Source organism: Leptosomus discolor, chromosome 5, assembly GCF_034619465.1.
Source record: "Leptosomus discolor isolate bLepDis1 chromosome 5, bLepDis1.hap2, whole genome shotgun sequence".
In the NCBI taxonomy this organism is placed as follows: Eukaryota; Metazoa; Chordata; class Aves; order Leptosomiformes; family Leptosomidae; genus Leptosomus; species Leptosomus discolor.
In genome coordinates, this window is record NC_141395.1 from 45,425,749 (window position 1) to 45,692,878 (window position 267,130).

A 267,130-nucleotide genomic window follows, 5' to 3' on the forward strand; every position below is an offset into this window, starting at 1 on the left:
CGTTCTGCAGTGGACTATCATTATATTTTCTGGGAGCAAAGGGAACATTATGTAAAATATACTGGAGGTAGGTGAAACAGAAACTACTGAGTTGTTAATTTATCTGTCAGCTGCAGTGGCATGAAGAGTGTCTTTCCTCCTCCTCCCTTTCTCACCCTTAACATTGCCTGATAATTATCAGGTCATTTTACCATCTGTGCCTGGAATGATATTTTGATTGTCCTTCTTCAAATTTGGATGCCTCAATAGCTTGAAACTGTATATAATTAGGTAACATGTACTTCAGATGCAACTTGAATACTGAAAAATGCTGAAGACTGGAAAAGGTGAATGGTGAAAAATACTGGTATTACAGAATTCTCTCATTCCGGTTCTGAAATGCTAAAAAGCCAGGGAATAAAGTCTAGAGCTGGTGAAATATGTGAGAAGAGAGAACAGAGGGGGAAAACAAGAGAAACCCCAAAAGCATATTTCATGCAAACATCCTGTGTCTTACAAGCAGGCAGCACTACAGAGAGACAATACCACCTGTCTGTCATAAACTTTTCAAAAAACCTGGGTAGGACCTGTCCCCATCCCCAGGGAGGTGCCCAGTGCCCAGGGCTGGGGCTGGCCCGGCGCCTCCAGCTGCCCTGCCACCCTGAGGAGCCCCTAATGCTCCCAGCCCACAGGGAGCTGCTGACTTGTGCTGCTTCCAGACATTAATGTGTTGTTTATCTTCTCCATCTTGGTAGTTGAAGCAGCGAACGCAGGGATAGCCTGGCAGTTCAAATTGGAGGTGAGTGGGTACAAAATCAGAAGAGGCAGGATGGCGGAAGCTTGCGGATACCAGAAGTTGCAGTGTAGGATAAATATGAAAATATGATGCCAAAAAAATAATCTGAACTCAAGCACCCATATTTCTGATTAACACTGTACTTGAATTTACAGTCAGTGATTTAATTTGACAAACAGTCTACTGACTTAACAAGAGCTGACTTTGCATAGTTTCGGTTCAGGAAAGAACTTCATCACGAGAATTTCATCATTTCATTGTCTGGTGGAAGTCATGGTATCCAGAAATTTCCAATTTCCACTGAAAGATTAGAATATGCCTAAAATTTATCTGTAGTAATCTGCTGTTGGGGGGGGGGGGGGGCTTCCTTTAGAAATGAACTACTATATACTCTTTCAATTAAAAAAAAATGTAAAGGACAGCCTGTAAAACTGTTTCTAACTCTTTACTAAGAGAAAGATTAAAAACAGTTTGTAGAAAGAAAGAAAAAAATTGCTAAACATGTTCATTAATATTTTCTTCCAGGGCAGACCAAGCATTGCTTTTGTCTAACATCCGTGTCAGTAATCCCGTTTCACACAGTGTTACAGTGCAGGAAGGACACGTGATAAAGAACATTTTAGATGACATTGTAGCTTTTTCTCTTTGCTGTTGATAGGGAGAGTTATCTGAGTGTGACACCTAAGCTAGACCCTATAGTAGATGATCTGAATGCAGTATCTCTTTTTCTTCATTAGATAAAGTACCTAGTGTTTGATAACTTGGGTAGCAGGTAGTCTTCAACATTCATTGCTCTCTTAAACATGGTGATTTCAGGCATGACAGCAAGTGCCTGGGACACAGCAGTACAAATTTTTTTTTGCTTTATTTTTACTTGGATTGATTAAATTTCCCTGCATAAACAAATGACACCCTCCCTCGCCCTCCGCAAGTGTAAAAACATACTTGTCTCTTGATAGGCTGTTTCACTGTCAAGAAAAAACCCCGAAAGCAATACATTTTTTTAAAAAAAGTTTTTCAGCTGCTGTGTTACTGTCCACAAATGTAAATACGTGAAAACACTGAGCAGTAACAGCCAAGCAGATTAAATGGTACCTTTACCCCTTAGGAGCCTGTTAAATCGTCTTTCTCTTCTCTGAGTAGTCAGTCAGTGGATGGCAACTTGTTACCTCTGCAAGTGATGCCTTCTCTACTGTTTCTCGACACTGTTAAAAGTGTTTCACATATCATCCTTCAATCTCTGTGTGACTGTAGAAGCGGGATAATCCTTTATGATAACATTTAATCCAAGTATACATGATGCTTAAGGAAGTATAGTAGATAAGTTCTCCAGGTGAAAAAACCCAATTCCGATTCAATTATCAACTCAATTATTCAACTATAATTTCAATAAATTTCTTTGCTTTTTCCAGCCCAGCTGGCGTCCTGCTTTCCTGCCCACAAGATGCACCTGACATATCAGACACACAATGAACATTTTTGAACCTGGGCTCCATAGAGTGAAAACTCTCCATATTCTAAGACACCAAGTAAGAAGAGCTGTGGGACGTTTTCCCTGGAAGTGAATTACAGTTTGCTGTCCTCTATTAGTTCAAATCTTAGTTGTGAAGATCCTTACGAACTGTCAGGCACAGTCTATCCAAGTACCATCTTCGTTAATATGGAAGTATCTTGTCAGAATCCCATTTTGCAGAAGCATTTATCACATTATCACATTTATCACTGGGGATAAACAAGTGACTGCAGCTGAGAATACTGTTGTTTCCAAGAAAATGGAAAATAAGTCTACATGTACTTTGGTCAAATTTTGTCAAATTTGTTGATATATTTGATAGTCAGAATTAGGCTATCTGTGCACCATGGAAACTGTTTCCATAGTGAAAATCTGTTAGCTCAGAGACAGTTCTCTCTGGATTAAATCCAAGGATTCAGACTGATAATCTAGAGCTCTCTTTAACAGCTGAGAAGGTCAATACTTAAGAGGAAATTGCCACACAGTTATCTGAAGGTTGTACTATCCCACTTGTGGAATATATTCTTACCCTCAAGAGCAAAAGAAATGCCATGATGTTTCCTTCCATTCCATGCATCTTTGAGGTTTGAAATGCTATCATGTGGTTTACAGGCAGTTGCACATTCTGTCAATATTCTCAGTTACTTGCCAGAAATACAGATAATTGATGTAGAACAGCTGTAATACAGTCTTCCTCTGAAACGCCTCAAAAAGACCAATTACTCTACGGTAGAGAAACTACTTTTCACCCATGTAGCAAAGGTGGGGGCAGTAACAAGCATATCATGGTAAAGTCCTTCACATTAAATACACCGTTACCTGTTTGAAAGCTGATTAAGAAAGAATTGTGGGATATTGAATACTTGTAGATCAACATATTAAGAAAGCCCAGGAAGGGCACTGTTTGGCATTTGTTAAAGGCTAAATGAAAAAGATACGTTGTTTCTTGAACATTACTCTAACATATGGAAATAAAAACTGTGTTGAATTGAATGTTCTTGAGAAGAAGTTATTTTATGGCCTGAAGACACAATTCAACAATTTCTATTTCCTAGGAAATAGGACAGCACTGGCTAAAAGCCCATCCTGGTTCAATAGTGAAATAGGTGCAACAATTAAAAAAAAAAAAAAGCAGTAAGCACCAAGAAAAAAGGAGAAATATATAGCAGTGGATATGCATATTCTACACTTCATAAATTATTTATTATAAGAGGATCTAAAATCATCAGGAAGAAATTAATGACTGGCAAGCCTAGGAACGAAAGGGTTTAAATACATTTGGTACAGTGTAAATCCTAGCAGTGTAAATCCTGCTTGATGGGTAAATTGTTAATAATAATGCAGAAATAGCAGAAGTGTTCAATAGGAAAACCTGTTCTGTATTTGGAAAGAAGCAAGAAGCACATTGTATCCTTATACCACTAGGGAATCAGGAAGTCATTTCAGCAGTAATCAAGGAGGAATATGAACAATATCTAACAAGGGACTGTCACAGTTTGAGGCTAGGCCGGTGACTGATGAATGACAGACACTCTCTACTAACCCCTCTCCCCACCGAAAAGGGAAAAGGAAAGAGAACAAGAGAGAGAGAGACTTTACAGTTTGGAAAAGAAAACTAAAACAGCTTTAATGAAACAATAACAATAAAAGAAAAGATAATAATAAGAATAAGGAAATAATGAAATATATACAATATGTACAAATATATACAAAACCAATACCGAACCCAACTCCCCCCACCCTGATGACCATACGTCACCACCACACTGCAGGGCTGGCACTGGGGCAGTCCCAGGCTGGACTCGGCAGAAGATGGGAACAGGACGCAGGAGCTGGACTCAGGCGCTGGATTCAGGGATGCACGGATCGGGATCAACGACAGAAGAACAGACAGAGTCCTCCTCAGATGTCGGCCGTCGAAGAAGAGAGGAAGAGAGCGAGAACCTTGTGATCTCTCAGCTTTATACTGAAAATGACGTATATGGGATGGAATACTCTATTGGTCAGGTTTGGGTCACCGGTCCGGTTCACTCCTCCCTGTAGGTGCGACCCTTTTCACTCCCGGCACCCCAACACGGAGTACAAGATTTAGCAGTGACCTTGGTCGCTATAAGAACAAGTATAAGCAAGAGCCTCTCTGCACACCATTCCTTGGTACTAACTGTAAACATCAGGCCTTATCACTGCTAGAAGCGGTCACTGTCTGGAAAAACAGGCTGCTGTTTCAGAAAGTGCTTTTAGTTAGAGGAGACTTAACTGAAAAGTTAAAGCACTAAAACAGAATTAGTTCTGATTTAGCCCAAATCAGGACAGGGACAAAAAAAAATACTAATCAGCATGGCCAGAGCAGCTGTATCCTGGCCCCTCATGATTTTAAATAAATACTGGAGTTCTGAAAAGTTTCTGGAAAAGTCAAACACTGTTCCATATTGTGTATTACAAAGGCAAAGTGGCTGATCCAGGTAAGCATAAGCTTGTTGGTCTGACACAAGCCCTAGGGAAGACAGAGGAGTGGTTTATATAGTGTGCAATTAGAAAAAAAATCTGAGGATTGGAGTGGAGGTAATGCTAGTCAGTATGACTTGTGAAAAAAGATACCTCAAAAGATTTAAATCAAATGTGCTTGACATTTCTTCACCAAGTGTAAGCTACCCCTCTGGGAGTTGGGTTGATTGCCATATAGGTGCAATATATTCAGACTTTTGAGAAGTACAGTACATGATTTTATATCATCTGATGTTCTGATTAGCACAAATCAAGAAAAGCTCTATGCAATATCAATAAAGTGCGAATTCACAGCTTAAGAACTAGCTGACAGATAAACACAGAAAGTGGTGTTTATTAGGAAACTAATTAATAGGAGCCTTCTAAGCAAGTCTCCATAGATGTAAGTATTAAGTCTGATCTAGGACTTTCATTTGTGATTTGGAAGTAACTGTAAAATCACTACTGGAAGGCATTTACTTACAAACCAAATTCAACAAATGCAATGAGCAGAGGAGCGATGAGCTGCAGAGAATCATTTGGGTGGCTTAAGTTCAGTATGATCTGCTTTTTCTATTTGTAGATGTGGAAGGGACCATCAGCTGAGGTGGTTTAGTAGGAGATTTGGACTAGCCCAGTTTTCACTACTAGGGGATAGTTGACCTCCACTGCATATAAAACATTAATATGAAAGCAAAATTACTAAATGGTAAAAGAAACCAAAATCTATTTATGGGTATTTACTGTGCTGGTAGAAGTTACAGTGGCTAGAATCTGGGGCCAGGAGTCTGAGGGACTTAACTTTTTGACTGGACTTTGCTGTTAGCCTGCTGATGACCTTGCACGAAATACATAATCTTCCTCAGCTTAGGTTTCCCTGTCTAGAAAAGAGGTGTAAAGATACTCACGATTTTCAAAGAGCAATTAATGAAAAGTGAAAAGTGCCACCTGGTTTTACTGTCTCTGTATTATCTTTTCACTTGTGTGATGTATGTGGCTAGTAACTGCTCTAAAACATACTTCTGATAAAGAAGCAGACTGACAAAACACTTAATGAATGCAATAGTGAGGATGTCTTTTGGAGTCTTGTATCCTTCCAAGCATTCAATAACATTCAAAGTTCCAAGAATCAGGATGACAATATTATCACCGCAACTCACTGTGCTGTTACTGCAGAGTAGCCCCATATAGCTGTAGAGACATAGTCTGTGCTTCTTGCTAGTGCAGATCACTTGTGACATGGGATAGGTAATTGCAGACAAAGCTTCAGGGTCTTCTTTTGGCAGTTGACCATGAACTACTTACTTTGACCACTGAAACTTCTAGTAAAAGCGCCACATTTCCTTCTTTACAATCTCTTTCATACTAAACATGTGTGGATATGCACCTCTTCTGCTTGTCCTGAGGTTTGCATGCAAGTGATGCCAACACCTCTAGAAAATAATGAAAATTGACAGAACCAATCCTATCAATAATTATTATTTTTTAAAAATAAACCCATAAAAAGATCCCCCACCCATAAGGCATACCTGATATTTCTTTTTTTTTCCGTCTTTCTTGCAGCACATCAGCCTCACGGGCTTTAAGAGCTGGACGAGGCACTCCCTATTTGCAAGTCCAGGGGTAAGTGGCTCCCTGCAGCCCAAGGAACCTGTTAGCTCTGAAGGGAGGCTGTTAGTAGTATCTCTATCCTTCTCAAAGAACATGACGCTGTGTGACAAATCATGAGGGATACTTGTCAGAACTGCATTAAGAAGCCCCTTTGCACTGGTAACACTGAAGATTCCTGCCCAAAACTAATGAAGGTTTAAGCTGGAGGCTATGAAGAACTAACTTATAGAAGGGAGCAAAGGGAGAGTATGAACCTATCTAAAGTGCCAGTCAGAACCTCGGTCCCTCTAGTCCAGCTTAATTCCTTTAGCTGAGCCAAGTAGCACTTTAGTAGAAGATATGAAAAGCCTTTACTTGGTGTGGAATAGTCTATCTCTCCCATTAGGTTTCATCCCGATCTCTTTCTAACAAACATGGACTCTGAGGTTTGAGGTTTCACAACTTTTCTACCTGTAATTTAGTTCCTAAATACACCACCAGCTTCTAATCACATCTGGGGAAACTTCACTGGGGTTTGAAATTTGTAGAAGCAGTTCCACCATTTTTTTAACCCATGATGAGCTCCATCTAATTACTGAGATTATATGTGTGTATTTGGAAAGTCATTCATTCTCCAAGAAACATCTTAGCTTTAAAAACATAAAAATCTGTTCTGCTTTATTTCAGAATCCTCACTATCTGTTTCAATTTGATTTTATTACCCGATTTACAAAACAGCAGGCATTTGTTTTTTAAACCGATTTATTGAAGGCTACTCTGACCGACTGGAAATAATTTACTTCACTCTCCTGCCATCTAGTGTCAGAAATAACAGATTTGCATCTCCTACAGCTGACACCTTCTTGCAACTTTAAACTGTGCGTGACAAAAACTATAAAACATTGTGGAGTTATTTTTTTTGTCAGTGTTTAGCACCTTAGCATGATAAAAATAGGTGTGTGTATATATATATTTGTATTTATGACAAAAGATCTTCTCTGTATTTATTGATTCTGATGTATGCACTAAGATCTTGCTTTCAGTCTTCGTGGTCTGTTTGGCACTGAAACAAAGTGTGGGTTCATATCTAAGCATAGCATAGTTTAAGAAAACCCTACATGATCAATCAAGTAAGCATACATATTTTCATGTAGTTTTTTTTGGGTAATACAAGATATATTAGCTCATGGTCAGTAAAACATACTTTGCTAACTTCTTCACTGACTTTGTGGTGTCTTGAAGCAGTCTGTTGTTGCAGCAGCCTGGGAGAAGGCTTTGGAAGGCTTCTTCATCATTCAGCTCCTAGTAGACTGCCTCTCTCACTGAAGGACTACGCTGCCATAAAGAAAGGGAGGCAGGCAGGACCTTCCTGAGGCACTTCGGTATGGCCAATGCACCTTTTGGAGTGACGTGAATCCTGTTAGAATTTCCCTCCTTTGGTCTTTTCATTCACTCTACTTGTCCATTAGTTTCCAGGTCTTCTAGTTATCTATGACTACATCTTCCTGTTTTTCTTCTTTCTCACTCTCTGCAGTAGTTACTTTGCAAATTCCTTTCAAGTTCCTCTCTCTTTTGTCCTAGCTGCTTTAGATGATTACACTCCCTCATCACAGCAGTTTCTCACTTTCTTTCATCTCCCCATTTAATTCCCTCGTATCATAGAATCATGGAATCATTTAGGTTGGAAGAGACCCTTAAGATCATCGAGTCCTAAACTGCCAAGTCAACCACTAAACCATGCCCCTGAGTGCCACATGTACACATCTTTTAAATACCTTCAGGGATGATAATTCTACCACTTCCCTGGGCAGCCTGTTCCAATACTTGACAACCCTTTCGGTGAAGAAATTTTTCCCCATGTCCAATCTAAACTTCCCTTGATGCAACTTGAGGCCATTTCCTCTTGACCTATCACTTGTTACTCAGGAGAAGAGACCGACCCCCACCTCACTACAACCTCCTCTCAGGTAGCTGCAGAGAGCAATAAGGTGTCCCCTCAGCCTCCTCTTCTCCAAGCTAAACAACCCCAGTTCCCTCAGCTGCTGCTCATCAGACTTGTGCTGTAGAACCTTCACCAGCTTCCTTGCCCTTCTCTGGACACACTCCAGCACCTCAATCTCTTTCTTGTAGTGAGGGGCCCAAAACTGCACATAGTATTCAAGGTGCGGCCTCACCAATGCCGAGTACAGGGCCACGATCACCTCCCTACTCCTGCTGGCCACACTGTTTCTGACACAGGCCAGGATGCTGTTGGCCTTCTTGGGCACATATTACATGTTAGTCCTCTTCCTGTTCTTACCTGTTCCTCAAAAAATCTTTTTGTTCAGGAAATATCTCTCGGGGAAAAAAGAATAATCTGAATTTCCCTCATGTCACTTTGCCACATTCTAAATGGTGTTCCAAAATTCCTCTGAAGGCTGGATTACTTAGTGCAGGAAATAATCAACAAATTGTTTTCAGAGTAGCCTCTGGCAACCTGAGTGGTAAATTAAACACAAAATAAGTAGGACAGGAGGGTTTTTCTTTTAATCCTTACCCAAGGCTGAGGGAAGATTCACCTTTTCTAAAACAATTAGCTGGCTGCATTTTGTATTAGCAGCTAATATAATAATGTAATGTACTGCTATTAATTAATGCTAATATAATTTAATATAATAGCATTTATACACATTGTTAAATGCCGATGTTTTTGAAGGTATGCACACATCTTGATTTCCATTATAAATGGAATCAGTGAGAAGATCTGAGATTAAAAAAAAAATTTGCCGGTGTACTTGAGAAATAAGTACACGGAAACTGTGATTACTCAAATTACCCTTTGATCTTAGCAAACAACAGTTGGCACTTAGTGCTTTTAAAATGTCTTGTCTTAGTGTCCCATGTCTTAGTGATTACTGGCAATTCACCTGCCCTACTCCTTTTTGATTGGGGAGGAGGGGGTTGTTGTTCAATTGAAGGCTCCATCCAAATCCATATATGTCTGCACAAGAAAGTTATTAACTAGGGAGAGGTTCAACATAATATTTTGTAATGGGAAACAATGTATGAATGATAATGTTTTCCAATCTTTTCCTCCATGTCTGGGAGTTACAGACTTGAGCCAGAATATGACTATTACCTGAAGCAGTTGATTTAAGCTAGTGGTAGTATGTCTATGCAACACTAAAATCTCAATAGTATGATCATTGTAGTTGTACCTGTGATATCATGTTCATACCCCTCACTAATGAAACTGATAAATGACATTGAGTTTAGTGGCAAAAAAATAATGTCCTGAGTAAGTGTACACAGAGGACACTCACCTAGATTAATCCCTCTTCTCTTAAGAGCGTTGCATAGTTGCATAGCATCACCGGAAAATTTAGGTTGGAAGGGATTTCAGGAGTTTCTAACCCAATCTTCTGCTCAAAAGAGGCGTATCATAGAATCATAGAATCAAAGAACGTATTGGGTTGGAAGGGACCTCCAAAGGCCATCTAGTCCAATCTCCCTGCAATAAGCAGGGACATCTCTAACTAGGTCAGGTTGCTCAGTGCCCCATCAAGCCTGACCTTGAATGTCTCCAGGGATGGGGCTTCCACTGCCTCTCTGGGCAACCTGTTCAGTGATCCACCAGCCTCATATTAAAGAACTTTTTCCTAATGTCCAACCTAAATATACCCTTTTCTAGCTTAAAACCATTACCCCTTATCCTATCGTTACAAACCCTTGTGAACAGTTCTTCCCTTGCCTTCTTTTTGGCCTCTTTCAGGTATATGAAAGGTTGCTATAAGGGCCTCCCAGAGCCTTCTCTTCTCCAGGCTGAACAACCCCAACTCTCTCAGCCTGTCTTCATAGGAGAGGTGCTCCAGCCCTTGATCATCATATACCAGGGCTTTATCCAGTCAGATCTTGAAAACCTCTAAGAACAGACCATGCTTCCTCTCTGGGCAACTTCTTTCACTGTCACTGTCCTCACAGTGAAAAAGTTTTTCTTCATGTCATCTGAACTTCTCTTGCTTCAATGTGCCTGTTGTTTCTTGTGCTCCCACCATGCAGTGCGGTATTAGCCCAGCTCTATTTTTTCAATGATCTCCTCATAGGTACCGGGAGGAGATTATTCAGTCTCCCCCAAAGCTGTCTCTTCTCCAGGCTGAACATCCAGATTTCACAGCCTCTTCCAGCTTCTAAGCCTCTTTGTGGCCCTTCATTGGATAGGCACTCATTTAATTGGTATCTCTCCTGTATCGGGGCCCCAAAACTGGACACAGTATTGTAGATGCTGTCTAACAAGTGCCAAGTAGAGGGGAATAATCACTGCCCTCAATCTACCAGCTACATGGCTATTAACGTAGCCCAGGATCCTCCTCCCTTGTATACTTGCTAGGCTTTGGACTGACAGTCCTTTCAAGTTTGCTGCCACTGTTTCACTCTTATTTGAGCTCAAAGGGTTCAGGGTCAGAACATGGTATAATGTTGACCTGAAGAATATATTTTCATTTTGGTGCAAGCTGGCCTGCCATAGTGGCAAGACAGACTCCCATAAAGTTTTGACAGACTCCCATAAACACAGGATTACTGCACTGATGAGCTCTTCTAACCCTGTATATTTGGCAAATGCCATATCATTTACTTACCTTAAAAATTTATCTCTCTTTGAACTTTGTAGTTTTATACATACAAACATATATATACATCTAGATTAAGACTACAGTTTAACACTTATGCTGGTTAGTAAGACTCTTGTGATGAATAGGCAGATGTCAATGTGGTTTTGTGTCAAGGAAGCTGCATGAGAAGGAAATTAGAGAATTAATAGAACTTCACAACACTTGTGGTGGAAGGGATATATAATAGGCAAAGATCACCCACAAATTATTCCTTCCCCTTTATCAAGGGGAAATTGAAAGAAGTTTGTGTCTAGACTAAGCTGCAGAGTTTTTTCCAGGCTGCTGTTGGACAATGTATTTCATGTTCATCTCCTTTCTGAAGACTGTCTAAACGCAGACTAGGAGCAGCACTGTAGGAAAAACAAGATCACCACAGACTGATATTTCTAGCCTGTGACTCTTTCAAGCAGTCTTTATTCTCTACTTGCCGCATAGCTATTCTTTGAACTGAGATGTAAATGGATAAACATGTGTGTTCAAATTAAACTTCAAAATCACAAAGTCCATTGAAAATGAGCTCTCTCATGGTACATTCCCTCGATCTAGCAGCAGGCAGACTGAACTCTTGATACCGTTTGCATGTTCTGCCCAACTTGTTTAGTTAAACTAAAATTCACAGTGACCTATTAGTTATATAGGTAGTGTCTGGCATTCAGAAACAGGATACATCTCTTGGATAAATTCCATTGAAAAGGCATAGTGAGCTTTTGACAAGGCATCACTAAATCTTTTGGTTAATTTCCAAGCATCTGCAGATAAATCTATTTCTTTTAAATTAGAATGATGGCAAATAAGAGTACTTAGCACCTAATTTAGCCTATGTATAATTAAGTCCCTGGTTAATTTTAAGCAGTAGACTGGTTTCAGTTCCGTACATGTATACATGTAATTTATTTGCTACATTCAGATTTTAGCATGTGAGAAATTGGTTGGTAAAAAAAAAAAAAAAAGGTTTTCTGGAATTGCTATAATCACCTCTACTCTGGCGACCATTTTTCCTTGATCAGTATTTAGTAGCCCTGTGACACTGGAAAGAAAATCCTCAAAGCCAAAGGAAACAAAATGCCGAAATTGCATTGGAGACCACATTGTCAACTGCTGTAGGAACCTAAGATGATGTGCTGAGGAGAGAGCAGCATCACGCTGCTTTTATACTGCATGGATATCTGTCAAATTAATTTTTGCTAGCTTCTTAGAAAGCTTTGCCAAAGAGTGGTTGCATTAATCCCTATGCCTTTGGTTTATGTTTTTATGGGAAGCATCATTTAATAGAGCTATACAAGCTCTAAACAGGATATTTGGGTTACTTGAGTACAACTTTTAAAGGAACTGCGGGCATTGAAATTATAACTTAAGAAATATCAGTGACATTGGAACAGGACCTACCAGTTGTTTCAAACAACTGTTTTGCCACAGTGAAACACCAGTGTTTCTTAGCACCAGTTTAGTCCATATAATTGGTTGCATATAATTTTTTTTTTAGAAGAAATGGCACTGCCACTGAAGTTAAGGGATTTGCAGAGGAGATGTGAAATGCAATAGTAAAGAAAGGTAGAAATGGAAGAGGTTTTTCAGAGGTCATTAATGTGTTGGCACCTCTACAATGTTATCTTTGATGGAAAGTGGTGGAGCCGGTTTCAGCTTGGAATGTGATGAAAACTCACTTTGCTAAGCTGCCTAATCAGATCTGCCAAAGAGAACAAGCTAACAAACAGCTAGATGTCCTCACATGTTGAATGCTTGTCAGAAAGAAACAATTAAGCAATCAATGCATAAGAGATCTTAGGAATCCATATGAGTAGGATAAGCAGGAACCCAGATGAGGAAAAGCTGTCAAAGATTTGCCATTTGCTTCACATTCTGGTACGGCCATGGAGAACACTGCAATGGCATTACAAATTTCCATTCCCCTGTAGCTAGCCAGTTGTCTAAAAAGTTTAGATGAAATACATGGAATATTACCAAATAAGATTATTAATTTGATCTGAAAGAAGCCTTTGTCTGAACGAACTCGTGGTGATTAAAATAACAGAAAAGTACTCTTCAGGCCGCTTCCAGTGAATTACAACCCAAATTATATATAAAGGGCAAGACTGCCTCTTTATAAGGAACCAATTAAATTTGTTTCTCACTCTGTAATGTATAATGGGCTGTCATTCCAGCTGCTCAACAACTGCAGTGTATCTTAACTCTGATATATGTGGGAAGAATCCTAAGCATCATGGAAATATTTTAAGACAATTCCCTGAATGTAACCTTTCTGTAAATACTTCTGCCATTATCATGAAGTCACTCAGACCACATCTAAAAATTCTTACATTCCATGGAGCATGATGCACACATATGTACCTTGCACTACTTACTTTGCAGTAAGAGATATTTTGATTCTATATCACATCAAGTTTCTCCATGGGAAGCCCTTAAAAGGTGCCTTAGGATGTGTGTGAATGGTTTGGAGCATCAGGATGTGCTAGCCCATCATCCACCTTTGGATAATTTATGCGGGATCAGGATCTAGTCTACTATCTTTCAACCTGTGTTCGACCACATTATTATAAATATTTACATTCAGTTTTGTCACTTATGTATCAGAAGTGTTTGTGTTTCAAAATCAGTGTATCCTTTTTGTTTTCTGCAAGCCACTTAATTTCTTTACCTATATACACTTGCACTAGAAAAATACAGTTTTATAATATTAAAAAAAATATTGTAAGGCTTGGGGAATGTATCTCAAGTATTTACCATAACCACAACATTATGAATAATATAGATGTCTAATTATGAAATGGCCATGAGATGTTTAATTAGCACATTTAACTTTAGTAGTGTAAAGCATTTTATTAATAAGCTTTTTATAGACCATACAATTTCTTTACATGCATCTCAAACTGATAATTTCTAAATTATTTTTTCCCCTCAAAATATATGGGAATTTCCAAGCTATAATAATAGATAAGTCTAAGAATATTGGTTCTATTGGTAGTATTTTCTTATACTACTTGAGTCAAAAAATTGTAATGGCTAAGCTATTGCACCTTAATAGGAGGTTTGTTGTGGATAAGTGACAGAGTAGAATAGTGTAACCTGGTAAGCTGCTACAAAGCAAAGGTAGCTGGGTGTGGGTCTCTGCAACAGGGGATTGCAACAGTGCCTGCAGTTTAACTGTGGAATTAGTGAGTGCAGGCAGGCAGTGCTTTTCCTTCCTCCTTTCCTTTGTTCCCCACCCAAGATTTAAGTTTACATAGTTATATACCTCGTATGCCCATAACCAGACATTGGATCTTTTAAATATTTTTTTATATGATAATCATGTCCAAATAGGTGTTATCTTGTTCTCTAATTCTTGTTGTTGCATTTCCCTGCAGATGTGTTGGGCTGTCAGACTGAAACGGCAGTTGTTGTCAGGTAGGCCTGGGGAAGTAACAAAATGTCAGAGGAAGTCATGGGAACATCATGCCCTGGAGTACATCCAATAAAACGTAATATCTTTCCCTACGAATTTCTCCTATAAGAAATCTGTCAGTGTTATTCATTGAGAATTAAAATTTTATGGATCTGCAGAATTATGGAATATTTTTGAGCAGTCAAAAGTAATGTAAAAAACCAAAAAAAATCCCACAAAGCCCCTGTTGTTCTTTGTGCTGTACAAAGTGTCTCTTAAAGGGTCTTTTACATCCTGTTAACTTAAGCCCTGTACAACTGATAACACTAGGCTTCCACTGGGACTCTTTTAGAGGGAAATGCAGGGTGACTGAAGTTGGTCTTGTGTTGAATTGTGCCCAATAAAACTTATCTTTCACTGCTGAACAACAAGCGAGCTTGGAGACAATAGTCTTTGCAGGATAATTTTAGGTTTTAGGCAATCCCTTTGGATTTCTTCCTGCCGTTTGCAGAGATTTAATTGCCTTATGGAATAACTTATCTACTAATACCAAGGCCTGAACATCTCACTAGGAATAGCTCCCTGAGCTGACTTAAAAAAGATACTGATATAGATGCAAATAATAGTCATTACGGACAGAAAAATTAGTTAATAACACATTCCAGGTTGGATAGATAATGACCAATAATTACCATCTATCTACTGTTTGGAGAAATATGTGAAATGTACTGGCAATCTTGATTCAGTTGGCCACATCAACAGAGCTGTCAACATCGCAAGCTGGTCTTGGCCACCACAGAAACCACTGCCTAAATTGGGTTTAAATGAAGCTCACTGCTGGAAGATGTCACTGGAGGCCAGGGCCTCACTGCTGGAAGAGGTCACTGGATGTTGCTGAGACAGTGTTGGGAGGCTGGTGCCAGTTCTGCTGGAGCTGAACCTTTTTTGTGAATTCACAAAGGAATACAGTCACCAAGGCTGTCATTCACACACTTTTCTGTAGCTCTAACTTGACTAAGCGTTAAGAGAGAGAAAAAAACACAACAGATTTCTGACAGATCGTCAATGCTCTTGTTTCATAACCATCTGGGAACAAGGTGACTTGTCACAAGGGAGACTTCTGGCAGTGTAGCTGAGTCATTGACCTTGTAGACTTAAGTGCCTGGAGTATGCAATATAAGCCAGGGTATGTACTAAACTGCTATGGTCCTTGTAGGAAAAAAATATTTATATATTTTGGGCAAAGTTATTTTTTTAATTCACACTGTGTGCTGAATCACTGATAACTCTGGTTACATAGGATCTAAATCCTCGCACAATATGTGCAAATGTACATTGTGCTGGTTTTTAATTTGAATTTCTTTATCTCACTAGGTTCTGCTTGAGCACCCGGCTCCAAATGTTAAAAGATCAGAAATACTAGATATCACATTTTTTCTCTCAGCTGAAGCTGAGCTACAAAGTTACAATTTTACATTGTTCCTTTGTTGGTTTTTTCCCAGTGTTGCCAAGATTTATAGATGAAATATCAACACTAGGAAAAAATGCACATTATTAGCTGTTTTGTTGTACTCAGCAACCTCAACCATTCTGTGGTACACATACGGGGTAGCTGCTAGCCGCCTGGTCCGTGTGAGGTGCAGACCAGCATGAGTGAGTTAGGTTTGGAGGAATAACACATAACATGGCTGGGCAAAGCTGGAGATGAAGGCTGCTTCACAGCAAAGCTGTAACAGCACTCAGGGCAATGAGGCTTTCTTCGGCCAAGGGGTGATGGAGGTGTTGGCCTGGGACTGGCACCAGGTCTCACTGCCCCCACACCCTGCTCTTGTCCTGGGCCCTGGGGGCAGGAAAAGATAGCAGGGCAATGGGGCCAGTGGGGCAGCCCTGTGTCAGGGAGTGCACAGAACTTCCCTGCCCCAGCAAGCAGTGAGGGGGAGTCAGCCAGGACGCTATCTTACTGCTTTTGTGCTTTCTCCTACTTTGGTGTAATGGGTTTGCATGGCAAGGTTTTAGTAGCGAGGGGGGGTGTGTGTTACAGGCATGGCTTCTGTGAGAAGCTGGTAGAAGCTTCCCCTATGTCCGACACAGTCAATAACAGATGGCTCTAAGATGGACCCGCTGCTGGCCAAGGCTGAGCCCATCAGCAACAGTGGTAGTGCCTCTGTGACAATGTGTTTAAGAAAGGGAAAAAAGTTGTTGTGCAGCAGTAATTGCAACAAGAAAGAGGAGTGAGAACATGAGAGAGAAACGTTTCTGCAGACACCAAGGTCAGTGAAGAAGGAGGGGGAGGAGATGCTCCAGGCGCCGGAGCAGCGATTCCCCTGTGGCCTGTGGTGAAGACCATGGTGAGGCAGGCTGTCCCCCTGCAGCCCATGGACGGTGGAGCAGATGACTGCCTACACCCTGTGGAGGACCCCACATCGGAGTAGGTGGATACCTGAAGGAAGCTATCACCCCGTGGGAAGCCTGCAGTGGAGCAGGCTCCTGGCAGGACCTGTGGCCCGTGGAGAGAGAGAAGCCCACGCTGGAGCAGGTTTGCTGCTAGTGACCCAACAGGGGGGCCCACGCTGGAGCAGTCGGTTCCTGAAGGACTGCACCCCATGGAGGAGACCCACACTGGAGCAGTTCATGGAGAACTGTAGCACATGGGAAGGACTTGCACTGGAGAAGTCATGGAGGACTGTCTCCCGTGAGAGGGGACCCCATATTGGAGCAGGGGAATTGTGTGAGGAAACCTCCCTCCTGAGGAGGAAGGAGCGGCAGGCAACAACGTGTGATGAACTGACCCCAACCCCCATTCCCTGTCCCCGTGCACCACTCAGGGGGAGGAGGGAGAGAAATTGGGAACAAAGTTAAGCCTGGGAAAGAAAGGAGGGGTGGGGGGAAGGTGTTTTAAGATTTGGTTTTATTTCTCGTTACTCCTCTCTCAGTCGATTGGTAGTAAATTACATTTTTTTCCCAAGTTGAGTCTGTTTTGCCTGTGATGGTAAATGCTGAGTGATCTCCCTGTCCTTATCTTAACCCATGAGCCCGCTGTTATATTTTTCTCTCCTCTGTCCAGCTGAGGAGGGGGAGTGATAGAGGGGCTTTGATGGGCACCTGGCATCTAGCCAGGGTCAACCCATCACACTTGGGAACCTATGCCTAAAGCTAAAGCTGTGACTTTGACATGGTCCTTTTGGGCAGGATTCATGGCAGATGCACAGAAAAAAGATCAGAAAAGTGTGCAAAATTTAAGTGTTCACGGTTATACAACAGCCTTTAAATAATCTAGGATCTGTTTTTACCACCATGATCACTACTGAACATCCCAATTCAAATCTTCAGCTGCTGAACTATGACTTAGGTCATGTTTAAATTTCTCCTACTGTATTTTAATGTATAAAACTTAGACTTCAGGTTAATGAAACTAATCTACATATTCTAGTCTTTACAAATACAATTTAAAAACCTGATGCCTCCTCAGACAACCTATGCTTATTTTCCTGCCTTCTGTCTGAAGATGTTGTGGAAATCCCAGAAACCTCTCAGTTAATGGGAAGGGAAGGGAAGGGAAGGGAAGGGAAGGGAAGGGAAGGGAAGGGAAGGGAAGGGAAGGGAAGGGAAGGGAAGGGAAGGGAAGGGAAGGAGAAAGGAAGAAAGAGGTGAAGCAGTTGTTGGAAGAGAGGGAGCATAGCAAAACTGTTACTGGGAGAAACCAAAGAGAAGCTGCAGAAAAGGCCCTTGAGGTCCTGGTGGATGCCAAGTTGACCATGAGCCCTCAGTGTGCTCCTGCAGCAGAGGGTAATGCTAATGGTGTCCTGGGCTGCATTAGAGGAGTGTTGCCAGCAGGTCGAGGGAGGTGATCCTGCTCCTCTCCTCAGAACTGCTGAGGCCACACCTGGAGTTCTGGTTCCAGGTCTGGGCTCCAGAGAAATAGACATGGACATGCTGGAGAGAGTCCAGCAAAGGGCCACAAAGATGATTAAGGGACTGGAGCATCTCTCCTGTGAGGAAAGTCTGAGAGAGCTGGGACTGTCCAGCTTGGAGAAGAGAAGGCTCAAGGGATCTCAATGCATATGAACACTTGAATGGAGGGTGCAAAGAGGACAGAACCAGGATCTTTTCAGTGGTGCCCAGTACCAGGACCAGAGGCAATGGGCACACACTGAAATGCAGGAGGTTCCTTCTGAACATCAGGAAACACTTTTTCACTATGAGGGTGATCGAGCACTGGCACAGGTTGCCCAGGGAGGCTGTGGAGTCTCCGACCTCGGACATACTCAAGAGTTGTCTGGACATGGTCCTGGGCAACTGGCTCTAGGGGGTCCTGCGTGAGCAGGGGGGTTGGACACAATGACCTCCAGAGGTCCCTTCCAACCTCAACTGTTCTGCAATTCTGTGAACCTGTCAGCAGTTTTCATAGATGGCTTACCTGACTTGCAAAAGCCATCAGTATGAGTCCTTTTCTTTGCTGATTTAACAATGCTGCTAAAGAACTTTCCAGCTAGCATTTCAGAGCAGAGCAGAGCAGAGCAGAGCTGTCTGTGACATGAAATAGGGGATCAGCAATGCAGATAGTCTCTGTAAATCTGTAGACCTCACCTCTCTGGTGTACTTGTTTGTTTCTCTTCGCAGAAAATAGCTTTGTCACTGTTTTCTGTATTTTGGTTGTTACTTTCCAAATTGCTTGGAGCTCTCATCTGTGCAAAATGCTCTCAAGATTTTTGTCACAGCCCGCTTTTCTCAAAACTCCTGGCAACATCACACACTAGTATGATAACCATTCCATCGCTTTTGTGAAATATCCCCTTTGAATACACTTCACTTCTCAGATCATAATTTATATGTGCTGATTTACTGGCAGTTATTTTTATTCTGCCATATTTTCACCTCAGTGGGACTTAGTATTTCCTTGCAAGGCTGCAGATCTCACTGCTCTGAGCAGTATTGCCAGACAATTACGTAGGTCATGCTTACATTTACAACAGAGGATTAACAGCTCTTTGAAAAGGGAAGCCCCATTAATTTTTATATGCCAGCAGGACATATGATACACATTTTTAATGACATAAAGAATGTGTTAGATTTACACAATTACTGTGACTAATATAACCTCCCCTGAAGATGTTCCTAGTTTTCCTTGTCAAAAATGAAGTATTAGTTCACTAGTACTAGTGACTATAGTGTTTGAAAAGCAGCTTCCAAGGAGGAGAACTTAAAATTGGTGTAAGCAGTATTGATAAGTAGCACGTACTTGGAAAGAGGGGTTGAAGTTTTTCAGCTGTGTGATTGAAATGAAAAGAGCTGCTGCTTCCAACCACGGCACCTCACCTTGATGCCATGTTAACAGAAGTTAATAAGTTGTCCTATGTAGCTCTCGCGCATCTCAAATAGTATGGCAGATGCTTGTTTTCTTCTTCATAGTATTGTGCTCTGATGTTTGCCTACAGTCTTGAGGTCGGTGCACCTTGTCAATCCTTGCTTTCCTTCAGAGGAAGTTTCCTGACTGTGAAGAAGGCATTAGCTAGTCAGTAACAGGATGCTACTGGAGAAAGGATGAAGATGACATTGTCCGTGTATCAAAACAGGGTTAAAAGGTTTGTTCAGTGTCCTACTAAAGCAGCTAACATTTTGATGACTAAATGGTCTTTTCTATCTCTCTAATGCTGAGGGACAGCTGTCTGAATATCCTGCGATTTGACTATGTACTGCTGTACTTAGCACCTGTGCTTGCTTAAATCCCGCTTTCAGACTCCTCTGGGTCTCAGAATTCAAGTTCCTTCTCTTGTCCACAGATAGGTCACCCAGTAGTCTCATATTCCTTTTGCACTTCCCTTTGCCTCTTGGTTTCCCCTATTCTCAGATAGCTCCTTCAAAGCCCTTGCTTGAGAGTGTGTCTGGATGCTGTTCCTGCTCTGTCTGTGTGTATGTGGGTGTGTGGGTGTACACATTTGTGTCCCTGGTCTGCAGAAATTGATTCCAGGATGGGTGCTCCTGAAAGCATGCAGGCGATAGGCATCTCAGCTTCTGTGTGCACACCTGAACTGAGACCAAACACAGCCCTTGGCAACCATTCCAAAAATGCTTTTGTTTGGAAGCATGCTTGGGTACAGATGGACTGGATGGGAAAATATACTGCTAGGATCTCAGCCGCTGCTCAGGATCTTCATACTGTAGTTCTTTGTGAACTTAAAACCTAAACAAATTTGTGTGGATTTTTCAAAAGGATGAAAAAGCCACATTTTCGATACAGTGGCTGGCACTCTCCCTTTCCCATCCTTGCCCACCTGAAATTCAAGTCCTTACTTCAAAGAACAAATTGCTAGAACTTTTAACAAGATTACTTTCTTTTTTTAACACAGGCAAAACCAGCCTCAGCCAATTCTGACTACACAGCTGAACTACTTTAATTGAAATCTATTCCTTTTCTTCTCTTGCTCCTCCTCACCAGATTTCAAGCTGACATGATACTTGGCCTGGAAACAAGATCTAAGGGCAAACTACCGATACTTGGCAAAGCTATAAGCAACTAAACTAAACATTTTAGGTGGAAAGTGGTAAACTTGGTAATAGGTGCAGCTAGTGCCACCTATCATAGGAAGGAAGCAATGAGCTGTAGAAGGAAATTGAATAAGGCCGATCTTGTTTTCTGCTACTGCCATGGAAATCAGTGGAATCCACGTCTCTAAAGCTCTTTACGGACCCTTTCTTCTGCTGAATCCTGATTTCGCTCTGATTCTACTACTGCAAGAGAGATCAAACAAAAGCACCAGTATTCTTGAGCCTGGGATCTCTTGTGCTAATAGAAAAGAATAGATGCAAACCAGAATATCACATCAATGCACTAGTATAAGTCTCAAAAGGAAACAGAAGAACACTTTCCTTTCTAAAGCTGACCTACTCAATTTGATTGGATGACCAGGGAGGGAAAACTTTCCTGCGCTCATTCTGTAGCGTTCCCAGTTGGCTCTAAAAGATGCCCGGATAAAAGAACCAAAAGCTCAAACAGACTGCTATTGAATTTGAAATTCCCTGAAGTGAATTCCTCTTCTAACCATTTTAAAATTTATAGCTATTTACTTGTAGTTGCTTCTGAAAGTTAGCTGCAGCATCTGATCCTGATAAAAGGTATAAAAGCATTCTTGTAAATTAGAAATACTAAAATCTGGCAGCTTGCTCCATAAACAATTATTTTGCACAGACATGCAAAATTGTCATCCTATCCATCTCTTCCCCTATGTGTACTTAAAAATGGGTAATGCCACAAAAGCTGAATCCTGAATGAAGCAATTGAAAGGGACTGTATATTCTGGTTCCTGGGAGTCAGAAGAAATAAGCACAGACTCAGCTGAGTAGCAGAAGGGCTCTGGTGGAGCCCTTTCCAGCACTGTAGCAAGGATATGCTGCTGTCATGGGGCAATCTATACCCTTGATCTGCCCCTAGGATGTTAGCAGTGAATTCAGACTGTGGGCTGAATCTCCTTTTGCTACAGCGCTGAACTCCTAACTGTATTATCCTTCATCATTTCTGAAGATAGTCACACAATGTAACTGTTCATCTCTAATACAGGCTCAATTTTATTTCCCATCAAAGTTGTTGGCCAAGATCCCTTGATTTGAGTGATAACAGAGTTGACTAGATGGATTAAAATCCTAGACTATTGGGATTTGATTTTCCTGTCAAATGTCCATCAGCTTGTTGTGATAACGTCATGGGATGCAGACTTCTTTTGATAGCAAAGAAATAAAGAATAATTCAACTTGTTCTGAAATCTTGATTTAAAGTATGGTGGAAACAATGTGTGCGTTACATCCCTTGATCAGTGGCAGGGCTTGTTTTCTCATACTATAGTAAGTCATGCTAATTAAAAGCTTATGATCTTTTTCCTTATGACTCTCAGAACTAGTCGCACTGGGGGAAGAAGGTGGAAGTGAATGTTTCTTTTTTGGACTGGGCTGAATGTGGTTATTAACACAGACTTTTAGCCATACACTTTACAGACCGAAGCACCCTTTCTGGGGCATGACTTTGAGTACATTCGATTTTTCCTTTAAAAAAAAATTCAGCCAACTGCTAGACCCCAAATTCAAAGATAAATTACATACCAATCTTGAATGATTAAAAAAAAAAAAAGCCTAGAATTTGTGAATTTCAGGAGCAAACTGAATTGTAGAGAAACTCACATTTTCACAGGGAGTGAACAACAGTCTTGATGCTCAAAGGATTTTTATTTAAGAATATTTGCAGATCTGTCTTGCTGTATGTGTCAGCTGTATTGTAGTGACTCTCTTTTCTGCAGCTTGTCACTCCCGGTAATCAAAATTTGGATGTTTTACCAGTCTTAGCCTAAAAATATGTATATCATAAATTTACATGAGTTCTTAATTATTTACATTACTTATAAATGCCTATTAAAAACCTCTGTAGACTTTGGTTTCATTTTAAAATACTTGACTTGATTCTGAAGTAGATTAAGGCCTTCATTAATTAAAGTGTTTTTCAATTATAATGGATACAAAGAGAAAGTTTTGTAGCTGAAATTATCAAGTTCCAATCTATGAGATATTTTGATATAAAAAACATGAATAGATATTCCCTGAAGACATGAGAGAGCTATCATTTGAATTTAAAGTATACAGAATGCAATGTGTTGTTAATATATTTTCTCCTGCTTAATTACAGATCAGTTCTGTAAATGCTTATATATATGCCTAAGTGTGAATTCCTGTGGACTCACTTCTGTGACTGAATTCAAGCACGTACAGTCTTTACAGGGCTTGGGAAAACAATCTAGTGGGTATGTAGCCTTACTCGGATTTCTTTTTGAGTTTCTTTTTTGACAGAAACCCACGAGAGGGCAGTGCACAGCAAGCGTAATGGCAGATGCATTTTACTGCGGGATCCTTCAAAGAGCACTCAAACAATTACAGAGAATCAGGAGGCTGGTCCCCAGCATCCCTCACTTAACGGTATTAAAAAAACCTCTTGAGTCAAGTCTGCAAAAATTGTTGTATTAGTGTCATTTTAGGTGAACTTTGTCTTCTGACATTGGAATTGGTTGTAAGCATTTGGTTCCTGTCTTCACAAGTACAAGTTCTGTATATTTATTGAAAAGAGGAAGCAAGCTGGATTTAGAAAATAATCATGATACTAAAGATGCCGTATCCATAATGGAAAAAAACAAATACAGTGAAATAAAACGTGTGAAAATTAGTGATAGTGAATTATCACAACAAACACAACAGCTGTTTGAGGGTTGAAATAGAATTAGGCAACCGAGAAGTTCCTATAGTATGTATAGTTTTGTACTTGAGCAATGGCACTTTTGATACAGTCAGATTGTCTCATCCTATTAAAAAAAAACCTCACATAAATTTGGGGCCTACAGAAAAGATGGGGAGGGACCCTTTATGAGAGAGTGTAGTGATAGGACGAGGAGTAATGGTTTCAAACTGAAAGAGGGTAGATTTAGATTAGATGATAGGAAGACAGGTGGTGAGACACTGGAAGAGGTTGCCCAGAGAAGCTGTGGATGCCCCCTCCTTGAACACTGGTTCAAGGCCAGGTTGGATGGGGCTTTGAGCAAGTTGGTCTAGTGGAAGGTGTTCCTGCCCATGGCAGGGGGGTTCGAACTAGGTGATCTTTAAGGTCCCCTCCAACCCAAACCATTCTATGATTCTATGAATCTATGATTCTATGAATTCAAAGATTGTTGCAGTAAGTGGAACAATTTAACTATTTAAATCTGATTAGAACTTCTCATTTAGACCCCAAGGCTTGGAATGCTATGTTTCTGATTGCAGCATTTCATTAATTAGTGATTAAACCACCTGTGCTTGTGACAATGATACATTGGCTTTGCAATATGGTGGTGATGAAAAGGATGCACCTGATGCAGATAAAAATTCAGCATACCTTTGTGATTGACTTGTTTTAATTCTGAGGATTAATGGAGTGAAATTTGTCTTCCCTAATAGAAGTTGATTTTCTGAATATTACTTAGTTAATGAGCTAATGAAACTGAACAAAGATTTGAGCCAAAATGACAAGTGGTCTTTCAAGCATTTTGCAGACATAACAGGTATTTATGTGTGTCCCTCTCCCTTTTCTTTCCCATGGTAGAAGATGCCATACCCCATTTGACACATAGTGGGCTTGAAGTTTACCTTCAGTGAGAACAGGTACAGGAGTGTTTCTAAAGATACCTGCCAGAGGATCCTAACCTTAGCCTTTCTGACAACTTCTGTCCATGCACTTACCAAGACAAGGCTGCCTTGTGCAGTGGCCAGTTTAACCTGGGTGCTGGTCTCCTGTCTGCGAATGCCACAATAGGCATGATGACTGCATTAAGTGTCCAGTGTAGGGCAAGCTGCAATGTGGCCCCAGTTGTTTATACGTGCTCTGCATAGAGGGAAGCAGTTTTTATTCTGTGACTACTTCTGGTGCGCCACAATTTGAATATTAGTACAGAAGACAGTGACTTGTGCAGGCAGGACATCAAGTTCATCCTACCCAGGGGTCAGGTACAGAGTGTTCTGGGCACAGAATTTCAGCCTTCCTTATTTTCAGACTTCTATTAACCATTAGGAGGTTTAATTTATTCTAGGATTTGATCTGTGCTCAGCACTTAGAGCAGCAGCGATAAAGATCCCACATATTGCAGCTTGCAGATGGAGAAACAACTCTCTTTCTTTCACTCCCTGTGGCAATATGTGTACTACTGAACTTGACTGCATCCCCTTCTATTCCAGGACCCAGCCAAATGTGTGGATGTCAGTGTGTGCTTGTGGATAAATACATACCAAAGCACACACAGACAACATACACACACACATTCATATAGTGTTGTATTCCCTCTCTGTAATTTTGTCTTGCATATAGAAATGAAGGAGGATGGGTGTTCAGACAGAGGGGCTGTGAGCATGTGAAGTGTGTGTGCATGCACAGCCCTGTTTGTGCATAGCTGGGATGAACAGAGGTGCATACAAGTAGAACTGACTGGTGAAAGGAAGGAGCATTTTCTGTTTAGGAAAGGAGAGAATGGGAAGGCTAAAAATGAGTAAAAATCCTGAAGAAGTGTGAGTGCTGAGTGCAACAGAACAAATAGATGGGAAAAAAAAAATAGCTTTGTGTTTCATAGAATTCTCATCATAGCAGCATCATAGAATGGTTTGGGTTGGGAGGGACCTTAAAGATCACCTAGTTCCAACCCCTCTCCCATGGGCAGGGACACCTTCCACTAGATGAGGTTGCTCCAAGCCCCATCCAACCTGGTCTTGAACACTTCCAGGGAGGGGGCATTCACAGTATCTCTGGGCAACCTCTTCCAGTACGTCACCACCCTCACAGTGAAGAATTTCTTCTTAATATCTAATCTAAATCTACCCTTTTTCAGTTTGAAACCACTACCCCTCGTCCTATAATTTCACTCCCTGATAAAGTACCTCCTCATCTTTTCTGTAGGCCCCCTTTAAGTACTGGAAGACTATGAGATTGCACTCAATCCCACTGTCCACATCACTGATAAAGATGTTAAACAGCACCAGTCCCAATACTGACCCCTAAGGAACGCCACTCGTCACTGGTCTCCACTTTGATATCGAGCTGTTGACCACAACTCTTTGAGAGTACAACCATCCAGGCAGTTCCTTATCCATCAAGTGGTCCATTCGTCAGATCCATGTCTCTCCAATTCAGAGACAAGGATGTCATGTGGGACAGTGTCAAATACTTTGCACAAGTCCAGGGAGATGACATCACTTGCTCTTCCCTTATCTACCAATGCTGTAACCCTGTTGTAGAAAGCCACCAAATTTGTCAGGCACAGTTTGCCCTTAGTGAAGCCATGCTGGTTGTCACCAATCACCTCTTTATTTTCCATGTGCCCTAGCACAGTTTCCAGGAGGATCCACTCCATGATCTTGCCAGGCACAGAACTGGCCTGCAGTTCCCTGGTCTTCCTTTTTTCCCTTTTTAAAAATGCGGGCTATGTCTCCTCTTTTCCAGTCAGCAGGAACTTCACCAGACCACCACAACTCCTTGAATATCACGGATAGTGACTTAGCAACTTTATCTGCCAGTTCCCTCGGGACGTGCAGATGCATCTCATCAGGTCCCATGGACTTGAACCTTCAGGTTCCTTAGATGGTCTTGGACCTGATCCTCTCACACAGTGGGCAGTTCTTCATTCTGCCAGCCCCTGACTTTGCCCTCTTCGACTTGAGTAGTGTGGCTGGAGCATTTGCCGGTGAAGACGGAGGCAAAAAAGTTGTTGCATACCTCAGCCTTCTCCATGACCCAGGTAACCAGGTCTTCCATTTCCTTTTGGAGAGGGCCAACATTTTCCCTAGTCTTCCTTTTATCACTGACATATCTATAGAAGTTTTTCTTGTTGCCCTTGATGTCCCTGGCCAGACAATGCTAATTTATGCATGATGTATTTAATGATACACAGTTACAGGAAAGGAGAAGGGACAGTGGGATGGTGGAAGCAGAATTTTTGGTAGTTGTCTGTGAGCTCCATGAAGAGACCCGTGCACTCTCTGCAGTAGGACAACAGCTGTGAGAGAGGAAGCCTTCAGGATGGCTACATTAAACTTTTGCGGAGAAATGTAAATGCCTTTCAGAATTATATTGTCCCTCCATAAAAAATACAACATCAGCCACACAAATGTTCTAAGGGAAACAGACTGAAGAATGTGTGTCTTGATCCTGACCAGAACACCATGTACATTGAGGAGATAGTGATCCTCAAAACAGTCAACCTGAGAAGGCCCAGGGATGGTTTGTGCTGTGCTGCACATGCAGCTTTGCCTTCTTTAGGCTGTGCTGTGCTGCCTCAGTCCCTTAGCTTCAGGATTGACTCAGCCAGCTCACTGTGAAATAAGAGCCTGGAGGCAGCTCCCACCGGTACTGGTGATTATGCCACCTGCACGGCCTTGCCTGTATCTAAAAGTGCAGCAAAAAGTTCTCATGCGAATATACTGTTTGACAGTAGAAATGATGAATGGAGTTGTTTTCTTGCAATAAAATCCTCTAATAGCTCCAACGACCAAAATTGTACAGTGGGGTCTGCACGATGTGCTACATGTGGATCAGAGGCTCATTTGATGCTACACCACTTGGAGTTCCCAGCATGTAAAGGGGCATAAGATAACCTTTGCTTTTCTCTCATTATAGTGCTATCTCTAATAAACAGAATTTTAAATTACACCTTACAGATACTGAGTGCCTTTCTAACTGGGATCATAACAGACCAGCAACTCTTGGTATAAAACAAGGTGTCAGGTGAGAGACTGGCTGTACATTATCTCTATTTGCTGAGTGATACCCTCAGCCTTACTGAAAAGAGTGCCAAAAATTATCGAGAAAGGCATCACTGGACTCTTTGACAACTCTTTGGAGATCTTATTACAGAATGATATTGCTCCACAATGCTAGGTTAATTTTTTTTCTTTTTTCCCCAGTTGGTCATAGAACGGAAGACATAAATGTTACAGCTCCTAGACAGCATGAGCAGAGAAGTAACTGTTTAGCTCCAGATCATGTTTTTTAGTCACAAGAGGACTGCATAGGACTTGAGATCAGCATAAAACTGAATTGATCCTGTGAACTGCTTTTGCAATTTTTCCCTTGAAATGGTCTCCTTTAATGAGAAAAAGATTCTCTGAAATCTTTGGCAGAATTTGGCTTTGAGAAACCTGGTCTGGTGGAAGGTGTCCCTGCCCATGGCAGGGCGGTTGGAACTAGATGATCTTTAAGGCCCCTTCCAACCCAAACCATTCTGTGATTCTATGATTAATTGAAATTGTGAAAGAATGAATGACCACGTAAACAAAAATAAAAGTTTTCCTTTGATTTTTGGACCAAAAAGATAGCAGTAGGCCTGTAGCTGATAATTTAATTTTGTAACTTCTTTGAGTGTTTTTATATTAATGATACTTGGTAATTTTATATTTTCCTGGTGTTACAAGATTACAGTTTTAATTCACTTTAATCTGTGTATGAATAATTGTTCAGCAGCTTTTATATGGTCTCAGTCCAGTAGAACTACGCAACATACCCAAGCATTTTACATGAAAGATAAGTAGTTCTGCCAACAGATGATTAATCAAATGGAATTGTAAATTATGTACAACACTCACTTTTTTTCCTTTTCCTCAATGACTATGCAAGTGACATTAAAAAAGTGACATTTTTATCATTAAAGGAGAAAAAATTAATATAAGAAGTCCTGATGAAAATCGGATAAAAATAGAAGTGGAAATAGGATGTTGTATTGTTTGATGCATGTAGTTTAAGCTACAGATAGAAATCATTCTCCTAATCAGTATTGGCAGCATAGGTAGAACAGGTGGAACATGTTCCAGAAGAAAAATACTTTTTTCTGAGTCATTGCTACTTGAAGTGAGTAAAGAAATTAGTATCTGGGGATGAATGTGTTGAGGTGGTAGTTATCATGGTTTCTATATATGGAAGAGATACATTGAGCAAGACAAAAAAACAGAAAGATTACCAGAAGAAACCAAGGCAGGTTTTGATTGAAGAGAAAGAGAACATATTTAGTGACTAGCTGATATGGCTGGAAAAAGTAAATAATCTTTTTTATTTAGGCACACCGAGGCTTTTTCAGCTGTCTTGTTCTGTAGTAAAAGGAAGAGCACTTCTAGCTAAAAACATAAAACCTTAATTACAGCAGTGAACTATTAAGTCGATTCACTTCTAGATAGAGAGTAATGCAAGCGAAGAATTTTACTTAGGGGGCCTTGTACTAAATTGTACACAGAAGTTTTGTTTTGTTTTGTTTTGTTTTGTTTTGTTTTCTGAAGGAGGACGACACTTCCCTTCAGATTTATAACATGAATCTTCCTACAGTAGCTATGTGTGAGAGGGTGATTTTTATCTCCTGAATGGAGCTGTCTTTCCAGCTATATAGATATCTGTGTGTGCCTTTCTGGGCATCAGGAGCACAGGTTTCTGTTGCTGGCTCTGGAAGTTGATAGTATTTTAAAACTGCATGACAAATCAAACTCTGCCTGTTATTTTTGTGGTTTGTGATGTAAATCTGAACCCTTTTCACTTGAGGTAAGAGATGTTGGATTGAAAGAAGTACCAAAGTCATAAATCTATATAAAGACCTCAGGTGACATGGTGTCATATGGTTACAGCTGCATGGAATGGCTATAGAGTAGCTGAGTCTGCTAGCACTGGTAGGTGCATGGTGTCAAGCTTTAGGTATTATTGGACAAGCTCTGATTATTTTGTTGGTGTAACAGGTGAATGATAGTTATAGGATGAATGAATCCTTGCTGTATAATAAAGATGTGAAGGTAAAAATAGTTCTTAACGTGTTTAGCAAAGAACTTGGTGAATACATTGTGTTCCCTGTGTTTATAGATAGGCACAACAGTTGGTTAGTTGAGTAGTATCTTTACCCAAAAGCAAAAAAAAAAACCTGAGATGTCCTTTTACTGCTAGTGGCTAGCAATTCAGCACATGGAAAATTAGCCTACTTGGTCAGGTATGCATTGTTTCATAATTTTCCAGGACTTCATTTCATAATACTAAGAAAAGTAGTTCAAAGGAAAAAAGTTGATAAAAACTTAGAATCAAACAGACAATAGAATGCCACACGTTGACAAGAAATGCTAATTTTATTATTCTTGTAAACTTTCTTAAGAGTGAGGAGCCTAACTTAAAAGTAAACAAAAATGAACCAATCTGCCACGTTCTTTCTCTTTCTTTGGTGCCTTTGAAATAATTACAGGGTACATGTTGAAAAGAATGATTAAAAGACACTAAATATAAAAATTATTAAAACTGAGCTTTGGTGTGTGTTGTTTGACCTTCCCTGTTTTCATTGGTTTGTTTTTCTTCCTTGGAGTTTTCTCTTTCTTTTTCTTGATAAGTTATATTAGCAAAAGATTACTTTCAGAAAGTGTACATTTATAAGACTTACACTTCTATTTTCTCTTATTTGAAATTTTTAGCAGGAAAACCCAAACCTAACTAATCAAATGCTTATAAGATATAGGTTAATCAAAACTACTGGAGAATGATACCATTTTCTCCTTTATTAGTGATGGAGAATCCAATACATGCCAGCCCTCCACCCCCAGTCTTTTTAGACTTTCCACAAGAAAATATTATCTTGTTTTTTTTCCTTGAGACACCATACTGGAAAACATATATTAAAATGTTTTTGAATGCTTTCAGAATTAGCACTGTGTCTTTGCTTTGCGTAAGAGCACAATCAGCTGGCTGAACTATACAGTCAAAGAAATATCTTACTGTAAAGTAATTGTCTTGAAGTTATCTCTGATTATGTTACTAATTATGTATCTACTTAACTTTATTGATGTAAGCAGTAGTTTTTAAAATCAGTGGTGCTACTGTTTGAGGTATAGATAAAACTGTATGGATGCCCAAAGTCAGAGCATCAGTCTTCAGGTGTTAGCTGAACCCAAGGCGACACAGGGCAGTTTAAAAACGTAGAAAAAGAAGTTCATTCCTCCAGTTCAGACTGAAAGCACACTTCAAAACACAATGTTGTGTGACATAGTATATAACATCTGAACAGTCAAGAACTAGCGAGATGGCCTCTGCAAATTGAAGTATAAGGAAAAACTTAATATTTAACTAAACCTCTGGGGTTTTTGAAACTTAAGTATGCCCTTGAACTGTGTAAGTACAATTTGGCATTTTTCCATCAGTGGATATGCTGGACAATAAAAAAGAAATAAAATGAACTATTGTGAAACTTGTTGGGGGGGATTGACCCTGGCTGCCAGGCAAGACCACCCCTGCAGTCACTCACTTACTTTCCCCCACAGGAAGGTGGGGGAGAAAGTCAAAATGGCAAAGGTAAGAAGACTCATACATTGAGATGAAGAGAGTTTAATAAATGAAGGAGGAAGAAAAGAAAAGAAAAGAAAAGAAAAGAAAAGAAAAGAAAAGAAAAGAAAAGAAAAGAAAAGAAAAGAAAAGAAAAGAAAAGAAAAGAAAAGAAAAGAAAAGAAAAGAAAAGAAAAGAAAAGAAAAGAAAAGAAAAAGAAAAGAAAAGAAAAGAAAAGAAAAGAAAAGAAAAGAAAAGAAAAGAAAAGAAAAGAAAAGAAAAGAAAAGAAAAGAAAAAGAAAAAAGACGTGATGCAAAAGCAATCACTTATCACACAGACTGATGCCTGGCCAGTCCCTGAGCAATGACTACTTTGGAAGCACTCCCCCTCACTTTTACTGCTGAGCATGACATTATCTGGTATGGAATATCCTATTGCTCAGTTAGGGTCAGCTGTCCCAGCTGTGTCCCCTCCCAACTCCTTGTGCACCCCCAGCATGTTCACTGGTAGGCAAAGTGAGGAACAAAGAAGGCCTTGATGCTGTGCGGGCATGCTCAGCAATAGCTAAAGCATCAGTTTGTTGTCAACACTGTTTTGGTCATCAATCTGAAACACAGCACCATACTGTCTGCTATGATGAAAATTAACTCCACCTCAATCAGACCCAGTACACTTGTAAAAGTTGACAGAGCTGTCAACACTGTGGGTCCCATGCACTTCCATGATTATTAAGGATTCTGTGGCCTAGCTGTTTGAAAATAAATGAGAGAAAAAGATGTGAGCTCATGCTTTTACTTTGCATTTATTTTGAAACTTGACTGTTATCTATAACGAGCAGACTTAGAGACTTAATTCAAGATCACAGATAAAAATCCATACTCTCTAGTGAATAGGGGATCTTATCAACACTTACAAATATCTAAAGGGTGGGTGTCAAGAGGACGGGGCCAGGCTCTTTTCAGTGATGCCCAGTGACAGGACAAGGGGCAACAGGCACAAATTGGAGCACAGGAAGTTCCGCTTGAACATGAGGAGGAACTTCTTTACTCTGAGGGTAGCAGAGCACTGGAACAGGCTGCCCAGCAAGGTTGTGGAGTCTCCTTTTGAGATATTCAAAACCTGCCTGGACACATTCCTGTGCTACCTGCTCCAGGTGAACCTGCTTTAGCAGGGGGGTTGGACTAAATGATCTTCAGAGGTCCCTTCCAGCCCCTACCATTCTGTGATCCTATGATTCTGTAATATGGAAAAATATGGCAAATGATATTTGGGCAGTTTTCATTTCTTATCTGCATGTCTATTCTTGCTTGCTCTTCAGCTGTTGGTGCTGCCAATTTGTGTTCATACACAACTCCAAGAGATTGTTTTTTGTGAGAAAGTGTCAAAAAATGCTTATTTGTTATTTAGGTATTTAAAATGTTTTAGTCATCAGTTTGGAAATACAACCAAAACAAATACATTTTTTAAATAGATGTTTCATTTCCCAGACTAGACAGTGCTGGAAGACCTATAAATACACTGGATGTGTCTGTTCCTCTACTGGGAAACCAAATAATGTTAAAATATATTTTGAAGAGCTGTGATGATTGGTATCGAAAATGTTGTGGGTTAAGTTCCTACACAATGTAAATCAGTCTGGAAGCTATAAAAAATGTGATCAAACAGCATCTGATACATAGCTGATGACCAGAGAGAGGCACCATGACCACTTCGCTTGTTTTTAGTACTTAAGATGCTCTTAAATGTTATTCTGTCCTAATTACAGTTGCTATGACAATATTACAATATTGGCAGTGGATCGGCTGCATTTAAGACATATTTTCGAGTGGCATATCAACGAGCTCTTGTTCCTTCAGTTGTGTTCCACAAAATGACTCAACTTGTTCTGTGATTTACTCAAATGTTCCTCATGAACATTTTTCATAGTTCTCATATACTTCTAGTTTTGTGAACTGTGCTGGTGATTATGACAACAGTTTCTGCTTCAAAGCTACTCTTTTATCACACTCCGGTGCCACATTACAATCTCCAAGTTTCTGCTTTTTTCCAGACGTTTTTTGTGCACAGGGGAGTCATACTTAAATCTTTTAATAAGCATAAAAATAATTGCATTATCAGAAGTGCTGTTTGCCAGTTAGCTGGCAAATGACCAGAAAAAAAAAAAAAGGCTGTATAGTGATAAAACGGTACTTGGTTAGAGAGAGTAATTTTTCTGCTCTCCACCATATGAAAACTTATTTACTGTGAGGGTGACTGAGGGAGGTTGTGGAGTCTCCATCCTTGGAGATATTCAAAAGCCATCTGGACATAGCCCTGGGCAACCAGCTGTAAGGGACTCTGCTAGAGTGGAGGTGAGTGGACGTGATGACCAATGACCACCATTCTGTGATTCTGTGAAAGAAAATATATTCACCTCAACACACAACCCAAACCCAAACCAAACAAAAAGCTCCATCAAAATGAATAAGAGCGTATTCAGCATAACCCTGTGATAATACAGACCACCCTTTCATAACATTACAACATAGACAAATTTATGTAGTTTTAAATTACATAACACTGTTTAATGTTGGAGTTGAATTTTACTTCTCCCTTAGAAATATCCTGAGGATATGTAAATGTGAGTAACATAGGTAAAATCCATGGCCAAACCTCTGTAGCCATAAGACAACTACAAACATTTATCTTGATAATGCCTTAAAATTCGTCAATTATTAATCTTAACAAATACTCTATGGTTATGCTTGCTCAAGGCATATATTGTCATTTCTTTGTCCTGAAGGCAGTGACTCTAAACACTTAAGAGAAATGCTTAAAATTTAACTCTGGTGAAGCTAACTATGCATTCAAGGATATATTTAATACTTTAATTTAATAATGTATTTAGGAAAGTGCTTACATATATGGTGATGGGTGGATGAATGATATAGATCTAACTTAAAGCACTCTTGTGCTTGTTAATATACATTAACAACAAAAGGAGGGCCAAGGTGAATCTCCATCCTTTACTTGATGTGGGGGAAACACGGTGACAAAGGATGAGGAAAAGGCTGAAGTACTTAATGTCACCTTTGCCTCAGGCTTTAATAGTAAGACCAGTTGTTCTCTAAGTGCCCAGCCCCCCCGAGCTGGAAGATGGGGACGGGGAGCAGAATGAAGCTGAAGGGGACATGATTAGCAACCTGTGACACCATTTAGACTCGTGCAAGTATATGAAGCTGGATGGGATCCAGTCAAGGGTACTGAGGTAGCTGGTGGAAGTGCTTACCAAGCCACTTTTCATCATTTATCAGCTGTCCTGGCTAATTGAGGATGTCCCAGATGACTGGAGGTTAGCAAATGGGATGCCCATCTACAAGAAGGACTGAGAGGAGGATCCAGGGAACTACAGGCCTGTCAGTCTGATCTCGGTGCTGGGGAGGGTTATGGAGCAGATCATGCTGAGTACCATCACATGGTGCTGTGCTCACAGGACAACCAGGTGATCAGGCCCAGTCAGCATGGGTTCATGAAAGGCAGGTCCTGCTTGACTAACCTGATCTTCTTCTATGACCAGATGACCCACTTAGTGGGATGAGGGAAAGGCTGTGGATGTTGTCTACCTGGACTTTAGTAAAGCCTTTGACACTGTTTCCCACAGCATTCTCCTGGAGAAACTGGTAGCACATGGCTTGGATGGGTGTACTCTTCACTGGGTAAAAAACTGGCTGGATGGCTGGTCCCAAAGAGTGGTGGTGAATGGAGTTAAAACCAGCTGGTGGCCGGTCACAAGTGGTGTTCCTCAGGGCTCAGTACTGGGGCCAGTTCTGTTTAATATCTTTATTGATGATCTGAATGAGCAGATTGAGCACACCCTCATCAAGTTTGCAGATGACACTAAATTGGGTGGGAGTGTTGATCTGCTGGAGGGTAGGAAGGCTCTGCAGAGGGATCTGGACAGGCTGGATCGATGGGCTGAGGTCAATTGTATGAGGTTCAACAAGGCCAAGTGCCAGGTCCTGTGCTTGGGTCACAACAACCCCATGCAATGCTACAGGCTTGGGGATGAGTGGCTGGAAAGCTGCCTGGTGGAAAAGGACCTGGGGGTGCTGGTTGACAGCCGTCTGAACATGAGCCAGCAGTGTGCCCAGGTGGCCAAGAAGGCCAACAGCATCCTGGCCTGTATCAGGAATAGTGTGGCCAGCAGGAGTAGGGAGGTGATCATGCCCCTGTACTCAGCACTGGTGAGGCCGCACCTTGAATACTATGTGCAGTTTTGGGCCCCTCACTACAAGAAAGAGATTGAGGTGCTGGAGCGTGTCCAGAGAAGGGCAAGGAAGCTGGTGAAGGGTCTAGAGCACAAGTCCTGTGAGGCATGGCTGAGGGAACTGGGGTTGTTTAGCCTGAAGAAGCAGAGGCTGAGGGGAGACCTTATCACTCTCTACAACTACCTGAGAGGAGGTTGTAGTGAGGTGGGGGTTGGTCTCTTCTCCCAAGTAAGAAGTGATAGGACAAGAGGAAATGGCCTCAAGTTGCACCAGAGGAGGTTTAGATTGGACATTGGGAAAAATTTCTTCGCCGACCGAGTAGTCAAACTTTGGAACAGGCTTCCCAGTGAAGTGGTGGAGTCACCGTCCCTGGAGGTGTTAAAAAAAATGTAGATGTGGCCCTTCGGGACATGGTTTAGTGGGCATAGTGGTGTTAGGTCAACAGTTGGACTTGATGATCTCAAAAGTCTATTCCAACCTAATGATTCTATGATTCTAATGCAAATTACTGCGCAGCCTCTGTCTTCTTCTTCTATTGTCCTTTTTGTGTAGGTGGTATAATTTCAATGAGTCAGTGGTTGCAGTCTCCCCTTGCTGGAATTACCTTTTGCCTCCTTCTTCTCTAATCTTGGCGGTCCCGAGCAATTCTTCATGGTTTGCTGGCCAAACCACAATCCATCACCCTTCCTGACAGATCCACATTTTCTAGTAGCTAGTTCTTAAATCTAGTAGTTACTGTTTCACCAACATTGGATCAGGACCTTACAAAGGACTCTTGGCACATCCCCAGTTGCTTCAATCACATTTTACATTTCATCAATACTAACGATAACACCGAGACTCTGGAGGTAGGTGCTGTGTGTGTGCATGTGGAGGACTTGAGTGGTGGTAGGGCATGGCTGTGCAGGAGTCAAAGGGCAGTCATAGGCAAGACAGACTCCAGTAGGCAAGACAGACTCCAGTTGAATTTGCTGCCAATTGACATAAATATTTAATTACTGATTTGAGTGCTGAGAAAGAAGACAAACATTGAAAGATTTGGGGAAAATACCTTTCCTTCCCATTTCCGAGGCTTAACTTCACTCCAGACACCTCTCCTTTCATCTTCCTTGTCTTCACTCCCCTTGTTATCACTGCAAGTTACTCCCAGGCCCTTTTGTAGGTGATGGGTGGCACAGTCAGTTTGGGTCAGTGTGTAGCAGTTTCCTTCTGCTGTTCCTTGCTTCTTTTCTTTTTCCACTTCTTCCTTCTTACATTTTTTCTCTATGCTGGACTTCTCCATCGGGCTGCAGCACATTGTTGGCTCATGTTAACCTTGTCCATTGGAATGCCTAGGTTGTTCTCTGCAGCTGCTTTCTAGCTTGGTGTCTGCCAGTGCATGGTGATGCATGGAGTTATTCTTCCTCAGTGCAGGACTTCACATTCCTTTTTTTTTGAACTTCATGGGTTCTTCTCTGTCTTTTTCTCCATCCTGTTGAGGTCCCTTTGAATGGCAGCACAATGATCTTGTGTATTAGCCAATCCTCCTGGTCTTGTGTCACATGTGAAGTTGCTGAGGATGCCGTCTGTGCCATCATTCAGATCATTAATGAAATGGTTAAACAGTGCTAGACCCAGTATCAGCCCCTGGGTGTACCACTGGTAACTCACCTCCACCCAGACTTTGCGCCAGTGATCAAAACCCTCCGAGCCTGGCAGTTCATAGACTCACAGAATGGCTGGGGTAGGAAGGGACCTCTGGAGGTCATTGGCTCCAAGGATGGAGACTATTTTCTGCGAAGAGAAACAAACAAGTACACCAGAAAGGTGAGGTCTACAGATTTACAGAGACTATCTGCATTGCTGATCCCCTATTTCATGTCACAGACAGCTCTGCTCTGCTCTGCTCTGCTCTGCTCTGAAATGCTAGCTGGAAAGTTCTTTAGCAGCATTGTTAAATCAGCAAAGAAAAGGACTCATACTGATGGCTTTTGCAAGTCAGGTAAACCATCTATGAAAACTGCTGACAGGTTCACAGAATTGCAGAACAGTTGAGGTTGGAAGGGACCTCTGGAGGTCATTGTGTCCAACCCCCCTGCTCACGCAGGACCCCCTAGAGCCAGTTGCCCAGGACCATGTCCAGACAACTCTTGAGTATGTCCGAGGTCGGAGACTCCACAGCCTCCCTGGGCAACCTGTGCCAGTGCTCGATCACCCTCATAGTGAAAAAGTGTTTCCTGATGTTCAGAAGGAACCTCCTGCATTTCAGTGTGTGCCCATTGCCTCTGGTCCTGGCACTGGGAATGACTGAAAAGAGCTTGGCTCCCTCTTCTTCACAGCCTCCCTTCAGGTATGTGCATACAATGATGAGATCTGCCCCTCCCCCTAACCTGAGTCTTCTCTTCTTCAGGCTACAGAGTCCCAATCTAGGCTAAACAGTCCCAGATATATATAGTAATGACACCAGACAAAGTTCCTGTATTATCAAATGTGTCAAGGTTTATCAAAGAATGACAGAAGAAAAAGGATATTTTCTACCAAAAAGACTGAAAGCCATGGGTTTTGAAGCTGTACATTGGAAGTGGCTCAACTTCTCCATCCTACAAGCAACATGACCATCCTGGCCTTATTATTCTGAATCTTACAATGATGCTGCTCAGCTCCTCAAGTCAAACTCTACAAACATTCTTGTCATTTGCTGGATAAACCTCAGATCACCAGTCCTCGCTGGAAGTCCAAGTCCTGCATCCAGCATTATTAATCATTCATGAAGTCAAGTTTCAGAGCTGTATGCCACTGTCTTACAGGGCAGCCAACTGCACTAGCAAGTGGTGTGCAAATCTGTGATAACTCACTGGGAGAGCAGGTCTTACATCTGTGCTACTGCTGTACATAAACTCCTTTGTAAAGTAAAAATAAAATCTTATGTATTACAGTCATTTGGAAAAGAATGGAAGTGATAAATATTGAGGCAACATTATTACTCTAACAGAATAAATTCTGTTGTCCGAGAAGGGAAAACCTATGAGATAGTAATATTTACACTGATTTGCATAGGTGTTACTGTTTAGCCTCCTATGGTGAAACTCCTGCTGGTGTAAGAGAGCTGCCCTTCACTGATATTTACAGCAGCAAATTTGTGTCTCTTTTCAGTAGAGATAGTCTGTGGAAATACCACCAGGTATTTTTGACATTGTGTGAGGAAGGAAGTATGAGTTATGGAGGCCTAGGAAAACATAACAACTGCCAAAAAAAAAAAAAAAAAGCCTATGTTGATTTGAGGGTTAGTGGTAGTCGAGCATGTAAATGGAGCTAATAGCTGGTTAGAACCCAGAGGTGCATGTCGTGGAATCATTTAATGTCAGTTTTTATTTTACTGCTTCCTGGCCAGTGAGCCAGGTGTCTTCATCAGTATATTGAAACATTTTTTTAATTGTGATTTCATGTTGTTGACAGAATGTGTTTGTGTGCTGTTTAGCCGCACAAACATTTCTGCAGTTCCTTCCAGCACTCATGGAACACCTGTACAGGAAACTTTCTAGATTCCAAACAATGTCATAGTAGCTGAATGGGAATTCTTTCTGTGGAAAATAAAAACGCTGCTTCCACAGGAAATTCCCAATCATCCATTCCCATGGCTGCCTTACTGCACTTACTGTTATACAGCCTCTATGGATGGCCATAAATGGTTGCTGTTCCAAACCTAACTTACTCAAATTACTGATTTTTCAGCACTCATAAATCAGTGTGCTGTCACTGGCAGGCACATTTAGATCCTGCATCTAGTAAGCTTTTGTCTCAGAGCGGCATTATACTGCTGCTGACCTTTAACACTTCTGTTAGTCATAGAATGATGGTAATCTTAGATAATAACCAAGAGGAGATTAATATTGAGACACACTTGGCTCTATTTCAGGTTGCATTGCTTCTTGGAAGAATAAAAGTGTTTTAAAATCAGCATAGTCAGCAAGTCCCACATTCCCTTCTTAAGGAGAAGTTGTTCAGTGACGGATATCACACTGGGCTGAGTATAAGAATAAGAATGCAGCCAGCAGGTTGAGGGAAGTGATTCTTCCCCTGTGTCTGGCACTTCAGAGACTGCTGCTGAAGCACCGTACCCAGTTTTGGGCTCCCCAGTACCAGAAAGACATTGACATGTTGGAATGAGTCCAGCCGAGAGCCAACAGAAAGCTCATAGAGCTGGACAACATGATATATGAAGAAGGGCTGAGAGAACTAGCTGGGTTTGTTCAGCCATCAGAAAAGCAAGCTAAGAGGGAAACAACTGGATTTGTTCAACCTCTAGAAGAGCTAGTAGTGGTCCTACTCTCTATAACTGCCTAAATGACAAGGTGTAGAGAGAAGGAGCCAGAATCTTCTCAGATTCCGCTCAGTTGTAGAGCGGAAGGGTGAGGGGTAACAGACACAAGTTAGAACATGGAAAATTCTGGCTCTACAAGGGGAAAAATACCCCATAGGAGTGGCAAAACACTGGAGCAAGTTGTCCAGAGTAGTAGATATTAAAAACTGAGCTGCGTAGCCTGCTCTGACTGTATGTGCTTTGAGCAAGATGTTTGATCTAGAAGTGCTTCAGAGGTCCTTTCCACCTATATGGTTTTTTTTGGTTACATGTTACTTTAACAGTTCTTGTACTGCCTTCCAGACCCCTGGTATAGGAGCCAGGCAAAAGGGATTTTAGAGCTACAGATAAAAACATGCAGATTAGAGAAATCTTGTCTCATTTACTTGGCTGGATCCAGAACTGGTTATTATCTGGTCCCAGATGGTGCAGAGAAAAGAGACATAGCCTCAAAGTCTAGATTTACCTTGCCAAAGTATTTCTTAAACACTTGTATTATTAGTTGTACGTGTGAAAAAAAGAAACCTTCTCATAGTCTCGAAGAGTTGCAAATAACCTGCCCCCAAATTAAGGACTGTTGTTGTCATAACCAGTTTCTACTTGAAGTACAAGGAGTCTTGCTTTGACTGTCTTTCCTCCATTATAAACAGCAATATTTGTGAGTTGGTATGTGATTTTTTTAACCCCAACCTTAACACGTAACAGCACAAGCCTTTTCCCTTAAAGGAAGGCTAAGAGAATAGACATGTACCAGATTCCAGCCATGTTGTCTAATGCCTGAGTGGTGGTCACTTGGATCATACCACAAAGATCAGGTAAAAATCTACATAGAAGAGGCTTCTAACAAATAAACACAATAGTCTCAGAAGTGTGTAGTCAGTGCAGAAAACTGTGGAAACTGTGGAAAAACTTATGGTCAAAAGATACTGGATTTGTGCATCAGAGGCTTCTGGAGGAACATCGCCAAGGAAGAAAGCTGTGATCCTTCTACCCTCAATGTAACCTAGTTCTGTAGTGTCACATATGTACAAACCAGGAAAAATATCTGAAGAAACTTTGGAGTGTAGTCAGTACAACTTGACTGCAAGATCTAGGTGTTCAGGTTAAAGTCAGGTAGAAGTAAGCATAATAGAGAATCTTTTAACTTTCTACTGCATAAGATTAGATTTGTATTTCCGGCTTAAATCTTCATTTTTTGTAAGTAAATTGTCAGTTTTTAAAGTGATATATCAAAATGGTGGTGTTATGGAAACAAAATCCTGAAAGACAGAGAAGTCAGAAGACAGAAGAAAAATGAAGACGTCTGTCTTTTTTTAAAAAGTCATCCTTAAAAAAAAAATCCTTGTTCAATCAATCCTGTCTGAAAGAAATTTGTACTGATATAGTTGACATTTTATAGTTCACTGGGGGCAAATGATGTGAATATATTGATGAAGTCATATATGTTATTATGATAGGTAGAAGTGAAAGGAAAGGTTAAAAAGAAAGTGACTGAGAGCAAATTACCAGGTTTTATTTAAAGTATTCTACAAACATTTGATATTAATGTGTACCCATTTTACGGTTGAAGAACTAAGTATATTTGTGAAGGAATCTGTGTGGTGTTGTATAATCCATAGAATTTTTTTGGTAGTGATTTTTTATTTTGTTTTTATTGATTTCTGTCCTTCTCCCACCTTCCTAGAGAAGAAAAGCATATTAGGATCACGGTGTAAAATAGCAACATTTCTGCCTCCAAATAACTACTGCAACTCCATGGCAATATATTTGTTCTTTTTCATGTACATACATAAACCAAATGGGTAATAGTTCAAGTAGGGTTAGACTGCTAGTCCATACTTTATTTGAGTCTTTAATGGTCAGCAGAATTAATGGAATTATGGTGATTTATGTCAGCTGATGATCTAACCTTGTGTCATGTTGTTTTGCGGTTAGAGCACACGGCTTGGGCGGTGGAGCCTTGGCTTGTTCCGTTTGGACAAATGAACAGAGAACATCAGAACATACAAATCACAGTTTGTCTGTGAAATATCTTGCTATAAAACAGTAAATTGCCACTGTGGTAAACTTACCATTCAGATTTTTTTAAAATCCTGCTTTTACAAGTGGAATGATTTCAGTACTTCATATAAAAACCTTCTAGCACATGAATACTGTAATACTCTGCTGTACTTGGTTATGCTTTCTGGGGATGTCCAGTCTTACTCTGCTTTTTGGGTAATAACTTCTCATAGAGAAAGATTTTTAAAGGATTCATTTTGGTAGAAGCTAAATCTTCTGACAGTAACAATCCTACCTAGGGAAGAACATACTTAGATTTCTCTGTAGTCCTTATCATTCTTTCAGCTCCTTAATAAAGAAAACTCATCAATCATAATAAAATTCAAATTAATTTTTCAGCTTAGTTTAAAGTTTGCCTTTTCTTGATTGATAGGTCTTGCTAGAACACATAATTCGAATGGTTTCAAAATATTACTCACTCCACTTTTGTATTCTCTGAAGGGCTGGAAATACGAAATACCTGCTTTGGGTATCATCAACATTAAATCTCTGGAGTATAGTGGCAGTTTGTTCTGTACTTTCAACTTTAACCAGTGAACTTGGTATATCTCAGCTGTTTTTTATTATCTATGCAACTTGTTACATGGCAAAAGAAACTAGGAGAAAAAAGAAGCTTAGCTGCCACATACCTTATAGCACATCATAACTTGAACAGCTTGTATTTACTCTTGCATTAGCAGAGACAAAGAGATATAGCACAAGTATCAGTTACTTAAAACAAAACTGAAATATCAAGACCAGTCAAATGCTGTTTGTTTTGTGCTGGTATCACCAGTGTGACTTGTGTTCTGCTTACATGTATGTATAGTTTGGTTGTGGACATCTGCTTCTGTGTTACCTCTCCTTGCCTGCTGCCCACCCTCTCTCTCAAACACACGTTTGCAAGCATAAAAAAAATTTCTGACAAAGTAGGAATTGAGGTAGGGTTTTTTTTTGTCTTGGGCTTTTAATTGATATTTGAGGCTCCTGTATCACTTCATCCAGCAATTAAAGCAAGATAGAGATTTTTTTAACCTAATTAGTAGACTTGCTTAATTTAAGATTAATTTAATATTTTCGGCAAATATTGACAGTACCTTACACTGCATGTGCAATGCCTAGAGAGATTACTGATCAATTTTACACCTCAAAAAATTATTAAAAAACCCCTTCTAAGTCATTATACAAGAGTAAGTACATTAAAATACTTGAGAAAAATACAGCTTTTGGAACAGCAAAACAAAGATTTTGTTAAATATTTAATGTACTAGTCTCTGAATAACAGTAGTTAGTCTTTGCACTTCAGGGGATGAAAGTTCCATACTTCGATGTGACAAAATTACCTTTTGTATCAAAGGTATTTCAAGCTGAGTGAAAGAGTGCCTTCAGGTGCGTCTACATCTCGTATACTCACCAAGGTATAAAGGATGCCTGTAAGTCAGATACAGATGTGTCTGTCTTATAGCTTGTACCAGCTAATGAATCTTATGTTCTTTCCACCTTCTAAATACTGCAGAATAGTTGGGCATGTTTACATAATTGTTCAACCACTAGTGCTGAAAACTTATTGATGAGTTACTGTCCTTTGATTAACTATAAACAAATGTATGTGCTACTGTCTTTGGAGGACTCACTGTACATCAGCTAACATTTCTCCTGAAAGCTTGTAATTAAGTTCTTATTATTAGAAGATTGTTTTCTTTTTACCCTAAAGTAAACCAAATGGAAATTCATTACGTTTTCCTTCATATCAAGTTTTGCTTTACTGTCCACTACTCAAAAGTTAAAGAAGTGGTTGAGGTTTTTTTCTGTCACTGTTTCCACACAAAGCCCTGCTCCTCAATCTCTTCTGTAGAGCTCCTGTGAGCAGATGAAAGATGTTTTCATTGATCAGTTATGGTTTCTTTCCCATGGAGAATCCAGAGTGGTACAAATCTGACTAACTACATGAAAGACCTTGTATATTCTGAAGTGAATTTGTTTTATTTCTCGCTAAGATGTCACAGTTTTTTTGAGATTAATTGTGAAATGTGTTCAGCTTTTTTCAGCTTGCATGGTTTATAATTAACTTTGTTTCAGTTTCCTATCAGCTTTTGAAAAGGTTGCTAAACATTTAGTGGGAAGAAGCTGTAATTAGATGTCCTCTTGAAATTGAGATGGAGTAATTTTCTGTAGCTGTCCCTTCTGTCCTTCTGTTTAGATACTACATAAGGCGAGGTTTTAGTTGAAATAGCTTTTATCAAAGTATACTTAGCTGGTGTTGAACCTTGTGGAGACCATTTTTACTTTGTCATCTTGGCTCCATGTAAGGTCAATTTCTGCCTGAGCTAATTAGAGTTTCCTGAGGAGATCTTGCCATGCATTTGTGTTAGTTCATGTTCTTTTAATAACCATTTAAATCCAAAATGCACATGAACTAACTGTGCTCCTGTCTTGGCCTTCTGAAGATGAGCTGGCTCACACTGGATAGCTTTCTGAAGAGAAACTGTCTGTAGTTACCAGTTGCCATTATAAGACTTAGGTGGCTTCCTGCTGCAGGATTTCTTAGAGGTACAGTTGGTTCTTACAGGGAAAGTCAAATATAATTCTTTAAGTGAATTACTAGCCACCCCTTTTCTTAAGAGTTAATCTCTATACATCCTATTAGATTAATTTTTGGATAAATCAGATTTGGGTTATGCAGTAGTTCTTTACATGATAAGAAAAGCTAAATGTTAAAGTTTTGTTTGCTACAAATGCTTGCTGTGTCAATTGTGCTGGTGGGAATAAAATGGTTGAAAGCCTTGGAGATAGATATGCAGCATTATTAGAGGCTCGTGGAAAAACTGCTGTGAAGTCCAGCGTGTTCATACTTGGAAAGTAATATTGTAGCAGTTTTGGTGAAAAAGCCTATTTTGGGGAGGGGACCAGCTGGTATCCAGAATACCAGTAGAAATCCTTTGATTATATGAGTTCACTGTAAGCATTATGTTGATGATCATATTACATTGCCTCCACAAACTTATGGTGTTTGGGGCCATTCAAATGTCTTTGTGGTTAAAGTCCCTCTATCTTCCTTCAAAAATGCCATAAAGGAAGATTACAGAACTGACTATTTTGGTTCATTCTGTACAAATAATGACCTCTCTTTAAAACCTGCAGCTGCAAAGCTGGATTAGTGTAAACTCTGTGGTGAATGAGCAGACACAAAAAGTGTGTCAAAAATGAGCTCGTCCATTTACCCCCTCCCCAACACTTCATAAAGGTTTACAGCTAGTCCCTTAGATACTAACTTTTTCATTGCTCAGTATTGTATGAGAGCTACCTCTAAGCAAACTCTTTTTACTAAGGCGAACATTTTTAGTGCTGCTTGTTAATCATGTTTCTTGGATGGGTTGTTGGTTTTTTTTTTAATCTTGGTAGTGAGGATTGCTACAGGAAAATGGCCAGTTTTAGCTTTGGTAGCCGTTTCTGCATTGCATGGACTGTTTAGGCAGATTAGAGTGTGAGAAATTGCTGCATTATCAATATTATCTGCAGAAAAGGGACCCCTTTTTTGTTTACTACAAGGGGAGTAGAAATGGCTGGCTTTTGTTAGTCTGGCCCTGATTTTCGTCCTTGAGAAAAACTAAACTTGAAGAGATAAAGGTCTTCAGTGTTGGTGAGCAGCCTGCAAAGTAAGCTCTACCATCTATTGATACAGCTTCAGAAACATACTTCAACTTTCTCTGAAAAGAGACAATTTTAAATTCCCAGCTGAACTGAAGAGTCCTTTACAGTGCTGTGATACATGTAATATGTCCCACAGAATGTTTGGTTTCATTCACATACAATACTAGAACTGTCTTGCACTGGTAGCCATCGTTTAGTAGCAATACAGAAAAATATCCATGTGGTTTTCCAATAGAGTACACAAGTGTCATGGCAGATGGTTGAAGTTTAATTACTACCATCTGTGATGCATAAGGGGTTTAATATCTGGAAACTTGTTGCAGATCATCAGATAGGACCAGGAAGATGATTAAGGGAATGGAGGATCTTACATATGAGGAGAAGCTGAGAGAGCTGGGACTGCTCAGTCTGCAGAGGAGAAGGTCCATAGGCAATCTTATCAACATTTTTAAATGCTTGGTGGGTAGGAACGAAGAATAATGAGCCGGACTCTTCTCAGTTGTGCCTACTGACAGCATAAAAGGCAATGGACACAAATTAAAAAAAATGAAATGCTGTTTGAACACAAGAAGCTTTTTTTTTTTTTTTTTAACTTCTTTTTTTCTTTTTACTGTAGAACACTGGTCAAATGCTGTCACAGGTTTCTCAGAGAGGCTGTGCAGTCTCCACCTGTGGAGATACTCAAAACCCAGCTGGACAACTTGCCCTGTTGCCCTGGGCAGCCTGCTGTAGGTGCCACTCCTTGAGCAGGGGAAATGGACTAGATGGTCTTGAGAGGTCTCATACATCCAACCATCCTCAATTGTGTGATTTTGTGAACAGGCTAAAAGTTGTGTGGTGCTGTATTTTTTCAATAGGACTCTTTAGAGTTCAAACTTGGGCCTCAATTACCCTTGGACCGAAATAGTTCTTGTTGCATTCCAAAGTTGTAGCATCCCATGGGAACAATCTGATTTTTGTAGTTTCTCCAAACCTGTGGCTTTCCCCATAGGGGGCAACAATCACTGTCTCTCACATGCTAGCATAATCAATATACTGGTTTATATAACTTGTTTCTCTATTTAAGACAGGTAGTGCTATCTACTAGTCAGGTTCCCTGATACAACACAGTGTAAAGTCTGCTCTTAGTTGCTTAAAACATTTTGTTCAGGCTGAAACTTTTCATCTTGGGAGTATTCTCTACCTTTCTTTTGTTTTATTCTCTTTTTCCCAATTTTGGTGTAGTGAAAACTACAATTGGAGCAATTCAGCTTTTTCCCAAAACCAGGGGGAAAGAGTAATTTGCCCTTATCTTTAGTAGTTCAAGCAGGTTGTCAGGAAAATTGGCTAAGCTTGTATGCATGTATGTTTTCCATAGATTGTGTCTGGTACTTAGAACTACTTTTTCTATCGCTGCACATCAGCTGTGGGCTTTGCTGGGTTCAGTGGCCTTAAGTGAGTCATAAAAATATCTTCAGTGTTGTCAGTTATGCTTTTGCTGGATCAAATAGCTGGAGTTGCCTGCCTGAATGAAAAAGCAACAATCAGTTGTGTGAGGACAGCAAGAGTGTAAACTGGGACAAGGATCAATTGGGTTTTAAGGTCTCCTGGCAATGGGATGACAAACGTGAAGGGAAGGGATTCTTGCTGCTATAGATAATGGGCAAGAACAAGAGAGTAAGCTGCTGCTCCTGCCTTTTTTAGCCTTCACCGAGGTCTGTGAGAGTGCATGTGGGTTGTGAAACTAAGGGCACATGGCCGAAGCCAAGAGCAACGGGGAATGTCCGAAATCGGAAACTATAGCATCTCTTTTGTTCTCCTAAGAGAAACAGAGGGTACCTGCTGGCTGACAGGAAATTTAACTAGTTTGAGGTATCTGGCTATGACTGCCTGAGGAAGGGCACCCACATGTGTTTAGGAGTGGGAAAGTCGTAGCTTGGTATTCTGCTCCAGTAGTTTCAGATCCATTTGCTGGTTTTCTGTCTCTTGAGAAAGCTTCATCATGGGGTTCAGTGTATCTCTTCATAACTTTTCTTTTTCCTCTCCACCACAGCATTAGCTTTCTTGGTGCTAGTGCAAGCAAGTGTGAAGCACTTAATCTCCGTAGGATCAGGGCAGATGGTGAAGCCCACCCAAGCAGGTGAGAAAGTTTCTAGCTAAGTGTCAGACAGGTTGTTGATTTTAGACAGGTTTCCCAAGGGAACAAGCTTCAGTGATTGGATTGTGTTGGCTTTTCTGCCTCAGTCTGTTTTGAACCCGTCAGTCCATTTGAACCAGATTTGGCAGGTGAGTGAGGTCCTCAAAACCATGAAGTTCTGACTTCAATGAAAATCAGTGGCTGGTTTTGGAATGGGAGTCTCAAACTAGTGTCCCATAGAGGGAAGAGCTACACTTTGAGGTCCGTAGGCAAGCTTGCAGCAACTCTGCACGTGCATAAATGGCTGAGCAGTAAACATGTAGCAGAACCAGTCACAGCAACTGCTGCTTTTTGCCTATAAAACAGCGAGGGATCTGTGTGTGCTTGGGAAGGGAGAGATACAGGGAAGTAGGACACATTCAAAGAAAGAGGATTTTTATTTCAGATCTTTGAGAAACATTTTGTGGGAACGATATTCTCAATTTCCTAGTAGACGTCTGTCCCGGCTAGATGATGTCTAGTTATCATAACACAAATGCCTTTTCTTATTCTCTCCCAGGTAGGACTCTTCTTGCTGCCTCAGCATGTACTGTCGCTGTAGAAGAGTTTTACACCTTGGTTTCCATTTCATTCCTTCCTTTTAGGGTGTTGCAGGTTTAGAAAAATACTGATATGGAATCTTGAAGTTGAATACCTGGATTTTCTTTCCAGTCACATATCAAAGAGCTAGCCAGAAAATACTTCAGCTTTCAACAGCGGTCTCAAAGTTCACATGGTAGTATCCTGACATTTCAGTTTTCAAGAAATCGGTTCCTCTTGTATAAAGTAGCTATATACTTTCTGCTGTTTTAGAAGGTTACAAATTTTTTTTACTCTTTTAATGTACTGTGCAAATCTGAACTTCCAATGCAGACAGGAAAACTGTATAAACTGGGGATTTTACAGCACCTTGTTTCAATAAACAAAAAAAGACTCTAACCCCCCCCATCTCGGAAGAACGTTTCTGTACCCATTGTAGAATGTACTGTTTGTACCTGATTAGCACAAGCACATGCTTAGCTGTGTGTGTTCAGAACATCAAAGGACGTATTTGTACTACGCATCAGTTGCGATCCACATTGCAATATACGTCTCGTGGGAAGGTGTGGAAGTTGAAATGGCTCTTTTGCTGATGATTAAACCAAAACAACAACTGCTGATTCCCCGGCCAGCCAGCTTGCTGGGACATTTTTATAATTCTTGATCTCTGTTGTTGGAGATCTCCTATTAGCCTCAAACTGGAGCTCGCAGCTTGTGTGTGAAACAGGCAGCTGCTGGCACGCAATCTTCCCTGAAGTTGTTTCCTTTCATTTTTCCTGAGATTTAGCGAAGGGGGGGAAGGGGTTGGAGTCACATGGATACAAAGCTTTTGATTAATGTCCAAGTCTGTGCTGCTGCGGAGGCTTTCCAACGCTCGGCTAAGAGGGCGAGCTGGGAAACAGTGACCGCTCGCTTCCTCCCGGCTGTGTGCCCTTCCTGACGGGAAAGGAGCCCGGGCTGGGGCGGCTCCTCGCCTCCGGACCTCGGGCCGCTGCCGGAGCTGGGCGTGGATGGGCCGAGGCTGCTGCGCGGCTGAGGACCGGCCGGAGCCCGGCCCCACTATGTAACTTAGCGGAGTCTTTTGTTGTCCTTGTACGCAGCGCAGTGCCGGGGCGCTCAGGCAGCTCTGCCTGCAGCCGGGAGAGGCGCCGGGCCGGGGGCGCCGCTCCTCCTCGCCGCACCATGACAGAGGAAAGCAAAGGGGAAGGCAGGGGGGAGAGCGGGAAGGATTTGGAGAAGCAGCTTCGCTTGCGCGTCTGCGTCCTCAACGAGCTGCTCAAGACCGAGCGGGACTACGTGGGGACGCTGGAGTTCCTGGTGTCGGTGAGCGGAGGGGCGCGGAGCTGGGCGGGGGGGAGCCTCGCCTCACCTCGCCCGCCGGCCCGGGGCCGCACTCGCCCCGCTCCCGCTGCCGCCGCTGCGCAGGGAACCGGCGGCCCTGGGGAGAGCGGGCGGGCACTGCGGGACGCGCAGGCGGCAGCGGGTTTTCCGCCCCGGGCTGAGCGGGGCGGCCGCTTCTGCCGACGGGGGAGGGAGGCTAAGAGGTTTCTCAGTGGCTGGGGAGGGGTCGTGTGTTTCCCCCCCGCCAGCCCCGAGGCCGCCCTCCTCGGGGAGCCTGCGGCGGTGATCTCACTGCAGCACGGGCGACCTCACTTCTCTGGGCATGGGATGCGTTCGGGTTCAGGTCTGCCTCGGGCATTCGGGCTTGTGGCCGTTACAGGGCGCCACAGTTGCATTCCTTGCGGTAGTCCTTGAACAGCCGCGGGGCCGGGGGGTGAGGAGGAGGAGGAGGAGGAGGAGGACGGGGGGTGCAGGTGTGCAGCAGCTGCTTGGCATCGAGGCCGCGCGTAGCATTCGCTCCTGTCGGGTGGTAGCGCGGTCTGGTAAGAGCTGTGTTCCAGCAGTTTTAGCTTCCCTCTACGCCTGACTGTCGCTGTGGACAGGATTATTTGTGCCAGGTAATTCCCTAATCAGAAAGACAGGAGTTTTCACTCTTTCAAAAAGCCGAAGTGACCGATTATTACAGAACAGATGGGGGCATGCATTTGTGCATGTCTCGGTAGCTACACTTGAGGACCCCGTTGAGATAAGTTTGTCCGGATCAGCTGCTTAAGTTTGCGAAAGATTTCACAGTAGCCCTCTCATACTTTTCTCTCCTCCCCTGTCTCAGTGAAGAGGGGAAATCCTTCAAACTGCAAACTTCCTGCTTTGCTGCCTAGAGATCTTTCTGCATGAAAGAGGAAATTCTCAACTTGCCTGACAGGGAGAATAAAAGCACAGACGCTGGAGTGAAATAAGATCTACAGAGTAGCTTATTTTCTCCATATGTTTATCCTCAGCAGAACCATGAAAAATTGTAAATGGTCCAATGTGTTTTTTCTGTTGTTTTTTATTTTTTCTTTAATAGTTTATGTTTATGAAAGCGGCTGTGCGATTGTGTTTTACTTTCTTCCATTTAACAATCAGATTTTACCAATTGTAAAAGAAAAATATATATCCTAATGGAATATTCTTCAATATTTTATCTTAAGCCCCAAATTTGGTGCATGTCAGATTCTTAGATCATTTCACCAAATTTAAAAAGTTATAATGTCTTTAATTTTGGACTCTGCAGTTTGACATAACAGATACTGGTGTTCAAGCGATAAGTGGTCAGTTCCTTCTAAAGAGCAGAGAGCAGACTCTGTATGTATTTCAAGTTGCATCCAAATACTTAATTCAGTAATAAATCTTTTTGCAGTTTGGATCAAGATGTTCTTAATAAATCATATAGAGAAAGGGAGGAGGGCCAGAGTTAAATACCTCGTTCTATGTCAAGTTTTTACTATTCATTAATGGTTGTGAACAGCATTCAAGTGACAGTTCAGAGATGTAAATCCTTCACAGGGAAGTGTCATGTGTTTTAACTGTGCCTCAGCCTTGGTTCAAGGAAACAACTTCTGAGCTTCCCTTTGGCCTACCTGCTAGGACTGCTGTTGAGAACAGCTGTGGTGGTAGATTTATGAGGGCCACTGGACTAAGGCCAGTATGAAGACTGTCACATTTATTTTACATGAGCCATCAAGACCATCACTGTGCTTGTTCCTATGGTTACTCTTGATCTGGAGGCTAGATCCTCTCCTTAGGTGTCCTAGGCTTATGGTTCCCTCTTTTTTTTTTTTTTTTTTTTTTTCTTAAAACCATTATCAGTCCTAGGACCAGCTCTTCTGAGATACAAACACTATCCCAGCTTACTTTGTTTCACATCATGAGGTGGTCTTGGGGCATGCAGCCTGGGTTCCTTTTAGGTCGAAGTGAACTGGAAGGTTTTCTGTAGGAGCACATCTGGCTGCTAATGAGTGTGCAGTTCCTGGGACTAGACAAGAGCTAGTCTGAAGTGAACCTCCTGCTGCCAACAGGGTGGGGTCCCAGCTCTTGACTATTTATTTCTCTATCCAACCCCTATCCTATTTTCCAGGATGTGTTGTTGCAGTAGAGGTAGCCTGAGGGGTTCAAGTTCCAATAAAAGTTAAGAGTTGGGCTTCCAGGTCGCCTTGATGTTATCAGTGGAGTTCATTGTGTAGAAACTGTATTTGCTTTATGATTGAGAAGTTGAAGCCATTTATAGTCTTCTTAACACGGAGTACCTGCAGTTTTCACTGTAGTTAATAGCAACAGAGTATTCATTTGGATAAATGAAAAAATTAAAAAACCCCTGTGGTTTCAGGTTTACAGCCTATTTCTTCTGTGGGGTTGTAGACTGTAATCTTTTATGATGTGTATGGTTCATGTGGAAAAGTACATTAGCACTTGTGTAGTAGTGATGGGCAAGAGAGCTAACTTTTCACCTGTTTGGACTGCAATTTCTATTTTGTGTCTATGCCCAGTTGAGGAGGCAGTTAAGATAAGGAATAGAAAAATTCAGTTTTCTTCAATCGATTGCGTAGAAATTGGGCAGTATGTACGTGGGTTTTGTGTGGAAGCACAAGGTACATCATACCACACCTAACTCATTTTCCCGAGTACTACATGAGATCTTGTGAATTGATAATGTGCATGAGCCCTTCAGCTGAGACAAAATTACAGTTGCAATGGGTAGTATGCAATATAGATATGAGTGAAAGTGAAGTGTAAGCCTGCTTTAGCTGAGTGGTGGGAGGAGGAGACCCCGGTTGCTGATGCAGTCACATTGGGGAGACTGGGCTTTGCCTGGTACAGTTTGTAGCTGGTTGGAGGATGAAGAGATTATAAGGAGGAAGTGACTTTGCTGGTGTGTGTTAACATGGGAGATGCATTGCTGGTTCTCCTGTGCTGGAAACATGTCTATTATATGTTAAATTTATTTAGGTTCTTCAGTTTATATTGCAATTAAAGAATGTTTCGTCAAGGAACAATTTCTGGTTGGTTATTTACAGTATATTTGTTCCCCTGTGCCTCTGTGACTCTTCATCCTCCAGTTGTCATCAGTGTAGTGAGAACCAGCTTGATTTGTGTGTTCTGTCAAAACTGTACAAGGGTATTAAGTGCAAAGCAGAAGATATAATATACTCATTATTTTTTTAGGTAAAGGTAGCAGAGTAATCATTCCCACATGAGTTTGTTCACCTCTTCTTTTTGGTTTTACGTTGTCTGAATACAGTGTATTATTTTTAATCTGCACTGATCACAGATCAAATCTGAGTGGAAATATATGTTAATATTAGTCTTTTGGCTCTTCTGAATCTTCCGGTAATAAACTATAGTAGCCCAGTATATTGAGACATCAGTAATACTAAGCAACAACAGTTTTGGGCCCGTTTGAGCGAGATACGTAAGCACATGTGAAGTGTATAAACTGAAGTCTGCCAGTAGTTGCAGCGATGTGGGAGGGAGGAGGCATGCACAGGAAATTATGAACAAAGGCTTACACTTTTCCTTCAGATATTTCCTTTGGAGTGTCATTGCAATACCAGAGTTTTTGTTCTTGTTAGCATTTAGCATTTCTTAAAAGAAACAAGTATAGTGATGAAAGAATTTACCTAAGACACTAAAATGTCTTTGAAATCTGTATCTACAGATGGAGTTTTTTATGACCGATAATATGAAGTTTCTGTTACAAACTATTGATTCTTTACTGGCTACATTAGCAACTGGGATTTCTGTGCTGCTGGGTGATCTCTCTGATGATAGTATCATCTTCCTATGGTGAAATCTTTGTTTTCCAGTGACAGAGAAGCTGTACTTGCAAGGACAGAGGAGAATCTTTTTTTTGTTTACCAGAATGCACTTTCTGGAGGGGAAAGAAAGCAACAATTGGTGAATATTTACTCTGTCTAAAATAATTACATGTCATCCAACCGTGTAACTGAATAAATAATATTACTTTGAGTGTTCATGGTAAAGATGCTTTTTAAAAAAATTTTGTGGCTTTATCAATATGCACCTATCTATTTAATTCTTTACAGCAAATGACAAAGCCTGTATATTTACTGTGCTCTGTGTAAACATAATGAAAATTTCCTATTTTGCTCTATGAGCACAATTAGCTAACGAGAGTCAAACTATGTAAACTTTTCCAAGATTCTCATTGATGCACAATTTTGTGCTGGGGAATATATTTGACTTTTTAACAAGTGTTTTAAAAATACAAGTTTTTTATTAAGAATTTGCTTAATGTTTTCGTGTGAGGTTTCATTTACTGTATAAATCAGGATACTCACCTGAACCCTCAATATAGCAGTAGTAAAGAGACCAGTAAAACTGTGGGTAGAAGTTGCTGAGAAATTAAAAAGTATTTAATAGTAAAGAGTTGCCAAAAAGTGGCTGACTTAATTTGTCGCTTTGTAACTTGGTGTAAGCTTAGTTTTTATGATTGTGTTTTACATCGATTGTTTGGCCAGTAAAGGCAAACCAGGCCATGACGAACTTTAGAATGCAGGTACACTGCAAGGAAACAGGCTAGATACAATAGTAGACAAACATATATCTATTAAAAAAATATATATATTTTGGAATGAAATTTTATTTTTAAGTAGAAATTGGAAATGTAATAGATCTGCTGCACTTGGTACTTCAGGGGATATCCATGGAAGTAGAGTTTATTTTTCTATGACAGGGATTGTTTTTCTGGTGCAGTTTCGTGTTCTGACAAATTTGATGTTGATGGGAATAGAAGCAGATGTTGGCACTTATGTAAGCCTTCCCAAACCCCATGGCCTCAGCTGGGGTGACTAGTTAGGTCTTGAATCAGCTGGAGAAAACCAAAGCTTATTCATTATGTAGACTGTAGTATGGTTTAGAGATTCTCTTCTGTGAATATATGTACATTCCTGTCAGTTAACTTGCAAATCTCGATTTAATTCCGTTAGATCCTAATGTAGTGTCCTCTACGCCCTATTCTGCTTGCACTGAAGTGAAAATAGGGTTTGTGTTCTTTAAATCTGTGCCCTGTTAATGGAAGCTGAGTCCTTGCTTTTCAAGGGGAATAAAGAGATTTTATCTATAAGGTTTATTGCCCATCTTTCTCAGTGGCTGTGTGACTCCTCAGGATCTGTATTTCCCTGCTACACTGAGCCTTTCCTTTCTTTTGGCTCAATAGGCATTTTTCTGATTGTTGATCAGACTAATTAGTTGGACAAGTGTTTAATAATAATTGAGACTCAAGGTAAACTTTAGTCCAATTAAGCGTTACTAACCCTGACCAGCAATAGAGGATTTGTGTCCTGGATTGAAACTCGTCAAATGAATATGCTAGGTGATGGAATCAGGTGTGGGGCCTTTCACAAAAGAACCATTTTAAAATGATCTTTTATGATTTTAGCTTGATACAATGGCAATGTGTATGTGTTGTTTTTGTGTGTATATGTATATATCATAGAATATCTCAAGCTGGAAGGGACCCATAAGGATCATCAAGTCCAGCTCCCTAAATATGTTACATGTATATTGCAATTACAGTACTGATTATGACTTCATAAGGGTTTGCATAATTGCATTTATATTTTATAAAAGGGATTTAAATGAATGGAAGGGAAGGGTTTTAACTGGCTGCATTTTTCGATAAGGTTATGCCATTTCCTTTCTCTCCAGGAAAAGAAAAACAACGTTCTATGGCTACTTCATCATAAAAAGTCAAAAGGAAGTGCAAACACAATTACCATAGAAAGTCAATATCTTTTCCATTCACTTCCAATGTCTGCTCTTAACTTGCTTAACTGTTACAAAAAACGTGACTGTGGTATTCTATTCTTATTTGCCTTTGCTTGGCTATATCGATAGCACCACCTGTGGTCTTTATCAGAGTAAGGGTAACTGCTTACAAGCTGTTTATTTCTTTGTAACCCCTGCCCCCAACGTTGAATGCTTGCTTTATGGAGTGGATTAGCAAGAAAGCTTATTCACATCTCTACTAGCTGAGCATAGAGTTCATGCAAGGTATGACAATGGCAAAAAGCAGAGGTATTTCAGAAGAATTTTCAAGCACATATCTTATCTTGTTTGGTAGTGTAGGGAATTATACTGCAGTGTACACTAGACAGATGTTTCATACTTTTCAATGGATTTCCTCGTACTGCTCTCAGATGTACTTAGACTATATTGTGAAAGCTGCCCTTTAAGAAGAAATATGGTTTGTTTAGCTGTTCAGTGAAAAGCCTAAAATTCTGAAAGGAGAAATCTTTTTGTTTCGTAGCATTTAAGAAACTTCTCTGTTCCTAAGACACATTGTAGATGAAGATGTGTCATGTAGAAGACCATGATATGCTTAGGGGTGTTGTACAACTTCTTGTTTATCTGTATTTATAAATATCATTGTGTTTGCAGTGTTCCAGTTATTCCTTTGCTCTGCCTTATAGCTCAGTCCTAACTCTCCTGCCACATATAGTTCACAAGTTTGTAATGTGAGCTGCTAATTTAGAAGAGACTCCTTGGAGGGGACCATCAATCAATATGCCCAGACTTGAGTTATTCTGTGCAGCCTAACTCTGTTGAATAGTATGCTCTTTGCAGTGATTTCAAATATTTATGGAGCCATATTTTTCAACCCTCTTCAGTAGTAATTTTTGTCATCATTTTAAAACACCAAGTGCTTTGAAACTATGTATTCCAAGGTTGGTAGGGCTAGCATGAAGAACAATTTTGTCAAAGAAGATGAAGTCTAAGTTAGTAACAGTATTACACTATAGAAGGAACGGAGAAATTCTTCACATTGGAAGCCAAAAGGAACTGTATTTTGGCCAAAATAAACAAATCCAAACTGGCTATATTTGACCTAAGATACTGGTGGGGGAAAATTGTCAGTCTGTAGAATGCTATAGCCATGTGTCTGTATGTTAAGTGTATGTCCCTGTTTGGAAAGGAATTGGGCTATCCTTGAATGAAATACCGACTTGACCAAGATAATAATTTAGATTAATAATTAGAATATTTTAGGCTCAACTTTTTGTGTTGGACTTGTGTCTGGTGGGTTTTGGTAGCTGGAGAGGGGTCTACAGAGGTGGCTCTTGTAAGAGGCTTCTAGAAGCTCCCCTGGCTCCAAGTTGGACCTGCCTCTGGCTAAGGCTGGGCCAATCAGCAAATAACCCTGTTTAAGAGGGGAAAACCTGTGGGCAAGGTTCTTTGTGGGTTTTTGTTTGTGAGTGTTTGGGAGTGGAGGAGAGGAGGGGGCTGTGAGAGAAAAACCCTGTGGACACCCAGGTCAGTGAGGAAGGAGAGGGGGAGGTGTGCCAGAGCAAAGATTTCCCCTGTGGCCTGTGGTGAGATGGCAGGCTGAACCACTGTGGCCTGTGGTGAGATGGCAGGCTGACCGCTTGCAGCCCATGGAGATCAGCGGTGGCCCAGAGCTTGGCTTTCAGCCCGTGGAGGACCCCAGGCCAGAGCAGAGTACTGGACCCAAAGAAAACCGTGACTCCGAGCTGGAGCAGTCCATCATTGGGAGGACTGTCTCTCATGAGAGGGAGCCCACGTTGGAGCAGGGGAGGACTGCAAGGACCCCTCTCCCTTAGGAGGAAGGAGTAGCGCAGACATCTTGTGCCGGACTGACTGTGACCCCCATTCCCTGCCCCCCTGCGCTGCTGGGGTGGAAGAGCGAGCAGAGCTGAGCCCACGAAGACCGGAGGGGTGTCTGTCGGGGGAGGAAGGTGTATTTAAGACCTGGTTGTATCTCTCATTATCCTTGATGGTGGTGCTTGTTTGTATTAAATGTATGTTGTTATCCCCAAGTTGAGTCTGTCTTTTGCCCATGACCATAACTGGTGAGTGAGCCCTTCCTGTCCTTTGTCTCAACCCTCAAGCCTTTTGGTTGTATTTTCTCCTCCCCGTCTCACCGAGGAGGGGGTAGGGGTGAGCAAGTGGCTGTGTGGTGCTTTGTTGCTGACTGGGTGGGCTCAAACCATGACACCTTTTTATAGAAGTAACTTTTTATACTTATGTACTCATGCATATTCGTTTTCAGGAGTTTTCTTTAACAATTTTTGCTTTAATTATAAACTACATGCATATTGGTTCAGTTTTCTGTTTTGGACAGAGCAGGATCATCACTATCTTTGGTGCATAGATTGTGTGCATTAGTGTGGGACTCAAGAGAGCTTAGGGACAGGCTACTCAGGAGGAATATAAAGATATGCAAGAATGGAGATAGTGAAGTCAAAGCTCAGCTGGCATTGGAAGTAGGGATGTGAAGGGCAACAGAAAGGGCTTCTGTAGATACATTGGTAGCAAAAGGAAGGCTAAGGAAAATGTGTGCCTACTGCTCAGAGGGGCAGGGAGCCTTGTGAAAAGGGGACATATAAAAGACTGAGGTAGTCCATCCTTTTTCTTCTGGAGTTTTCACTGATAAAGGTTTCCTTTAGGCTTCTGAAAGCTGACTTGAAGATTTCGTGAGAATGTGTCATTGGCTACAGTAGAGGAAGGCAAAGTTACAAAGTAGTTGAGGCATGATGTACTGTATAACAAAGTGATTGATGCCTGGGATGATGTGAATTTGTGTAACAAGACTGGAAGATCACTTCATTTTATTGCTTAGTGTGTACTAAGTTACCTTACCCAAGAAATTTAAGCATATGGTATATCCAGATGCCTAGAAGAAATAGCATACAACAGGATGCTTTGAGACAATACACCAGGCTGAGATCAGATGGGATGCATCTGAGGAAGCTGGCTGATGTCAATGTGAGGCCTGTCTGTCGTCTTTGAATGGTCATGGTGATTGTGGGAAGTTCCTGATGACTGGGAAAACACAAATGTGAAACCTAACTTCAGGAAGGTCAAGGAAGAGGATCTGGGAAAATGTGAGCTCATTAGCCTCACCTCAGTCCTTGCAGAGATGATGCAGTGAAACATCTTCAAAACCATTTCCATGCAGCTAATGGAAAAGAAAGTGGTTGGAAGCAGCCTCTGGGGATTTATCAAGGGTGAATCATGCCTGATCAACTTGATTGCCTTCTATGAGGACATGACTGGCTCAGTGATCTTGGTGAGAGCTGTGGATATTATTTACCATGATTTAACCAAAGTCTTTGGCATAGTGTCACATAGTATCCTTACATCCAGATGTCATCAATCTGGACTGGATAAATAGACAGTAAGGTGCATGGGAAACTAGTGGATCTGTTAGACTCAGGGGACAGTTCTGAACAGCACTAAGTACAAGTGGTGGCCAGTTATGAGCCATATTCCTCAAGAACCAATACTCTATCGTGTCTTCAGTAATATTCTGGATGGTGCACTTTGAGCAGTCAGAGGGATCTCAACAGGTTGGAGTACTGACAGGAGCCTCATGAAGTTTGGTGAAGGCAAATGCAGAGTCCTGCACCTGGGATGGAATAACCCTGTGCACCAGTACAGGCTGGGTGCTAGGAAGCAGCTTTATAGAGAGGGCTCTGGGAGTGCTTGTGGACAAGAACAGGAACATGAGTCAGCATTGCCCCTTGGCAGTGTAGAAAACAATCAGCGTCCTGGACTGTTTTAGCAAACGGTGTCGCCAGTAGGTCAAGGGAAGTGATTCTTTACCCTCTACTCTACACTTGTGAGACCTTTGTGACTCAAATTCTGGGCTTCCTAGTTCAAGAAATAAATTTACCGATTTGAGCAAGTCTGGTTGAGGGCAAGGTGAGGACGGGCCTGGAGCGTATTACTGCAAAGAGAGGCTGAGACCCCAGGGTTTTGGTGACCTTAAGAAGAGAAGGCTCAGTGGAATTTTTATTATTGTCTACAACTCCGTGATGGGTAGATATGGAGAAGATGGAGCCAGATTCCTCTCAGAGGTGCACAGTGGAAGAAGGAGAAGCAATGGAAAATTGGAAATTTCAACTCAATGTGAGGGGAAAAAATATTGTTTACCATGAGGATGGTCAAAAATGGAATAGGTTGCCCAGAGGCTGTGGAATATCTTCACTTTGTTCAAAGCTCACCTGGGCAAGACTGGGCAACTTGTTTGCTCAAGCAATTGGGCTAGATGACCTCTGAAAGTCCGTTTCAACCTACATGACTCACCAATTTTGCAATTTATTGGTATGAAAAAGACAGACTGTCTTGAAGGTTCAGCTCTTCAGGAAAGCAAATTTTTCAGGGTTATATCTCTACTTTGTTTCCTTTGTACTCTGAAATTGCAGTGCAAATGGCCAGGCTATACCATTCAGCAAACAAGTATTCAAAATCCAAGAGAAAACTCAGATACACAGATTTTTTTTTCAAATGTATTATATTTGCTCAGGAAACAGATAAGCTGGTGATTCTGTAATATTTTCTATTCAGGGATCTCTCAGTGCATTGCTGTCATTAATAACTCAAATCTGAGTAGTTCTACAAATGGGAAACTTAGAGACAGATCTTGATTTTTGGGTCCCAGTGGAAGTCAGTGGCAGAGCCAGAAATATGATCTGATGTCTTGATTCTTAGTTCAGTACCCTGAGAGCAAAGCAGCCCTTTCCATTTATATGTAGTTGATGCTAGAAGAATGGTTGTCTCCTTAAAATGGCTGAGAAACTGCAAGGACAATTCTTCAAAGACAGCTTCATTTTGTGCAAGCTTTATTGCTCCTGTGATTCTCTCATAGATGCTTCTCAGCTGAATTTATCCTGTTATAGGGACAGAACTGAGATATTAAGGGTTGACACATATTTTAGGTTCCATGAGACCTGCTGATTCTCCTTCATGCTTTTGTCAGCTTGGCTACCAAGTCATCTGGCATACCTCATGAGCTTTCAAGTTCAAGGCTGAAGAGTGTAAGTTTAGTGTAGGGAAATGGGTAGGAGAAACAGGTAAAACTGAAGAACAGTGGAAAGAACAGTGATATGTAATAGCGTGGCTTTCTTTGTTTCAGTGTCATTGCAGGCCCCCTGACAAATTGTAATATCTTTCTGAATGGACCAGAATAAATAATCTACTCCTTGATCTTCCTATGGAAGTTTTATATGTACTCTCACTTCAAAATGAAATTTGGTTGTAGCTGCTGATACTTGCACCTGAAATTTAAATACCTTCTATATATTGATATGTTCGCTTTCTAAATACACTTTTGCTTATTGTAACAGCTAGAGCAAGTGACCAGTATCAACTGTCAGGCGAATTTACATTAAATAAGTTGTTGGGTTTTTTGGGTTTTTTTTGTTTGGTTTTTTTTTAATATTTTGCCCTGTGAAATACACTGGTAATTTCTCAGGCTGTTTAAATGGAGTCATTCCTAGAGTGAGGGATGAATGTGTTCCTACATGTTACTTAACAATCCCAGCCTCCTTATGCCTAACTCAAACATGATATGACAGAGGAGCATCAGTGGACACAGAGCGCTCTTAGACATGTCTCGGAAAAAAACTTGTTGCCTTACCGGATATACATGTTAGTAATGTGTTACAGGTGATCTCAACAGGAATGTGGTAATGTATTGGAGAGCCGAGTTGCTTGAGGTGTGTACATGGTGTCTTCTGTGATATTTGAAGTTGAAGTGTAAAAAACTCAATCAGGAATATAAATCAATTTGAACAGTGTGGATCAGGCAAGAGCTATCAGCTGGCAGGCTGAATAGCAGAGAAGTAGGCTACAAACAAGCAGAGTAGCTAGGCCAGGAAGTTAATCCTCATTGTAGCTGGTTAGGTATGAGATGGGCCATGGGAAATTCTCTGTACTTGGGACTTCAGCCTCTTGGTAGATAATAAAGATGTCTTTATTCGCATCACAAAAAGCATTTGGGAAAATATAACTGGATAGTGGCTGGTCAGAGCTTAGAGGCTGGCCAGGTCTTGCTGGCTGAGGGACAATGACTAGTGTCCTGTACTCGGCAGTTGGAGAAACAAATCTGAAGGTATACCTAAAACAAAGCTGGTTTTATGTTATTACCCATCTGAAAATTCCAGATTGGGAATTAAGTTAAATACTGGTTACTAGATAACAGCATGAAAGTGGAGCAACCACTGAAACAGTTCGTTAGTTTGTATTTTCTTTAAAAAAAGATACCGTAAGATCATCCACTTCCCATTTTATGTTATTGAAATAAGCTAGAAAGTACCAGATACAAAATGAAAGAATGGTAAGCAAGGTTTCTCTGCCCTGGCCCTTAATACACTTTCAGGATGTTCTCAGGTTCTTCTGTAAACTTAATTGACCGTGATTTACTTCTTGATCCCTACTGTGATATTTTGAAAAAAATTGGGCAGTAAAAACACAGACCTATAAAGTTGAAATGATGTACTGTATAACAAAGTGATTGATGCCTGGGATGCTGTGAGTTCGTGTAACAAGACTGGAAAATCACTTTGTTTTATTGCTTAGTGTACGCTAAGTTACCTTACCCAAGGAATTTAAGCATATGGTGTATCCAGATGCCTAGAAGAAATAGCATACAACAGGATGCTTTGAGACAACATCCTTGGATTCTGTGGTGTGAGTGTGGTAGAGGGACTTTGCTTTAAGAGTTACAGAGGCATTTGCGACTTAAACAGACGTGGAAGCAACTGAAGCTGTGCAGTGTATAAGGACTGCTTTCATTTTTAAGAAGATACAAAAGCCTTACAAGGTAGAGGGAAGGAAAAGTGGCACATACCTGTAGAGTTAGTGTTTTGTCACTTGTAAAATGTTGATCACTGAATAGCTCCTCCTTATCCTTTTGTTGTCGGTGGGAAAGAGTTTTTTTTTTTTTTTTGCAGAAGCCATATAAAGTAGGAAGACAATAAATATCCCCTGATCTGTAGAATGCCTTTGTAAAAGTGGCCGCCCTAAATTTATAATCATAGCTGCTTTTTGATCTTGAAAGCTTAAAAATACCACTTAAATGAACTTGCAGTATAAGATAAATACACCTAAAACCAAGAGGTGTTGGAAGGAACCTGTGAATTGCTGTGACAGATTTAATAATAGATCTATCATAGTAATTTTTTTTATAATGGTGCTTAGCAGCATTACTTAAGGAGGGTGTGCTTCAGGCACAAGTGCACTGTCTGTCTGTATTGGAGACTGTGGATGTAGGGCCTGGATGCAAACTAAGTAATCTCTGACTTTGCCCACTTTAGTTTTGTACAGTTTGGGTTTTTTTTGGCACCAGTAACTTCTGAATGCATTTCCCACAAAATAATTCCTTTTGCTCATGTTGAATGTCCTGAAAAAATCACTAAGTACTTGCATCACTGTTTGTCTTGTTAGAAGTCCAAGTCTACTTATTCCTGTTACGAAACCCCTTTCATACTTCTGATCATATTTTAAACTCCATCAGGATGAATTCTTCTGGTGTCAGTATCATTGATCTTCACCCTGGTTTCATTCTTGATCTTTTGCACAACAGTTTTCAGAGGGTAAAAAACTAAACCCCCAAATATGTGTAATAGATGTTTGAGGTACTGAATGATGATTTTTCTTGTACTGAAAGATGTTAAAGAATTCTGCTTATCCTTTTTTTGCACAGTGTAGTTAGCACCTTACTTAGGCCCTGCTTTCCTCTCTTAGTTTACCTTTGAATATCGAAGGTGGTATTTTTAGAGATGGGGAAGATCCTTGAAGAATGAGCTGTAGTTGCCATTTGCTCCTTCTCACCATTCTGTTTTGCAGTGTGAAACAGTGTATGGGGAAAAAGTGTGGAAAGGGCACTCGGAGGACAAAAGTAGCCAACAACAGGAATAAATACAAAGAATGAGAGGTGTGAAGATTCCAGGAGAAACTCTGTGCTCTGGAAACAGAAGGGGGAGAATACTGGAAATGAAGGAAAAGTGCGCGAACAAGATAGAAAAGGAAGAGGGAGCAGTTACTGATTCTTCAAAAAATGAAAAAGCGCACAAAGTCCCCTTTGAAACATGTCAAGTGTGTGATGAGATTTCCTAGTATTGTAGTATTTGTGTTCATAGGACAGGCATCACTGGCTTTTGCAGTGTTAAATTAGGTGCCTCTCGTGGTCCCAGAAGTTAACTATGTTGTTGGATAGTTGAAGTGAGTGTGTCTAGCAATAAGTTGGAAATGCAGGTTCTTGGACATCTTTAGCTTGAGGTGTGAAAATACCGTTATCTTTGCATTTGGTTCTTGTGTGCTTATTTTTATTTATTTTATGATAAAATATGGAATTTCAATAATTAGAGAGATAATTGAGAATTTTGTAATTAGAGAGCAAAACGTGAGCTATCTTTAGCTGATCTCAAGCTTACCAGTAAAGAGACCTCCAGGTTTTCAAGATGATGCAACTGATTTAACGCTTTGAAAGTGGCATTTTGTAGATCGCTTCATAATGTTGGAAATACTTTTGGCAGAGTTGAGCTATTTCTGTGGATTAGAATTACAGAGGAGATCTCTTAAATAGAAGGATTATATCTGCTGTTTTCTCTAAGTAGAAAGGTTCCTTTTCTAGTAAGATGTTAATTTTGTAATTCAGTTGTACAAAACACCACGTAACTACCATTATTTGGAATTAATTAGTGGAAATTACAAAGTTAATTGGATGTGGTTACCTCATTTAAATACACTGTAGTATACCGGGAAGCATTCTTTATGTGGGCAGAGGCGGGAGACTGAAGACCTGGTAGCAATAACTTTTATTTTCATTTACTTTAAGGTTGCTCCTCATTCATTTATCTCTTTGACACTACATGAGATTCTGTTTATTAAGAATAATGCCTGGAAGTTGGCAATTATATTCTGTATGAGTGTGTTAATTTCTTCCCATATGCTACGAGGTTGTCCTTACAGGAAATAAAGGGACTTTTTCCCGTGTTTATTTCTACTGAACTGTTACAATAGTCAGACCAGACAGAAACAATGGGAAGGAAAGTTTCCTGTTTTCTGCAGATATTGAAGAGGTCTTTGGCCCCAAGGAAGGTAAAGCTTTCTTCAGTCTGAGTGTGAGTGCACAAAGAACGTGTTTTCATTACTGTATGAAGTTGCTGTGATCTGTATTGAAAAGCAGTGGTTCACTCTTGTAAATGTTTTACAGGCAATTTACTGTCTGTTCTACCTGTCTTAATTACGTTTCCGTATTTGCATTTAGAAGTAGTAAATCACAGCAAGGAAAGCTTAAGTTCCCTCTTTATAAGGATCAAATATATTGTGCTGTGGTTAGAATGCTTTTGAATAGGTGATGAAATAAAATTATATTAAATAATCCTCAAGTTTCTGTGCCTACTATGGACCTGACTGACATCCTCAAAAGAGAAACTAAGAAGAATGTGAGTATAGTAGACTCGGAAGCTTTGCAGAACAATAAGGATTTGAACTGCAAAAAAGAATTGTGCTTTGTTTTTGTGTTTTTAGTCTACTGTTACAGAACGAAATTGGGGAAGGCTGGTAAATCAGTATCTCAGCCAATAAAGTGATGAAATGTTTGTGAGAAGCTGAGAATAAATTACATTGATACTGCTACAATATAAGCCATGGTTTTCGGTAGATAGGAAAAGGATCTGACCCTCCCCCAAAAAGCTCTGCAAATCCTCTTTAAGTCAAGATTCAGCCGGATGAGTTCGTAAGAGGTAGCTTGTCTTTAAATTTCATGTACATGTATTACAGAACACACCTGTGAGTTGGTGGAGATGACCTTCAGCCATGATTAAAGTTTATTCTAGTTGGAATACATGAAGATAAAAGTTTAACAGGAGTTGCAGTACTGGTACAATTGATTCATCATTTCATTCAATAGACCAAGTGAAGAAACTTTTGCTGAGTTAAAACTTTTTTTTTAAAAGGTAGAATTCTATTTTATAGCTACAGTAGTTTATCATCTGCTATACTATCAATTTTTAAGTCATTAAGTTGACTATTTACTACTCAATCTCACTAAGTTCTTAACTTAGATTTTGTAATGCAGTTTTCAACATGTACAGTCGAGTAAAACAGAGGCTTTTCCAAATTTATTTGCAGGACACGTCTTCACTGAGAAATGTTTTGATACTGGGGTCCTTTCAGACACTTTCTTGGGTCTGAGTGAAAATTTTCAGGTGAATTGGTAGAAAGGAAATGCCTTTTATCTTCTGAATCTTCTCTTATTTCTCTGTCAAACCTATTTTGTGTACAAATGCTACTTTATAACAATTAACAATGGCAGTGTTACATAAAATACTTAGTTCTGACATTTAAACTGATTTTATGGAGTTACTCTATGGGATTGGTGAGCACGTGTTGCTTTTTGCTGGCAATTGCCGTGTCATGAAAAATGAAGTTAATTTGGGCATTTTGTGAGAAATATGTGCTGGAAATACACTGGATTAATTACTTTTCATCTGGATTAGAGCAATTTCCAACACAGAAAGTAACAATGAATTTTGGCACTTGTAGATTTACTGATAAAATATTAATAGCTAGATTTGGATCAAATGGTCTTACAAGATTAAAAAAAAAATTAAAATATGGCCACATGGCTACTATTATGCATTTGCGTATTACACATCTTTGTGCTGAGAAGTTCCCCATACTTACTTGCCAAGTATAATTTGGCTTTTGACTGCAAGAACTGTGAGATGTAAAACAGGATTTTGGCAAAATGTTACTTTGTGTCTAAACTTTTTGTTCTTTGTGTGCTGTTGTCTGTCATAATGTGCCATGGCAATAAAGCCTGTAATGGCTATTCCATTCCTTTTCCTGTTGTTTTGCAGCCACCAAACAGCCCTGGGCTAATTCATTGCTCTGCCTTTCCCATTTATTTCTAAAACTTTTAATTTCACAGAGTAAAACTTCTCGTATGCTGGCTGGTGGTAGCAGAATGAAGCATTCACTATAGTTATTCCCTGGACTTCCAAAAGCGATTTAGCAGTATATCACAGCAATTCTGGTTATTGACCCTTTATTCTCCCATTTATTCAAATTTTATTCACTGTTGTTTTTTTTTTTTCTTGTGGAAGACAGTGGTGTTCTTGATAGATAGCTGGACTTAAGAGATAAGTGTAATATCCAGTGGCAGAAGGGCAGCTATAGCTTTACTCTGCACTATGGATGGGAACCAAATATTTGCATATTGAAGATTCCTATTGTGATATGAAGTCTTGTACAGTGAAAGATTTGAGGTTTTTTTCTGGTTAATGAAAAATTTAAATGAACTGCAAACTTGCCTCATGCAGACAAATTTTTGACTTGGTTCGTTTCTAAGGCTTGTGAGAAAATGAAGCATAACTGATGCAGCGGGGATCTTAGAATAGTATTTTTGGCCTCTAAAAAGCCTCTACTAGTACAATAAAGCCCAAGATTTTAGGCCACTACTGTTTTCCTGAGTTTTCAGACTGAGTTGGAAAACTGGTTACCACAGGGCCTATCAAATTTCAGACTATTACATAAAGACTTTTCGTATCACTTTATAACTTGGTTTCTACTGCAGTAGTCTGTCATATACAGATATATCTAGCCCACCATTCCTAGTGTCTCTAATGCTAATTTACACACATCCCAAAATATTACGTGGATTGTAAAGCCATGATGAGCCATGACCAGACCTCCCATTAGTTGTTTATAACATTTTAATTGTTACAGAAACATACTGTTAAAACAAATGTTAAACCTTTCATTTTCTCCCTTTGTTTTATGTCTGTTGAATATTATATGCTTGTTTTCTTCTCTGGAAGCATGTCTTTTTTTTGGTCTTTTTTTTTTTTTTTTCTATTTTTGTGGTTTGCGGGGTTTTTTGTGTGTGTAGTTTGTTTTTTAAAAAAAAGCTTGGTCGTGGAGTTAAATAATATCTCACTGATACTTGAATTCAGGTCCCATACTTTGTATCTGTGGGAAAAGTGTATTACACTATGATTTTTCTCTTTCTGATTGAAAACGTACAATAAAATTGTTGAAAAAGTACTATAGATCAATAGTAACTAATGTATTTGAGCTTGTGCGTCCACAGCAGGCATCAACTTGTCAATGCTGGTCCTTACACCTCTGACTTTCTGTACCTGTATATGCACAGGCTGTGTCCAGGGTACAGAAAAGGAAAAGTCAGCTGTCTGTGTGAATCTACGTGCTCTAGGGGATGACTAATATCCTGGTAAAAATGGATCATTAACTTAAATTATGATGTAGCCTGATGCTATGCCCAGGCTAAGACAAACACACGAGTTTTTACTTCTGGTTAAATTTCAGATTCTTCTCACATCTCCAGCGCTTCTGGTGCAGAGTGAAAGCAGTTTGTCTGCCAGAGCTCATACTGCTCCCACCCATTCACACGTGGACAGGACTTAGGCAAGGCACTGCATCTCAACTTCTGTCTGTACTTACACTTGATAATTTTCTTTTTAATACCCTTTTTATGAATACCGTTCAGGGCTTGGCCACCTGGCCTTGGGGGACTAGCTACTGCTGCTCTTGCCCCACAGAGGCTCTGATTTTTTAATTAAAAAGTCTGTGTCCAGTTTTTGCCTTAATGAGAAAGAATGGCTTTAGTGATAAGTAATTTGATAATGCAGGAATGAAAATATGTTTAGATTGCCTGTAATTTGCTGTAAAACAACTTTTGCATAATAAACTTCTAAGTTTGTATGCTCATACTTATGAATACCCTGTTAATTGGAAATTACAGGAAAACAAACTTACCTTTGATGTGTGCTTGCAGCCCAGAAAGGAAATTGCATCCTGGGCTGCATCAAAAGCAGCATGGCCAGCAGGTCGAGGGAGGTGATTCTCCCCCTCTCCTATGCTCTAGTGAGACCCCACCTGCAGTGCTGCATCCAGCTCTGGGGCCCCCAGTGTAAAACACTGTTGGAGCGAGTCCAGAGGAGGGCCATGAAGATGATCAGGGACTGGAGCACTTTCCCTGTGAGGACAGGCTGAGAGAGTTGGGGTTGTTCAGCCTGGAGAAGACAAGGCTCCAGGGAGACCTTGGAGCGGCCTTCCAGTACTTAAAGGGGGCCTGTGGGAAAGGTGGGGAGGGACTCTTTGTCAGTGAGTGCAGTGATAGGATGAGGGGTAACGGTTTCAAACTGAAAGAGGGGAGATTTAGATTAGATATTAGGAAGAAATTCTTTACTGTGAGGGTGGTGAGGCACTGGCACAGGTTGCCCAGAGAAGCTGTGGCTGCTCCCTCTCTGGAAGTGTTCAAGGCCAGGCTGGATGGGGCTTGGAGCAACGTGGTCTACTGGAAGGGGGTTGGATCTAGATGATCTTTAAAGTCCCTTTCAACCCAAACCATTCTACAATGATTCTGTTATTCTAGTGAGGTAGGGAATGGGCTGTTGATGCCAATCTGTCTAATACCAGTTTTATTTCCAGGTTCTTTTTAGACAGAGGCAGTCAAAGCAGTGCTGAATCAGAATGGTAGAGGAATTATAGTTGTGTAATATGTTCATATGCAGATATGGACAGTGCTCTGTCCTAACCCGAGGCATCTACTAGAGATGCTTATTTTAGGAATTGTTTATCTAAGTAGTTAATGAGGAAAGAGAAATTGCCTCAAGGATTAATTCAGAGCACCTTGGTTAGGAGGCTTTCTGCCCACCCCCCTCCAGGTACTATATTAAGTTAAATACCCTTCCTAAATGCTGACCAATAGATTTTTTCCTCTATGTGATAAATTTTTACTTATTGGTGTTACTTCAGCAGCCAAGGTTTCCATCAGATTTGTCTATAAATTTTCAGCTTTATATTTCCCTTGAAAACTGTTCTTATGCTGTAAAGAATTCCTTTATTCATAATCTGGTTTATTTTTACTTTCAATCTTTTCTGTCTGTCCCTAATATGGATAAAAGATGACAGTTTTAGTCACCTCTCTTTGGTAACCACAAAAATGAATTCATTAAATGACAACGAATAAAATATTTAAGTTTCCAAAAGCGTACTTAGTGTCAGTGTTTCTGAAGGCTTTTACAGGAGCTACTGTATGTACTTGCAGCTCAAAAAAGCACTAAGAAGTTATCACTATCCTGGAACTGTAGTGTCATAATGGAAGTGCTTTGTCTCAAATAAATATTTATTTAAACGAAAAGTCCAAATTTACGTTAGTCAAAAAGACTGTTAATGTGTATTGTAGGTTGTGTATTCTGATAATAGCACTGGATAACACATAATGGATATGTGTTCTCAAAATGCCACATTTATTCTGAGATTTGCTTTCTATTTATGGTACATTCAGGCTTTCATTATTTGGAACAACTGGAAGTCAAACAGTGTTGCTTCTGTCGATGGTGCCACTTCTTGCTGTGGGTGGGTATTCTGACGACTGGCATCTGGATTTGTTGCTGAATGAAATATAGGGGGGACCAGAGGCAGAGACTGATGAATGCTACAGCAACTGCTAGCCCTGCCAATAGCAAATTGTAAAAGAAGAGACTTGAGTGTCTGGAATTTTATTTTCTTAGCTCAAGCGTTTTAGTGATTATGGATAACTTTGTTTGAATGTGTACCTACAGATGCTGGAGGCTTTCTACAGATCTCCTGGGAAATAGCATAAAGGGTAAATTTGGCTGTCTCCTGGTGATGTGTCTGAAATACTAAACCTCTAGCTACTTGTGTCGAAGGTAGATTGGTCTGCCATAGTGTGAGAAAATGTAATGTTGTAAGGTGATCTGCTGTCCTGTTGAACAGGACCAATGGTATGAGAGAGTAGCCATTGATACTGCTGGGGGAGGGAGCAGCAGGCTTTGGGAACCTGGCTGAGATAACTGTTTTGGAAACAGATAAGGGAGAGAGCTGGTTAATTTGGAAGTACTGCAGGGAAAACATAGCAATGGGATAAAATAAAACACTGTGCTTCAGGTGTTAACAATAGATTAAATATAAACTGGTGCCTTTTAGTGGTATGTATGTGCTCTGTGTTAGCAAAAAGTAGCTAGATAGTGCTTTATTAATTTTAATTTAAAAACCCCTACTCATTTGATCTCATGACATAGTATTTGAAGTGTTTAAGGTGAAAAGAGGTATTTAAAGTTTTTATATTTTAATAATTTTATAGTATAGAGAAAATATAATGATGCTGACTTTGTACAGCACACTGAGTGGTAACTTCCTTCTGTGTGCATTTAAGCACTCAGCACAAATGAGAAGCTTATCTTTATTGTTTTATGAACAAGTCAGTAAAGCACACTACATTTGCTTTTAAGAAACAGACAAGATGCAAGAATTGAGTTCTGTGTGGTTTTGATCAGGAAACTGGCACCTTTATATTTTGTAGACTTGATTAAACCTGAGAGAGGAGGAGGCAAAGTGGAGGATGTGGTGGGGTTATTCTCCTAATGTGGGAGAATTGGCTTTTACTCTTGTGTGTGAATCCAGTCAGTTCAACCAAGTGAAAAGCTCCGAAGCGCTTGGTGAAGGCTAATTAGAAGCCTCCACCATCACTGCCCACAGAATCTGTTTGCACTGAGTGTTCTTGGCACCCTGCACACCACTGCACAGATTTCACTCTTCATCTGCCATCTCTTTACCAGCCACTGAGCCCATTCCAGTCCAGAGCCACTGGCCTGAGTGGGATTTTCTGAGCAAGTGCATCTATGATAGCCTGGACCCTTTTGGTACCAAACCTTAAAGCTAGGTTGGGAGTGACTTTGTGCTTCTTCTGTCACTCGAGGAGTGTGTTGATAAATGCAGGATCAGGGAAAAGGAGCATAAAAGCAGAAATCAAGAAAATTATGAGCTGGGAGTGGATGATGGGAGTGGAAATGGTGAGCAAGGGAACACAGGCAGGAAAAGCCAGTAAATTGTAAGCAGAAGTCAGTACGTAGGAACACTTGAGTGCACTCTGCATAAAAAACTTGGACTGAAATTCTGGATTCCTAGGTCTTCCTGTTTGTTCGTTGGCTATTTACAAGTAGTTGTGAAACACTAGGAAAGTGACTTCTTGCTCTGGTAAACTCTGAGGATTACTATTATTATCAATCTATTATTATTACCAGTTAGTCTGCAGAAGCAGCAGAGATTTCTGCTCTGAATGTAAAGGCTGCTGACTTATGCAGAGATGAGTATCAGTTTACATGGCAGAATGTGTATTTTTCAGCTTAAAAATCCAACCAAACCTAAACCGATTACTAGAGTAGTACTTCACTGCTTATGTTAGGTGAGTTGGACAGAGATGGACAAGGCAAGATCAGTCTGTTGCAGTGCCAGTGGCTGGTGTCTATGGAAGCTGTGCTAATCCTGTTACTCCTCCACTTTATTGTTTTCACTGTCACCATAAGATCAACTTTTTTTTCCCATATAGGATCTACTTGATGTTGTGGATAAAGATGTAATTTGTGCAACAGTGTTTTGACATTGGAGACAACTAGGCCAGCCCCTGCTTTTTGTTAGCCAAAGCATTGATCCTGACGCTGCTTCCTGCCATGATCACCTCTTTGCTTCGCCAACCCCATTTTTTTTGCGACATCCAGGGAATATGTTTTATTGAGGATCTGTCATGTGACACGGAATGGGAGTGATCACAGTAGCAGCCCCTTGCTTTTACAGTGTACCTTCTGGTATGAAATCTTCTTCTGAAGACAGATTTGAGGCCTGTCTCTCAACTTTGGACAAAGCACCTCACACTTCAGTTTTGCTGTCTCCTGTATCTTTGACTATGGGACAAAGAGAGACCATGTGTGCTGGATGGAGAGAGGTGATGAGGGGAGTTGTCTCTGGAGTTATACTAGTCCTGTGCTTGGAAAGGTTTCTGGCATGTGATGGAGATCAGTAACCTTCCTCACACTGGAAGCCAGAAGCTTCCTTGACAGTTTGGAATTGATCTGTTGTGGTCTTCATATATTACTGTAGGTTACTTGAGATGCACTACAGTATACTTTTTTAGTAAAATGGGATGCTTTTTTTAAGTAGAAGTGTTCATTAATGAAAAATGCAAACGCCCAAGACTTTAGTAATGTTTACTCTTTGAATGGAAACATATCTGCATAAGCTCTTCATGGAGATATATAAAAAGAACTTTTCTCCTGTAATGGGAAAACTTGGATATTGTATCAAGAAGTTTCTAAAAACTTAAGTGATAAACTTGAATTACATGCCAGGAAGTTTACTAAATTCATGTTTTAAGTGAGAGAAAACCATTAATGTAGTATTCTGTGGAAACAACGGTGTTTTATAGTTCTGCTGTTAAAAGTATATATATGTAAAATTGTTTTGAGAAGGGTGTTATTGAAGTTGTTCTAAGTAGTATTTGAACATAGTTAAAGACTATAGAAGAGAGCTAAACAAATACACATCTGAAACAGACATTGGGTTTGTCTTTGAAATTTTTAATAGCCTGTTTTCCAAGTCTGACTTGGCTCTTTAATTAATTAAATGAACTACTCTACAGCAGCTGGTTCTTTATCCAGATTCAGCAATATTTTATATTTAAAATTTAGCTTGTTAAGAACGTCTTTGTTTAAGTAGGACTTCTATCACTGATTTTGAAACAAATGTGAAACTTCATTAATCTAAATAGATTTTGTATTATTTTGTGTCTCCTGAAAACTCACTGGCTGTAGTACTTTAATCAAAAACATATGGTAGTTCTTAGGAGTGACTAGAAGAATAGGGACTTTGCTGTTAGAGTAATTATATGGTAATAAAGTTTTTTTGGTTTGTTTGGTTTTTCTTCTTTATCGGAATGTCCCGATACAAAAACAAAGTCAAGCCTGTACAGGCAGCGGGGTGCAGTCTTGGGGGTCAGCAGTAACTTAGGAAAAGTATGCAGAGAGGTCAGAGTTCAGTTTAGAGGCCTGTTTATCAAGAGAATGGGTCAGGAGGGCTGCCTTGCCATTGGTTTGCAAGTTGATTTAGAGACCAGGAGTGAAAGACAGAGGATGGAAAGCGCAGCCGAGATCTCTCAAGCGAGCACACTGATGGCACTGAATGCCTTTCTGGGTCATGGTGGTTTCACCAGCAAAGGGTTGGTTCCATGGTCCCCTCAGGAAAGGGAAAGGCGAAGGCCCCAGCTGGGGGCGGGGGGGAAGAAGGCATGTGGCTCATGCCATTTCATTCACAAGCACAAGGATGGCAGAGGGCCCAGACTCTTCATAGAAGTCCTGCACAGCAGCTTTCAGTCTAAATTCATGCCACTGATTAGATGCAAAGTTTCTTTTCATTCATAGCAGCCGATTCGTTCCAGTGAGCAGAGAAACATAACATATAGAAAACACAGCAAGAGGTTGCCAGTTTCTGGGCAGATTAAAACCTTTTTTCTGTAGCTGAAGTATGCTTATCATGTAGATTTCCCTCATCATGACTTGTTTTCAAAGTTAAACACAATAGCAGAGTGAGCTCTAGTAAGCATTTGGTATGCTTTGGAACTTTGCTGCCTAGCTAATTAATATGATTTCAGCTTGGAGGATAGGCGGTGATGCTGTTGTTTTTTCTTTACAAAAACGGTCTATGGAGAATTTAGACTAGAGCTGTAACGATCAATGTGACTGTAATCAGCTTTTTGTCAAGGCTTTTTTTAACCTTGAAGGCTATCCATACCTGTTTTCACATGTAACGTTTTTGCGTATGTCTCAAATTAGAACTGTGTAATTTTTAATTTGTGAGTTTATTGTGTTGTTTCCCCCCCCCAAGTTATGTTAATGAATGAAAACTGTTAATTGGAAGACAAAACTGTTTCCAATAAGGACAAAGAATTCTGTGGGTAGCTCAAAAAATTGCAAAAAGCATTCCCACTTATTAGGTATTAATGCTCCAAAGATGAAAGTAGCCTGAATGACTTAGAAAATTAATTTGCTTGCCAGCTTTTGAAATATGTGGAGCAAATCATCTTCTCCTATACTGTCATAGCTTTGCTGGGATTGATTAGGTCTGCAGAGCTAGAAATGTAAGCAGACTTTTTTCCCTGTTGTTACTTAGATCCCTGAGTAACAGTCACTTTTGAAATGCGGTCTTTTTCTAGCTGCATTATCAATGTGATGTATACAGTCAGGTTTCGGGTTAGTTTAGGTTAGTTGTTTTGTAAAATGAAATTAAAGCCACAATACATTAATTTTTGAGTATGGAATGAGCCTGGACTGTCCTACTGGCTGGTAGGTAAAGGGTCCTAAAACTTCTTCCAAATTCCACAGTCAGAAACATTCAAGTAGTGATCCAGTTATGGGTTCAGTGCATGAGGAAAAAAAAATATTTCGAGGAATTAAAGATGATGATGAATCAGAATAAAAAATCTTAGCTCATCGTATGAATGTAGATCACTGAGTACTGTTGTGCCCAATCATTAGTAGATCTGACCAGAATAAAAGGATATTTGTTTATTACTGCAATCCGAGGACATTCTTCTTTCCCTCTATTGCACTAAGCTGTCTGCCGTTTCTTATGATGCTTAAAAATGGAAGTAAGTCTTCGTAACTGAAATATTAGTGTAGCTGTTTTGTTTAGTCTTTAAACATGCTCAATTATACTAAAGCAGAATTGAGAGGTGGTATTTAAATTATTTGCACCCAATAGAACAGATATTCAGGAAAAAGGACCCCAAAAATATATAAAAACAAAACAGTGGTTATGACAGTGCCCTGGATGATGATGATTAGACTAATATTTCTGCCTTATTTTTCAAGTGGTAAGAAGTGTTCTCATTGTTAGTGGGACCTAATTAGAAAATAATTATGCTCTGGCATTTTCCTTTCTGATACAATTTGGGCTGCAATGATTCTCTATTGTCTTCCTTGAAGTTTAGGATATGAATTGAACAGCAGTTTTTATTTGTTTTGTTTTGTTTTCAGATGTGATGCATTAAAGATGTCTCCAACATGTTAACATATTTGAAATGCAGTGTGTTATGCCTCACATTCCATGAGTCTTGAATTGAAGTTCAGAGATTTCAGCAACCATGTACTCTGACTTATGAAGCTCAGTGTGTTAGTAAGATTACTTGAATTCTTTAGCCCTGCAAAATTCCACAGGCAGTTGCAGAATGTCACAATTTTTTTGCATTTTCAAAAAATTAGGCTCCATAAACCCAAAATTGTTTGAGGATTTTTCCACTGCTTCATTACACTTGGAGAATTATTTCCTTTGTTTCATTTCTGTATGGTTTGACAGGTATAAATGTAATGTGAAAGAAAATAGATTCTGATGCAACATTTTTTTTCCTAGTGATGCTTCAAAAAGGTATGACACTTTCTTCCAGGGAACACAGATTACCTGGCTTCTTACCTATAGACTGGGGAACAAAATTGTCTAATTTCAATACTTGTAAAAAATTTTCAACGCCTGAAATATGTATTCAGTGGAGAACTCAAGAATTTGAGAAAGAGAATATACTGATTATTCTTGATGATGACACTGTATTTCTTATTTTATAAAAGGAATACTGTAATTCCCTAAGCTTAGTTTCATTGCTTCTGAATGAAGCCTAGGATTTTTCAAAGATGGTCAGGAGAGTCAGAAGACTGTATCCCGTTGCAATTCAATGTGAATTGGACATAAGATCCATAAGGTGTCTGACATTTCTAACAGGAAGACTTTCAGGCATATGTGTCTTATCTAAACAAAGTGGTGAACAAATGACTCCAGCACAGAGGTCCCATGCTCTGCAGCTGGTGTAATTAGGAATACAGTCTGTTTGTGATCTTCATGCTCTTTGCAGGCACCAAACCTCAGTGGTCTGAGATACAGGCTTCAACGTAATGGCATTTCCAGACAAACCAAAATCCTCAACTGTTTCTCTCATCCTACTCCACAGTGCTGTAAATACCTATGAAAATGGAGGAAAGACTAAGACTACTATAATGTTTTAACATGGTGAAATTTTATTTTGCTTCTACAAGGATTTATTAAAAAAAAACCCAACAAATGGGAACTTATACTTCAAATGCTATACTTAGGTAAAGTAATTGCATTGTAGAAAGCTGTGGTAAGATGTAGTGATGATATGCAGATGCCCTTAAATTTATCCTGTACTGTCCAGTACAAGAATAGGATGACCACAACTACGTATTGCATTCTCCGTGCTTTAAGTTGATTTAAACAAAAACCTCTGATGCTTGTCATAATATTGTCACCAAACAAAGTTTGGCAGTAGTAGGTGTGTGTTCGTTTGGTTTATGTTGTTGTTCTGTCACTGGTTTTTGCATCAGGTGACAGTCCAGTCAGAGAGGTAAAAACTGGGAAAAGTTTTGAATCTTCAGATTCTGAGGATTTAAAGCAATGCACAGAGGCAAAAGTATTTCCATAATAAAGTACTCTAATCAATTCAGTTAATTGAAAAAGATCTCAAAGAAAGGAATTTACATTTTTATTTTGAAAATCAGTTCATGCTATGGTAAATGAAGGAAGTCCAAATTTATGGGTAAACTTAATAATCTTTGGAATTTGGTCCATAGGCTGAATGTTAACATTCGTAAGTATTTCCTGTTCTAATCTTTCTGTAACTTCTCTTACAGGTTTTTTTTTTTTTACTAAAAGTGCTCTTAAATATATTAGTCAGTGGGTGATTCTTCCACATAGTTCCTTGAATTGAGTCATTCAGTTACTGTTGTAGCCTGTTCTAGGCATGCGCGGTGCGTTTCTGACTGACATTTCTGGCTTATATGTGCTTACTAATTAACAATTAACTGTAGATACTACAGATGATGGTGATTTTAGGAAACAAGATGTTTACAGAGCAGATGTTGATAAAAACGCTCTTTAAACAAATCTGCAGTTATAAATTCCCAAAGTTGTGAGGTATTAATAATTTATAATGTTTTTCTTTACTTGCAAGGCAGTATGAAAATGATCGTTTAGTAAGAAAAGAAGTAATTAGAACTTCTCTTACTGTAATTATAAGGAAGCAGCAGTAATATACCTTCAGCTCCTTCTTTTGTATACCAACCTCCCCATTTGCTACCAAAAGATGTGGCAGACAGCTGTCATAGCCCCTTCACAAAGATGTCTTGGCAACACTGTCTTCCTGTGTCAGCCAGTGGGCTCTCCTGTAGAGGAGTGTGTGTGAGATAATACCATATAGCAAAAGATCACGTTATTATCAGAAGGAAGCGGCAACTACTAGTACTTGAGAATATGTTAATAAATGGTATAAAAAGTCAAAGATGGGTACTGGCTGTGCTGCTTTTGAGAAAACCCAAAGCAGCTGAGGTTAGCTTCAGATCTTAAGGATCTTCTATGGTGAACTAACCACCATTTTAGCTAGTTCTTTATTCCTTGTTGAAGGGATTGCTTTATGCAAGTCAGAAAACTTACTTTTGTGAAGCAGATTGACAGACTTCTCAAATACAGACACCAGGCACTTTATAGGGCAGGTGATGATACTAGCCATTGTTTGACATTGCTCTTAGAAGTACAGCTTTGCACACATTAAGAAGGCCATTGAAAGCAAGTCCTTGCTTTTGAAGAAATCCCATTTCATTCATACTGATGTTTTGGGAGTGAAAGTAAAAAAATCCCAAACTATAATAATCCACTGTAGAATTCCCCTGATTTTGTTACAAAGGGTGGGAGTAACCTGATGCTTGGCTCCCTGGCTCTGGTTGCAAGGTTGCTGTGAGTGGTTGGTGTTAGAGTTCAAGCCTAAACTATCTGTGCTTTTCTGTCAAGGCACTGAATTTCTGCAGTATGTGGAGAAGGCAAATGGAGAATCTTCCTGCTGCAAATGCAGCTATTTCCCACCCCTTACCTGAGGTGTGGTCTGCAGGGTGAATAGATGTACTTAATTTTTCTTTAGATTTTTAACTCACTTAAACAGAGGAAACCTCTTCACATCTCAGCTTCATTTGCTATTGCAAGAGATTATATTATTCTGGAGACTTTGAGTGAATTGTTCATAGGAAGAGGACAGACTTCAGCAGTAGTCTCAGAAACGTTTCTTGCAGGTACTGTCTCCAAAAAGGTGTATTTAACAGCCTTATGGTCTTCAGATTAGGAATGGTTGGAGGAAAATGAAAGGAAGGAATGTAATAGATCTTGTTACATCAAATATATTATGCATGGGAGAAAATTATTACCATGGTTATTTTCTTTTTAGATTTACAGAGTGTCTGTTGCTGCTATATCCATACATTAAACATAATCCACAGTGGTCTGGTATCTATAGGACTGTGATCTGTAAATTCAGGAAGGGCCCACCATTCTGCCCAGTGCTCCCACAGTTCCATAGCAGCTGTTAACTGGTAGTGTGGTTAAGGTTCATGACTCTGTGCCCTTTTTTTTTTTTTCCCAGCTGTGGCTTTTTATTGCAACTTATTAGTAATTCTTTAAAATAAAAAAAAAAAAAAGGAAGACAATGATCCCTCCAAGCTGATGACATAAGAATTGCCATAGCTCAAAACCTCACTTAAGATTCTCTTCATTTCTAAAGCAAAAATGCTTATATAAAAATTTACTTTAAAACCTCACAGAAGTATGTATTTGAAATCTAGGATATTCGATTTTTATGTCTTTTATGCAGTTTAAAGGAAAAAGTATTTGGTAAGAATTGGACTGGCAAGTTTTGTGTTTCAGACTTGCTGCAAACTTTGTAAAAAACACATACATAGGAAACGAACAATTCTGATGCAAGAATTAAAGGGTTTCCAAAATGGGCTTCTTCCAGTACTTAGTGCATGCACACTTAAACAAGTTTTAAAAGAAGGTTTCGAAGCTGTATGTTTGAAAAATTTGGACACCAATGGAAATTCAAAGTGTGCACCAGTTGTAAAACTATTTGCTAAAAAATATCCATCTAGGATAGTAAGGGTGCTCTCAAGCTTTTAGCCCTATGTAAATTCTTGTATCGTGGACATTATGATGACTGTCTTCCATTTATATACTAAGTGATGTGACTAATATTTGTCATATGGTCTTTGCTTTTTAATCTTTTCTGCGGGGGTGGGGGGGAAGCGTGTGTAGTTGAATGTTTTGTTTCAGGAGGGTTATGGAGGTTTTTTTTTGTTTAAATACTCCTGTTGCTATGTTTTTATAAAGGGAAGACACAATCAAAGGAATGTGTTCCTTATTGAAGCGGAAGGTGACCGAGACAGCCATGTGCCTTATTTCCTGTAAGAACATCAGGAAATGTTTCTTGTACAGCCACTGGCTATGCTCTAAGTTTCTTCTTTTTATGTGAATTAATTAGACCACTACTTGCAGAGAGCTGCATGGAGCCTAGAGAGCAGAAACATCCATCCTAAACATTATGCTGAAGTTTGACAATCTGTTACATCATCAAGGCCCAGTCTGTTTCCTTGAAGCCATGTTAAAATCCTGTAAAGAAGGTGGATAGGTGTGATGCTTCCAGTTTATTTTGCTGCAGAGTTGTGTCTGTGCTCTACACTAGTTGGAGTTATTAGGCGCTGAAGGCTTCCTGCCAGGTACATTTACAGTTATGTCAGTCTGTTCTGGCAATAACATATAGTGGCCTTCCGGTACTTAAAGAGGGCCTACAGAAAAGATGGGGAGGGACTCTTTACCAGGGAGTATAGTGACAGGATGAGGAGTAATGGTTTCAAACTGAAAGAGGGTAGGTTTAGATCAGATATTAGGAAGAAATTCTTCACTGTGAGGGTGGTGAAACACTAGAACAGGAGAAGCTGTGGCTGCCCCCTCCCTGGAAGTGTTCAAGGCCAGGTTAGATGGGGCTTGGAGCAACCTGGTGTCGTGGAAGGTGTCCCTGTCCATGGCAGGGGAGTTGGAACCAGACGATCTTTATGGTTCCTTCCAACCCAAACCATTCTGTAATTCTATGATTCATTCTATGAATATGGGCCTTAATAAGTATTCCAGCTGAACGTAAGTGGATTTAATGATTTATGTGGCTTTACTCCTCTCAGTTTTGATTGTTCCTTCATGGAAATTAAGCCTTTTAATTGCATCTTTTCAGAACTCGCTTTTCTTTGCAAGGAATGGCTATTGATTATATATGTAGAAGTTGTGCTTTGTTACAAATGTACGGTAGCATCCCTTTTTCACTTTTAGCTTATATAGCTACCATGTGCAGAAAAAGTTCTTTAATGTTGCAAACAGGTTGTGGAAGCTCAGTGTGTTGTTTGTGAAGTGCCTCCATACCCCTGGATGACTATGCCTTAGTACAGAGGCATAATTATTGTTCTCCAGATAGTCAAAAGCTGCTGGTTTTTTATACTTGTTACCAATAATACTAAAAAAACCAAACAACCCCAAACAAAAAAAAAAAAAAAAAGAGGAGGAGGAGGGAAAAAAGCCTTCAGTAAACACTGAGTAAGTATAGCATCTGGATATATACATATATATAGCACTGACTGAACACTTACTGTGGCCCATTTGGAACAGAAACCACAGACCACTTTTCTGTCTTTGTGGACAACTTAGAAGAGCTCCCTGAGACAGCCAGGCCGCATTTGCAGTGCCTGGACAGCAGCGCTGGGCCGACTGTTGTAGTGGAACCCTGGAAAAGCACAGCCTCCTGTTCAGTCCTCTGGGGTTGTGATGCTTCTGAAAGCAAGGCTTGTAAGTCTTAAATGATTTAAGGATTTATTTTTTTTTTCCACAGAAGTTGGTATTTTCCTTTTAAGATGTAACCTGGGTATTTTATAAGACTTAATCCAGAACTCTACATTTCTGCAAACTGCAAACATAATTGACTAATGCATGAAAGGAGATAGAAGTACTAATTCTCTGATGTCAGTAGCATTAGGTGTGCTCCAGTGTGGCACAGTAAGGAGAGACTGTCCTAGATATTGTTTCAGCCTGGAGTTAGTTACCAGCCTCTTATCTTTGAGGTCTGTTGTGTTTTGAGCCAGCTGGCTCCAAAAGCACCCCGCAGCTGCTGGCTCACCCCTACCCCATCCCCCTGAGGGATGGGGAGGAGAAAATACAACCAAAAAGGCTTGAGGGTTGAGACAAAGGACAGGGAGGGTTCACTCACCAGTTACGGTCACGGGCAAAAGATAGACTCAGCCTGGAGATAACATACATTTAATACAAAACAACGACCACCATCCAGGAGAATGAGAGATACAACCAGGTCTTAAATACAAGACACCTTCCCCTCCCCACCCCTCTGATCTCCCCTGGTTCAGCTCTGCCTCTTTCCCTGCGGTGGGGTAGGGGGGCAGGGAATGGGGGTTACAGTCAGTCCGGCACAAGATGTCTCCGCTTCTCCTTCCTCCTCAGGGAGAGGGGGCCTCGCAGCCCTCCCCTGCCCCACCGTGGGGTCCCTCTCACGGCAGACAGCCCTCCACCAACTGCTCCAACGCGAGTCCTTCCCGCGGGGCCGCGGCTCCCGAGAACCCCCCAGCGCGGGTCCCTCCCGGGGCTGCCGCCCTCCCACCGACGGGCGGCTCCAGCGCGGCCGGAGTCACGGCTGCTCCGGGCCCGGTCCCTGCTCCTCCGGCCCGGGGCCCTCCGCGGGCTGCAGGGCGACCTCTGGGCCACCGCTGATCTCCAGGGGCTGCAGGGGCTCAGCCGCCACCCCACGGTGGGCCGCAGGGGAACCTCTGCTCCGGCACAGCTGCCCCTCTCCTGCCTCACTGATGGGGTGTCCGCAGGGCTGTCTCTCTCCCATCCCTCATCGCTTACCAACACAAACAGAACAAAGAGACACAATCAACTGCTTCTTTCACTCTTAAATATTTGCAGAGGTGCCATTGCCCTGGCCTTGCCCAGAGGTGGGTCTGAAATTGGTGCTGGGGGAGCTTCTCGAAGCCTCCTATAGGAGCTACCTCTGTAGCGCCCCTCACTACCAAAACCGCGCCAAAACCCCGCCAGACACCAAACCACCACAAGGTCTTGGACCTAATGCCTCTTTGGGAGGGGTGTTCCTCTAACATGAAAAAAAGTGTTGAGTTCCTGCTTACATCAGCACATCCTTCTTGTCCTGGATGCTGGATTTTGCTTTGCATAGGCTTTGACCAAAAATTCTTATTTGAAGAATGTATTTTAGTAAGAGAGTCTACCCTTTCTAAAAATGAATTACAGTATACCAAATTAGCAAAATAGCTTGATCCTGAAGTTCTAACCCAGTATAAACCCAGCCAGATACCTGGAATCATGTAAGAGAACTTTAAAACACATTATAAAATTACTGTAGTCATCTAAACCAAATTCCAAAAAACCGTTACCATTCTGTCAACATGCGATGGAGTGCTGCAAGCGACAATATCCTGTCAAAATCCAGGACTAACATTTTACTTTGTTTTTTTCCTTAGAATAGCCTCGGTTAACATCATACAGATAACATACTTCAAAAGGGTAACATGGCATACTTAACAAAAGTATTGACTGAATTATTTTCCCCTGAGGGTCATCTCATAGCATGAGAACTACAGGAGTAGGACTAGACCATATCGGTAGACTATGTCATTCATTAGGAAGGCCAAACAAGGGAACAAACGTGTTAGCTACAATGGCAATAGTACCACAAAACCAAAACCCAGGAACCCAGAACAGAATATCCATTCAATTATGCATCATTTTAATCACATCCTGAGTGGTTTCATCTGTAGAGCCTCCTCATGTGAGATAGTCCATCTGTAAATCTGTGTAATCTGACAGTCTAGTTACCATGCAGGGTGGCTTTAGCCACGGAGAAGTTACTCCACTTTGTAGCAAATTTGGTATTTCAGGCTGTTACACTAAGATCCTAATGTCACTTCCATCAGCCTTTGCTGTACCACCTCTGTACTATTTACTTCTTTGGAAAGCTCCTTCAAACTGGTTGATGAGGAAGTCTTTATATGTTATACATAGATAAAGGAATCATAAAGAAAGTGCTTAATGATTTTATTTCTTGGATTTAAATAACTAGCTAGGCAGGAAATCTGCAGTGGGCTTCTGAAGTGTTAGTAACTGTTACCCAGATATTTATCTTTCTGACATGTTGCATGTCGCTTTTAAATTGCCAGAAAACTGGTTGTTATTTTGTACTTAGCATGTCTTGATTTTATTTACCATGGTAGTGGATCTGGTAACAGTCAATGTATTTGACTTTGTATCACCTTCTGTGACTGTGAAGACTGCTAGCAAAGTGCTTTGGAGTGATAGTCCTGTACTTCGAGGCACAGTGAAAAGTCAGCTTTTAGCAGAAAAAGTTATTCATAAAGTAGTCAATAAACTAAATTTGTCAACTCACGATAAACATTGTAAACTGATGACAAAATGTTAATCTTTTAAAAGTAATTTTTTTTTTTCCACCAAAATCGGTAACTAGGCATGTAGTACTTTTATGAGAGCAAGACTTGGTGAGAGCAAGACTTGGTTCATGAAAGTAAGGCAGAAGCAGGTGAGTGTGGGTTCCTCCTTCCTATCAAAGTTGTTGCAGTTTTGCACTCGCTCCAACCAGAGACAAACAGTAAAGCTGGGGATGTTTTCCTGTGGTCGAAAATTAATTCACTGGCATTCATGGGGACTGGAGAGCACATACATAGTCTAAGCACAGTGGCTGGGAGGATTGTTTCTACTTGGCTTGTCTCTAGCACCCAGGCATCTCAGAAACTAGACACATGAGACCTTTGTGCACTATTTCACAGCCCTGGGAGCTGTGAGACCAAATAGCCTGAAGGAACTGCTGATAGCTTTCTTCTAGTGATCACAGGAACTTTCACATGAACATTGCACCCACTTTCCAGTACTGTGGGCCAAGCTAGTTCAGACTCTGTTACTTCATCTGAATTGTACAAATTCTACTATCTAATCTAAAAAACTTTTAAATAGGCCATAGCTCAGGAACTTGGCTATCTACGGATTACCAGGAGCACCTCTTTCAAAAACAGCACTATGCACTGCCTTCCCATCAGATACAGAGGAGGTTTTGGATTTTAAGAAGCCTCCATCTGCCTGTCTACTCTACATCATGTGATCCAGTGGAAAACCGCTGGTCCGGCTGGTTGCCAAGAAGGAGGCTTTGGGACACAGGATGGGAACTTTAAGAATTTGATCTACATCATGGAATTAATGGAGAAAACTGGAAAAAGTGCTTTTTCAGAAGTAAGAGCAGAACTTTGCCTCAGTTCCTCCATTATCTAGGACATGAACAAAACAGGGCAAGTACAATAAACAAGCAAGTCCTTTTTTCTCGCTTATGGTGAGGGGAGAGGAAGCATGTATTCAATTCCAATAAATGCTGAAAGCTGTGGGAAGAAGAGAGTTTTGTTTTGCTGTGTTTTCTTGAAGGATTCCCTGATATGGTAGTCTGGGAGGACCACTTAAGAATCTCATTACATAGGCTCGTGTCTGTTGACAACTTGGCTTGTTCTTTAGTTTGGGAAATTTCCAGACCTTTGCATACTGCTCAAATGAATAATGTTGAGTAGCTATTGCAATGGGTGCTGGACTGACAGCAAAGTGCATTCAGAAACCCTTCTGGTTTCACAGTGTGCTGTAATCCAGAACTTTGCTGCTGGAATTTTTCATGTGCAGAAGAAACTTGACAAAAATGGGTGCTGTGGGAGAAGCTGTCTGTGCAATTATAATATTCTTGCCCATTTGTCAAATGGGAACATGTTACGAAACCTTTTCCAATTGATGTCTGGTTTTGGAAGAGAAAATAAAAATATTTAAAGAATAGCTTAGTTCTGTTTTCTTGAACATAATTAGTCCTGTAGGTAGATACTTTATAAAGCCATACTGGTCACTGTTACCTGTTTACATACCAGCTGTGTGACAGATGGCGAACATACTTTTGGTTGACTTCTCAGTCCGATCTAGCTGCTAATCTGATCCTTTTCCTGCCTTAGCCGCTGAAAAAAGGCCCATGGCCGAGGCCCCTTTCTGACTGAAAATGCAGGGTCCAATGCTAGATAATACCGCATGACCAGGAAAACTACATTGGCCATTAAATCTTTTGTGCAATTGCCTTGCAAAGCATGCTGATGTATTGAACTGCTTGGGGGTAGCTTAGCCAAGAGCATCCCTCTCTTCATTGGGGATTTGGCTTCAGTTTGGCCTACCTTTTCTGCACATGGAGAGTTTTTCTTTAATTTGTCTGTCAGGCTTGTTTATTTGAGTGTGATCTGATTGCTCTTAGTTGGGGTGTTATGAATGTTACCTATTTCTGAGCACTTACTCTGGTCCAGAAGGATTTGGTAGTGTTGGGGCCTCCACCCTCCTTTGTTCCTTAGGTGAACCCTGGTTTTTCAAAATAGACAGGAAATTGTGCTATTTTCCTTTGGTCCATTTCTTTAGATAGCGTACTTGCTGTCTAAAAGGATAGTTGAAGAACAATATCTGGATGTCACCCATCCCTTCAGAAAATGAGACAAGCCTTCTGGTGCTTCCAGAAGGGATCCTGTGTCTGTGAGCTCCTTGCAGCTCTTTGGATCTGGAAGATCCCACCCTCATGTTATGACAGCTCTGTGTGCTGAAGACTTGCCATATTGTCCTTTACACTAAATGGAGGCAGCTCTAGAAGGCTTTTCTGTTACAAGGGATGTTGTATTTCTCTATTATATATTGTCAGGATGCCTGTCCACTCAGGTTTGGAAGGGAAGGGTGCAGTATTTGCCATGTTGTCAAACTTTCTTGAATTTTTATTTCTGTTCTGTTGTCTTACTCCTGGATATTGAGTTGCTTTACTTACAGAGAGTAAAATGTGATGTGTGCTTATTGTGCTTTGTAGATAATGGCAGAGACTACAAAGGAGAGAAGGAAATGTTCCCTGATATGAAATTAGTTTTCTCTCATGCTAACTTTTGAACTCATGCTGTTCAGCTGATTTATCTTATTATAAAGGGAGCTCAGTTTTCTGCGATGACTTGTATTTCAAAAGTTGCTGCTTTTGAGTTGGTCATCGAGAGAGGGCTTATAGAATCACTGATAAGGATTTAAATTTTTTCCCTAGTTCTTGTGTGGTAGAGTTAATCCCATTATCCCAGACTTAGAACAGAATTTGCAGAAAAACATTTAAATTATAGGAGAGTATCAGTTATGTAGTAAGCATATCCCATGTTGGTCATCAAAGAGTTGTCCTTGTGGCAGAAATGATAGTGGAAATAATTGGGCTGAGACTGTATTGTGGATTTGGGCTTTTGTTGCTGGTAGTTCTGGTGAAGTAGTGTGCTAATGGAAAGGAAATTCCATAAAAATAATGTTAAAAATAGGATTAAAGTGTAACATAACGTCCAAGAAATAGAGGCCTAATTTCAAATGTTAAATCTTTTTGTTTGTTGGACCTGCGGTGGTTTTCTCTTTAAATGACAACATGTCAGGTTAACATCTGTTATCTAAATATTTGCACTGTGTTTGGTCAGTAAATGTCCGGTATATTTAGTATGCTTTTCACATAGGTGTGTTTTTGTTATCCTTCTCTAGCCGAAGGAGCCACAGTTCTGCTCTTTCCCTCAGATTTGAGGGAAGATGTGAAGCTGTTCCTGCCCTACAAGACTTTTTACAGCATCTTTGGGGTGAGAAACTATATGGGCTGGGTAAGTGTTTGGAGTGCTGGCAGCAAGACTCCAATGCTTGTCTGGTTTGGAGGATGTGAGTTGAAGGAACAGGAACATCGTATCAAAACACAACAAGCCAAATTATAGTCAGCAAACAGGATGATAAACTTCCTGGAAGCTTTTAGTTTACTGCTTAAGTTGATGTAATGATGATAAGTCAGTTCATGCATTTTTTGAGCTATTCTTTTTAGCAAGAAAAACAAATTCAATGGTATGTATTACTGTGTCACCATTTAGTTGCTGGAATTTATTTTCTGACAGACATAACTGTTTGTTTTAGTTGTATATTTTATTTTATTCATCTAGTTAGTTGTAGTCTGTAGCAAACCTGAGAAGTCAAGACTAGCACTTAGTTCCATAATTCAGTCAAACGTATTTTAAGGATGTGGGCTGCTGCTGCTGTGTAATTTGCCATACTATTTTAGGATAGAAGGTGAAGGTCAAATCTCTTGGGAATGATGGTTTTGTTTATCTGTAGAGATAGCATCCATTCTGTAAATCATTGCACTGCAGTCTTCACAGTAGAAGAAGCTAGAATAATATTTTGAAATGAAACTCCGTCTCTTCTAAAAAAAAAAATGCTTGTGGAAAGTTTCTAACTCTGTGGATTTGGCAACTTTCCTCTGTACTTATCCCAGTTTCTTTCGCATGCCACTGGAAAAAATCAAAGTCTAGCAATTAGTAGCTTTTTAACAGGCAGTTTGGGGAAACATCAAGGAATCTGCTTTTCTTTTTGCTTCCTTCTGACAGGATTTCAGCCTGTTAGTGTAGTGTCCACTTCATTTGTGTGTGTGAGATATTAGTTCTTCTTCTGGGCTTTTGCTTCTTAATTTAAAGCAAACTTGCCTTCCCACAAGTTTTGTTTCTTTTTCCCTCCATTTTTGGTATAATTGTGAATACTGCATATCTGGAATTATGTTAGTAGAGGACATCTTGCCGTGGCCTCACTGCCTCAGTTACCTCCCTGCTGCTGGTCCTTCCTACAGGCAAGATGTAAGGAAAGAAGGAAGATGAAGAGGTTTTTACCAGGATCAACCTGAGGACTGTCAGACTTGATGTTGGTGTCAGCTGTCTTCCTAAAGGTGCTTCCTAACCATGGTATTGCTCCTAAAGCTATTTTGCCTGCATTTTCAAACTGTCTCTACCAGTACATTTGTGCAGTGCCACGTAGATGTCCAGCAGATGGGCCTGTGCATGGCTCACTGTCTGCAAGTTCAATGCCCTCAGTTTGCCCAGGTATGGCAAATTATAGTGGTCTATTATGGACATGAGGAAAACTTGTGGAGGTGTCATTTCCTCACCCAGAGGAAGGACTGCAGGATCCAAAACTATTGAAGATGCTGGAAAACAATACTCGCTATTTATTTATGGTTTCTTGATTTCCTGGTCCTACTAACACCATTGTTCTCTTGTGTTGTTCTTAGAAGTCTGATATCTGGGGTTTTGAATGGTTTAGACAATTATTTTTTTCTTTGAAGAATAGCAACTGAACGTATGTTCCTCACAGCAAATTCATGAATGAAATAAAAATAATTATAATAATTAAAAAATGTTCCATATCCCTCTGTAACCTTATGTGGAAAGACTCAGTGAGACTTCAGTTTGTGTAATCAACGTAGGTGTCTTGGTAAGCAGCAGTATGTCCTGGTATGAGCAGTATTCAGTGCTGTCAAACTCTGGTTGAGTGTTAACAGATGGCAGTTGTCACCAGTGTGCTCTGCTCGTAATTGTCTGCGGTAATGGTGCAGGTAGTTTGGTGTGGAGGGTGATTTGTGTGATGCTGTTACAGCTGAAAATTATCCTTTTTTAATTTAAGTAGAGATCTTACAAAACCTCTCTCTGCGGACTGAGCGGGAATGGCAGTTTTTCTTGTACTATTATTTACAGATTTAATATCTAAAAAAATCCCTGATTTTCTCTGCTTCAACTGGAGGATGGTTTAAAGCTTTTGATTAAAACCTAAAAGAATGAGGCTCTTATTTCAGCAAAGAATAATAATAAGCTCTCTTGTCTTAAGGTCTCAGCATTCAAATAAAAAAATTCATTAAGGCGGCAATGAAAATTGTGCTGTAATCAGGTTTTGTCTTCTGTCCCCTTATAAAAAAAATTAAGAAAAGGAGCAAGAACAGCCATGCGATCTTTGTGTTCCTGAAGAACACATGCTTCACAGATGGTTTAGTGAAATTGTGCAATTATGCTGGGAACTCATCAAAGCCAAAGACAGACCATAGACCTACATAAGACGTACAAAAAAAGTCTGTGCTTCAGTGGGGAATGGAGAAAAGAAAGGACCAGTGAGAGAAGGAGAGCCTGTGAGTGTCTGTATGGCGTTTATTTCTCACCAGCATGCATGTAGAATCCAGGTCTGCATTTCTTGAAATTATTAATTTATTTGACAGTAAGGCAATCCATCTAATGTGGATAAATTCAAATGGCATGACTTTCTTCCTGCAGCTCTATTCTGAAAGTGAATATGCTCCATTTATTTTTCTAGAATCATGTCCTTGGTGATCATTGTATCCTTCAAGAAATTAAGTCTCTTTGGATGTAAACTGAGATTAGCATGTAAATATCCTGTGATATAACTAATATTCAGCAAATTTTTAGATGGTAGCGTAAAGATAAAGTGCTAAAATTTTTTTAATCATATACTCCTTCTGACAGTTATCAAGCCAATAAAGAAATAAAACCATTATTGTATAAAACCAAGAGTAATTTTCATGAGGTGAACTATTCTTTGCATTTGCACAGTTGAAGCATCTCATGAATCAAATATAAGCCAGAAAAAATATTATTAATGATGGCATTTCCATGGAAATTGGCTCAGAATCATATAGGCAGATGAAAATTCACGAGACCAATTCATTGCAGGCAATAGGGGCATGTAAGAATCTTGTTTGTATGAATCTGTGTGTAAGATAAAATAATTTAAATTTTCGTGTGGTTGTATTCTTGTTGGAATGGAGTTAAGACAACTGACATTGGCATCTAATCTTCATAAGCCAGTCATTTCCTTGTTTGCTGATTTTATTCTTTGTATTTGGGTTCTGATTCAAAGTGTAAAAGTAATTTTTCAAGACAGATTGCAAGACTAGCATAGCTATAAACATACTTTTTTCCACAGATGATAAAAGAAATGATTTTGTTTGTTTTTTTCCCCAACACTTAAAAATATTTGTTCAGAAATGAGAGTTTAAAGTCACAAATCATGCAAGTATACGTGGCTACTGTAGTGTGTATTGAATACTTTTAAATAAATAAATAAATGTATTTTTATTAAAATGCTTCTGGTTTTTCAAGATTAATTTTAAGCCCGTTTCTTGTCACAGTATCTTTGATGGAGAATCAGTCATGGTTGTAGTTTAATCCCTTAACAGTGTGGTAAGATCCAGTTGAATGGGGTCCTGTTCTCTCATTGAATGTCACAGATTCCTGTGGGATCCTGAATCAGAAGTGCTGGGGGTCTGGCCCTGCAAATCTGAGAGCTGGGTCTGTGCCCGTAGGCACAGTTTACTGCTGCAGCCAGTATGATTTCTCAGAGTAGGCTAATTGTTTAGTTTGTTCAACCTATCTACTCTTGATCATTTCCCAAGAAAAAGAAGTTAAAATTTAGGCAAAACACTCCAAGAAGAGAAGCAGGGTTTGTCAGCTGCTTATAATAAAGTTGTGTGTTTCTCCTTTGGAATTAATTTTTCTTCCAGACCTTCATGCATTAAGTAGTTACCATGGCTTTGGTCAGCCTGGCTGGAAAGGATTGCTCTAGTCAGTCTTACTTTCTGGATACGAGTGAATTCACCGTGTGCTGTGCTGGGAAGAGTTCATTGACTAGTTGACAAGAAGATCCTGTTACTGTTGAGAAATCCTTTAATTTGGTTTCATTTCCAACATCTGACAAATAGGATATAAGGTGCAGGTGCTACATAAACTGCTGTTGGTAGCAGTTAATGCAGCTTGGGTTTTGTGGACTGGCTGTTTCCTGGTGTAGGATGACAGGGGGCATTCATATCACAGTGTTACATCTCAGATAAAATTGTAAAGTGTGAAAACTAGGAGTGCTAGTAAAAGCTCTGAGTTTAAACAAATATTAAAGATTTAAAGTTGTTTTATAGAAGTGCAATAGGACTGTATTTGTCTGATGACATTTTGTACTACATGACAGTACAGCAAGAACAGGTATAATTCTCTCTGTAAGTTGTTCTTTTACATACAAGTAGCATGCGTGTTTGTATGTTTACTTAAATACCCACCATCTGTCACTACTACTATCTTCTAAAGTAGTCTGTCACTAGATTTATTGCTGGGTAGAGAAATATGTTAGAGCTGAAACTGCTTTCTGACCTATTTACAAAGAGATCCGTTCTCTATGTTTGAATTCTCCTGAAGAAGATCCAGTTTTCCAATGAAATTTTGAGAACTGCACAGTCTTAGAAAAGTAAGGGGAAAGAAAAGATTTGTAGAACATGAAAGCATGTGAGTGCAGTGAAGGTACTTGAACATCTGAAAACTGTTCTAGTGAAATTATTTCAAATGAATCTGGAAATGCAAATGTTAGTATTAAATAGTGAAATTTTTCCATACATATGTTGTCATTACTGGGCAGAGGTAAGTGTGCTTGGGATAACTGTAAAAGTGTGGGTTCACTTTAATTTTTGTTGTATTTCTTGGGAGCATGCTCTCCATGATGCTTTTTCTTATTTACCCTAGATTTGTTGGCAATAGTAAAGCCTTGCTTTTTGTCTGGAATTATTTGCTATGTTTTCAAGGCCTTTCTATGATTTACAGTTTTTATTTATTTAATAATTCTGCGTTGATATTTAATAATGTCTGCGTTGCTAAACTAGTGGCTGAAATGAGTTCAGAAGCCAAAGGCCTCTTGATTCTATGTGAAACAAGTAATTTAATGTGATACAGTTTTCTTAAAACCTTATTTTGCCTTGAAGATAGAAGTTGTTATACAATGCATTTAAATAGCAACATCATCATAGTATAGACCCAGATGTCTTTTGACTATGTGGATTCTTAGTTCAGTATGTTTGTAGGAGAAGCCAGAGTACATATCATTGTCTGGGAGATTTTCCAAAATGAGATTATTGTCTTATTGAGACACAGAAATGTGGCACATGATTGTTGCATGAAATGAGGCATTGTTGCATATGAACCTGTTAACTTTGATCACCCCAGCACCTATATAAATGACAAGTGACAGGAATTAGGGCTATGTATCCCAGACGTAAGAGAGGTTTCCTTATGTAGGGTAGTGTTCTGATTTCTACTGATTGGAAAACAACTTAAATGGGATATTTCTGCTTTTTCTGTGATCAGGATGGCACTTCTTAGAAGTACTATACTCACTGCAGCTTCCCTTTAGGCTTTGTGAAGCATTGAAATTGGGATAGAAAACTGCTGTTTGATACTCTTCGCTGCTTTGTGTTTTTCTTGGCATAAGTGTGCAAATACAAATGGCAGCCAGAATTGACAATGAATAGTGTTTGAGAAATACACTTTATTTATACAACTCTGGCCTAAAAGTTGTGGAATTCTCAAACACTTTAATTCCTAATTAGCATCTAACCATATTAAACGTTAAATAAACTCACAATTAAGGACTATTCAATCCAATATTATAAAAAAATGTGTTATGTGTTGAAAACTGAGCGTGTAAAAAGGGTTTGGTGGGCTTCCATTATGATTGCCTGTCAATAGTCTCAAGTCTTCTCAGTTCATAGGTAAAACAGGTTTGGGGTTTTTTTATTAGCTCCCTTGATTATTAAGGACTTAATTCATTTTCATGATGCTGAGTCAGCTTTCCTCCCTTATTCAGATGCAATAGGAATTAGGCTTTAAATTTTAATTCTGAACTTGGAGATGTGATATTTCAGGTTTCTTTCTCATACTTGGACATAAAGATTATGGCTTTCTTAATTCTGGTGAATATTTTTGAGTCAGAAAAGACTGAAACTTGTTTTCAAACATGTTAATGAACTTCAGAAATAGCAGAGAATGACTTTCATGTAATATTTTTGAGATTTCTAACTATAATTTCTCAAATTTAATCAGAAAATCTAAAAGATTCTTTCAGAGGGGTCGTTTGTGACATGTATTTCTCATCTTGACAATTTTACACTCTGAAATTCATGAGTTGCCAAAAGAAACAAAATTTGATGCATAGAATTAAAAAGTTGCCTTAAAAATATTCTGGAAAAGTTGAATTCTTCCATATCGGTGTTCTCCTATTAAAAAAAAGGTTTAGAAAAAAGATCATTTTGAGAGTAAAAAATTAAATGAAAATTAAAGATTTTTTAAATTAATTACGATAAGCAGATGTGTCTACACAAAACAAGCAGAAACTATAGTATGAAGTATAAAGGTTTCAAACGTATGAATTCTTTTCTAATTATGGTTGCAATTTAATGGGAACATACTGTTACTTCCAGATGTACAGTTGCTCTGGGGCTTCCTAGTTTCTTGTTTTGATTTGCCGGTGGTGGACACAGCTGAATTCACTGAGATGTCCCAGTAAGAACCTAGTGTTCTGTAAATTCAGGAAACTTCTGGCTTTTATGAGGGGTAAACTTTGTTTGTAGATGTCATTTCTATTCCAGTCCCACTTGAGTGATACAAGATCAGTTGTATGATTAGCAGTGTATTATTCACTTGGCAGCATGCACTAACAGGACTATGATATATTACCAGAGGGAATTCCACGGACACCTGAACACTTTTCAATCCAGACTACCTTTTTCTTCATCAGGAAATCTTCAAAATACAATAAAGATTAATCTCGTAGTTCTTCACAAGCATGCTGGAAACATTTTATTTATTGATATGGATGCCTCTTGTTTGGGTGGTTTATCTGTTGCAATCTCAGCAATCTGTTCAGAAATTCATGTGGGACAGGCAAATCCCTCTTTTCCTCTTATCCTTCCAAAAAACTCTCCGTTTGTGATGCTGAGACCAGAATCTAACCAGTTTGCATTTTTAATGTTAAAGGCCCTGTTAGCAGCAACCCATGTTGCATAAAATATTTCCTGAAAATATTAGACAGGCTCTGCCTTCTGCTCAGCTTGCATGTGGATGTTAATCTTTTACACCAGTGTATGGCCTTTCTCTAAAGCTCTAGTTGAGCTATATTTTAATCAAGAAAATTTTCGTGATTGTCTTGCAGCTTTCTGCACATGGCTTCAGATTGCAGGAGCATGGGTGAGCCAGCCTGCCATCCAGCCTCTGATTTGGTAATGCACTCAGGCATGATCTTAACTGCGAGTGTGCGAGTAACTCCATTGTTACTCATCAACCAAACTTGTATTGACCAGCAAGAGCATAGCTAGTCCTCAGAAAACCAGTTACCCAAAATGAGGATATTAGATATGGATGGCAGGATTCTTGACATTTAAGAAAACAGGACAGCTATCTTCTGATTTGGGACAGGAAAAGGTTGTACTAAATCTTTTTGAGAACGGCTTCAGTACAAGGAAGAGGGTGGAGACATCAGACTTCCCACCTGGCTAAGGGGAACTGGACTTTGACTGTAAATCTCTTGCTTTCATCTGCTATGGAGCCGAAAGGAAGGCAGGGATCAAAAGTGAAAGCACAGTCATAGGTCACATGATTTTAGAGGTGGGGGAGATCAGTTTAGGGGGCACTTCCTCATCAAAGCAGGAAACTGAGTTAGGAGACTCAGTGGGCATGAAAGATGAATAAGATGCGCAGTAAAAAGTTGAAAAATATTGTCAGTGACTAGGGAAATGCAGAAAAGGTGATCGAGGTACAGGACAGGGTGAGGAAGGGTTTTCTTGCTTTTCTCTTGGAAGGAGTTTTCTGATATGGTAAAGAAAAACTTTAGCAGAAAATAAAAAAAAATATACATGATGGAGAAAGGGTTAGGATTATCGCAAAATGTGGCAGCATATTATCATGTATGAGAAGGGTTTGAAGATCCATGTTGCTTCAATGCAGTCATTTTGTGTGTGTGTGTTTACTTCTGAGTTCATGTTTACTTTAAGGGAAGAAGCCAGGGATGCTCTTTCAGGCAGACTGATGCCCCTTTGGGTCAGATGAGTGGAGAAGGGAATAGTTTGGTGAGTCGTGAAAGGAAAAATTAGCACTAGAATGAAAAGTATTGCAGATGTGGTCTGTCTATTCCCCTGTCCTTACAGGCAGTGTAATCTGAGGCCAGCTTTGAAAGTGGCTCTAGGTACGTTAGGGAGAAAGGGTATATCTGACCTTGGCTGATGTGCTCTCAGCTGCTTGTGATTCATTCAGTCCTGCAGGCAAGGCAGGAGAAACAGGTGGTGCCTCAGGTGGTGGATTACTGGAGAGAGAAGAGTCTTTTGTTCAGTAGCAGAAGCCAGCCTGAGCAGCTACTGCCACTGCTTCTGGCACAGTTTAATGGGTAGAGGAGGGTGAGCACACAGTGCTTACCACAGATGCTATTGATGCTGGAGTTTTCTCTGTTGAAATTGGGTGGGCTTTTTTTTGTGGCAAAATCAAGCAAAAGTGCTTCAACAAAACTGGCATTGTGTTCTTCTGGGACCTGGAATCTGACGTGCGTTAACTATAGTGCGCAAAACCCCAGACTGCTGTGCAAAATACTACCTTGATGTCCGTTAGCTGAATTAGCCATGATAAGAAAATATGTTTGGCCAATCACCTAAAATCTTGAGCAGTTTTCTTCCCAAGTGTAGGTCTCTGTGTTCTCTCTAGGATAATTTGGAATACTGTGAAAAGTGCAACATATTTTCCACCATCCAGATGCCTATAGATACACTAAGAATGTAAAGAGAAAACACAAACCCCGCCAGTATTACAGCTTTGTGTTTCAAAATTTCTGAAGATAAGCCTATTGTCATAGACACTTATAAAAATTGTAATATATGAATGTTTTCCTTGTTGTGGGTTTCTCTTAGGATTTTGTCTTTTGACAGGGTGCAAAATAAAAGTTTATTCAGTTGGAATGTACAAAACATCTTGCTAGCTTTATTCTGCAGGCTTTAATGTGATAGATGGGGTGCTGCAGTTGAACTGGGTTTCCTAAAGTGAAAATATACAGGAAATGACCTTATTAAAAGTATTATGTTTTTGCAGTCCACCTTGTTTTTGTTAATGACAGTAGAGATTTAAGGGCAGAAACAATGTTAAAAGACGTCTGAGGGGAAAAAGTAAGTAACTTTTTCTTTAATTCTTTTTTCAAGCGAAAAAGTATATTTCTTTCTGGGCTCACAAAAGTAGGATGATTGCTTTCAGAAAAACAATTACATATATTTTGTGATCCAGATGCTCTGACATAATTTCAGGACTTAATTTCTTATCTGTTGAAAAGGTGAAAACTCTTCGCGCCCTGGGAATCTTCTCCAGGCAGACTTCTTTGTCTTCCTTGATTTCATTCCAGATGCCAGAGAAGTCATTTGTGCTGTTGGCAGCTTCTTGCACTAGCTGTAGTGGTGATGTGTGTGTCTTGGTTTGGTGGTGTTTTTTTTTTTTTTTTTTTTTTTTCCCCAACAGCACACGGAGCAACTATGGAGGAAAGAAAAACATCCCACCAAACAACCCAACAATGCTACTCTTATTTTGATAAGACCAGAAGTAAAATTCCCATAACAGGAACTCAGTGTGTGTTCTCTGTGAAGCGCGCTGCCTCACAAAATGGCAGCAGATCGGCAGGCAAACACAGTGTTTATTTGGCTTAATGAACAGATTCTTTAATAATTATTTGAATTTGTATTTTCAGTTTTATGTTTGAATTTTCAGTTGTCATGTTTCCTACAGTCTGTTGCAGCAGTGTTAGGCAAAGGGTAAAAGAGTTAGAACGGGGACTAGTACAGAAAATATGTAAAAATATTTTGCAGGTAATAAATACACTATCATGAATAAAGGATGTAGTTATCGTCATTGGTATTATTAGTATGGAATCATCTCCAAATGTTCTGTGTAATTCTTTGCCACATTTCTCAAAGGTTGAGGTGAATTACCCTCCTCCTTACCAGCGTGGTTCAAAGATCCTGAGTCATAGCCAGAAATAGGGGTTTATGTCCCCAGTAGGACCTGAGATGAGTTACGGAACCTTAGCCCTAAATTGTTATCTTATATGTTTAACATGTAGCTATTCCCCTATTCCAAAAGGCTCAGTTGGTACTCCATGCTTGGTCCCCAAGTTCGTCAGACTTCTAAAGATCATCAAACCTCTAGAATTTTCTCAGCATTTTTGGGCTGTTCTGCTTCTCCAGAGCTGCTATACACCTATCATTTAGATGCCATTTTGTGTTAGCGACGTTTCCAGAAGGATGTTTGAGGATATTTAGGTTTGTAATTTGAATTTCAAACTTTGTGGAGGCAGGGGTTGTAGCAATCTGAGTGACTCAAGGATATTTCTAGACTGACAAAGTTTTCTGTAGATAGTTCTAAACATTGGCAAACGAGACTGGATTTTTTTTTCTTTTTTAAATGTAAATAACAAACATTCTCTCTTTTATCTTTCCTCTTCTTCTGATCTTTTAAATTTAGACTGTACTTTATGGTACCCAGCCAACTTGCTCCTCTGAAATGTTTCACAGAGATATCTTTTAACTCTGAATTCAGGAAATCAGCAAGAGTCTGGCTGATAAAGAGTGCCAGGAGCAGGGAAACTCTGGAATCACTTGGAAAGCTTTGAGGAAGTTGAGGATCACTGTCTAGATGACAAAGGTCCGGAATCCTGGAGTGCACAGAAATACGTGTTATTCTCTGTGCTTGATGTTGTGCTAAGAAATATATACGCTAGTGTAGATGAATCTTGAAGTAACCTCAGCAAGATGTGCAGTATACTCTGGGAAAAAAAGGTGAGTCGTGATTTACTGACATGTGTGCATGATAAATGAAATGGCATGAAGTTTGAGCTGAATTTTTGCTTTGGTAGGTCTTTGTTTTGCTTTTATGAGCAGGGCAGTCATGTATGTCAATTGATTGCTACAGTTGTTTGCTCAGTCCAGGAGCAGGGGCTATTTAGCTGTGCCCTTGTGATTTGTAATGCTTCCCTCTTTCCTATAATGTGGTGCTCAGTAATGAGTCTGGACTTCGAGCAGCTGACCTGAAGTTATGGTAGAATTTTTAGAAAACACTCAAAGGAAAATCACCATGTCAAAGGAGTTTCTGACTTTTTTTGTGTACAGTTCTTTAGTGAATCATAAATTGCCTGAGATACCCATTTTACTTTTCTTTCATTATTTTACAGGTGTGTTTTTTCTATGGTTAGTAATAGTTTCGGTAGTGTATCTTCAAAGCTTCTATAAACTTTTTTCTATTACCTCCTGGGTAGTTTTTGGGCATCCTTATATATTTTCCTTTAAAGGTCTGTTATTTCTATGTTGAGCTCCTCCTTAAAGCTGTGTCTACAAATAAGCTGTTTTTCCTTTGTTTACTAATTTTTGAGGAACTATTCTTGATTGTCCTCAGTTGATGTTCAAATAATTCTGGTGTCTTTTGCATACTCATCTCTCTCTCAGACCTACTGTGTGTTCATGCAAGTTCATAAAATCATAGAGTCGTAGAATCATTAGGTTGGGATAGACCTCTAAGATCATCAAGTCCAGGTGTTGACCTAACACCACCATGCCCACTAAACCATGTCCTGAAGTGCCATGTCTACATGTTTTTTGAATACCTCCAGGGCCGGTGACTCCACCACTTCCCTGGGCAGCCTGTTCCAATGTTTGACCACTCTTTAAGTAAAGAAACATTTCCTAATACCCAACCTAAACCTCCCCTGGCACAACTGGAGGCCATTTCGTCTTGTCCTATCGCTTGTTACTTGGGAGAAGAGACCAACCCCCACCTCACTACAACCTCCTCTCAGGTAGTTGTAGAGAGCGATAAGGTCTCCCCTCAGCCTCCTCTTCTCCAGACTAAACCCCAGTTCCCTCAGCTGCTCCTTGTAAGACTTGTGCTCTAGACTTTTCACCAGCTTCCTTGCCCTTCTCTGGACATGCTCCAGCACCTCAATGTCTTTCTTGTAGTGAGGGGCCCAAAACTGCACACAGCATTCGAGGTGCGGCCTCACCAGTGCCAAGTACAGGGGCATGATCACCTCCCTACTCCTGCTGGCCACACTGTTTCTGACACAGGCCAGGATGCTGTTGGCCTTCTTGGCCGCCTGGGCATGCTGCTGGCTCATGTTCAGCCGGCTGTTGACCAGTACCCCCAGGTCCTTTTCTTCCGGGTAGCTTTCCAGCCACTCATCCCCAAGCCTGTAGCATTACATGGGTTTGTTGTGACCCAAGTGCAGGACCTGGCACTTGGCCTTGTTGAACCTCATAGCATTGGCTTCAGCCCATTGATCCAGCCTGTCCAGATCCCTCTGCAGAGCCTTCCTACCCTCGAGCAGATCAACACTCCCACCCAATTCAGTGTCATCTGCAAATTTAGTGAGGGAGCACTCGATCCTCTCATCCAGATCATTAACAAAGATGTTAAACAAGACCGGTCTCAATACTGAGGCCCTGGGGGACACCGCTTGTGACCAGCCGCCAGTTGGATTTAACTCTATTCACCTCCATTCACTGTGCTCGGCTGTCCAGCCAGTTTTTAACCCAGATTAGTGTACACTTGTCTAGATGTGGGAGAATGCTGTGGGAGACTGTGTCAAAGGCTTTACTAAAGTCCAGGTAGATGACATCCACAGCCTTTCCCTCATCAACTAGGTGGGTCACCTGGTCGTAGAAGGAGATCAAAAGTTCCACAGACATTGGTCTTTTTGTAGTCACAGTGCTGGATTAGGGTTATTTTACACTGTAACAAATGCAATTACTTCTCCATCCTCTTGCCTGATGACAGCTTTCTGTTCTCCTTAGCAAAGTCCCAGGGCAGAGGTGGTGTGTGTATGGAGTCAGTGGTGCCTCTGCATTCAAGGAAGGGAGATGGGAAGGGCATTTGCTTTACTCATTCCGCAGCAGGGGAAGTCCACCAAGGATGGGTCTCTGTAGGTAGATGGAGGTAGATACCTCCATCCTACCTGCACTCCACTGAATTCTCTTACACCACTCTTCTAGAAAATGTGAGATTATTCCAATTATTTTGGGATATATGGGGCTTTGTAGTGCTCTCAATTTAAGTGCCCTAAAAGATTGAAATACTTACGTCCATTGATTTGTGGGGACATAATGTTATGATTTTTTCAGGAAGCAAATCTGCACTGATAGGGACTACGGGTGGCAAATCTTTAGGAAAAAATGGTATCATGACTACACTACCCCTGCAGTATGAGTATGGCAACATAGCATACGGGCTTGCACCATGTCATTGGAAGTGCTGAAGTTATCCTAGGCCTCCCTACCTTAATTAGTAACTTGTGTCTGGGTTCTGTGAGAGTCTGGATTTTCCTGGATTCAGTTTCTCATAACCTCTCCAGATATGGGATCTGGGACAGTTCTGCTTGGACAGCTCTGTTTGTTGCAGCTGAGATATACTCTTCTTGACCTCATGACTCTTGGCTAGTGTCTTGAATCACTCGAGAATAATTAATGCCCCAGCTCCCAGATCATTCTGAGTTTCGCCTTCAGCCAGCGTTCACCTTCCTTTGCAGTTATAGGAAATGAAGATCTGGGATAACATGAGTGTGGATGAGCAGTACGTTTGATCTGTGGGGAAATAATGTGAACAGAGAGGGATTACAGATAGTAAAACTAGACATGAGTTTGAGGTGGTTGTTGTACATTTTTTTTCCTGTCTATTCTGAAGTATATTTAATACTGTTGGCTGGTTTAGTGAAGAAAACTTTCAAAAATTGATTTAGAGTCGTACAGTTAAACAGACTTTCACTCTCTGTGGGATTGGTTGTACACTGTACAGGCGATGTGCAGAGCGAATTTGCCATAACCCCTGTGGATATCCGTAGCAGGGAAGGATATAAAGGGCTGTTGTCCACCAACTGTTAACTGCTACAAATGAATTAATGGCATTTTTTACTGTCAATAAAACTTTAGAAAGCACAAATAGTCAGGAAAAAGAGGGGTTTAAAGAAGTAGAAAGTCTACAGCACTGTAGAGAGTGATATGAAACATAAAATATGCTGGCAATATTCCGAACTTAATTCTGTTTGTGTCCTGGATAACTAGATTTGTCTATTCAGTAATAAAAATGTATAATGCTGGTTACATAGTCCTCTTCAGTAGGGAAAGGATCACTGTTTGTGAATGAAAATGTTTAAGTTCCAGCAGAGAGGGGAAAAAGAGGGATGCTGTGACTACTGTCCTTCCACACAGCGGTTATTTATTGCCTCTTTTATGGAATTTGTACCACGCCAGAATTTAGATGAGTTTGTGTACAGTGTACCATGCACAGTGGCTTGGAGCTAAATGGTTATAAAAGACATGACATTTGTGTACTTGTGGTGCCAGCTTTTAATGACTAGAGAATATGCATGTCCATGTGAAGAGTTATCAATGTAAGATTTTAGTCTAGAGTGTGTAGATATAGTCAGAATGTACCCAAGTCTTTATAATTGAATGAATTAATAAAAATTAATTATATCCTTTGTACCTGAAATGTGATTTATTTCTTTTGGAATGACTTACTGTACATCTCTTCCTCTTCTTGTTTCCAGTTCTTGAATGTGAAATACAGGAAAACTTACTCTTTTGGTATTTTGTTAGTGGTATTATTAACTTCTCATTTGATCCCCAAGGCTGAGGTTCTTCGGGAGGGAAGAGTGAACGTTTTCATTAAGCAAAACCAGGTGCAGCTGACCTGTTCAAGGCACTTTACAATAGGTTTCATTATTAATACATCAGAAATCTTACTTGTGATTGCTATGGTAAAAGTTACATTTCATAATAGTATTTCCTGACTAGTTTTAATTTAGAAATTAGCATCTGATTTTGGCTTGTCTTGTAGTCAATTTGTAAAGTGCTAGAGAGAGATTTTGAAAACGAATGATTTTGCTCTTGATTGATTGTAATATGAGTGCAGGTTGGAAGTGATACTTCAGAGAATGTTCAGTTTCTCAGCTTCATTAATATTTCACTGTTTAACTCTTTTTAACAGTCTGTAGATAGGGTTTTATATCATGTTAGGATAACAGGACTACTAAATGCTTTATAAATAAAATACTTGTTTTAGATTCCAGATAATCTGATGTGACTCTGTATCTGAAGCATAAGAAATGTGGGAAACAAATTATAAGCGTAAAATGCCAAAAGTTGTTCAAGTCTTCCGGAAATAACATTTTCCTTATTTGTCTTGTTTCACGCAGGCTTTCCTTCATCGAATGATCCAATGTGCTACAGCCAAAGTGGATAAAAATGTCACAGAAGAGACAGTTAAGGTTAGTTTCTTAATTGCATATTTCTTCTGTTTTGTATCTGATGTTTTATTTATGCATATTTTATTATTTTGCAGATGTTGTTTTCAAATATTGAAGATATTCTTGCAGTTCACAAAAACTTCCTGTCCCTGGTCGAGGAGTGCTTACAGCCAGAGCCTAATGCGCAGCATGAAGTTGGAACCTGCTTTCTTCATTATGTACGCTATCTTTTATTACAGCCTTATTTAATTTTTTTCCTTTATTAATTGTCTTTATTAATTACTGTCATGATAATGAGCGTACATAGTTATAAGGACAAAATATGACTTGATTGCATAATGTAGAGTACTTTGAGGTCATCTCTTGGTTACTGTCATTTCCGAAAAAAAAAAAGAGTGGAGAGGAGAATGAAAAAAGAACGTATCAAATGGGCAAACGGTTGTTGTTTCATCATTTTTTATATTCACCAAATTAGCCCAGGCTGACAAACAGCCCTGCAGTGTGAAATGGCAAAAGTAATAATACGGTTTATTTTTATTCCCTTTTGATGCTAGGCAAAAATGTGAATATTTAGCAGAGAATTGCATATGCTGGATAAAATATCTCCATGGTTCTGAACTGTGAAGATATTTTACTTCTCACAGCTTTAGTACCTCCACAAGTGTGTTTCTGTGTCCTGGAGTAATTGTTTTCTATGAGTATTATTTTTTCCTGTTGGAGCAGAGCAAGGATGTCAGTGTTAGAGCTCTGTAAAATCAGAAGTTGTTATTCTGCTTTCAGTTGTAGGCCTAACAAAAAGTCTAGATTTCGTTGTTATCTCTGGGTAGAGTTCCATTTATTTGCTATGTCTTTGTTTATTTATTGTGGGAGGGGAAAATTATTAATGGTTTGTGGCAAAATTTTAACAGAAGTTGAGTAACATCAGTTTTTAACTCTGCACAAGTATGGGTCGTATTTGCAAACAAGTGTTTGCAGCCAAAACACGTAATGATGGCAGCAAATAAGCATGCATTGTGCATTTTCTTCCTGTTTTTTTTTATCCTGTGTTTTTGTGATTGTCCAGCCTCTGAATTTTTTCAGCAAAACCTTATGAAGTTCAACAAAGAGAAGTGTAAGGTCTTGCACCTGGTAAAACATAATTGAGGAGTGCAGCACAGGCTGGGGTCTACCAGGCTGCAGAACAGCTAAAGGGAGAGGGACCTGGGGGTCCTGATGGAGAAGCAGCTCAATATGAGTGAACAGTGTGCTGCTGTGGCAAAGCAAGCCAACAGGATGCTGGGTTGCATCAACAAGGGCATCACCATCAAAAATAAGAAGTCATTATCCCACTCTACTCAGCACTTGTCAGGCCACACCTGGAATACTGTGCTCAGTTTTGATGCCCGCTATATAAAAAAGATGCGGACAGGCTGGAGAGGGTCCAGAGAAGGGCCACAAAAATGGTCAAATGACTAGGAAGCCTGCTGTGTGCAGAAAGACTGAAAGAACTGGGTCTGTTTAGCCTTGAGAAAAGAAGGCTCAGGGGAGACTTATTACCATGTTCCAGTATTTAAAGGGTGGGTACAAAGAAGATGGAGACTGCCTTTTTACAAGGAGTCCCATGGAAAAGACGAGGGGTGATGGGTACAATTCAGTCCTGGGGAGATTCTGGTTGGACACAAGAGGAGATTTTTCACAATAAGAACAATCAGCTGTTGGAATAATCTCCACAGGGAAGTGGTGGGTTCCCCAACATTGAATGCTTTTAAGATTCAGCTGGACAGGGTGCTGGGCCCTCTTGTTTAGACTGTGCTTTTGCCAGGAGATGTTGGACCAGATGATCCTTGAGGTTCCTTCCAACCTGGTATTCTGTGATTCTGTGGTTGAAATTCCCAAGTGATGCTTCCAGACTGTTCATAATTCTAATTTGAGGCTGGACCTCAAATAATAAATGTAGGAGGCAGAGCTGACCTTCCAAAATGGAGACTATATTAGCTATTCAGCTTTGAAAAGTGTTTACTCCATGTTTTATTGAATAAAAAATAATCAAAATGGCAAGTGAAGAACAATTTATTTATCTGTTTTTGCAGAAAGAGAAATTCCATATCTATGATGAATACTGCAGTAACCATGAGAAGGCACAGAAAGTTCTGCTTGACCTTAACAAGATAAGAACAGTGCGGACGTTTCTTTTGGTAAATAAACTTTGAACTGGTGTTCTAACTTAATATTTTTCGACTGGGCAGTGAATTGTTAGCACTATCACCTCCACCATGTAACAACTACAAGCAGACCTGCAAGCGGTTAACAGGCAGTTTCAGCTGTGGGTGGTGTTTCCAGAGGAAGGGGTTGTGTACATCATATTTTCAGTGCTGCACTTGGATCCATGCATAATACGGCATTAGGCAGCATGCCTTGAACTTGGCAAAGAGACAAGGGTGTAAATCCATCCATGTCTGTAGAAAGGCAAAAGAGTAGGGTAAGATATATGATGAGGGATAGGGAAAGAAATTATAGAAAGGAAGCTGAAGGACTTGTCAGAACTTCTGAAGAGAAGATCTATGTTCTGATACAGTAGCTACAGCTGTGCCAGACAGAAAAATGTTTTATTATGGATCGTAGAGTAGTCACCCTGATCTTAAATGCTGACTTAGTCTGAGGTCAAAAGAAACAGCTACATAATTAGTCTTTCGCTTTAAAACCCCTCCTTATTTGTGAAATAAAATGTTAAGTATGACAGTCCTCATGATTTTCCCACAACAAAACCAGTTTCCCTATAAATACTGTTTCCTAATAGTTGACATTAGTTGTTAAAAGAAGGATTCAGTGTGGAGCGATTTTTGTGTTTTCCTTCATGGTGTTCTGTGATAACAAGGTCAGCTTTGAAGTGTGGGGCCTACTGTATTGGAACTTAAATACCTGAGAAGGTGCCCATGGATAAGATATAAAATTTCAGAGTGATCAGATCCAATTATGCATTTTGGGACTGGAGAGCAAATGGCACTATCAGCAGAGCATCACAGGTATGGTTGGAAAAAAAAAAAAAGATGATGCCAATGCTGGCAGTATCACAAATTTTATTTAATTTTATTAATTATTTTTAGCATGCAGTAGGCTTCCACTACTGCTGTTGATGGAGTTCTTGGTGAAGTTGTCCTATTGCAGCTCACTAAATTTTTGAAAAATACTGGACCTGACTCCCTTCCTAGCTGCATTTACTTACAGCCAAGTTAATGAGCAGTTTGGGAATTCCCTTGTTGTAGCAGGGTTGTGAGTCATCTGCCTTTTAGCTGAGAGTCTCTTAGTCAGCAGTGTTCCATTCGTGGTTAAAACCAGCTTCAAAGTTGTCCTGTTTTTCCTTAGTGGTTGACACGGTATCCTTCACCTTCCAGACTGAGGAGCTTCACACACATGGTTCTTGTATTGGGAGCAGCATGGCCAGACTCAAGAAGGGGTGAATGCTAACTGTAGAGACAAAAAGCAAAATACTCCAGAGAAAGATTGCAAAGAGCTTGTTTTGTGAGAAAGGAAGCCAAGTGTGCAGTTTTGGCAGTTCATGGTGTGTCAGTGTCACATACTCCTGGGCACATGCACAGGGCTTTCATATCTGCTTTGGGTTCCTCATAGACTCTATATGTCTATAGAGTAAGCAGCAGCAGGCTAACCTAGAGAACAGGAGTTCTGACTGTGCAAATTGAAAGTACAACTGAAGCCTTCTAGCCAGACAGAACAGTTCAGGTCATTAGAGATGTGATTATCTATAAATAATTGGGAGCTGAAACCAGACTTTTGAGCCTTTAAGTATAGAGACAGTCGTTATATAAACCTATAGTCTGCATTGCCATTGTTTTGCTCAGTCTATCTGTAAAGCTTTTTCGTTGGCAGGTTATGTGAGATCCTTTAGGATAAGGAATCCATTAGGATAAGACAGAAGCTGGTTAACTATGGGTAAAAAGCAGAGACTTAAGGCTGGGCGTAGAGATCTCTGTAGCAGCACTGGTTATGGTGTATGTGCATTGTGAGTTATGTGCTGAGTGGAGCGGCCACCCAGTTCTGTAGCCTCTGTTCCATCAACAATGTGTCTGCATCTAGATTTGTGGCCTGTGTCAACATACCATCTGGCTGTGTTAAACTACTTTTGTTTAGTGTTCTCAGTTTAGACATCTTGCTCTTTGAAGCTGTAGATTTATCTCATACCATTGCATCACAATTCTGTCTGATTTCTCCATAAAATAATTTTCATCATTACTTTAGATCTTTATATACTAACACTTTAATTCTAGCAATTCCAAGTATTTGCTGTGATGTCCCTTGCATACTTCATTATCCCAAATAGCCCTTATTGTTTTCTCTCTCTCAGCTGCTCTTTCATGGATGCCTACGCCCAATATTTCATGTATTTCCTGCTCCCATAGTTGGATGTCTTGTCAAAACTTACATATTCTTTACCACATAACTAAGGTTATTTTAGGTATTTTATTCATTGCACATCATGTTGAAATATAGAAGCATGTAAACAGAAGACTTTTTTTTTTTTGGGTATGTGTTGGGATGGCCATGTTCAAAGCTTTGAAACCATCTTTGCTACTTAATATTGCGAACAAACCTTTTGGAAGCAACAGCACCTATAGTGATCATCCTCAATTATTTTTATTTCTGTTTGTTGAAGTATGAAAGCATATTTTTAGCATTTTATTTACTGTCTTTTATTTTTAAACTTTAGAAAAAGCTCTCTCTTAATCAGACTGCATGAAGGAGGTACTTAGGGGTAACGTTTGCGTAATGCCATTGTGGCTTCCTTGTCATGTATGATAGTCCATGTACTTGCCTGTGTATGTATTCAAGTCTGTTCTTTTGACAGTCTTGCAAACCTCCCTTTTTACATATATGTATATAATTTATATATAGCTTAGCCAGTATTGTTGTGTACATATGCCCTTGTCTTTATTTTTGATAATTTTATTGGGATTTTTTAATAATTTGTGAAACCTTTCACCCTATAGAATTGCATGCTACTTGGAGGACGCAAAAACACAGATGTACCATTGGAGGGATATCTAGTAACGCCGATACAGAGAATATGCAAGTATCCCCTTCTTTTGAAGGTACTTAGAAGTTTTTTATTTAGGACTTTATACTTTCTATATAAAAGGGGTTGCTAAGCGTATTTCCAAACTGCGGGAACAATCTCTACGCAGTGAATAATGTCTTTATTAGATATTGGACGCAGACTGGCTCTCATTAAAGCTAGTGGCAAGTCTTCTGACATTAGTATTAAAAGAACTGAGGAGTTTGGCTGAGTAAAGATGTTAGCTCCCTTCTGCATCTAGTCATAAGGTTGCCTCTCCATTGTTGAATGGAAGAGAGCCATTTAAAGGAGTTTAATGAGACTGATTTCAGCTGGGTTTGACCATGCCCTTGCTTAAAATGCTTGGGCTAGCAGAGTTTTAGTGACATGCTTAGATGATTCCTAACTACCATCAGGAAACTGTAAATGAAAAATATTTGTGCAAATTATTTGTAAGAAAAACTGTAGAGTTACAGTAAGATGTTGGAGGTGGTTTTATGCACATTTATGTTTGTTCTTATCTTACTGTTAGAAGGCAAAACTTGATGAAAAATGTTAAATATGCTGATAAACGTTAGATACTCAAACCTTTAAGTTACTGATGTTTTTCCATGTTAGGAAATAAAATAATGCAATCGTCAGGAAAGTAAATATTTAAAATAAGTTTTTGTTTAACAAATTAAGGTCTAATATTGTTTATTGTTTCAAACTGTGAGAGAAAAGCCACAACAGATTATGCTCTAGAACCTACTTGAAACTTATGATTATTGGACAGTATTTTTAACAATGCATGTATGAGATTAGATTTGAAATGTTGCCGGTTATGAGGCATGTGCATTTCATGGTGCTGACATAAAAACCTAAAAGTAAACATGTTATAATAAAGGTTTTTAAAGCAAGTTAAAGAATGTAATTGCAATGAGGTTCGAGTCATCCCAGATATCTGGTTTTACAGTTCACTTGGCCTATATTAAAATTATTTTTTAATTCTGTTTTTTGGACCTACAGACATAACAGGGGACTATGACTAATGAATTACACTAGGGGGCAATGAAATGAATATACTTATGTTAAATAAATTTAAATACAGGGTGTGGTGGTAGCAGGGTTGGGGCTCAGGAGGAATGTACCATGGCTCAGTCGGATATGCACTGAAGGCTGTCCCTAGTCAGTCCAGCTGTGAATAAGTAGTTGGTAGTTTGAGATGGGAAATCTCAAATGAATACTGGCTACTGCACTTTTGTTTTTTAGCATGGCTGCCATTACCAGTAACCATCTGAAATCAGTGAATCACCTAAGCCATTGTTCAGTGCTCTGGTTTATTGCACTAGATCAAACAATCACATGGAGCTAAAGGAACATGCTTTTTGCCCTGAATTGCAGGAAAGGCAGGTGTTAATTTTGATATGAGTAAACTTAACATTTTTAAGCAGAATTTTTATTCTTGCTGTTGAGCAGTTGCATCCTGTGGAATATAAAAAACAAACAAAAAACCTCCCCAAAAGCGAAGCTCAACATGAAGAAACATTGTTGGGGGGAGAAAGTAGCTGAAATGCAAACTTTTTCTTAAGTAGTATTTATTTTTATTGTTAGTAATTTATTTCTCTGAGTTTTAGTTTCCTACTAGGACACAATGCTGGAGGGTTTATTACTTTTCCACCTAGTAAAAGAGAAGTCTGGCTACTTTATTGATTTTTGTATCCTAGTCAATTTAAGCCTTCTATAATGTACATTTAGAGATCAAATACAGGTTTTGGTTTTCTTTTTTCTTTCTTTCTTTTTTTTTTTTTAATGTCTAAATAGGAGTTACTGAAGCGGACTCCAAGGAAGCACAGTGACTATGCGGCACTAATGGAAGCCCTCCAGGCCATGAAAGCTGTCTGTTCCAACATAAATGAAGCCAAGAGACAAATGGAAAAATTAGAGTTTTTGGAAGAATGGCAGTCTCATGTTGAAGGATGGGAGGTACTGTTGTAAGATTTGTTGCTTTGTATATTAAGGAAGGAGTAACAGTATTCAACCAGCATGTATTGCACTGTTTTTGTGATCCTGAGGTAGTGTCAGCTCCTTGATTCTGTGAAATCATAGCTTTCATTTAGGATTTACTCTGTGAATTCAGTGTTGTCCGTGACTGAGAACTGCTGTATGAAATAGCAGGCTTCCAGGAAAGAGGGCAAATGTTGAGTGTTTGACTTGGAATATTGATCATGTACATCAACGTGTATGTGTGTGCATATACACATCTATAAATCCTAATTTAACTGCTACTCTGATTTTGCTGCTGACAGTACCTGCCTATCAGCATTTTGTCTGGTTGAAAAAAAAAATTGATTATTTATTATTGATTAAGCATTGAGTCCGTATATTTTTGTCAGCTTGTAGGTAGTCCCTTACTATTGGCTGAGCTAAACTAACATAAATGTGTTCAATAGAATCTGTGTAAGACTTGGGTGGGTTTTTTTTTTTATGGTTTGCAAATGGAAGAGCTTTAATGCTTTAGTTTTGTGAAGAAACCATAGGCCTGTTTCTGAGTTAGTTATTCAATATTAACCAGAAGAGCAACCCTTTCCCCTAGATAACAACGAGATCAAGTAGCTGTAGCACCAAAATCTTCTTTTTGTATTCTTTTGAGCACTATAGTTAGTTTATGCAGATGGATTGATGTAGATATGAGTGTATCTTTAAATTGCCTTAGGTGCTTTGTATTGAAACAGCTGAGCTGCCTGCACTGAGGTGGGAAGGAAACAGAAGTGAATTCCCAGTAAAAGAAATAAAAAGCAAGCAATGTAAACATTTTTTTACAAGTCAGTTTTGAATATAATACACAGGGGTTTTCGGACACAAATTTCAGCATGGAAGTAGTTCTTTGCTTTTCTGATTACTTTGCTCAAATGTGCTACTTCTCTTCCTAAGAGAGGTGCTTAAGAACTAGAGGAAGAGATTTTATCCCTTTAAGCTTGCTTGTGGAAGGCCTGCTGGCTGGAAAAGGTAGCAAGGAAAATGTAATTTTTTGCATGTTAGTCAGATAGACTGAGACCTGATCTTTCAGCTCTGTAGTGGGACATGGCCTTTGTACAGAGCAGAGAAAAGAAAGGGTTAGGGGGACTGATGAGACACTGAATCAGAGAAAGCGTTGAACTCTGTCTGAAACTTAACTGACAGAGTTCCCCAAGAAGTCTAACTAAAAATTAGAATATTTACTAGAAGGGTCAACTTTTAAGTAGATATTCATAGTAATAGATAAATCTATAAAATAGATTAAAAAAATAGTTTCTACACAGCTCTGTTCTCTCCCTACATCTCCTGCTTGCTACGTCTGCTGTTTTTTGAACTTGCTGTGCCTGAGGATGCTTTCTGCTTCTGCAGTGGTGGATTCAATCTCCCCCTGACTTCCAGAAGGTTTCAGCAGAACAAGCCACTATCTGAAAGAAGCATAAAAATGGCACTGAAGAAAGAACCCCCTAAATACTGCACATGACTCTGCAAAATTATTTCCTGTCTGCTCCACGTGAAGTCTGATTTGTGGACTTACGCAAACCTTTGGTTTGTTGTTAATTGAGTAGTGTGGGAAGATTGGATTAATTCTAAACCTTGATTAAGCAACCAATTTTACTTTAATCAAAATTCTTTGTGTTTCTTCAGGGCATTGTGGGATTTGAAGTGTATCACTTAAGGTATTTTTCCTTTTCTAGTGTAGCAGCACTTTCAAGAACCGCTCTTCCATTTCTGTAATTGGAGTGGGTATAATTTAGAGCAGAGAAATCCTCTTATGCCAGAGTTCAGGGCACTGTGTTCTTTTGGTACACGACTGTCACTATTAACACATTCCACAAAAATTTACTGTTCCTCAAGAGAAGGAAATTTAGGAAGTAAAAAAGCTATATAATGGCTGGTCTGTATTCAGACAAATCTTTCTGCATTTAGTTGTAATCCTCAATCTCAAATAAATAAATAAAAAAGGAAAGCCATTAAATGACAGGGAGTGTGGACTCATGCCATGGTATTGTTTGTATGGATTTTGAAAAAGAAAGGACTGCTTCGATGAAGTAAACCTCTAAATGTTGTAATTGAGAGGAGGTCTAGATGACCTAACACTTTCCAAAAAAGCAAGTATCTTGACAGCTACTTGTTTAGACTAGGTGAAAGTGAGTTTATTTTTGTAATTAGCTTGAACTTGCTGTCATCAAGTGAAACTTGGAAAGATTAGTTTATGTGAATGTTGAAGTGCATTAGACATGCTTGTGGACTAACATGATAGAAGCAGTAGCAAGCGCTTACATTGCTGAATTTTATGGCAAGGAAATTTGTTAAATAATCCTTATTGCCTATCACTGACTTTACTCCTGTTACTTTCAACTTTTCAATTAAGTTTTTTAACTGCACTACAGTGATTAAAATTCTTCTACTTGGTTCAGTGCTTGAGTCTTATAGATATTTGTCAAATCCTTCTTAATGAACACACTCAAGTATAAAGTTACAGTATTATTAACTAAGTGCATTATTAGTCATATAAATTGGTTAAGAACTGACTATTCTCAGCCTTCTAACGCTGAAAAGGAAATCCATTTCCCTGCATTAAGTTTCTTCTGAATCCGTAGTAAGACGTACAGTAGTGAATATGTTTGCTGTGGGAAATACATTAATGAGCAAAGGTAACAGTAGGGAAGTGGTGACAGCATGGACATAAGCATGTGAAACATTTATTTTCTCTGTGCTCAGAATGTAATATAGTAATTTCCTTCCAGCCTTGGGGTTTTTATTGTTGGTTTTGTGTTGTTGTGTCCTGTCCCTGCCCCGCCCCGCCCCCCGTGCCCCGTTCCCCCCCCCCCGATTTAATTTTTGGATTTCACTTGTGCTTGAACACTGAAATAGTGCCATTGTCATAAAATAGTATGTTTTCAGTAGAGTTTTGTGGTGTTTATTGTAGTTTAGCTGATAAGGTTTGATGTTATCATATGGCAACCTCAGTGTGCCAAGTCTGGCAAAATTGTCCTAATATTAATATGCGCATCCTTTTCAAATATAATATATGGTTAGTCCTTGAAGTGGTAAGAATTCCGGAGTGTTATGGTTGGACTTGATGATCTCAAAGGTCTTTTCCAACCTGGATGATTCTATCATTCTATGTATAAGAGCTAACAGTATTTTGAATGATTCCCAGCAACAACTAGAAGAAAATCTGAATGCAATATATGAGAGTGGATTTAATTAAATAAACATCTGGTTTTCTGCATCACCTAAAAATAAAGAGGCAAACTTGTTGGACAGTTCCTTCCAGAAGGAAATGCTTAGCACATTGCTTGGCCCCAACTAGAAGGAAAAGGAAAAAAAAAACAAAGACTATTTTTAGAATCTGATCAAAGCATGACTTGAATTCCTACATATAAACGTCATAAGATAAAGCTTGTGTTTGTTATGATCAAAATACAGATTTTCCAAAATGGAACATCTGTTTCAAGAAAGAAAGTTTTGAGTGTAATGACTTTCTCACTTAATTTCCTAAGTGGTTAAATTTATTGACATGAATTCAGAACTTGTCTAGGTGGCTGTCTCAGCTGGAGAATGGCTCAGCAGCTGAAGGAGTCTGTCAGTAAAATTTGCGTGGATGTTTCAGTGAGAGATGAAAAAATAAAATAGTTGCATTTGTTGTAAGCTGGAAACGGAACAACGTAGTCTTAGTCACAGGCCAACTTAGTGACAATAGCATGGGGTATTTTGTTCCTTTCTATTCTGCCATATCATCAAGAACTATTTTAATAGATATTTCTGTTTTAAACTCCAGAATTTTTAGCCCTTTCCCCTATTTCATTTCTGTTTCCTATAATTTATGTAATTATAGATTCTGGAATTTCTGACCTTTATCACTGTTATCTGACCACTGAATCAGTATGGTTAGACATCTACTGAAATTTGCCCACAATATGTAGATAAGCACCTTTTATAGCAAATAAAACCAAATGCTGCTTTTCATCTCAGGGCAATAAATGTAGTTTTTTGATATCAAAGATGGTATTTAATGACTTAAGGATGAAGGGGATACAGTTTTACGTTTCTTGCATATAGTCTCTTTTCTTCCAGTACATTTTAAATGCATTTATTTTGTGCTATGGTCATGGTAGCCCACATTTCAGACCTCTGGGCTGAGCTATTGTCTTAATGGAATGTTGGATTACTGACTGGCAGCCAAAGGTTGTTAGAAGCCAGTTTTACCTAAATAGCCTGCAGACTCTGAGATCTTACAGGCTTTTAATTTCAACACCAGCTATCCTGAAAAACCAGAGTCCTTGGCCCCAGTGCTACCCACAGGCGAGGACTGCTCTACAGTTAGATGTTTGAAGTCTTCAATGACTCAGTAGGGTAGGATAGATAGAGGAAAACTAGTCTAGATTCACTGTACAAGCCTGCTTTGCAGGTTAGTTTTTTCCAATGGAATCCTTTCTATGTTTTGTTGGAAGATAATTAAAACAGGTTTGTTTCTACAATACATGATGTTTTCAAACTGACATTACAAAAATGCTGGTTTCACTGAAAATACCCCATCAACTCTAATTGCAGTTCTTTAAATGAATCGAAACATGAATTGTAGCATAGTAGTAGTGATTTTACATTTAAGTTGACCAACTATATGGTCTTCCCTTGCAAGCACTGGGTATAAATGTAAGTATTCATGAGAACTATGAAATAGCAAATTACTTTTCACGTTCAAATTGCTCATATTTGAGATTTCTCTGGTAGTTTTGATTCAAACATTTAATGAAAACATGTTTGTGTTAGAAGGTTTTGTAATAATTTGTTCCAAAAGCATTTCTTGTAGGTAGTGTAAGTTTTAGCTGTGCAGTAGATAGCCTCACCTGCTTCTGGGACAAGGGTAATCTCTCATTCGTTACTGCAGACTTGAACCTTCCCCCCATGAGAGGGACAGCTTGGAGTTTGTATAAATGAATTATCCTACTGGGCTGGATATCAACTGTAGCTTGCTGTTCCTGCTGTAAACCCACACAGAGGTTCAAGGTGTAGCTACATCCTTCATGAAAACATTGCTGTAGTTGTCAGTCCTCCTTTGAATTGCATAGTGGATATGGAAGTGCTTGTGTGCTCCCTGCTTTATCCTTCTTCAGGCATGTTTTTCATCTCTCAGGGATGCAGTGGAGTGCTCACCCTGGGTGTAGAGACAGCAGTGCTTTCACATAATATGCCCTTCCTCTTTTCTCCTGTTCATGCCCACCCCAAGTCTAGGAACAGGTTGTCCCTAACAGTGTTACATAGACAAGGGGGAGGCAGGGGATATTTCTGCACTAGCAGTGTTATGTTGGGCAGCCAGATGTGACTTCTGATCTGGTTATCTTATTACCTTGGACTTCAGCAAATAAAACAGCAATAACAAAATTCACTGACCTGTGGACACACCAGCATATGTTGTGATCTTGTCAAAAGGTATCTGTTAAGTGAAACTGTTCAGTGTTTTGATGGGGAGATGTCCAAGGAGAAAAAGTGTCTCTAGAATGTGTTTTTTGTCATCTAGCAGTTTGTATTAGAAAAGGAGGAAAATGAAGAGGAAAACAGTAGCAAAGGGTAGTAATGTGATACAGATAATACTCACTACCATGTTGTAACGTTGAACTTGAATCGTGAATGAGGCAAAGCTTGATAATTCAGGTAGCCTGAATTATGTACATTTAAAATATGTATAAATGACAGTATTTTATGAGATGATGCTTGAATGGTAGCAGATCTTGCTATTACTGTTGGGAAGAGGTTGTATTTTTCTGCAGTGAAAATGATATTTCTCAAAAAACAGAGACAAAATGTTTTCATAAAACCCTTTCTGTAAAAAAATACACCCTTTTGTAGAAAGTTGAAACTGCTGATAAAATTGAGCTGATGTTTTTTGGCTTCCCTACCAAAAAGGGTTTCCAGCAAAGCTGAAGTTTTCTGTAAAAACAAACCAAAAACCTTTAAAAAAAAATCTGTCCTTTAAAACTGCAAATTATTAGTAAGTACTATTCCTGCAAATTTTAAAAGCAGCATAAGATACTGTTTTCTCTTTTTAATACACAAAAGCAGTGAAATAGAATGGAAAGAAACAACCTGCCTTTCTGTAGTTGTGGTCAGCAAGCATTAAGTGCAGCCCTAGTTTAGGTTTAATTTGTATTACTGCGTGTGCTTTTAAGGTGTTTCAGTGTTTGGTTTCAAGTAAAGCTGTAGAATTAGTATGCCAGCTTCTGGTGTTGGTGCTGTCTTAGAAAGGGAAGTATGGTGCAGTGGCTATAGATGACATTAATTTTTGGCCCATTTTATCTTAAATGGAAACAAGAGTGGTTAGTTGATACTGAAGCTGCTTTACTTGGAGACCTGATTTGTGTTCCAGTGTGATGGTTGTGCAATCTCTTATTATCTCTGTGAACAGACTGCAGTCTCCTTAGAACAGTCTGAGCTATTGCTCAGTATTCAGGGCTATGATTTACAAAGGATGAACGGTAAGTAAAATGAAGAGCTGAGAGTAGAACCCATGATTGCTTTTTGGCTCTTAATTGAATGCATTTTTCTTTGGGCTACTGTGGTTAGATCAAGAAGAGGAAGTAAATACATCTGTTGTAGGCATAAGTCATTCAGAACATGTGTAGATGAAAGAAGAGTCCTGGCTTTTGCATGTTTTCCAAGCTGACTGGTGACTGCCTCACCTTAGGAAACTCCTCAAACCATGGGTGCATGCTCTGTGCAGCCAGCGTGCATAATTAATTGGTAGGATCGCGTGGTTGGATGGACAGGAGCTCTGTCCCACAGGAGCATGGATATTCAGAATAGCAAAATGCACCTCTGAATTCAAGGCAGGCTTCCTTGAGAGGTAAATTTCTCTTTATATGGCATAGGAATGCCATGACTTTTTCATAGAAATATTTTGGGGAAAATGTTATCTTTTGTTGAAGTTGCTTCTTTTCATTAACCTTTATGAAAATGCCTGACACCTTTTCACATGAAGGAATGATCTGCCTTGAAGCAAAAACGAGACATGGGAAGTTTCATCCTGAACATTTAAAGCTTAGCAAAATTCTTATGTCTTCAGACTATGTTAGGAGGAAGTATATTAGACGGTCTTAGTTGTATGTGCCACTGTTGGCTTTGTCTGAGTTTTAAATCTTGCTGTTTCTGATATTGTATTTAGCTTAATTTAATGTAGAAGTATATACCTTTAATGGTGTGCAAGTTCCAGGTTGCTTCAGCTTCCAAGTTCATCTTGGCATATATGTGTCTTGTAAAGCCCCATTTTCAGACGTTTCTGACTAAATAGTAATTTACTGAGGATAGGAGTTATTGTATAAAGTTGGCTTGATTTTTCAGGAGAGGTCTCATGCACAGATGTAATATAATCTGGAAACTTCAGTGACTAAACCTCATCCATTCAAAAAAGTCACAAACCCTCCCCACCAGTTAATGGCAATGTTAATAGAATACAAAGCTGGTGTTAAGCATAATTAGAAATTATTATTTACTTACAATGTAATAAATTACCCTGAGTTTTATTCTTGGTGTTTCCAGAGGATCATTATGGTTGTGAGTTTGTATAAGAAACTTTTCCTTAATTGGTGCAGAGTCCTTCAGTTCTCACAGAATGAAAAATAATCTCTTTCCAATTGATTTTAGGGGTCCAACGTCACAGACACATGCACAGAAATGCTGAGAAGTGGACTACTACTGAAAATTTCAGCAGGAAATATCCAAGAGAGGATATTTTTTCTTTTTGATAACCTTTTGGTCTACTGCAAAAAAAAGCACAGGTAAATGATTAATTTATATTTTCAAAAAGAATGTATTTTTCTCATAGTAGAGCTAGTCTGTTGTTTCATAAGAATATTTGAGCAACACCAAAATGTTTACTGCAGTTAATTGCAAAAGTCACCATTTTTAGAGGAGACCTGTTCTCCAAAAAGAAGTATATTTAATTCAAACATTGGAAAAATGTTATATGAATACAGAATCCAAATGGGGAAATGTGGGGATGAAGAATCTGTTTTGCTGTCTGCCACAAGTTATATGTGATGGCCTCACTCTCTTCTAGGAGGGGTAAACAGACTGAATTTTTAGTTCAAACAAATTAGTATCGTAGCTTATACTATAAGCCTCTACAGATTCAAGAGTTTCAAGCCTTGTATTTCTAATCAGAAAAACAGACAGAAAGCTGCTGCTTGCTGCATTGCAAGGAGCAATTCCTTAGTTATAGAATCATAGAATTATTCAGGCTGGAAAACACCTTTGAGGTCATCAAGTCCAACCATCAACCCTACCCTACCAAGTACACCCCTAAACCACATCTCCAAGCACTGCATCTAGACGACCTTTAAACACATTAAGGGATGGTGACTCAACCACCTCCCCGGGCAGCCTATTCCAATGTCTGACAACCCTTTCAGTGAAAAAATTTTTCCTAATGTCTAGCCTAAACCTACCCCGGTGCAGCTTGAGTCCATTCCCTCTTGTTCTATCATTAATTACCTGTGAGAAGACACCAGCACCTACCTCTCTACAATGTCCTCTCAGGTAATTGTAGAGAGAAATAAGGTCTCCCCTCAGCCTCCTTTTCTTGAGACTTAATAGCCCCAGTTCCCTCAGCTGCTCTTCATAAGACTTATTCTCTAGGCCTTTCACCAACTTTGTTGCCCTTCTCTGCTCTCTCTCCAGCACCTCAATGTCTTTCTTGTATTGAGGTGCCTGAAACCGCACACAGTACTCAAGGTGTGGCCTCACCAATGCCGAGTAGACGGGGATGATGACCTCCCTACTCCTGCTGGCCACACTGTTCCTAATACAAGCCAGGATGCCACTGGCTTTTTTAGCCACCTGGGCACACTGCTGACTCATATTCAGATGCTTATCAATCAGCACCCCCAGGTCCTTTTCTGCTGGGCAGCTTTCCAGCCACTCATCCCCAAGCCTGTAGTGTTGCATGGGGTTGTTGTGGCCCAAGTGCAGGACCCGGCACTTTGCCTTGTTGAACCTCATAGCATTGGCCTCAGCCCATTGATCCAGCCTGTCCAAGTCCCTCTGTAGAGCCTCCCTACCCTCAAGCAGATCAACACTCCCACCTAATTTGGTGTTGTCTGCAAACTTACTAAGGGGGCGTTCTATCCCTTTGTCAAGATCATTGATAAATCTGTTAAGCAGAAGCGGCCTTAGTACTGACCCCTGAAGAACATCACATGTGACTGGCCGCCAGCTGGATTTAACTCCACCCTCTGGGCCCGGCCATCCAGCCAGTGTTTTACCCAGCAGAGCATATGCTCATCCAAGCCATGTATAGCCAGTTTCTTGACCAAAATTCCATGAGAAACAGTGATGAAGGCTTTATGGAGGTCAAGGTAAACAATATCCACAGCCTTTCCCTCATCCATCAGGTGGGTCATCTTGTCATAGAAGGAGATCAGGTTTGTTAAGCAGGACCTGCCTTTCATAAACCCGTGCTGACTGGGCCTGATCACTTGGTTGTTCTGTAAATGACTTGTGATGGCACTCAAGATGATCTGCTCCATGACCTTCCCTGGCACCGAGGTCAGACTGACAGTTCTGTAGTTTCCTGGATCCTCCTTTCGGCCTTTCTTGTAGATGGGTGTCAGAACACCCATCAACTAAAGCAATGGGGGAGAAGGAAATCATTATGGCATCAGGCTGCCCAAGCAGCAACAAGCTTCTGCAGTTAATGTTCAGTGCTGTTATGCTTCCGAGAAATAAGGGTTCTCCTAGGCATCCCTCTTGAAACTGCTTAAGTTTGTCTCTCTGATACAGGAACTGGTTTTGAGTAGCCACTGAATACATATTACTGGATAGATCCTTGACAGATTCCTAGATATATGATAGACCTTGAGTGTGCTCTCTAATAGCACTGCCGAATACCATTATCTTTTCCTCTGCATCTGCACACTTGTGGATGGTGTCAGAGGAAACTCCACCATCGACCTCAGTGTCCAGTCGAGGAAACTCTGTAGCTGCTGAAACTGTTGCTTCATAAATCCGAGTTCTACTTTCATCACCACGGCCATGCCCATTGGATCAGTGTGAGTGCTGTAAGATTTTCAAGGGTACTTCCAGATTTAATATTAAATTTTCATCCTGTTTTTCCAACTGTCTTTTACAAGTGCCCTGGATTGTCTGTAGCATCCAGGTGAAAGATGTCTTTCTCTGCATCTGCAATATCCATTTGTTTCGATCAGTGCTCTGGCTTGGCAGTGGTCATGTGCCTCTTAATGGGTGGATCCTGACCAAGATGGTTTTGAAGGCTGTATCTGAGAGTGTATGGTCAAGTGCAATGTACTTGCACAAAGCAAAATGTACGCTTGATGCATCCGGGTGAAGGTGGTTGACCATGCCGTCTAGTGTGTGGGAGCACCCAGCACCATCAACTTTAGGAAGAATAGGCTGATTGGGCAGCCTGATGTCATAAAGATTTCCTCCTCCCCAATTGCTTTAGCTGTGTCTGGGGAATAGTGTGTGCTCTTTGTCATCTTCTTGCTACCTGTTCTTGGTGGGCTGGGTGAGAGGGAAGGAGATATGAAGGTTGGATAACAGAGACCAGAACTGTGTACCACACTATCCATGTGTTGCATAGTCTAGTTGTAACCTGAGATGTATATATACAACTACAGCCAGCAAAGTAAATGGAAATTTATGTATAAAATGCACAAATCTCAGGCCAATTTTTAATTGAGGCTTTAAAATCTTACAAGCAATCCTTGTTGTCTCCTGTTATATATAGTTTATATATGGTATTTTTCACATGGGTTTTTACGTAGGACTCATCATTCAAAAGTATTAATTTAAATATTTTGAAAATTATTTTTCCAGATAAGCCTATTCATTTCATCATATGTAAGAGCGGGTGGCTAGGGGATGGATATCCCTTTTCTCTCCTTCTATGCTAATTATAAGGAAGTGATTGTCCCCCTGCGCTTTGCAATGGTGAGGCTGCACGTTGAACACTTCCGTTTTGGGCCCCTCACTACAAGGGAGACATTGAGGTACTGGAGCGTGTCCAGAGAAGGGCAAGGAAGCTGATGAAGGGTCTAGAGCACAAGTCTTACAAGGAGCGGCTGAGGGAGCTGGAGTTGTTTAGCCTGGAGAAGAGGAGGCTGAGGGGAGACCTTATCGCTCTCTACAACTTTCTGAAAGGAGGTTGTAGTGAGGTGGGGGTCGGTCTCTTCTCCCAAGTAACAAGTGATCGGATGAGAGGAAATGGCCTCAAGTTGCAGCAGGGGAGGTTTAGATTGGACATTAGGAAAAACTTCTTCCCCGAAAGGGTTGTTAAGCATTGGAACAGGCCGCCCAGGGAAGTGGTTGAGTCATCATCCCTGGAGGTGTTTAAAAGACATGTAGATGTGGTGCTTAGGGACATGGTTTAGTGGTGGACTTGGCAGTGATAGATTAATGGTTGGACTTGAAGATCTTAAGGGTCTTGCCCAACCTAAATGATTCTGTGGCTCTGTCATAGACTTGTGGTTATATTCACTGTAGCACCTGTAGATCCTCTTGCTGAACCAATATGTGGGGAAGATCAGACTCATCAGTGCATGGTATAGAAAGTAGAAGGTGGTAGCAGTGGAAAGTAGCCCTGGACCTTATCGATCAAGAATGTCTTATAAGAACCTCTCTGTATTGTAAAGCTGATGAGCTTGTTCTGCAAAAAACATTTTCAGACTAGACTGGAAATGCTGTTTTGTCCAGTGGATTCTTCCTGAAGAAACTGATGGCTAACCCTGAGGGCAGTTTAAAAATCTTCCTCGATGAATATTGTTTCCTCCTATAGATTACTCTGTTAACAGGGAAGTGTTTACATGTGAGAAGATAGGTAATTTATACTTCACTAGCTATAATGAATCAGTCTCTTGTTTGTAAGTTCCAGCTCCCTCTTAGGTTGCAGAACTTTTGGAACACTTGAGTGTGAACCATTTCAGAATCTCTTGATTATATCTAATGTTGAATATTGAATTTATTTCAAGGATATCCTTCTGCAACTGCTCAGTTTCATTTTTATCTAGACTGGTTAAATATAAACTCATGCTCTTTTCAGAATTTCTAATTTCTGTTATATTTTGTTGTCCAGTGATTACAATTCAGTTACTGATTACATAGTATTCTTTTCACTTGTCCATCACTAAATTACATATTTTTGTAGCCATATTCTAGCTAAAATGCACTATTGCATGAAAATCTCAAAACACATGAAAAGTCTATGATTTCTTTAGTTTTGAGCAATCATGTCCTACATGTCATTGGCTGGTACCATGGTGATATCTCTGCAGACAGGAGAGTAACTCAATTTAGAACATAGTTTCAGAGTTTATGGTGGGAAATTAATTGATTATATGCCAGCAAGATACTTCCGGTGTTGACTGGCAAGTAGGTGAAGAGAGTGTTGCTCATAGGAGGTCTGTATTTTGGAAATTTTGAAAGAATTTTCCTATTTTTATGGTGTGAGATAGCCTGTAATTTTTAAGCATCCTTTTGCTGTGGAGTTGTGTAAACCTGGATTGCTAAATTTGGGTTCATAAGTACAAAGTTCACTAGAGTTATTTGATTTATCTCATGTTGAAGAGGGAAAAGATTACTGAACGTTTATGCTTACTCCTGTTTTGTTTTGTAATATATTTTTCAGTTTTTGAATAAGAAACTTACAGTATTGTAATTACTCATTAGATAGTAATGATTGAGGTGCAGGTCATTTTCTGAAGATTAGTACCTCTCTGGAGTGAGTGAAGGAATTCGGATGATCATTAATTCTCAGGAACTGACCTTTCTTTGATATACAGTATTAATTATCATTATAGGCAAAAATGGATAGAAAATCATCCTTGGCTTATCTGAGGTGCGAAAAGCTGCCTAGAACTGGGGTTCTGAAAAGGCTTTGACTTCACTGGGATCAGAGTTACAGCAATGCAAAGTACTTTGGAATATATCACTGTGAAACTGCCACAAAATTTCATCAATTCTTAATTCTAATACTTAGTTAACCCTTATGTGAAGAAGAAAAAATGTCATCTTCATTGTTCCATGCATAAATCCCATTTATAAGGCTGAAGTGTGTAGGTCATGATTTTTATTCAAAGGTGTTCTTATTTCGTTTTTTCAGTCATGCTACCCTTGTGTTGAATTTGCTGACTAGCCATAAGGAGGCAACATCAGTCAGGAGGAAAGATCTTCCCAATGCAATGTTTTGTCTTTGCTGGCAGACAGTGGCATATAGGTACCAAAGTGTTGGAACAGAGCTTTTACAGACTGAGACTTTCCTGATAAACTGTTGCGTCAGCCAGCAGTTTGCAGCTTGCTCTTACTAGAGGTACCATCTTTGCATTAGCAGCGTTTCATTCAGCAGTGGTTTCTGCACTTCAGTTGCACATGTATAAATGTATTGTGGTTCTCACAGTAGTCTTTAGATGCTGCATGTACAGCTAGCAGTGCAAGAACACAGAAACACATTGATAGACCAGCAGGCTGTGCTGCCATTTAGTGAGACCTGGACAGGCTGGAGAGCTGGGCGGAGAGGAACCTAATGAAGTTTAACAGGGGCAAGTGTAGGGTCCTGCAGCTGGGGAGGAATAACCCCGCGCACCAGTACAGCTTAGGGGTCGACCTGCCTGAGAGTAGCTCTGCAGAGAAGAACCTGGAAATTCTGTTGGACAGCAAGTTACCCATGAGCCAGCAATGTGCCCTTGTGGCCAAGGAGGCCAGTTGTACCCTGGGGTGTGTTAAGGAGAGTGTGGCCAGCAGGTGGAGGGAGGTTCTCCTCCGCCTCTACTCTACCCTGGTGAGGCCACACCTGGAGTGCTGTGTCCAGTTCTGGGCCCTCCAATTCAAGAGGGACAGGGAGCTACTGGAGAGAGTCCAGCGGAGGGCTACGAAGATGATGAGAGGGCAGGAGCATCTCTCTTGTAAGGAAAGGCTGAGACACCTGGGGCCCTTTAGCCTAGAGAAGAGAAGGCTGAGAGGGGACCTTATCAATGCTTATAAATATCTAAAGGGTGGATGTCAAGAGGATGAGGCCAGGCTCTTTTCATTGGTGCCCAGTGACAGGACAAGGGGCAACGGGCACAAACTGGAGCACAGGAAGTGCCACCCGAACATGAGGAGGAACTTCTTTAATCTGAGGGTGGCAGAGCACTGGAACAGGCTGCCCAGGGAGGTTGTGGAGTCTCCTCTGGAGATATTCAAAACCCGCCTGGATGTAGTCCTGTGCAACCTGCTCTAGGTGACCCTGCTCTGGAAGGGGTGTTGGACTAGATGACCTCCAGAGGTCCCTTCCAACCCCTACCAGTCTGTGATTCTGTGAAGAAGGTGGTGAATGACATGTTCATCTGCTCTCTCTTTTATCAGGCGATTGAAGAACAGCAAAGCATCTACAGATGGCCACCGTTATCTTTTTCGGGGCAGAATAAACACAGAAGTGATGGAAGTAGAGAATGTAGATGATGGAACAGGTGAGTATATTTGTGTTGCTCATTTACAGAGCAGTCTTTCGAGGTGCTGAAATCAAATGCAGCTTCATGATTTCTTTGAGAATGGAGGGTGCTCCTTGTGCTTAGGAAGAAAGAGTAAGATGCCACTTCAAAAGCTCTGTCTGCTTATATCAAACCTCTACTTCTGTGACACATCATTGCTTTCATATGTTATTAGCTGGACTGTCATAGATGACTGTTTTATGCCAACATGAACAGAGTAATAAAATAAGGTGACATTTATTGCTTAACTGAAATCATATATTTAACTTCACTTTACAGCATTCCAGCACTAAGATAAAGAGGTTATCCCTAGGTATGTGATGTATTTGTAAAAGTTACCTCTGTTGGAATGAAACCTCAAACACTATAAATGCTGAAATTGTAACATAAGTGTTTAAGAAAAAAGGAAGGGTTCTTTTAATGCCTTTAGGGATGATTGCTTGAAATTTTCCTGACATACATTAGAAGAGTGAAAACCCGAAGTATTCCTACAAATGTCAATTTTTGGTTTAGAAACTTGAGTTTAAAACTTGAGTTTAACCCTTAAGTTTGATAATTATTATTTCCTTACAGTTAATAAAGAAAACATGAAACACTTTGGGCTTTTTAATGTAAAACCAAAAAAAATTTAAAAAAAAGCGCGCTTTTCGGAGAGCATTGTTTTTCAATTTTTTCGTTTGTGTTCCACAATACCACACCAGATCATTTTGTGCAGTACTGGTGCTTATCCCATTATATCTAATACTGTGTTAATGTCTGAGAGTAGGTCCTAATAATTACTTTTTCTGTACTGAATTTTATCTTATTATTTCGACAATTTATTAAGCATTCAGCATTCATATCTTGTTCCCCAAAGTTCTTGCAATGCTTCTTGGCCTTGGTTCCATGAACAGTGTTACTACTCAACCACTTAGTGCTGAACATAAGGTAGAGCACTGTGGTGTCACACTTGATTCATTCCCTTTGTTTACTAGGCATTTTTTGTAAGAACTCCTTGATATCTGTTTTGGGCTATGTCCTCCACCAGACCCACTGATTTAGTTAGTGGTTTAGAGATATCTACAGGTACACTATAGTGAATGTCATCAGGCCTCATTTACTTGGATATACTTTATCCGATATTCTGTATCCTGCTGTTTCCCTTTTCTGGCCTGTATTCCTGCCTATTGTTAGCTTTATTTGTATGAAATCTCAGCTACCACTTTGTTTATGCAAAAAAGAGTTGAGTGTTTTAGTCTTTTATGTCATGTACTGTTTGACTACCTTCCATTTATTTTCCTTCATCTTCCTTGTATATGCTTTAGAAATAAAAGGCAGTTTTCCTGTTTCCATTATGTCACTTTCTGAGACAGCATCTCTTTACTTATAACTTGATGTACTGTGGCCACAGAGGCTTATACCAACCATCTTCTTCTAGATGAATGTTCTAAGAATTCTGTAACTTTTTTCATTCACTGATACCAATCCCATGTATTGCCATGCCTTAGCAAATATTCCTTCCTTCCTCCTCCTGTGACTGTTGTGTGTTTCTCAAATCTGTCTTACTTTTCTTCGTTTCCTTGTTCTACCTATCCAGTCCTTGATTTCTTTCCCACTGTCCATTTTCCTTCCTGCCCATTTGTTGTCTTCCTCAATGAAATTTGGCTGAGCATAAATAGTCTTCCTTTCCATTCCAGACACCAGTAGTCTAATTTCATCCAGCCACAGGAAATTTTGCTACTCTCCCCATTTCCTATAGTCTTTCACACAGTACTGGAGGCTATCCTGCTTCCTTCCCACTTGCTCTCCTGAGCTGTATCAAATCTTGTCACTTTTATGAATGCAACATTTCTAAAATCCGTCCTTCTTTCCACATTTCTGAGACATCAGTTAATGTTTTGATTATTTTGATTTCTAGATTGTTAGAGGTGGTAGAAGCCCCATCCCTGGAAACGTTCAAGGTCAGGTTGGACAGGGCTGAGCAACCTGATCCAGCTAGAGATTTCCCCACTCACTGCAGGGAGATTGGACTAGATGGCCTTTAAAGGTCCCTTCGTTTTCTATGATTCTATGATTATTTTTACCTATCTTTTTTTTCCATATCCCCACATTTTCCGCCTTCTCTATTTCAGTTTATCCAATATCCTGAAGTAATTTTTTCTTGTAATTACTGCCATTTCATCCCTCCTTTCTAAGGTTCTCTTTGAAATACGGAAATGTCTGTATTATTTCCCTGCCCTGTGGCACCTTTCTGCTGTTCTCTTGCCACCCCCTCCCCTTTTTATTTTTTTTAAAAAAAAAAACCAACAAAACAAAACACTTGTTTTCTTTCCCTATAGTCAGAAGTGTATTCCCTCTCCGCACACCGATACTTTTTATTTCACTCGGATCATGATGCCCTTCTTAAACCTTCTTCTCTCTTGGTTTCTGTGCTGTTCTTGTTTGTTGCACTCAGCTGTCTTGTTTCTCATCCCCTGTAGTCATCTGCATTTGAATTGTAACCCGGTACTACTGCCATGTTCTTTTTGCCTCATCTCATTCCAAAGTGTAGTAATCTGGTCGCCTGAGCCTCACTGACATTAGCTTTTTGTGTGATTTTTTTGGTATTGGATTATTTCATGTGCCTTAATAATCTATTACCTATCACTTTCTGTAATTCTTGTTTTACAGTGGAAGCTCTGACTGCAGAGTGCTTATATTTGTGTATTTATGCATGATTCTTTCTCATGTACTTTTCATGTGTGTTTTTATAGATATTAAAGACTTTTCAGTCTAGATGATACTTCCACAGCTCTTTGCTGTAGATTTTGGGATTCCCTGCTCGTTTGGTATAAGGACCCATAGGGCTCCAGGGAACAGGGTAACTGAGAACATTTGCTCTCAGCGTTGATAGACGTAGGAATGTCCTCTTGGTTGTTTGTGAGCAGAAGCATAGGAACAGGAAAACAGATTCCCAGTGTGGTTTATTGTCATGCTAATGAGTTGTCTACAGAAATTAACAAAGCTTTTCTGAAAAGCAATTTTTCTTTGATGAAATTAGGCTTTGGCTGAGCAGTACAGTTGGTGTAAGATTTCTTTTTTGTTTCAGCATCATAAAGCGCACTGCCTTTTTTTTGATTGCACTGATTAAAGTGGAATGCATATTACTTATCAGGACAGACTATTTATGGTCCTAAAACAATGTGGCTACACAACTACTTGCGAGTATTAGGAAGTATTATTGCGAGTATTGTGATGGTATTATTTTTTTCTGTATTCAGTTTTTAAAATTCAATTTTGAGAGAAAAGTATATTTCTAAAGGCATTCGCTAGCTATTAAATGAATGTTATTTAGTTTATGCAGACAAGCACTTGAGACTTAGGAAATACCAGGTTTTATGGTTACTTATACTACCTTAATTCTGTCCCCTGTTGTCTTGAAATGAGGTGTGAAATAGAAAAAAATGCCTACATGGTAATAGTAACCAGAGACTGCATCAAAAAGTATACAGAGAAGGAAGGAAACTGATATTATGCAGCAATTATTTTTGTAGGTATTTCTGAGCATTGATGTGCTCATAAGAAACTAGAGTCTGAGAAACTTAGAAGTGCTTCAATACAGAGATTTCTGGGTTTGTTTTTTTTTTTTTCTAAAGCGAAGAAGAAAAATTGTATTGTATATGGCTGTAACAAATTGCTTCTTACGCATCTCAAGGTTTGAGTCTCGAATTTTGAATAATATATTACAGTTCAAATTACGTACTTTAATGTGTTACCTAGTATCACTAGAAGATGATGTCATCTTTCATCACCTTTTCTTGGGAAGCTGGAAGTTTATTGATTTGTTAAGCATGCTTGTTCATGGAGCCACTTGAAGTCTCATGCTCTTCTTTCTGTAACCATTATGTCGTGTTTGCAAATAATTTGTTTAGCCGGACTGGCAGCTGTGGTTGCCTTGGTGTGAATAGTGTGCATATATCCTGTGCAGCTGGCCAGTCAAACATGCATACCTCCCAGCTCGCCAGCCAGCGTGGCTGCAGCTCTTGACCAGATTTTACCCGATAGCCAGTCCAAAAAGGTACGACTTCATATGAGTTGATAGCGTAATGCTGAAATGCTCTTCAGGAGTCTATGGACATGGCTATATTGGAGAGAATAAACGCTCATGGAAGCCTTGGAGGATTGTGGTCACAGGGAACATGGGGAGAAAAAGAGAAAGAAGCAGTGTTGGAGTTAAAGGCAGGGGAGTCAATCTGGACGTCACAGGTGTGGGATGCTATTGCAAAGTTGGACGATAGCTACCCGTTTTCCTCCACCTAAACTCATTGCCATCTCTATACATTATGCAGTCTTAGTACCTTGGCTAGGTGATTGGGTATTTCACAGAATTCAGTGAGTTTGTAGTGACATGAGATAAATGTGGTCAAACTGCCAGTGCTCTTGGCCCTGCAGTTACAGACCTGCAGCTACCAAGGAAGCTGCATGGTTAAATGTCATCTCCACACTGAGATATTCAAATGGCTGGATGAGCCATTTTTTTAGAATAAAACTACTAAGTTGGCACCAAATTTCTGTCTGGAGTGAAATGAGAGAATCTAAATCCATTTGTGAGTCTGAGCCACCATTTTTTAATTTTTTGAGGTTATAATATTTAAAGGTTATAATATTTCTGTACTAACATGGGTGTTGTGATGATAGATATATGGTAACAAAGACCACAGGAAAAGATAACACCCTGTAGTTTTATATGTTTTAACCTCTAATTTAGTAAATTGTAGTAAATTTTTTTAGTTTATTAGTAAATAATCAAAAAGGCACACAAAAAGGCATATCTAGTGCCATATTGCAAGGTTTATAGGTATATGCTTACAAAATGTAAAGGGACCTTAACCTTCCTTCCTCCAGCAGTGCTCCTAGCACTCATCTCCAAAGGCCTGCAATCTGTCAGCTGAGAGCTTCTGTCTGAGGCTTCTTTCTTTTCCTGACTTTTGACTCCAGTTTTTGACACTGCATGAATGATATGATGGCTAGTTTTCAAGAAACAGTATTTTTAAGGGGACAAAGGATAATATGCATAGGTTATGTGAATGAAAATAATGATAAGTAGGTAAGTGGTATAAACATGATTTTGCAAAACTTAACTTCATTTTTTTCACTGTCATGGACTAGCTTGCACTTTCTTATACACTTTGAATACTAGAAAGTTTTGTTCGTTTAGAAATTAGCCATCAGTCTCATGATTTTCTAGTTGTTCCTGACATTTCCCAGCCCAGTATACAAAGCTTGGCTGCTTTCCAACTAATTAAAATGCAGAGTTATTGAAAGGATACTAGCATGTCTGCTGAGATTTATGATAAATCTTAGTAAGCATTTCAGCAAGGGTTTTGGTTTTGGAAAATCCTATCTTGTTACACAAGACAGGGCTGAATTATGAACAAGTATTTACAAAGAAAAAAGCTCTCTAGTTACTACAGTAGTTCAGGGCTGGACCTGGGACTTTCTTACCTCTTAAAGTTTGTGGTAAGAAAATGCTGACCTTTTGATTTTCTTAGTATTTTGTATGGTAGCTGCCTGTTCTAGTTTTAATCTGTATTTTGTAGAAAAAAATATATTTGTTGTCATGATGCCTCTCAAATTTTCCCCCAGGAAATGCATGCAATCCTAGTGAAGGATATTCAAGGGTGTTAGTTTTGGAGAGGAAGTCTGTTTAGCTAATTTCTGAATAAGATTTATGGACTAGCATGTTAAAATCAAATGTTATAGAAGCAAAGAAAGACTACTATGTAGTAAATTGTCTGATTTTTGTAGCGTAGTGGTTTATGTGTTATGAATTAGAGGTTCAAGATATCTCAGAACATCAGCAATTGTCACCTGTCCTATAATGTGCGCAGTGAACATAGGGTTGTTAGGAACATAGTTCAAAAATTACGCATTTGGTTAATTAATTTTTTTTTTTTTTTGAAGTCAGAGTAGATCTTGTATTATGTTTCAGTTTGTTTAAACAAGTAAGTGTAGATATTTCTTTATTCAGGAAACCAGTGAAGATACACTGGAAATATATGATTTGCTCAGTTGTCAAATAGAAATTGGTTTTTTCCCCCATGTATTTAGTCCTTTTTAAAATTTAATAGTAAATCATTCGATCAGCCCAGAGCTCTTGAGTAATTTAAGGAGCAAAACCACAATGCTGCCTTTTTAAGGAATTATGTATTACAGTTTGACATGAACAAAAGTACTCCAAGTACCATGATCTGTTCTTTTAATAGACCTCTACCTGTTTTAGTGTCATGTTTATACCTTCTTCCATATGCTAGGCAATTCTCTGATTCATTTTAAAAAGGACATTATTTACTTAAAGTACAACTTACCGAGTTATGACATAGCTCACAAGTGGCACATATAACTTTAAATTAATTTTTATTCTTCTGTATTTCTGACCTTTATGTAATGATAAGAGTTCTTAATAACTGTAACAACTATTGCTTTTGTAAGAATTGGTGCTCTTTAAGCCATTTTGTCTGTTCCCAGCCGACTATCACAGCAGCGGCCACACTGTTATTAATGGCTGGAAGATCCACAACACAGCAAAAAACAAATGGTTTGTATGCATGGCAAAAACCCCTGAAGAGAAGCAAGAATGGCTGGAAGCTATTTTGAAAGAGCGTGAGAGAAGAAAAGGTAGGTTAATAAACTTCCATGTGTGCTTTGCCAGAAAGCCATACTGTGTTTTTATGTTGAGATATAAAGCAAAACCAGTTGCTAGGCAAACCTGTAGTGTCAAGTTCAGCTGAAGGTTTATGAATACCAGCTTAGAAAAAATAAATCAAACTTGTACTGGGAAGGGCATAATGGCTTGAGTCATGTATGCTGGTAGTGAATGCTGTTTTGGAAATGGGGAGATGATTTAATCTGATTTTACAGTTTATCCTCAACCAGTATAAATTGTCATAATTTCATTGAGGCCTGTGTACTATCATGGTTTGCAGTATGTGAGCTTCTATCCTAAATGCCTTGGAGGATTTGTATGCATTGAATCCCTTTTGTGACTGGCCATTTGAATTACTGAAATGAGCAGGTTTTCTCTGTTGGATCTTCATGCAGATGATCCAACATGAAATGGTACAGAATATACCCACAACCACATCTTTGATGTGTTCTCCCCTACCCAAGAAAGTAAGAAATCATGATTGGCAAACCCCTATCTTTATGAATAACTGAATTAAGGTGGAAGAATACTTGGATGAAATATAATCCTGGTGTCAAATGTGACCACAAATAACCTCATGTATTCAAGGTGAACCCAGTACAATGTAGAATCAGGGAAAGATCTTGCGTCATCATCTTCTGGAGCTAATTTAATTTGCAAGCTAAAATATTCTAATCAGTAATGATGTTTGAAGCCTTGCTATTGAAAGAAAATATGACCTTGTAGGTAGATTTGGGATCCTTTTCCTGGTCTGCATAGATTTTCTGTTGCCTGTTGCTGTAGCTGTTGTTTTCTGCCTCTGTTGTAAATGGAGACTAACAATACTTTCTTTGGTCTTTTAAAGTTGAGTACTGGATATTTGTGGAACGTCTGCCGTAGGACCAGAATTTCAACTAGGGTGCCTGAACACTAGCTAATTAATAGTGCCATCAGGAATTGATAGTAGAAAAGATAAAAAGGTGCCTTAGAGGTCTAACAACTCAACATTTTTAAAATAACAAATGAAAAAGTAGTGTGGTAGAGATGGTGTCAAATATAAAAAAACCCCAGGTTTTTCTGCTTCTATATAGGGCCTTGCCTGGAGCTGGCTAAAAAGTTTTTAACAAGTTCCACTTCACTGTTGAGGTTGTTGGCTCCCTTAGACTCTTGATACCTTTAGTAAGAAATAGAAAGAGTAAGTAGGAGTATTTTATGTTGATGTATTCTTACTATTTCACACTATACTATTGAGCAGCTGTTAGTAGAGGTGAGTTTGAGCTAAACCTTGCCAAATGTGAGGTCTGAGGTAGCCATCCCAAAGTCAAGTCATGCCTTAGGATTTTGGCATCCTATGATTCAAGGAAATTTTCAGCTCCTGGTGTTCTCAGTGGGTTTGCCACCAAGGAGACAACCATGAAAGAAAGAGGAGAGAATTTGATACGCACTTGGACTCAGTGTGCAACACAGAATCTTCAAATATATTTCTTGAGTATCTCTGTTACTCTGTCAACTTATAAATGTGTTCATCTCCTCCAGCACAGTAATTTTTTTTCAAAATATTGTGTAAACACCTCTTGTAAGCAGGATGCATCAACTTAATTGCTGTCAAGTTGAAACGACTTGGGAACCAAACAGCTATCCTTTTAGAATTCAAGTACTGTACGTTTATAACACTTTTCCATTCACTGTGAACATAAAGGTGTTTTAATTGTATGTTTACTTAATAAGACATGGACCCCGTTCATATGCGCATATATATAGGCATTTACACTGAAGTCTAATTGACTGCACATGTGAGAACAACGTTTTGTTTGAGATGAACTAAATCGAATGAACACACTTCCCAGATCTCTTGGGCTAGGAGTGACCCTCCTGGTTGTGCTGTGCGTGCCTGTGCATTTCTTTGTAGCGGTGCTGTAGAGCCCACATCTCGCGCAGCGTGGCAGATTGCAGTGATCTCCAGACTAGGTAAATACAGCATGTGGAGCAGGAGTGAGGCATGGAAATGTGGCTTGAGTGTGCTGTGTTGCTGTGACTTGCTGTGCTGTTTGTGTTGGGGGACTCAGAGATTCAGTGTACTTATCCTATACTATAGTAACGTGTACTTTTTTTTGGAATCCATATAGCAGAAGCTGAGCAAAAGGGAGAGAACGGAGATTTCAGTGCTTGTAATTGAATTATCAACTAGGACCAATTTTTTTGCTGCTGAGTGCAGCTGGAGGCCTGTAACTAGTGGTGTTCCCCAAGGGTCACTATTAGGGCCTGTCCTATTCAATATATTCATCAATGATCTAGATGAAGGGACAGAGTGCACCCTCAGCAAGTTCGCTGATGACACAAGACTGGGAGGAGTGGCTGACACACCAGCAGGCTGTGCTGCCGTTCAGCAAGATCTGAACAGGCTGGAGAGCTGGGCGGAGAGGAACCTAATGAAGTTTAACAGGGGCAAGTGTAGGGTCCTGCACTTGGGGAGGAATAACCCCATGCACCAGTACAGGTTGGGGGTCGACCTGCCTGAGAGTAGCTCTGCAGAGGGACCTGGGAGTTCTGTTGGACAGCAAGTTACCCATGAGCCAACAATGTGCCCTTGTGGCCAAGGAGGCCAGTTGTACCCTGGGGTGTGTTAAGGAGAGTGTGGCCAGCAGGTGGAGGGAGGTTCTCCTCCGCCTCTACTCTACCCTGGTGAGGCCACACCTGGAGTGCTGTGTCCAGTTCTGGGCCCCCCAATTCAAGAGGGACAGGGAGCTACTGGAGAGAGTCCAGCGGAGGGCTACGAAGATGATGAGGGGGCTGGAGCATTTCTCTTATGAGGAAAGGCTGAGAAACCTGGGGCCCTTTAGCCTAGAGAAGAGAAGGCTGAGAGGGGACCTTATCATTGCCTATAAATATCTAAAGGGCGGTTGTCAAGAGGATGGGGCCAGGCTCTTTTCAGTGGTGCCCAGTGACAGGACAAGGGGCAACGGGCACAAACTGGAGCACAGGAAGTGCCACCCGAACATGAGGAGGAACTTCTTCACTCTGAGGGTGGCAGAGCACTGGAACAGGCTGCCCAGAGAGATTGTGGAGTCTCCTTCTCTGGAGATATTCAAAACCCACCTGGACGTGTTCCTGTGTGACCTCCTCTAGGCTAAGTTGGTTTGGCGGGGCAGTTGGACTATATAACCTCCACAGGCCCCTTCCAACTCCTATCATTCTGTGATTCTGTATAGATTGTATTTTCTTACTAGGAGAAATCAAGCGGAATTGGAATTTTTTTGCTAGGAAGTCCTGTCAAATTTGGGGTTCACCTGAGGCATTCAGTGAGTTAGAGATTTATTTAAAATGTGATCATCTTTAAGACTGATAATGCTGTGATGACATGATTGAAACAGTCAGTCCAAATTAAATCATCAACATCCTATAAGCTTCAAAAGTAGTATATTGGTTAAGCTTTCTTTTCCTGGGAATACATCAGGTTTTAGCTGTTTGTGTGACATCACCACTATCTGGTTCATGGATAATGAGAGACATTCCTGTTTCTGTGTCCAGTACCATTGTTAGCATTTCTCATGATAGGTACATTTTTTTCTGGCTATTTTTTGAAATTAAAAAAGTGGCAGACTTATTACTTAAATTGATTATGTATGATTATAGTTTTAAAAATGTGAACATCTGAACAGAAACTGAGAACATGTACAGAAGACATTCCAGAAATCTGTGGTTTTGTCCAGAATTTATAATTGTTTATTTAGAAAGCTCATGGCATATGAAGGTCTGTGGTATTCCTTGGAAGCATAGGCTTCTGTGGGTGGCCAGTAGGATACATAATTCAACAAAACCTGGTTTTTATCATGGGTTAGTAAGAAAACACTATTATTTTCTCAAGAAGAGAAACAGGAAAAAATAAACCAGTAAGAAATATTGAAATAAAATACTTGGCAGCTTTCTGTTGTTGAAAAAAGTCTGAAGCAAATAAAAATCAAGTTGTGTATACACTTTTGTGGAAAAGAGGTGAATTAATCTTATGTGAAACTAACGCATTTATGACAGATAACTGTTCACTATTAATTAGAAATTTAAATTATCACATGCTAAGAGCAAAACCAAGGCTCTTTTCTTTTTAATTTTTGAAGGCATGACTACTCCCTTCTGCCTTGCAAAGGTCATACCCTGAAATCTGAAAATCACAGTGTTAGTATTTATTACTACAATTTCAATTATGATGGTGACGTGAGTGCAGTAGCAGTTTAACTTCACTATGAGGAGCTTGAATAAATGATTTGATTATGCTTTGTGAAGATCAGATGTTTATGGTTTAACTTGAGAAAAATAATGGAAGACCGTTCCTTTACTTTTTTTTTTTTTAAAAATGTAAATATTGGTATTGCTTCTCCATTTTGGGGAAGATACTGAAATATAACAGCAATATCAATTCTTAAAATTTTAATGCATTTTTGGCAGGTTTAAAATTGGGCATGGAACAGGACACTTGGGTGATGATATCTGAGCAAGGAGAAAGACTGTACAAAATGATGTGCAAACAAGGGAATCTCATCAAAGACAGGAAGAGGAAATTAACCACTTTCCCCAAATGCTTTCTTGGAAGGTATTATATGTGTTCTATAGCATGGATTTTAACTAGCTAAAACCATATTTTTAATGTTGTTTGTGATTCTTCAGAAATCACGCTTTATTTGTCACTTCTGTTAGGCCTGTTTGCCTCCCAGAATGTAGCCAAAATGTAAATTGATCTGTCTGAAACTTGTGGATGTGTACTTGTATTCCAAAGTAGCCTTATTGGCGGAAAAAAGCTGCAAAGGCATGTTGAAAATTTGAAAATGCATCAAATAAAATAGTTTCTTTAAAGAAATAATTCCTGACTTGTTCAATGCATTTTGTCTCTGAAAAGCCTAGTTTAGAGTATCAAATTTGCTTTATTCCACTTAAAAAAAAAAATAATCTCTGTCTCTTAAAACTGTTTTTGTCCTCCACTTGCCTGAATGTCAGGGACACAGTTATTAAATAAAGTTTACATGTTTAAAAATTTACCCCTATTATTAGGAGGATCTTTATAATGCCATGTTCCACCTATAGCTTAAGAAGAATGAATGCAAGAGAAAGCAATGTGTATATGACAAAAACTTTAGTCTGGGGGGCTGGAGGGATTACACTTATGGTGAGGAGCCACGTGTGGAACATTTAAACTTACCATCAAATGGCTGCTTTTTCTGTGCTGTCTTTGAAGTGGACCCTTTTGAAGTACACTTTCACTGGTCCCTGGATCACCAGTTAAAACCCATGAATGTGCATGTTGCAGTACCTCCCTACACTGTTCTTTTGATTTGTAACACATGCAAATATCTTACATGCTATAAATTCTATGTCTCTGAACTGCGTCAGGTTTATTGTGATACAAGCCAGGCATTTCCTGCACATGCAGTATATACTTTGCGTGTATGCTCAGGATGTTGATGTGCCTGACATACCTTGGAAGTAACAGGCCTACTGTACTGAAATTATCTTCTGCATTCATAGCCTGTCCGCCCTGGGCAGATGTAGTAGCTGTGCCTGGGATTTGACTATCTGGTCAAATATGGCTATGCTAGTTTAGGAAATCCCAGAAAACATGGAACATCTTCACCACGTGCAAGGTAGACTTCACACAGGTAAAACAGGAAAAGAAAAGGCATCTCAAGGGAAATCATGTGTATTTATGTTGAAATAATAAAAAAATTGAAATAAAAAAGTTGGGCTTTTCAAAGGTGGTGTGACATTATGAATGTCATTAGGCTTAAGAATCTCTTACTAGGTTAGTAAGAAACACTAGTAACTGAGAGGGAAATGTAGTAGATCTGGTGGTATGACATTTAAAGTTTGTTTTTTCGTATCTGTTTATATTTCAGTGAGTTTGTGTCCTGGTTGTTGGAAATTGGAGAGATACACAAATCTGAAGAAGGTGTTCATCTTGGCCAAGCATTATTAGAGAATGGCATTATCCATCATGGTAAATACAATTCGTTTTAACTTACTTGTCTTCACGGTAATTGTTGTAATTAGAGTGGGCTTAATTTTATTTGACGAAAAGCTGGTCTTGTTAACTCAAGACAGCTTGTTGAATCTGCATTATATCCTTGCAGTGACCTCATGGGGCCATTGTCGATGCCTAGTAGATTTACTGGGAGAGGCTGCATTGATTTAATCAGATTATGTCTCTGCTCTTGGGATCACATCACAAACAGGCACCTAGAGAAACATTGCTACTCTTTTGTAAGCAAAAAAAATTCTGGGGGAACAGAGAACGGTAGACTGATTTTAAGGCTTTAATCCTTTTATTAAGGCCAGGCTTTTTAGGGGTACATGTTCAACTAAAAATTGTAGAAGTGAGTGAAGCACAATTGGCTGTTGGTAAATGTGTTTGCTCATCTGTTAGGTATTACAAGTGGAGCAGGTGGAATCCAGCCTAGAAGCCCACAGTTTAATCTTTTGAATGTTAAGGCCTTGTTTTCACTACATTGTATAGTTAGTGCTATGAAGGTGATTAGGGGACCGGAGCATCTCTCTTACGAGGACAGGCTGAGAGACCTGGGTCTGTTTAGCCTAGAGAAGAGACAACCGAGAGGGGACCTTATCAACAAACTTAAATATCTAAAGGGCAGATGTCAAGAGGATGGGGCCAGGCTCTTTTCAGTGGTGCCCAGTGACAGGCCAAGGGGCAACAGGCACAAACTGAAGCACAGGAAGTTCCACCTGAACATGAGGAAAAACTTCTTTACTCTGAGGGTGACAGAGCACTGGAACAGGCTGCCCAGAGAGACTGTGGAGTTTCCTTCCCTGGAGATATTCAAAACCCGCCTGGATGCATTCCTGTGCGACCTGCTCCAGGTGAACCTGCTGTGGCAGGGGCGTTGGACCAGATGATCTCCACAGGTCCCTTCCAACCCCTGCCATTCTGTGTTTCTGTTACTAAAATTGTTATTTTTATGCTGAAACTTTCAGTCAACTGTCTGCATTTAACTTACTCTGGAAAGAAGTATCACTAGAATGGTTTTGGTTTTGAGCCAATAAGAGTGTTTGTTGTCTGGAGGTGATTTGCATTGGTAACATTTTTCTCCTACCAGAGCGGGTCCTCATGTCTGTCCCTTTTACAAGGTGTAGTCCAACAGGACCATATAAGCAAACTGAGAGAAACTTCTGGTTTTGAAGGCATGTTTGTCTTACAATAGGTGCAGTCAATTAAAAAAAACAAATAGTGAAACAGTTGTGAAGTTAGCTCCTGTTCCGGCATAGATCCAGGCTGTAAATTTAGATGGAGTCATTGATAATATACAGTTTAATACTTATATACTTCAGCCAGCAATTAATTTAATACTTACTTTTTAAGTTCTTTGCCACAATGTTTTCAGTGTCCTTGACTGGAAAGAAAGTGGCAGTAACAGAGTGCCAGTTAGCTGTGTGCATTTTAAATATACATGGAATAGGAGGCAAAACATCAAAGTTATTCATCAGTAGTCATGTAGTCTTTAATTCTTTAATGTCAGTCTGCATGATTTTCCTCCACCATCTCTCAAGTGTCAGATGCTATTATGTTTACTACACACAGAGAATTGTTTTCAATGGAATGATTCTGTTGCCAAAGAGTCTTCTCCTGATCTTGTAATTTGTATCCTAAATACACTCTTAGAGAGTTAAATGAATATTGTATAATTGCATGAGATAAAAGGGTAATTATATTAGAGCATAGAAATGTGAACCAGACATGCTACTTTGAATAGTGCATCCAGCTGTGGTTCAGTGAAAATAGAATTCTTAAAATAAAGTTGAATGAACCATCTGTTTTCACAGAGGGAGCAAGGGAGGAAGAAAGTTTGGCTGTTACTCACGTTGCAAATGTTTCAGAGGGCTTTGTTAGACTTCACATATTCACTGTGCTGGTCTTCGTTCTAGCAATGCCAGACCCGTGTTGTGATGGGCATTGTTTTACTTCCTGGTGTGTGAACTCTTGCAATTAGAAAAGTTATGATTTTTTTCCTTAGGTTTTTTTTTGTTGTTGTTTTTTTTTTTCCCCTCCAGTTTTGCAGAAGGGAAAAATCTTGTTTGTGTGTTGCTATTTTAAATCCACCTGGTGGCATTCTCTAATATCTGAAATTACTTAGATCAGCCAGTGGGCTGAGATAATTTGTCCAGTCACTTGCTGCTTATGTTTGGAGATGGAAGCTTCCTCTCACGGCAGTAAGGAGCTTTGTAGTTACAAAAATAATCTGAATATCAGAGAGTTTTAAAATTAATTGTTATTTACGTGGCTGTGCAGTTTCTTGGACTAGTGTACTGATCTGAGTCAAAATTACCCTGGCAAAAAAAGTAAAAGAAAAGACCAGTTTAAACCTGGATCTCTTCCATTTTTTTAGTGTGTGCCATATAAATGCCTATCCCAACACAAAATATAGGTACATTGTTGGGAGTGACATGCAAAACAACTTGGGATTCCTTATTTTAATGGTAATGCAGTGTTTGAGCAGCTGTAAGTGTTTGAAACTTAGATTGTGCCAGCTCTGTGGACCTGCTCCCTTCATTTCTGGTGCACTGTGTGTAAGTAGGGGCTGCAAAGACAAAGCAGTGCTTGTGTTCCTTGTAGGGCATAGCCTGTTCTGCTCGTCATGGGTGTGCAGAAAGGAAGGGTGCTTTATAGTCCTCATCCCTCCCAGTGCATCAACAGTGAGGAACAATTTGGCCTTAAGCAATACTATCTTGGTGGTAGTTTTTCTGTTTTCTGTAGTTACTGATTTAAAAAACTGTTAAAGTATGTTAATCTAGTGGAATATATTTTTTTTTCTTCAATGGTAGAATTTTTTTTTTGATTACAGAACTAGAAGTTATCTTTTTTTCCCCGAGTTAAATGGTCACAATCCATTAAAATTCATTTAGATACTTATACTAGGCATTGTACATGAAAATTGTGTAGTCCGTATCTGATGCATTGAGAAGCAATGATATGTAAAAGAGCTTAGGGGTCATTTTGGATAATCACCTTAGGATGAACCATCAGGTCATGCAACTGGAATAGTGTCCTGGGCTTTACTATTAGTAGATGTATCAAATACAGGTAGAGAAGTTATTTTGCTCTTGCACATGACACTGGTGAAACCACTTAATGTATGAAGTCCAGGTGCAGGGAGAAGGCACCTTACTATACAAAGTTTATGATGCTTAACTAAACTTTTTTGAAGAGAATAATGTATGATTGTTTGATCACTTGGTATAGGAAGGCATTCACAGAAGAATTACCTAACACTGTCATGCCTGTTACTCTGATTAATGAAGACATTATAGTACTCTTCTTTATCAGTTAATGACATGCAAATTTAGTTTAAAAATTAAAGCTTACATCTGCAAGCAAAACAGTAATTAATACAAGACAGTTACCCTAGCGTGGCATTAATGCCTAGTGCTGTCCTCAGCTACCAAATGAATTAGCTCTTTTTCAGAAAGACTTGCTGTAGTACCGTTTCCAGGATAAATTTTCTATTATACGGTATGACTGTTTTGACAAAACACTTGAAGTAGTGAGGTTTGTTGCTGGAATCTTGTGCAATTCTGGACATCCACCTGTTAAGAACCTTTTTCATGGATCTTTGGGGAAATGGTTTACCAACACCTTCATAATGATTGCTGGTCTCTTGCAATTAAGACCTTCAGCTGGCTATGTATCGAGGAAGATGTTCCCTCTCCCTTTCCTCCCCAGTGCAAGACTGGTCAGAAGTGTTGTGGAGGGTTCATATCTTTACTAACTCATCTGAGATCGGCCTCAGCAAGAATTGAAACAGAGTAATATGAAACAAGAATATGAATAGTTGCAAAAGAAGCTTGATTTGGCTATTTGGTTGATAAGCTTTGCAAAAGTGCTGAAGATTAGAAAGATTTGAATGCCTAATTTTTCAGGCTGTTCCCTGGCTGTCTTACTTATTCTTTGCTCTGTGACTTGAAATTGTTTGGTTTCTTCTGGACTACTTAAACGTTGTGAGGATATTGTCACCAGTGACATAAAGGAACTTAGGGCTTCCTGACCTCTCTGTCTTAAATCTATGTATTGCTGTGTAATGGGCTGTTATTAGAAGAAATTGTGCTGGCCCTCTTCTCTCTTGTTGATTTCTTCAGAAAGTAACCTAACAATACATGATATTATTTTTTTAAATTTAGTTACAGATAAGCACCAATTCAAACCTGAACACATGCTGTACAGATTCCGATATGATGATGGAACATACTACCCCAGAAATGAGATGCAGGATGTGATCTCTAAGGTACAGAATAGAATAGTTGCTATTATTAGGAAGAACACATCAGAAATTGAGGTTCTGCTTGAAAAAGAATGTAAAATATTATTCTAGGATAAACAACACCCCCTCACACATGACTGTCTCTATGTGAATCAAATTCAGTTTTACGTTCGTAAGGGAAGATTTTGGCTTGTTGTTATGTATTTTAAATACAAAACTAAAGTTTGTTATTTTTTAGTTATTTTTGTTACTTAATGGTTTCATATGCAGGGTGCATTGCTGTGTTTCTGGGTGATTCTGAAGCTGGTGTTTTGGTCCATTGTATTTTTCAGTACATTTTAATAGCTGTGAAGCTATATGTAAAAAATTTGTTTTGATTTGCTCTTAAATCTGAGTGTCTTCTATTAGTGCCTTAACAAAGCAGTAAAGCTGCAGTCACGTAGATGTTTAAACACAAATGGGTAGTGCTATCCATCTACACTACTGAGCATAACAAAATAGTTGAACAAAGTTGCCTTTAAATCCATTAATATTCGAACTTTTCATGGTTTTGAGGCAGTAGAAAATGTCAGCATTTGGATATATTACATTACAGTGTCATTCACTTTTCTGCTGTGTCATTTGTTAACGTAAGGTATATCTAGAAGAATATGCAGTACTGAACTACCAGGCACAGCGAAGTAGGATGGAGTCCAATTTGACACAACTTTTGATTGTTATACATAGTTCTTCTTGCATGTTATAAACACAATTGTTTTTTGAAAATCTGCTAAGGAATACTAATGGGATTTCTTTTTTTAAATAGAATTTTTTGATTGTACTTTCTTAAACTCCTCAATGTTTTATTTTTTGTTTTTAATTGAAAATGTTTCCAATCTTTGAATCTTTTTACATTTTTTGTTAAGTTTATAATTTCAGTTTGTAAGTAAAGTTTCAATGCATGTGATCAAATGCAGTTATTTTTTACTTTAATTACTCACTTTTTGTGTAGAATAGCAACCATTGACTGGGAAAACCTTAATGCATGGAAACATCGCTTTATCTTTCAGATTTTGTGTACTTTTCTTTCAAAGTACTATACCTTTAGAATTTTTTTAATGCTACTTTAAAGCTAATCCTTTTTGCATGTGTCTTAGTGAAGCTTAGATTAGATTGAAACTGTTTTCTTTCTCATAATTTATTTATTAGTCTTGTAACCTGGAAATACTAAGTTTTGGCACATGAAAATATATGGAAACGTGAACAGACTTTTTTTACTCTCTAAATGAATTGCATTTAGAACATAGAGGCTTCCTTACTGTGTCAGTTCCTTTTATGTTCCCTGTGGTGTGAATGTGTGGTTAACTAACCTCATTTTTCTCTTTAACAGGGTGTACGGCTGTACTGTCGCCTTCACAGTCTGTTTACTCCCGTAATTAGGTGAGTCCAATTGGGAAATACTTAGAGAGTCATTCTGAAGAAGTATATAATCTGAAGATTCTGCATTTGAATGTAGGAACCTAACCCATCCTTTCGAGATTGATCTCTTGGGAGTAATCACACAAGATTGAAGGGCTGTCAAAACAAAAGCATAACTGAATCATTAAATGACTGCAAACTCTGTTCAATATGACCTTTTTTTGCAGACTTTTAGAGCTTTCTAGGTCTTGATGGATATGCTTATATGCTTACTGTATATATTAGTACAGTCTTTTACTAAGACTCCATTACCTCATTTGGAGAGTTCCAGCTGTAACAAAACAACTGCCTTTATACGCCAGTGATATTATTGCCCAAGGAAGATATGGTCAAGCCTCCTCCTTTCTGTCTACACTGAAAGGTTTGACTTGCTTTTTTACTCCAGAGGCAACTCCTGAACCATTACAATTCATGCTTGCACTAACTTGTTTATAAAATACAAGGGTTTTTTTTTGTTAGGCTCTTTTGAGTTTTTGCTTGATTTTTTTTTTTTTTTTTAGTAAATTGTTTTGTTTTGAACAGGGATAAAGATTATCACTTGAGAACCTACAAGTCTGTCGTCATGGCTAACAAACTCATAGACTGGTTGATTGCACAGGCAAGTATACCTCTTTGGATTTATGTATGCTTTCCATTTAAATTCTGATTTGAAAGGTAGTGATGTATTAAGCAGAATAACATGCAAACACTGTGTAAGGGTTATTAGAACAGCGTATGTAAGTGTAATCCTCTTAAACTAGTGAAGTAACAAAAATCAGTTGTCAGCAGCTGTACTGTTCATCCCTTTTGTGCTTATCTTCCTTATTTGCAATTGAATTTTAAATGTTTTATTGAGACCTAGCTTTGTGATTCAGCATGGCTTAAAATGAAATGGATAGGCTCTGAAAAACTCTAAATTACTAATGAGATGGACAAAAGTCAGCAGTGATTTGCTGTCTTCAGTTCTGTTTTATTTTAAGTGAAGTAAGAATAGTATCTTGTTCACTCAGTCAACATGCACCATTTTTATAAAAGTTAAGTTAAAAACTTTGACACTTTTAGATTATATTATGTTCAGTTTTTATGGAGAATGCAGTGTTACTAAAATGTTTACGTATTTCTTTGTAAATATAAAGAGGTATACCATATAAAGGTCCCTTCCTACCCAAATTATTCTATGATTCTATGAAAAACATGTATGTGCTGATTTATGTGTATGCTATAATTGTATATATAAAGGTGGCAGCAGTAAATATAATCTACAATGATTGCCAGCCCTATGAGGTTACACCATTGTGCATAGGATCCGTTTTGCTGCTATATTAAAATACATTTAAAAAAATATGTTATGGTTTAACAGGGGGATTGCCGGACAAGGGAGGAAGCTATGATATTCGGTGTAGCTCTTTGTGATAATGGGTTTATGCACCATGGTAAGTAAATACATTCCGTACAGGCTATGCTTACCTTTTGTTTGATGCTATCTACATCATTGGAAGGAAATACAGGGGCTGGTAAAGATACTACAGAAGGGACACGGAGTTCTTTCATTGTATCAGTAAGAGACCTATGCTACAATCTTCAAGAAAAAAGTAGCTATTGTATACTCTGAAAATTATTTTCAGTCAATGTTATAGCATGTACTGAGGAAGTCATCCTCTAAAGGATTTAGAGGGTGCAGTTTTATTATTCACTTTGAAAGAAATTTCTTAAGCAGGTGATACATATTTGCACAAATGAGACGATAAAAATTCAGGAAATAATGTAGGAAAGAAAAGAAACTTTTGGGGGAATGGATAAAGTATGGAGGAACATGACTTAAGAAAAGTGAAGTGGTGACAACAGGAGAAAGTGGACTGTAGAAAATGAGAAAATCATAAGGACAGCAGTGAACAAAGAAGGAGGGAGAGGAGAGCAGAGATAATGTGCAGTACCAAAAGTGAGGTGAACAAGGTCATATTTAATACTGTCAGAGGGAAGATTTCAGTGAAAGGATTGAAGCAGTAGGTCATTTACTGAAATGAAAAGAGGAAGAAATTATTTTCTCATCAGCTCATTTAGAGAAGGAGTGAGAATTAACTTCCTCTCTGTCACACTCATTCTTTTTCCTGTGACTTTTAGACATAGGTGAATATGCATCCATCTGCTGTTCTAGTTGCTTCCATATCCACATTCCCATTTATAATGCAGAACCTGGCGTACTTCACCACCTGGAGAGTGCCAGAACTCGGTGGTGAGCGTCTCCAGCAGCTGTCCAGCAGAAATTTTCAAAATCATGTTTTTAAATCCTTTTTAAGAAAACCCCGTGTGCTTCGCATTTTCGCTAAAACCATTTCACGCGACTCAGCTTGGTGGAATCCAGATGTTGTATTTGAAAATGAGCTTAGTGATACCTATTTGTAATGGATCCAAGTAGAAATCATTGCTTATCTTAAAAATTAAGATTTCCCTAGGTTCGCACACAAAAATAGTTTGCTAGCATTTAATGTGTTTATGCCTGTTCACTATTTTATGGTTCATGAATGACATTATACTAAAAGTTCCAAAGAAAAAAAGGATTAATGTGTGTGGGTTTATATCATACAGTGTTAGAGAAAAGCGAATTTAAAGATGAACCACTGCTGTTCCGTTTTTATGCGGATGAAGAAATGGAAGGGTCAAATATGAAGCATAGACTCATGAAACATGATCTGAAAGTAGTGGAAAATGTCATAGCCAAGTCATTACTGGTGAGTGAAACCCAATAATTGTATGCCTTGATGAGTAAAAAAACCTGGTTGCAGTGGCAAATTAGCACTGAGTATTGTTATTTAATGGGGATATACTTTAGCTCTTAATGCCTTTCTGAACAATATTTCAAACAATTTTATTTTTCAGATTAAATCTAATGAAGGCACTTATGGTTTTGGTTTAGAAGATAAAAATAAGGTGCCAATTATTAAAGTGGTGGAGAAAGGATCAAATGCTGAGGTATCAAGTATTATAAATTGTCTTCCCTGTTTTATTCACTTGATCACAGGTGTGTACATCAGTTAGGAAATTCTATTGTAGTAGAAGGTAACAGTGACAACTTTCGAAGAAAGCTGTGGTTACGATTTTTTTTGTTCACTTTTTTCTTTTGATTTGGTTTCTTTTTTTCATTTAAAATATTGCTCTGACCATTATCAACACTCATTTTCTGCTCAGATAAATTGTTATATTGAGTGGTGATACAAAAGTTATCATTTTATTTTAATACATTTTATAACATTATGGTGATTACATCAATCATGAGTGGAGTAAACATTTTTGGTACAAGATGAAATGAGTATAAAGCTAGTCTGTGAGTTGCACTTGATATATGTCATAATATAGGATCTATCAAGCTTTGGATAAAGTCAAGAATTTGAGAATCTGCATGAATAAATTACAGCCTTTCTGTTTGTTAGTATTGCTTCAAATGCTCTTTGGGTAAATTCATATTCTACTGAACTGCATAAGAGTGTCTATACATGTAAAGATAAAGAATGAATCTCTTCTGTGAGAGAAAAAAAATTAGACCTAGATTTCAAGCCTTTCTAAATCTCGTGGTGGAATATAAATTTAAGATAAAAATATGTACAGCAGATCAATAATATCATACAGCCATAGAGCCATATCCAGGGTGATTTCTAGCGGTCAGGTTCTCCCCTGGTCTCAGATGGTGCTAAGGCTCAACCTGTGCCCTGAGCTGCTCTGTCTGCTCCTGCCACCTGGCTGGTTACAGGTCCTTTCTTGTTAGACTGGAGTTTAAAAACTGTATGCAGTTTGACTTGCCATACCTTTGGCTAAAAGGCTGTAAAATGTTTCAGGATATTGTTCTGTTTTGGAACTTAATAAATATTCATGTACTAAAATATTAATCAGGTCTTTCCTTATGAAAAGAAGCTTTAGTTCCTTTGGAGAATGATGGCTGGACAAATTGGCTAACATCAGAAAAAAGATAAACTGTCTCAATGAAAGCTGTTGTGTTAATTATTACAAATATTAACCGATATTATAATACTGTCAATTAAGACTAGGTCTTATATTTAGGTCTCTTCAGAATGAGTGCTTACTGTGTCCTTCACATCAATTTAACCAGTTCTAGAAGCGTTTTGTGGTGTAAGTCTTGTGCGTGGTATGTGAAGGAAGCATAAAGAATGTAAATAAATGTGCATGTCATTATTCCTGTTGGGGTTGCATGCCAGCGGAAGGAAACACATTAGTGGTTATAAAGGCAAATGTAGACATATCTGTTATTGTTCCCTAGATGGCAGGTTTGGAAGTTGGGAAAAAAATCTTTGCAATTAACGGTGACCTGGTTTTTCTGAGACCCTTCAGTGAAGTGGATTGCCTCCTGAAAGCATGTTTGAACAGCAGAAAGCCTCTGCGGGTTCTTGTGAGCACTAAACCACGGGAGTAAGTTGTCATTCCTTTGGGGAAATTTTTACAAACTACACTTGAAGTGAATTTTAAAAGACCAGTGGAAATTCAGACAGCACTACTGTCTGCTGTATCTAATCTGACTTTGTGAAGTTAAGTGATTTGATCTGCCTTGATTTTGTTTTATTGCATTTGTCAGTCAGCAAAAGCAAAACACAAGTGCTTTAGATCATCAGCTCTGCCCCTTTAAATACATGCAGGAATCGCAAGTGTAAATGAAGTTTCCTTAACTGTATGGACAGTTTTGAACACTTATCTCTCATTGTGTTTATTAAACAAATTCCTCTGCCTGGGGATTAGTTGCTGGTTTGGCAGAAACCAGACTCTGATCTAATGAGCCCCTTCAATGTGTGTGCTGGCTGTGTAAACAGCAGGAGCAAGTAAACAGTTCCCCAGCTTTATGAGAGATGCATTGCTGGACACAGCTCTGACTGTTCCTACCTGAGTGCAGTTTTCATTATGTAAAAGAAATACAAAGTTAGGCCTAATGACTCGGTTCGATAAGTACATAAGTCTATTAATAAAGTAAATGCGGTTGTTACTAGTTTATACATAGCAAAGAAAGAGTAAGAAATAGTGGTCAGGAGTAATATTGATCAAATTTTGCAGGGTAAGGAGGAACCATGCTCTGTTACCAGACAGAACACACAGACTGCCTTGGAAATGGCTCTGGTTCAGCAGTAGAAGGGAGATGTATTTCTCCTGTCCATAAGCAAAGATGTCTTGAGAAATACAATGGCACCTAGAAAGGGGAAAAGAGCGAAGAAAGTAGTATGGCGTAAATGTGATAATCTGCACTGATGTTAAAAAAAATAAAACAAACCCAAAACAAAACAAAAAAGAAAACCCAAGCAAACAAAAATAACAAAAAAATCCCCCAAACCAGTAGGTGATATTGTTGTAACAAGCACAAAAGGCATATCTTGGCCTTTCTTTAATGTAGATCTTGGTTAATTTCTGACACAACTTGCCAGTGAAAATGTGGGTGAATTTCAAGGTTGACAGAGATGGTCTAGTGAACAAGGAGTTTGGAGGAGTTGAAGAATTTGTTTCTCAAAGCTGCCTGCTTTTTGTCAGGAGCTAGCACAACTGTGTTGGCAGAAGAGACAGTTCTGCCATAAATTCTTAGCCTAAACTGCAGTGGTGGTCTTTCATAGCTCATTAGCACGTTCTCAAAGCATTTTCAGAATGAAAACATATAGATTGTATCAGTCTTAGTTAATATATATGTATACTAAATAATGCTATACTTATGAAAATGCTTGAAACGAAAATTTATTAATCGCAAGAATATTCTAGTATTTTTAAAAAAATTAGACTTCACTAGGTTTTGGATCTCACCTCTGCTGATAATCATCTCCAAATGCTAAACAGTATGTATAGCAGAAAAAAGTACAAGAAATGATGCAATGATATTATTCAAAACTAATTGTAAATCAGGTTTATTACAGTCCAAATATATTTTAAAATCACTTTTCAGCATCATTTTGAATTTGTCTGACATAGCACTGGCAAATGGAGCTCAGGGCAAAGATCCCTTAAATAATGGAGCTGGCTCTGTACGTAGAGCCTGCAAAGTTAAATCTGCACTGTTATGCATGACCTAACTAGCTCTGATAAGGGTTAATGCAGCTGTGTTGCTTTCCTGGAACCTGAGCTGATACCATGTGGATATGCTAGCTTACTTTGCATGAGCTCTGGGTTTCATTTTAAGGAGTGGATGTGAATTTTGATTCTTACATCAGTGGTTTTTTTGGTTATGTTTGTCAGTAGGTTTATTACTGTTGTACTTAGACCAAGCAGGAGAGTAGCACAAGGTGCATGCAAGTTATATGAACAGTAGTAGGCGATTCTTGCTTTACAAACTCAGTACTTTGCATAGCTGCTCAGAAAAACTGCAACAAAATATTATTTCAATAAAACTCACCGAGCAGACACTTAGATGTTATTAAATTGTAATACAGATCTAGTCTCTGCAGGTTTCTGCAGCCCATCTGACAAGGCCTGCTATGATCTGTGATTCCCAGACTCCATCCTCTTGGCTGGGAGACTGCCTGCCTTCCCAGGGCTTGCAGTGTTGCTGTGCTGTGGCAGCTGACCCAAACTGCAGTCCCTTCCATTTGGGAGGAATTTTAAAGCTGTGGTGGTGCTTTGGTCATAATCAGACTATTGAACTTTGCTGCGACATAGTATTGCCTTCCTCTGAGTGTTTTTGATATCTCAGTGTGCTCTTATTTTCTATGTCAGTGGTGCAGAGTATCTGGAATATGAATGGTGCTGAATCTGAAACAGGGAGCTGAATGAAAGTTTGGAGTCTTACGCTCTTGTAATACTTACTGCTGTCCATTTTTGTCTTGACTAACAAAATGCTGCCTTTTGCTACATTCGTATTGAATCTTTGCTTGTATCAGGACAGTGAAGATTCCTGACTCTGCGGATGGACTCGGATTCCAAATCCGGGGCTTTGGCCCGTCAGTTGTCCATGCTGTTGGGAGAGGTAAGCCATAAGACCTGTCAACAGTAGCTGTAAATCTACATTTAATATCTAAATGTCATGGCTGAGATAAATCAAAATTAGGTCCAGTGATTCAGCTCAGATTTTTTTTCCCCCAAAGGAACAAACAATATTAAATACAAACAAATAAGATTTTTTGGTTGTTTTTATACTTTGCAAGCTTTGAATAGATTCTGGATTTTTTTTTTTTTGTGTATATGTATTTATACGAATGTAGGAAAGTTAATTTAAAGCCATGCATTCTTTACAAACTAAGGAATAGCTGATGGATGCAAAATCACATTCTGCAGTGGATGGGTGTTGGGAACCACTTACTTCCTGAGCATGAATTTATTAGGCAGCCCTGTGTTTCTGCAATATTCTGAAAACATTTTACAGAAAATGCACTTTTCACAAATCTTTTCAAGGGTGCTAGTGACCTAGTCTGCCTCAGTAACTGCAGATTTTTCTTCTAAATATTGGTTTGTCCATTTTGTGGTGTGATTGTCAAATGCTTACCATCCCTAACTCTTGGCTGGTGCACTGGTGATAAAAGAAGTTGAAAGCATTCTTTATTGCTGTCACATGTTGTTAATAGTAGAGCCAGCTAACACTATATTTTCAGCAATTGTGGGGCAGTTGTGTCCCTTTTGCCCCCTTCTGCCTTTGTAATTGAGGAATTTAAAGTGAACTGATCTGCAAAGCAACCAGATTTGAACAGAGCTTGGTGACTTTTTTTTCTAGGCTGTGGTGCCAGAAATTATATTTTCAAGAGAAGGTCTAATAAACTACAGCCTTTTAGGCTGATGTGATAATTATTTCTGCACCTGGATCTCAATTCAACTGCCTATCCTTATTCATAAGCACATACTTCATTGCAATTAGCCTTAACAGTATGTAAGTGCTTGCTTGTGTGGTTTGCGAAAGCTGGAATTTTTAAAGCATATCCTTACGTACTTTGCTGAATTGGGACATCGGGTTTTTTGAAGAGAGATTTGTTTTTGAGATAGAGATGTTTAATAAGGCCTATTTAAATGTTTATTTTTAAATCCTTTTCTTTTGGGGGGATTGCAATAGCTGGTAGTGGTATAATTTCCGAAGACTTTCTTTGATACTAGATTTAAAATGCAGCTATCATCTAACCTGATAGTACCTAAATGAGGGAAATCCAGGTATATTCTTTATTTCCTTGTCACATATGCTCAACTGACAAGGCATGACATAGCTTTTCTATTTGTCACCCCTGCAAATTCAGTCCAGCCTTTTCTTTCTTAGCAGCTAGCTTCTGCGCCTCAGCCTTGCAGTCTCTAGGCAATAGATTTTGACTTCCCTGGCACCTTTGTGCCAGGATCAAGAGAGATGTGAGGTGGTGAATATTCAGGTAGCTGGAACTCAAATCATAGTCCAGCAGACTGTCTTTCACTTGAATCACACTGAAAAGACCTGGAGACCACTGCTTTTTTTGGAGTACCTATTCAGTGGATAGAAGATTTTCCCAAGGTGGTTATTCCATTCTGAAAATGTATCACTGGGCCATACATTTTATGTTGCTCAAAGATAATGTTTTTGGTTTGTTTTGTTTTTCCCAACAAATAATTAAGTTTGAGATCTCCTACTTGATTATCTTAGGGGATTTTGTTTAAAGCTGTAAGACACTGTTGCAGTTGAGTTGGTAAAAAGGTTAAAATAAGAACAGGGTCCTTGGAAATGTCTTTGAATTTGGCTATTTCACTTAATATTTAACAAGAGACTCTAGTATGCTCTGATACTTCTTTATAACTTGGCAGAAAGCTTCCGTTTTGTATGTAAAATAGAGACACATGAAGAAGTCAAGAAGCTCATAAGCGTTGGGCATATAAAGGAATTTAGAATACAAGTGGCCTAAGTTATATTCAGTGAGTTTCAAACTAGAGCCTTTTTTATCCTTTTAAAATCCATTTCTTTAAGACAAATTTTCCGTATTTTCATATTACTAATCAACATTTGCTGTATAAAACAGCCTTTAGAAAATAGTCTGCTCTCTTTTTATGGAGTCATCTGCTGGGGAGCTCCATTTTCGTGGAGTCCAGCTGACAGCAGAAGCACCCTGTGGTCAGGGGAAGTATGTAAGAATTGTTGAGAGCAGATTCCGATTGGAAAAACTGAGGCTTTTGTACTGTAAGCATTAAAGGAGATGTTTAGGAAAAGAAGTCTGTTAACTATGTGTTTTTTTTAAATAGGAACAGTGGCAGCAGCGGCAGGTCTCCACCCTGGCCAATGCATAATCAAAGTGAATGGAATTAATGTCAGCAAAGAGACTCATGCAAGTGTTATTGCTCATGTCACGGCGTGCAGGAAGTACAGGCGGCCAATGCAGGTACATCTCACTGGGTACCCTTGCAGATTTTTCTTCTAATTTTTTTTTCTTTTTTGGTCAAAGTATACAGTCTGGTGTGTATCTGTGTCCATATATCTGTTGTGTTTGACTGGGATGAGGGGAAAGGAGCTGTGAATGAAAATAAAAGGGAAGCCAGTTGAGCTGGCTGGAGATTGCTCAGCTGAAGATTGCTCACTATATTGGTGGTGTTCCCGGTGTATTTCATTTCTGCATTGAATAAATCTAAGCTTATAGCTATTTTTTTTTCATATGGTATTTTTAAAGGATCATTTCAAGTGTTTCTGCAGTTCTATGCAGAAAGCATAAGGAGGTATTTTCTCATCATGATGGAGAGGGATTTACACAGCTCGCTGCCTGCTCAGCAGCAGGAGAATGCAGTGCGAAAAGCTGATCTTTTTCCAGACTTTCGTAACACTTCAGCACATAAAGAGCAGAGGGCACATATTCGATAAAAGTCTCTGTGTTCCCATTGCATTCCACCCTTGGAAATAAACATACATTCAAGGACTCGAAATTTCCTTTTTTTTAATATAGGCATGCAATTTTTCTTATCTTTTTCATGTTAGTTTAGGGGAAAATCTCAGGCTTCCAAAACAGAAATTTAAGGAAGAAAACCCAAACCAGCTGGATTCTGTAATGTAATATTACCAAGTCCCTGCAAATTTTTCATAAACTGTGAACCAGTATCATTAATTAACTTCACAAACTCTTCCAGTGCATGTTAATTGAGAAGAAAAATCCAATTAAAATGAAGAGTGAAACTCTTCTCCCGCACCTACTGCATAGATATGAGATAAGAATTATAAGTAAGAGTGAGTTAGAACTGTGTCATGCAACTACAGTCTTTATGAAAATGTTTGTCTGCATGTTTGTGTTTAAACTCTAATCCAGAATTGAAGTTGTTAAATAACATAACAAGATCAAGCTCACCTATCCTTTAAAGGAAGATGTTCTCTAGGAAAGAGAGGGTGGTTTGTGTACTACTAGCAAAACTGTTTAGAATAAAAGATAAATTAAACTCTTTACGGCAAGTGCATTCTCTCTGTATATAACTAGAGTTCCTATAGAGATTAGTGACATCCAAAGAGGATTGATTAATTTTGGCTGGCATGAATGCTTTGACATGCAAAATTACTCTGGTTTTTTTTATCCACTTGTGTAAAATATTGGAGTACATAACTGTTTTTCCTATGCGGAGTATTTATTTCAGTCTTAAAAAGTAGCTAACTGTAATCCAGCAAATCACAAATAAGGAAATACCCCAGACTGACAAGAAAAACTTCATTTAGGATGTAGTGCTATCAAATGCTTTGGGAGAACTGTCTAGACTGAAATAAACGGCAGTGTTCCCACTGGTGTCAAGACAGAGAAAATTTAATTTCCTATTCAGAAATTTGGGATTTTAATTATTTGGAAGGTGACTATGGATTTCTCCTATTTTGTAAGTAGAGTGCATTAGCCTATCATTTAATTAACACAAATGTTGCAGTGTTCTGTGGTTGGCAATAATTAAAAGGGGATCTTTTTCTGTTCCCTCTATATTCCACTTCTCGGAGTGAGGAGTCTTCCTGCTTGCCTGGAGCATGAAGTTTCATTTCAGATTCTTGCAGTGTGAATAACTGTAGCTTCTGTTGGACAATGTTTATATACTTTCTGCTTGTCTGGATAAAGAAAATTGAAAGCAGATTTTACTTCTTAGAACTACAATTTCTTTGCAGTCATACTAATCCTGATGTGACAGATTTATGCTTAGTTTGTGCCTCTCTAATGCTTTTGGAGAACATAGCTCCAAATCGTATCACATTGTATCTTGTGTTAACTTTGGAAAGAGGGACTTCCAGTTTAAAGTTGTTAGTCCTCCCATTAGGCCATATTAAGTTCAAATAATGAAGGAACCCTTTGGTATAATGTACATCTCCTATTGGAGACTAGCGTGGCAGTCTCAATGCTGCCAAGCAAACCTGTAAGTCTCCATAAATAAGCAGCCAATATTCAGATGTACATGCAAAGAAGTGTGGGTTTCAGAAGTGTTTCTGTTGATCAGCTTGTGCATGGGTGTCTTCCAACAATCAACAGAGAGCTCTGAAAGTTAAACTTCCTTACTAAAATATTTCAGTGTCATTGAGTGAAAAGTAAGGCATGGATTATTCTAGGACACCTAGAGAGAAATAGTACCTTAATCATACAAAAATTTAGTTATCTATGATTAGTGGGATAAAGGTAGCAGTTGAATATTGTATATTAGAAAAGCAGAATCGGATGTACGTGGCATTTTACGTGAAAATTGTAACATTCAGCTTAAACTTTTGCTATCCTTGCTTAACTTTGAATTCTTCCACAAACTTCTTTTTAAAGTCTATGAATTCAGATTAGTCATAATTGTGTCACTTATTCTGCTGTAGCTGTTGGAGTGATTAGCTAACAAGCTTTTCTTGAAGTGTAAGAGGAAGAGTAGTATGGAGATGCCATACTTGTTAGGCCCTTCCACATCCCTTAGGATGTGATGGGCATGTGGCTGAGCAAGTGAGGGGGGAGAACAAGATGTAAGGTGTATGCGTGGCTTCTTCAGAGGTTGTATGACCGAGCCACTATTCCTGTGCTTGTATGTCAGTCAGTCACATAAAATGCTGGACTTTTGGGGCCTGTGACTCTGTCCTTTTTGGGAGTTTTGCTAATCTGGAGGGAAAATACAGAACATCTAGTAAAATAATTGTAGTAAAGGCAAATGTAAGTATCAAAGCCTGTAGTGCATATTCTTCTTGCCAGTGACACATGGGTGATAGATTAACTGGACATGCTCTGTCTTTGGTTGGTATTCTGTAATATTTGCCTGCAGTTTTGTGGACACACAGCACATTTGTCAAGGTGAAAATGTGTTCTCTGTTTTTTCACAATTTCTTGTCTCAAATGTTTTTCAGGCTACAGTTTGATTTGAAATGTCTTAAACTGGTTTTGGCAGAGACATGAAGCTGATGGATGTCATGCTGTCACATACTTCATACTGTCTCATGACAGTATACTTTGAAATAAAAAAGAAGTTGACAAAATGCTTCAGATGGTTTTAGACAAAACCAAAATTCTCTGTAATTTTCAAAATACTATTTTTCGAGCTCAGAAGGCAGTAATTAAAAAAGCTGATAACAATCAGGGAATTAAAGCAACTCTTTCATGTTTGAGAGCAGTGAAGTAAGTTGCTATCAATTGTACTTGCAAAGCTATCTCTAGCTGTGATTTGTTGTTTTTCTTTTTTTGCTTGCTTTTTAGCAAGATTCTATACAATGGGTTTACAACAGCATTGAAAGTGCGCAGGAAGATCTTCAGAAAACAAACACTAAGCCATCTGGAGATGATGGAGGAGATTCCTTCGACTGCAAAGTGGAAGGTATGGGATGCTTGTTTTGATTGTGTTATTACTCAGAATGTTAGTGTAGTAGCAAGGAACATATAGGCAGTGATTTTGTTTTCAGGGAGGAAATTGCAAGCAGACTGTAAGATGTGGTTTACATAAGGCTTTGCTTTTTTTATGTATTCTAAAGATGTAAATTTAACATGCTGTTCTCTGAAAATTATTGTATTTCTGATTTCAAGAAAAAAGCTTCTGTGAACATATTAGGGAAAATTTGTTCAATTTTCATTCATAAAATACATAATCCTAGGAATTACCTAATTTATTTTCACGACTAGTGATCATTTAAGGCTGAATTAGATGCATTAGTCACTACTGCATGAGAAATTACAAACCAGCTATCCTTCAGATTATTTTCAGGCACTTAACATTTAAATAAAGCTGCATTCATATGCATCATGGTAATTAAAGAGACAGTTAACTTGTGAACTGTATTTATGTTCTTTGGGTAAATGCTGATGTAGTGGTTTAATTTCTGAATGTTGACACTTTTCATGGTCTTTTCTTCTAGTTTATTTAGAAGCTCTCAGTTTTCCTTTTTTTTTTTTTTTTTTTTTTTTTCTGTCTCTGGATTATAGATGAAATTGAATTAGTCACCTTCAATAACTGTTTGTAAAGAGAGACTACTGTGACTTGTGTGTTCATGCCTCTTCAGCGATCTAGTATTTTAGCATCCATAAACCCACTGGTGTTCTGATTTTTAAGTCATTCAGGTGGTAGTTGGATTTTTTGATGAACATTTTTTAATAGAATGATCAGAGCATACCTGTTTCTAAAACATTTGCCTGGGCCCTTTTTAGTTTGTTTAATGGCCAACCCTCCTTGACTGATTTGTGTTATTTCCTTTATTCTAGAGGTAATTGACAAATTTAACACTATGGCAATAATTGATGGGAAGAAAGATCATGTGAGTCTGACTGTTGACAATGTTCATCTGGAGTATGGAGTGGTTTATGAGTATGACAGCACAGCTGGAATAAAGTGCCATGTGTTAGAAAAAATGATTGAACCAAAGGGATTCTTCAGTTTGACTGCAAAGGTATGAAGCAATTTTTGTATATATTAATTCTCACTATGCTTAATACCAATGCAGCAACATCTGTCTCTTGCTTATTGTTAGGATTATGTGTATTTCTTTTATTATCTTATCCCTCTGACATTTCAGAGGATGATTGTATACTCAGGAAGCAAACTAAGTTATGGTCTGTTTATAAATTAAAGCATCTAAACTGAGAAAGAGTTAAAGAACTTTGAAGTCTTCCATTCCTCCTGCCCCTCTCCCTTTTTTCTTAATTTTCAAATAAAACGCGAAAGAAAGTCAAAGGCTCACTGAACTGTCAAAACTTGGTGAAGGTAGGCTGTAGGTTCCAAAAGTTACTTAATCTCACCAGAATTGCACGTGCAACTTTTAAAATTTGTTTCAGTAACAGGAGTAGCACAAGATCTGTCTTTTCTGTGGAAGTAAGATAAAGCTGTGCATATACAGGCACACACATTGGCAAAATCATAGAGGAATTAAGAAAACAAGTGCAACTTTAGAGTTTACTTGGGAGTTTTTATTTTGTGAATATTTGCAAATGGTAAAATCTGTGGTAGCTATGAATGGGATGTGAAATTTTTTATATATATGTGGTATTGTCTGGGTCAGATTGACAATGTAGTAATACAGCTCTTAATAAGTTTGTTTTTATCTTTCACACACCTACGCATGCTAACAAAGTACACTTAATAAAAATATGAAAGCCCAAGCTTTTGTGAGTGTATGGTTATCTGCGAATTTCCTTTTCTGTTGATGTTTCCATCAGAATTGTGAACTAAAGTACTGACTTTTGCAGAAATGATTGAGGCATGGGCATGTTTTTCTTTCCCCCCACTTTGGAGCAGGTCAGGTTGACAGACAGGGGAGTAACTTCTTGCACCAATGTCATGAGATTTGCTAGAGCTGGTCTAGTCAATGCTTCAAGTCATTGCCTGAAAGATGTTAATTCTTCTGTAATTACAGTTTTGTATAAAATGTTTAAGGTATCATTTCCTAACTGCTTAAGAAATACTTTTCCATTTTTGTATATGGAGTAGTTAAGTAAAGAAGTACTTGCAGTGTGCTGATTCTGGCTTTAAATAATGCAGTGTCATCACCCTTCGTGTTTAAGCTGGATAAATAAATATTTAGAAATGATTAAAAAAGAATAAGGAGATGTAATGTGACTATGTAAAGTTTATATCGAGTAATAGTGGTCTAAATGACTACAAAAAGTCCAACAGTAGAAAAATCAGGTCCCTTAACTCAAAAGCAATAATAAAAATTGTAGTGCCACTTCATCAAATATAACTGTCTGCAGATGGTTTTAAATACTCCAAATATAAACTTTTCTGTGCATTTAGTGGGGTCTTGTGCTTATCTCCATACGCTTCTTTCTCTCTTTGCTGTGTATTTATTGTTGCTTTGCATTTTTAAACATCTCTGTTCTGCATCATGTGTAGTAGGGGACTGAAGTAACCCAGGACTGCTTTCCTATAGTGTGCAAATCTTTGTGTTAATTATCATGATGAGAAGGTATCCAAAATTGTGCTGCAAAAGTTAGTGGTATTGAATGCACTTATTTTAATATACAGCTGCAAAATCCCCCACTTGAATTATTTAAATCTGTATTATTAATTAAACCTGGCATAAAGGAAGCTTAAAAGTGTGACCACAGTGACTGGCGTGTGTGCTGTAATTAAACACTGAAACAGAAGAGTTAAAGGCTTTCCTTAATTCATCCTGCTGTGGACCTGAGAAATAAATTCTCTCAGGACCTAGTAATTTATAATCTGTGACTTCTTAAAAACTTTGGATTTTGCACTCCAAAATTTCTGTGCATTGTCATTTTTTTTCTAAACTCCTTGGTTAAGCTTATAAATCGTATATAATATCTGTGATGGTGGATAGTATAATAATGAACTGTAGCAGAAGTGAATTACAGACATAAGTCCTGTTATGATTAATATGTATGTGTTGTTTGTCCAGACTTCGAGTATCTCTAAAATGTGAGCCTTTCCTTGTTTAGGTGCCTTCATCTGAATTTTGTGTGTCTTTGTTAGAAAGTTATTTTTCAAACACATCTTCAAAGTTGGACCCAACCAGCAATAGCCTTCTCCCAAGTTCCATAACACAGTGAATCTCAATGCCTGAAATGTAACTCTAACTCCAAAAAAAGGGGCTATATACTGCCCTCATCTCTTCAACATGCCTTTTTTTCAGTTTTCTATCAGCATCATTTGGCTCTGCTATTTCCATCATAGCAAGACTTCAGTCTTTGCTGGGCTGTATAGCTTACTGTGTTCTGTATTTCCTGTTTATATATGCAGAATATACAAGATGATAGCACTCACTTTCCTTGTATGCTTCCTCAATGTGCTAGTATTGCTTATATTGCCAGACCAAAGTTTTGCTACAAGTAGTGAATTAATTTATCAGCTTTGCATAATATGTGCTGTTCAAGTAAATACAGCAGATAATGTATTTCAGAGAAGTCATAGTGGTTACATTAGTAGGAAATTAGTAGTAAATCCGTTATCAGACAATGTCATGAGAAGCCAAATAAAAGTGCTTATTATGGATATAACTTATGCAGGGGATAGATTTAAGGAACCCTCTTTGCTTCCCAAGTTTCATTAATTGCTGTTATGCAGCATTGCCTGTGATGTTAAAAGGCAACTGATAATTAAAGCTGAAAAGCCTGATAATAAGGGATGATAAGTAAGGGGTTATCTTAGCCATATCATAACATACTGCCCTTCTTTTTATTATCTTAGATTCTTGAAGCACTGGCAAAAAGTGATGAACATTTTGTACAGAACTGCGACAGCCTCAATTCCTTAAACGAAGTGATTCCCACCGAGCTTCAAAGTAAATTCAGTGTCATTTGCAGTGAAAAAATTGAGCATATCTACCGAAGAATGTCTAGTTATAAAAAGGTATGACTGGCATGTCCTAAGCTTGGTGATACTTGTCTTTTAAGGGAATAACAGGGAAATGAGGTACAGTTTGGATAACTATTAAAAATGTCTATTGTGATGACAAAAATAGGGCTGAGAGTTTAGCTATTTTGAGGCATGAATGCCTGAACTGAGTAATTGCATAAATTGTTTTCAAACCATGCTCTTTATTATCCCTTTTTTTTTTTTTTAGACACTGGGTAGATCATATCCTTTCTTGTTTGCTGTGTTCCATTGTAGATACAATCAACTGCATATTTCCCACAAAAGGCCCAGCATTCTTGTAAATGCCTTAAGCCAATACTCCAGTGAATTTGCAGATGTTAACCAAAAATGAAGCAATAACAGCAGAATTGGTTTTTTCCTTCTAATGCATCTTAATTTTAAATACTAATTTTATTCATCTTTTACGCCCTTCAAATTGGTATGAGTTTTTCTAGCATCACTATTAATAGTAATAGCTCTGTAAATTGTTAGATTAACTTGGACTAATAAAACATTATACATGGAAAAAAGGTGATGATTTCTGTACACTTGGAAGCTAAATTAATGACATGTGAATGAATAAATAACCCAAAGTATGACCTCTAAGTTGCTGTCAGTGTATTTCTCTATGGCTGTTTAGCTAAGCAGCACAGAAATGAATCCACCATTTGCCAACTTGTTACTGCAAACTTATTTTCTTATCGTGGTTTCTGATTTCTCTGCCATACAACCTATTTCTTGGGAGTTTGGAACGAGTTTGAAGTAGGCCCAAAATGGCTACATAGAACTGGCTCTGCCCTGTCTTATCTCAGTTGGGGATCTGAGTTGTGACATTTACAAACTGATCTGTTCTAAGAGTCAATATGCACAAAATTCAAAAGAAAAAAATATGAGAAGGAAAAAGAGGTTCAATATGGAAGCTTCACACAGTTCTAAAAGTTGCACGGAAAAGAGCAGTTAATGTTTTCTTGCTTTTCAAAGGAAAAGGAGGGAAAACTGTGAGGAAAACCTGTAGCTTCAGTTGGGTGGATGCCAAAAAGCAGCTTTCCAAAGACTTTTCAGGGTGCTCTTAGACAAGAAATGGAATAAACTGAGGAGTTGAGTCACAGAAGAAGGCATCAGAAGGTTCTGATACTTCATTATCAAACTCTTCTGATCCCTGCCTGAATTATAAACCTTATGTTTTCAAATTGATTAAAAGTCAAAATATCTTTTTTAAAAAAGAAATTAATTAGTTTTAACATTTATAATAGTATATTTAGAGTTCAAGTAACATGTAGGCAGTTTATACCTTTCCTGTAGCCAAAAAAATTGAGCATGATGTACAGTCTCTTTACAGGAAGCCAAGACAACAAATGAAATTTAATGTGTTATGCTGGATGTGAAGCAAACAGCCTCGAGGAGGTTTTTGTGGTGATTATTCTGTCTAGAAGCAGATATTGCGGATACAAACTGCACTTTCAAATTCATCTGCTTAAAAATCAGTAGTTTCACAGTTACATCTTTTAATGTCAATTAATAACACAATGAATTTCAGGAATAGATATGTCATTTTCTTGGCAAGGTAAAGGTAACCATAGTTACAGGAGAGTTTCAGAGTGCCTGAGCCCAGCTTGGCTCTTGATTTCACTGTGAAAGTTCGAATTCTATAAATAGAAACCCTGTAGATTTCTGCAGTTCCAACTATTATTATTATCAGAACATTTTGCTCATAATAGACCTCGAGTCCAGTGCCATGAGTCCCAGATGTTTCTCAACACATATGAAAAGAATTTCGGGACTGACTTATGACCTGATTAAATCGTAGCCAGGCATTTGGTCTCTCTGGAGCAGGATGTGTGGGAGATTGAGATCTGAAATATGTACTGCTTGCAGGAACATTTTCATCATTGAATGTCCTTAGTGCCCTTCTTAACTATTTGTACATTCTTCAGCCTTCGAAAAAATCTGTAATTGTATTTCTTGTAACCTTCCAGATCTTGTTCTGATATAAAGATATAAATGTAATTAATCAATCAAATGTTCATCAGACTGAAGTAATATGACACCAAAATAAATGGAAATCTAAATCCCAGCACAAAAACCTGTTATTATTCACAAGGGACATACCTTTGTTCAACTAAGTATTAGTCAATATTTGACTGATGGAAATGTACTGACATTTATTAGGGAAGGAACTTTGCAAGTTAACTTTGAAAATATTCTGATGCATGAGCTATGGTCCATAGCTGAGGTAGGTCTGTACAGTATTTTGACTGGAGAGATACTGTGATTAAAATACCACAGACTTGGAACTGATTGTGTCTTTTCCAGAAAAAATTCTCCCTTAACAACAAACTGCACTGGAAAGGACACATTTTGACAGAAATTCTAGTTGTGACTTACGAGTTTCTTTTCCAATGGGAGAGCTTGATCTCATGACTTTTATGATTCTGAAGCAGGCGTGTTTTCTAAGTGTCCAAATTCTAAGCCTGTTCAAGAATGTGCACAAAATTTTAGGTGTTATAGTAAAGGAGATGTGGATAAGCACTGTTACTAGAATTAGTCCATAAATCAGAGGGGGAAAAAAATATTCATCATTGCTGAGCTGATATGTGGGGAAGAGAAAAGATGGTGGACTAGCAAAGTCTGTAAAATATGGTGTTTGCGATTTTTGTGCTCTACTGTTTATTAACTTTACAGAATCACTCAAAATGACAGAATGGTTGAGGTTGGAAGGGTCCACTGGAGGTCTTGTCCAACTCCCAACATAGAGATGGTTGCCCTGGACCATGTCCAGAGGGCTTTTGAGTATTTCCAAGGAGGGAGATCTGACAACCTCCTGGGCAATCTGTGCCAGTGCTCAGTCACCCTCACAGTGAAAAAGTGTTTCCTGATATTCGGAGGGAACCTCCTGTGTTTCAGTGTGTGCCCATTGCCTCTGGTCCTGGCACTGGGCATCACTGGAAAGAGCCTGGCTCTGTCCTCTTTGCACCTTTCTTTCAGGTGTTTACAAGTGTTGATGAGATCCCCTGAGCCTTCTCTTCAGGCTCGACAGTCCCAGCTCTCTCAGCCTCTCCTCCAGTCACTTAACCATCTTAGTGGCCCTTAACTGGACACTCTCCAGTATGCCCATGTCTGTCTATTTCTGGTGAGCCCAGAACGGGACCCAGCACTCTAGGTGTGGCCTCACCAGTGCTGAGCAGAGGGGTAGGATCACTTCCCTCTACCTGCTGGCAATACCTCTCCTAATGCAGCCCAGGAAACTGTTAGGGAGGACTTCCTCCTTCCTGAATATGAAATTCGTAATTCATAGCTTCCAATTCTCTCTTTATTATAGTTTCAGGCAAAAATTTCAGAGATTTTTGCAAGACGCTAACTGGAAAACATCTGTGTCAGCAGGTGTTTATAAATGTCATGTGCAGTACAGCACTGGATCATAGACCATTTCCAGACTTTCTCGCCAGGAAGGCAATTAATATTTTATTATGTTGCAAGGAAAATCTGTCTCCTTGTTACAAGGTTTTTTGCATTTGTAAATATAATTTACTTCAAAAAACAACTTCTAAAAAATACCTTTTCTTTCCCATGTAGAGAAGGATGGAAATTATGAAGTCAAGGCATCTGAAGTCAAGGATGCCTGGAATATTTTAAACTCTTGTTTTCTACTCAGGTACACAAGTTTTGTCAGATGAGTGCTGACACATCAAAAGCTGTTAATCAAAGTTTTGTTTTCTTTCTCATTTCTAGTTTTCAAGAGTATTAAAAAATAGAGCTTGGCCTACCTTCAAACAAGCTAAGTCAAAGATTTCACCACTTCACAGCAGTGATTTCTGTCCAACCAATTGCCATATCAATGTTATGGAAGTGTCTTACCCTAAAACATCAACGTCCCTTGGTAGTGCCTTTGGTGTGCAGTTAGACAGCAGGAAACATTCTTCCCATGAAAAGGAAAATAAAAACACTGATCAAGGTAAGTCAGCTGAACTTGAAAGTACTACTTCCAGTGCTTCTGATATAGAGTCTTAAAAGGTAACTGCTTTAGGTTTATGTCTCAAATTTTAAGACTAAGAACAAGCCTTTATGAAATCCCCCCATTTTTGATACTTAGGTTTATTTTACAGCATAATAAAGGCTACTCATAATTTCACAATAACTTTTTTCCTTAAATAGCTTGACTTTGATATGCAAAATAAAATGCCAAATTAAATAATTACATGAAGTTTTAAGCAGGAAAATATTTCAATATCTGTTAGGTATTTTACTAACTTCAAAATTGTATTGAAAAAAAATATGATGATGTAACCTCTTTGAATTATTCCCAGGTAAACTGAATCCCATGATTTATGTTCAACATACCATTACTACTATGGCTGCCCCTTCAGGACAGTCTCTTGGCCAGCAAGAGGGCCATGGTCTGAGGTACCTCTTAAAAGAAGAAGATTTAGAAACACAAGATGTCTATCAAAAATTGCTGTTCAAATTACAAACTGCACTGAAAGACGTGGAAACATGTGTCTGTCAAATAGATGAGTAAGTAAATGTTACCATCTGGGATTGCCTTTAACTTTTCTATTGAAGGTACCGATAAATCTGGGTATCCTTTTTGTGTAGTGTAGGATCAATGCTAACTTCAGAGAGAATTGAAATAAGGCAAAGAATTTAAATGTAGGTAATATTATATTTTGGGTTTTTTCCCAGCATCCGTGATTTTTTTCCCCACTTCAGTTTGTAGCTTTTCTCTAGAATGTGGAAATGCTAATTATTTTCAGGTGATAGAAATATGAGGCCCACATGTCATTTAAAATTTCGCTAGGAATGGAAACTCCTTGGGTATTGCTGAATAGTCATGAAGACGAGTTTATAGGTAAAGCATTTTTCACCCATAGAAAGATTATTAATTTGTTAGACATTTTTCAAAACCGGTTGGCCACAATGAGGAACTATGGATCTAGGGAGAGCCACTCTTGAGTGATTAGGACACTTGACTTGAATGTGGGAGACCCAGAGTCTCATCATAGCTTGTCCTGATTCAGGACAAAGATTTAAAACTTGCTTTTCCATTTGTCAGGTAAGTGGGTTGACTTCTAGGCTATTTGCTGTCTTGGGATGAGAATAAAGAAGGATGTCAGAAGTTACTAATTTTGAAAATGTAAATAACATAATTTTTTGAGTTTAAAAGCCAGTATTTCATGATCTCCAGTTTTGAAAAGTGGCGTATCATTGCTTCTCCTGTTGTTTTGAAGACTGTACAATGATTTGTCCTTTCATAGTTACTTCAGAGTGGGAATTTTTTTTGTACTGTTCTAAAAGTAATGTAATAGTTACCCAGTATTAAGTAATTGTAATGTATTACATACTGCAATAGGAATGAAAGTCAGAGTAGCCTCAAATTTTTTAAAGAAAATGTTGTTTTCTGTGCTTTTATGTAGTTCTGCTAATTATCATGCTGAAGATGAAGTTAGTTAATTAAATTTAAGATACTTTCAGTGCTTGAATGTACTTAAAAATGACTCTCTGTAAAGCCTATGTTGTCTCTCTTTCTCAAGGAAGTCAGAAAATTATATATGGAAGTTAAGTTAGTATTTCACATAGTTCTTGTTACCAGTCTGCCATGCCTTTCCTTTCCACTCCCTTGTGTCCATGATGCAAAAGCACAGGAACTTCTGAGCCTTCCTTTCATACACATGTGTATATAAATACACACACACACATACATATATTGCGTGTACAGTTCATACACACATATATATACATATATTCATTTTGAAAGTCACACAGTTGTGACAGTAAACGCAAGGCTTCCCTTTTTTTTTTTTTTCTTTCATGTATTTCCTGTACACTGACCTCATTGCAGATCTTGTATAAGGTGCACGGATTTTTTTAGCAAATTTTACTTTTTACTGTTTGTAAGACTGAGACTTTCCATACTTTATTCCTCATGAACTTTGCATGTACTGCCAGCGTGTAATTCTGTGGAGGAAAGTGGTTCTATATAGGAAACAGGACAGCCAAGGGACCTGCTGAAAAGTGCTGAACAGGGAAGTATTTTATTAGAACATAGTTACAGCTACTAATTAACTCTTGAGAGAAAAGCTAGGACTCCTAAGAAACAAAAGATGGAGTAATAAGATAGGATAATCAAACAGCTGTACTTTAATTAGATATACTCATACTTCATCAGCTAGGAGGAAATGCTTGAATATATCAATCCTTGAACTTTATAGACTGTAGAACTTCTGTTTTCTGTTAAGACATAGCAACAATAAAATTGATGTCTTTACTGAATTGCTTATTATTATAAGCAATGTTCATTATTATAATTTTCTCAGGACAGAAAATATGAACACAATATCACAATAGTAAATTTATGTGATATTGAGTAATAAAAAAATTGAGCTACTAAATGACTCTTTGGTACCCTTTGTAACAGTACTGTTGAAAAACTGTTGCTCTGTCATGTTATTAGGTGTTTCTGCTCGGTGTTGAGGTCAGTAGCGGTTTGTCTCTCAACTGTCAAAATCTTGGAGCGGTGTTATCTGCCTAGCCTCTCCTATCTGTTAGTGAATGAAAAGGAATGGAAAAAAGCAGTGTTTCACCTGAAGAGCAGGTCTGCGAGAGCTTGTGGATTATGGGAAGGGAATGCCTAAGAGAAGGTTGTGTACTCCTAGCATTATCTTCATAGTAACGTTTGTCATGGCTCATTGATGAGGTTGGGTTGCATAGGAAGTACAGTACTGATGGTGAGAGAGACACACATACACAAAAAAAGACATATATCTCCTTTCTAGAACCTCTCAAAGTTCCACTGACTCTTCATTTAAATAGTTTACTAGTATCCCAGTACTTTAGTACCATTGCTAGATACCCACTGTCGATGCTAGGTGTTACACAGAAATAAGTCATCCTTCAAGTTGTTTTCTGTATGGTGACTCTGCTGTGTTCTTCGTTCACATGCACTCAATGTGCTTCCATGATCCCAGCTGTTTTTTGGAAGGATATCTGTTGGGAATATACAGGATGCTTGAACTTTTTCTGAGCCTCCGTGGAGTAACGAAAAGGCAAAGCAGCTCACAGCTTGCATAGATTTTTGTACTGCCTGTGGCTATCCATTTTTAATGCTTTGACTGACCATAGTAGGTTTTGTTTGTTTCTGCCATACTTTTGGGTTTATGTTGATTTGGGTTGCATATAGGATTAATTCCACATGTGAGGATTTTATTCTGTTTCATAGAAGTTTTCTTCATAGTTACAGAGACTTTCTAGCTGTTAGTTAATACTCATTCACATATTTCTCCTATGAGAGACAGACATCCAAGATAATTTTGTTTGGGGGAGACCCATCTCCAAAGCAAATATACTGTGCATATGCTGTGTTTAAGAAGGAAAAAAAATACAACCACCACTTAAAGAAAAAAGATGTATTTAAGCGTGGTTACTGGGGTGGTTTTTTTGCTTCCAGGTTTGGGTTTGTGTTTTAGACTCCCTGAATGGGGTTTCTGAGAGCACTTCAGCGACCTCAGGAACTACCAGCTCCAGAACTCTGTTATCCAGAGTTTCAGCTTTCATTCATGGTAGTTCAGCAAAAAAATTTTCCTTAGAAAAAGAGCCTGCGTGCTGAGAGAAAGTGAAAAGCCCCCTTAGGAAAAGCTCCAGCTACCTTAATCAGTCTTTTACTGTGATCTTGGCAGCAGTGACTAAACAGTCACATGAAAGAAGAGGATATAATAGTCTGTCTGTGTCTTGACAAATAATTACTCAGGGGAAGATATTTTCAGGAGGTGAAATTCCAGTTCATTATGCTTGTTTCTTACTCTTGATTATTTTCTTGCAACAACAAAATCCACAAGAAGTTACCAGAATGGATCTTCCTAAATTCCATTTTTGTTTTCCTAGAAGTGGATGATAATGGGAACACAGGAAAAAGCAAAAGTATGTCCTTATCTCATTTCATCTTCCAGCAGGCAGTGCTACAAGGTTGTCTTGGAATGGACCTTTTGTTTTAAGAGCACTGTTAGAATGATCTGCCATGAATTTGTCTAATCCCTTTTTGACTCCCCTTTGTATTTTTGTATTCAGAAAATACGTTTTACAAGTACAAAGAACTAATTTTCTAAGGTCCACGTTTTCATAACACATTTATTTTAGGACATGTTGAAGAACATGTATGTTGTAGCAGGTAGATTGAAGCTGAACACTGCTGTAAAATATGGGCCCTGTATTTCTTTCTGTCCTCGTGGAATCCTGGTAACTGGTGACTTAAGTGATAGGGAAGAACTGAGCTGTGATTTCACATTGATATGAAGTGTTAAGGCATCATGTAGCTCAAAAGATTTCTGTCTAGTTGATAGGTTGCTTTAAAGTCCAGTAGAACCATAACTTTTGTATAATTTTTCTATATTTCAGTCACAGTTCAGATCAATACCTTTTCCTATATGTAGGATAAATATCTATCTCTCTATCTTCTGTAAGCTCTTAGCCAGAGAAAGTTATGCAGAAATAATGAAAGGATTTGCTAAAAAGTCTTACTTATCCTTGTTTCCCTAAAGTTAATGTCAAACTCTATGCTAACATCTATCAGGTCACGATTTCAATGAGACCAAGCTTGATATACCATTTGAGTTACATATTCATTGCTATACAGTCAACAGACAGCATTATAGGGATAACCTACCCTATTGCATTTCCAAAGCATATGGTTTCTTAATTTCTTTCTTAAAACTCTGTCCATTCCTGAGAGTCAGGAAATTATTTGTGTATACTCAAAAATGTTATAGTTGAACATGATGTTGAACACATTGTCTGTCAAAAAGTTGCTGCTCTGAGTCCAGAAACTTCAACTTTCAAGAACAGCTTAGGATCAGGTTGTTTTCTGCTAGAGTGCCTTTGTCAAAAGATTAGAGAAGTTGATAGCTGATGTAACTGTAATTGATACATGATGTAACTGTAGCTGAACAAACTTCACTTTGTTAGGATTAAGAATGAATTACTTCAACTGGCAGAGCCCCACAAAATAAAGAAGGAACTCTAAATCACTTAAAAAAAGAATTATCCCCTTGCATAATGTAACAACGTGAATATTAGGGCCACGAAGTTGATTAGGACGAGTGAGTTGGAGTTGTTCAGCCTGGAGAAGGCTCCAGATAGACCTTATAGCGACCTTTCAGTACTTAAAGGGGGCCTATAAGAAAGATGAGGGCAATCATTTTAGCAGGGCCTGTTGCAATATGACAAGCAGTAATGGTTTTAAACTAAAAGAGGGCAGATTTAGAGTAGATATAAGGAAGAATTTTTTTTACAATGAAGGTGGTGAAACTTTGGAACAGGCTGCCCAGAGATGTGGTAGAAGCCCTGGAAACATTCAGGGTCAGGTTGGATGGGGCTCTGGGCAACCTGATCTAGCTAAAGATGTCCCTGCTCACTGCAGTGGTGTTGGACTGGATGGCCTTTAAAGGTCCCTTCTGACCCAAACCATTCCATGATTCTGTGAGGGTAGTGATAAGATGAGGGGTAATGGTTTCAAACTGAAAGAGGGTGGGTTTAGGTTAGATATTAGGTAGAAATTATTTACTGTAAGGGTGGTGAGGCACTGGCACAGGTTGCCCAGAGAAGCTGTGGCTGCCCCCTCCCTGGCAGTGTTCAAGGTCAGGCTGGATGGGGCTTTGAGCAACCTCATCTAGTGGAAGGTGTCTCTGCCCATGGCAGGGAGTTTGGAACTAGATGATATTTAAGGTCCCTTCCAACCCAAACCATTCTGTGACACGATTCTATGGTACGTGTGATGAGAAATAAGAGTAAAGGAAGTAATTCTGAACGCTATCTTTTAATAGCAATTAGGGCAGCATTTTTGTTCACAAAAGATAAGCATCTTCCATAGTTTCCCTTCGGAAGTAGGAATTATCTCTAACAAAAAGATCTAACATGTTTGAATCCTGCCATTTATTTGGTAGAAATTTTGCCAGCTGACCATTCTGACAGCTCCTACAATAAAACCCTGCTACTGTGTCTGAGTACTTTACAGGAAAAAAAGCTTAATTGGCGTTTTCCGATTTCAGGTTGTTAGAAGGTAATTTTTGCAAGAAAAACACTGCTTTTCAAGTTAGTTTGAAAACATCATTCTAATGAGGTGTTTGAGTAATAGGAATTAAAGGACGATTGCCCATTATAGCTGTTCTGACCTTGAAGGTAAACTGGAACATCTCAATATGAGTTAATCACCCAAGAATATTAATCTTTTTCTTCCAGTATTTGTGCATTTTCTAAATGTAGCAGTCTGCACAGTTCTCTGGTCTTGACTGGATGTCACTTTTCTGCTTGTCACAGAAGCTTGTAGATTAGTCATCAGTTTTACTAGTGATAGCAGCTTAGACACTGTGAATGCCAGGAAATACACAGATATGTTAATAAAGGTTCTTAAAATGCCTTAGTAAAATAGCTTGTGATGCAGGCTGACATGTCTGGTACAGTAGCAATTGAGAAAATACATGCTTTTCACAGAGAGATAGTTTCTGTGGTTTGTTTTCTTCATTTGTACTGAGAAGTACATGGTTCATGTTTAAAAATTGTTATGTTAATATAATATTTGACCCCAAGTGTTCAAGAATGTGCTGTATTTGTTCCCCAGATGGAATCATTGTCTTCATACAAGACTGAGTATTTAATAATGCTAATGAGTTTCACTGTTAAACTTTTTAACAGCAGAATGTGTCTCTTTCTTCCCTTGTTTCAAATAGACATGGACTGAATTAAGATGTTCCCATCACATATTATAGAATAATAGTTGGAGGATGTTGATGAGAAATGTTTTCCTGTTGTTAACTCACTTTTGAAAACCATGGATTTATTTTTATTTTTTTTGCCTCACAGCCTTCTTTCTTCAATAACATATTCTCCCAAATCAGAACGTAAAACACCTGAGCCTTTAATACGGGCAGACAGTGATAATGAAAAGGGGGAAAAGAATGGGAAGAAAGTCTGTTTCAGTGTAACAGGTGATGAACAAGAAGATTCTGGTCATGATACCATCAGCAACAGGGATTCTTACAGGTAACTTTACCAATAATATTCTATTTGTCAACTGAATCAAATCCTTGGGTTTGTAGACTGTCAAGTGGCTATACAGACTATCAGAATATAATGATTCTGACATTTCTAACAGAGGAATAACTAGCATTAAGATGTGTTATGAGACATGTAAAATAAACTCTTCTACGAGTACAGGTTAGTTAGTAGATCTTGGTATCCCTAACCTTCATAGGATATCGCAGCCAGAGCTGTAAAGCTTCACTTTAGATTTACTGTCTTATAAAAACCAGAAATAATTTCTTTTATTGTGTTCCCCAACAATAACCCAAATATCTGCCATGGAAAGCAAGATGCCAGAACCACCACTCTTGCTGATCTAAATAAAAAAATAAATCTGCTTCTCAATATGTATTCCTCATCTTCTTCCACTCTAAATGTAGTAGCATCATCTCATCTCTAGAATTCATAATGCATCACGTTTACTGTGAATGAAAATACAAAGAATTTTGAAAAGGAAGAAGTAATTATAGCAAGCATTGGTCTTACAAAGATTATCTTCTGTTGCATAGAGAAAATTGGTTAACTACGTGATATAAAATCTAAATTAAAATTTTAACTGCAAGTAAAATAAAGGTTCATTGTTTGTTCATTATCATGGTTCATTATTATGCTCAAAAAGTAGAATCTCAATAGGGTCATAATTTTTCTACAGAGCTGAGTTGCTGAGATCTCTTTCATAAGCTAATATTTGATTGCTACAACATGGTAGATAGGAACTCTGTCACAGCAGAAGCAGAAATTGCAGAATCACAGAACGGTAGAGGTTGGAAGGGACTTCTGGAGATCTTCTAGTCCAACCTCCCTGCCAGAGCAAGTTCACCTGGAGCAGGTTGCCCAGGATCACGTCCAGGCGGGCTTTGAGTATTTCCAGGGAAGGAGACTCCACAACCTCTCTGAGCAGCCTGTTCCAGTTCTCTGTCACCCTCAGAGTAAAGAAGTTTTTCCTCATGTTGAGGCAGAACTTCCTGTGCTCCAGTTTGTGCCCGTTGCCCCGTGTCCTGTCACTGGGCACCACTGAGAAGAGCCTGGCCCCATCCTCTTGACACTCACCCTTTAGATATTTATAGGTGTTGATAAGGTCCCCTCTCAATCTTCTCTTCTCCAGGCTAAAGAGCCCCAGGTCTCTCAGCCTTTCCTCATAAGAGAGATGCTCCAGTCCCCTCATCATCTTAGTAGCCCTATATGTATACGTATAATATACATATAAATTTGAACAGAAATAAATACAATTTGCACAGATTAAGTGCATCTTGTTCTGACCCTGGCAAACACACAAGGAAAGTGCTGTTCCAGCTGAAGTACATTTAGGGATTTCTGCATGTCCATGATGTGTCAAACTGACTGTGCAGGAGCTGCTCCAGTGGACTGTGTTTGCTCCAGCTGGGAAGTTCCCCAGTTTGCAGAAGACTTGTATGTGGAGAAAGAAGGTGTGACTTAGAACATGAATGTCCCTTCATTTGAAATCTTTCTTTATTCTGGACTTTATAGCCCATTCTGGCTGTTTAGGAATGATAAAATCGAAGGGTCCATATGCAGAATAATAATAAAATGTGCGAGTTTAGAACAGCTGTTGGAATGAGATGGGAATTTTTTGTTTATTTGCTTAAATAATTATGTTAGGCTATATTTAAAGCCTCCAGATCCTGTAGTGCCACTGTGGTGGTTATTAGATCTGGTAGTCTAATTTCAGCCATTAGAATGCTCTTATTTTGTGTTGTGGGGTCTCATTCTAAACCTTACAATACAACGCAATAAAAATGCAGAATGATACAGCTAATACATCTAATCTGTTTCTCATTTTCCTGTTTTTTATTTTCTTATGCTTTGCACAATCTGGTTTCAAATAACCTTCATCTGCCCTTTGGAGACTTTAATAAGTGAATAGACTTAGTTAGAAAACATTTCTTAATATCCAGCCAGAAATTCTTAATACTCCTTGGGACTGTTCACCCTGTGTTAGGAACGTGTTGTTACTGATGTCTGTTCATGTACTTAATGGATATGCTTGTAATTATATCATGCTGCTTCATGTGAAAGTTTTTCTCTGTTCACTTACCTGGTTGCCCACAGGTCCAAAACATATACCTTAGCCAGGAATTGTAAGTCAGTATGTCAAAACTAGTAAAAGATCACTTCTGTATTTACAGAAATAAAGAAAACAAGTAGGGAGCAGATAGGTACATGTATAACTGCAGCATTATATATATAATATAGATATGTATATCTTGGTGAATGGGTACAGCCCATTTGTAAAACCAAACCCAGATTGTGAGTAAAAATATCGTTTAGGTATGCTTTTACATTATCTTCTATTCACTTTGGTTTGTAAGACTCCCTCTGCTGGGTAATTCCTTAAGCATTTCCTGCATTGAAACCAAATGATCTTCATGTGACTAAGTAACTCTGAAGATTCTGAATTCAAATTTATCTTCATAGGATTTTTAGTACGGAAGGCTATCTTTTACTCTGTTTATGCTGAAGAAGTAGGTATGTCCTCCATCTATTTTCTGTGCAGAGCAATTGATTTTGGAGAGAAGAGAGCAGAAAAAAACACCAGCACATTTTAATCCTCAAATCTCCTTACTAGACCAACATGGGTGAAATTTTGTATGCATAGAAGTTTTCACTGAAGTAACAGTTGCAAATGTCTATACGTCTCTAACAAAATGAACATCTGGAAGAGATGGAATCATGAACTACATTTTGGCCGTCAGGGAAAAATAGTTTGTAGTTTGAGTTTTGGTGCTACTCAAATAGATCAAATCTCTTCTAAACCCATGATGGACTCTAGTTTGCAAGTCATAAACCAGATTATTTTTTCATTGTTATCAGCTATGGACTAGAAGTACAGAATTTAAATGCGGAGTTACTAAAACGTTTGAGGCCACAGTTTCAAAAACTGTCACTCATATAAGAAAAGTTGGTTGTTTTGCATTGAAAGCGTGTATTACCATTCTGCAAGTACTTGTTCACATGCAAGGTGAAGGGAGACAATTGAATCATCTGTTTTGGGAGTCTGGTCCTCTGAGTGCTACCAGGACTGCAAATTAAATGATAGCCTAAGTATAAGGATTTTTATTGTTGATAAAGAATTGCATATACCATCTCATTGTTAAATTTAAAAGGGGAAAAGGGAAAAAAAAAAAATGTCAAATTTCAATTTGATACAGAGCCTGTGTTAAAGAATGTGATTTTATTCATTTTTTGTGTGTGTGGTTGTTTTTTTTTTCAAGCGATTGCAACAGCAATAGGAACTCCATTGCCTCATTCACCAGCGTTTGTAGCAGTCAGTGCAGTTCTTATTTTCACAGTGATGAAATGGATTCAGGTATGTTTAGAACAGTCAGCTATGAATCTGTCATCTGTTCCTTTCATTCAATTTTATTAATTTAATTTGCCTGGCAGTTTTGTTGGTTTTGTTTTAAAAGTTGCATGCTCCTTGGTAATAGAAGTGTATCATTTTGCTTCTGCCTAGCTAGTGCTGCACTTAAGAGTACATCTCTGAATAGACTGAATTAGTTAGAGCTCTTAGAGTCACTGCTTTTAACCGCTTTCATGCCTTGATCTTGACAGTGCATTATGTTCCATGGAGTAAGGATCATTTTAGGTGGGTGTGGAATGCTCTCCCAGCCTGTGTCAGCACCTGGATGGCAGGATACAGCTGTGTATGTAGGAAGGAATGTGAGACCACATAGAAGCACATTCTTGTTTATGCCATGACAAACTGAATTTAAATAAATGCAGCTGCTAATAGGAATGAGGTGGGATTTAACTGCATGGAGTACAAGGTTGTATACTCAGGGAGTAATAATGAAAAGTACTCTGAGCTGGGAGTTTATCCTTTGGGAATGATTTAGGAAAAGAAAGAAATGGGCATGTTAGTTGAATATGAGCCACCAGTGAGGCTTGGCTGTAGAGAAAGTGAATTTTTTTTCTGGTGTACCAAGAGAGGTATTTTCAGTTGGGACAGGAAAGTATTAATAACATCATGCAAGGTATCTGAGATACCTTGTTAATAATGACATTCTAGGCAGCCCCTTTCCAGAAATGGTACATACTTACAGAGCTGAGCAGATATAGAGGAAAGGATGAAAGACATAAAGAACTGTTAATAAAAGAGGAGACCCAGGGTCTGTATCTTCAACTTAAAGTGTAAATGAGCTGATATGCACTTCTGCAGCATCAACCTGAGGTACCAGCTGAGCTGCCTAAAAGAATAAGTCTGTGCTATCCAGACACAGATAGTGTTCAAGTTGATAAATACTGCTGCTCAGTGAAGCTCCCACTCTCCTGATGACTTAATTTTCTCCTAGTTCCAAAGCTAACCTGGTTAACTCCAGATCAGGGCTCTTTAAAACTGTGCTTCATCTGTTGCAATTAAAATCTTGTGAAGGGTTATAACTACTGGCTGTAAGGACATCTAAAGGACCTGAAAGAAATCAAGGAGAGAAAAATGCTATTTAAGTGTTTCACTGACATAAGAAAAATTAGTCTGGATTGACCATGAATAAATTTGGATTATAAATTATCAAGTGGCTCCTTCTTACTTGTCATTGCAACAGCAAGGAGGAAAACCAGTTTTAAGCTCAGTTTTTCACAGCATTTGAAAGAATTCAGGTTGCATCACCCATTATCAGAGAGAGCAAGTGACTGAGGGCTGTGACCTAGGAGAGTCCGCTTCCTTTGTACCCTTTTAGGAAATGATGTGGTACATGCTACTAAAAGCTTCATATCAACTATAGGATTTGGATGCTGTATTTTTGGTTGAATTACTAGTATCTCAGAACTGTTTAATTAGTAAGAACATTAAGATTGTGAATTGTCTGTAGGGCCCCTGTAAAAATTTCATGGTGAATGCATTTCAGGGACTCTGTGGTCTGCTATATTAGTTTCACACTAAGCTATTTAGTCTGGTGTTTAGGATGGTCTCCAGCATAGAAGAGTCATGTATTCAGGTCACAGAATGGTTGAGGTTTAAAGGACCTCTTGAGATCATTCAGTCCAATCCCCTGCTCGAGCAGGTTGTCCAAGACCATGTCCAGTTGGGTTTTGAATATGGTCCATTCTCTAAGAGCTATTTCTGTATTATCGAGTGACTACTGAATGCAAAACATGTAGGGAGAACAGTTACTGTAATCCTGAAAGCCTAAGCATCAGTCTATGTGCAAAGCAGGTTATCTAAGCTACAAAGATTTTGGAAAATATACTGAAACTGCTAAACAATTTTTCATTTTAAAATGTTTGCAGGTGATGAGCTTCCCATAAGTGTTCGAATCTCCCATGATAAACAGGACAAGCTCCATAGCTGTTTGGAGCATCTTTTTGGTCAAGTATGAGATTATTTTTCTTGACTTTGATACTAACGTCCATGTTTGAGCTAAAATGTCTTTAGCAAATACTTCTTTTTCTTTTTACTTCTGCTTTCCACTGTTTACTGGGTTGGTATGTATTTACTCATTCTCCTTCTGTTTTCTGTAAATAGTTCAAAACTGCAAATTAAACAGGTCCTCAGGTTTAGTCTAACATTCCCTAGCTTGTTACTTCAGCTAGAGCCATTGGGTAAGAAAGAATCCAAAGCTGCTTTCCCATAGTCCATACGTCTTAAAGAATTTCTAGTTCTTGCTGTAAAACACATCTTTCTCACAGAGCCTTGATCCCAACAGGTCGATTCAATTGTCAATCTTCTGAAAGGACCAGCTGTGATGAGGGCCTTTGAGCAGACAAAATACTTCACACCAGGTCGAGGCCTCCAAGGTAACATTTAGTTCTATCTATGAGAATTAAAAGGCAGCTTGAAAGGTACGTGGATATGCCTGTCTGCTCCTTGAGCTGGGTATTAAAGAACTGATTTAGCTTAATCTTGGCATATTCTGCAATAATTGTCGAAATTCTTGTTAAGTAGATCTTATTCTTAGTTGAAAACTGGCTTCTTAGAGTTCTGTTGTACAACGTATGAAAGAATTTCAGGTTTGTTGGAAAGTCAGCTTTAAATTTTAGGCTTTGAACTGACTATAGAATCGCTGAGGTTGTTGAAGCAGGAAACAGTTTTTGTATATTGCAGGTGTTTTTATTACATTTTTGTCTCAACTACTGAAGACATTTCTATTTTATTACTAATGCTACAGTTTTATTATTTTGTGTAGATAACGTTAGTTGTGAAGTTGATTTATAAATAATTTGCAAATGTAAATTTATAGTCACCATAATACTTATATAAGCATATATTAGGCATAAGTATTAGTGATTGTTTAAAAAAAATCCTGTATGTACTTTCAGAATGTTCACTGCTAACATACACGTAGTTGCTAAGCCTAAGTGTATAAATAGGTATCTGGTGTTAGCCATAAGATTGTGATGAAAAATGCAAAGGACTTCTTTCGGTGAACTGAATTGAAAAAAAAAAAAGCAGCTCAATGGGAGACTGAATGTTGTATTAATATGTATAATAGGTTTGAATATGATTTTATTGATCCTGTGTGTGTCTTTTGGCAAAGAAAACGAAGAAAACTAATTTTAGATGGCCAGAGAGTGGATCTTTGGCTTTTATAAATCGCCAAAATCCCACTGAAGTCAACAGAGCATAATTACTGTACTCCAATTACCTGGTTTTGGAAAGCCTGAAGTACTTCCCCCTCACTGAATTTGCTTGGAAGACTGCATAACCTCATCTTTTCCTTCTTTTTTTTTTTTTTTTTTTTTGGTGTGTGTTTTTTGTTTGATTTGTTGCCTATTTTGGGACCAAGATAATGGGGTTGAACCTAGAACACTTCTTCTCTCTTGTGTTTGCCAGTGTTTCAGATTGAGTACCCGTCAAGTTCACACAACAAAAATGTTATCCTTTCAGTGGTATAATAAATGTTCAGTTAGACACAAGGTATGGACATGTCAGATGTTTTATTCTTTATCTGCTCCATCTTCATGAACCGTACAAGGAGCACTTTAGTGATTTGAAAGATAGACTAGGTTAAGTGATAAGTAATTTTGTTTTAAGTTTAATTTTTCTGAGTGAATTAATTTTTGCCTCTAAAAGTTCCAGGGTTGCACTTACTCCATGGAGACAGGCACCTTCTATCTTATGTACCTGGTTCAGAAAGAATCATGTTTGGGATTGATGCTCGCTCTCTCCTTTGACTAAGCAGGGAGCTTAGATGACTGTTAGGCCTGTCACCCTAGCTTTAACTAAATTAAAGTTAAATAAGTTCACAACTCCTTGAGTTGTGAAAACATTTGTGAAGAAATAATGTCTTACTGTGGCTTCTTAGGAGGTTTAAGCAGAAGAATATTATTTTTGTCCTTGATTAGAGTTTCAGCAGGAAATGGAACCAAAGCTTAACTGTCCAAAGAGGCTACGACTCCACATCAAGCAAGACCCTTGGAACCTCCCCAGCAGCGTCAGGAGTCTTGCCCAGAATATCAGAAAATTTGTTGAAGGTTAGTAGGAACAACATGAACATAAATAAACACTTTATTAACAATAGAGAGCCTGGGGAAGGGAAGCAGAAACATACAACTGCTTCATGTCGCTTCTAGGCAGTTTGCTGAACAGTGTAGTCTATGGGGAATGCATGAATTTCAGGACTTTTTTGTGTTCTTATAACAAAGTTAATATTTCAGCTGTCTCGTGCTCACCCTATTGCCTTCAGATACAGAAGAGAAAATGTTCTCTTCTGACAAGTGAAAACAGATGAACCGTGTGTTGCATGTGCTACGTTATTTCAGTTGCTGTTGAAGTCCAGTGGGTTGACTGATTTGTCACAGAACTTCGTGGGACTGCCACACCAAAATGGGTCTTTACTTGAAATTAAAATCTCTTTTTTTTTCTGCTGTCTTAAATGGAAGGATGAAGACTCTGCAGGACAAAGTCTGTCCTGTATCTTGCTCTTATCTGCCATTGATCTGGAATCATTATCCCTCTAAAATCATGTTCCTCTTTTCTGCCATGAAGCCAAACCTCTTCCACTAGTTTTCACTTCATCACAGCTGATTGTGCCACTCCTCCTCCACCTCCCTACCACCACTGTCTAAAAGTTACCTAGTACTCTTCTCCTTTTCACCACCAAGCGACAATGTGAGCTGGGGTTTTCTGCCTTGTCCCTGACTTTATAAGAAAGTAACAAGGATTTCTGCTCCAGAAAAATCTTGCCTGTAGCTTCTACTTGATTTCTTGAGATGTTTGATAGAGAAACAGAAGTAATGAGCAAAAAGGTTTTTATAAAACTGCTTGCGCTAGGAGTCTACGTGGGAACAAAAACTTGTGTCAGGTCTAGCTTTAAATGATTTGTGTGTGTATTTAGCTTCTTTTGGCTAGTTTCCATGATGTCCCATAAAGAAACTGCTAAATTTCAGATCACAGGAAAAGAACTTTGTCATAAATTTTATTAAGATAAAGCTCCAAAAACTAACTGGCCAAGCAAAACAAACTCCTCCTCCTCTGACTTGTGGTATTTCTCATTTCAGATACAGTCATATTTTCAAACCCTGGGTTAGAAAATTATACAAACAACCACAAAAATATCTCCTATTTTTTGGAGTCAATCACAGTGATTTGACTCTCCAATACTAAGAATACCTCTTTTAGTTTAATGGTGGCTGTCACTGAGTGAAAAATGAATAAATATTTTTGGATCCTTTTTTCTACAGATCTGTCTTCAACTTAAACCAAATTATATTCAAGTATTAGTCATGGTTTTTTTTTTTTTTTTTCACAGTTCAGGAGGAAAGGAAATGTGTATTTAACAGTTCTTCATTGTCCTCATTCTGAAGCCAAGCCTAACAGACCATTTTCAGATATCTTGTTTGCTTATAAACAGAATTAGTATGCTTAACCCATTTCAACATTGGTCATGTGCTCTCAATATTGAGCTGAGGTTATTCAGATAAATTTGGTTTTAAATCTACCACAAAATTTTGTGAGAGAGCTCAGCATGGTCCAAATGACTTGCTGCCTCTCTATAACAAAAACCTTCTCTTTTTACAATACTGCTGTAATGTAATGGTGATATTTATCAGAAGGAATCTTGATGTTTACAGAACAATAAAACTGTTGGCATTTTCTAGTGTTTTAGAAATTAGGATTAAAAAAGGTTTCCTCTGTTAACAAATTATAGTAACTAACTTTATTGCAACTGTCATGATTGTGAATGGTGCATGGTTCAGAGAGCTAAATGCTGAAAGGCATTATTCTTGTGCTGTTCAAGGAGAGCACACACTCTGCCTTACCTTTTCTCATCACTGTGTCTCAGAAGTTGTCTACCAATTTTAAGTGTTCTTGGCCTCCCTTTCCATCCATGGCATCTGACCTTTTGTCAGAAATTTCCAACAACTAGCTTCTGTGCCATCTTCTTAACCAAATACATGGGTTTACATCTAAAAGTACCATCTTAGGTTGTTTGCTTACCATCAGTCTTTATATCTTTCTATTCTCTCTTATTTTTTTTCTTTAATTTGATTCCTATTCCACCGCTATCGCCCCCCAAACTGGTATCACTAATACTTGTTCCTGAGAAGTAATCTGGAGAACCATGATCCACATCTTCGTCATAGTTTTGATTTGCATGTGGGACCAAGGAGTTGGTGTGATGTAAAGGATACCTGAAAGGCTAGGTTAATGTGGCTTCCCTGGCACAAATGGCGTGAAGGAGAATGAAAGTGAATAATTGCTTCTCAAGCCTTAGTTTCCAAGGCATCTCTGGACAGGTATTTGTAATTCAGTGTTGAAAAGATTCAGGGCAGAAATGTGCCCCTCAGGCAGTTTTGGGAGACTGCTGTGATTTAGACAGGCTCAGGCTTAGCCCTGAGCTGTTTGTGGCTGAAGACCTAACACATGGCACAGAGGTTTACCTCCCCATTTTCCCTCTTACTCGCCTGATTCAGAAAAACAAAAGATATCCTGTAATTTGCCTGCTTAGTTGGGTTTATGAGGAACAAGTTGAACAAAGTCTTGAAATTTTAGAAGAATCATCATGTTTGTTTGTAAGTAAAAGGCAGTATTGTAATAATTGAGGAAAGCAAATATAATTGTCTCTTCTAGCAGATTCTAGAGGAAGTAGTGAAAGGAGACCACAGATACAACTTTGTTCACCACAGGGAAAAAAAACCTGTTGTAATGAAAACCTCCACTTGTTATAAACTTACATTCATTATATATATACATTCATTATATATAAACATTCATTATTGATGAATGCTGAAGTAAGGATGAATGCTTTCAGTAAATGCATCTCCTTACTGAAAGCAGACTCATTTTTATTTTCATAAAAATATCACAGGTTATTGTAGTTTTTTACTCATTGTTCTGTTGCATTGTTGAATGTGTTGTATTAGATCAGACTGATTAAAGCCTTCTGCTTTAAAGAAGAAGGAGGCATGGAAGCCACACAAAAATGAGATGTTTTAAGTCATAGATCTTAGGATTCTTTTTATTTACTTTGTTTAATAAATATGAAGAAATAGGAAAACTCAGAATGCCTTGAGGATGATCGTTCTGGTCTGTAAGTTTTGTTTTTATTAATACTGGATTTTGGAGGACAATTTAAAAAAAATCTATGAAGTTTTGCACTTTAAAAAAAAAAAAAAACAAAAACCAACGTGTTCCCCCCCAAAAAAAAACCAAAACCAAACCACCAAAAAATACCCCACCAAAAAAAACAGAAAAAAACAACCAACCTTCCTTGAAGTAAATTTAAAACATATGTGGAGATTCCTTTGTCTCATTTGATTTGTCCTGCTGTATCATTAGAGAAAGAAAAGTTTTCTGTGATTACAGTAAAAGGCAGGCCTAGAAGGCTAATCAAGTTGATAGAATTGAAGAGTTCTCTGAAATAGTGTACAGATTCTAGGAGGATTTCTGGACCTAAATAACTAACAAAAAGATGAAAATTATTTCTTGGAGTGACTGGGCCTACTAAATTGTTAAACTGATAAAGATAAATTGTTGGCACAGGCAGATCTTTGAAGATGGAGTGCTTGATTTTGGTGCAGGAGAGAGCAGTATTCAGGGCAGGAAGTCAACGGTCACTGAATAGAGAAAGAATAATGTAGGTACAGGCTTCTGGATGTACTTGTGATATCGAACACGAGAATCGGAAAGCAAAAGAGGAAAAGCTGAGGGATGACTTGAGTAAAAACCAGGAAAATCAACAAGATGGATGGAAAGAAAGGGACTCTTCAGAAGTGTCATGGTTGAGCCCACCCAGCCAGCAACACAGCCCCCTGCAGCTGCTTGCTCATCCCTACCCGGTCCCCTGAGGGATGGGGAGGAGAAAATACAAAAAGGCTTGAGGATCAAGACACAGGACAGGGAGGGCTCACTCACCAGTTATGGTCACGGGCAAAAGACAGACTCAACTTGGGGATAACAACATCAATTTAATGACCAACCACCACCATCAAGGATAATAAGAAATACAACCAGGTCTTAAAAACACACCTTCCCCCACCCCTCCGGTCTTCCTGGGCTCGGCTCTGTTCCCTCTTTCCCACTGAGCAGCACAGGAGGCAGGGAATGGGGGTTACAGTTAATCCGGCACAAGATGTCTCCACTGCTCCTCCATCTTCAGAGAGAGAGAGGTCCTCGCAGCCCTCCCCTGCCCCACCATGGGGTCTCTCTCACTGTCTGTGGAGGCAGACAGTCCTCCACAAACTTCAACGCGAGTCCTTCCCGCGGGGCCGCAGCTCCCCAGAACCCCCCAGCGCGGGTTCCTCCCGGGGCTGCCGCCCTCCCACCGACGGGCGGCTCCAGCGCGGCCGGAGTCACGGCTGCTCCGGTCCCGGTCCCTGCTCCTCCGGCCCAGGGCCCTCCGTGGGCTGCAGGGAGACCTCTGGGCCACCGCTGATCTCCAGTGGCTGCAGGGGCTCAGCCGCCACCCCACGGTGGGCCGCAGGGGAACCTCTGCTCCGGCACAGCTGCCCCTCTCCTGCCTCACTGACCTGGGTGTCTGCATGGCTGTTTCTCTCACGTCCCCCTCCTCTTCTCTGCTCACCAACAAAGAATCACAAACAAGAGTTCTTTCATTCTTAAAAGGAACGATTTGCAGTGGTGTCAATTGCCCTGGCCTTGGCCCGAGGAGGTTCCGAAACTGGAGCTGGGGGAGCGTCTCGCAGCCTCTTACAGGAGCCACCTCTGTAGCCCCCTCCCCACTACCAAAACCCCGCCAGAAACCAAACCACCCTAAGAAGGAAAGTAAAGCTAAAACTGGACAGCGTAACAGAAAAGTGTCAGGAGAACAAAGAGGAGGAAAAATTTTTGTAGTTGCTTTTTCCCAAAAGAAAAAAAGGTATGATTTTTTGGTCAGAAGAAGAGGTGTTTTAGAACAAAATTGTGTTTCTAGTCAGCTAGATTGAAGGAAGTGCAGTTGTTCTGCTAGCACAGTAATTTTAAGTTTAAACAGGAAATACTATGCAGTTGAGAAAGCTCTCATCTATTTTAATTTAAATTAGGAGTGAGGAGTGAAGGAGCCTTTCAGTCATTAAAGGTATAAAAAATGTATTTCAACTTAAATCCTAAAACATGCAGTGCAAATCTCAGTCTTATTTAAAAAATATTTTCAGATGGAGAAACAAAATAAAACTAAAATCTAGCGTTTACTGGCAAAGGCCAGAACAGCATAATAAAAAAAACTGTACAAAAGTGTTTAAGAATAAAAGAAGTTGAAGGATTCTTGCATTACAAATCTAAAGAGAAATTGCTAGGGAGTTATCCTTTCCGTACACCAGGTAGCAAGAAGGGGTGAAAAATTCCATAGCATTTTGAATTTGCTGAAAAGCAAATGGTTGACATCCAAGGTTCACTTCTCACTCCAGGTGAGTCTCTACTTATATAAAGAACTTAAAAATGCTCTCTTGCCTGTGGGTGTATTTTGAAACAAAGGCTTATAGCAATGCTAAAGAAGAGAGGCAGTGTCCTGTAATTTTCCCATAAGCAGGAAATAATGATTTATAAATTCCTCAAATGCTTTTGAATTCAGAGATCCAACAAATCTCATCTAAAACAAGCTGCAAGTAATAGCCTCAATGTATCTAAATTCTTCAGATAAAAGCTGTATTTCCCTATATTGTATTTTCAGTTACTAAGCTATGTTCAGACTCCAAGATGCTAAGTTGTTAATCCCTGTAAGTTGTTGGGGCTTTTTTTTTTTCAGAAGACAGAAGGCTAAGGCAAAGGCCTATCACTAGGCAATTTTCAAGAATAACCAGTCATTTTGAGTGTTTTGATGCTTGTATTTGAGATTCCGTGGGCGTGCATTTCAGAAGCGTAGGCACTGCCAGTTCTTTTTGCAGTGTGTGTCCAGCACGGATGAAGATCAGGCTTGAAAGGTTTTCTTCTTCTTTAAGCACAGTCACCTTTGGGCAAGATTCTGTTTTTTCTTAGATACATTCAAGTACACACAGAATCCAGACTGTGCTGTTGATACAGTCAACTCCAGTGTCACTTCTGTCATCTGAGTTGAATTCAAAATTCAAACCTATTAGGTTAGTTTTAGTAGGGGGCAACATATTCCCAAATTGTCCTATTGTCCATATACCCCATGGCAGGACTGCTGGTCCACTGAGCAGGGCTTGGAATAGGACTGCACAGAAAATCAAGATGTGTGAAAGAAAGTTTGGAAAGATGCAAAAGCATGTGAGGTAGCAGTGTGTTCCATCAGGCAGTGACTGTAGAACAACTGATACACTGGAAGTTTGACACTCCCTAAGATTGTGACAGCTTTTTAACCTGCCTGTTCCTTGCAGTGGTGGTTAACAAATTTAAATTTGTGCTCTGGTATGTGGAAGAGGGGAAGAATCACTTCCTTCAGCCTGCAAACTTCGAGAAGCATCCGCCCTCCAAAAAAAAAAACCTGACCAAAACCCAAAAAACAAACCTGTAAAAAGATAGAAACCCAAATTTTTGTCAGAGTAAATAAAGGCTTTTTTTTTTTTTTTTAATCTGTACTTTTTTACTTCATAGATTGTTAAGGGAAAAGAAGTGTTTGAAGCAAAATAAACTCCTGAAGGCTGAGAATAAAGTGAAAATGCTGTTGTATTTTTCCTATATATATATTTCATGCTTTGCTATACATTAAAATGAAGGAGGTTTGAGATTTTAAGCTATGGAACGAGAAAGGGAAAAAGAAAAAAGAAAGAATTGGGGTAGTGTGGGAATCAGTGAAAACTGGTCTTTTTTTTCAGTGTTAAGACTGGGATTCTTTGTATGTAGACTTGCACTGACCAGGTGGTACACATGTGCTCTGAGGTCACAGCTGTCTCTTCATGTGTCTTTCTCAGTGTTGGTGCTTTTGATTATTACCAGTTTTGTTAGGTCATATGTAACATTAAGTGAAGTTGAGACTCGGTACTGTTTTGTAGGTGTAAATCAGTATTACCTACACTTGAAGTTGGAGTTAAGCTGGTATAAAATGAGAATGCAAATTATTATGTTGGTGAAAACACTTTTAACCATGAACTCAATATATTTTCTTTTTCTTGAAGAGGTGAAGGCACGAATACTCTTGGCGCTTCTTGAGTATACAGGTAATTTTCCTTGTTTCGGGAGTGGAGGAAGTGAACACGGATGGTTTGAGGGGTTTTTTTTTGCTTTTGGAGAGAATAGTGTGTTTAGAGAAACGGGAAAAGTCTCAGATACAATAACGTGATAATGGACATCTTTACCCCTGTGTTTACAGTGAGGATTCCTGAAGAACACAACAATTCTAAAGATACTTCTAACAAACATTGCACTTTTTTTTTTTTTTTTTAATGCAAAATACCTTCTCTGATCATTTGGGTCTTGGCAGATGGAGTGACTACTAAACCACTGACCTTGTGCACAGTACTTCTGCTGTATGTCTTCTTTTGGGCTTTTTCCTGCTTGCTGTCTTTTTTCTTTTCTCTTCATTCCCATCTACTTCCAGACTTACCTTACTGTTCTAACCCATACTTTTATCTTTTTTTTAGAGAATATCTTTTTTTAAGTCCCTCCTTTTTGGAAGGGGTCTGATTATTCTGTGTATTATTCTACCGTCACCACGTACAGCTTCAAATACACAAAATAGGCATGTGTCTGCAAAATAAAGGTTAGTAAATCAGTATTTAGAAAACAATACTTGTGGCAGAAGATTCTCTACAGTTTGTAGGTGCATATGTGTTCAAGTAAGCTGTCACATTTGGCTGTAAAGCTGATTAATTTAACCATCTTGCAGCACTATATGAATGCATTATTATTTCATGATTTTGTTATGACACATAACAGCAGTTTTATAAAGGTGAATATAACATTTCTTAGTCATCAGATTTGTTCAAAATATTATAAAAGTTTTCAGTAATTCCTCAGGTGTTTTAAAATAAGTGACCTGAGTTAACGCTCCAGACTCCCAGACTTGATTTTGTTAAAGCAGTTTTCCCTATTTAAAAGGCTTCATAAGTTCGTAAAGTCTATAGTTTATTTTGTATATAAATCTTTTTGTGAAAAGAGCCCAAAGTGCTCTTGTATGCAGTATCTGATGTTCAAGTAGTATTAAATGAGATCTGGAAGTGAGGTGTTGGAGACACAAGAGGTTTACTTCAGAAGCAGGCAGTACAGGGAAAGGCACTGAAATTCAGTTGCTGTTAGACGAACAGAGATAAAATTGAGCGAAGCGAGGAGAGAGGATGTGTGTTGGGCTCAAATCCCTGAATGATGCTGTGGCATTGGAAAGTTTGGCCATGGAGAAGCCAGTGGGATTTTTGAAGCTGGAGATGGGTGAAGTTTTTAAAGCTGAAAATTTTCTCTGTATTGGATTCTGCACAACTTCAGAGATTGGAGACAGAGGTTAATTTTAGTGATCAAAACAGTGCAGAAGCAGTAGTGATTAGGCCATTTATGTGAAACATTCCTGAGGTCCTGAGAGGCTGGCAAATGGAATCAAAATTATAGTAAAAGAGTGATCACTCTTATCAATAGTTGAAGAAGAGATTGAAGAAGGTCTCAGAAGGAAAATGGACAGAATGGAATTACTTTGAGAAATACTTTGAGTCCAAATCCGATATTAACGTCAGTATTAATTTTGTGAATACAGAATTATTTCTGCTAACTTACCCAGTCATCTAAAGTCTTGCCAGCTGCACAGAGAAGGTGGAAAAGGAACTAAGCCTCTTAGAGGCAGAGGAATCTAAAAGTAAGGACAAAGATTTTAGGCTTTGGAAAGACCTCGACATCACCTAATCTTATTCTCTTGCTCTGAGAAAGATTAAGTATACCTGTACCATTTGTGATTGATGTTTGCCTAACAGCTCATAATGATAAAAATATTTGAAGACCTTCAGAAAAGAGAAGAAGGAAGCACTGACGATTTATCACCACAGTTTTGTGCTTTATTGAGAACATTTCACTTTCTAACTCTTTTGACCTGTAGCTCATCTAATGCCAGAATAAATTGGTAGGTTTGCTAGTCACTAATTTAAATCAGCTGCTAATGGTTCCATAGACTTCTACCTAGGGACCTGTCCTGGTCTTTCCTGACGCTATAAATCTCTGCTGCTTCCTGGGTATGTGATGCTGCTCTGTGCTTATTTTATAGATATCCTATTTATATATGTATTGTATTTGGATAGATTCTGTTCTGGTGGCAACACTCCCTATATGCCTTGTCTTGCACTTTACAGCAGGCAGTTTTCATCTGCCCTACCCAGCTGGTAGCTCTAGAGTTGACCAGAAGATGCAGTTGTCTTAAGAGGTTCTGACTATCCTTGCTTTCCTGTGGAAAGTAAATGGTTTTGTGCCCAGCAGATTCTCACATTGTAGCAAAGAGATTTGACTCACATCCATCGCCTTGTAATATCAAAAGTACATAGAATTGATGGCCTGTACATTAAAATCTGCAGCATAAATATACATCGCTTATGAAGAACTACTTTAAATTCCGGATTTTAAATACAATTCCTTATAATTTTAGAATTAAAATAATCTTTTAATGTGGAAAGTGGCAGTTTTGGTCATGGAGTGCTATTTACTGGAAATAATATTAGGCTGGAAACTTGTAATTTACTTTGTGTTAAAATGATTTGGGCTTTAGACAAATCATTAAAAAAAATCTAGCTCAGTTCCTTTGCTGTTAATTAACCTCCTGCTTCTTTTTTGCTTTTCCTCTTTTGGCTTTCACCCATCACAGATAGCGAGATACAACTGAGGCGAGACATGGTCTTCTGTCAGAGCATAGTGGCCACTGTCTGCGCTTTTTCAGAGCAACTAATGGTGGCCTTAAATCAGATGTTTGACAACAACAAAGAATATGAAATGGAGACGCTGGAGGCCAGCAGAAGGTGGTTGGAACAGATAGCCAGCGCGGGTCTTCTCCTTAATTTCCAGTCCCTGCTCTCACCTAACCTGGTAAGACTCCTCGTGTGGCATGCTTGGTCACAGCCTCTGTTTGTTCACTGTACCAGGGGCATGGCTAAACAGTCTTAGTTAGAAATGTGACTTTCAGTGTCCTTTGTGCTTAGCTCGTTACTTAGCTGCTATTTGGAAAATATGCGATTTAGTTAGTAACAGGTAAGGGAAGTGTTTGTGATGTGGAAGTATGTTTTCCACAAAGACAGTATTATGTTTGTTTTGAGTTAGTAGATAATGAGTTTACCCTTGACTCCCCACAGCCATCGTAGCTGTTCCCTAGGAGTGAGTGTAGTGTTAGGTGATAACCAGAACTTCGGTTTGTAATAAGCAGTGATACAAGATAAGTAAAATACCTGGTTTGGATAATTTTATCAACCCTTCCCCAAAAAAGCAATAGATCTGTGGCAGTTGAAGGGCTAGACATGCTAGTCTATTTGGCTCCTGTCTGTCAGGGTACTTGGAAATCTGCTATTTCTCCACAAGGCTTGACAAAGAGCTTAGGAAACGGTTAAAAAAGGGACATGGCTCTCTAGTCCTCTAATCCCCAGTTATCCGAAGTGCTGCTTCAGCTAGTTAAGCTGCTTCTCACACTAGATTGGTTCCTGCTAACCTTGAGAGCTGTGAAGCAGTCTGTGTGGTCTGATCTGTGGCAGACTTAGCCCCTGGAGCTGCTCACTGAAAATAACTGATTTGGTACATCCTACTGTATGAATGTCCACACAAGCAACAGACGATGTTCCTAGTATCAAAGGTCGTCTTTCTTTTCTCTGTCTATCTCAGCAGCACATTGCTGACAAGTTGTCCTGGTAAACTTTAGAAGCAGAAGAGCTCAATAAAAAGAAAGGTATTACTAAATCACAGTCATAAAGTATTAGTCTATGGTTTTTAGCACCATGCAGCCCTAACATGTCTTGGTGCTGGAGTCCTCAGAGTTCAAGAATAAATTCAATTGGTGCCTGTCTTCTGCTTTTCCGTGTCCTTAGTTGTCGTGTTATCACAAAATAACTGTTGTCTTTACAGCACTGATTACTTATGGTTTTTCTTTCAAGATTGTAGAGATTTCCTTTGTAGTGAAAATGTATGCTACTTAGCTATTTTCACATAATCAGATACCAGCAGTATGCATTGTTGAACTGAAAATAGAATTAAATTTAGTCTCCTCTGTCTAACTGTTTTTAACGAAGGGAAAACTATTTAAAGGCAACTTTTTCAATACTTTCTCAGTACTATTTTGGTTACAAATGATCCGTGTTATTTTTAACAAGGTTATTTGAAGGAAATTACACTCGTTATGTCCGGAGCTCAGTAAAGAATGAGCAGTTGTGCAAAGATCTCCCATGTCACTGAATGGTTTTCAGACTATTCTGCTAATAAAACTGCTCTGTCCATAGAGACTTCATAAATTGAACCAGGAGACAAAATATTTCTAGCAGCTTTGCTTTTTCCTAAATACCGTTTCACTGCATAGATCAGGGAAAATATTTTTTTTTTCCTTTCTATAATTCAGTAACCTATAGTTTATTCTCATTTTATAGGCAGCTAGTTTATTTTTCTTTGCCTTCCTACTGTTTCATTCTTAGAGGAGGAAAAATGCATGTCTCAGATTTCCATTTGGCTCTTGTTAACTTAAGGTGCTGGGGAGGTTTGTATAAAGAATAGAATTACTTTAAGTGATTCTCGATTTCTGCTGTAATTGCTCTGCATATTTACCTCAAGATAACCATACTGGTAGATGACTATTTTCCTTTTTAAAAGTTCAGTAAAGTATCCTGAGAAGTTAGTAATTTACTTCCTGAAGCATTTTGGTAAATTAGTCTGTATCTCTTTAGCTAAGGAGTACACAGAGTGAAGCGTAGGTGCAAATCAGAATATTTACCTATCTACATACTTGATTTGCATCTAGAGTTTCATAGGTGAAGGTGCAAATCACCCTGAGTGTACTTATTCTGAGATATTGGTTCAATTACTGGTTCTTAGAATGGGCACAATGAACTGTCATCTGTTGTTATAAATGAAATCCTAAAGTTATGTCATTTTTTAAAAAAAATTGCTAAAAAGTGGCATTTGGTTTTCACATTTCCCCTCTGTTAATTTACAAGCTAGACCTGGTGTCAAGACAAGCTGTTGAAGTCTGGTATCTTACATAAAGAGTAATTACAGTATTGTCTGATTAAAAGCCATGAGAAGTAATAGTAGCTATAAATCACCTATTAATTTGTTATGTGAAATGATAAATTCATTTTAATAATCTTGGACTAGAAATCAAAGGGAAAGTGCCAATAGAAACAAAGATATTTACGTTATCTACGAGTTAATTAGGTTATACACTGCATCAGTAAAATGTTGTGCAACATTCTGCGGTTACTTTCATGTCCCGTTCTCATATTATTTCTGGTAGGGAAAAAATCTGGCTGAAGTGACCATTTCACTTATTCTTTTGCCTTTTTTAGGCTGATGAGCAAGCCATGCTAGAAGATACATTGGTTGCACTGTTTGACTTGGAAAAAGTTACCTTTTACTTCAGACAATCAGAGCCAGAACCACTAGTTGCAAGTGAGTAATTATAATGAATGTCTGGGCTTTAATGTTCAGAAACATTTTCTGTATTTGCAACATTTTTCTCTCCTAGCGTATTAACCTCCCACAGGGAATGTTATATAACTTGGGATTATGGAGAATTAGTAGTAGCTCTCCTACTATTCCTAGACTTCCTGAAATACAGCTAACATCAGTGACAATGCAGTGTCATTATCTGGCAATGTCAGTATTCTTGGGGGCAAAACTGTTTGCTTGACTGAATTTTCCATTGGGATTATGTGACTGCATCAGGAAAGTCCCTGGAAGATCTAGTCGTTATTGAAGAATCGTGTAAAATAAGATCAAAGGTCTTAATAGAAAAATGCAGCTGAGGTGAGATGGAGCATAAAAGCATTTCATTTTATTGTCTGAAAGACAAAGTAGATCTTGGAAGAGTTCCTTGAAAGAAGATGGCAAACACTATTAGAGTAGCTTTAAATTGTGCAAGAAACTTCCTCTGAGACCTGTTGCTGCAGACAGTCAGGGTCCTGAAACCTTCCTCTCAACACTCTCCCAGCTCGCTGGAAGGGACTATCTTCTCAATCTGCTGTTTATACCCTTCACTCATTTTTAGCTACTCTCCTTATGTTTTCAGCCAGTAGAGATTTTCCGGCAGTGAACTTTGTTTAGTGAGCAAAAAGCCCTCATTTTTTCCGAAGTCTTGTAACTCCTGTGGGAAGAGAGGAAAGCATGTCTGCTCCACACCAGGCTTTTCTAAAACCATTCCCTTGCTGCATCAAGACCACATGTGAGAGAACTTCTGCAATAACCAAAACCAGAAGACACAAAGCTCTTCCATAAAGCTGCCCGTGCTGTAAAGAATGCAGTAGCGCAGGGCTGGTAGTCAGGTAGGAATTAGCCTGTGTAAGACCATATTTATTTCTGTATAATTCAAGTAAGTACTCTGCTCAGAGTGTTTGTTGTAAAAAGAAGCCCTGCCAAGCCAGGCAACAACATGGAACCAGAGTTACAGGAAGGCCTCTTGATGGGGAGTTAGGCCTGACCGTATGTCATGAACTGTTCATATTGCTGTATTTTCGAACTGAGGTGTCTGTGATAAAACAGAGATAAATGGAAAGTCCGTATGTTCTAGGATTGTAATAAACTCTGTATTTCCTTTTGGTTTAAGTGCTGCCACCACAGTAGTCCTAACTGTAGTTATAGAAGACAAGGAACTGGCAAATTTGTTTTTTTCCATTTATGATTCTGTATAATCAATAGAAGGAAAAAAAAAGTCATTTTCATATTAACAAAAATTTATGCACACAATGTAAAAACTAAATAATATTATTATTAATGCAAATCACTAAATTGTATTGTTAACTTCTTTCAACTTGGAGACTTATATATGGAAACGGTACTTAAACAGGAAATAGATACAAAGCTTAAATGGAATTGACTTCCTCAGAGAAATTTAGCTAAATGGAAAATTTTTGTCAACTTTTGCTAATGGTCATTGCATGTTAATCATCTGGCATAATACACACAATGTATGTTGCAGAATCACTGTAACTGCAAAGTGATACTGCTATTTGCCCTGAACTCTATACCAGCTGGTGTATTATGACATTTAGCTTGTCAAAGTGTAATGAAATGTATTCTTACAGTTTTGTATTTTCTACCGTAATACATTTGTTTTCTTAGCTGAGTCCTATTTTTTAATACTAATTTAATAAATATGTTGGTAGCTTCTGTATATTTACTTGTGTTCTATCCCACACAAACCTGGGGAGAATCTGACTGTATGTATCACACTGACCTTATATATCAGGCACCTGAGGAAGACGTGAAATATGGCTAAAGGTGTCCTTCCAGTGATTTCAAACTATGTGCTGTACATAGATGTTTCTTCAGATTTACAGAGAATACTAGTAGGATGCTGCCAACTACATTATTTGCTTATTATTTTTGCTATCATTGTCAGGCTGGCAAAGATGACAGTCTCTGCTTTTCTGTTTATCTGCTTCCTGATAATGGATAGGCCAATGGAGACCACAGCGACACCAAGTATAATGTAGAATACTGCACATGTTAGTTTTGTGCTTGCAGTGATTTTTATCTAACCGTGTGAATTTGGGGTGCAACACTTTCTGGCAAAGGATGTGTCATTGCTTTTAAGGAAATAGTAACACTGACTGTATTCTTAGATGTGCCAATCACATACCAAGCGGAAGGAAGCCGGCAAACCCTGAAGATTTACTTCTACCTTGATACTTACCATTTTGAACAGCTTCCACAAAAGCTGAAGAATGGGGGGGGATTTAAAATCCACCCAGTACTTTTTTCACAAGGTAACCTGAGTTTTGTTTTCCTCCCCAGTTCTTTCACATAGTATTTAACTCTCTTTAAAACTCTGCTTACTCGCTCAGATTTAAATCCTTTCTATCTATAAGGGCAAAGTGTTTATATTTAAATGTGTTGTTTAATGTGGGCATTTATTGGGAACTTTGAATTAAAATGGGAACATAAGAAATGCTGAAATTTGTGATTAAAAAAATAGAGGCATGGGTATACATTTCTAGGTTTATACCTGTTTTATGAATCCAACACTAAAGACTGAATCTTCTTTCATCGATACTGTTTCATTCTTTGTAGACGTTAGTGGACAACAGTCAGACCATGAAACTTGCTTTTAAAAGTGTTTTTCTTTCCAAATGCTATCAGAATCTTTTCCTGTTGCTTCAGATTTAAGGACTAAATTGTTATTCCTCAGAATTCTGTCTCTTTAAAATGTTATGAAGACTTAAATAATGTTTTCAGGCTTTTGTAGTTATGACACTGCAAACGTTACCAACATGATGAATGGTGGCGCTGATGTGCAGGCTGCTCATAGATTGCAGGCAGCCTGCATTAGCCGCAGTGTCATTCCAGTCATCAGGAGGTTGATTCACTGAAATGCTGAATGCGAGGTGTCGATTGCCTTGAGCCGCCTTTGATTTCAGAGGGAGCTGAAAGTACTCTGTACCATGCAAAAGGCTTCCAGGCTCTGTGTGGAATAGGCAGAAGTCAGGCATACAAAGGAAGGTTTTGAGGAGGGTTTGGACTGATAGATAAGGAGGATGTAAAAGGGAATAGCAAAGAGTAAGATATGTGAAGAAATAGCTGAACTTACCGTAAACTGAAAACACACTTTTTAAAAAATAAGATCCCTGAAGTCTGATATTTAAACAAAGTAATAAAGACAGACTTGAGTGGATTTCTTTTGAACAGATTGATTTCAGTCGTAGGGGAAAATAAGAACACTGAGCAGGAGACAGATTTCAGTAGAGCAGACAAAAAGCCACATGAAAGAGGATAGAAAATACCTCGGATCAGATGAAATCCTGGAACTACTGATTATTTATTTTTTTTTCAGATTTGGGATGGTATTCAATGTGCTGCAGAATTTACTTGACAGAATTTTTTCCCTTTACTGTTTCCATAAGCCCAAAATATTTGAGTCTTAGGATAAACATCTTTGTAGTCAGCTACAGGAAAAGGGCAAAGATTGGTTCAAGTGTTACATCTGCTTAATAATTTTCAGTAATATAGAAGATTTCTTCTTTCTTTATTATACCAAATTTCTTTACATTTCAATGATCTCCCCCTCCAAAATAATCCATTAGTCTCCAAGAACAAGAAGTCCTGGATAAGAAGTTAAATCTTGGTGTTTAAATCATTATTTTAGTTCTTTTTTCCTCATTAATGAGTGAAAAGGGATTCTAGTTTTTACTTTCCTATGAGGTTTGGCTGAGCTGCCATCAAAGTAACTCAGTAGATCCCCATCTTTAACTGAAATTTATTGGTTACAAATGTAGAAATCTTCTGTAAGTTCCTCTGTGAAGTGAATTCTTGCTTCCCAAGCTTAACGGAGCTAAGCTGTTTCCTGCCTAAAATACAATGGTTTATGATGTTTTCAAATGAAACATTCAGAAAATTACGGTTTTGGAATACTTTATCAAAGGCGCAAGGCAGTGCACGTCAGTGTATTTATCTCCGTGTTGCCCTATTCTGTGTTGCATAGCTCCGTGCCTAAAATTACAAGTCTATCTATTTGCAGGATTGGTACTATAGACATTTTTAAAAGTTTTTAAATGCTTACTCACATTATATTACGTATCACTCCACTTGTAAAAACAGTGTTGTGCAACCATATACTTAAGAGTATATAGTCAAAAGGATACTGATTTGCAGGATTGGGGTCTGAGAGTGTTGAGATATTGCTCTTGTCATTCAATTTCTCTGTTTCCTAAGTCAGAATTGAGATCTCGGCAATAGATAAGATTAATTAAAAGACACTATCTAAAATTAAAATTCAATTTATTTAAAATTGCTACTTAGTCTCTTAATTAGGTAGGGTTTCTTAATTTTTCATTTTTTCATAGAATCCTAGAATAATCCATATTGGAAGGGACCTCAAGAGGTCTCTAGTCTAACCTCCTGCTCATAGCAGTGTCAGCTGTGACATCAGACCAGTTGCTAGGGTGTTTTTCAAGTAGGATCTTGGAAACACCCAAGGACAGAAGCTGCACAACCTCTTGGATAATCTGTTCCTCTGCTTGACTGCCATAGGCATGAAGAAGTGTTTTCTTTCTGCCAAGTTGAAGCTTCTTCTGTTTGAATTTATGTCCATGGCCTCTTGTCCTGCCAGCACGCACCATTGTGAAAAGCCTGGCACCTGGCTAATAGGTCCCCCCCCAAAGCCGTCACTTGTATAGGCTGAACAAGCTCAGGCCCCTCAGCCTCTCCTCACAGAGCGTATGCTCTACTCCATGACCATCTTGGTGGCCCTCTACTCAAATCTTCCCAGTTAATCAACTGCTTTTGTGTACTGTGGGCCCCAAAACTAGACATGGTATTCAAGATGCTATCTAGTGAGTGTTGAGTAAAGTGAGGACAAGCACTTCTTTCAGTCTACTGGCCATGCTAATGTTAATACAGTTTAGGATGCTCTTGGCCTTCTTGGTTGCCAGAGAACACTGCAGGCTCATGTACAGCTTGCTGTCTAACATGACCCCAAGATCCTTCTCAGCAGAGCTGCTCTTCAGGCTCTTCCTTCCCAGGTACTTGACATTTGTCCTTGTTCAGTTTCACAAGGTTCCTGCTGGCCCATACCTCCAGCTTAAGTCCCTCTCTAGGTGGCCCTCCACATGAGTATATCCACTGCCTCTCCCAGTTGACTTACCTCCTCCAGGTCAGTGATAAAGATGTTGAACAATATAGATCCTGGTGGTATTCTGCTTGTAATGGGCCCCTAGGTAGACCGTGCCCCATTAGCTACTACCCTTTGAGCCTACCCATCCTTCCATTTTTATTTTTTTTTTTTCAGATTCAATTGTCTATGCATTCAGACCATAATATCCTGACTTGGATTTAAGAATGCCATAGAAGACATGCTTGTAAGGAAAGCTTCTTTACGAAAGAGCTTTCTAATGTATGACGTAGAAGATTGTTAAACTCTTCCAAAAGTGGAGAGCCAAAGCACACATTGTGGGATTCCCTGCCAGCACCTGTGAGCGTGGCCTCCACGGTGTGTCTAGAGGCAAAACTGTGTGCTCCGGCCAGTCCTGACAGATGACCGAGTTTCCCGGTTGGATAATCTAGTTGGATAAAACCAGCTTTATGCCAGTAAAATAAGCAGTGTGGATTATCAACTCAGTTTGCACTAACATGCTATTACAAATGGCGTTCAGCAGATATTTTTTGGGGGGGCTTTCTGGTGTGACTTAGCACCAAGGAAGTTAAGAAGCCAGTCTGACTGTTGAAATTTAATATTTTTTGCACAGAAGTAGAATTAGAAACTGAAAGCACAAAAGGGGAGTGCAATTTGCATGTTTTATCACAATGAATTAATTCTTTATTAACTGGTCATATTAAGCAGTACAAGCAGAATTAATATTTTGTGTGCAGCTGAACCTGTAAGACAGCAGCCTGTTTCCATGAGAACTCTGCTTATTGCTTGCATTTTCTGATAGGGTGATGAATTCTTGGAACATATATGGATTATTAAAGTGGCAGTATTCTTAATTGTAAAATCTTTAGTGCTTCTACCCAAAAAAACCTGTTTCACCAAGAGCCTGTGTTGTATGTTATAATAAGGTTAAACTCTTAATGTGAAGATCTTCATTTTTCCAGTCCAAATTTCTTGAGAATGTTTCAAGCACTTGGTTTGACTTGGGTAAAGAAAAAGTGAAACTTCCCTAAGTATCTAAATTAAAGGGGCTGGAGAATGTTCTTTTGTCTTTCTTTTTTTTTTGAAAGCTATTGCTAGGAAGAGCATCCCAAAATGGAGTGGTAGTGTGTTCATTTTTTCCTTCTTTTAATGTCTGTGCAATGATCATGAGAAGGACGTACGATCCTTCCTTTCTTTATTTAGTTCCTGAGTTCTTGTAGCAATATTCATCCTTGCTTTGGTGAAACAAATACAGCAAAGGTGGACATAGTCAAGTACTTAACTTCAGAAACTTATCTGATTCCTGAAAAGTAGCTTATAGGGCATTTTCAGAGATCGAGAGAAGTTTGTTTTACTTGATCCAGAAGGCGGCATTCACATTATCAGTGGGGGTAACTAGAGGTTCAGGTGCTCCACACCTCACACAATCGGGCTTCGTAAGATGCTGTTAGGTCTCTCATGTATACGTTAATCCTTTCTTTCCTCTACCCCAGCTCATTCTAATGTTTTCTTCCAGGGTATATCAGAACTTAAAACCACATTTACATTCACAGGGCAGAGCACTTTAATTAGAGCAACAGAACTCAAAACTAGCGCTCTCTTTTATATTTTCCACAGGGCAAGAAATAGAATTTTTCTTGTAAATGAAATCTCAGAGAGATCTGTATAAATTTGATGACATACAGAAACAGCTCAGCAATCCACAGTGGGGTCACAGCCTCAAGGTTAGAAAGTAATTCACTAGTGTGTGAACAAAGCTAGAGAGAAGGCGGATACTAAATATTTAATACTGCTTTTTCTCTTCTCCATTCTCCTTTCTCTTTTCACAGCATTGGAGAGCATGGAAGGATATTATTACAGAGGCAGTGTCTCAGTAGAAGAGTTTCAAGCTCAGATTAATGCAGCCTCACTAGAAAAAGTCAAGCAGTATAACCAGAAACTACGGTGGGTAATAAACCAACATTCCTGAGATTAGTTTACAAATTTCTGCTTTTCAACTCAGTTTCTATGACACATCTTTAAACTGAAGTGCATTGTATCATGGTTGGTTTTGGTGCATGACTGAATAAGATTCATGGCTCTGACTTTTTTGATTTCTGCACTGTTAAGTTACTTTTTTAAAAAACTCTTTGCCCATGAAAGCTATAGCTATAATTGCTTCCAGGTTGTTGTACTAATGCCTATAGAAAAGGAAATAACAACTTGATCATAAGTGGAGTCAAAGGATTGGTAAACATTATGATCTGATTTTGCAGACCATATTTACCTAATTTCTACAGAACAGGACTTTAAAAATAGTGTTTTTAAAATAAGCTAAGCATGTTCCTCCCCAGCATACTAATGGGAATACAAATGTATTTGGATACTGGCATCAGCTTCAGGTATGGGTTACAGAGTGCGTACTTGCCTGGATATGTAAAGATTCTGCACCTGCATATGTAAGTAGATATTTCATTAAGAAGTTGTACATAAAGACAGAATTTCTGGTATATGAAATAGTCCATTAGTTATGAAGTAATATAATGAAGATATGCACGTAGATCACTTTTGCATCTCACTGTATCTGTGAAAAACACCTGTTTGAGTACACTTATTTGCATGTGAGTTGAAGAAAGTGCAAAAGACTGCAGTCAAATCACATCTGTTCACTTTTTAAATTCTTGAATCAGGTGGAAAGACTATTGCTTCACTAGAAGTGTTAGGCAGATTTTAAAAACAGCAGAGAACAGGAGTTAAAAAAAGAGGTTAAGGATGGTGGAGAAGGGGAAAGAGGATAAATGAGGGTCTGTCTTTCCAATTCCTTTACTTGTTGGCACACTCCTGTCTTTGGAAGGTTTTCTTCATGGATCTTGCAACAGTATTTCTCTAATGTGTTATCAAAGCAGTGGAATTTCTAGATTATGTTTTAATCTACCAGTACTATAACAAAAGTGATTTTAAAGCCAGTTATGTTCAGTAAGTACAGTATATTTCATTTTTTGGTGACATCTGTGTTAGTGTACTTCTATGTTAGTAACAAATGTAGTATTTATTTAGTCTGCTTTCCACCTTCTTGTATTAGTAGGTCCTATTTGGGAAAAAAAAATCTGCTGAGTATTATTTGACGAGGCTTGTGTATAAATCAGTTTTACAGAAAGCTTTGGTCATGCCAGTATTTGGCCTAGATGAAGTCAGCTAGTGTTGGAAAGAGATTTCTATTAGTTGGATAAGGCAAGACTTTGTGCTGTTTTTTCTATGAATAGGCCCAATTTAGCTCCCCCATGAAAATCCTTTAAAGAAATTCTTCCTGACTTTATGCTCTAGTGTTCCCTGACCTTGCTTACCTCGTGCGTTAGGACCTCCATTCATGCTGTGGCTCTAATGAGGTACATTCCTCTTACGGTGTGACTCACAGCTCAAATCAGTTGCTAACCTCCAAGCCCTGGTTTTGCAAGAAGTTATTACGAAAAAGTTAACATTCAACAAAAATTACTATGGGTAGCTCTGTCCAGTCACAATAGGAAAATTTGGGATTTTTTTCCAGCCATCTAACATCTGATGAGAACATTCAGTAACCGGTTTGTTTGTTTGTTTCTTTGCTTTCTGGTGAACTCTACACATTTCTTAAATGAGGCACAAATAGCTTCATGGATTCACTGACGTAATGTGAAAAGGAAAAACAAAAAAGCAGATGCTTCGTTTTTGTTCTGCCATTTGCGAGCCTGTGTAGGTGTTTGGCCAGGAGAATCTAATAAAGTAACTACAGCAGCTAAAGATATTAGCATTTGGATAACTGCTTTAAAAAAAGAACAAAAAAGTGAAATTGAATAATCCCTGGAAACATACTCAAGTGCAATAATACTATCTTAAACTCTTCATGTGGAAGAAATCCTCTCTGCAGCAGCACCTAATCAGTAATAAAATAAGTCATTTAAGACACAATCCATAAACCATTCTTTCTCCATAGAAAAGGAATGCATTGCTTGCTTGTGAAATGATGTTCTGATGGCCATCTTATAATCTCTCCATCACTACAGCAGTGGAAAGCAAATGGGAGCAACAGCAAAGGAAAAAGTAATGGAAGAAGAGGATGGGGACCAGTGGGAATGAAACCGGTATCAATGCCCAGCCAGCGCAGTGACACTGCAGCTGGGCCATCTGTTGATGAGAACTCTTGGTACAAGTTCGGCTTCCCTTATTCCTGATGCATTTAGATAATGATGCTCTAATAATGTGAAACAGATGAGACTACTTTGTGTATGGTCCCACTTAAAAACAGGAATGTTGGCCTAACTTGGGGTGTACCCCAGCAAGACAGTAAAGCTAAAAGTGGGTGGAACATTTGCTCAGATAGCTCTTAATTACTTGTGGTAAAATCTCGTGAAAGTTTGAGTACATAGAAAAATTTTGAGGAACATGGTGTATTTTGAGTGACAAATCTGATACTGATGTGTGCCTTTGAAAAAATTAATTTACAAATTATTTATTTGAATGAATCAAAAGATATATTAGTAAATTTTAGTGGATTTCTTCATTCATAACTATGGAACTGTGACCAGCATTTCCACAGTATCAAAAATGATACAATAAATCCAGATGCAAAATTTTCCTCCTTGACACTGATTTGAGTGTCATAAGAGCTTCTGTCTTTCATGGTTCTTGCTTTGGGGCTTTTGCAAATACTACCTCAACTATGAAATAGTAATGATAAGATTATCATTTTTATGAGAATGCATGAGAGGCAGGTAAAACTCAGTTATAGAATTTCATGCTTATGTGGAATGTCCCTCCATCTTCTGTAACAGACTTAAGCCTAGCTATTTGAATCTAATTAATAATATAAGGGAGCTTTTATTCTGTGGACAGCTAAAGTTGAGGTTTTCTACAATTACTGAGGCAACATACCCTACCCCAGCAGTGTTTAGGAAGTCCTTTATTGGAATAAAAAGCTTAACTGTTTGAAAAAAAAAAAAAACAACCCAACCAATACTTAGTTTGTGAGATTTCTGAAACTGCTGGGAAATCTTCAGCATCTGGCCCACAATTATTCTTAATAGTGCTGGATTTCTTTTTCACAGTCAGTCAGATTGCACTTGTTTTTGTAGTTCACCAGTTCTGTTTCTCTGACCTTGATAAGGAAAAGAAAGGCTCAAATTCTGTTTGCAAGTTGAGCTGGTGCTAGAAATTGCCAGCAATGTAAATTTAACCTCGTCAAATTGTTTGCTAATGAGAAACATGCATTACAACCAAGTGAAAGTAATTAGGTCTGCAAAGTTTTTAAAGATCTTTATTACTGTGTGTTTGATAGCTTCAGCAATTGTCTTCTAATTTAGAAAAGGACCAGAAAGAACCTGGGTACCTGAGCAGTACAGAGGCTGATGTTAAGTCAGCTCATTGCTCATTGTGTTTTGTCTTGCCTTCTCCCATCCCCCCCCCCCCCCCCCCCCCCCGTCTTTCTCATTTGGTAGCCCTTGTCGTTTGAATAGGCTTTTCCCATCTTGAATCAGTCCTTTTGCTTTTTGCAGATACTAGAGATGTTTTGTTTCAACAGTGCAGGGCACAATGGTGTTTGAATCCGTAACTAATACAAATGCTGATAGGAATAACAAAAACTCACAAATGCACTGTATTTACTTGAACTGCTTGGTTGGTTTAAATATTCTCTTGCAAATCTGGAGTCATGTAATTGTAAAAGAGTGAGGGTAAAATTTAACTGTAATTTTTGAATCATTACTGCTTTAAAATTTAGTTAAAATACATTTTGTCCTTTGAATATGGTTTCTCTGTTTCTGTATTCTAAAGGTCTCTCCTGCAGAGTGAGATTCAATATGGTCGTTATTATTATTGTTGCATAGAAGTAAATCTTACGGTCATTACTGTGAGCAAAAGATTGGTTCCAGTGCAGGCCTGTTGGAAGCTGGGGCAGACCCTGACAGACAGGTCAGCTGGCCATAACTCATCCAGTCCTTGGGCTGAATTGTGACTTTAAGATAAAACATTTAGTTGGATATGAGAACAGTTTTTATCCTCAGAGAAATCAGGTTTTCGATTAGCTTCCTGAAAAAAATAAGCTTTTTTTTTTTTTTTTAAATGGACCTTGATGAATGTAGGAATGACAACTTCTGTAATGTTTCTCCAAGTTATCAGAGATTTGGACTTGATGGCCCAGGATGGGATTAGTTTACAGCAGTAAGGAAGCTTGCCCTTCCAGTCTTACTTTCTCTGTGAGTATTTGACATTTATCAGATTAGTCTTTTTGTGGTTTTTTTGTCTGCAAATTCTCTTTCTGGGAAAAAAAAAAAAGTGTCCCTCCTATGACATTCTATTAAAATGCAGTTTTCTACTGGTGCTTCTGGTTGGCTTCTTAATCAGAAAAGTCCAGGCACATCTACTCTTTAAGAATTTTTTCCTGGCCGTGTCTGTACACACAAAGGATGTCTCTCAAAGGCAGAGAGGATGTTCAGGGCACAGGTCATTCAGTGGGGTGCAGGGCTGTGGCTGTACCAATTATGCTTCCAGCTTCTGGGTCTCTGCAGTATGCTTCGCTGCACATTGTTGACTGCAAGAGCAAACTATGGTGGAATACAGGCGCCTGAAACTGCACATCAACATACCTGTTTGGATTCCAAAACTGTCTGTGCTGATAATTTTTAGCTTATGAGAAAGTAGTGAAATCACTGGCTTCTAGATCCATAAGGATTTTTAATGCCTCCTCAGCACCTATGCTTGCATTTAGACATTTAAACACCTTTAAGATTTGGTTCCCAGTGTTACGATGGCTTGGATTGCAAATAATATTCTGAGGGAATTAAGCAAAATAATAGATTAAGGTGAGGTTAGGAGAGCTCTATTTTCCTGTAGCTTATTCTTTTATCACCAGCATGGCACTTTCTTGTGACAACTCTGACTATACAATGACCCAGTTCTTCACTCCAAAGATAGGATCATGCTGCGGGAAAGAAAGCTGGGGATTGCTATCCATCCCCACCACTGGTGTGGGTGCTAATTACACTGTCTAGTAATTAACTTGCCTGTGCATCAGTAGACAAAGAAAGTCTGGGAAAAATGTTCCTTCCTGCCTGCCTACCATTCTGTGTGATTTGGAACTATTCTTTGAAGTCAGCTGTGTCCAGGGTTATTGGCAGCTACTTTTGTAGCATGTTGTATAGCCATAATAATAAAAAAAAAAATTAATAAGTAGTAAAGGGGAAAGACCATTTTTGTGGGATTTTTCCCTATGTTTCTGCTTTCTTCGATACCATTTGAGGAGATAAATGCAAGTCTATTATGCTAAGGAAGCAATTACAATCAGTGAATCTAATGACAAATGATTTAGCTAACTACCCTCATTACATTGAACATCTGATTATGCTGAATGTAATATTTGCCATTTTAAAGTGTTTCATTTACAACATAACTTCAAACAATCTCTCTGTCTGAAGCCTCCTGTATTTATTTTATGGCATAAGTAGCCCTCCACAGAATGATGGCAAATTTAATTTTTTCTTCAGGGACGTTATAATCCGTGAGGTTTTCATGTTGCTGGACTTTCTTGTTTCTTTTAATTTTTAAAAAGACAAGAAAAAGAAACTATTTCTGCCCCTAGAATTTATGCAAGCATGGAACAAAATCTGTCTGACGAATATAACATCTTTTTTATTTGTACATGTATGTATACATGCACAGCAGCCTCTCAAGCTGCAGGCTTCTTGGCAGGCTGATGTTTTCTGTACCCTGTATAATTCATTCAAGGCAGAAGACAGATGTGATGATGCTCATGGCTTCAGGCTGAACTGTAATAGTTGCTTTGGTATAAATGAGATACAGTGACATAAAGGGTACTTAGAGGTAGTTATTTACTATGAAAGAAAGAGCCTCTGGAACAAACTGATGGGTCCTCAAGACAATACCTGCATTATCACAAAGACCAGATCATATATGAATTCCTGTAATAAATGCATTAAAATTCACCTTAAAACTGACAGATTTCTTCCCCCACTGTTTCCAGTGGAAAGTTTTTCCAAACCAAATTGCTCATGTGGTTAAGAACCTTATGCTGTTTGTCCTTGTGCTGCTGTTGTCTTGTGATTTTAGTCTTACTCTCCTTTCTCTCGTGTCTGTTCACTTCAGTGAGTGACATGTTAATGAGCAACATTAACAGTTTTCGTCATTGCCATCAAATTCAGAAGAGTGACCTGAGGAGAGGTACAGGCTTCAGGGAGTGATTTTGTGAAAATATTTTCTTTTCAGTGCAGTGGGATATTTGTAAAGCAGATAAAAAACTCTTTTCCTATTTTCAATACTAGGTTTTTGGTACATTGCTTTGTGTTTAAAAAAGCAACAGTAAAACTGGACTGCACTGCTACATACACAAATTTATCATGTAGTTTATATGACTACAAAAATTGGAAATCTTGCGGCTTTTAAATTTTTAAGATGTGATTCTAAATGAACTGGATTCTTATGGCTGAACTCTCTCTAAATACAAAATTTTTATCAAGGAGAGATTGAAAATTAAGCATTGACTCTGAAGGACATAACAAGGAAGTAATTGCTAAATTTGTCTCCTGATGAACTTAATGAGAAGCATTTTAGGTAGAACAGAAATTAAGATTCATTGCATCTAAGTGAAGCAAGACCAGAGAGAGAATAGAGAGATCCTGGACAAAGTAAATTAAATTTGTCTAGCTGGTCTAAAAGTTACTGCCAGCTGGTTTGGATTTAGCTTTATTTTTTTTTTCTTTTGCAGTGCTATGCTCTGTGAGTGTAAATCCATTGTTTCTTTAGACTTCTGAAAAAGTACGATCAGTATTTATTATTGGTAGTGTTCTGAAATTGAAAATTATGTGTCTTGGTAGATTATATATTCCGAGTCTTTGCTCACTGAGGTGAACATCTGGTTCATTCTGCTTTCTTTATCCTCTGCAAACACACAGAATGCGTATCTGCAGTGATCAGAGGTGGAGCCTTTTCTTTCACTCCTGATCACTGATAAGAATCCAGCCCAAGCCTTGCAGATTGTACAGCTCGTAGCCGTAGTGGAAAACCTTACTACCCAATGACTATTTGGCATGTTGACTTTTTTAACAGTGTATTCCATGTCTGGAATATCAGGAGCCAAAAAGGAGACATCTACTGTCTGAAAGGCAAATGTGGAAGCAATTAATACTAATGGGTTCAATGTGGATTTGGTTGTTTTGATAATGATGAGAGAAGCAGGAAGGCAGCTGTAACTGGTCTGTGGCCCAAGAACTTCCCTTTCACATCACAAATAGAATTGTTTCAAGTGATCTTGGAATCAGGTATAGATGCTGGAGACGAGATTCCTGGAAAAATAGGGGTTAAAATGTAGCGTGTGAAAAGTGGGCAGTGTTACATATAGCAGATGTTTTTTTTTTCCATTTTTTGTCATCCATGACTTTCTGTCTTTACATTTCTATGATCCCCTGCTTGTATATTTATAAAGGTTTGAGAGCAGAGCGGTGATGTGCCTACTGGAATAGTAGGGCTTTTCCTTTGCAAGCATCCTCCTCAATGTGCACCTCAGATGCTTGTACTCATCCTAGCACCGATTTCTCAACATGCCTTCTTCACAGACTGGAGAGAGCTTGAATTGATGCGAGACCAGTAGTTTCGCCAGCTGCTGCAGGCTTGGGAGAAAATGAGGAGCACTATGAAAATTATCCCCTCTGTTAAAGAGTCCAGTTTCTTGGAATTCAGTTTTTCCAGGGTTGGAAGTCTGTTTCCCGGCTGTGCTCCCAGTCTACTCCACTAAAGCAGATGATTGCCAAGTTTCGTTTCTCAAAATTTTCTTAACACGACTCCACAGATGTAGGTATTTCTGTGCATAACTAAATCTAATTATTCTTCTCTTTTCTCTGTGTATTTTGCTTGTCTCACCTTACGGTCACACTCTCCTCCCCATAGACTGCACCGGTTCCCACAGTTTTCTTCGCTTATACTTACAGTAGAGATCAACAAAAACTGGTTTGTCACTTTGTGCCTGGAGTAAGCCAAGAATCATGGAATCATTTAGATTGGAAAAGACCCTTAAGGTCATTGAGTCCAGCCATAAACTTAGCACTGCCAAGTCCACCACTAAACCATGTCCCTAAGTGCCACGTCTACAAGTCTTTTAAATACCTCCAGGGATGATGACAGCACCACTTCCCTGGGCGGCCTGTTCCAATGCTTGACAACCGTTTCAGTGAAGAAATTTCTTCTAATGTTCAATCTAAACCTCCCCTGGCGCAAATTGAGGCCGTTTCCTCTTGTCCTATTGCTTTTTACTTGGGAGAACAGACGCATCCCCACCTTGCTACAACCTCCTCTCAAGTAGGTGTATAGAGCGATAAGGTCTCCCCTCAGCCTCTCTTTCTCCAGACTAAACAACCCCAGTTCCCTCACTTGCTCCTCGTAAGACTTGTGCTCTAGACCCTTGACCAGCTTCGTTGCTCTTCTCTGGACACACGCTGGCACCTCAATGTTTTTCTTGTAGTGAGGGGCCCAAAACTGAACAGTGTTTGAGGTGCAGCCTCACCAGTGCTGAGTACAAAGGAAGGGCTTACTGAGTTGCTTACACATGAAATTTGAATTACCTATGGTAAATTCAGAGCCATGCGGTGTTAAAAGTTTTCTGTTCTGCACTTCAGTTTGCGCAATAGTTGTGAAAGGTCAGAATGTTACTATGTGCTTTAGCAGAGGGGTTGAACTAGCTGATCTCCAGAGGTCCCTTCCAACTCCTACCGTTTTGTGTGATTTTGTATGCTCTTTGAGAATTTAAAATCATGATATTGGCATGAAGGGTTTTCTTGTTATAATTAAACCTTTCTCTAACTACTAATGACACTGTACGTAGGATTGTATCACTGACATACGTGTTGGGACACATCATTTAAAATCACTAGGCCTTAGTATAGGCTGAGAAGGTAATTATACTTGGTAATTTATCACTTACTGAGACTTACCATTTAGTGGAAAGAACATGTAAAACGCTTTTAGATATGCTTGCTGTGACAGCAAATAGTTTTCTGTGATGGATACTTCTCACAACAGAAACCATTGAATTTTTATATATTTATATATATATAAGTATTTCCAAATGTGTATAGATATATATATATAATATAAACACTATACACATGCTCACTTATAACGTTAACAACCAGGTGGCAGAACACAGAACTGTTAATAAATACAAAACTATGTGTGCATATGCATGCAAGTACACAGAGATATTATTTATCATAAATACATGCTTTGTAGTTTGAGCTGAAGAAAAGAATTAGGGAGACTAATTCTAACACTTTCTGACCCTGCACCTCTGTACCAATGTAGCCTTTGCCATGTTATTGACCATGCTTATCTACATGATCTTACCTACTTTATCTTATCTACGTGATCTTGGATGTCTTGTGGCCAAAATCAAGTAGAATTAAAATATAATTCCATCCTTCTGTTGAAGACAGTATGAATTTATTTATTTGTATGCCACAGCGATGAAGAAAATATAAAAGACTAAATTCTCTGCTATAACATCAAAGCAAAACCTTTCTGGAGCAGAACCCAAACTTGCCTTTATTTAATGCCATAACCCAATTACCTGCCTTCCCGCCTCTCCCCTACTCCAATCACTTCTTTACTATCCTTGCATTTCGAATAAAAGGTGATCAACATCTAAGATAACCCTGTGGGCTTCCTGGAACAACAAACAGACTGAGAATGGAAACTTATCTTTGTTATTATTTGCATGTACAGGGTTACTCAGGAATGCATGTGTCTACATGTTTGGAGCTCCTTAGGGTTCAGTTTTTGATATTACAGTTTTTCAGGATTTTAAATGTCTAGGTCAGTTTTGGAGGGTAACCTATACAATGCTTCACTAAGGAAACATCAATACTTCTGCATCTCCTTTGTACCCAAGTTCTGGGAAAACATCTTGGGAAGGCATTCATCTTGTGATAGATTTTTCATTTTGAACCCTGGGATGTTTGTTACCTCATTCCAGTGTAAGTTTTCCCTGAGATACTTGTCCCATTATTTGACATCGTTACATAGGGGATATCTTACAAAAGTGAAACACAGCAATAATCCCCTGTACTTTTAATGCCGATTGGATTTTCTACCTTTTTTAAAGAAAGGCTTTCTACTACAGCTTAGAAATTGTAAGGCTTTTAGAAGCAAAACTAGCATTCCGTTTGCAGACAAAGAACTATGATTTCATTCTCGTTCATTTGAAATGGATTAGAAAATATTGTCCAAATTGGGCACCATGCCAAGATTACCATTAACTTTTCCCATAAAATATGATTAAGGACCTTAACAAGCATTTAGTAATTAAGTGAAGTGCTTTGGAAATTTATATGCTGTCCACAGTTTGTCGTGTTCTGTAAAATACTGAAGACAGTTTTTATGAAAAGCAATAAAAATAAAGCACTTGAGAAACATCTGGGAGTGTTATCTGATTGTGGGGGGAATTAGTTTCATTTGTAACAGGATATTTTGATATTTAAAATGAGTGTTGTGTATAGTTGATTTTTGTTTGTTCTTTAGGTTAATGAATAATTGACTGAATTAATGGAGTAATTCCTATAATTGTATATCCCATTCTAGTGTTATGTTGCTTCATTTTGTACCCTGAGTTGATTATTTTCCATGTACTCCGTTAATTTGTGTACTGTTCTATATTTGGTTTCTGGTTTCATTTAATGCAGCTGAATTTGCTGAAATAACTGTCCAAAGAGAATGGGAGTGCTAAACTGATGCTGAATGAAGCAGATTTTCCCGTTTCATGGCAGGAAAAAACAGTGTAGGCTTTCGGTCTGATGATGGCAGGGTGATGCTTTGTTTTTTAGCTTTGCTAACAAAGAAAAATGTTGGTCTGCTGCTGCAGAGGTAGCTTTTATGTGCTGTGGCCACTCAGAGTGATTTACGAGTAATTTTCTCTGCAAACCTCTTTTCCTTCCAACATTCTCCAGCTTCCTTTGACACAGAGTACATTCTGGATCATGCAACAGGCTTAATGGAATAACAGAACTAGATTAGCTTTGCTCTGCTTTCTGAAGGGATTAATTCAAACCTTAAATATGGGAGAAGATGCTTTTCAAAACTTCAAAGCTATGGGAAGCAAAATCTAGTAGAATTCAAGGCGGCTGTTTTTTTTAATCAGCATAATTATTCCAGATTGTTGATGAATAAAAGGCTATTCAAATCTGCAGTATGCACCCCTGCCCTGCAAGTATGTAACAATGGGAATAACTTCTCACATGGATAAAACCATAAAAAAGGGGGAGAGCGATTTTTATCCAAGTATGTTATATGAATTGATGTTTTCATGACTTGAGAGTTCGTGTCATTTGAGAGTTAGGGTGCAAGGATGCATTCTTTTCAGTGTTTATTCTCATATTTTATTGCAACTGAAATTTGGTTACCGCACTCCATAGTTCCAGCATGGGTTGTGGCTGTGACCTTTAGTCAGGCCTGCTCCTCGTGCACAGGCAGTGGCGCTGGGTCATGGTGATACCTTGAGGTTTCCACTGGAGATTTTTTTTTTTCCCCCTACACATTCCATAGTTCAGTGGGGTTTTCTTGTTTTGTTTTATTTTAACCTTGGCCACAATTGCTGCAGTGGTAGCTGTTGCCTGGTTCTCACTGGATGCCTAGTCCAGGCAGGGAAGCCTACCAGGTGTTTCTATGTTCAGCTGCCCCAGAAGAATGAGTTTTGTGATCAGAGAATTACAGAATGGTTTGGGTTGGAAGGGACTTTTAAAGATCATCTTGTCCAATGACCCACAATTTTATTTTTTTTTTCTTAAGCAGTGCTGCAGAGGCAGAGAAGCTGTGATCTTACCACAGAGATGTGTAAGATATTTTCTCTGCCTGTGAGGTGTTTAATGATCGCTCATCTGTGGTGAGCAATTAATTTCCTTATAAGGCAAAAAGAAAAAAAAAATTCTTCTAGGGTTCCTGCATTGAAGGAGACAGGAGAAGAGCTCCATGCTTCTTGTGTGCTCTTTGCTAAAGCTCTTGCTTTCTGGTGTTGAATAAGAGAAGTTTTCCTGTCTTAGGAGAGAAGGATAGCATGGAAGCCCTCTACAAAATGTCAGCCTCCTTTGTGCCACAGAAATTAGCCACCCTTTGTCTTTTAAAAACAGCGCATGTTGCATTTGTCCATTTTATAGAAACTTTTCTAGTACTATTTGTTGAAAGGGTATAGAAGGAACTGGGAGTATGTGGGTTGATGAGCTTTAGTGCACATTAGATAAACCTGGTAGAGTAAGCATACTTTCTCTGTCACATTTGTGTTCTGCAGGTAAATGACAGTTTTCTTTGGCTTTTCCTTTCATGCACTAACTCATTTTCAAAGCAGTGTGCAGAAATGAGTCTATGATTCTATGAAATTGTAAAGAAAGGCTGTTTGGTTTTCATTTGCACATGCATGCGTGAGTGCACACATTGCAAATGTAATTTTGCTTGTATGATGCATATTTGCCCATTGTAGGGTTTTTGCTTTGTTGTTTGTTTTTTATATTGTGAGCTTGTGTACGTTTCCTCTGTCAGTACTGTGTTTCATGTTTAGGATTCTGGTTTTATATTACTGCAGTTATATACTGTTAATACATAAAAGCTTATAGGCCAGGAGGCTCAGGCACTGTTTATATGCCAAGCTTCCCCCTAGACAGTTGCCACAAACTTTTTCATGGGTAGCTTTGGTGAAAATCGCTTTCAGTCCAGTTTTTCTACTAATTAGACATTAAAATTTTGCACTGTGCTGGCAAAGGGCAGTGGGACAACTTTTGTCTCCAGAACAAAAAAATGTTCTTTATTACTTTAAAAGAAAGAGTGATAGTGCCTATTTACCCATGTATCATTCCTTAGTCCTCTCTTAAAATTAAAAAAGAATAAAGAAATTCCAGCCTTAGGATGGTGTGTAAGAATAGTCACTTACATACATTTTGTTCAGCAATTTAAACAGTTAATAGTTTTTGTCTTACTCTGTTTGTTCTTTCAGGGCATTCTACCTGGATAAGTCAAACTTGCCTCCAAATTCAACATCTAAAGCGGCTTATATAGATAAGGTAAATAAAAATGTTAAGTGCCTAATTAAACTTTGCATGTTACACACTGTGTTATTATAATACTTTCCTGAGGCTTGCTTAATTCCATTGAAAAATTGAATTATTTAAAGCTGGGGCGGGGCAGGGAAGGGAGCAGCTCTCCTGCAGCATTTTGTCCCACCTGTGTTTTAGGGGTGTGTGGTGCCGCATGGTTCTGCATCAAAAGGTGTGGCTGGAGGGCATTGATGTATTTGAGAAGGGGAACCATAGCTTTCCTTTTTTACTGTTCTTTCAGAGCAATGCAGTTGCTCCAGGAGCACATGGGGGATGGAAGGGTAGGGTGGGGGGAGAGCAGGTGCAGACAGAAATTCTTTGTTCTGAAAACTGGAAGCAGTGTTCCAAATTAAATACTCCTTCAGCATCCTGCTCAGAAGGCTTTCTTCTGAACCTCCTCATTTAGGCTTTCTTCTGAACCTCCTCATTTAGGCTTTCTTCAAATGCCTTCATCTATCTTTAAATGTCTGTGACTGAGAGATCCCAGGGGCTATGAAAATCCATTTAATGCTCTCTCCTATTTTTGGAGAGTTAATGCCCATATTGCAGACCAGTGGCGGGGCGGGGTGGGGGGGAAAGAAGTTCCTAGGGTCTTGCCTACCCTGACTTCAAAAATGATTGAGCTACTGTGGCTTGAGAAATACAGTGATCATCAGTTGAGCCCTATGACAGACTAAAATTTTATGTCTGTATCATTCAGCATGGGTGTTAACAGACTGGTAGTTCCTGTTTCTTGGGTCCATGTTGGACTGCATGGGAGGGGAGGAGGATGTTTACCTGTGCCTCTCCTTCCCTGGTGAGTCAGGAACTTAACTTTCTAAGCAGTCACAGGTGCAGCAGGAGATGTTTAGCTACATGTGGAGTGCTTGTTACCCCTAAACCAATTTCCTATCTATTTCAGTGAAAAGTTCAAGTTCTTAGTGAGTCAATTAACCAGTCCTGGCGCCCGTCCTGTGTGTGCGTATGGTTGTAGCTTGCCTCTTCATGGCCTCCCTTCTTTGCCAGTACCATTAATGGAAATAGCACTGGTGCATCTTTCCAGTCTATTGAAGTGAAAAACACTTCTGTAGGCAGGACTGGGAATGAAACAGTCAGTGGCAGTAAGAATTTAAAAGTTTGAAAAAGTTGTTCTAGGTTAGGTAACGGAAGACTGTGTGTTACGAAATTTGGCTTCAGCTTTCTCACCCAGCCCTGTCGTTACATCCGCATCTGTGATATGTAAAAGAGCATTTCATGTGCTCTCTATAGCAACTATTTAAATGTCTCTCTCTCTCTTCCTGTCTTGCAGCTAATGAGGCCTCTTAATTGCTTGGATGAGCTTTACCGGCTCATAGGCTCCTTTATCCGATCCAAGCGCACCGCTGCCTGCGCCTACACTGCATGCAGTGCTTCCGGAGTTGGATTACTTTCAGTGTCATCTGAACTCTGTAGCAGGCTGGGGGCTTGTCACATCATTATGTGCAACAGTGGAGTTCACCGGTATGACAATTTCTTTTCCTCCCTTTGTTTCAGTCAGTCATTGCACGTTGGAGACTGCTGCTTTTTATTTATAGAGAGGCCTTACGCTAAATAGCTAGTATCTTAGGCTAAATATCTAACACACTGGAAAGATTTGTGGTGAAATTCTAGAATTGTATTTGCAGCAATTGACAGAAAGGAGCAGGACGATTTTGTTTTGTGCAGTTACAATGGATTGTTCCTTATTCAAGTCAGTAAAAGGCAGAAATCTCAATTGCTAAAGCAGAAAAAGGAAGATTTCCCAGGTGAATAACACATACTACATTAAAAACCTTACTACAGCCAAGAAATGCTGAAGTTTGTGTTTGCTTTGTAAGCTGGGGGGATCATAGTAGAGCTTGTTTCAAGGAAAAAAAAAACGAAATGAGAGATAAGCATTGTTGCAGGTGTGCCTTATGATAACTAGAAGTTCAGCCTGTGGAACAGTTGGTTTCATTAATACAATATAAAAAAAAATAGTTAACTGAGCTATTATCAACTGATCTTTGTCATCAACACTAAGAGATTTTAATAGACTTACGTATGTATGACAATAGCATTATTATAGAGCTCTCTAATACTTAATGATACTCATTGAAGGCAGCAGTATTTTATGTTCCAGCTGAGCAGATTACAATTTTTTTTGTACATTATACCAAAAAAAAAGCGCAAAGTCTACAGCTGGGGGGGGAATCCAACAAACAAAACCCCAAACATAACCAAGAATCTGATGCTAAATATCTTGTGGTTTTTTATAAAAAATTCCAAACTGCAGATTATAGGTAGTAATATCTTAAAAATATGCTCCTTTGTTTCTGATCTATGAAAGTCCTTATTTTAGGAGACTTGGCTACCAGAACATTTGTATTGGAGTGAGCATTACTGTCTCCTCATTTTAAGTAACAACCTTTCTTAAAAACAGCTTTGAGGGGCTGTGGGGGAAGCAGCATAGCTGCAATGCAGGTTATTGGGCATGACAAACAGGAAAAGCTCCATATATAGCCAACACAATTAAGTGGTATAAAACCAGTGCTTGACATTTCTTTTAACTGAGTTTGCAACAGACTATTTGTATTACTACCCCTGATACAAGCCTCTATAGCATGTACTGTACTTTATTTTAGGTGATAGCAGAAAAAGGCTGTATTGTTTGACAGTACTCACTGTATCAGATGAAGATGGAAGTGCTATATAGCATAGACTGACACGAAGTTGTCATTTCAGAAGAGCATAAGGCTATACAGCTTTTCTCTGGCTCTTTATCTTGGTTTCAGTTTCATGTGATCAGAAAAGACTGAGCTTAATTCTGCCTTTTTTTTTAAAGCTGAAAAAGGCTACCTCTTGGTTTCGTTATGATTTCATGGATTATGAATTTACAAGTATATTTATGCTAAAAATTCTTATAGTTTAAGAATAAAGTCAGAGCAATTTTAATAGCCCAAATAAACTATTACCCCACAGTGTGTGGGTTCCAAATTATTCAGAATAATTTGGTGATTGAATAAGGGGTGGTATGCTGTATTCCAATTGTGAGCTGTTCTTAGATTAAATTAAATTATTAATCAAATTTCTGCTCAAAACTAGGGCAAATTCAAAGTATAAACTGTCAAATGTCTATTTAAATATATTTAAAACTCGCAAAATATTAGAAAACCAACGTACTGGATTTCAGGAGTATATTATGAGCAATGGGAATGGGGTTTAAATGTGTTGTGTGTGGGTTTCTATCTAGATGTCAAAGGATTCAAGATCACCTATTTGCATAAAGTAAAGGTGCAAAACACTTTTCTCTGAAGAATGACTAGTTCTGCTTTACAGCGAGTCCGTTTTAGCTTTTGTAGAAGATAATGGTTACTGGTGCATTAATGCTGCCCTGGTGGCTACCATCTGTTCAGAGAAAGAAACATCAACACTTGGCATTATTAGAGACTTTTTAAGATAGGCCCTCCAGGAAAAAGGAATGCATTACTTGAGATTTTGTAGGTACTCTAAGAGTTTTTGCCCAGAATTTCCAGAAGTTCAGAAGAAAACTGATGTATTTAGAGACTAGGAGGGATTCTTATGCTATTATTTTTTGGAGTGGTAAAAGTTGAGGGAGTTAGTTTTAACACAGTTTCCTGAAGTTGCTCTTGTGCATACAAACTGGATGGATGCAGAAATTTTTTCTTAGAATTTGAAGTCACACTTCATGTGCTGTTTTCTCTTTCTGGCCTCCCTAGGCCGTATCTCTGCAGACAAGCACTAAGTAGGCTCTGCTTTTTGGCATTCTGAAATTGCCTTTGCCCAGATAAAAAGTGTGTTTTGTCTCCAGTTGGTATGCTTGCTGGGTGAGTTTTGTTCCCAACATTTCTACTGCTGAATTCTGCTATGTTTTTGTGAACTTACTCCTCTTGCTGCTCTACAGAATGAAACCATCTTGCAGTACCATGAAATCCTGTGACGATAGAAGAGGGAAGAGTAAGATGCTGGATGTGATTGAGTCCCATAGACATAGATGATTTTGCTTGTTGCCTGCAATCTTGAAGGCTTAGTTCTTCTGTTTGTTGGAATATAATTTAATCAGGGCGGATAATCTTGCAAAGTAGTAGTGTTTAAGTTGTAAGTTAGTTCTTCAGAGTTCAAGCTACTGATTTTCAGTAAGAAGATATTTCTCCCTGCCTGTATTCGGCAGTATCTGTCTGCCTGTGTTCTTAGAAACTAAATGCTGTGAAGTGCTTGACTGCAATCAGTTGCAGAAATCCACACTTCGTAGGCCCAGACCAAGGACTCAAGACTGCTTTTTAATGCTATGCTGCAGGTATTAAATGAGTTGAAAACTGGTATTATCTACAGATGCTACTATGGATGCAGAAGGAGGAAAGATGTGAATTATCTATGTTCATGCTAAAAGTGAAAGTGTATTTTTCACTTACCAGTCTTGCAAGCTTAAAAATGAAGCATAATTGACTCGGAGCAAGGTTCCTGTATGCTTTCTTTTAGCAACTCCTCATTTTAATGGGAGAGAATGTCTGAGAATCTGTGGAAGAGTAAAGGATGTTCTGCTGGTCAGCAGCTTTCTTTTGTTCCTCGGGAGTGGGAACTGAGCAAACCATTAATCTGCCAGAATTTAGATATGTTTAATAGACTTAAAAAAAAAATACATATGAACCTTCTCTCACTCAATTTATGTATTTCTTACCAAACTGACTGAAGAGTCCTTTCTGTGTTTTCTCAACTTAGGTGTCATGGGTCAACAGGGAACAGGGAAGCATTCTGCCGCCTCTCCTCTTAAACAGAAGCGAATCCCAGATAGCTTGGGAAGGAGGCACTGGGTGGCAGTCCAATGCAGAAGAGGCCAAGAACTATGAAACAGCAGCTTTGTCTGCTTTGAAAGTGATTGCTGATCTCTGGATCATCAGTATCTTGGTTTCTGACTTCTCTGTGATCCATGTTAAATTGCTTTTTACACTGCAGTAGGCTAAAACAGCTTGACAGAGTTTGTATTTTCATCCCTATATCCAAGATAATGCTGAGGATTTTGAATTGCTGGTGATTGCTTTGCTTTGATTTTTATTATGACAATATGTTTACCAATTTACATTAGAGCCTGAAATCCTGTATCTATTTCCGACAGCAGTTCTTTTCACATATATTTCGATCACCAGAAAAACAAGGATGAGGAAACATAAGTCCCTTTAACCTTCACTGTCCGAAGTACCATTGGAATATTACAAACTCCCCTTAGATTATCATAAGCGAACATGTTTTGTTGATCCACATCAGGAACAGAGCTCTGAATTAGTCCAAGACATCAATAGTTTGCATTTTGATTTCCCCTTTTTTATCATCCAGAATCACATTTCTGCCTGCCAATTGGTTGTCACCCTGTAAACAATGCTCTGCTTGCTTTACTTGTATTTGTTCTGTTTGAAGTTGCAAGCACTCTGTACAAATGTAGGTGAAGGGTACTTTTAAATTTTATTGAATCATGGTGCTAGCTCCTGCTTGAGGGAGAAGAGCAAGACTGCACTGCACAGACATGTCCTAGCCTCTTTCCATGCCAAAATGAAATTAGGTGCAGCAGCTGTAGAAGTCTGTTCGGGAGCCATAGGCCTTACAGGCTCAAAGGAATCATTTAAAGCATCCAAATGAAACAAGTCCCAAGTTTGTTTAAAATTTTGCATTTCCTGGAGGAACAAGAGAAAAGAAGTCTTTTCTAATCTTGATGAACTCCAGAAAAATCACTGTCTTATTTACTTTTCTGAATTTTAATTTCCCCTCTAGAAAGTCTCTCCTTAGTGTCACCATCCTTCAAGCAGTGGGGTTCCGGCTGGCAGATGCTCGGCTGAATGATGAGGCAGGTTTTGCCAAGGGTTGATGATGCTGTCTCCTGTAGCTGGCACACCTCCTGCAATCCAGTTTAAATCTGCTCCATCTTCCGCATAGCAAAGCAGAGTAACACCACAAGCTGTCCATCATGGCCAGCTGCTTTTCTGTGAATTAAATGAAACAGAGAGAAAAATAGGTACTCTGAATTTATATTTTACAAATTTTATGGTAAGAATTCTTCCTTTTAGATTTTTTTGGAAATTTTTAGGTTGGAATTTAGTTCTGAGGTAAATGATTGTGTGTACAAAAAAAGTCTCCTTGAAGTTTTGCAGCTGTATTTAGGCTGGCTATTAGCTCTGCAATAAGAAGGCATTCTGGGATCGATGTGACTACTTTTGGGAGGCAGGTCAGCACAGGCTGAAAAACTAATCCTTGCTCCTCTCCAGCCTTCTGGTCTAAACTGTGCTTTTAGTCCTGCTACATTCCCAGTTAGTCAAGATTCCCTTCTACTTTTTAAATGGCAAGGGTTTTATGTCTGTCTAAAATTAGTGTATTTTTGTGATACCTTTACCTAGTGAGGCATAAACAAATGTTTTTTTTCGTAAAATAATTTAGGATAATAGAGTATTTCATTCTGAGCTGGTTACTATTTGAAAACAGTTATGTAATTGTTAAATATGTGAGAATTTGCTTTAAGAAAAAATAAACAAGACAGCACAAATAGACTGTTTCTACAGTGATGATAATTTTTTTTTGATCTGTATTTGCCTTTCATAGGCAATCTGGTACATTTTTGCTTTGATATTTCTAATACGTACATGAAGGACTATAGTCTTGGAGTTCTCTTGCATGTTTTAAATTCTGAGACGCTATTTCGTTCAAAATGCAATCTGAAAATGAGAGAAGTGCATAAAACACACTGAGACAGATAAGATGGATCTAAGTTGTTACTAGTATGGATTTCAAGGTGTTCTCTTTTTTCCTATTTGGATTCTTTTTAACATTATGGACGTTTAGTAGCAGGGTTGACACACAACTCAATCACCATGCTCTGTAGAATCATCCTCTCACGCTTCAGTTCGGCAGTATTGCCTTATCTGCAGTGCAGATCTTTGAGAGAATCTGATTCTTCCTTACCAAAAAATGCTACGTTGCAACAAGAATAGAATAGATCCTCTCAAACAATCTAAAATCAAAACCTTACTCAAATCTTCTTTAATTTTTGAGGTGGAAGAGAATTAAGTGAATAACCTGAACGATTAAATGACAGGAAATAAATTTCAATTTTCCAGCAGATTTACTTACCTGCTTACGTGGGAAGAAGCCTTTAATATGAAAGACTTCTACACAGAACAAGAGATAATGGCTGAAACTTGGCTTTCAGTCGACTTTAGATTTTTTATTTGTTTGTTTTTGCAAGTATGACTGAGAATGAGCGAAGAAAAGGCATGGGATACTTTGAATGTTTTCAAAATGCTGTTCTTTCCTCAAACAGAATATTTAATGGTGGAAGTGCCTCCTTGCAACATTTCCAGCTGATTAAAGGTAGCAAGATCTTACAGGAAGAATGTTCGTGAAAAGATGCTCTGTGTGGATTTTTAACACTGACAGAAGATGTACAGTGAAAAGAAGTGGTGTTTTTTGTTTGGTTCGGGTTTTTTTTTATCATTCTACTTTGAACAGCTCTCTATTTTAAGGAAGGTGGAATAGTTACATTTTATTCCTGGAAACAGATTGAATGATAGTAATCTTCCAAATAAACTACAGAAAAAAATCATCATTAGCTGGATGTTTCATGCTTCAGGATTAAAAATTACTAATATTGAGTCTAATAAACCTGATTAAAACTAAAAAAGTCATTAAGGTTAGGTCTGAAATATGGCTAATGTATACCTACCTCGCAAGACTGCTTCTCTAGCTTCATAAGTTCATGCCATCTACTTCAGCAAGTCAGAAAAGTGTTGGTAGGTTGTGTTTGAAAATACCTGGTAGAGCTGAATTTGATTGCCCTGTCATGGGATGGTGGATGTATTCCTGATAAGAGAGTTGGAATGTATTTATTTTGAGGTTTGCACAACTACATAATCACAGTGCTGCCTCTCGTGAAGGAAACCTGTGCATGCTGATGATTAAGGGATAAAAGGCAGGTGTCCCCTTAACCATGGACTATTCATTTCTGTGTGGTATCCACAGATAGTTACTTTCTGAAGCATTGTTTAAGATTACTGAACCATCATAATGGAATAAATACATTTCACATGCAGAGTAATGGTTTTCTGTATGTTGGAAAAAATTACAGAAGTTTTAAACTAACTTTCAGTGGACAGGTTCAGTCCAACGCTGATTTTCAAGTAGTGGTCTTTCCACACTGGGAACATCTTGGCTTCATGAAGGTTCATAAAGGGACTGAACCAAAGTCCTGACCTCCAGCAGAGTTTTACTGTAATTGTAAAATACAATACTGTAGTTTAATGTATGAATTTCTTGTTCATTTTCTTTCTAATGCCTATTGGCTGGCTCAACATCCCTGTCCCTGTGAGATGAAATTCTGTTCAGCAAAGGTTCAGTATATAGGCATAGAGAATGCAAACTTCAATTTTACTTGCATGGAGACATATTCTCACAATGAGAACAGCTTAGAAATTGTGGGAGAGTCTCGAGTTAGGCCTGTCTATACTTTTTATGCTTATTTCTTATAGTCCTGAACAGCATCTTCCCTCCTTTTTTAGATTTATTATGGCCTATTTTCTTCTTTGGGTTACTCATCAGTATCAATACATATTACCCAGCCATCACTTGTAGTTATAAAGAAATACTCAAAAAAATGTTTGTCGAAAAATTACTGACTTTAGTACTAAGGTTTTAATTGATACATACACTGACATACATAATAGCATTAATTTAAATGACAGCAGAAATATGTGACTACTTAATAAGGTCATTGGTTTAAAAGGTGGTCAAATGTAGGTATGATTCACTTATGGTGTATGGAAAGAAAAGTAATTAAATTAATAATATTGGCATTAAATTACATGTTGAGTAGAAGCTTTAGATTTTAATTAGACTAAGCATACGTGCATCCTTTTCATATTTTTTTCCTGTTCACATAGCCAGAACATATTTCATTTCGACATCTCTGGCTGTGGTATCTACTAAACCAATTTGTTTCACATCATCTTTTCTATTCAGGGCATTTTTCTTAAGGGATGTTTTGATGCATCTTTGAATGTAGGATGGCTGGAATCCTAATTGAAACCTGAGAATTAATTGAATGATTTAGATTCTTTTTAGTCTGATGACATAGATACACCATTTGTTGAGTGGCAGCTCTGTAGGTAGTGTATATGAACTCAAATTATTTTTCCTTTCAGGTGACATTAAACAAGCTGTCATGAAGTAATTCATTTCTTAGAAAACTTCAATCCGTTTTCCTCTTTTACAACTCCATTTATCAGTGTAGATGTGTGTCTATCCAGCTCGTTTGCAGCCCTTTAGTAAAAATCATATCCAGTCAGAAACAAATGGACTATTGGTGATAGAAAATGATTTAACCTCTTTTATTCAGGTCTGATCCAGAAGATGTTTGAAAGTTTGTATTTAATCTTCACATCAATACTGTCATGACTGATGGGCGACTGGGGATAGCAGGCAGGGGCTGGGAGCAGCTGCAGCCCTTTCTGTTTCTTGGAAACCAAATGGGTGAGATGAGGAATTCTCAGCCCTGTTTTGCTGGGAAAGCCAAATGTCTGTGCTGCCTTGCTGCTGTAATCTGTCAAGGCAGGGAATTTGTGATTCTAACTGACGTAAATTCTGAGATGATAAATTTGAGTCTTTTGTTTTTTTGGCATAAAAGAAGGGATTAGAAGAAAAGAGAGGGAGTGAGAACAGATTTTGATTTGTTTACACTGTAAAATATACAGATTTGGGATTTATTTGCTGCCCATAACAGAATGTTAGGGGAGCACTGAAGGAGTTTTTCCCCTAATATTTTCCTTGTTTGGTTGGTCTGATTGCATCCCAATGACCAGATACTTTCAGTGGTCAGAACTGCTTCCAAATTGCTTTGTAAACTTTAACGCCAGCTGCTTATCAGCTCTCTAAATGGGGGAGAAGGATGGATTATTACATATTGCACGTATTTCCTGACAATCCTTGATATTGAACCTTGCTCAGACCACCAGAACAGTCTTACCATATGAGGAATTCCCAGCTTTCATATTGTTTCATAAAATTGTACAAGTTGTATTGGTTTAAATTTGCATTTGCTTGAGCTCTCTGTGCTTGGCATCCCTATTGTTGAGGTACTTCCAGTTAGGCTTTTCCATGTTACTATATGATGTTTTGTGTGTGCATTTGTTTCTTTCACAGCTGGTTTCCAGGGCAATTTCATTTGTGATAATGAATATGGAGTAATTAAAAAACTATATTTGAAGAGCTGGGAGGAAGCACCAGCACGTAAATACATGCTTACTAGTGAGTCATTTCAGTGTAGCACTGTGGAAGGTTCATATGATCAGTTTTATTAGAGGATGACATCTCATTGCTTCGGTATTCAACCAAAATAAAGCTATTTGAGTGTTGTTGGTTTTTGTATTTAGAAAATAGTAACCTTATTTCATAATCACACGATAAAAGCCATAACCAATAATTTATATTTAATTCTGCCGATCATTGGACCTTTTACATGCCTTAAGAGAAACACAAAACGTAGTGACATTAAATTGCATCTCTAATGAAATAGAATATTGAAATGCAGTCATGCCACTGATGCTGTTTCAACATTTTTTAACATATGTTAATAAGTAAGAATGTTTTTAAAAGAACCAGTGGATGTATCTAACCAGCATTACTGTAGGCCTTCACCTCAAATGTAGTATGTCTTACTAAAGAGGTGTGGTAATAGTTAACATCATCACTGCTGCCATCTTGAGTGTCTTAACTACTAATTTCCTAGGATACATTAAAAATATTATCCTTAGAATTACTATTCTTTTTTTTTTTTTTTTTTTTTTTGCTTTGAGGTGAGATCTTCGGTTTTAGCCTGTATGTTTCAAGATTGTACTGTAGTTGCTTACCTCCATAGTAGCCTCTTAAAAAAATCTTCATTATGCTATTTCACTCTTTGTCTCTGCTTTTCCTACTCTGATTATGTCTTTATCTACACGCTTGGCAACCTTATTCCTGAATCACGGTTGGCATTGTCAAAATGTAGATGGCTCATAATGTCCATGATCACCAGCCGTTTCATCCTGTTTTGGATAGGGAGCAGTTTGGCAGTCTTTTCCAATCACTACATTAGTGTTTGCACCTAATTCTTGAACTGACCTTCATTTAGGAGGTTCTTTTATTAGTTTTGAGTCATGCATGCAGAATATGATTTTTCTGTTCTTTCAGTCTTTTGGGTTCCAGGAAGATGGCATTTATGGGAAAGCTGGCTCAGTAACTGCTTGGTTGAAAGCTGTACTTTGAGCCCATTAACCTCTATTATACCTACACACAGACTTTTTACCCTTTTTCTCTGGCTTAGATTACACCTGTCAAATTAGATTTCAGATACTTTTGCTTTTTCCCCATTGTCAATGGGACAAAGCTTCCTTTGCAGTCTGGTCTTGAAGGTTAGATGTTTAGATTTTGGTGCTGGCAAATATCATGAGTGTGTACTTTATTTGTGCCATATTTCACCTTTTGAAGGCAAGATGAAAATACAGTGTTTAGAATTTCTAGTTGAATATCTAATTACTATGCACCTTAATCAAACATGTAATGCAAGATTAACAGATTTTTCCTTGAAGTTAACTCTGAGGTCAATGTATACATGAAACTCGAGAATAAAAGTTTTCATTAACAAAGAAAATCACTTCGCTTATAAATTTTTAACGAAAGGCCATTAATAAAGCTACAGATCAAATTTAGTATCTTCTACAGTCACTACTGTGAAACTTTATACAATCCTTAAATTTACTGAAGCATTATTTAAAACATGTCAGGGTTGGGTTTTGGGTTTTTTTCAGTAAGTAAATAAGTGCACATGCATTTTTCCTCCTACAGATCTTCTGCTCAGCAAGATGAGTGTTGATTGAAACATACTGTCTGTTCTGTGTGCATAATGTAAACTATGCAGAATCTTTTGGTCAGGATTTTGACAAAAGGCTACTCAAAAGTATATTATAACCATGTGTCTTATTTGTATTATTTGAACTTGAAATATGCAGCTTTTGTCAGGTTCTGCTGAGGGATCATTTTCTATACACCTCATCTTTCTGGTTGAAAAGATTCGATTATTACAGTGCTTTTGTTTGTGAACAGAACAATCACCGAGCAGCTTGCTAGTGCAGAATGGGGCCACTCTCACCTCTTGGGTGATAGCAGCTCTCGAACATGTGCTTTCCAAAAAGTACGTGTTTCTACTTGGTTTTCTTGCCTTTATCTGTGAGTCTTCTACAGCTTTGGTCTTGAGTGTATAAGAAACCAAGTATCCATCCTTGTCTTCACCGTGACAACTGAAACTGGGTGACGTGTCCAAAATTACTTTCCCCACTGCTTCTTGTCTGGTGTGATGGCAGGTTTTGCTACAGCAAGGTCTTTGGCTCTGAAACTTTCCTGGTTTTGCTGACAAAGCAATTACAGCCTTTTCATTATGATGTGGTACCATGATCAGTTTTCATCCTCAGGTGTTTACTTGAAAAAGATTGACAGAGTAGGAGAGGTCAGTTTATTTGAAGTAATACCCTATTTGCTTATTTTCTTTCTTGAAAGGGATAAAAGTCTCTTACGTTTGGACTGAACTGCAGTAATGTGCCATGAGAGTAGTGAAGCTAAATTAATTGCAAGAGATCAGGATCCTGGTACTAAAGCTAGGGTCTGCATTAACAGTGGAGGGTGAGAGATAACATGTACAGAAACCAGCTGGAAAGGGATTTATACAATTATAAAAATACATTCTCCTTGGGTTGTCACTCTCTCATGCACTTGCCAAGCCATAGTTGGGTTGTGGGTTTTGGTGGGTTTTTTAAAATTATTTTTTATTTTGTGGTTGGTTTTTTAATTTTTTTTTTTGTAAACAACAGCAAAACAAGGCAAATGCATTTGGTTGTAAGTCAGCAGGAACACTTGTTACACTCAGTCTTTCCACTTAAGAAACATTTTAGTGTCCAGGCTTGTGGGAGGACATTTATGAAATAAGGGACATGTGAACAATCCAGCCTTTCCAGAGAATCTGAGCTGGGACGTACCAGAACTGCTGAAAGCATAAACAGCTTCCGGTGCAGGGGGCATGAACATCTTACAGGTGCAGGAGAAGAGACAGCCGCCATTAATGACGCAGTTTTAATTTCTTGAAGAAGATGGGTGTGAACATTTGTGAACGTGACTTGAACATGACTCGCGATGTGGCCAGTCAGGTTGGACCATGGGCTGTTATTTGGGATGAAGCCAATCAGTATTTATTGGGTGTGGTCGAGGGTTATAAATTGCACTGGAAACACGGAAATAAAGGTTCACTTGTTAGATCACATTGATCGTGCCACTGTTCTCACGCAGCTCCCACACAGGCTAATGCCTGCATGGGTGAGAGAAGGATAGGGGACAAGTCTACTGTGTCATCTTTTTATTTATAACTTTTTTGAAAAAGATAATTGCTCTAAAAGCAGTTATTCGAAGGAGATCAGTGCTAGCAGATAGCTGACTTCTGCCTTCCATTGCAGCTGCACTCTGAGCGTTACCCTGGAGCAGGCGATCATTCTGGCTCGGAGCCATGGGCTACCTCCTCGCTATATCATGCAAGCTACAGACGTCATGCGCAAACAGGTAAGATGTTCGCTATGGGTAAGATCTTGAGCTTTCTTAACAAGATGTATTATCATCAAACAAGAATGACTTGGCCAAGCATTTTTTAACCTTTGTCTTAATGTGCAATGTCTGTGTGCGCTTTCTTAGTGTATTTTGTTGGGTTTTTTAATTCCCTTCCTTTATTGTTGGCAGAAAGGTGTGTGATTTTTTAAAATAATGAAACAGGTTGGTTTTGACCAGATGCTTGCTTTCTCTCTGTGTGTAAATGGATCATAATTTTTACAGGGTTATGATTGTACTTAATGATTTATGTATAGTAACTGCTATGGCATCACCTTATATCAGAATAGTCTGTTGAGTAAGACAATCTTTATTTTAATATATATTATCCATAAAAATAACTTAGTTATTAACTATGGTTAATAAAATGTGACTCGTACTGAAGGAAGAAGTGTAGGAGGGAAGGAGAGAAATAAATACTGTGGTTCTTAACTTTCCAGGAAAGATTCCTGAGAACAATGTGCTTATTTCAAAGTAGTTGTAGATAGATAACCACCTCAACATGAACTCTTAGTCCTAACATATGACAAAAAAATGCTGGATTAAAAGGTAATACCAACTGAAAATGGGGAATATGCTCTACTGTATTGGCACAATTTTTCCTAGAATATCTTGTTATCAGATAAGTACTTTCAAAACGGTGTTGGAATCTTGGAAGGAGTTCAGAGGAGGAGCGTGAATGATCCCGAGGTTGTTAGACAAGGCTTATGAAGTGAAGATTAAAGAGCTCAACCTACTCAGTTGATCAAAGAGAGGTTGAGTGGGGGCTTAATCACTCTGTGCGCATATGGAACATGTATCCCAGCCTGTGGTAGCTTTCAACCTTATGACAAAAGCATAAACAAGATACTGGATGCACTCAATCTTGAAGTGAAGAAAACATAATTAAATATGGGAACAATTAATCAGAGATAAGACAAGAGTCATAATTTCAGGGTTTTAGTTTGCATCTAATTTTATTATTTTTGTTAATTTTGCTACATGTTCTCTGCAGCAATCACAGTTTAGTTATGAAAATGATTAAACAGATGTACTTTTACTTCTAACTTGCTGTAGACAAAAATACACATATGCTAAGTCAAACCTTTAGTTTATTAAAGCAATTGTGTAGATATTCTCAAGCCATAGATTCTGATCAGTGTGCTGCTGCCTAACATGGATACATCAGAGTAATTAGTCTATTCCTTTTCATATCAACTTTCACTTTATTTGGTGCATAAGTTAAGTTTCTGTGGTGAATAAATACCCTCAAGGTTCTTGAATCAGATCGTGTAGGTCTTCTCAGGAATTACAGCTTTAACTTGGCTTGAAAAGAAAGCTACTGCTGTATGAGGATAAACTTGCACGTATAGGTTATGTCTGCTCCTGAAGTTCTAGACAAAAAGCAGATCTGGGTATTTTGCAATGAAAAAATGTGGATGTAGAGTTTTGCATATGCCTGTGTGGTGGATTGACCTTGGCTGCCCACTGAAGCCGATCTATCACTCCCCCTCCCTCAGCTCTCAGGGGAGAGAAAATATAGTGCAAAGTTTGTGGGTCAAGATAAGGACAGGGAGATCACTCACCAGTTACCATCACGAGTGAAACAAACTCAACTTGGGGAAATTAACTTATTACCAATCAAATCAGAGAAGGGTAATGAGAAATAAAACCAAATCCTAAAACACCTTCCCCCCCCCCCTCCTTTCTTCCCAGGATCAACTTTGTCCCTGATTTCTCTTCCGTCCTCCCCACCAGCAGCACAGGGGGATGGGGGGTTGTGGTCAGTTCATCGCACATTGTTTCTGCTGCTCCTTCTTCCTCAGGGAGAGGACTTCTCACACTCTTCCCCTGCTCCATCATGGGGTGCTTCCCATGGGAGACAGTCCTTGAACTTCTCCAACATGAGTCCTTCCCACAGGCTGCAGTTTTCACTAACTGCTCCAGCGGGGGTCCCTTCCACAGGGTGCAGTCCCTCAGGAACAGATTGCCCCAGTGTGGGTCCCCCGCAGTGTCCTGCCAGCAAACCTGCTCAAGCCTGGGCTCCTCTCTTCACAGGTCCTGCCAGGAGCCTGCTCCAGTACAGGCTTCCCATGGGCTCACAGCCTCCTTTGGGCATTTGCCTGCTCTGGCGTGGGGTCCTCCGTGGGCTGCAGGTGGCTATCTGCTCCACTGTGGACCTCTGTGGGCTGCAGGGGGACAGCCTGCCTCACCATGGTCTTCACCATAGGCTGCAGGGGAATCGCTGCTCTGGCACCTGGAGCATCTCCTCCCCCTCCTTCTTCACTGACCTTGGTGTCTGCAGTTGTTTCTCTTGCGCGTTCTCACTCCTCTCTCTGGCTGCAGTTGCACAGGGTTTTTTTACCCCCCTTTTAAATAGGTTATCACAGAGGCACTACCACTGTGGCTGATGTCTTGGCCAGCAGTGGGTCCGTCTTGGAGCCTGTCAGACATGGGGAAAATTTCTAGCAGCTTCTCAGAGAACCCACCCCTGTAGCCCCACCGCTACCAAAACCTTGCCATGCAAACCCAATATAGTCTGCTTGTAGGATGTATTCTGTCATTCTTTCTGATGTACAGTTCTAGACTGTTTTCAAAAATGCTGATTAATTCGTAGATCTTCTGCAGTTTATTAAATGAAAATGAAAGACAAAATGATAGTAACTTGCACGGTTTTGAGCAGCTGTAACTACTTGCTCAAATAGAGATGTAGAAAGAAGCCTCCAGTGAGGCTATGTTCTCTGAAGTAAAACAGCAGGTGATCAATAGCTGTTAAAGGTACCAATATCTCAATACCACCCAGAGACGCTGCAAAAAAGTCTGCTAGTATATCAAGCCAGACTTTTTTTTCCACATATTCTTCCTATTACAGGAAACCACTACGGCATGTAATAGAGTAATAATCTTTTGTTGTAATTTTGAATCAGTCTTGGAGTTCTGTGGTAGAAATATAACACTCCATTAAATTCTAAATGTTTTGGAGTAATTTCAGTAGTGCCCTATGGTATTTTCTAGAAACCTGTTCTGGATTTAATGTTTAAATTCTCTGTAGGATTTAACTGTCAGGAGCATAATGCAGGCCATAAAACTTGGGGCAGAGAAGAAAAAGCTTCTTGGGGTTTGATGCAGAACATTTAGTTAAGGGCGATACACGTGTCTCTTACCTGACTTAAATATAAAATACAAACCAAAAACTTTCTTAGCCCATTTACACACTAAATCTTTTGTGGAATAAAGATATTGGCTACAGGGAGGGGCAAATGAAAGGACATCAATTCCATCTGTTACTCTGGAGAAGCCAGCAATGTTATCTCCTACCAGTGTCAGCTTTCCACAAGGGGAAATTGTCTCTGCTCGAAGCTGATACCTCTTCCAGTTTGGGACACTGATACTGCATAACTGGAGACACCTGATTAAATGTATGACCTCTGGAAGTAGGTTGTTGTTTTTTCGTTTTAAGTTGAATGACATCGTGATCATGTTTAACAAGACTCCTAATAGCCCTGACTGTATTGTTGGAACAATTTTTGAAGTAATTGCCCTGTCAGTTATAATTTGGTATTCACAAGCACCTGTTCTGTGAGAACTAAAGAAAAGAGACCAACTTCTGAGAGTTGGTATGAACTTGGGTCTGTGGGATGGGTTTAGTTAAGAGGCTTCTGGTTTTCATCTGCTCATGCAGTCTAGATTGATTTTAAAAATAAAAATATTGGTAAAACATCCCAACTATCTTTTAGTACTTTATTTACTCATGTATATTTATATGTTTATTTGTGTAAATGTCTGTACCCACAAAACACTATGTACAGCATCCTGACAGGAGTGTGTCTTCAGGATGCAGCAAAGTGTGGGGAGGACAGAGACCTAGGAAAGGAGCTGCAGGAGGGCACAGGGCTCCTAGGAAGAAAGGTAGCTAAAAATCTGATAAATAGAAAAGGCTAGGAGAGAATTTGTCATGCCTTTTAAGTGAGTAATCACTTTTCCATGCCTTTTTGTATAATAATGGCATTACATTCTGAATAATTCTTATAAGAATGGTACTGATTTAGAACTCTCTGAGCAGGACATAAAAAGAATATGTTTTCTTTATGTGACTGGTTCTTGCTATCCTTAAATTAGCTTGAAAATAAACCTATCCTTTTTACTCATGGCACTGAGAATACTAGTTTATATATAAGAGTCCAGATTGATGGTGGTGTCTCCTCAGAGCTGCTGACATCTTTCACCAGTGCTCTGGCAGCTCTGGTATGCAGAGGGAAGCATTGTGAAGCCACATAGCACAACTATCCCTTAGGTCTATGCGAGACAAACAATGACAATATTTACGTTGCTCTATAGATTTAAGAATAACATTGGAGAAGTACAAATTACCAGTACATTGACATAGAAATGGTATAATGGTTCTCAGTGGAGACAAAGAGATGTCATGTAGCAAGCTGCTCATAATTCTTAGGGGCTTTTTCTCAAAAGAAATAAGAATCTGTTTTTTTTTTCTCCTGCTAAACAATAAATTATATGGTTGTATAGAGCTAGGCTTCTTTTTAAATGGCAGGTGAAAATCGGTGTAGATAACTCTTAAGTGATGCACACAGGGGAAACCCAAACCCTAAGTTCACATTCAAAATAATTGACTGTGTCATTATGTCTCATGTTCAAGACCCCAGGATATGATAGATGTGATAGAAAACATCACCTCAATTCTCAGTAGCTATCAATAAAGCAAATCAGAATTTGTTATGGTTTAGGCAAGGGTAGATGAAAGTAGAAATCATGCTGTCGTGACTCTTCGTTATGAACTACCTGATGTTCCAATCCCTTCCATAAGGATATAGCATGATGGAAAAGGTTCAGAGAAGGTCAATGGCTGGGAATGGTTTATAGACAGGACAGACACAGACAAAATAATGTAGGGTTGTTCAGCTTCATGAGTGAAGGAGAATATGACAGAGGTTTAAAGAACACGTGGCACAGATAGGGACTGACCGTTTTCCTCACCAGTGCAGAACCAAAGGCAACAAATGAAACTGGCAGATTCAAACCAAATGAAAACAGTGGTTCTTGACACAAGCTAATATTGTACCCAAGATGTGACTCTCCTTCCACAAGGAGGTTAGTGATGCAGTTATTCATAGGTTCAAGATGAGTTGAAAAAGAAGAGAATCACTGAAATTGATTAAATACATACTCGCTGCTGAACAGAGGAAGTATTGAGTGGCTAATGATTGAATTCTGGAGGAGTTTCTGGGGAAAGACATATGTTTGTCATGGTCTGTAGTCATGTGTCTTTTGCAACTGTTGAAGACAAGCTTACTGAGCTAGATGTAAAGCTAGTAAAATCACTTTTGTATTCTGCCTTCAGTTTTGTAGGTGCTCTAGCCATTTTCTCTATCTTTACTACTGTTTGGGTTTTTTTTCTAAGAGAAATATAAGGACACAGTATTTTTTGTGGCACATGTTGATTTACATAAACTCCTAGAACCTGTGTTGTAGCCAGCTGGCCTTTTTCATCTTTCGTTTGAGTGCATAACAGTGAACTAATACCTTCTCAATTACCCGGGTCCCAGATTTCAGTCAAATGCAAGGTCTAGTCTTATTCTGTGTAGCGAGTCCATGATTATAACCTCACTTTTACATCATGTGCAGCTGCCATTGCAGCTTTGTTTGCAATGTAACTTATCTTTGGTGTTTCACACCAATCTAAGATCTCACTGTGAGAATTCTGAGATTATACATTTTTGTCCTCTGTTATTTTGTCCTGAATTTAGCTAGTACAGAAGAACTAAAGGGAGAGTCAGTGTATGTATTGTAGACAGAACAAGTAGTTTCCATCTTCTTTAAAATGTCGGAAAACATAAAGAGACTGTAAATCTAACAGATGTTTCTTATGATGACTACTTTAGCTTTTAAAGTGAGTATTATTAATGTAGACCTCATCATTTAAAAACAAATTTTACTAAGTTCTTTCATATGTCTAAGCTAGCTTGTTTGCAGAAGAGTGTGCATTTTTCACTATCATGGTGTATGAACATTGGGCCTGTTTTATCCACTTTTGCCTTACTGCATGAGTCAGTGAGACAAAACCCACTTTCATTATTGTTTTTCAAAGGATCAATTTGGTACAGAGAGATCAGCTTTTCTAGTTGGTACTGCTTTAAACAGAGATGTTGCACTAAACAATCTCAGGAGGTCCCTTCCAACCAGATTGCAAGGGAAGATCGTGACCTGTATTTTTCTAATCCTAACTTAGTGCCTTAATTTAGGCCATTTTTCTAGATTTAACTAGAATGCAATTACAGAATCACAGAATGGTAGGTGTTGGAAGGGACCTCTGGAGATCATCTAGTCCAACCCCCCTGCTAAAGCAGGTTAGCCTAGAGTGGGTTACACAGGACTGCATCCAGGAGAGTTCTGAATATCTCCAGGGCTATCAAACAAATTGAAACAAGATGTGTTTGGATTGTTTTAAACCTTAAATGTTAATTTTTTATGAAGTCTTTTATGTTAGTAAGATATATATATATATGTACACATTTATTTAATGACAAGTGGAAAGGTTTTGTCTATTTTCTGCATATTTCTCTGTGTTGAGAATTAATGTACTGCTTTAACTTGTTCCCCACCTTAGGAGAGTTGTTTCAGGACATGGAGCATATGTATTAATTAATTGTAATCAACAGTTATGTTCATCTAGAAAGCTCAGAAAACTTTCTAAATCATGTTGGAATAAATGAAGCAAAACTGTTGTTTTTCTTTCACAGGGTGCGAGAGTACAAAATACGGCCAAGAATTTAGGAGTGAGGGATCGAACGCCACAGTCTGTCCCAAGGTAACTGATTGTGTCGTAGACCATGATTTTGTCTCGTTTGTGCCAAATTCTGTCCTAGCTGCTCAAAAGCTTACACTAAACATTGACTGTATTGTGCACTGTTAAGATTTGGCTTTTAATGTCAAGTCCATTACATTCTTAGCCATACAATTTTACTTTTTTTAAAAAACTTTTTAAATTTTAAAGTAATTAGTTGCAGAATTTCAAGCTATGTAGCACTTCAAAATGTGCTCATTTTGGAAAAATGAAGCCTATTTCACATTAATTATGAAATCACTTGTTATGTTTAGTGGTTTTGGGTAAATATTCATAACTAAATCCATAACTGCATTTTAATGAAATACTGTACTGCAGTATCTCAGCAAAATCATGTCCTAGTTGCTTTTAGAGATGATGTAGTCTGTCTCTTTCTGAAACATCCATGAGAATGAAAACGTTACTGTACTATATTTATCCAGCTTTATAATGCTGGGATAGATTGCAGGTACCTGAAATGTTTCTTAACAAGCACAATACTTACAAATGAAAATAACCAAGCAACAATGTTTGTAATTGTATTTTAAAGTGGTTTTATTAATCCAGCTCTAATTTAAACTTTTTTTACCAGTTTAAAACATAATGTTTTTTGTTGACTAACAACATGAGCTAAACAGGTATGTGGAATACGTAACAGATCCATTGCGGTGTTTAAAGTTCAGTGAGAAAACGGGGAATTAGCAATACCTGAGAGAAGTAACCATGTGAATGAACACATAAGCTATCCATAGCCTTGCAGAAAGACTGTCTTCTAGGTTCTGACCACTAATACTCAGGAACTTTTTCTTCCACAATTTGCTCCCCTTTTCTCAGGTGTCCCAGTTTCTCCCAGTAGGGAATCAGGCTACTGCTCATAATTTGTTTGTAATAAATCACTGCACATTGTTCCATGCCTGTGCTCGATCTGATTCTAGAAAAGGAGTGTACCTTCAGTGTACAAGGTGTGAGTAAATCTGAGTATCAGCTGCTGTTCAATTGCTGAGTAGCAGCATTTGTTGGAGCATACGTGCATCTTGCATGCCCCATAAAGGAGATGAAATAAGATCCAGCAAAAGTACTGATTCTAGAGGAAGCCCATCAGCAACAAAGTCATGGCCCTTACCAGCAGAGGAGGGCATTCCTTCTCACAGTGATGATTAGAGGCAATCCAGGACCAAAATTGCCTGGCCAACTGTTCTGCATTATGGGAACCTAAAGCATAAAATAACATTTTATTGTAGTAAAAGCTGTGAGGAGCCTTTTCATGTTTTGAACACTACAGTTTTGGCCTTAAATGAACTCCTCCTTCATGACATAATTCTGGAGACAGCAAAAGAATTGTTGCAAACTGAACTTTTCCCACCTCTACATGACAGACCGTGTATCTGGATTCATAGCTTTTCTGATAAAGGAAAAATCTAAGTTCTTAAAAAGAAAAACTTAGCTGTGAGACATTCTTTGGCTTTGCATCAGCTGAGAGAAGTCGCCTCTTTCCAGCTGACACTCCCACAACATAGCAATGAAAAGCCAAAGAAAAATGATGAGAGAGCTCCTAGAACACAGAATAGACAGACGCATCCAGCATGCTTGCCAGTGAGCAGCAACAGCAACGTCACAGGAATACCTCATTGAACTCAGTGTTTGGGGCACTTGGTTTCCCATTAGAGAGATAAGTCACGTAAGTCAGAATAGTCATCAGCAGGAGTGATAATTTTGATGTATAGGTAAATGATACTGTGGGTTCTCAGTTCTTTGCCTGGAAAAGATTTTTAGTATTACATTTGGTTCCATTTAACGTCACTTGACAGTGTTCTCAGTTCTCTGCAGTTGCCGCTGTTTCCTTTCTTTTCTCAGCTGATCTCTTTGTACCATCTCCAATAGTTGTTCCATATATATTGACCCAGAACAGGCTGTTTCTGCTTTACGCTGCCTTCAGCAACTATAGCTCCTTAGGGATTTATGTTGCCTTGTTATTAATTTGCTTCAGTGTTCTACTACATCACTTGCTCTGAAGACAAGTAATCCTAATGATTATCATTTTAACCTGAAGAATACACAGACCTTGGTACTTGGGGCTGAGCTTTTCTGCACATCATTCCATAGAAATGAGATTTTGCTAAAACATCTTCAAGAACTAACCATACTGCAATTACTTAGATGAGATTCTGACTAATTTTATCTGTCTTTTGCCAGCTTTGAATATTACGGCTTTAGTACACCAGCAGAATCAAATAACTCAACTCCTGTTTATTTTTCTCTACATACTTGTCTGGCAGGCCATCTTATTCTCTCATTGATATACAAATATGAGATATATGTGTATTGGCTTATATATGGCTCCTAAAAAATATATTGGTGTTCGCATAATGTGACCTTAAATGATCACATTTCTGAATCTGCCCAATGACAATGTGGAAGAGCCCAGAGATCTTCAGAACACATGATGGTGGAGGCTTGAAAGAAGGTTTGCAATTGTGGTTTGGCTGACAGAAGTGATGCTCCCCATCCAGAAAGAATACTGCTTGATAATCGCTTCCAATGAGATTCAGAGAAGAGTGATTTAGCCCACAGCCATTGTGTGTTGTCAGTGTCTCGTGGGTTTTGACTCCTAAGGGAACTGAAATCAGAGCACAGCAGCTATGCTGCCCTGCTCTTGCACAGGCACAGGATGCTTTTTCTGACAAGATGTGCCTAGATGTTGAAAAGGCTTTCAGTACTCACAGGGGCAGGCATACGCACTGTGCCTTACATAATTTCAGTAACTGAGTATCATGCCAGGAAGGCACCAGCCCATTCATTGATCTTGAATCATTTGCAGAGCCCAGCCACATGTACAGATTTTTATTTTCTGTGTTGATTTGTAGTATTATTTTGAAATTTATAGTTAGTGAAAATAGTCGTATAAATTAATGTGATGTTTAGTGGGCAAATTTGCAAAATATACTTGGAAAACTCAGATACCCTGACCATCTTGTATCCCTAGCCTCCAAGCCACTGGATGATTCTCCAAGCCAGACCTACTAAACCTGCTCTTTCTGTTGCTTTGGCATTTCAGTATCAGAGATTCTTCCTATTAAGTATTGATGCATTAATGCACATGCTGTGTCATTGTCTCTTCATTTTTGGCTGCTGGTAGTTTTTCGTCTTCCCATGCCATACTTGGTCTCTTCTCTTTGTTATTCCTTCAATGATACACTTTCACTGAGGAAAATATGTAATCTCCAGATGAGATCATGTCTGTTGCTGGTTCTAATTGCTGTGGTAGCAAGGGAGATATACTGTGTACTGGACATACTTACAGAACAGGGAGCCTGAGGTCAGAATTATTGCTGTTTATTTTCAGTATTCCTAATGTTAGGGTAAAGTTTCAAACAATTGCTAATAACCAAGTCCATGCAAAAGGGTTTAATAGAAGTTCAAAAGCCTTTATAGAAGGAGTGGCTATTTCAATCTGTACTGAGGTAGCCGTTTGAACAAAACCTTACTGATCTTGACTTCATACATGTAGAACCAGGGGGGAGAGAGTTTAAAATCTTCATCTTCATGTGTCTGAGATCTGTCTTAGGTTTTTCAAACAGCATCAGTGTTATAGGGAACTGTGTTAGAGTGAGGTCGACTGTGCGAAAACAAAACAAAAATGGAGGCAATTGTATTCCCCAAGCAGCTTTTCCAATTTAGAAATTCAGAACAACAACTGGTAATTGGATTAGTGGAGACTCCACTTTCTCCAGAATTTCTTTAGTGCAGAAATATGAAAACCTGACTAAACTAGAATGTCTTTATAAGTGAGGTGGTTTGACCCTGGCCAGATGCCAGGTGCCCACCAAAGCCACTCTATCACTCCCCCTCCTCACCTGGATAGAGGAAAGAAAAAAAAAAATAACGACAGGCTTGTGGGGTCGAGATAAGGACAGGGAGATCACTCAGCATTTACTGTTACGGACAAAACAGACTCGACTTCAGAAAAATTGAATTTATTACCAATTAACTGAGAGAGGAGTAATGAGAAATAAAACCAAATCTTAAAACACCTTCCCCCCACACCTCCCTCCTTTCCCGGGCATAACTTCGTTCCCAATTTCTCTCCCTCCTCCCCCTCAAATGGTGCAGGTGGGGAACAGGGAATAGGGGTTGTGGTCAGTTCATCACTCTGTTGTTTTCTGCCGCTCCTTCCTCCTCAGGGGGAGGACTCCTCACACACTTCCCCTGCTCCAATGTGGGGTCCCCCACATGGGAGAAAGTCCTCCACGACTTCTCCAGCATGAGTCTTCCCACGGGTTCAGTTCTTCATGAACTGCTCCAACGTGGGTCTCCTTCATGGTGTGCAGTCCTTCAGGAACCGACTGCTCCAGCGTGAGCCCCCCTCACGGGGTCTCTGGCAGCAAACCTGCTCCAGCGTGGGCTTCTCTCTCTCCACGGGCCACAGGTGCTGCCAGGAGCCTGCTCCGGTGCAGGCTTCCCACGGGGTCACAGCTTCCTTCAGGTATCCACCTACTCTGACGTGGGGGCCCTCCACGGGGTGTAGACAGTCATCTGCTCCACCGCCCATGGGCTGCAGGTGGACAGCCTGCCTCACCATGGTCTTCACCACAGGTTGCAAGGGAATCCCTGCTCCAGCGCCTGGAGCATCTCCTCCCCCTCCTTCTTCACTGACCTTGGTGTCTGCAGGATGTTCCTCTCATATTCTCACTCCTCTCGCTGCAATTACTGCTGCGCAATAACTTTTTTTTTTCTGTTCCTCTCTTAAATATGTTGTCACAGAGGCGCAATCACTGTCACTGATGGGCTCGGCCTTGGCCAGCAGCAGGTCCGTCTTAAAGCTGTATCTCACATAGGGGAAACTTCTAGCAGCTTCTCACGGAAGCCACCACTGTAACCCCCCCACTACCAAAACCTTGCCACGCAAACCCATTACAATAAGACTGCTTATAGATGTGTGTTTTAATGATACCACTTTCAATGTAAACATTCATGCTTACAAATAAGATTTTACTGGCTTTATATCAATGTTATTAAACTGAGTTCAGTAGCTCTTGTTTTGCAGTGCAGGAAGACTTAAATTTAGTTTGTGTTCCTTAAATTTACCCATTTTAAAAATGACCAAGCTCTCAGAATAACAATTGCTTTGTTTTTTGTCATTGTCAGATTATACAAGCTGTGCCAACCACCACCACCGGTTGGAGAAGAATGAGGAGAACTGCTACAGAAAATAATCCAATAATGGCCTTTAGGATACTGGGACTATATGACAAAATCTAACTGCACTATAGCAGTATCTGTCTGGGGCTTTGATAAATACCCCCCCCCCCCCCCCCCTTTACTCAGGATAAAGAAAGAAATACTCTAAATATTCTCTATTGGCTTTGAAAAATAACTTCCAAAAAAAAGCATTTCTGGAATCTGTGCACTCCAACCTTACACTAGTAGAACAGGAATCTTTCTTGGGAATTTTACACTGGAATCAGATTCATTTGATGTGTCTTGTTCAGTCACATGATAGGAGTAGCCAACAGCTTCAAAACAAAAGGCTTAGACTGACTACGTACACTATACAGAATGCGTTCTTGTGGAAGGAATAAAAGCCTAGATAGACTAGGCTTGATAATGAGCATGCACTTCAGACAGGGCCCTTTGCACTCACTGATAATCTCTTTTTTCCTGTCGCCATTGTAATTTCTCATTACTGTTTCAAGTGTGTAACTAAGTGAGGCTTAAAGGTGGAAAACTCCTCTCAGAATTGTGTTTAATGGCTGCAGGCAGGCTGCTGCTATGAACGGGTGTTTGTGAGCAGTGCGCTCAGCTGTGTCTGCAGCAGTCCGTTGTCACACTCCTTTAGGAGGAGTGCCTACCCGTGTGGCATTTGAGGTGATGTTGTGCCCTTTTGCAGTTGCCATTATAATGAAGGAGGAGAAGGGTAAGTCTGGTCTTCATCCATAGTTAGACTGAATTTCTCTGTCTAATGGATGTTGTACATTATTGCGCCTCTGCATTTCCAAGTTTTCCAGAGTTGTGTACATGCAGGTATAGTACTATACTAGTAAATCTGCGTAAGGTGAGGATGAGGCGGTGTTGTTATGTTCAACTGGAAATGTCGGTGGTTTAAGTTAGAGCATAGTTTGGGGGTTTGATGTTTTATGCTACCGTTTCCTGTATTGTTTTGTATAGCATTTAAGTTCTTGGGAGTGGTAATTGTTATAGATTTATTTTGAAATTGTATTGAGTGTTTAGAGGGCCCAGGGAAAATGTATCTGCATTTGGCTGTTCTTTTGGCCAAATAATTTTCAGAGAAAATGCCCCCAAATGAGGTTTCTTATGTGAAGACATTAAAACAAAAACTATATTCTGAAATAGTTCTGTTCATAGCAGTAGCTACGCATTCTGTTAGAGCAGGACATACGCTGCATAAAATTTATTTTTTGTACAACAGTGGCCTAGAGTTATGCTGTAGCAATCAAACCTCACAACATACTTGTTGCGTATTATCTAATTATTTATAAAATCTTCAACAAATATATTAATCCACAATGAAATAAGTGAGAATTCCAAATGAGCTGTACTCTTGCAGAGAGTGTTTTTTATATAGGATATCTAGGGGACTTGTTACTTTTCTCCAAAGGAGGAATTAGAGCTCCTACCTTTTTCAGTATTCTTAATGTTTTTACACAGACTTTAACTTTGCTAAGAAAATAAATATTTTTATATATCCACAGATATATATGTCTGCGCATATATGTGAGTTTCAATATGTATATATTTATGTAGTCATATCAGTTACTGGTCCAACCTTAAATATAGAATGTTTGCCTTAAACTGAGACACGTGAACACTTCAGTAACAATTTTGCCTTTATGCTTTGAAGTTTACACTCTTTCATAGTTACTGAAAGCTGTGGGACTATAATATTTTTGATTTAAAAAAATAATTAAAAAAAACAAAACAAAAACCCAAAACCAGAAAACAAAGGTTTACCCTTTAGAATCTTAGTCTTTTTGTCTAGGATGACCTAATGCTTGTACTTATGAAAGAATCATGATTTCTATAGTTGCTATTCTAGTCAGGATCTCATACTTTTGGGTGCATTTTATTCAGCAAGGCAGTACTGGCTGGGGTAATTCCCACTCCAGGCAAAAGCGCCGAAATTGTTTCAGCTTCTGCTTGTTCAGACATCAGGAGTACAGAGAAGCGGTAACCTCCTAATGCCAAGGATGGTGCTGGTGTCAGCCCTGGCTGCAAGCTCACATCTTCCGGTGAGATTTGCCCACATGAGTTTTGGATTTTTATTACGAGGCAAGTCAGCTGTCGGCTGCCTGGAGCTGCTAATCCACTATAGCATAAAATAACCTAGAGGGCAAAATCTGTTGCCTGCACACACTTTATTGTAACTAGTCATCTCTTTTTTTATTGCATTGAAAATGGTAGGAGTGCAAATATGCCAAAATAGTCTCCTTGTATAATATGATAATTGTCTAATTAATTTTGTTGTGGAAAGCAGGGGTAAGAGATATGTTTAAACACCAGGGGAGAAATAGGTATGAGCTAGTCACTGGGGCAAATTCTTTAGCTATTGTTTCATGAGTGTGCATCAGAAATCTTGACCTCTTGTTTTGTATCTAATTTTAGGTTCTTCATTCTTCCCACCCCACCCCCTGTCCAGAGGCACTTTTCAAAATCTTACTCAGCACTATGGGCTTCATTGGTGACCCATACTGCGAAATAAAGAATCTGTTTAGCCTGGTGTCAAAGGGTCTGAGAAACTTAAGCCCTGGTTTTCTGGGAATACAGGTAGCACATAAAGATTGGATTTCCAGAGGAAACTGGCCATAAGTGTCCCACTGACTATCTAGGGAAAGTGAGTGCCTAATTTCTGAACTTTTCCTTCAAAAGCCAGTGTTCCCTTGAAATGTTGTGCTGCTTTTCAAACTGCTTTTCTTGTTGCTCTGTTTTCAGAGCACACTGGATGTTCTAACACGTCTGGCTTCTAATAACACTAGATGGACCTTTATGAAGCCCATTCTTATATATTTACATATGTCCATTATTAAAGCTATTTATCTTGTGTGGTATACGTAGAGGATGTATTTGTTCCTTACGCAAGGTGCACTTGGAGATTAAAAAAAAAAAAACATTCTTATCACTGTATGTTTATCCTCTCATAGATTTTTAGACATACGGATGACAAGAAGAGATGACAAAGAGTGATGATTTTCAAGCGCTGTAACGCCCATAGCTTGTTAAATCTTTGCTTCTACACCAACAGATTATGCAGCTTATTTTTACAACAATGTGTTGTATCAGTTTAGGGAAAGCATTCTGTATGCAGTTTTTACTTCTTCATCCAAGACAAGTGTAATTCTTCTGGGAATAAATTCAAGAATCTACAGGCATGATTCAGTGGCAGTCTATGGGGGACGTATAGGAGATTTAACAGCTGGGAAGGGAGGGTTAAGGGCTGAGGAACAGCTAAGTTGCCATAGGGTTCATGCTTGGAGAAAACTTAGATTATGATTTTAAGGTAGAGCTGATGATGTTTAGCCTATCTTTGTAGGCATTGTCTATGAATAACAGGATGCTAAACAGTCATCTATGAAATGGGCATTGATTCAGTCTACTTCCCCAAATTAGGTATTTCATAACACTTACTTTCCTTTTAGATTATACATGTAAATGAATACAGAAATGTATATAATTCCAGTTTCTCAATGTCAAACATTTTTGTGTTTAGGGATACATTTTAAAGTAAATATTCCTGCTATCAGGAATACTGATAGCTATCAGCTGAACCAGCCAACCAATTTTTTGTCCACTGAGAGCTGTAATCTTCAGTGGCTTTTTAGATAGTTCTCACTGGGTTTTCGCAAATGCATCAGGTTTTCAGTTTGTTTGTTTGGGGTTTTTTTTGTTTGTTTTAATGCAGTCCAGTGGTCAGAACTGCTCTTCTACTGTTTTAGAGCCAAAACCATTAAACTTAAGCTGACGAGGATTTCTAGTAATCATACTTTATTTCATTTATGAGAATCCCCTAATGGAAAAAAACGAACCCATTTTATTGATCTGTTTTTACCCAGAGAAGTTCACAAGCAAAGAACAGTGATTGTTTTTGTTTATTAATTCATTGTCAGATGTGGTGTGTATGTATATATTTAAGACAATAACTGAATGTGAGTATACACATCATGGTTAAGCATGATGCTCAAAATAGGAAAGTTATCTTTCATCTATTTTCATTTAAATTGTGAAATCAGTAACTGTAGTGTATATACATATTGTTCCGCACTCTTTATGGCTACTTCATGGATATGTCTGCCAGCATTTTACATGTATTTTGCACCATTTTTGTTTAACATTATGAAAAGAGGAGAGTTTCTCAAGCTAATGCATTGCCTTATGCATTTTATCTCTGTACTTGTTGATAAACACAGGTAGTGCTTTCCTATTTGTACTCCAGCAGTACACTGGCATTGGTAAATTAGATGCACAGTACATACCTGTCTCAGGATACCTGGCTTTTTCATCATTAGGTTTTTGAAGTGTGAAAAGATACTGAACTCATATTTTTGTATGCTGATGATTGTGTAGCGTTTTTTGGTGGTTTTGTTTTTAATACTGTACATATCAATCAGGTTTTCCTAAAGCAAATGTATTATTAGGAATGTTTCCCTTTTCCTGCTGGAAGACATGGGTTTATGTTTTCTTTTTATGGATGTATAAATGGATATACAGCATGTGCAGCCACACAGATGTTATCACTGGCAAGAAATTTCAGATGGTCCAGAGGCCAATCAAGTAGTCATTTCTCATGTTCTCCAGAAATAACATCTCCATGCTAAAAATCCTGTATGGCTAGAGTGGAACTACTTTACAAATAACTTCTGCTTCAGTTTGAAAGTCCAGTAGAGTGTTCAAGGCAGCTGGGACATTTATGGAAGTACTTAGATTTGGACTTTCATGGGAATATCCACAACATCTTGTGTGGGAGTCCTGTCTGTACCATACACCAGATTTAAAAGACTAAGCAACCTTACTAACTTTTTAACGCCCTGTATATAGTGTACGTATTTGGTTATATGTGTTACACTTCTAAAATGAACTTAATTTCTGCATCAAGTATTGCACATGTTTTTCATTGTTTGTAACGTCTCATTAAGCACAAGAGAGCATTACTGCTTTGAAATATTATGTCTAAGTACAGCCATATACAGAATTTCGCAGTGAGCTTTTGTTTGAAAACAGTCAAACTAGCAGCTCTGTGGGTAGTCAGAAGTAACCTTTGAAATTTAATGTTAACTATCCTTGAAACATGGATTTAAATTACTTTTTCCTTTTTTGTAAAGTGCCTGTGTAGCATACTTTGACTCAGTTGCTGTATTGATTATGGGTTAAACTAATACTGTTTATGTTTAGATCTATGGTTTATTTTTTTAGTCTACATATTAAGACTGGAATGGTAACAATGTATTAAAAAATGTCAGACAGCAATAAACCCATTCATAATATGGCCACTGCAAATCTCTTTATTTGTAAACAAGAAGAAGTTGGGGGGAGAAGGTTGAGGGTCTTTAACCCTTTCGGTATGGCTGCCCTAGGAATTCTGCTGTAGGAGGATAGAAAAACTTCTAGAAATAAATGCTTATAATAAGAACCTTTTTGAGAACCCAGGCCTGATCTAAGTTCATGGCTGACAATTAAAGTATATAGCTTTATAACCAATGGAAAACTGAAGCCTACATGAGCAGTAGCCCCTGGCTTTGGGCAGCTGTATTTTGTGAAGGCTGTAGTGATAGGATGAAGGGTAATGGTTGCAAACTGAAAGAAGGTAGATTTAGATTAGATATTATGAAGAAGTTCTTCACTACAAAGGTGGTGAGACACTGGCACAGGCTGCCCAGAGAAGCTGTGGCTGCCCCCTGCCTGGAAGTGTTCAAGGCCAGGCTGGATGGGACTTGGAGCAACCTGGTCTAGTGGAAGGCGTCCCTGCCCATGGCAGGGGGGGTGGACTAGATGATCTTCAAGGTCCCTTCCAACTCAATTCCCTTGTCTGAAGACTGAAGTGTGAAGTGGTCATCGTCTGTTTACTGCTGTGCACAAGGATAATCTGACAAGCACAACATGGAGTTTTGTGTTCCCTGTGCTAAAAAACCACCTATAAATGACTGATCCTTTAGAGGGATTGGGAACTAGCTCTATGCTACTGTTGGGATGCCAGTGTTTGGGGGGGGTTGGGGAGTTGCACTGAATGTTTCTTTCACAGGACTGAAAGCTGATGAAATGTTAGACTTCACTGAGCAGTTGTCTCTATATGAAGGAAGTTCTGATTTCTACATGGTTGTTGTGATCAAGACCAAGAGGAACAGTGGAGGCAGGACCAAAAGCGGCTACAATGGATTTGTAAAATTCTGTTTGTTTTCCATTTTCTGCTAGGAGGGTGAGGATGAAACTATTTCTGCATAACTAGACTTCAAAAGATAGATTGCCTTTTTTTTTTTTTTTCCTTCCCTTCTGTCCTAAGTATTCCCCTCTCCATAATTTTGTGAAGGAAGGCAGCACAGAATTTCAAGAGTATTGAGAAGCAGAAGTGACCAGGTAATTTCAAATATGACCTGCTTTTCTACCCTCATAAGTGAGGTTTCCTTTTTCAGTGCTTTTCATTTCTGCGGTCTTGACTTGCCACCATGAATATATCAGAAATAAAGTCCAAAGAATTAGTTTCTTGACCACTGTACACATGGGAATAAACAGTGCTTTGAAACAACTTCTGAGAAAGATATCATTTATGCCATGGTAGCACTTGGGTGTCCAGTAATTTCTCATCTTTCATGAGAAAGTATTACTATCATCGTGATTTCAAAGTCAAAACGTCTGCAAAGTGACTTGCTACACTTAGACGTCAGAGGTCATATGAGGTACAGTGTGAGTCCACAATTCAAAAACAATAAAGTGTCTTTGCCTCACATGAAAGTGTCAGCTAATCTTTGAAAGTTCAGACACTTCCTTTTAAATGTTACTCATAAACTTACTTTTACTACGTATTTGATTGCCTTTTTATTTTTTTATGGCCTCATATCATGCAGAAATGGAATAGGTGGTACTTATACTTTGCTCATACTAATGAAGTGGAATTGCTAAGTTACGTCATTCTTGCTTGTAGAAATCTTAATTCTCTGAAACTGCTTTCCCAGATCGTACTTGATTTTTCTTCCCTACTAATTTCTGTATAGATTTTCCTCTGTGGAGCTGCCAGAGTCCTGAGGGCACTAAAAGGCCCTAATTGCCCCTACCAGCCTCGCCCCTGCACCCACTGGCCATGGATCTGGGGCAGCATTTCAGCTGCATGGATCTGAGGCAGCTCCTGTCTCCAACGTCATCTCCTGGGCAGCCCTTGAAACCTGTATTATGGGTAGCTTTGTCTCTAGTCCCATCTTCTGATTCTGACTGGACTTTCTGGATGGACCCTGCACGTGATTCACTATTTGGCCTTTTCTGATTGTCCCTGGACTGCCAGCAGAGCCTGTTGTTGTCCTGGTCCTGTCAAGGGGAGGCCACTGGGCTGTGTTCACCAACAGGTCTCTGCTTGTCCTCCTTCAGGGAGTAGACCTGCTCTTGCTGCTCCCCAAGAGGACCATCCAGTGCTGGTACACGTTCTGCCATGTCCAATGTACTACGGGCTTGTGTTGCATTAAAGCAGATTAATAAATTCAAGTGTTGTTGAGGGGAAAAAATGCCCATTTCCAGTCACAAGATGGACAGGAGGCCTCTTCCATTGATTTTAATCTTTGGACTAAGGCTAGCATCCAAAAATGCTCTATAAGCCCTAATTTGGTGAAATTATTTGAAAATGCATCTCCAGAACATGACAGGATGGAGGAAGCGGGGGGGAGATACTGGTTACTGAGAAGGAGTGCAAGATAAGACAAGTTCTGAGCAGTGTCAGCACAGCAATGAAATGTCCTGAAGATTTGACTTCAGTTTTTCCAAATATTTAGCACAGCTGGTATGTTATTAAACAACTGCATCCTTTATAGAAGAATCCATGTGAATTCTTACTATTTTGACTTGCATCCAGAACTTTCTTTAAAGCTCTATGTTTTAGCTAGTCATGTTTTATTCTTGTTATTTGGATTTCTTTATCAGGGCAGGAGGGATTTTGACATTTGGAACAAATAATTAGTGTCTTTCCTCATGAAGCATAACAGGCTCTAAAAGTAGGAGGAAATTGTAGTGGATATATTCTGGGAGCATAATCAAATAAAAGGAACACCAATCGGTTTTGATTCTGCTTTTATTTAAATGAATAACCAAATTTTTATTGACTACAGAGTGAATTCATAATACTGGGACTATTATGCCAGAACCGGACTAGCTTGAATGCTTGTCAACATGTTTAGTTCACCTAATTAATGAAACTATTCATGTCTCAAGACACAAAGCTTGACTAGAAATGAGAAGCACACCATGTGTAATCAATGGGGCTTTGTCATCAACCAGCCATACAGTAGGTCTAATCAAACCAAGACAGGGCATGATTGCAAGCAAGTGAACATCAGTACTGCATCAACTAAAGCCAGTGCATCATCACAAAAGCTAATGCCAAAGTATCACCCAGATTAAGACAGAAATAATGTCTGATTCTGATCAGTGCTACTTGCTCATATTGTGATACATTTCAAAATATGTTGAGTGACAGTTGAATTCAAATGCAAGGCAAAGTGAAGCTTGATTGAATGTTTAGCAATATATTAGATGCTGTTCTGAAATAGGAAAATACATAAAGCTTTTATATATTAAGAAGTTTGGTACGTGTTTGGAATTTTGATAGTACACTCTGGAAAACTGGTGGCTTGGGAAACATAGGGAAATAATTACAACTGTGTGCCAGTTTTAAAGGACGTTTGTGGGCCTGATACAGGCAGGACAGACAGTAGGCTTTTATTTCTGGACTAGTTCCATGACTTTGAGAGAAAGCATTAATATTTGGAACAGTAGTGTGGGACTAAGCTACATTATCTGGATACTCATCACACACCAGTCATGAGGAGAAAGGGATTATTTTCTATTCTTTCTCCTTATCTTTAAAGAAACACAAATTCCCTGCCTAATCATAGCTCCTATTTTTATTTCTAATGTGAGAAATAATCAAGTGCCTCTCTACTGTCCTCAGTAACAAAACAATGTGTTAAACAGGATTTTAAGACAACTTTTTTTTTTTTTTCTCTTTCATTTAATGAACTCATTTATTCATGCCAGGTGAGATGCCTTTCATTGATGTTATGGGTCTGTTGTGCCTTCAACACCTCTCTTGAAGGCCACACTCTGTCTGGAGCTTTATACAGGAGTACTTGTCCCAGTGGTGAGCAGTCAGACAATGAGATGACTCTGAAGATGGAGATGTGACCAAAGTGCTTTCTGTTGAGATTGTGGTAAAAATGCACCCTGCTTCCATTGGAGTTTAGCTGTGATCTAAGTGAGCTTATAACAAAAAAATACAGTTTAATATAGTGAAAGTGAGTATGAGTCTTACTGATGGTCTTCCATATATCTCTCTGGTAGTGCAGAGCATCCCCTCCCTTGGGCCACATTGCGATGTCAGCACCAGCCATTGTGGTCTTGTTTAATTACAAAATGTGATGGGCTGGGGCAGCTTGGTACTTTCTGAACTTGCCTGAAGAGGCAGAGCGTTAAAGCATTCTGGTGCCTACCCGTCCTGGGTGTAAGTACAGTGAGCTGGGGTGGTTGGGCATTCCCTAAGTGCACCGGGAACCCCTGCTGCCTGGGAAATGTACCCCAAACTCCTCTTGCCTGGATCTTGGCCCACTTTGAAGAGTGCCAGATTGCTTGACAAGAATAATGGCTACAATGAAATAGTACTGACCAAAGTCAATCATCTGGTGACCCTATAAATACTTATCCCACATGAGCCCTCTTGGAGCTCTCCGGGTTCGTAGCGGGCTGTGTCTTGACATCTCCCCCTGAGCCGGGACGCCACTCAGGGCAGACTTTGACCACCTGCTGGTAAAGCCGACGAAGAGAGCATCGTCTGTCTGCAAAGACCGATGAAGCGAAGGACCATCTGCTTGTCAGAGCTGATGAAGGGAGGCATGAGTAATTCACTGTAATGAGATTTCATACCTAAAATTTACTTTAATCTGCAGAAAAGAAGCATCTTAATAATAGGTTAACCTCCATATCTGAATATATCTGTGTGTGTGTGATTTGTTTAGAAACTCTATTGAATCCTTATCTAAAACACTGCATTGATTATTGTTGTAACAGTGTTAATGAATTTTAAGCTGCTGCTATCTTAAAATTATACAGGACCCACAGTATTATGTTAAAAACACTACACTAAAATCCCTCTACTCAAATCCTTTTAGTCATAAACTGTTGACTAAGTTTGGGACTAAGGGTGGATCCAACTGTGCATAGACTCCTCTTTGAGAAGGAGTTTAGAAAGCAAGGGGGTCTACTCTGAACCTCATGACTCAATGGGAGGGCTTCCTTTACCCCCTTTTGCTCCCAATACCTGTGTAAAGTCATCCCAGCCGAAGTCCAAGTCAATTTTCCTTGGTATATTGCTCTTACAATCATTCTGTCCCAACCCCAAATTAATCTACCTTTGTATATTTTCCCCTACATAGTAAGAAAAAAGAGTGAACCTTGCCATTGAACTTTAAGTCATGCTTTATAAATTCATATTAAATCACAATTCATATTAAAATCACTTTTGCTAATATTGGTAAACTTTGCTAAATTCCATCAAATTTATTAAACTCTAACAAATTATCATTACACTTCAATAAAATATATTGCTGCTTTCCAATTCTGAGTGAAGTGCATTCCACGCATTCTGTGGCAAGCAGGATCCTAAGTCAGGATTCCATGACAAGTGATGATTTAAATGAAATGAACAACTCAACTCTCATCTCCTTTCATGACAAACTGATTACTAGAAAAATAGGAAACAGATATTCTGTACCAGTTAGAATTAAAGTGGGACAACTGCTGATACCATGTTTTAGAATGGTAATAAAGTTTGAATGAGAAGGGAGAAGGGCAGAAAAAACAGTGGAAATCCCTACTTTGTCCCTAGGTATCCTTAATATTTAAATTTGCTTTAGGCCACATTAGATCAAAAGAATGAGGATGTAGCCCTCATTATAATCAGGATTTCAATAAAATTCAAAGCAGTTCAAAAGTTTCTCCTAAGAAGCAGAAAATTTGATATAAACTGAGGAACTCATTCTACTGTTCTTTCACTCTCCAAGTCCTATTTCCCTGTTTCCAAACACTAATAATCCTCATGAACCTTCCTTAGAGCAGACTCAGTGGGGAGGCCAAAGAATAAACCAGCATGGAAAATGGACTGTGCTCATGTTCAAAGGAAAGAAAATCACAGGTGCCAAAGGTTTTTCAAATGGTCTGATGTACGTCACTGAGCGGGGCTGTTGGTGCGGTGCAGAAAAACAAGCTCTGCCAGATTATTTCAAAGTTGTGATACATGGAAGTAGGTCTGCTTTGAATAACGTGGGGTGAAATGGAAGAAATGTGATTCCCCTTCTTGTGAAATTTGCTGTTTGGATCACACGTAGGACTGTTCAAATATGCTGGGAAATGGGAAACGCAACTTTTTGTCAACCTGGATGTTAACAGTCCATCTACTGAAAAATAATCTGCTTTCTGCATCCTGAAGTGACAGTTGTGTAGTGTTTCAGCTACTGGATAGTAGCATGAAGATGTGGGAGGACAGAACAGAGGTGATGTTGATATTCCTTTGGCTTGCACTCTTGTTAGCCCAGTCCGTCTTGTATAGCTTCAGCAGGAGAGAGAAAGAAATTGCTCCTCTTCTAGAGCATAGCCAGACCACTAGTGTGCAGTCCCAGGATAAGCACGTTCAGCTCCTTTCAGGCAGAGGAGAGTATGATGTTTGGACTAAAAACTTTCAATTGCCAGGCTAAAAACTCTGAGAAGATTTTTATACCCTTTCAGCATGTGGCCCAGTCTTGTGTGTGTTAGATGTTATAAACACACATGTGTTTCGGACCAGGCCTGCTTTGTTTCTAGAGCCTGTAGCACTTAGATGAGAGCTAGGCTCCAACCTGTTTGCCTGTCAGCCCTAGGTGTACCCAGAGCAGAACTACAGTCGCTCGAGGGATTTTTCAGCCAGAAGGGAGGCAGCTGGAGAGTTTAGGCAGGCTCACAAGCCCTTCTGAGTAACATCTTTGGACATGGTGATTGACATCTTGGTATAGCTACTGAAGTTGTAGTTTTCTAAAAGTAAAATCAGAAATTATGTCATGTTTTTCAAAAGTGACTCAGGGCTGCATTATCAGAGCATTTATATAAGTATATGTATATTCAACTGGCGTTAAGATACAGATCAAAGGAATTAATCCAGCTTTGGACTTGGATTCTGACACGCAACTTGGCTTCTATTCATTTAGTCACTGGTATCAACAAATGCTAAGTGTCCAGGTATATCAATCACTTCTGAGAACAGAACTAATGCTCCTGTTCCATTAGCCAGCTCTGGTAATTTTACAGTGAACACCTAAGTTGTTCTGACCTATGGCAAGAAAAGTCTTAAATCTCTTTTATGAGACATTCGTATTTGGATGCCTAATCATGAAGACAACCATGCATTAAGTTTTCTAAAGCCTAGTCCAAATTGTTTCCATGGCAGTTAGGCATCAAAATGCTTTTGAAAATCCCACCAGGCTATCTGCACCATTTGTAAAGAGGTAGCTTTAAGAGTCTCATCTAGATATATGTAATATGTAAGATGAAGCAGGTAATATTAATGGTGTCATAAATTTCCTCCAGAACAGAAGTGAAATACCAATTCTTATAAACAAACTTGATCTTTCATTTATGATTTTTCAGTCATAAAAGCAGTGCACATTTTTTCATACTCACATGAAGTGCCAGCATTTTATATTGTCAAAGCAACACTTTCACTTTTACTTCCATTCACTATGTATTTTTTTAATTTGGTTTGAGTCATTGCTGTAGAGACCTTTCCCCATAACTGGCAATCCCAGTGTATGGCAAATTATATTCAAATTCTTACTGGCAAAATGATCAGTTATTCAGAGCTTCTGGTTTGTATTCAGAGCTTCATCTTCTCTTAACCTCCTTTTCAAATGTCCTTGAATATATAAGTGTCTCAGCTAACCACCTAACAACAGGCTTTCTGGCTGGCTCCCACCCACTGTGAACCTTATTACTCATGTTGTATTTGTACCTCCACAGCTTCCCAGATATCTCAACTGTCCAAAGATTTTTAAAAATTGCGCATAATCTGGAAGATAAGAACTCGAGGAAGTCAAGTGTTTCTGTTGAAACAGCAGGGATAGAACTAATCCCCAACAAGCATTCCCTACGGATAATGAAAGAGACAATAATAACCTTAAAGGATTGTTATACAGTCATCATACTTATGCTATTGTTCAGTCCTCTAGGTACCACATTATTCATAAATCCATGTGGAAATGTTATATATAGTCCTCCTGTCCTATTGCAGGATTGTAACTAAGGAAAGGAGGATAATACCTGACCATGGCAAGGAATTAAGAAGTCTTGGATCAGTTTCCAATCACTAACATGCACTTAAATACTTACTTAAGGTAAATACTTAATGCATGGGGTCTTTTCTGATTCGACATCTGTAAAATGTGAATAATGCTGTTCCTTCAACCTTTAAGGTCTTTCTGTTTCTTTCATTCTCTACATAAAAGCATGCAAATGCTGCTTACAAGCATCTGTATCAAAGTTCTTGATGCTCTTAATACCAACTAACCTTTAAAGTCATGATATTTGCACCAGTAACAGCTAAACCCTAACCATAGATTATTCCTATAATAAGGGCTTACATCGGCCAGACATGCCAAGTTAGGCCCTTGTCAATACTCTTCAGGCTAACTATGAGGTTGGTATTTATTCTGGAGCTATCAAAAGAGAAGCTATGCAATTTGCTGAGTCTATAATTCTGCTGGTGATAATTAGCTCTGCTTTGTCCTAAATGTTCTAACAAATGGGCCATTTGCAACTAAATATGTTCAGCAATATTTCTGTATTCTGTCTACAGAGTGAACAAGACAAGTAAGGTTTTACATCAGTGTATTAATTATTTAGCATGTTCTCATTCTCTAAACATATGGAATCTTTTTTTTCTCAAGTGCCTCCAAATTACCTAACTCAGTGAGGAAGAAGAGAGCAGCTGAGGAGGAGGGGAGGCAAGTAAGCTGGTAAGATGAGTGACCTCTTTAGATAGAGGCCATGTTCAAACCCCAGTAACATTAATGGCAAAACTTCTTTTGGCCTCAGGTGGCTTTGTAGGAGCCTTCATTTGAATGAGAAGATGAGAGAAAGCTCTCTCACTCCTACAGATGAAACTAAAAGAATGATTAGAATGGCAGTATAAAAGCTTTCCAAGTTGAGTTCTCACATTACGTGGGGGTTGAAAGCTGGGCAAGTACACAGAACATTACATATTCAGGAAAAATACAGACTCTATGATGTACGTTACTGTTACATGGATGGAAAAACATCTATGGAAGAATTAAAGCAACAGATTAATCTTTAATTTCTCTGTGGATTTCAATAGGTTTTGGATTGCATTCAGGGAGGGGTTTTTTCTTCATAAAGTTTGCTCAGATAATGACATAACATTGTCTTATTATGACTTGGGCTAAGTTATATAAATTGTAATTTTGTAATTCTGCAAAGAAGGATATGGAGGCTTTAGCCATTGATATCGCTCACAAGCTATACTAAACATAGAAAGTTGAATGCCATGGTGTTATTAATGCTGAAGGGGTTTCTGGGAGCACGATCACACCTACAATCATAAGAGAAGAAAATGTGTTTCAGAATTTCTACCATTGTTTGTTGGTGGCAAGAATTTTGAAAAGCCTTTGAGGATGCTTAATGTGCAGAAGTGGTCAGGTGGCCAAGCTGACAGTGGCTTAAATTTAGATTTGACTGAGCCTTAAAGTGCATGATTGCTTTAATTTGGCAAAAATGTCTCCAGGACATGTACCTGGGACAAAACATTCTTTCTGCTTTTTAGTTATTTAGGGTTCTTTAGATGCACACATTGTGTGTGTGTATAAAGTTGTGGAACTGGAAAGAAAAAGTTTCATATTACATTGAAAGAAAGATTATTTGGGACAGGACTCAGTAAAAGGACTACATTGCCAATATGCATTTGCTTTTATGTCACTGCAGAATACTTACTGGGGAAAGTAATTCATTAATGCATTTGCGACCTCTTAATTTCTAAAATTAAAAAAAAAAAATCCAGGGACTGTAAATGGGATGTTCTTAGGATGGTTTAACTTCATTCTTTCTGAAATTTCCTTGATGTGGCTGGAAGAAAGAAAAATTTGGCAATTAACTTTCAACAGTTCTTCAGAACCTGCAATGAGAAAAGTGAGGTAGAAAGACGTGTGCCTGAGGAAATAAGACATTTGTAAAACATAAACCCACCCCAAGCCCCGCCCCCCCCCCCCCCCCCCCCCCTTAGGTAGAAAATTCTATATGGTTGGATTACGATAAGCAAAAGCAAATGAAAAACCATAGAAATGTGAAGAATAGGGAGTTTCTGTTGTACTGAATGAAACTTTAATTCCAGGAAGAGGTGGAGTCTGCTTTGCTGATACTTTTTTTTTTTTTTTCTTTTTTCCCACTGGAATTTATGCAACAACAAATAGCTTTATCTGCTGTGGAAAAAAAAAAACCCACAACAATTTTTTTTTTCTGTGATAAAGAAGACATTAAGAATCTCCTTAGCCAAGAGGGACTATTGACCACCAAAAAACTTGAATTACTAAGCACCTGGGACTGAAATCACTAAAATTGTATGTAGTACTGGTACTGATCATTTGGCGTGAATTCCTGTATTTTTAGTGAAGCACTTAAAATATCAGGGGTCACCCCTCCTAGGAAAAAAAGTAAAGATGCTTTTTCATTGTTGCACAGTATTTTCAAAATTCTCAGACATGTCTGCTTCTACAGATGCAGATGTTCAGCACTCAAACCTCAAGCTTAAATTAAAACAAACACAGGGATTCATACCGTTTTTCATTTCAATGGCTGCAAAAGGAAGTAATTCCAATGGAAGCAGCTGAGCTGTCACATCTCCTTATCCCTAGAGGAGTTTTGAGGGAACCATGTTCAAGTAAGTGGCACTAGCTTAAATTTCTTGCTGCCTATCTCAGAAAAAACTCAGGGCTGGCATTTTATAAGCTGTGAAACGGCTGAAAAATCATTGTGACTTGGCAGTTGAGAGGACCTGCTAAACAGTTACATAAAGCTGTAAGATGGAAACTGCATCAATTGTTCCAGTTTTTCAGACTCCATTTGGGAGTGTCTTCTAGAGCTTAACATTGGTTAATGAAAACTAGAGTTTGTTCTTTGCAGTAGAGATAGCTATGTATGTCTGAATTAGATTGGTATTGCCTCTGGGAAGGAAAAAGGAAAGAGTGCATTTGGAGCCTCAATAGCCTAGAAATTTGCTGGTCCAGTGGTTTCAGAGGCATAAACACCATCCTCTCATACCAAAGTATGGGAGCTCTACCTGAGCAAAAAGTGGAATTGGGACCAAAAGGAACTGGAACTGCGCTCTATAGCTGAAATCAAGACTTTTCAAACAAACTGTGCTTTGTTGTTATTTTTTCAAGGCACTTATAACTAGACATGTATTCTTGTACTTCTTTTATTTCTCCTTCGTTGCTTGGGCATTATAGATACATGTATATATATACACACATGTGTGTGTATGTATGTATGCACATATTTAAATCTGTTCTGTTCTTTTGCATTTGCCCTGGCTTTTTTTCTTTTCTGTTTGTCCTGTCTGCCTCTGTGCACTGGTGTCACGCTTCCTGAGATGCAGAACACTCGGCTCATGTTGACTCTGTGCTCATGAAGCTGTTAAGATCTGTAAAGTTCAGCACATGTATAAATACTTTCAGGAACAAGGTCTCAGCTGTCTCTAGACGCCTAAATTTAAACATCTGGATATTGCTTCTATGCGATCTTACAGTTTCTGTGACTTCCATTACAACAACGCTAATCTAATCGCCTGTGGCCCTGACTCCCTTATCAGATACTGGGAATACTTACACAGTACATTGTCCAGTTTTTGTGGATTTTCACTGAACTGTGGTAAGCAATTTCTGTCTCTGTGCCTTACTGTTTTGATCTGCCCCTCTTTGTCTAGGAGGTTCTAACCATGCTGGATTCTGCAGCGAATCTTTTTCTAAGAAAATTTGTTCCATTAGTCATCACAACTTTTAATTATCGAGTTTTCCCTCTCATTTGCATATATGTTTACAATTTTACTATGTTCTATGATATGGGTTTTTTCCTAAGTATTACTTGCTCTCTGGATGCAGCATTCCTTTGGCTTTGCTGTATAACAAACTTACCAACCCAAAAATCTAATTGCCCCTAAAAGCATTAGTTCTGTTGAGATGTCATACATGTATGTTTATATTTCTTTTAATAATACAATGTTTTATTTGCATAGAGAGAACTTATCTCAAAAGATTTTAAAGGTTTTTAAGTTAACCTATATACAGGTTAAAAGAAATGCATAAATCTCCAGTGAAGTTTAAAAAGTAGTTACGGTTTTTGTCCGTATTACCCGTTGAAACAATTTCACAAATGAGACATAGAAAAAATGTAGTGGGTATTGTGCTAGTAGTTTTGACCCCACTTCATTGAAAAATCTCTTAATTTTATTTGTTTTAGGATTTACCCTCCCAGTTCTGATAATTTATGAATAATCTTCCACCAAATTTCATATGCTAGTCCTTGTTTTGCTGATAAGTTTATACTGTATTCTCTGCCATACTCCTCAAATTCCTACCATAATAGCGATCACATTTTTTTTAACCTTTCCTCAACAATGTTTACCCAATCTGTAGAGCTGCATGTCTTATAGATGGACTGCAATTCCATAAATATATATATAAATGCCCTGGTTCCTTGTTTTTATACTATGTTCATCCAATATCTCAATTACAATTTTGCAGTACACCTGCAGTCGGGTAGCAGATTTTACATTTCTTGACCTGCTTCCTAAAGAAAAAATCTTTTCTTTAGAAAACAAACAAAACTCAGCTCTTGCCTACAAGAAAAACCCTCTGCTTTTTAAGACCAGTTTTGAAGAGGTGACACAAAGGCAGGAAAACAACAAATGTAAAAGGTCCAGAGATTAATTTAGAAAACTTTCTGAAGGGGACTGGAGAATTTTGGTCATTATATGGATAGGAGAATTGAGGATTTGGGGAAAAGGTGGGTCTCCTACTTCTTCCTCCCTCCCTTGGTTTTTAATTTCTGGAATTTACTTTCACATGCAGAAAGCAGATGTGAGGGGATCTTGTTCAGTACTTGAGTCTGCAATAGAGGGTGAGTTGAAGCCCTTTGGAGAGTTCTGTATAACTGATAGCCACTATTCATTTATGTGATTAAAAGGGAGATCCCAATAAATCTTTGGAAGAAATTCTGCTACCCTTATTCATCTCAGATAGCATCTTGTCCACAAGTATTCTTGATATATGTGTAAGTGGAAAGTTTTATTATATATGTTAATGGTAATGATATTACTTGGACAAAACTCTTCCTGAAGACAGAAGTCGAATTTGGTCAGGAGCTGAATCCACTCTTTACCTCACAGATGATTTCTGCAGCAACCTGGTGCCTTCTAGCTCATTTGGCATTAAATCATACCAGATTAATTGTCAAGTTGAAAATCACTAATTCAATCTACTAAAGTCCCTTTATGGATTTCGGAAGAGCATCCAAACCTGGTGCAGCTTGACCTAAATTTGTTTGAGCTGATGAGATCACAGAACAATGAGAACTACTGTTCATGTCTGCCATCACTTAAAAAAACAAAAAGAGGAGTGAATACAATGACCATATTATACAAAGGACAGCCATAAGGACTTGCTAATTACATAACATAATTAAATATTAAGATACGCATAATAGCTTCTAAATAGTTAAAGGCTGCAAAATACTCATTTGGAGGAGAAAACTATGACAAATTGTTGGTATAGCTGTTTACTGTGATGCTGAAAGTTCATGCTGATTGCCAGCTGGAGGAGAGAGAAAAGGGAGACGTAGGGCGGAGGGTATTTTTTTATCCAGTGATAAATACACCTGTGAAACCCAAATACTTTCCTACCTACTAGCTAGTTTCGGCCACACTCTGTGGAATGAGCACATAAATGTCCTCATGCATAGACAAAAAGGGTTATCATTAAAGGTATTGTCTGCAAACACTTGGATTTTTAGGCCTTCTGTAATTGAAACTCTCAGGGTTTTTTGCATATTTCTATGGCAAGTAATAATGTATGTCTCCATTGCAGAACTGGGCAAGACAAGGCTAATCCGAGCAAACTGAACATCTGTATCATTGCCAAGCCCACATAGCTATATCCACGTTTACTCTATATTAATTTACAAGAAGAGCTAAAACTCTGAGGTGTATGGAAGGATCACAAACCTCTTTGTAATGTCTTAAGGTGCACCAATCTACATTTTCTGTATAAGCAGAAATGTGTATACCAGAGATCTTTACTGCGCCCTCCCTTCCCCAGCGCATTATAGCTTATTGGAAGATTGCTACTAAGTCCACTTGGTAGAAATTCTGAACTGGAAAAAGGAATGCCTTTTCAACTGCTGGTAGGAAGTAACACGTTTATATGGAAAAGCTCTTCTTTCACCTGATAAGGACTTAATGCCTGGCAGTCTTGTGGCCTAGTCTAATACAGAAGAGGAAAATTGTTCTTTCTGGAATCCTGACCTAAAAAATTTGAAATTTCTTACAACTGAAAAGCTTTCCTACATTATCCAGGAGTAGAATAAAGTTCAGGTAAACATAAGAAAAGTGCTGATAGAAAATACAGCACCACAGAAATGTCTTTGTAACAAGTAACTTTGGTGTTCTTCTTCAGTTGGATTGCACTTTTGAAAGGTTTTGCCAGTATTTTAAACGTGATTCTGCTGTGGCTGTCACCTTGCCAAAGTACTGGGTAGCATTTTAAGAATCTTTTGGGTGGTATATTAATATCAAATGCAAAGTATTATCACAGTCCAGTTGCTTTAGGAAAACTTAATTGAATAGAATGTATATGAAATCTATTTGATTCCTAGTCTGCCACTAGAGTATTTTGTATCTATATGGCCCAATTTCTCATTCTTATTTTATCCGAAGTGACATTACCTTTGTCATTAAGCTAGATTAACCACTGCAATTTACATCTTCCCAAAACGCAGTTCCAGTCCATTTCTTAAAAGCACCCTCTTCTTGCAGCATGCATTTTGCACACATCTTATATCTGATTGTATTGTAATCACTCATTTCCTAATGTATTTTTTTTTGCTCTGCTTGGCATGCTCCTTGGACTATATCCAAAATGGTCTCTGATCAGTAGGCCATATGAGAAAACACATCTGATCTTATCTGACAGCTCATCACCACTATTGTATTCTACATAAATTTTCCTAGTCATGCTTGAATTTTTATTTCACTTACTCTACAAATCTAACGGAAACTCTGTAGGACTTATGAACTCATCCTGTTACAGGTCACTTTCATGTCCAAGCAAATCTACAAGCATTGCTTTTCTTGCTCTCAGGGATCAGTATTAGTTTTCTGTTAATACATGGTGGCAAATCTTATTCTAGTTTAGCACTAACAGCCTTACTTTTGCATCTCCAAGCTCCAAATCAGTTGGGAGATCACTGGTAACTTTATCTTCCAGTCCAGGCTGGACCCTGAAGGCTACCTGTGTCCTCATACTCTTCATTCGCATTCTGTGTGGGCATAGGGGTGGGCTGGTCTGAAGCCTGTAAAAAGAGAGAGTGTGTTTTGGGGCCTGAGCAGTTCCTTTATCCTGTGTTCTCCTGCCGCTTCATTTTGAAATGATTTCCTGATTTCTTCCTTGCACGCCTGCGGAACTCTGCTGGCAGTACTGCTTTCTCTAGTGCTCTGTGGGGCTCTTAGCTCTGTTATGCCACTCTCTGCCACTTCATCCTTTGCCTCAGTCTGAGGGCAGAATTTCATGTAAAGAACACAATGTCTTAATCCAGTAATTTTGATGTATATAAGCTTCTCTTTCAACAGCCTTGTAATTATATTATATTCTTATAAAATAAACTACAATTACAGTCCATTTCCTGATTTAGCTGCTACCCAGACCAATTGCATTATATTTGTCTTTAAACATATTGTATATATTTGCATTTCTGATATGTTGTTTTTCAAGATTCTTGAATGTGAACTGAAACTGAGTTGTACTCTGTTCTGTACTTGTAAGGAAAACGTCTTCTTGTAGTATTTCCATTTCCTTCCTTTGTCCATGCAATGCTTTCTGTGAACATCCACAACTACTTTAAATATACTTTAAGATACATTTACAATGTTTTAAAAATAATTCTCACGTGGCAATTTCTCTCCTGCTCTCCTTAGATAATATCCTCGTGGGATGCAGGATTGATTTCAACCTCTTTCAGAAACCAGAACCAGATAATTTCGTAATGTTATGTATTTTTTTAATTTACTGAAAGAAATTTGAAGAGGATGCCCATATGCTAGCTAAATTTTTGCTGGAATGTACTGGTTTAAGGTGCTGGTTATAGTGGGTTTATTCAGATTATGACAAACACTAACAAACTAGAAGATTAGTGTTTCTTATGGCTAACGTACTTTTAAACTAAGAAGAAATTTTTTTTTCTGTGAGAGTTCACTTTGTTGTGAAAAGACTTATAACTTATTAACTCATACTGGTGAATGTCCCACTTGAATTTCTGTTGAAATGCAATGCAGTAGAAAACAGAGCATCTATTTGGATCAGCCAGTCATAACTCTATAAAGGAAATATATTCGTACATAGCTTCATTGCTGTCATGCAGAATGACTCAAGTGAGTACGCATTTTTAAACTAAAAAGAAGTAAAAATTTCGTTGTGATGCTAGCAAATAAATGATTTGAGAAATATTCCAAATATTAATATTCCAATAAATGACATAGAATATAAACTTTTCATCATTGCAGACTATGTATCAGGTAAGAGAGGACACCAACAGTGCATAAGGGTAGTGACTGAGATTGAAAAATTCTTGTCAAGAATGGTGGGATGGAAGGGGGATTGAAGAATTTCGAAAATTGGTGCAACTTCAATCTCAGTGCAGAGGTGAACACAATTTGATGATGCAGGAGAACATCTGTAGTGAAATAATTCTTTCTACGGAGCTGGTGTTAGATAACCACCATTATTTTTCTGCCCTAAGGAGCTTTGAGTAGAGGACTAAAATGGTGATTTCTTGAAGCAAGACTTTACCATTGGTGGAGACAAAAGACTAAACCCTGAGGTACAATTTCTTAATGTCATTGAAACAAAGTTGTACTGAAGCTGGTCACCTTCTTTACAATTGTACTGAAACAGCAGATTTTCAACCTTAAACAGAAGTATCTTTACTTACAAATGTTTCAGCATAGGGAGATCGGAAGGGCAAAACAAAGCCTAAAGTAACAAAAACTGAGATTCCCATCCTTGGAACCCATGTTAGCATGAGATGAGAGTAGTTAGGGTAGATCCTGGGACAAAGAAATTTTTCAGTGACAGGAACGCTTCATCTGTGCCAAAGAAAGGAGTAGAAGGGAAAGTGGGGTGTGTAAGAGGCCTTTATAGACTAGACAGAGAGAACTCAGTGCAAAGTACGAAAATAAAGAGATTTTATGGTAGGAAAACGCATTGTCAGTGAACATCTGGATTGTTCTGTACCGGAGACCAAACGCCAGTCATCTTTGTGTTGTTTTTTTTTCTCTGCACTCATTGAATTTGCAGAGCATCCTTACTTATAAAGTAGAATATAATGTGCTTATCTGGTTTGGTAGATAATGTACCCATCTATTTTGAATACCTTTTTATAGCCTTCTTATTTATATAAATAAGAAATGAATAGGGAGAAAAAAAATGGGAAAAAACATTTGAGTAAGCGGGATATTGCATTCCTGAATGGGCTTGTGGATTAATTGTTTAGGAGAATGTTCACCACCAACTTCATCTCCAGTAACTATCCAAACTAACTCTCCAAACCTTTTGAAATGTTCCAAATACCAGTGTACTTTATCTAAAGCTCAGTAATAGCAATCTGTGTACATGCTTACAATCTGTTGGCGATATTGACAATGCTGTTACCTTTCTTACATTTTCTGTTTCAAACAGACTGTTCATTCATGCATTTTTTTTTCTCAAGTGCAGCATGTTGCTACTTAAGAAAAAGGCTGCACCAACAAATCCAGCAGATCAATGTATTTCTGTTTTCTGAAATACAGTTTTCCAAAATTCCTTTCAAAGCTTCAGGCTTTATGTTCTTTTTCACCCTTTATCCTTACTGTGGACCTGATATTGATCCTACTAAATTTAGAGGCATAGTCTCTGTCTTGCAGGTGTGATTCCAAATCTCTTGGAATTTTTCCTCTCTTCTTAAGTACAAGACAAATGTTTTGTTTACATTGTCATTTTGACAAGACTGCCAGCATAGCATAGTATAGTGAGCTTGACAGATAAAATTTTTGTACCTGGTCTACAGTCCTTTCCACATTCTCTGGAGAATTAATGTTGTACACTGCATGATTCTTGCACTTTGCTCACTCCCACTGCTCATGTTATGTAGATACTTGCAGATTCCTCCCGTAATGGTTTTCCAATCACTTAGCCCTTGTGCTTCTCTCCATGCTTTTTCAGCTTCCCTGACATCATTTAGACATCATCAAAAAGTCCTGATTTTTTTTTTTAAATCCCTCCCTTACAGCATTTGCCAAAAAGCCTTAACAGGCAGTCAAATGTAAAAAAAATCTTATGCTTATCTTTGATAATGTACTGAAGTTCATAAGTTAGCCTTTTAAGCCATGCATTAATACTTACCTAACAATTAGAAAATAGTTCTTGTTGTAAAGAAAGCCACTATGCTTAATTTTTGTAATGCATTATGAAAAATACAGTATAGTTCTACATGGGTCAGTTGGCACTAATATTTCCCACAGAACAAAACATTCAAGACTTAGTCCACAAATCCAACCAGAATAGAACTGCAGTCCAGTTCATGTAAACATACTAGGTAAGAAGATTTAAAGCAGGTCAGCCAATGATAACCAAAACTTAAAATCTAAAATAGTTAAAAATACAATTAATAGTTGTATTATAATTAATATTTGCAGGTTGTTTGTAAGCACTGAACCAGTATCTTTATAATACATGTGGCCTATATTTCCATCCTTTATTCTTTTAAGGGTAAGTTGGTACCAGCCTGTGTATCATTTTTTATAAACAGAGTGTGGAATTTAAATTTCCTGATAAGAACATGACTGAACCTAAAATATTTCTGTAAAATAGACAATACATTCTTCTATTTGCATGAAAAAAGCTTCCAGCAAAATAACTGTCTACATCTTTTCATAGAAAAGCTCAGGCACACAGGCAACCTAGTCTCCAAATGAGCCTTTCGATTTTGCTACAGCAGATAATCCTTTATTTCACAATTGTTTGGGACAATGAAGCTTGTGAAATGTAAATTACTTTATCAAGTGCTCGAAAATTAATCCTAGATTAAAAATACATTTAAAAATATTATTAGGGATGTCATAGTTACTAATAACAAGCCAAGCTTTTCCCTCTATTTTGGGACAGGAGACAAATTCAATTACCTTTTTGCTAATTGTCTGATGTATGTTCTTATCGTAATGCATATTCTTTTAAATGCTTCAAGTTCGTAATTGCTAGTGGGAGAAAGCTGTATGGCTAAGAGTTCGTGTATCAGGTAGAAAATGCGACTCATTAGCAAGGCAGCAGCCTATGAAGAACTGCGCACGTGCTGCTTTAGGAAAATCAGTTGAAACTTTATAAAAGCAGATAGATGCTGAAATGTTAAACACTGGTTACTATCATAGCAGAAATATCAATCTCTCTTTCCAACTAAGGAAATCGATCATGATGAAGTAATCTTGTGTCCAGCATTTTCCATGAGAAACAAACCCAATGGGATAGATTCCAAGCCAAGAATTTTTCCCTTTTCAAAAGAATCAGATGTGTGTGTGTGTGTGTGATGGCTGCAATGCTGCCAAGGGCAAGCAATGGTACATTCAGTCCAAGGTCCTTATCTTCCTCTTCAAGGACTTTAATGGGCATTGGCATTAATATTTCAAGGACTTCTCTAATTTCACATCCCTCCGAGTATAAGCAGTAATCACCTAAGGAGATGATATAACCGAATAGTTGCTAAGCTTCCTACTACAGGAAATTAAATGGGATCATTGCTAGCCTCCCTCTCTCTAAAAAGCAACATCTCTGCCTGGATTTTTGTGTGAAGATAGTAATCTTTAGGTTAGTAAATTTTCAATTTTTAAGCTCTTGTCTCTGGGTATTGTCTTCAAATCCAGCTCCATTATGTCTGGAAAAGAAGATACAGCAGCATTGGCAACTCATATTTTTTTACCATTACTCCTTTTATGTTTAGCCTTGTTTTTTCTGTCTCTAGTTCCTGCTATCAAATGGGTACAACACAATCTTAGCTTTCAGTATAAAAAAAGAGTTACTAGAGATCGCAGCTTTGTGTCAGGGGAGCAGAGAGGCTCAGAGACCTTGAAACTGTGAAATTTAAAGGTTTAAAATCTATTTTAAGGTCTCTTGATGATTTTGGCTTAGACCTTTTTTTTTTTTTTTTTTTTTTAGTTTTTTAAATGTTGGAAGTTGGCATTACTGGTATGAGCATAATCCTGTTCATTCTCAGGTATGTTCCGGTAATAAAAAGTAACCTGGAAAACAGTCTCGTGTGCATTTTGGGGATTCCAGATGAGTAAGGAGAATCCTTGACTAGTGTTAACTTGTGTTGTTAAGAGCACAGGACTCCCAAGTTGTATACACAAAAGCTAACTCAAGCATCTGAAAACCAGTTGTCCTAAACTCCCTCTGTCTAGATTGACTTCTGCACTGGTTCACTCTTTAGCAGCTTCAGTAACGTTAGCTGTTTTCTGTAGCTTCCCCAAGGGGTGTCTTATAGGCAATGAAGGCTTAACAGCCCTCCTAGGCTAGAGTTCGCTGTGACTAATCTCCTCTGCTGGCTGCTCCCCGCCCTTGAAATCATCATCTAGCAATACACTTGAAATATGTTTACCTTTAAGCACCTGACAACCTAACTTACATGTATGTTTTTAGCTAAAAAACATGCTAATGGGCTGGGTGGTTCAGAGCCTACAAGACTCTACTACTGCAGGTGATTAGGATACAGTTTGCAGTACAAACATTTACAATAATTAGGCAGTGAGTATACAAACCTATGCAGGTTTACAGGCCGTTAAGTAAACTTCGCTATCTGAGTGCAGCACGCCGGCACAACCATAATCGGACTACAGCGTGAACCAGAGCTGCCAGCCGAGTCAGGCACAGCACTTGGTCGTGGCTACGTCCCAGATCTTCCTGCAGGGCCGTTCACAACGCGGTAACCCACGTTAGTAGAGTGTGACTCTTTATTCCCCTCTAGTGGCTGGTCTGCGCAGTATTAGTTACTCGTCACGGGCTAGAACTAGACCAAACTCTTGGGACAGCGGTATGTGCCAGAAGGTCTTGGTTCGGTAGCTGCTGCCATCCACGCTACCAGAATGCCAACAGCACACGGACAAATGCTCCTGTGCTCTGGCAGTGCTAGACAGGGAGGGGAAAGGAACAGTTTTTGAAGGCTTGCATTTTTATGCTGTCAGCCACTACTAAATAATTAAATTAATATTTGTATCCCTCAGAAAGAAAGAATGTAACTGACAGTTGGTGTGGTAAGTCTTTTATTTAACTGTTGAGCCTCTGGGTGTTGGTGTAGCTGAATATGAATCTGGCATATCCATCTTTAGGGGCGTACCGAGAGCTCTGCTTAGCAGGCTGCAGCATGGTTTCAGCTGGCTTCCGAATAATGCCTGTCTGCAGTCTTCTGACCTGCACTTAAACTGTGACATCTCAGAGCAGACTTGTCCTTGAAACGCATTTAATATACACAGTCGGGTCCTGCTCAGGTGCTCATAAGTACTGCTACTTTTCCTTTTACTAATGTATTACGTTTATGTGTAGCCAAACAGAAAGAAAACAACTAAAAAAGTGCTAAAAATAGATATAAGCAACAATGAAGTCTTGAAAGGGCAGTGATTTCTAGTCATGGTTGGATTGGTAATATGATATTAACTAAGTTTTTCAGGTTCAGATAGGTTTTTCTCTGAATAGCACAAGAGAAGAGCATTCCTGAACAAACTATTGGAAGCAGGAAAGTGAACATGATGAATGAAAACAAATGACACAATACATCTGAGAATAACAGGAGTCAAAGAGGTAGTCACCCATCCTCCTTAAGCACAGTGTGGGTTATGAATCTTGGATTTTCTAGTGATTTGCTCTTGTCCTTATTGAGACCCTGAGGATAATGCAAGCTTTTAAGTTCCCAAGGGCTCCTACCTTGCAGGGAACAGGAAATATTTTACCACAGAGGCCGAGTGTTTGTAGCCATGATCACAATGTATAAAGGACAAAATATCCAAAACTCAGGTTGGATTCTAGGAGAATGGTGATGCAAAGGACTCCTTGCTCTTTTGAATGAGTCCAGCCCAGATTCTGAAGCTGTATAGCTCTTATCTTGGTGCAAACAGAAACCATAGAAAGGATAACCAAGGTTGTCTAAACTCAAGCTGATGCTTGTGGGGATATTACCCTTTACTGAGTATGTCTTAAAAAACCCACCAAACAAAATTAAGCATATCAAATTATTAGCACGAGCCTTCCAGTGATGTTATTTCCAGTTCTGTCTGCTAAGTCGGGATAAAAGGTAATTTGGGTATTTCAGCACAATGTACTAAGACGCTTCAGTTTCTTTTGACATGCTATCTGAGCAGATCCATTTTTAGGGGAATACTAAAAAAAAAAAAAGCTAGATGTCAGCTTTCTAGGTCAGGAACTGCTAGACCTCTGTTATTTTAAACAGCTTGAAGCACTGCCATGTTCAGCCAGTGTGTGTGTGTGTGTGTGAGCCTAGTGTTTTAGAAAATTTTACAACAGGGGTTTGTAAAGTTCCAAGGCTATGCTTTAGCAACAAAAATAATGCCTCATGCATAAAGTGCAGGAACTCAGGGATATTATTTTCCTGAAGGTAACTGCAGTTGCATTTTTTTGAAGGATAAGCATACAGTAAGAACTACATTTAGTCAGCTGTTGACTAATGGCTCTCTTACTTCTTCATGAAGTAGATAACGACTTTGCACAGAGTATCAAACTCAACAGAAACAGACCACAGTACTGGAAGAAGAATTCTTTGGTATAAAGTTATTACATTAAAGGAAACACTAACAAAATTGAAAGCTTTATAAAGAAAACATCACCAGGTTTTGATGGATACTACTTCTTTTAATGTGCCTGCTAGTTCTTTTTTCTTTAATTGTTTTTTGAAAGGTTCATTAAGGAATTTCTGATGATTTTTGATTGCTGAAACATAAAACACTTAACAGGAGTTAGCCATGTAAAGCTCTGTAATAAATTCATATATTGCCACTATAGATTTCTCTTAGATCTTAATGTCTCTTTTGCACTCCAGATGCCATCTCAAAAAAAAAAAACCAACAAACAACCCCACAACTTCCTACAGAGCATATGGATCAAATTTGAGCCAGCAGGGAGAGAACTGTGACTTGGCACCAGGTATTTGTGACCCAGAGAGTACCTCTACAGACAGCCAAGTCATCAGTTTCCTTTTCTGCTAGGCAGTGGGAGCTCTGACTCCTGGTAAAGCCTGGGAGTTTTACCTCCAGCGTTGAAGAATAGGTACTGCAAATGCTCGTAACTGAAAATTTGATGCTCAGCATTGGAACTGCAGCAATCTTATTCCTGAAGAATGGGTAACAGGACTGAAATTATGTCTAAAACTACGGAATTACTTAATGGGCCCCTACTCCAGTGAAGTCCTTGAACTAAGTCAGTCAAACCAGAAACAACCTACCAAAACATGCACACTCTTCTCTCGGTGAGAAGGGTGAAGGATGACAAAACCACCAATGTACGATGGGAAGAAGCAGGGAGCTCAGGTATCACAGGTGGGGACACAGAGTAAGAACTGAATAGAGTGCGGTCACAAGCATCTTAACATTAGCTCTGTTCTTTTGTCCCTCTCTGTTTTTTTCCTGTAATCTTACAGTTTTTACTTGGTGTGATGCAAAGAATTTGAAATTGGGACACCTTTCATTTTTTGATGCCGGTGTGCAAATTCTTGCAGTCATTTCTGTTCTTGCAGTTCAGTCCTGAGTGTTACATAGATGTGTATGCTGTGTACGTTTATTTAAAGAAAAATATCTACAAAGTGAAACAAGGATCATAGCAAAGCACAATACAGAGGCTGTATTTTATTACTTGGGTTGTAAAGTAATTTAGTGTTCCATTGCTCATACAAAAAGATTGCTGAGAGTAATATAAACTTATGCATGTCCCAATCAGTAATTTTAATACAAGAGATTTGTTTAAATTTGTGATGCTTTGGAATTAAAATGAAAGTTCATTTTAGAAGACCTGTATTCATACCAATTTTAACAATAACTTAAAATACCTTAATTAAATTTAAGAAAAAAAGTTTTTCCCCTAACACCTGAGAGGACAGAAGGGGCATACTTTCTGTACTTATTTGCAAGTCACAGGTATTTATTAATAGGTATCGCAGTGTGGCTTGTCTTAAATCTAGCAATAGTGTTTGTGCTTTCTGGGAAAAGATGGAAAAATGCTAACAGTGAAGTTCCTCTTCCTACTCTATCATGTCACTGAGCTCATACTCTCTGCAGCAGACACCTGCACTCTCACACCTCAACACTCAGAGAGTTCTGTCAGGGAGTTGCTGGAGACCTTCAACTAGGAAACAGTAACACGAAGCTTTTGGTAAGGAACTGTCTGCGCTCATGTCTCCCTAAAGCGCCTAATCCGTATGAAAGGATAACCTGATAGTTAAGCGTTATGGGAGCTGTGGGATTATGAGATGTGTGTGTTTAGAGAGCTAATTCTACATTTGGCCTTGGAAGCTTTCCCAGCCACAGTAGGATTGCTAGCGTGTCTCCCAAGCCAACAGGAAAGTCTAGATGGTATGTCTGGGTGAGAATTAAGACAGGGAAAAGAAGGTCTAGGGAAATAGGAAGCAAAAATGACAACAGATACCAGAAAGATGCAGCATCCTTCGAGATATTTAAAATCTATCAGGGCAACCAACTCTAGGTGACCCTGCTGTAGTAGGGGGGTTGGACCAGTCCCTTCCAACCTCAACCATTCTGTGATTCTCTGGGAGAAAAATAACCACAACCAAAACCCTGAGGTTTTAACACAGAGAACTTAGAATCTAGCTAATTGCACAATATGCAACCGTAGACAATTATGCTATCTTTAAAACTGCCTTTAATAACTTCTCTTTTCTATTTGTGCTGCTGATAGTCTTGTTTCTTTTCTTCAGTCCTCTTATCCTACCTAGAACAGCGACAGTTTTCAGCTCCTGGTGCAGTCAAGTCCCGGCAGGTCTAGAAGTACCATTGCTTTGAAACGTCAGGCTGCATAGGGCTATAGAAACGTATATTCTCATTTTTGGATCATGAGAGGGAAGAACCATTTTGCAAAGTGGGAGACTTCTATCTTTTGGAGCAGTCTGGGTTCCAGTGACATCTGTGAAATTTTAACAAACATCCTCATCTGATGGGAATCATTAGAGCCACTATAGAGAACCTGCATCACTGGCAATTACCCTTATGATTGTATGATCCTCATTAGGCTGATTAAACTAGCTTAGCACCGTATTATTTAAGTGGCACCAGGCAAAGCAGCTGTACTTTGCTGAAGACTATATGCTAAAACTCTGAGCTGATACGGATTTTAGAAGACTACCAACATACAGTAAAAATCTGAATTTTTTAGTGGCTACTATGGAAAATAAACACTCTGCCTCCCTGAGACTAAAGATGAGCAGTGAAAGTGAGCATGTTCTGGCAAAACCATTAACAAATTCTACAAGCTATTGCTTATGTTACAGTGTGCACTGCGAACTCACTTTATAATACAGCTACATCTGACTTCCTTCTACATAGAGGCACAAGTTTTAGGTCAGTAAGGAGGACTTTGAAGTCAAAGAACTGTCAATGGCTGTGGGAGCAGAACTCACAATCTTTTGACTCCTGACAAAATTCATCCTTTCCTTGAACGGTTTCTGAATCAGAAAAGGCTCGTACGCTTGCATTTGCAGAACACTGCTTGATTGGGAGCAGGCAGCCTGATTCAGCAGATGTGCTGAATGTTCCAAATATTTGTCAAAGCTGTTTTGTACCTTTAAAAAATTCTTATGAAAAAAAAGTTATGTCTTTTCTATTGTTGTGGTGAACACCGGTACATAAGAATCAGTTATTGCAGAAGAACAGAAGTGTCAAATCCCGAGAAGCATGTTTTCTATTTGTTCTCTAAAGAGAGAGAAAAAGGCTGGTTAGGATCCTCCATCCTGAAAAGGTGGGGAACTAATCATTTGAAGTGGAGAAAGCAAAATGCTACTTCTTTGATGTAGCCATTAACTCGCTACTCCCAGAAGCCAGCTGGAAATTTCTCATTTATTCCGCGGGGTTTTGGACGAGAGCCCTTGGCTGCTGGAGGGAATGCTACGCAACCTGCTACCAGCATGCACCTATGTAGCGACTTGACTTATTGTATTAAGATGCTCGGTGTCGCTAATTGGGAATTTCACCGGTACCATAAGAAAGGCAG

General features: G+C 38.9%; 1 protein-coding gene across 1 annotated transcript; it reads left to right on the plus strand.

The window, feature by feature from the left end:
* Window positions 1–49,368: 49,368 nt before the first annotated feature.
* On the plus strand, window positions 49,369–235,512 carry PREX2 (phosphatidylinositol-3,4,5-trisphosphate dependent Rac exchange factor 2). Its single transcript, XM_086464959.1, has 40 exons — window positions 49,369–49,509; window positions 102,025–102,096; window positions 102,171–102,293; window positions 104,145–104,249; window positions 107,058–107,159; window positions 108,926–109,087; window positions 116,765–116,898; window positions 123,479–123,582; window positions 130,090–130,239; window positions 134,687–134,831; window positions 136,129–136,229; window positions 140,420–140,523; window positions 141,869–141,918; window positions 142,480–142,555; window positions 143,297–143,369; window positions 144,523–144,665; window positions 144,814–144,906; window positions 146,207–146,355; window positions 148,791–148,876; window positions 151,093–151,229; window positions 154,515–154,632; window positions 155,511–155,695; window positions 158,452–158,613; window positions 162,349–162,571; window positions 162,924–163,131; window positions 169,465–169,644; window positions 172,917–173,011; window positions 174,931–175,013; window positions 175,347–175,437; window positions 176,986–177,114; window positions 184,153–184,194; window positions 186,810–187,027; window positions 189,481–189,583; window positions 191,755–191,898; window positions 196,589–196,703; window positions 209,749–209,815; window positions 211,137–211,327; window positions 223,357–223,459; window positions 230,239–230,306; window positions 235,467–235,512. The coding sequence occupies exons 1-40, from the start codon at window positions 49,369–49,371 to the stop codon at window positions 235,510–235,512; spliced, it is 4,821 nt and encodes a 1,606-aa protein (XP_086321085.1).
* The last annotated feature ends 31,618 nt before the right edge of the window (window positions 235,513–267,130 follow it).

Excerpts from the sequence above, each read along its gene's own strand:
- PREX2 (XM_086464959.1), top strand. The coding sequence starts at position 49,369 with ATGACAGAGGAAAGCAAAGGGGAAGGCAGGGGGGAGAGCGGGAAGGAT. Across the intron at positions 123,583-130,089 it reads GAATGTAGATGATGGAACAG|CCGACTATCACAGCAGCGGC; the intron begins GTGAGTATATTT and ends GTCTGTTCCCAG. Across the intron at positions 141,919-142,479 it reads CTGTTTACTCCCGTAATTAG|GGATAAAGATTATCACTTGA; the intron begins GTGAGTCCAATT and ends TGTTTTGAACAG.